This window comes from Melanerpes formicivorus, unplaced genomic scaffold, assembly GCF_026170545.1.
Source record: "Melanerpes formicivorus ecotype bairdi unplaced genomic scaffold, bMelFor1.0.p_v2 SCAF_17, whole genome shotgun sequence".
In the NCBI taxonomy this organism is placed as follows: Eukaryota; Metazoa; Chordata; class Aves; order Piciformes; family Picidae; genus Melanerpes; species Melanerpes formicivorus.
In genome coordinates, this window is record NW_027142369.1 from 11,104,797 (window position 1) to 11,373,991 (window position 269,195).

The 269,195-nt window shown below is 43.1% G+C and overlaps 3 protein-coding genes and 3 long non-coding RNA genes across 13 annotated transcripts; 1 reads left to right on the plus strand and 5 right to left on the minus strand.

The window, feature by feature from the left end:
• Positions 1 to 33,443: 33,443 nt before the first annotated feature.
• LOC137446387 (uncharacterized) lies at positions 33,444 to 48,333 on the minus strand. Its single transcript, XR_010988638.1, has 4 exons — positions 46,396 to 48,333; positions 44,995 to 45,117; positions 39,368 to 39,484; positions 33,444 to 38,890 (listed from the first exon to the last, which is right to left on the minus strand). It is a non-coding gene; the product is annotated as an uncharacterized lncRNA (long non-coding RNA).
• Positions 48,334 to 59,924: 11,591 nt separating this feature from the next.
• SYT16 (synaptotagmin 16) lies at positions 59,925 to 170,820 on the minus strand. 6 transcript variants are annotated; one of them, XM_068148934.1, is made up of 8 exons: positions 125,955 to 126,156; positions 103,052 to 103,094; positions 102,185 to 102,805; positions 80,439 to 80,695; positions 76,259 to 76,472; positions 76,029 to 76,144; positions 74,779 to 74,968; positions 59,925 to 62,517 (listed from the first exon to the last, which is right to left on the minus strand). In XM_068148934.1, exons 3-8 carry the CDS (start codon positions 102,732 to 102,734, stop codon positions 62,204 to 62,206), a joined length of 1,641 nt encoding a protein of 546 aa, XP_068005035.1. In that variant the 5' UTR covers positions 102,735 to 102,805; positions 103,052 to 103,094; positions 125,955 to 126,156; the 3' UTR covers positions 59,925 to 62,203. The 6 variants fall into 6 exon arrangements, with proteins under 6 accessions (XP_068005035.1, XP_068005033.1, XP_068005034.1 ...); XM_068148932.1 differs by lacking the exon at positions 125,955 to 126,156 and adding an exon at positions 161,835 to 161,902 and having other exon boundaries at positions 76,029 to 76,472; XM_068148933.1 differs by having other exon boundaries at positions 76,029 to 76,472; positions 102,275 to 102,805.
• Positions 170,821 to 176,250: 5,430 nt separating this feature from the next.
• On the minus strand, positions 176,251 to 185,923 carry SNAPC1 (small nuclear RNA activating complex polypeptide 1). The gene is made up of 10 exons (XM_068148937.1): positions 185,737 to 185,923; positions 184,935 to 185,094; positions 183,777 to 183,917; positions 183,238 to 183,342; positions 181,829 to 181,987; positions 181,369 to 181,443; positions 180,672 to 180,734; positions 179,588 to 179,726; positions 178,501 to 178,584; positions 176,251 to 176,726 (listed from the first exon to the last, which is right to left on the minus strand). The coding sequence occupies exons 1-10, from the start codon at positions 185,862 to 185,864 to the stop codon at positions 176,692 to 176,694; spliced, it is 1,089 nt and encodes a 362-aa protein (XP_068005038.1). The 5' UTR covers positions 185,865 to 185,923; the 3' UTR covers positions 176,251 to 176,691.
• A 1,922-nt stretch (positions 185,924 to 187,845) lies between these two features.
• Positions 187,846 to 219,243, plus strand: LOC137446391 (uncharacterized). Its single transcript, XR_010988640.1, has 3 exons — positions 187,846 to 189,015; positions 217,279 to 217,393; positions 218,359 to 219,243. It is a non-coding gene; the product is annotated as an uncharacterized lncRNA (long non-coding RNA).
• HIF1A (hypoxia inducible factor 1 subunit alpha) lies at positions 189,542 to 224,528 on the minus strand. 3 transcript variants are annotated; one of them, XM_068148939.1, is made up of 15 exons: positions 224,249 to 224,523; positions 209,128 to 209,318; positions 208,018 to 208,163; positions 207,834 to 207,918; positions 204,971 to 205,083; positions 203,694 to 203,896; positions 202,186 to 202,292; positions 201,863 to 202,010; positions 200,628 to 200,848; positions 200,165 to 200,445; positions 199,549 to 199,671; positions 198,937 to 199,331; positions 198,026 to 198,134; positions 195,240 to 195,366; positions 189,542 to 195,074 (listed from the first exon to the last, which is right to left on the minus strand). In XM_068148939.1, exons 1-15 carry the CDS (start codon positions 224,281 to 224,283, stop codon positions 194,923 to 194,925), a joined length of 2,436 nt encoding a protein of 811 aa, XP_068005040.1. In that variant the 5' UTR covers positions 224,284 to 224,523; the 3' UTR covers positions 189,542 to 194,922. The 3 variants fall into 3 exon arrangements, 2 of the variants coding, with proteins under 2 accessions (XP_068005040.1, XP_068005041.1); XM_068148940.1 differs by lacking the exon at positions 224,249 to 224,523 and adding an exon at positions 209,772 to 210,045 and having other exon boundaries at positions 209,128 to 209,319; XR_010988639.1 differs by lacking the exon at positions 198,026 to 198,134 and having other exon boundaries at positions 194,985 to 195,074; positions 224,249 to 224,528.
• Positions 224,529 to 230,967: 6,439 nt separating this feature from the next.
• LOC137446512 (uncharacterized) lies at positions 230,968 to 235,573 on the minus strand. The gene is made up of 3 exons (XR_010988665.1): positions 235,437 to 235,573; positions 234,707 to 235,092; positions 230,968 to 231,787 (listed from the first exon to the last, which is right to left on the minus strand). It is a non-coding gene; the product is annotated as an uncharacterized lncRNA (long non-coding RNA).
• Positions 235,574 to 269,195: the final 33,622 nt, after the last annotated feature.

The following is a 269,195-nucleotide window of genomic DNA, read 5'->3' on the forward strand; positions in this document are numbered from 1 at the left end:
CACCTAAAAAATGAAGATGCTGAAAATACCTTCAGGGTGCTTTCCAGAAGCTTACACTCTTGCTTTTGGACTGCTATTAATGCAAAATATAGGCTACATATATCATATATCCACAAACCAAAAAGCAAGTCTGCTCTATATACAGTGTGAATGTGCACACTATACAAGGAATTTAGGAAAGAAAACCTACACAAAGAAAAAACAGTAAATGTGCAAAATTATCCCTTGGTTCACTAAAGGTTATCATATAATCGGACACCATACCCTGAAAGACCCAGGTGCTCACAACTGCTAACACAATCTGACCACTGCCGATGGTTTGCATCAAGCAAGAATCCTCACATCAGATTGCAAAGGTCTATACCACCTCGGCAAAGCTATCAGCTGTGTAGAGTTTCTCTTACAAGTCAAGGAACTTGTCTAAGTTGTTTCAATGAATGAATGTGAGGGGGTTAGAGCTGGCCAGCCCAATACATAGAATAAACCAGCAACTGATAAAAGTAAACTAGCAATTGGCAGCTTTGGACTTATTCAATACAGCTAGAGGCCACCTCTGTTATGTGGGAGTTTAACACTGCATTCCTGAGACAGGCTTAGCCAGAACAAATAAAGATTATTTGTCTGCTTTGATGAAACACAAAATCAAAGGGATCCCCAACAATAAAATACCACTTTAAAAGTGCAAAGGAGGATACATATGACCCTTTTTCAGATGGAGCAACTAAACTAAAGGTGCACAGATCATTACCATGATCTGAACTGATGAACTCCAGGTACACCCTAGCAAACCATATTCTTTTGGTATGTTCTTATCAGCCTCACATTAAAGCATGAAAGTTTAAACTCATCATGTTTTGTAATCAAATATTTGTAACCAAATAGCAGTTTTCTATGGCTGAAAAAAAGCTGCTGAGAGGGGATGTATTCCACCAGTAAATATGTTCCCATCTTTTCTTTAAAGGAATTTAACAGCATTCATTAGTCATAGAACAATTCATATTTTAAGACAGGTTAGAGCCATGTAAGAGCCCATTATCTCCTCCAAAAGAGTATTTGCTCACATTTTTGTAACAGACACACTGAAACATTTCAGGCCAGAAAGCCTCAGTGAAGAAACCTAAGAACAAGTGCCACTGAGGCTATGTTACACAAAACTCTGCCAAATGGAAGATGGCCCTCTGTAGAGCCAGGAGCTGGACCTGCAAATGAATCTGCCTCTGCACTCTCATCCTTTAAAAACTTGGACAGTCCCTTCTCAACTATTTCCTACTGGCCTATTCCCAGAGAGAGTACAGCCTGGCAAAGGAAACTCCTTGCTAAACTCATATCTGTCCAAATTTCTGAAGCCTATGCAATACAGGATTATCTTGCAGTTTTAACCTGAGCTAGATACTTTAAAAGCTGTTTAAATTCTGTGCCACACAAACCATTTTAACACATTTGCCACAACATTTCTAGAAACAGAAGGGTGACATTGCAAAATTATTCCCATTTCTTATATTCACAGGTAGCTTTATATTGCAGGTTCCTCTGGCAAAAAACACCAGTAATACATTGGGATAGGTTCTCTACCACCAAATGGAAATAGGATTTCCTTGGTAGTCACCAAAATTCATCCCATCATCCTCCTTTTTGTAAACATGTACCCCTTAGAAATTAGACAATGGAGCTAACTGGACATCCCATGGGCAAACTGCCTTCCTGCAAACTGCCTTACTTCTCTGGATGTCAGCTTGCTATTAAATAGGATGAAGTACTCTTTGGGAGGAGAATGCTGCTGAAGAAAGCTATATAGGAAGCTAGGCAAGTGAGCATTTACCAAGAGTATATGATTATCCTAAGAATCCTCTTGTCCAAGGATCTCCAGCATCATGGAGCAGAGAAATGTTCAAACTTTTCCAATTTCAGAAAACAAGGGGATTCATATCATTTGATGATTTTAAACAAAAGCTTTTGTAAATGGAGAATGTATAGACAAGGCAAATGATGGGAAACACCCTGGAATTTATTTTAGATTTCCTTCTAGTGTTACCAAGGCTACTCTTTTTTCTCATTGTTTCTTACACCTTTTCTTCCCATCTCATGTCCCCCTCCATCATGTGTCTCTTCATAACCCCCATTTCCTGAACCAACCTTGGGCAGCAGGGGAGGTCGTGCTAAGATTGCGGTGTGTTGTGTGTCTATCCAAATATTGCCTTTCCATGGTACTGTTACAGTGGTGTTAAAGAGGGAACTCATGCAGAAATTGTCTCTTTTCATTGTTAAGCCATCTGTTGAGCCATTAAGGCCATCACCCTGTCTATTCAAGTCTAGGTCTGTCACACCTTGTTTGAGAAAATAAGAGTTATTAGGGGCTGACAGCCCTGCCCTGCCACATATGCTGGTTTGAGTCAAAAAAAGAATTGGCCTATCACAATCTCTTTCTCAGAACGCTCTTCAGAGCCATCTTGAAAGCCTTGTATGTCTATACAGCATACGCTATAGTGAGCCCTGTTCTTGATTCACCCATAGATATTAATGGAAAGAAACAAAATATAACATCCTTGCTAGCACATGAGTTATTTCTGGAAGGCTCAATTTTTTTCCCATCAAGACAGGATTGTTTTGATTTAAGAGGCTTCAGAAATGTCCTCCTGACAGCTTTTCCACAGCCCAAGCACAACTTATTAAGTGAGACTACAAATTTATTTAATCACTGTTCTTTCCCCTCATCTTCTCCTCCTTATGGAGTTTCAGAAGAACCATTAAACTGCTTTATTCCTTTCTAAAGGCTTGATGCTGCTCTCTCCTGATATTGGAAATCCAGGTAAACACAGTTAGCATTCTGGAAGATATCTCAGATGGACACAAGTCTCTGCAGAGAACAGTGCAGATACACATCCTGCCCAGGACACAGCCCATAGCCGGGGCTAAACTATAGCAGTTTTCCTGTCGTCTCCCCACAAATAAATATCAGTCCTGCAGAATGGTGTTTGCAGGCCACAGATCTGCAAGGAGTTCCATAGTAGAACTGGGAAAACAATATCTTACAAGATGGAATACTCTATGACTTGCTCTAAGGCTGTCTGACAGTTGCAAATAAGGCAGCAGTTCTGAAAGTCTAGTAAAGCTCCCACTGTTTATCTCAGTGTTCCTAGAGACTTTCTGCAAGAATGCAATCTAGTTGTTGCATTTGATGTGAGTGGACATCTAAGCACACAACTGCTTGTGACTGTCCATAGCATCACATCAGGGATGCATCAGACTCCAAACAAGGTGGATATTTCAAAAGATGGGACTGTTTTGAGACTTGGAATGTGTCTGGACTGTGCTAGAAAACAGCCTTCTCCCTCACTCCTGCATGTGTTGGAGTACTTCCACATGAAGGTCTCATTCCATCTTTGGATTTCCTGTGTTCAGGAAAATTCAGACTTTCTGCAGCTGGAGCTGGGCTGGAGATCAGCTGGCTTCAGCCAAGCCTGGTAGTCAGAAACCACATTAAAAAGAGTTTTGGCCAGCACCACTGTGCTGGAATACATACAAAGAGAGAGAAACTCAAATTCTGGCACTCACACAAGTTAGCAATATAGAAGACTGGCAAATTTGGACTTGAAAACACTCATGGCTAATTAAAATGGAGACATATTCCTGAGCCATACACTGAACAGTAGAGATATTTTTGCTGGGTGTGTTATCCCTTCCTCCACCCAAAATGTTTCCACAATATTGCTTCTAAAAGAAAAAAAAAATCCATTTCTCTCCATTTGTAATTAATTCTTCAATTTGTTTACAAGACAGCAGGAGAGTTACTCTATTAAGAGCTAAAATGCTTGCAGATCACTATGAGTTCAAAGGATGTAGCATGTAAATACATTGGGGAGAGTTACTCTCTCATCAAGAAGATAATAGCAGGCAATCCACCTAAAGGCTAGAACAGAATGTTTGGAAGAAGGTATTGCTTTTACATTTCTTTATAGTTTGACATGAAAGCCCTGAAACTTCTCCTGCATGTGACCCAAATATGAATAAAGCTCATAACAAAACATAACAGGAGAAAATGAAAAATCCCTGGCTGATATAAAGGCACCTAAATGTAGCTAAATTATAATTTGGTTTTCAGCTCATTTGTTCTTTCCTCCAAACAGCTACTGACCACATTCTAGAGCATCACAAATTTGCTGAGGTCCTCTTGACTTTGCTGCCTTCCAGTCAGGGAGACTTTTAAATAAATCAGGCAGTGTCATTGCCTAATAAAGAAAAAACCCAAACAAATGAACAAAACCAAACCCACCAACCCAGAAAATGCAAGCAGCATCTACAAATAGTTGCAGATATACAGAAAGCTGAATTCCCTATCCATGATACAGGTAATTCATCTGCAGAGCTATGGGCTTCAATTGCTTAAACCAAGTTTGCTAGAACTCTGACAGCTTTGTCTGTATGGAATCTCTTGCAGCAATTGAACCAGTAGTAACATGATCAGGCTGCTGCTTTGCCAAACTCATTGTAACAAAGGAATACAAACTGAGTTTACCTGGGAAGAAGAGCAAGGAAGTATTTCCTTCTCATGTCAAGACCTCATGTCTTATATTTCAGGTCTGTAAGTCCCTAATCACAAATGCATTCACTGGACTCCATTACAAACAATTCTGGCACTCATATGAGTTCTGCACGCTTCGCCCTTCAAGCGTGTGTAAGATGTCTCTCCATCTTAAATATCAGAGTGGTCTCTTTGCTCAGACCCAGTTTCCAAGCACAGACCTCCTCTTGGAATTCAAAATTTGACTCCTCTTGGGAGTCAAAATGCCAGGAAACTGAGAAAGGCCCTGTTTCACTGCCTGGTGTCATGCTAAGGCTGGGGTGGCAAAGGCCAGACAATCACCTTAGAGGTGATGCACATCCAACAGAAGTGTACTGTAATACATTTAAGCAATCTGACATCCTCCTAAGCATGTTTTACTCTTCAGCAAGTATTTCTTGTAACCAATGCAGATTTTTCCTGTCAGCAATTTCTCAGCCAAGCAATGCAACTAAAGATACCAACTCCCACCATGTTGTGGGAGCACAGCACAGCCTTGGGCACTAAAAGCTTTCCAAGAACATCCCCTAGGGGATGTTATAATCTTAAAGAACTGGGGCTGGGAAAGGGAATCCCCAAGAGATGCATTGACAACAGATACACTGCTAAGCAAATATTATTTTAATGTTCTCACAATCCATTTCCATACAGTTCTAAACTTTTCTCCCCATAGTATTCAAAGCTTGAGCATCTTTAATGAATCATATTTTTTTGAGACATGGATGAGGAAGGAATAAACATACTTCTTAATCTTTCAGAGCTCACTGAGACACTGAACATGTGGGATGTGAGATAAACAGACCTAGCTCCAGATCAGCACATAGATGAGCCAACACTGTTGTATTAGCAGCAGCAAATTAATACCCACAACAGACTGTTGCTTCCTCCAGGCCTCAGCTGGAGCTATGCAACATAGGTGTGCTGGCTGTCTGAATTCCCCTGGGCTCTGCACACTGTGCTGTCCCAAGGGCTGAGACTCCCCAAGTGATGATCACAAAGTCCATGTCAAGTGTAAGACCATGGAGCAGGATCATAGCTATGGAAGAAAAAAAGTTTTCTAGGCTCAGGAAACAACAGGTGGACTACATCAAACAACCTAGGAACATTAAATAAGTGCTTTATGTTCCTTTTCTCAGAGTCACCAGGGGAGGTTTAGGCTGGATGCCAGGAAGAAGTTCTACACAGAGAGAGTGATTGCCCACTGGAATGGGCCACCTGGGGAGGTGGTGGAGTCACCACCACTGGAGGTGCCCAGGAGGAGACCCGATAGGGTGCTTGGTGCCATGGCCCAGTTGATCAGGTGGGTTGTATTGGTTGATAGGCCGGACGTGACAATCCCAAGGTCTCCTCCAACCTGGCCTACTCCATTCCATTCTATTCTATTCTAATTGTTCTTGGTATCCCTAACTAAAAATTTCTCTAGCCTTCATTTCCCACTTATGCCAATCCCTTTCAAGAATTTTCCATGGGGATTTAAATCCTTTTTCTTTACCACAAAATAAGATCTCTATATTTATCAATCCAAACTGCCTGTTTTCAGGCCTAGCTTTACAGTTACAGCATTCAGGACAAAATACTCCTCGATTATAAGAGATACAAGACCATTTCTTACAACACTTAAAACATTTACAAGTTACCCATCCCCCATGAGTTCTATGGTGCTTTTTACACAGAATGAAATGGGGATATTCCTCAATGTTCTCTTGCAATGCATATTCAATATCACATGCTATTGCACATATTTCAGGAGGTGGGTTTTTCTTGTAAGTTCCAGAGCTTTCAGACTGAGATGTTACAGTATTATATCGAGTACTTACTTGTCAGCACTAACTGCAGTCTCAGAGATGCTTCCAATCATCTGTATAAGTGGCGTGGAATTCATGCTGATGTCAGTTTTGGTTTCTCTGTAGAGTCACTCTAATCTCTCCAGGCTCAGAGCTTACTGTCCTTTTACTCGCAACACATGCATCCACCCTTTTTCTGCAGTCCAGACAGCTGTAGTCTGTTGTTGATAAAACAAAAAAAAGATCTCTCCCAAAAGAGTGTATTCAGTCTCTGAAACAACTAACAAATCATTTAAACAAATCCTTTTTCAGATTCTATTTCTATATTTTCAAGCAGGGGCACCTTAAAAGGTTCCCCTCTAGCTTCAATTACTTTTGCTAGGGTTTTTCCTTCTCAACCCTCTTAGGAGTCTTTTGTATAATCGATTTTTCTGCTCCCATATCTACCAAAAAAAATTACCTCCTCCTTCTGGGGACTCATTTGATATTCTTGTCCCCCAAATATACAGCCCCTGACACCTCTATCCATGATCGATAGTACCCCAAAGGTCCGAGCAGCTGCCTGATTTCTGACTTTCCCTTACAGCAGTTATAAACAGTTTAGCCTCTGCTTTTTGTTTCTCTTCATCCCTCCTTACACATACCTTCTGAGCTTCCCGTAGTAACTCCTCTAATCCCCTGTCTTGCCAATCCTCAATCTTTTCCAGTTTCTTTCTAATATCTCCCCATGATTTTGCCACAAACTGTGTCCTGAGAAGTATCACTCCAACTGCAGAATTGGGGTCTATTCCAGAGTACATCTGCAAGTCTTTCTTTAATCTTCCCATCCACTCTGTGGGAGATTCATCCTTCCTCTGCTGCTCTCTAAAAGCTTTATCAAAATTCTGGCCCCTCGGTACAGCTGCTTTGATTCCTTCTATTATTGTAGTCCTCAGGTCTCCCATATTCTGTCTCCCTTGAAGCTGCCGCTGATCCCACCCAGGATCTTGATTAGGCCACTTCTGATCTCCTGGTGGACCCCCCTGATTCTGCCTCTCCCATATTCTCATACCAGCCTGTCTAATCATGTTTCTTTCCTCTGCAGTGAATAGAATACTCAAAATAGACTGCATCTCTTTCCAAGTATATGTATTGGGACCCAAAAATTGGTCTAGTCTCTCAGCTACACCTAAGGGATCATCCAGCAAGGTATCCATCTCTTTCTTAAAACTGCGGACATCTGATGTACCGAGAGGTACAGTCACAAACCCTATTCCTCCTAGCTGCCCCCCCATAGGCACTTCCCTGAGTGGATGTAATCCTACACTGTCTCCCTCTTGTTCCTTCCTGTCATTCCTCACTCTGCTTCTTGTTTGGGTGGGTGAAGAAGTTGGTTGCAGGGCTATTTGATTTAGGGGACCTTGACCCTTGTTCTGGTGAAAAGGTGGCGGTAGGTTATCCAGGGGTTCCTATTTCTCCTTCTCCTTGTCTTTGTCCTTATCCTCAGTTCTTAATATTGGAACAGGAGAGGGATGTGAGACCCTAATCCAAATAGCAGCATATTCAGCTTCTTCCTTACTAAAACACTTTTTAGAATTCACATAATGGTTCAAAGCCTGGCAAATCCAATCCTCAAAAGATCCAAAACTAGGCCAAAACACATGTGGTCTTAATGGTTCTTTTGGCCATACCTCCATACAGCAGTGAATCATTCTTTCTTTTGATTTCCCTTTTCTCTGTCCATCATCCTCCCAGTATTGAATGAGCAGCCCTAACGGACTCTCTGGAGGAATAGAAGGTAAAGCCTTCTCTCCATCCTGCCTTGATGACTTACTCTTCTTTTGTCCCATTTTCTCCTGACTACCACAAATATTACAAATAATAAACAAATAAAATAAAACTAAAAAAAAAAAAAAAACCTAAAAAAAAACTAAATCCAAAGAATTCCTGCCCAGGAATACCATTCCTGGCCAACACAAATACTCATGTGAGTGGAACAGTCTAAACAATTCCTACTCATGAATACTATTCCTGGCTACCACAAATACTTAGGCAAGTGGAATAAACCACAAATACTCATGCAAGTGGAACAATACCACAAATAATCATGCAAGTGGAATAATCACACACAGGATCACAGTATAACTAAGTAATTCCTACTCGCAAATACCCCTCTTCTTCACCAGCCAGAGCCACCGCGCCAGATCCACCGTACCTCCCCCCTTGCAGAACCTGAAACAGCGGACTCAAAAACTCAGACTAAGGTAGCCGAATACAAATGTAGCCAAATCCTTCCCCCCCCAAGCAGTATTCTCACCACTGTGGTGGTCGTCGCTTGGATCTTGTATATGAAGTTTTACGGGGTCCACGTCCTCCAACTGGGCGTCAAACAACAAAAAAGCACCAAAAAAACCCAAAAACAAAAAAGGAAAAGAAAAGAAAAAAATAAAAATAAAAAAAAAAATCTATGCTTGCCTCTATTGAGTTCTGATCGTGCTGACCTTTCCATCTTTTGACTACAATGAAGCCACAGAAAATGCTGTGGGGCGCCCCTTCATTTGCAGTTCAAAAGATGTGAAGGTTCAGACGATTCCTGGCCAACGCACCATTTGTATTCTCCATGCACAAAGGCACAAAAAGCCCCAGGAGATGAGACATGCAAGTCACCTGCTGAACAGCTGAGTTGGGCAGGTTCCAGTGTCTTCAGATGCTTCACAGCTCTGTCCATTTTGACAATCTGCTCAGCTCAAACACACATCACATTACTATCGCTAACATACCTAGTCAAATGTGGCAAAGCAGGAGGCAAGCTAATACAAAACAATACAGCTCTCAGGATCAAGACGAAGAGATCTGTCTCATGCTAGAATGCTTGTGGTTTGGCTACCAGACCAGCTTAGTGAGACATACCTATAGGAAGGTTTTCACTATAATCAAATGGTCAGGCATCCCACAATATCAAAGACCCCAGGGAGGATGTAGCCAGGTGTGGGTTGGTCTCTTCTCCCAGGCACCCATCACCAGAACAAGAGGACATAGTCTCAAGCTGCACCAGGGGAGGTTTAGGCTGGATGTTAGGAAGAAGTTCTTCACAGAAAGAGTGATTTGCCAATGGAATGGGCTGCCCAGGGAGGTGGTGGAGTCACCATCACTGGAGGTGTTTAGGAAGAAACTGGATGGGGTGCTTGGTGCCGTGGCTTAGCTGATTAGATTGTGTTGGATGATAGGTTGGACTTGATGATCTCAAAGGTCTTTTCCAACCTGGTTAATTTTATTCTATTCTATAAGCAGCACCTGGATGAATGAGCAAAAAAGTGCAGACATTAAAAAATGGTACACTGCAGTGAGCCACTCAATTAGCAACCTTTCTGCAATGTTTAGTAGACAAAGAAGGCCTGTCCTGTCTGGTAAGTGACTCACAACATGACAGAACACAATAGAGTAGTGATCAATCAGCAGCAGCAGTTTTGTACAGAGGCTGAGCTACACCCAATATCATCCATGCTCCTGTCTCTTTCTACTTCATTAAATGAGCCCTACTGACACCTAATCTGGTTATATCGTGTGGTGTCTTATCTAGAGGATGGCAATCAAAAAGCTTCAGAGGGAGAAGTTTTTCAGGCACTGCACACAATCTGACCATTGCCAAATCCCTACTGCAACAGTTACCTGACTCCAGATAACTCTTCAGAACAAGGGAGGAATCATACAAATTCTACCTGAATAGAGACTTGGATCTACTGAAAAACAAACAAACAAACAAACAAACAAACAAACAAAAAAAAAAAACCAAAAAAAAAAACACACAACCCCACACAAAACAAACAAAAAAAGTAATTTTAATCCAAAGTAGCAGTTTCTGTCATTTTTTCCTAGAGATTAATCTTACCCTTTCTCCTACACCTGCATTCTCATTCTCTCAATTTTGTTGAAATGCATTGCACAAAGTCTTTCAGTTCGGGGATCCAGTCAGAGCCCAGCTTCTTTCCACCCCCACCTCAGTTGTTCTAGCAAGGTAAATGTGTGACTGACATCAAGGCCAAGTCAATTTAGTGCATTCTGTTGAGAAAGGACTCTGTTTTACCTGTTTCAAAGTGGATGGGAAAGGTAGTCAAAATTTAAATTACATAAGATAAATCTAGTTACTTTGGCCGTTAGCAAGTTCAGCAGATGAAGCATAATCAAGAAGTTAGCACTGATGGACACCCTGCAAAGGAACCTATTGTTTGGATCCCCACAAGCCACATTCCTAGTAAAGCTGTTTCTAACATGTCATAGACTGATGTAGTACAAGGGGTGAACACATACTCTCCAACTCAGCCTGCCTCTCCTAATACTCGGTCACAGAGTGAGGGTCAAAGGCCTTTCCCTAACTTTCACTGCAAATTGCAAACAGGTTTGCACGTAGGGCAAAGGGGTTGCAATATCTGAGAGGGCAAACATGGGTGAAATAGGGTGGCTACACATCACAGGAAAGATGTCAAAAGGAGATAAGCTTACAAGAGATGCACGGGGAAGCTTGGTGCATCCTCCTCCTATACAACAGTTTTGAGTCCCCCTGTCTTTTCCATCCACAAGCATTAGAAAGTGCTAGAGGGCATCTGAGAAAGTAAATCTCATTTCCTTCTAGCCTTTGTCCACAATGAGTGACAACCCAGCCTTGCTGTCAATTACTGTAACTCAAGAGCTGAGCAGCAACATGAACTTCAAGACAGCAAAATCAGGGTGGAAGATAGTGTTTCTCACTTAAAAAGAGAAAGCTGTCATACACCCTCCCACACTGCAGTTTTCTCAATGGTCCTGAAAGCTGAGGACAGCTGGTGGCTACTTGGAAAAAGCTGTGTTTGCATAGCATCAGACAGGAATTCACCAGGCAAATGGAAAATCTGTGCCATCAAGGCACCCTCCAGTTGTCTAAAGCCATGAAATCATCCTCTTTCTCTGTTTTTGTGAAAGGCAGGAAGACTTTAAGGAATGCAGCATAACTGGAGAGAGGTATCTGCACAGGCGGGCACTTCCTTCAGTAGATACAAGTTCCTTTCATAATGCTCATCTGCTACCAGTGTTCAATGGATCCAAGCAGCATAGGTGGGCTCGTCCACAGAAGATACATGATGTCATTATAAAACTGCTCAGTCTCTTTGCTCTCTTTTTAAAGGCAAGATCATAATTTCTTCATACCACAGGCAGAAAACAGAGCCAAGTTCACCAATACTGAAAGTTTGACTTTACAACCTTAGTATTTTTTTTCTTCTTTTGAAGACATGCAAATACAGATAAAAATACTGTAAAGATGCTTATATAATATTCACAATGCTGTGTCTGGGGTGATCACATTATTCATAGGTTAGCAAGCCTTACATGAATAGTGCAGGTATTCAGTTGATTTCTTATTCAGCCTTCATACAGGAGTACATAATGGCACAGCATGTCACAAACCCTGTAGAAAACTACTTTAATGTCTTCCCCAAATATTTCTAACTTAGCATTACAACAGTTGATTACAACTCCTGTGACAAATTCTTTGGGATGCATGAACACAAATGGGCAGAACTCAGAAACTACCTCCAGATAACCTGAGAACCAAGGAAAAGAAAAGCTTTTTCACACTTAAAGACTGTATTCACTCAGAATTTCCAAGGATAACAATTTTTTCCCCCTTTGACAGAACACAAGGGCCAGAACCATCTGCAAACCAAAACAGCTCATATTGGAGTGGGGTCTTACGGGGGAGACACCTCGAGGTCTCTTTTTCACTCCCCCTTCCCCTTATGTCTTCTGCTGTGAAGACATAAGATAAGGACTCATTAAGCTTTTTTACCAACATTAGAGGCAAGATCAGTCTAAATCCCATCGTTTCATCATTAATGCAGAGGTATTTTTACATACAGCAGTATATTAGCTTGGAGCTTAGCCCAAGCTCTTCCATTCCACATCAGTGCATTCAATCTGTTAATTAGACAAGAAAAAACCTAACTACTCTCCTTTAGCCAGACAAACTCTCACTTTGATAGATGTCTAACTTTAAAGGGTTGCACAAAAGACTGTTCCAAGTGAGGCTTCCTATTTATCTAAGAAGCTGTCCCCAGTATGTGCTCCTGACATCTCAGACAAAGATGTGGGCAAAAGGCCAAATTCTGAAACAGCTGCTGTGACCCAGTTTTAATTTCAGCATTCAAGAGACCACAACCTGTGCATTACTTCTACATTTTTACTTAATTAGGAGAAATCCTTTCCAATCAAAGTTTAGATAGCAGGGCATTTTGGAGTTACAGCCTCACCCTACAGGGCATTACAATACAATTTCTCTATCAGGTAGTGAGCTGAGTTCAAAAGGCACTGGTTTTAGGTCTGTCTTTCTTTTGGCCAAATGCAGAAGGAATTGCATTTGTAATACTGCATACTCTCCTGGGCCTGTTCTGCTCAAACCCAGATTATGTTCAGCTTTGGAAAAATGTCTTCTAACTTTTCTCAAAATAATGGAATCAAGCCCCTGAGATATTCTGCAGACCATGCCTGAAGAACACCTGTGTCAGATTAGGATCTTCAGACTTCAACTATTCTAACCATATTTTGTCAGAAATGCGTCAGCTCTTCTCCATCACAAAACACAAAAGCACCATTCAGTCAATTATTTAAGGAAAATAAAGCAGGTTATCAGAAAGTATATGTAAGCAGATAATTCTTAGATAGGAACAGTTGCACTCTACTGAGATTTTGTTGGCAAAAACCACACTCTGTAGAGTTATGAAGCACCTTCTTCCAATTCTTTCAATTAGAAACAAGGTCATTTGGACGCTGCATTCTACTAGTCTGAGTAGCAATAATCCCCAAAGAAGTATAAAGGAATATAATACTTGTGAAACACAAGTCAGATCCATAATGTATCAACTACTTATTCAGCATGAGACTCAAGTATTTGAGTCTTTAATGCTTTGGTTGTATTAATTCTGCCTTCAGAAGATCATTAAGCTGCAAGGAAGAACACAGGATACCTGGGCATAATGCTGTAGCTTGAATCTTTTCATCTCTTACTTAATACAGACAACATAGTCACCAAAATGCTATGCCACATGGAAAAAAAAAAGAAAAACCAAACATATGGTTTCCAGATTTCAAGAGAAACCTTAGTTAGTTGATTAGTTAGTACATACAATTTTTTGCTTAGCCGGTCCCCAGATATCCCAACTTTACATCAACATCCACTTAAACAACCACTTAAGTCCTTACACCTCAGATCTAACAATAAATATCCATAACTGGTTTTCCTTTTGTAAAGAAATAGTCTGAAAGTGGGTCTAGATATATTTTAGAAATCAAGCACATGTTAAAGGAGGATCAAGTGCAGAGAGGCTCATGAGTATCTCAATAGGAACCTGCCCATTTATAAGCCAACATTACCTTGGCCACAGACTTCAAAGAGACTTCTGAGGCTTTCACCAATTGTTGCTTTTTCCCTGTTCATTAGTTAGAATGAGATCTCCAAGTCAGCTAAGAAAGAAAGAAAATGTGAGTTTCAGCTGTCTGTAAATCTGATTGTTGAACATTTTCAGCTGATTGCATTACCCCCTGGCCTAAGCCGACTAATTGCTTTGACTCAATTGAACAGTAATTGGATTGTTCCCTATAGTTGTGGATCAATGCCACAATACAGTACTATCCACAATACAGTGAAGGCCTACTAAATCCATGGCCTTGTTGTGGAGAACAGTACCTTTAAAATACGTATTTGTTTCTATTGTGAATATTAATTCTATTTTTCTTCTTAAATCATTGTAAGAGCATTACAAATATTTAGCAAGCTGCAGCAAAGCAAAAGAGCAAAAACTGGGCAATGGTTTCCTTCCCAACATCAATTTTAGAAGGCACTTTTGTAAAGTTTATATATTGAAGTGTTTCAAAAGCATATTTTAGCCCCTTTGCCTGAAAAATTGTATTTAAGGAATTGCATTACAAAGATTTTCCAGTTTCTTTAAACAATAGCCAAAATTATGAAAGACAAGTTTCCATAGCTCTAACTCCAGCTGTCTGTAATTTACCAATAAAAGAGGCTTCCCTGAGCACTCTGCAGCATGCAGATGCATCTAGAAGCTTAAATAGATTCAAGATGAAAATTGCTCTTGGACAGCTTTCTACAATGGAGGAGAAACTATATTTCTCAAATGACATTGTTGATCTTGGTCTGTTGACCTTGCAGTGGCAGAGCTCAGTTGTGCTGCTGAGCATTGCCCTCATCAGGGTGTGATGAGTTGGAGGGCTCTCTGCACATGTCAGTAAGGGTGGCACACCCATTGAAAAGCTGAGCTGTGATTGCAACTCCAGGTGACCTTTCACAGCCCACATCCAAAGGAGAAATCACACATGGACTTTCCATCCTTACCCAGAGGGAACTTCTCCTTAGAGAGATGTAGAAATACTCAAATACTGAGCTGAAATACATGTTCACCTCACAGCTAAGGACACATTACTTCTGGCAAGAGTTCTTAAATACAGATAATTTGAATCAGAAAGAGTTATAGATATCTACCTGTAAAACCGCAGGTGGTCTTCTGTAGCTTTTGTCATAAAGTTCTTTGTGAATTAACCTCAAAAAATACTCTAATGTTTTATCATTTTCAGGAACCATCTCAAGGAAAATGGGTTCATTTCATGGTTGAGAACAGTTTGCCTCTCTAATAAATGAGAACTTCAAATTGTCCTGCACCACTTGAGATGAAGACTACCTTCTCTTTGAACTTATCTTGACTTCTGTTAGCTTGCTGGTGTAGTATTGAGCACAAAAGATGGGAAACCAGGATTCACCCCTCCCTTGCGGCATAGGACAGCAACACAAAGCACAGAGTAAAGGCTTTGTTCTCAGGCCACTCATGATGAGCAGCTTTGCATTTCCCACTGTCGGTAAGGCATGGTCTGAGCAGACAACTCTGGAGTTTGCAGTGAACTATACAATGGCATTTTGGCACAGCTTGTTTAAACCATACACCTGTTCCAAGAGCAGGGACTGAAGGTTTCTAAAACTTTTGCCTGAGGTGGTTAATTAGATGATTATTCATACACAGAGCTTAATCCCAAACCCATTGAGACTTGTGGGAGTTTACAGACTAATGATCTGCAAGTTGCTCTCCAGGGACTCCCCAAAGATTAATGATGTGCCAGACCCGCTCAGATTATAGGCCTGATTTACACCACTGTAGCTCTTGCTACTCAGCTTAACATTAAGCGTTTTTGCTGAAGTGTTCATATAGCTGCTTCAGGGAGCATTTTTGGAGAACATTTAAAGCCAAGCAGGTTGGTGGCATCCAAGGGAAAAACAAACAAGCAAAACAAAACAGGAAGATGTTGGCTTGGTCCTTGGTGACAAATCTGGGAGATAGGATAGGATTTTAAAGATTTTATTTGAAAGCCTTTAGCACAACCCCTGCCATAGATTGTCAACAAGTAGGAGGAGATTAACATTCACCAACACCTATCGTTCTGTGATTCTGTAACAGCCTCTTCTTTCCTTCACCACATGAAGATCCACAGTTGTTCTTTTTGGTATTTCAGCTTCTAAAATAGCCAAATACCCTGTTTTCAGCTCCCATGGAACATGAGATTTGCCCTGCTATTTCAACTGGCCATTACTGTGGGCAGGTCTAGGTCTGGATAGGACTGATAGTCTTCTCATCAACTACATGTCCTCCTGGGCCTTGGCATGCTTAAGGAAGAGGAAGCACATCATCTTCTTTCAAATGCAGAATTGGTAAGAAGTGGAAGAGAAAAAAATGAGAGATTAATGTGCAAGGGGCAAGTTACAGACAGGGATATAAACTGGTTAGGAAATAAAGAAGGCTAAACCCAGGAGGCAGAGAAGATGATGAATGAATGAATGAATGAATGAATGAATGAATGAATGAATGAATGAATGAATGGAGAGAAAGGTAGAAGACCAGGTGGGGATATGAGGGAAATTATACTTGACAGCTTTAAAGCAGAAACACAGAAATCTAACTATCTCCCACTATTTTGATATTATATATGAATACACAAAAGAATTAGCTTCAATATTTGCATCGCATTCCACACTTACAATCTCTGTATTCAAAAAAAGTCTTATCTTGTTGGTTGATGTCCTCTTCCACCTGCAGAAGAACAGTCAGAATCTTCAACAGAAGACAGAAAAGCAGGTCATTCATGCTTGGATCCATGAGCCACACCAGTACTATCCTTCTGCCTGCTCATCAAGTCGATGCCACCCAGTGTCACATGGACATGGAAAGAACAAATAGAATAGAACAGAATGTGGGGAGGTGTCCAGGAGCAGTGAGCCTCATCTACACAAATTAGCTTGTAGGTGCAGAAAAGCCTTTGTTAGAGACTTTTGGAGGGAGTTTAACTTCCTGACTAGCCTTAATTGGATCAATACACCAGGAGCAGGATCAAGGCATTTACTAGTTTGTAACAGATATTCGAGTATGTCAGAACAGGGCCATGGCCCAGTGGTTTCTGTTTCAGGCTGTGCTTGGCTTAGATCTGCAAATTTGAACATAAAATACTTTCAGAGGGAGAACAGTCCAAGCTTTTACAGAGATTCATTAAGCTGAACCTTGTAGGCAAGTGGTGCCCTGAGACTATTTGCAAAGGTAAGATAGCATATCTAGAACAGAGCCTGTTTCACCGATAACATGGATTACTGACTGTGTTGAAGCCCTCTATCACTTAGAAGTTATGAGTCTGCTGTAGGGAGCAGTCTGAAAAGCCAGACATATACGTCAGGGATTTCCCTAATAACAGGATTACTCATCAAAACAGCAAAAAGGAGCAGAGCTGATGATCTCCCAAGCAGGGGAAAAAAAAGTAAAAGTGACAAAGAGGAAGTGAGCATGCATAGGTGCAAAACTGTGGCTTCATCAAGGCGGGTCTTTCCAGTTTCTGGGGGGATCTGGATTTCATCAGGCCTCTGCTTGCACTCTTCAACTCCTGGAAGACCTATAGAAGACCATTTAGTCTGTGAACTGGATTCCTTCAGCTGTGTGGGATGGTCATGTCAAGTCTGCATCCTATCACCAGCCCCAGAAAGCACAAGTCAAAGTACTGAAATTAACAAATATGTTAGAATATGTTTGAGCTGTGGTTATTCCTGCACTCCACATCATATTGAGCAGGAAAATACAAGGACCCTAAATTGCTTTGATCTTCAGCCTTAATTGGTCACAAACTTGTTTGGTCAGGAGCAACTGTCTTCCAGAAATATACTTCAGCATCAGTCAAGTATTTTACATTTTCTGACATTGTTTTTTGACCTCTGCCAAGGGCAGCTCACAGGCAGGACCAGCCAGACTGTCCTCATCCAGCAACACAATCCTGAATGGGCATTGAGTCAGCAAATTAGGAACTGGTTTTGGGGAAACCTGGATCTACTGCATTGTCTTTCTGATAATCACTCTGACTTCAAAGCTCAATCTCTATTGTGAGGTGGGGGGTGTTTTCTAACTTTAGTTGACCCAAATTACTTCCAGCTTTCCTGTGCAGCATATAGAAACAATGAATCTTCATGTCATGCCTTTGATCACTGTGTCTCTGCAATAAACTGACCTGCACATCTCTGCAAAGAAATCTTTACAGGCAAAGGAATCTAGATGAAAGCTGTTGGTGGTTCAGCTGTCCTTAACACCATTATTCTCTGATTTGGGCTTCAGGTGTGAGAAGTTTCTCACCTGAAGGGAAGAGTCATGATCTGGTTTTCCATACGGTGGTCCTGTAGGAAAGAGAAACAAGCTTTCACAGAATCACAGAATGTTAAAGGTTTGAAGGGACCTTTGCCAAAAGCAAGATCACCTAGGGCAGGCCACACAGGAACGCATCCAGGCGGGTTTTGGAAGGCACCAGAAAAGGAGACTCCACAATGTCTCCGGGCAGCCTGTTCATGGGCACACTTACTTTAAGGAAGATTCTCTTCATGTTGAAGTGGAACCTCTTGTGTTCTAGTTTATATCTCTTGTTCCTTGTTCTATCACTGAGCACCACTGAAAAGAGACTGTCGTCTTCATCTTGACACCTAGCCCTTAGACATTTATAGATATCAGTAAGATCTCCTCTCAGCTTTGTCTTCCCAGCACTGACCAGCCCCAGTTCTCTCACTCTTTCTTCATAGGAGAGCGGTTCAAGTCCCCAAATCATCCCCTCACCAGGGCAGAGTAGAGGGGGAGGAGAACCTGAAGTCCTAGTTAAGGAGGGGGGGGAATTAAAAAAACAAATGCAAAGACCTATAGCCTGACTCAGCCCCTGACTAACTTTTAACTTCTTCAAGGATGGGAGACTGAGCCATCCTGGCTCATACTTTGCATTCTAAGTCTTTGTCATCCCACCTTTCTTCATCCCCTTAACAAATGTACACACTCTGTAAATGCTAAATTAACATAAAGTTACATAGGAAAAAGATGCTCAGAAATACATAATTAATGTCAGGATTTATCTATCAAATTAATTTCTAGTGTATACTGCAGTTGCATGTCTTTGGGACCAGGTGAATATAGACCTTGTCCTTCAGTACTGGGATGATTTTTGGTCATTGTCTAGACATACAACTCTGATGACATAGCTGCAATGGTAGGAAAGTAACTTTTACAGTTGCTTTTACAGTCTCAGAGAGATTTGAGACTTTCACTTATGTTATTCAAAGAAAAATGAAACTCAAGTGAAAAAATACTGCATCCCAGAAAAGGTTAAGGCCATTTTTAAACACACAAATTAGCTGAATATAACAAAATTCAGGCTTTTACCTATTCAGAGATGTGACCCTTCTAAAAAGCAAGAAAAATGAGGAAAAAAAATTCAGACCTCTTAAACAGCAGGGTACTATGTACCTGCTATTAATCTCCATCTGGCACTGACCTAGCAGGCAAGTAACAAGCCAAGACAACCTTTTTCAGGGGAAAAAAACCCAACACAACCCCCCACCCCCTCCCCCCAAAAAACCCACCCCAAACTCCCAACCCCCCTGATTTTAGCAGAAGCTGTAGAAGCAAAACTTATTTGAACTGTTTCTGCACATCTTTTCATCACACACTCACAACTTTTAAAACTACTTTAAAATAAGGTGGTAAATGTGTTAAATAGGTTGTTCTCTGTGTCCAGCACAGAGATAAGAGGCTGTTTATAACTAGCTGCAGAACTGACATGGCAGGTCCCCAGTGCTTGCCCAGAAGGCAACTGTTACAATCAGAGAAAATACATAAATCTGACTGTTCTCATGTTCATCCTTGCTCCAGCACAGCAATTCTTCTATATATGGCATCCCTGAAGCTCTGGTACGCAGATACCACAGAGAAGTACATGATGAGTTGGAGAAGCAGTCCAGAAAAGTTAAATCCTTAAACGAGGAGGCAAATTGGATGGTTTTGCAAGAGTAAGCTGGAAGTAGGTGACACTTCTGCCAAAGACAGCTTGGGTCCTGCAGATGCTTGCAGAAGTGACACACCATGACATGGCTTGTTTGACTCAAAACCAAAAATATACAGAAAGGGTTTGTAGGAGAAATGCAACCAAGAGACACAGGAAGCAACCTCAGCATTGATCCAGCGCTGCCTAAGCCAGGATAAAACTGAAGATGACTTGTACAATATGTAGCAAGAGTGCATACTGGGATAGGCACAGCCTTGTTATCCGCCAAGGAAAACATTCTGAACTATGCATATGATGGAGGAGCCAACAGAGTGTAAGCAGACACCAGCAAGTCTGCCTCCCCTTTTCTTTGAGCAGAGGAACCTCCGTGGCTAATGTCACAGCCTGGGTTGAAGTATGATAAAGATTTCTGGTGTCTCAAAGTTCCAGGACTCTTTCTTTTTTTTTTTTTGCAGGACAGCTAGAGCGTGGCTCCTCAGGGAACTACAGGAGCTCACAATGGGAGCTGCAGAGAGAAAGCTCCAAGAACTGAGTATCTACCTGTAGACAAGAAGGGACCAATCCACGCCTCAGCCTCTACAGGTGCCAGAGAGCCAGAAGGTAAAACACTGGCCCCTAGACAAGTGGGCAAGGTGCCCAGTCTAATCTGTTCAGGCACAGGTATGCCTCTGCCAGTGTCCCTACAAGTGGCAGTGCTACCAGAGCAGAGATGAGTGGAGCTTTAGCACACTGTGAAGATGCCAAAAAGTAATGCTGGAGCTTCTCCAACGTGACTGGTAATTCAATCCAATTAAAAGGAGGTAACTGCCAGTTAGCTTGCATTTTCCCCAGTGCCAGAGTGCAGTATGAGCCAGAGCAAGCAAAGAATGCCTTTCCAAGAGCCATGGCTAGCCTGCTGAGAAACAGATTTTTACAACTGCAGTTTCTGCAGTCTGAAGAGGATAAGAAGGGATGGGAGTGGAAGAGGCTGCCAACATCTAGAAGATAATATGTAAGTTAAGTTTGTAAAACTCTTCTGCATACTGGGGATGGACCAATGCCCTTAAATTCAGTAAGGTCTAATTCAGCTGTCCCTAAGGGTCAGCTTTCAAATGCTTAGTAGAATGAAACACTGGAATATACCCCCTGGAAAAGGTGGCAGAACCTCCATCTTCTGCAGACCACCATAAGCAAGAAATCATACAGAGTCAAACCCAAGATAAGCAATTAAATTAGATCTGTAGAGGTCCTTACAGCTCGCTCAAGAGCTGTATTTCACAACTGGCTAGAGCCACATGTCAGCAGTGTCTGCTATCCTACATAAGTGCTTCTACATCCCATTGGGAATGCTCATATCTCTAAGTTGTTCTAAAGCCTCATGAAGATTGTGACTGATACCTGTAAAAAGAGGATTAAAAAGCAGTCTCTGCTTTCTCTGCTCCTAGTCCTTATAGTGGCACTATTTAAATCCAGATCCCTAAGAATCCATGACTTCATCATAGTCAGTACCATTTTATAGTAGACCAGTAGTGCATCAACCCATCTGTGGACTCTGCTGCACCTTGTTTGCCATTCAGGAGTGAATTCTTCAGTAGGGTGTATGCAAAAGGGATTTAAACACCTCTCTGATTGCTCGAGAATTAGCTAAACCACTACCTACCTTCTTTACAGGCCAGTTGTGCCCAAAGGAAGGAAGTAGTCTGGGAAGCTGTGTTGTACCAAATACCTGAAAGCAACACAGCACCTGGTCCAAAAATATCTCACTTTATGAGTAAATGCTGTTAGAGATATGGGAGTTATCAAGGGACACTGGCTAAAACATTTCAGATGGAGAAAGTGAAAAGTTCCAGGTGATGGCTGAAATAAGTTTGTGAGAATGTTTTGGAGAAGCAGGAGGCCAAGGGATATGGTGACTAAGTAGGAACAAGGAATCAATGAATCTTCTAAGCCAGCATAAAAATATGACCAAAAATATCCAAAAGTAAGACCTGTAGGTGGTGAATGATGTTTGTGATCTTCACATATCTGTTGTTCCTCTGCCCTTTTGTTCCTGCTTTTGGGCACAGCAAGAGAAGTGTGGAAACAAATCAAGTATCAATCGTACACAGGAGGAACAAAATCTCAGACAGTAGCTAACAGGAAGCAGAACATATGTTTACTGTCATCTTCCTCCCCGCATTTGAAAAGCCACCTGACTTCCAAGGGGGAGAAAAATCCTTTTGCAAGTCTGTTGGAAGGGAGGAGAGCACCTCATCAGCTGGGTGCTGGCTCAGCTCTCAGCAGTGGTTCATTTTCTTTCATCTGTGCCACTCTCCCTAGTGCACTGATGGAGCCTGTGATTAATTCAGCTCTTTACTAGAGTTTAATGCTGTTCCACAGTCATTTTGTGGAAGTAATTTCTCTCTCATGGCAGAAAGCATCACATTTTGTATGTGCATCTGTGGGTTACTGTTTCAGACTGATGGCCTGTACTGCTGTCACTCACAGAAATGCCCTTTCCACTGTCTGCATCTTGTTAACAGCTCCATCCCCATCATACAGAATGGCCAAGAGCTCATCAGAGGGGCAGGACTGACCCAGGCTGATGCAGAGATTTGAGACAGCACAGCACCCTGAACCCACACAAATGAGAGCACAGCTTAAAAACGCAAAGCAACCTGCACATTGCTGCCTGTGGAGAGAGAGGGGAACAAAAGGAGAGTTAAAGAGAAGCAACAAATTTTGCTTCTAACACTTATTTAAGCACAAAGATGGACTTTTATTCCACAACCTTACTGATAGTCTTCAGTTTAGCCCACAGAGGTAACTGTTCTTACCCAAATGCAGTTTGTGCAGCCTGCTTAGTGCTCATTTGCACAACCAGTTTACTGGTGTTGCTCATATCTGAAACTGCACACAACTGGCATTCGGTCTGTAGGACAAGGAGGATTAAAACTGGACTGTACACAAACTATGAGCAAATGACAAAGTGCAGTTCTGGGGCTCCTGTGTATAACACAGCCCTAAACACAAATCCCAAATCCAGAAGCGCTTTAATGTGTTAAATTCCTTCATGAAAAATGTAATAAACAGACCCTATAGGCCTCTACCATCCAATTCTCTGTTTTATTTCATCTTTTCCCCAAAAGTTCACTTGGCTGCACACCAAAGTTATCTGAGGAATTTACTACCACAGAGGTTCCTCAGGTCTGATGGAAGCACTGAGAAACAGAAGCAGAGATCCATAAAGGGCTTCAAAAATAGGCAAATATGAAACCAATTATATATATTTTAAAAAAAATAATCAAACTTGTAATTTTGCACAACAGGATGAGGGTCACCCTACCGTCACACACCAGTCACCTTGGAGAAGAATTTACTGCCATGAACAACCGTGGGCATGTTCTGGACAGAATTAGTGTAACACATGGGATTCCAGGAGAAGCAGATCCAGCAATGGGAATCAGGATAGATTTTTAGTCTCAGTGTGAATAAAATTGTCTCCTCATCAGTCATAGCACTATAAAAACTCATGTTGATTTAACAACCGTTTCTCCTGTTCTTGCTCTACAGCAGCAGCTTCTAGAATTGACAACAGAAGCACTCAGATTTTCTGAAGTTCATGTTGGAGGGACAGAAGATGATTTCCCAGGCTTGGGATTTCTTAATTAACAATGATCCCTACCACTTCTGCTGTCTCACAGAGCCTTTGTGCTGGCTGCAAGTGCCAAGGCATGACCTGCTGAACTCTAGTGCTCTCCCGGCGCAGGAGGGTAAGTTACAGACAACAGCCTGAGCAGCACTCAAAGGGGAAATACAAGCCACTGCTCCGGCCTAGTTTGTTTCTTTCTTTCTTTTTTTTTTTTTTTTAATTGTCCATCTTCTTTTTTATTATTTTTTTTTCATTTAATATGCAGTGGGGGTTTTATGCCCTTGATGTAGCGGTAAAAAATGGATATTTTACCTTCAGAGAATTTCATGTCAGAGTTTGAGATACTATTTCCCCAGCAGAGCTAAGGCAATGAGAAACCATTCTGATCCCAATAGGGAACCAATGCAAGCTTTGTCTGACACCATGTGCCCTACAGCTCTCACACTGGTGCTTGCAGAAGGCAGACTGAGCATTAGGCTCTCTGGAGTTCAAAGTTCCTTTTTCCCCAGCCCCTGCCAGCAGATATGTCTGTCTTCATTTCATTTCTCCAGTGCAATTTGAAATTAATGAGAAGTGTTAATCTGGTCCTGATGAAGGCATTTGCATCCCCAGCCAATGTAGCTTTCTCCTGACATTGTAGAGTGATAGATCCAGAATCAATTTTGCATATCAGTGTCCAAAATACTGAACCAAACATAAAAAGGCAAGAGTCAATAAACTGGATAAAAGAGACTTCACTGTCTTGTCCAAGAAATCCTTAATGCTTCATTCTATGCTTTAGAAAATCACTTTAGCCTAAGACTCACTTAGTGATTACAGTCCCATTTCAGCCCCAGATACCCAAGAAAAGCTCTGATGGAAAGTTTAGAAAAGGCCTTTTAGCCACAGTCAGAAAGATCAATCTGTTCAGTCTCAGAAGGAAGAGAGTGGAAGTCAATTTGATTACACTGTCTTCACATGGAGAAGATAAGGGGCACTTAAAAGGGATTCTTAATCTAGGAGAGAGGCTTAACCAGAGCTTCTAGCTTGTGGCTAGAAGCTGAGTCCAGACCAGTTTGAATTAGAAATGAGACCCTTAAAATAAGGAAAAAAAAAACCCTGAAAGCCACCTGTTTAAGTGGTTGTGACCACTGGTACAGTCAGCTTGGAAAGGAGTGAGTCTCCATGCTAAGACTGGATGCTTTCTTTGAGGAGTCCTGTAGTCACCACTTAAAGAGTCCAAGAGGGATATCTTGCTTGAATTTACCAAAATCTCACCTGCCATCTTCTTCTGAGCTTAGATAAGCCCCTAAAACAGTTCCATAAATAAGCCTAGCAATGACAGTGCAGTGCTATTTTGACCCATATCTACCTGAGCTTGTGCATTCAATCACCCTATCAAAGCTATCCTTGGAATGGGGAGACCACCCAAAACAACCAGTTCAATTTTGTTTCACTGTGTTAATACCTTATCCCAGCTGGGTCTTGTCTGCTATCATCCTTTTACATGCATGTTTGAACTGAAACAGAAGCTACCTTGCATAGAAAAGCAATATATTTACAGCTAACTATAGCACAGCCTTCCATAACACTTCCTGCACCCACCATCCTATAGACAGGAAAAGTGGGTTGACTAGAAGCATGCATAATGCACATTCGTGCTCACTGTGCTAGATAGCAAGCACTGCTGGCCTTCCCCCACAGCAGTGTCCATCATTACTCAGTATACAGGGAGATGCTGCCACCAGCTACACGTCTATAAAAGCTCCAGATGATCCAGAAGGGGTTCAACAGGAATAAACTGAGCTGCATGGCTGCTTCTCCTGGCACATTTCTACCCAGCTTCTGTATACTGAAAAGAAAATAATACCACAAGTTCCTCAGTAAATGAAGTGACTCACTACAAAAAAAAATTACATGCCAGGAAGACACAAGATTTATAATACAACTGCTTCTCTTGTTACTACTGGATCCCTTTCTACAAGAGGTTTTAAGGAAGCTGTTTGCTCACTGACGGGCACTGGATCCCATTAGTGATTCTGAAGCATGATGCTGTTTGATTTCTTTATCAAAGTTGATATTTCTAAAGGAGTGAGTTTAAAGGGAATGTGTCACGTGGGAGGGGAGGGAGAGACACACAGAGAGGTGCAGAATTCCTCTAGAATGTGTTTTCAAACATGTGAAGTTCCATGAAAGATATCTTTAAGAAGTCCTCAAAAGCATTCATTGAAACACTTACCTACCTAACATCTAGCAAGAAGCACCAAACACACAGGTGCAGAGGGGTTTGCAGGCACATTGCAAGCAATGCAGGGAGGACTTTATCCATGAAGCACTAGTCTGTGGTTTTAACCTGGCAGTCCTTCTTTGACTGCTCCTCTGTCTTTTCAGGAGAGGGCACATACACATGTGTGCATGTGTGTGAGGGGTAATACTTTACTCAAATTGTAGCCTGGACAAAACAAAGTACTACATATTTTTGTACATTCTCCTTCTACTCTGGCGAGATCTCATCTGGAGCACTGTGTCCAGCTCTGGAGTCCTTAGCACAGCACAGACACTGACCTGTTGGAGAGGGTCCAAATGAGGGTCACAAAGATGATGAGGAGGCTGGATCACTTCTTGTATGAGATGAGCTGAAAGAGTTGGGATGGTTGAGCCCAGAGAAGGCTCCAGGGAGAGATCTTTTGACTTTTTGTTTTTTCACCAGGGCCTGTCGTGACAGGACAAGGGGAGATGGTTTTAAACTAAAAGAGGGGAGATTTAGACGGGGTGTAACAAAGAAGAGTTTTGTACTAAGGGCGGTGAAACACTGACACAGGTTGCCCAGAGAGGTGGTGAATGCCCATCCCCAGAAACATTGGACAAGGCTCTGAGCAACTTGGTCTAGTTGAAGATGTCCCTGCCCTGCAGTAGGGTTTGGACTAGCTGACTTTTAAAGATCCTTCCCAGCACAAAACATTCTATGAGGTGGCAAACATTTCCACAAGAGCTGTGGAGAAGCGCAATGTACTATACCAGCAGTCAACAGGGAGGACTTGCCTGCTCTACCCATACTGGCTGGTGCTTCATCCTTGTACTAGAGCTCCATTTCTCTCCTCAGGTGCAGCAAACGTCTCCAAAATAGCTGCAGCTGCTAAAATTAGCATGGGAGAAGTCTACTGTATTCTGAACAGTTTGCTGCCCTCTGCAGACCAAGCAGAGCTTTTTATTCAATCCATTTCTGCTTTTAACTGAATCCCTCCGCTGACCCTAAAAAGTGTGGGCCCAAGATGGCATGAGAAAATGGCAGTGATGAAAAGTCCAGCTGGGCAAGCAACAAAGTCACTCTACTAAATGCATGTCATCACTGATGGAATCATCCTGAGGGCTACCCTGCACCATGGAAGCACTTCCCAAGGATAAATCATGAAACTTCACTGGAATCACCTGCATTTAAAAAGGGGACAAACACAGCTTGGGCCAGTACCTGCCTTGTTCCTCACTTTCTAGAAGCTTTGCTCTGTCTAAGCTATAGGAATTGCAAGCCGGAGTAGAAATCTGCAAAGGTCTCTGTGAACCTGAAAAAACACACCACAGCCTGAGCAGAGACCTTCAGAGGCACAACTCTCTAGCATACTGTAATGCATCTGCAGGTAAGATGTTGCCTTGACTAAGCTTAGATGTTCACCTGCCACATTTCTCTCTGGTGAGTTAACCAGAAAAAGGGAGCTCAGCCCTTCAGTTAGGCTCTACAGAAACCTACCCAGCCTACCAGGGCTGAGGTCTGGAGATCAGAGGTACTCAGCCATCAAACCAGAGGGTCCCACCATCCAGCTCAGGCAAGACCTAAATAAATGGCTGTCAGTATGTTCAGGAGATCAGGGATCTCTGTCAGAAGATCATGGCCACAGTACTTAATTTATGAAAGAGGGAACCCAGACTAAAACACACTAAAGTTCCTATTTTCAGTCTCACTCTCTTGAGTCAATTTTTCCCTTTCCCTCACAACCCACTGCCTTTATTAAAACCAACCACAAAGCTTCCCACACAGGGAGAAAAAAAAAAAAAAAAAAACCAAACTAACCAACGTGATGAAGTCTACAAAGAGAATTTTCCCCCAAATAAAACAGTTTCTGCAGTTCAGCCTTCCTCAAACAGGCTGGCCCCACACATTTCTCAAGGCATGTGCTCTGGCTTTAGTGTAATCTAAACAAGGGTACGTGCAGCCCTCTAGTGGTGAACATGAAGACACACAGTTCTGCAGTTTTACTGTGTGCTCGGAGACAAAACCATCATTATTAGATAACGGCTGCTGCTTCTCCTTTCGGTTAATAGCATCGGGGTGGGGGGTACCAGCCCACAGAAGACATTAAATCCAGCGTCATCTACAAGTGGATACACGGGCTCTTTCCCACGAGGCCCATGGCTCGGAGGCTGATAACAGACAGAAGCACAAAGCTGAGTCACCTGAAGCTTCCCGAGGAGCAAGGCTTCTCTGTGCACAGCTTCACTAGACCCAGCACAGTATCCTTCTACCGAGGAGCCCCACAAATCAGATGCAAGGTGTGCCATACCCTGACAATAAAAGCACACTCTCATCTTAATTCAGGCCCAGTCTTACCTGTTCAGTCTCTTGGATACAGGGAATGGCAAAACCACCAAGCTTAGGTTGGACATTGCCTTTGGGCTACTTCATGCTCAAGTTCACTCCCCAGAGGACATCACTGTCCTTTCATCTACCATAACTGCAGTCATACTCCCATCACCTTTGCATTGAAATAGTCAATATTGATGCTCAGATAACAGACCTGGAAGATCTCAGTCAGCCAGGGACATTTCCCACACTGTATGAACTAACTCTCATTTGAACAGTGTAGGAATTATTTACGGCTACTTCTAGAGGTGGGGCAGGAGCAGCAGGGCACAGTGTCCAGGACAGACAACTTCATTCATACCTTGTAGCTCTGGTTACCACTGCTTTAGCTGCTGTTAGCTTGTGAGCAGAGCCTGTGTCATGTTTCTGTCCACACTCTTGACACTAGATTATGAGGGCCTTTCATGAATAAATTGGGGCAGTTCCCTGCATTTTGTTATTCTTGTGTCAGACCTCTGCCATGCTCAGCAACCAGTACCCCTCATACTTCTTAAGAGAGCAGTAGAGAAAGTATTTATACAAAGCCAGCAAGATTTGTGTATGGTCTGGGTCCAGTTGCTAAGAAAAGTCAAAATGATCTGGCAAAACAGGTCTAGAGTGAGTCTTGGCGTGAGGCTGCCTGTCCTTGGGAAATAGGGTACAATCCAGACAGCACCCATCACTGCACCCATAGTTGAGCTCAGGTCTACAGCTCTCCCACTCTAGTTTTACACACAGCTCTAACACAGCAATTTTTCAGCAATCCTTCAATGTATCAGTGCCATCTTCAGGCAGAGACACTGCCCTGCATCCTCTGCTAGTGCAGGTGTGCTGCAGGGCAGACTCCAGCCCTCAATCAGCATTCAACTCACTATTTACCCATGTTAGCTGCTGCTTACTCTCACTTTGCAGCTAGTTCTCAGCCTTCAGAACTGTAATTGCCAGATCCACGAGGGCTTCTTTTTGTGAAGTCTCCCTCCTAATGCTCACAGCAGTTATTCATGTTTTTTATCTGAGGTGGAACCAGGCAAGTCACCATCAAATTAGTCCATCAGCCCTGGTCACTACTTTGCCCAGATTCATGTCCCAAGACATTCCTGCAAGATGACACCTTCCACCTTTTCCAATCCCGATTTTTGCCCTAATTCAGCTACTCCCACAAAAGACTTTCCACACTTCAGCCCACACATCTGACCAACAACCAAAGACAGGCTTTGGTTCTCCTCCAGAGCAGCCATGTTCTCACCTCAGCTATCTTCATACACACTTGTTCCCCCAAAGGGTACCAAGATGCTCATCAGACTTAGACACAACATTTTACAGGAAAAATAACTATAATAGCTACAATAATGCTGTCAGCAAGGGGCCCATCTCATTGGGATCATCAGTAATGGGGCTCCATGATGCAAAGGCTGCACATGTTGGGGGTATCAGCCTCTAGCCCTAGCATACAGGACTTTAATTAATATATGCTCCCAGGATGCAGGACAGTTCTTACAGCACTGTTATGGCAGGCATACTCACAACATCCCACCCAGTGGCTCCATGCACAAACCAAATCCAAGCATTCCCTGTGTGACATCACCTCAAGCTGCAAATTCTGTCTACACCGTAGAGCTTTGGGAGAGGTCCTGTCTGCCTAGAGCAACGTGTAATCAGTCTTTGGGAATGATTCCCGGGTATGGAACTGATGATCCCAGCTGTATATGGGGACATGCTCAAAACTCCCACAGCCCACCCTGGGCTATGGGTTTGCCAGATGCCTAGATCATGCTGCAAGCACTATGCATTCACATTAGAGGTCACCACAGAGGATAGTGTAATGGGATCATCTTGCACAGCTGAAATTTTTACATTGCCATAGAATTATAGAATGTATTGTGTTGGAAGGCACCTTCATAAGGTCATCTAGTCCAAAATCCCAGTGGTGAGCAGCAACATCTTTAGCTAGATTGAGTTGCTCAGAGCCCCATCCGATCTGTCTGAATGTTTCCAGAGGTGGGGCATCTATCACCTCTCTGGGCAATCTGGGCCAGTGTTTCACTACCATCTCATTTCATCCTTTTATCTACTATCAATCTACCACCTTTTAGTTTAAAATCATTACCCCTTGTCCTTTTGCAAGAAGTCTTGCTAAAATACCAATCTTAGTCTCTCTTAAAAGCTTCCTGTAAGTTCTGAAAGGCTTCCATAAGGTCTCCCAGGAGTCTTCTCTTCTCCAGGCTGAACAACTCCAGCTCTCTTAGCCTGCCCTTATAGAAGACCTCTCCTTCCAACTCTGGCTCTCCTCTGGACCCACTCCATCAGGTTCATGCTCTGCTGTGCTAAGGACTCCAGTTGTGAACATAGGACTCCAGATGAAATCTCACCAGAGAAGAGTAGAAAAGCACAATCACCTCTCTTTACCTGTTGACCATATTTCTTTGGAAGCAGCCCAGGATATGGTTGGCTTTCTGGACTGTGAGCATACATTGCCAGCTCACATCCAGATTTTCACACACCAGCACTCTCAAATCCCTCACCGAAGAGCTCTTTTCAATCTCTCCATCCCCCAGCCTGTATTGATACCAGGGATTGCCTTGACACAGGTGTAGGACCTTTCACTTGATCTTGTTAAACCTCATGAGGTTCACCTGAGCCCACTTCTCAGGTTCTGAACTTCAAAGGACAGCTTGGGAGAGCAGTATCATCTCCTCACTATGAACAAGACATTCTGCACCTTACAGGAAGAAAGATATTTACCTTCCCAGCCATCTTTCCTCTTCCCTGACAGCAGGTGTTACACGCAGTGCTTCTTGCTGCAAATTGACAACAATTTCCTCTAAGCAGTTTGTTTCAGCAGAAGCCTTCTTCCACATGTTAGAGCTACAATTTGTCACCATTCAGCCCAGCTGGGGATAATTTACCATCAGTGGCACATCAGCCTGCAGGAAGCAAGGCCATGTGGACTCTCCTGCTGTGCTAGAAAAATAAGGAGGCTGTAATGCTCTGCAGCATGCTTCATCTGAAGGCATCTCCTAGTTTGGTGAACAGCATGGCTTATCTTAGGGCAAGAATTAATTAAGCCCTGAAATGCATGGAGTGTGGGATGTGATGGTGAATTACAGCTTCCAGCTGGATTCCATGGGTCCTGCATCAGCTGCTCCACCAGTCTGATGTGGCAGTGCCAGGGCTGGGCATCCAGGCAGCTGCTTTGGTTCAAACTGTCTGCAAAAGGCCATAAAGAGCAGAAAAGAAAATGCAGCTGAGAGGAAAGGAAGGCCAAGGTGGCCTGGCTATGATGTTTTCACCAACTCCATTAGCAGAAGAGAAACTGGCACAGAGGGCCCCACCTTCAGTCTCCAGCAGAATTTGCTTTGTGGCTTTAAAAATATCTCTGGTGGGAAAGTATTTGCATGGGTTAGACAACATGATGTCGCTGCACCAGGAGGTGGGAAGCTGCTACAACTGCCTTTAATTTCCACACTAAAGCAGCTGTCTCTGCCTCCACAACTGGACCAAGCCCAAGGCTCAGCATTTCCTATCAGTGTGGTGTATCCTCAGAGGTAGCAGTTCCCACCCAAGACCTAGGAGGAATTTTGGCCATTTGAATACATGTCTCTGTGCCGGGGTACATCACCCCAGAGTTCCTTGGCCAATCACATGTAATACAGGGAGCAAACAGGCCAACAATAAAAGCATGCAGCCTACCTCTTTTAAGCAGCCCATTCCTCTAAGTCATGCATGTACCCATGCCAAAGTCTAGGTATTGCATCTTGGTTAACAAGAGGAGTGGCTCAGAGAGAGCTCTTTCAGGTAAAGGGCTATGTTCAGTGAAGAGCATCGCAGGATTTGAATGATGCTGTTTAATTCTGGTAAAATCATATTAAAATGTGGTATGTGGAAGACTCCAGGATTGGTAGGTTCAAAACTGTCCTCAGGTTGACCACATGCAGCTCTTCTCTCCTAATGCAACACCGTTAGAGAAGGTGACTTATTTACTGCTGTGCCTGCAGCAGTTGGTTGCAATGCTAAGTCTTTAAAAAACCTGAGCTCACAGCCCTCAGATAGTACCAGAGCTCTGGTCGGAGGTGTTAAATCTCGTGCCATTTGATTCTGCCCATCTGTCCAGCCTGTCGAGGTCCCTCTGCAGAGCCTCTCTACCCTCCAGCAGATCAACTCTTGCCCCCAGCTTGGTGTCGTCAGCAAATTTACTGATGATGGACTCAATGCCCTCATCTAGATCATCAATAAAGATGTTAAAGAGCACAGGGCTCAGCACTGATCCTTGGGGCACATCACTACTGACTGGCCGCCAGCTGGATGTGACACCATTCACTACCACTCTCTGGGCTCGGCCATCCAGCCAGTTCCTAACCCAGCTCAGAGTGCTGCTGTCCAAGCCATGGGCTGACAACTTGGCCAGGAGTTTGCTATGGGGGACAGTGTCAAAGGCCTTGCTGGGGTCCAGGTAGACTACATCCATAGGCCTCCCCACATCCACCAGGCAGGTCACCTGATCATAGAAGGAGATCAGGTTGGTCAGGCAGGACCTGCCCTTCCTAAATCCATGCTGGCTAGGCCTGATCCCTTGGCTATCCTGTAAGTGCTGTGTGATTGGTCTCAGGATGACCTGTTCCATGATCTTGCCTGGCACTGAGGTCAGGCTGACAGGCCTATAATTCCCTGGCTCATCCAACCGGCCCTTCTTGTGGATGGGCACAATGTTGGCCAGCTTCCAGTCCTCTGGGACCTCGCCAGTGAGCCAGGACTGCTGGAAAATGATGGATAGTGGCTTGGCCAGCTCATCTGCCAGCTCTCTCAGCACGCTAGGATGAATCCCATCTGGTCCTATGGACTTGTGGGGATCCAAGCTGCTGAGGAGAGTTCCAACCACCTCCTCATGGATGGAGGTGGATGAGGAAATACCTGGTCCTGAAAGATGTTTCCCTGTATCTGCTTTGGAAGCTACAAGTGCAGTGAGGAAAGTTCGTCCTTTCATAAATAGTTCTTTTCAATATCCCTAAAATGCCTTCAGGGTTTTCTTTCAGTTTCTTTGGGAAAAAGAATACCAAAGAAAATCCTTAGGGATGAGGGAGCTATCTCCATTTTGACAAGTATTTTTAATAATTTTCAGAAGGTCTTCAGTAAAGACCTATTTTATCTTTCACCTTTCTGCAGCATCTGGAAGGTATCCTGCAGAGTATCATTAGAAAGATGATTCTTTGCAGACTTTTAGGTAAAGTAAATAAAGAGAAGAAGAAAGGGTCTCGCAGCCCACAGGCAACTTGGGATGCAAATGGTGGGATCAGGGCAGGACAAGTGAATGCCAGGATCTGCACAGCAACTGGAAGAGTTACTCCAGCTCCACCGATCAGATATGTCAGGTGGGTCCAGCTTCACCCCCAGGATCCAGATCCCACAAAGAATCTGTGGTTTCTAAATTTTTCGGGGGATTGAGGGTGTGCAAGAGCCATTATTTGATAACATGTTAACTTGCAAACCAAAAAGCGTGTAGTCAATGAGAATCCATCTGGTTCAATAGAAATAGATCTTTATTAATACATGCACATCATATGTATATTTAAAATACATATACATTTTTCTACTATTCACTTTAGAAAACAACTTCATAAAAACCTTTAATCAGGTCCCAAGTAATTTTAAACATTAAAAAGCCATTTATTATTATTATAGAACCAGTAGCTATTATCCCAATTAAGTGGTGTATAATCACCATGTATTTAACATAGTGCAGGCTCATGCATTTCCATGGAAATAGGTGGTCCTTTTTCTGCTTTGTTAGTCACGTCAAATATATGGTGATATACTTGACAACACCTGCCACAGTTGTTATATGCAGTTGTGATTCCCTGCTGAGGGTGTGCTGTACAGATGGCCTTTAAAAGCTGGAGACAACTTTTTTACAACTTTCTGAGTTCTCCTGAGGGGTGCCTAGCATTGTAGGCAACCCAGAACCCAGTGGTGACAGAAACCAGAAAAACCGAGTGGCATGAACAGTGAAGAAAAAAGCAATCTAAAAAAGAAGAAAGAGGGAACTGCCATATCCCCTCCGTGTTCATGGTAAACTGAGGTCAGGGTCTCGTTTCCTAAGGCCCTGCCAAGTGCTGAACCAGGCTTGTATAGAGCACATAGAGTTATCAGCGATAGACAGTTTGCAGATTTACAGAACATATACAAAGGCTCCTATGAGGATGGGACTTTAAGGCACGATAGTCCATATACTCAACACATTCATTGAAAACAGAAGTTCCATTTACAGTGCAATATAAATGTATTCAAGAACTCAAGCGACAGCTGGATAATCACTTTCACTGATAATTAGGCAACTGAGGGGTGCTTCTGCAGTGCGCAGCAGTCCCAGCCCCGCACACACTCACACACATGCTGAGTATCAAGTACACAAGGAGCCTCTCTGGCTTTGGCAGGAGGATCGTTGCACAGACATTTAGATGACAACTGAAGCATTTACAGGATCAGGGCCCTAATATCCTGGGGCATCTGCACTAGGTCGTGAAGATAGAGAAGGTGCCCTGCAGAGCCAAGCTGCCTCTGGCGTGTGCACCGCTCACAGCACCCTTCAGCCCCAGCTCCAGAAGGTGACCCCACACACCTCCCCACCCATGCTGCACCTCCCACAGACCCATCACTGCCCCTTCTGCATCCAAGATCAGGCCCAGCATTTGCAGCCAGTTAGGGAAGAGCAGCACAAAGAAGACTTAACTCATTGAAATGCCAATTACAGTTGAGTGTGCTGCTATTCCCAGACAAAAATTAATTGTCCTAAGCCAGTAATTTAAAAAATTATCAGCTGTCATTAACCGAGTCTGTCCTTGTCACCCAGCTTGTCTATGTTCTCTCCAATGAATATACTCTCTCCAAGGCAACTGAGTCAAAGGGAAGGAAGGACTTTCTTTACATCCAGTGCAAACGTAGCCCATATATGGGAGTTCCTAATGCAGTCATGATAGAGTGTGTGTGTGTGTGTATATATATATATGTATGTGCCACTGAAAGTTGACCACTTGCACATCAGAAGCCAGAAGAGCTGAATTGTAGCTACAAGCCCCAAAAAAAGGAAAAAACACTGTATGTAGCTGTACTAAAATGCTGGTACCCAGTAACTTGGTAACTAAATGTTAAATGTGTCAAATATTTCAGGAGTAACTTGCAGTGTTATTGCACCTTTATACTTCTTTGTCAGCCCATAAACTCTGGTTTTCAAGCACTAAAGGAGAATATTTTAGACTCACTTTTCAACAGCACAAATCACTGTGCAAATCAGAAGGCAGTAAAAACTCGAGCAGATCTAAAACATTTAGAATTGGAGACCTTTGATCCAATTTCATATCAAAAAGTCAACAATAAAAAACCACCCAATCTGTTTTCTCAAAAGAAATAATCCCTTTTAGCAGATCCTGGGAGAAATTTAAAAAAAATAAATAGACAATGGTTTTTGTTCAAGAAAACAACACATAAGAAAAACATGAGTAAAATATTGTCCTCTTTCAGAAGTAGCCCAAGGAGTTTTGTTATCTGACATGGGTTTTTGTCTGTTATATGTGTTCAGTTAGAATAGAATAGAATAGAATAGAATAGAATAGAATAGAATAGAATAGAATAGAATAGAATAGAATAGAATAGAATAGAATAGAATAGAATAGAATAGACAGACCAGACCAGGTTGGAAGAGACCTTCAAGATCATTGCGTCCAACCCATCATCCAACACCACTTAATCAACTAAACCAAGCACCCTATCAAGTCTCCTCCTAAATACCTCTAATGATGGTGACTCCACCATCTCCCCAGGCAGCCCATTCCAATGGCCAATCACTCCCTCTCTGTAGAATTTCTTCCTTATCATAACATCTTATCAGAGAAGCTGATAAAAAGAAGAATATATCTGTCTCTGTCAGCAGGCAAAGAAGTTACTCTTCAAAGGCAAGTCTGACAGGGGCAATATTTTTTTTTAAGGTGAGATTAAAGGCTTTAATCATCCTGAGCTTTCTCATTCCATTGGAACATTATTAATTCTATGTAAAAATGTTCTATTTATTCAGAACCATCCTATGAATATAATAAAGTAGGTCAGTGAGAGAGAAAGAAAAAAGAAAAAGACAAACATTTTGTCATTTCATGGAGCTGCTAGATCATTATGAATTCAGGTGAAAATGGACCCAAGGAAAACAATATGCATAAATCAGATCAATTCAGAGTGGAAAATTACACTGTTTGAAAAATCAAAAAGGCAGAAGCAATTTTCTTTTACCACCTAGCAGTCTTCTGATGCCCCCACCTGAGGCCCTACATCCGCATGAAGCATACGAGTTACCAGCCAAGGCCAAGAGCATTGGAGAGGATGACAGCACCTCTCACAACAGCCATCATATCATAAAGCCTACAGCTCATGCAGCAGATGGCTTTTACTGCCAGCTTTTACTGGTGGCATTAGGGCATTAATACCACACCTGAGATTAGCCTGGCCTTCCTCAGCCAGTGCTTGTCAAGATGGACACGGCCACTTCTAACTTTCCCAAACTACACCAAAAGTCAGCATAATCACTCCCATGATTTGGGGCTGGCAAAAACCCAGGGACTGCAGGGATATAACCACTGAGTCAAGCAGCTCTGACAGATTACACTGACCAAGGGTTTAAAGACAGCCTTTTGTAAGAGACAAGTAAATATGCCTTGTCTCAAAATAAAAACAAAAACCTGAATATTCATCATGACTAACAGCACCTCCCAAACAGCGCTGCCCTGTTTTTCCAGCCTTCCCACAGTATCTGTGCTGTTTATGTTCTCCAGTTTGCAGGTTATCCTCATGTTGAATTAGACTGTAGCCCACTTAGTGGGTTGGTTTTTTTCATTAAAAAAAAATATATGTGAATTTCACTGTTTTCTTCTGTCTCCTAAACCAGTACTGCCTTCTAACTACTGCTATCAGAGTTAACTTTGCTCTTCACAGCTCCTGCCTTTGCTTTTCTGTCTTTTTTCCTGCACTTATGTGTGCCTGAGAGCTGTGATGACAAGTGCAACACATACAACTAGAATGCTCGAAGCAGGGTTACAGGAGGAATCCTACATGGAGCACGTCCCTGGCGAGCAATGGTATTTGTTCATATTTTATAATGCTTCAGAAATAGCATCAGCCACATCTGCATGAGCAAAGCCTTCCAAAATAAGAAATCATGTTCTCAGATACAGATCTGCCTCCAGCTGAGAGTGTGCTATTATTTACTTTGCTTTAAAGCTTTAAAGGGGAGACAGCCAGTGAGGCAGACTGTTTCTTCACTGTAAGCCAACAAACCTCCAGGACTTTGACAGGCTTGGATTATCTCATGTATCCGTTCAGCAATTCTGGGATGAGTCATTCACAGGTGAACTGTGGGTGTACTGATAATGGCCAGTTTTCAGGCTTGTTAATCACATTTCTCCAGGTTATAGTGCAACCTTTGCTTTTGACCCCATTTCTGGAGCATCATCTTTTCCCTTATATTACTCTTTGGTATTTTCATGACATAGTTCTGGCAGCTATAAAACTTTCCACTTATGGTCACCTATTTGCTGAACATCTCTCTTGTCATAGCTCGTGCAATATATATTTACATATTCCATGGTCAATTCTCAGACTGAAAGTAGACATTTCACTTAACCTGAAACACTATTACTAATGCTGAGCAGTTTCATCAGGAGAACCTCTGAGGTTTTACTAGCGTATGCCAGATACATTCATTCATTCTCTATCTATGAGTTACCATTGTTTTCTTGCCTTTCATATTCCGCAGAAAAAAAGAAATTACTGTCTATTCTCAAAGTGAACCTCTGGCCAAAGAGCAAATTAGCATGCAAAGAAGTATCAGAGAGACAGCTAGGGAGAGAATCAAAGGAAACATTGAGGATGGGCTGAAAAAGCAATCTTTCCTGTGAGTCATTCTGGTTTATATTAAAATAGCAAAGTAGGTATCAGCTAAGAGATAATATAAGCAAAAGGTGAATGTAATTATTAAAAAAAAAAAAAAAATTACAAAAATCCAAACAAACTAAACAAAACAAAAAAAACCCCCACCAAACCAAAATCCCTTGCAAATCTCAGTATGGAGTGTCTTGTACGTAGCAAGCAAGTGAATTCTCTGAAAATCCTAGGCAAAAGGTTGTTTCCTTTGGCACTAACTCTTTCATGCTCAAGGCATTTCTCAAAGAAACTTTCTGTCTATAACTTTACAGTAAATAACTTGCATTTCACTCCTCACTGTTAAACAACTCCACAATGTTGGGGTTCCCTGTCCACCGGGGTTGGCATAACTTAACTGCAAAGTGATTTGGAACATCTGTATCTACACACAGATAACTTAAAATATGCTGCACACAGTCTCTGTGGGTAAGGACCTCCATATTGCACCAGCTCTGTGTGTAAGCCAAGGTACTTCATAACCAGGGGGGTAAGAGCAGGGACTGCAGAGCATTATTCAAAGTACCTTCCACTCAGCTCTCAACGCATCCGCCTTTGATCACAAGTATATCTGCAATTAGTGCCCCATCTTAACATCTCAACAAGCAGTTCAAGCATTCAGAAACAAACATCAGTGGGTCTAACAGCTACTTTTAATTCATTTTATAAATAAGCAATTGAGAATTTTGCTCCAAGTGGCTGCTCGTGTAGCCCATTCCGTAAACGGCGTTCTCTGCAGAGTAAGGCACGATGCGATACGAATGCAGCTCTTCATAATAGAGCGACTGGGAACAGCACTCCTGCACCATAAACTTCAGCCGTTTTCGTGCGTCAGAGTAAGCAGTCCTGTAACACGGAGCCTCCTTAAAGTATTCATAGCTCTCCCTCTCTGTCTCTAGGTGAATCTTCCTCAACAGATTGTTAATTAATACAGACCTTCGGAGATAGGCTTCAGGGTCATCCAGGAATCGGAGTTTCTGGAGAGAAAGTTTTAGAATACAGGTCCGGTCCTCAGGCAGTATCAGGTGCTGGGGAGTAAGGAGGAAGCAAATGGGTCTTTAGCATCAAAGAATGAAAGCAGGGGAGGATGTGGTATGGAATGAGAGGGTTTTTCTCTGTTATGGAAACAAACTGGAACACAGGAAATTCCACCTCAACATAAAGAGAAATTTTGTTACTGTGAGGGTGACAGAGCACAGGAACACGCTGCCCAGCGATGTTGTGCGTCGTGGACTGAATGGACGCTGCTGCTGTTATTCATACCGTGCCACAGTCATGACAGTGTCAAAAGTGAAAGTGCTAACTGGAGCAAAGTATTATGGGGCTTGAAGTTCAGACTGTAACATGGGAATTTCCTTCTCTGAAGACTTTCAAGACCTGTCTGGACACATCCCTGTGTGACTGGCCCTAGGTCATCCTGCTTTGGCAGAGCAGTTAGACTCATTGGTCTTCAGAGGTCCCTTCCAACCCCTACCATTCTACAATTCTATGATTCCAATACTCACTTTTGAACAATACTCATGGTAATCTTGATGTAAATGTTCTTCTTCTGCATATTTTCTCTTAAAGTAGGCTACTTTCGACGTCGTTAATGTCTTTGGTAGGCCCCAATCAGATCAGCTCTGCACAAAACAGGAAGGAAAAAGAGGCTCAGCAATGCTCACTGCCACAGTGGCTGTAACATAATGGTCCAAGGTGTGTAGGGGAAGAAGAGGTCCAGAGGTAGAAGGCATTCTGGTCTGCAATCAACCTCAACCTGCAGCTCTTAACCCACTGGGGTGGGGGGGGGGGGGAGGGGAAAGGAAGGAAAAAAGAAAACAAACAAACAAACCAACCAAAAAACAAAAAAAAAAAAAACAAAAAGAGAGAGGTCAGCAAATGTGAAGGCATTTCTGAGCAACCACTTTGAAGCTTGACAGTACAGCAAGCCCTGCACTAGAGTGACAATCACAGCACTGGACATATACTGCCACTGCTAGGCAAGATCTCCAGGTCCTACAAACTCAGTGGGGCACCCCTGGAGAGCCGCAGCATCATGGAACAGGGTGAGAGAGATGACCAAGCCAGGAACATCTCCATGCACTGCAGGAGGGATCAGGATGGGGTTACCTGTCTGCAGAACAGAGGTCCCTGTGCCATGCTGAGGTGTGTGTGGAATGAGGGATGGGGTTTAATTTCCACACACCAGGCACAGAGCTGTGTGGCTTCAATGTAAGACCAATACAGAGCATATTCACTAGATGGTAGTGTCGTCCTAGAGAAGCAGGAGAGCCCTAGTTTGGTGGGAAGATAATGGAGCTGGTTTGGTCTCTGAGTTGCTGCAGTTTTTCAGGGTTTGATAAGGGACTAGTGGGCTTTTGTCCTGTGACAGGAGCTCAGTGGAGGTATGATCCCTTGGAGCAGAATCTTGCAGGGGACGAGGGCTCTCTGCACAGCCACAGCAGGGCCTGGCTGGCTTCTCTGAGCTTACTCTTCTCTATGAAAAGGTGACATGGTGCTAGTGCAGCATCTTAATGAGATCCGTAACTTTGGTGGTATTCAGTCTGGTGAACATCTGGTCCTTGTAAAATCCAGGACTGGCTTTTGCTTTTATATTCATTAATAGACAATACAAAGAGGCATGTGCCTTTGTGAGTGACATCATTGCCTCTTTTGTATGAAATTCCTGTTGTTTGCCTTTAAATCCACTAAAACAAACAAACAAACAAAAAAAATATTATGCTGACATTCAAAGGCAGTCCAGGGAAAGAATATATCTGGAGATGTGGTTTAGAATAAGTCAAAGTCAGGTTCTATGGGACACACCAAAAGGTATTGCACAGTCAAAATATAGATGTCCTGTCACTAGAAGAATCCTGCTGCAGGGCATGAGGGAGCTCCCTGATTCTTAGTTGCAGGTGGGAGTGAAAAGATACCCACACAACTATTTCAGGAACTGATGACATCTCTCTTTCACTGCTATAAAGGAATAATACACTCTCCCTTCCTTCCTCTACATCAAAATCCACAAGAAGAGGCTGAAGGAGAAATCCCCTTATGAGAGACATTTCTTGTGTTTTCTCCCTGAATTTCAAGTCTGTGACAATGAAGGTTTCTCATAAAGGATGTTACAAATCAGGACAGAAAACTCTCAACTGGTGGATTAACACCTCATTTGGAGCCAAGACCCCAGCTCTGCTCCAGGATTCAGCCAAACATGGATTGCACAAAATAGCAACATTTCCCAGGAGAGGGACCATTGCTTTGCAGGGGGACAACATTGCGTTTAGTCAGCCTGGACCACCTCTTGCACCAGAGACACTCCCTGTGCTGACCTCAGCTCTCAAGGGCAAAGGTACAGCTGTGTGCTTCACCATTCTGTTAGCACTGAGTGGCTGGTTTAAATTGATATGCAGCAACCTTCACCGCTTGCAAGTTTTATTCCAGTATCTGAATGGACAGCCTGGACATTAACTACTCTGATATTAGGTTCTACTAGATGAAAAACCCACTGCTGTGTTATTTGAGCACAATCACAAATGCATTTATCCTGTTGGCACCACGGGCTGGGAGAATGTTGCAGTTTTTATCACATTACTTTGAGGAAGACAAAGGTACATTCCTATGGCCACTCAGGCTGTCAGGGCTGGGAAAGGGGCCAAACCCAGCACACAGGTTGATAAGCCAACCATGAGCCCCTTCTTCTCCTTTAAATTAAGCTTCTAAATGCTAGAACTCACTCCCTGGTGGGTTTTGGTGAAAAGGCTGGAAGAACAGACCTAGCAGCACCTGTGTGCAGCACAAGCAGAAAATCAGAAAGATAGACAATAACAGTGTGCAGAGCACCACAGCTCAGTCCTTTGGCTCTGCTGGCTCCATGTAAACCCCTTGTCTGTTGCTCCTGGATGTAGGCATCCCTCTCCCTGTCCCAGGTGAGATGGAGGGTGACATTAAGGCATTTAGCATCCCTTGAGCATGAGTGATCCTGGAGACACCAGCAAACAGCAGAGATCTAGGATAAGACAATAAGCTCTGGAGTGCTGGAGCCCTGACCCTGGAAGGGAGGGAAGCAGGGAGAGAGGGATGCTTTTTGGTACATGCTGAAAGCTGGGACCTGCTGCTGGCTGGGAGAACCAGATGGAAAGAATTGCATTTTGCAGAAGAACACATAAAACCATCCTGTCAGTGGGTTCTTCGAGCATCCAGCTGGCATCTTTTTTCTGAGGTTATGCTCAGCACCAACATGGAAGAAACCCCTTGAGAGCAAAGTAGTTGGCTGTATTTAAATTCCTAAAAACCCTACATCAGACAAAGTGGTACGGTCATAACAACCGTCATAATTTGCTTTGGTAGTGAGGGAAACAGCCAGCAAATGAGCACCAAGGGCATCTCTGGGCTGTATTGTTGGTTTTAAATGCGTTCCTGCTTCTAAGTGGAAGGCTACTCTCAAAGTGCGCAGTAGCCACAAGCAGCTCAACACCACTCCAAATGTGACCAAATTCTAGTAATTCCAAATCTGCAGAACTCAGGGTACCCAATTCCCCAGGCTAGCAGCTCCCACAGCTTGTCACAGGTGGTTCAACTTCTCCTTCCTCTCTCTAGGAAGGAAGGGGTGCTCTTGCACAACTGCAGCAGCAGGACTAGACAGTGACTGAAAGGCAAGCAAGTCCCATTTCAAGGCTGCTCCATCAGAAGCTCGAGTTCTGCACTTGTGAACAGTGTAGCTGCCATTCCACCATCACCCATCCCATCATCATCTTTTGTGGCTGTCCACACATCTCTCTGCAGGTGCAGGGAAATGAGAGCATGATCTGTGCCCTTGCACTGTGCCCTCAACACCAGTGCCAATGCTAAAGCCTACAAGGGCACCTCTCCCTTCAGGACACTTGCAAGGACCAAGCCTTTCTCTAATACTTCATCTGGAAGTCTGAGCAGAGTAGGTGCATGCATGCCCAAGGACTGTTTGGCTGGGGTTACAGGCACACAAGGCTGTAGTAATGCCGCAGTGAATCAGACCTTTAGCGTTTTGTTTAAATATAAACATATTGAATCAGTGCTTTTTGGGTAGAAGGCTATTCCCTGTGAGCCAAGTGTTTTGACAGTTACAGCAAGGTGGTATGAGTCACTGCCTCTGCCTCAGTCAAGCTCGGAGACAGATACATCTTAATCACAATACATTTTTTTCAGTGCAACACCACAAGTCAAGGCACAGGGCCAAATTTCCCCACAGGGGCTAACCAGCATAGCACTGAGTCCTGAGCATGAGGTTTGTCCTTCCAGCCTAGATGAGCCTCAGAAAAGCACATTCAGCATCCTGACAGCATTCAGCTGCAAGCCCTCTACTACCCACCAAGGACTGGGTGAATTTATCATAGTGTGCAGCACTGCCAGGGCTCAGAAGACACAGGGCAAGTGCTGCTGACAAGTGCTGGCCAGTGTTTACATCCCGCCAGTGCCAGTGCCTGCCTCTTCTGAATGCACGGCACATGGGAGCAGAGCAGCTGAAGCTGCCATTAATGCTAATGGAAGTTCGAAACATAAATCCCACATGGGGCAATGAGGGAATAGACGCCTCTTGTCTCAAGTCTGGATCCCTCAGAGGCAGCTTCACTAAGGCTTTAACTGCACTTTCAAAAGAGGAAAATGTGCTTGTTCCTATTTATTTCTCCCAGAATAATTGCAGTGCTTTACAGCGTGGTACTCACAGAGTTATTAGACATGTTTAGACAGAAGGTTATCTTATCTAAATTGGATTTGAAATAGATTTATAACACAGCAACTTTATAGTTGAACTACAAATTGCAAGAATTTATCTTCAGGTGGCCCCTGTGCTTCTGCATCACCCCAGCAACAGGAGCCCCTCTTTGGTATGAATTAGTGCAGGGTGATTTCCACAGGGCTGCAAGCTAGCCCAGACAGGAGGCAATGCAGGGTTAAACAAATGATTGAACAGCCGGGGGGGGGGGGGGGGGGGGGGGGGGGGAAAGGAAAAAAACAACTGACAGCAAAGCTTGTGCTTTTCCACCTCAGGCAGCAGAGAGGAATCTGCAAATCTTATGCTTGTACAGCAGCACTGCCCTAGAGATCATTCATGAGACCTTGGGAGCATTCCCACACCTGCCTGTGCCTCCACCTCTCCTATCTTTCCTCGGGATGAAAATCCATTCCTGCCTGCTCAGTGCTGCAGTGAAAGGGGTTGTACGAGCAGGTGCTATTGGCTTGTTGCTGCAGACGTCTGCAGGAGGTAAGCAAGGAGACTCTGGCCAAGGCGGACCTGCGAGGCTGGGCACGGAAGGGGGTGAGTCAATGAGCTGATGCCCCGCAGGGTTTCCTCGCGTAAGGTGAGGGAGAATAATCAATATGCAAGATAAAGCTGGCTGAGAAGGAGACCAATTCTGAATGTCTCCTGCATGCACAAATAGAAAACCTGAGGCTTCTGAGCACACAGAAATTGGCATTTATTATCAGTAGGAGATGAGACTTTGACATGACAGGAAATATCACCATGTCCTTGCAACTGCTGGCAAACTGCAGTGATAAATTCCCCTGCCTCTAACCTTAGCAGCACTCACAATTAGGGAGTGCTCAGCTGAAACCTTCCTCTGATTTCACATGCTATGCCGCAGCATTGTCCCTCTTCAGGGACAGGAAAAGCAGCTGGTCCCACTGTGGGATTCCCAGTGGGAATGCAAAGCTACCAGACCACAGGCAGATGAACATGTGGATCAAAAACACATGCCAGACCCAGGATTCCACATGGACTGCCAATTGATCACAGTCCTTCCAGAGTATCGAGTCTTATTCCTTTCTGAAGCAGAGACCCACAGACAAGTGGGGACTCCTAGACCTGCTGCAGCACACTGGCTACAGCTCTCTTTTAGCTTGATAATTTCTTAGCATCTCTCCCTAACTGCTGGTTCTCCCTGGGCACACATATGAGGCACAAGCATCTGAACATCTCTCATGAGTGCATAAAGACATAAGACTTAATGACCAAGTGGCTATTCCTGTCTCATGACCCATAGTCCCACTGCTTTCATCAATAGAATAAAATTGTCTTTCCAGCTTCACCCCCTTTCATCACTAATCCATGTAATTTTCCTCACCCCAAAGGCAAGCCCAACAAGATGAAGTCTGCAAACTTGTTACTCACCTGAGGATGCAGAGTCAATCTGCAAAGGGTCTCTCTGGGATGATCTCAGCAGCTCTAGTAAGATTTCCTGCTTGCACGGGCTCAGTGAGCATTTCTGGCAGCACAGCACTGCTGAAGGGTTACCTGTCAGGTGGATCAAGGAGAGACAAGCATGGTTCAGGTGGCAAAGTCCGGACATACACCATAAGCAGCTGGACTGTGAGAGAGGAAAGTGCTATTTCAGCAGCCCCCACAGAGCTTAGTAACAGGAAAAACAGGAGTTCTGATGTCACATCCAATTCTCTAACTTCAACCTTGCTTCCTGGACTCCCTTTCAAACACCAGGAAAGCAACAGAAAACATTAAATGAAATCACTTCAGTCTCTCAGTGGTACAGCTGTAATCCTCTCAGAGCAAATGCTGCAAAAATACCGCTTGCTCCTCTAAACATCCGGAAGTCTCCTGAGCTAGAACATGATTACTGCCCTGAGCACTGCCTCTTAAAATGGCACATTATTGTCTCCATTAAGACTTGTCAGCCTTGGAGGAAAGCTAAAGGGCTACTATTAAAACCACACCATTATTTTGAGTAGTAGCATTAATTTCCTATCATCATACACGCCCACACTGCTGCAGAGTAACACAGGGCTGGGGAATGTCAGATTTCCATTTTTATTTAACAGAATTATTGCACTGTGCATGTTTCAGCCTTTGCCTCACACACAGTACAGTTCCCAGGCTGCAAGTAGATTCAGCAGCACCTGGCTGATGCTTTCTTTCAGTGGGGGGTAGTATCTGGCACACCGTAGTAAGAATATTTCACACCCTGAAGGGAAAACAATTACAGATATAGAGTGTGCATAGCTCAGCTCTGCATTTTCACATGTGTATGCAGAAACACTCACACTTTTTATATCGGTGAATGAAAATAAACAGCTCTAAATCCTGCAAGAGAGACAGCCAAAGAGAGCAAGGATGTGAGCGTATTCATGTCTCGCAGCTCTATGACATCTATATTTAGACAGTTGTCTCATCTCACGGGATGGTACTTTGCTAACAGGCAATGAAAGAGGAGCTGTGGTTACTTTTCAGAGTTCAGCTCTGAGTGTAAAATAATAACTCTAGTTAAAATGATCTTTCAAAGGACAGGACAGAGTCCATCAGAGCAGCAGGAACTTCTGCCTGCAGCCCATAGCACTGCAGGACTGTGCTGAGCCTCCCACTCAGCTCCTTGCCCTCTTCCACCATGCAGCAAACCCAGAGCTCACAAACAAATACAAAACTTATGCCAACAGCAACCAGCTAAAGCTGTTTAGGCAGATCCCACTGGCCAAGCCCCACACCAGCTCACTGCCATGGACAGACTCATGGCTAACCCTAATGGCTCACTGTCCCCTGTCACCACCAGCTCAATGCACTCACCCAGCTAGCCCCGGCTCCAGAAGGAGGGTTGTTCCCGTCCTTCCCTCGATGCTTGCTGCTCCTGGAGGAGGTGGAGGAGGTGGTGGTGGAGGAGGTGGTGGAGGTGGCAGCTCTTGTGGGTCCCTGCAGCCACTGAGGAGTGCATCACCTCCCGGCCGCAGCCCGCGGAGGTGGGTGCCCAGATGTTCCCGGCGCGGATTGGTCCAGCGGGAGTAGATGTTGCCTGGTTGCCAGGAGCGTTGCTAGGCGCGTTGCTAGGAGCCGGTGACGCTCTCTCCATCACTGGCGCGACTCGAGGCCGCCGGGAGGGAAGGAGGGAAGAAGAGAAGGAGGAGGAGGAGATCCCGCCACCGGGATGCTCCTTGGCGGGACGAGACAGGGCAGGCGGGCCACTAGGCTGCCCGAGAAGCAGGAGGATAGAGCAGAGGCCGCGGCTCAGAGCTGGAAAGGCGGTGAGGAGCTGCCTGAGGCATCGCGGCAGGCATGGGGATGCGAAATGCTTGATAGGGAGGTGGGGGAGCGTAAAACCTCCTGTCGGGGCAGACTGGAGGATGCAGGTAGCAGAATAGCTGCCGTAGAAAGCGAGTTGAGAGGTACAAGTGCCTGTTTCAGGGTGAGACTGGGAAATACAACCACTTAACCTGGTGATCAAAAGAACTAGAGGAAGCAGTGAGTCCAGTTTGGAACCAGTGGCAATAATAGCTGAGAGCAGAGCTCTACTGCTCTGAGTCAAGCTCCTCTTCCTTTATGGCTGGTGTGCACCCTCCTTTCCCCATGCCCACCACCACACCTTGGCACACTGATCTTCCCCTTAGATTTTAGGATGCTCCACCAGAGCACCCTAGACCTCACCCTGGCGCCTACACCCACGACCCCAAAGGAGCACTACAGCACTCTGAAATCCCATAGGCAGGAACAGGGATTGCTGCAGGAGCAAAAGTGACACAGTAAAGCAATCCAAACCTCCTGTTCTCCCCAACAAAACAGCAGGTCACTGTGGGGTGGGGCAGTTCCTGCATCTCAGACAGACAGGAGGATTACTACTGAGCAGCCTCCTTATGGCAATAGGTAAGCCATCAGACTCAGCTTACTCCCATAACCAAGGGTCAAGCCAGAAAGGCTCAGAAAAAAAATTGAAAGGAGTAAGTAAACTCTTACTAGTGTAAGGTGGTGAGAACAAAGAGGGGAAATCCCCTCCCCAAAGATGCTAACTCTATAGGTAGATGCTGGTGGATAGGAGGATATTAAAAAAAAATTAAAGAAGATTCAATTTTAAACCCAGTTTCTCCAGCCAGTTATGTGCAAGGGTAGTCCCTGGAAGGGGTCTGCCACTCCCAGACTTGAGAAAAGAGGTTGTTCAAGATGAGACTTTTTGGAAAGGCAGATTGGTGCCAATGGCTGCACTGAAGTTTGCAGCACAGCACTGTCTTATGTTAGCCCCTGCATGGAGCCTGGGCTTTGCTCATCACCTTCCCCCAAGAGAAAACCACCTTAGACGACAAGTTTTCTTCTGTGTCTCCCAGCTGTAACACTGCTGTTCCTGGGAGCCTCATGGTCCTGCCACAGGTAGCCCCATCTGAGCAGTCCTTTCCCCAACCCATGCCCAACTCTACAAATGAAACTGACACAAAGGCTCAGCCAGTGCCAAAACCAAGGCAAGGTGCTATGGAAACATCTGTTTTGGCAGCATCTGAAGCTCCTGGGCATATCATATCTGGGCATGTCACTGCTGGTAGGACAACCAGAGACAACCTCCTTCTGGCTGCTCCAGAGTCTCCATGAAGGTTCTGCGGAGCAGCATGCAGAGGCTCTACTCTTACCCAGCTGGAATAGAGGCATGCTTCATTTGGCATTCATAATCTCATCCAAATTTTAACAAACTAAGTTTTGGCAGGCTCAAGTCCCAGCTAACACATGTCAACAATGCAGCCTCAAACCAGTCAGTCCATGGACTTTGAATCTCTGGTTGGACTTGGTGCTCAATATGTACTGACAAGCACATACACACAGACAGCTCCTCTGGTCTTTGCAGTTTGAGAAAAGATCAATCATGGCAATATACTCACTTCAAATTATCTCTGAAGCTCTACTTCTTTTATTGAGAAGTCAAATGAACTCAAACTAATTTCAGATTTGAATTTTCTAGGACAAAAGGAAGGCACTGGAACTTAATTGATTTTGAACACCTGCCTTATTATTATGCTGCCAGTAGAGATAGTTCAGGTTGGTGTAATTTTAAATTTACTGCAAGATGAATCTGACATTTCTCTGCTGCTGAATAGAGGACTTGAGCAATTCTTCAGTTCTTCACAAAGATGTCATAATTAATTCAGTAATATCACTTCTGTAAGCAGAGATAGAAAAGCAAGACACAGGAGCACCTACTCTACATCTAAGAGATGAATGAATGGCAGGCTTCCCTACTCCACTCTTCCTGAAATTGATTGTATTTTTTTTAAAACATTCAACACAATTTCTGCTGCAAAGACACAGCTTCCCCTCTCCTGTCAGCACTCAAGCAGGACTTCTTAGCTGACAATAATTTACAGCCAAAAGGTCAGCTAATCTTTCCCCATCTGGCTCCAAGAAGCATTTTCATTCCCTGATCAGACCAGAGCAAATTCTGCAGTCAAAGTCTAGCTGTTTTTCTTCATCCCTTTTCTGAGGGGGCAGTGAGTGCAGGGAAACAAATCTCCTGCCAGTATAAACCAGCATTGATCTGCTGCCTGAAAGTGACCTCCATCAAGATGAACAGCAGGTGCTTCAGCCCAGACCATCTCATCCCCTTCCTCTTGCCACGGGAGTACGAAAGATCATCTCCCCCTCTCTTCTGAAGAGGAGCTTTCCCCTTTGCCAGGGATGCCTGGATAGGAATCACTGCCTAGCTGATGTTATAACACAATGGAAATTAAATAGAACTGTAAAATGGGACCACAGTCTCTGTTGATAGTGATATTATTCAAGAAGATAAGACTTTAAATGTGTACTGTACAAGATAAAGCCTGGACAGGCAGACAATGGAAGAGTAGCTTTTTTTCCTCTTTTTGTTTTTCTTCAGTCTTTTGAAAGCAAGATTGCCAAACATAGTCAGTGCTATCACAAATATATGTTTTTAAATGGTTTAGAGCAATTGGGAATAAAAAACCCCAGAACATTAGCATTTACTTTAGTTTAACTGCCTCATAGAATTAGAAAACAAAAAATAATCAGTCCCTTCATTTCAAAGCCGTTAGAGCTCCTCAAGCCAACTGTTAAAGAAAAATGAATTAAATCCATGTGTCCTTTTGAATTTAAGCACCAAACACTTAGAAGATGAGTATCAAAGGACCAGTCCTCCCAGGCAGAATGTACCTGCACATGTGCTGTATTTCTGAACACAGCACATAGAAGGTATTTTCAAAAGATAAAAAGTACCTGCAATGTTTAGCATTCGTACCTGAAACACCGAGCAGCATCAGAGCTATGTCTTGGACCAGTTTTTATCCCTGTCCTGGCTCACGCAGCTGCCTCTGACAGACAAAGACCTTCAAAGGCTTTCCCAGATGTTGGTTTGTCACAGCAAATGGCAATGAGTACCTCAAGCTTCTGAACCCAATTCATGCCTCCCAATAGTTGGCCAGCCTTCAGAGGGACTGGGTAACTTGGGAGGCCAAACCTGCTTGCATCTAAACTGCAACCTTTGCATTTCTTCCTAAAAGACCAGCTCTTTCTGTTTGTCCAATACTAGAGCTCTGTTTTTCTGCTCTATCTGCAAATTCCTTGTACAAGAAAATTTGGGGGTTTGTGGGTGTTGTTTTATTTTGGTTTGGGTGTTTGTTTATTTGGGGTTTTTTTGGGGTTTGTTTTGGGTTTTGTTGTTGGTCAGCTGTTTGTTTTGTGCATTTCAAAACCTTGCAAAAAAATCTGAAACTACTTGAGCAGGATTAACGAAGCCCATTTTCCTACCTATCTGTGATCTTTATCCCCTCTCAAGTAACTAGTGATAGTACATTAAAAAAAAAGTCCTCTAATTGTGCCAGGGGAGGTTTAGGTTGGATATTAAGAAAAAATTCTCTACCAAAAGAGTGCTCAGGCTGCCTAGGGAAGTGGTAGACTCACCATCTTTAGAAGTGTTCAAAAGACATTTAGATATGACACATTGGGAGATGATTTAGTGGGTATGGTGGTGTCAGGTTAATGGTTGGACTTGATGATCTTTGGGATCTTTATGATTCTACCATTTCATCCTCCCAGACACCATCAACCAAGTGCCACAACATCCCTTTGGACATCTCCTGCAGCATAATAAGCACCACATGCTGTTGCCAGTCCGGAGCTGCATGCCATCATGATGGACCAGCTGGCCAGCCCTTGGTCAAATCTACTTCTTTTTGTTTCTCTGTAAATGATCCTCTTCCAGGTGACAAAATTTGGAGAATCATAAATGTCTTTGAGACATTTGATTGAAATTGAAATATGATTGAAATTGGCTAACCTATTCAAAATCATGATGGTGGAAGAGAGACTGGTGAGAAAACAGATGGCAGACAGCTCTGCTTCTTTAGCCTCAGCTGAGCTGCTTGAGAAGTGGGAATGCTTTCACCCTCTCATGAAAAATGATATCACCCTTCTGGTGAAACACAAAACTTCGTTTCCGGACATTAAAAATGTGATTTTTCCAACTGGTCAAAATTAGGATGACATCAGGGACGTCTTGGCAAAACAATACTTGGTGTTTCGCCAAGGAACGAAGCTGCGCTAAGCAGGGAATTAAAATGCAGCTGGAGGCAGAACAGGGTAATCAGAACAATAAAACAAAGCAGAGCCGACAGCCCCCAGGGAGCACGGCAAAGCCCACATGTGCTTGTGCTGAACAGCAGGAGTCACAGCAAGAGCAGCGCAAGTGTATTGCTAAGCCTGCCATCGTAACTGCACAGCAGTGCTCTGCACCGAGTACAGAGAAAGCCCAAGTATTTTACCACTGATTTTATGGGTGACCTCATTCAGGCCAAGATGCTCAAACCCTGGCACCAAGACACATGGCCCATTTCCTGCTCTCCCTGAGTTCAGTGCCAGCAGTTTCACCATCGTGTATGCTGAGCTTGCATGGGGAGACAGGCAAGTCCCACCTGATGGATGATAAAACCCCCATCTTGGTTAGCCCCACACTGGTGATGATTGTGAGCAAACTCACCCACTGTGACAGTTCTGCCAGCTCCTTTGTCACCATACAGTGATATTCCCACAAGGAGGTGGTGAAGCTGTAGACATAGTGAAGCAAGTGCGGTGTACCCAGAAGTGCCCTTAAGAAACTGCTGTTACCCCTTGGTGCTGAGTTTGTATGGCAGAAATAGGGTGGAGTTGGTAGGCCAGCTGATAGGCAGAGTGAATTTTAAGTGGTTTTCAGAAAAATGCATGGGATGAAACAGTATTATGAATAATCAGGAAAGTGCTGCCCTCATTCCAACTCAAGCCCTGCCACTGCCTTGGCGTGAGCACTCACCAAAGCTCCCAAATCCCAGAGCAATTTACAGATGGTGATGCATATCCTACTCTGTGTCCAGAGGAGCTGTGGAGGGACTGACTGCATCCCAGAGAAAAAACCCAGATTCCTTCTGCAACCATCCCTGCTGCCAAGGTCTCCAAAAACGTAAACTTCACTAGTATCTTCCCACCCCCACCTCTCTCAGATGAGTCTGATCATTCCACCAACGTTAGCTTTAGCAAAACACATATTTCATCACCAGTTTACAGCTTTGTTTTTCTCTGAGCCTCCCAGTGTACCCCATATCCCCACTGTCTTTCAGAGCTCTGGGCTGGGTTTTCCATGTACCCAGATGCAGCTCATACCAGCTGCTGTTGCTGAGCCTTCCAGGGACTGAAGCTACCAACTGTTACCAGAATAAGAAACTCTATTTCTGGGTTGGTCCTGAAAAGCCAGTCCTGTGGATGCCAGCAGGGATTCAGTTTCTTCTGTCTTTCTCAAAGACATCGCTGTTATTCTGAGAAGAACAAACTACCCCCAGCTCAAAATCACCGCTTTGGAAATTGTTTTAGCTTCTGTCTATCTTTCTCAGTCTTCATGTAGGCATAGATTACATCAGCAACCTGGCAGAAGTACACCAAACACACAAACACATCATGACCAAAGGTACATGGAAGTATAATGGGATGAGGTTTAACAATGGGATGAGGTTTAACAAGGCAAACAGGGTCCTACACTAACTCCATGCAGGGCTACAGACTGAAGGATGAGTGGCTGGAGAGCAGGCTGGCAGAGTGCTGCTTGACAGCCAGCTGAACATGAGCCAGCAATGTGCCCAGGTTGCATGGAAGGCCACTGGCATCTTGGCTTGTATCAGGAATAATGTGGCCATCAGGACTAGGGATGTAATTCTGCCCCTGTACTCAGCACTGGTGAGGCCTCACCTCAAGTACTCTGTGCAGTTCTGGGCCCCTCACTTCAAGAAAGACATTGAGGTGCTAGAGCAGGTCCAGAGGAGAGAGACAAGACTGGTGAAGGGAGTGGAGGGAAAGTCATATGAGGAGAGGCTGAGGAAGCTGGGGTATTTTAGCCTGGAGAAGAGAAGACTCAGGGGGGACTTTATCATACTCTACAACTACCTAAAGTAAAGTTGTAGTAAGGTCGGGGTTGGGCTGTTCTCCCAGGCAGCTAGTGACAAGATGAGAGATGGCCTGAAGCTGCACCAGGGGAGGTTTAGGTTGGTTAGGAAGTACTTCCTTACAGAAGGTGCAATTAGACACTGGAATGGATACTGTCTCATGACCACTCCAGCTGCTAAGGAGGCATCTGTAGTGTACATAGCATACACATGGCCAGGATGCCAACAAAACTACATACATCTACACACAGAGGCACACTGGTTAGACTGATCTGCACATGCCCTGGTGCAGGTTTTCCACACATCTGAGTGTAGATGAGAAACAATGGATGGGGTACAACCACAGAGGGAATGTGAAGGGCTGCTCCAATTCCAGTCAGGACATAGATGAGAGATGGGAGAACAGCAGACACCAAATGCATAGCCAGTGCTTTTCCTTCCCTATGCAGAACTGAATGAAAGGCAATATCCAGGGGTAGAGAAAGACACAGCAGAGCACAGGAACCTCCTCAATCCCCCAAAGCCCCCCAGCAGCCTCTACCCACTGCTACAGGGCCCTTCTGTCCAAGTGGATGGACAAGAGAAACAGGAGAGAGGTTATTTCCCATTCCTCCTTTATTCATTGTGCACAGGACACCTGCATCTTTGTCCTGAACAAAACACGTCCACCTCTCCTAGATGCATATTCACTTGGTTCTGCCACAGTAGCGCAAAGCGGAAGATAGGCTGGGTTTGCATGTCTACATGAGCCATCTGCTTCTATTTTATTGATAAAAACCTGTAACAGCAGTGTTCACCATAACAAAAATCACTGTTTCTAAGGCATGGATGGTTGTATGTATGTGTGGATAATTTCAGGCCAGAATTCTGCAGAAGCTGGGTTTAATGTTCTTTTTCTTCAGTCAGATATCATCTAGACATTAGTATTCCTAACGCAGCATATAATTAGCAAGAGGCAATATATTGTATGATCATGCACGTTAGCACTTAAGCAGAATAAAAATGTTTCATTGTCAAGTACATGAAAAGCTAAGAATAAACCCATACCGCTCTCTCTGTTGAGCACCCAAACATCTTTTCATCTTTTTTATCACAGTTTTGCACTTCAGATACCTCTTCCACTCAGACGCACAGCAAGTGAAATGATGCTCGTATCATTCTGGTGGCCTCACCAGTCAATATCAGCCGTTTATGAACTGAATTGAAGGTACAATTTTCAGTGCAAATCTTTGAACTTCACAAAACAGAATTGGGGATGTGAATTTGTTTCTTACAACCTCCATGGTGCAAACAAGTCTCCCCTTTACAGAGGCATTTACCATTAAAATATTTCAGCAATAAATCCAAGTTTTAGAAGACTTGCTTCTGCACCAACAGAAGTGAGAGACTTCACATTTCACAGAATCACAAAGGTTGAAAGAGACCTCAAAGATCACCAAGTCCAACCTGTCACCACAGACCTCATGACTTAAACCACAGCACCAAGTGCCACATCCAATCCCTTCTTGGACACCTCCAGGGATGGTGACTCCACCACCTCCCTAGGCAGCCCATTCCAATGATTAATGACTCTCTCAGGGAAGAACTTTCATTTCATACTAATTTGTATTGTTATTTTCTAAAGTGATCCATTGGTGTCAAAATTTTGTGCTTGTACACCTCAGATTGGGAAAGAAGAGCTGAGATCTCTATTACTTTTTGTCAACCTCAGCCACAGGCCTGAATTAATACCAACCGTACCAACCATCTCGCTACCTGCCCATGGTCTGTGCTGAAGATATGACAGCAGTCAAATGACAGCCCTTAAAGGTGGATTACTCTATGGAGAGCCAGGAGAGAGATGCAGTGAATGGGCTCAAAACTCTGTCCTCTACAACAATGCACCTCAGCACCAATGGATGTCCACCTTCACAGATGGTGGAGGGGAAGGACCTACCACATCACAGGGCATCTACGTAGAGGAAGAGGAGGCATATGCACATCCCAGCCACTGCATCACCAGTGTCCACCTGTGAGACAAAACAAGCCTGCACCTGCCAGGAATGGTATATCCTGACAATATAGAAAGAAGCCAATACACACTAAAAATAACTTACTATATACAGTATATTAAAATCAATATCCAAATATACACTGAGATGTGCTTCATGCAAATGCCTAGGGGAACTCTACCACAAAACTATTTTTATATACATACATATAAATGCCACCCAGTATTTAAAGACTAAGTCTACCAAATGATTACTTCATTTACTCTTCTTGACAAACAAAAGCCTCTGCTGGCAAAAAGACAATGAAGTTTCAGCTGAGAACACAGCCTAGCAAGACAAAAACCACAGCAGTGCTAGCAGAGGACTAAGGGAGAGATGTGGCACTGATTTAACCGGAAAACTTGTGCTTGAGATGTCACACACTGGAGGATAGGTTTTCTCCTAAGCACCATGAACATAAAATATTGCCACCAGGCACGGGTAGAATAGACCTCTAGAGATATTAATGAGAGGATGGGAGATGGACACAGCATGAAAAAAAGCACCTGGAAAGTGTTAACAAGACACACCATGGATGAGAGAAACTGGCAAAATTAAATGATTTTGTCTCGTAGCTAATGAAGAGAGAAATTTGCAGCTCTCCTAAGTCTGAGAAATTAAGTGAGAGGGAAGTATTTGGCACAATCAAATGCCTTCCCTGGAGACTGAGGCTAATTAATTGCTGTGGGACTCACAAAAGAATTTGGCTTTTGTCTGAATGCTGAATCCTTCTCATTCTCCATCTATGGCCAAGGTCTGCTTTTTGTCTCTTGTTACTCAATGAGATGAGCCCACGCTGGGTATGACGTTGTAGGCAAGAGACACCTCCAGAGTATTTGATATCTCTTTTGTGGTCAACATTACAGACAGGAGGAAACTCAAAGAGCCAAGAGGTAATGTTCTCACTTCCTCACACCTGCAGTTGCCCAAGGAACTGAGAAATTTGTCAAACTACTTTTGTTAAGTAAACCCCAACAATTCTCTTTCTAGTTTTCTACAGAGATGAGCAAATAACAGCTCTGAATGGAGCTTTACAGCTCCCATCTGGCTTTTTCTTCAATTTTTTCCAGTCTCAGCTGCCTAATACTCGCTGGATGCAACAAAAAGACCATACAGTTTTCTGTTGTGAAAGTTCATGTGGACCACCACAACTTACCTGCATCAAAGCCAAGTGGTAGACTTCCTTCTGCTTCATGATGGCACCTCATAGGATTCAAGTTTTTATGCTCTCCATGATGGGAAATATCCAAATGTCATACAGGTTTCCATGTTATGATCATAAAAAAGTCTCAACATTGGGCTTTTATCTACCTTCTACAAGTCTTGAGGTTTCCCTGCTCTGTTCAAAAAGACCTCTCTAGTAACAGTGCTTTTCTCAGTCTGGCTGGCTTTGCAGCAAGATCTCAAAATTCACTCTACCACAACAAATTCAGGAGCAGAGGTGGAGGAGGAAAATCTCACCTTCAGCCTTCTGTTTTAGGGGAGCAGCACAGGGAAAGCCCAGCCTGCAGCTCTTCTCTTATATTCTCATTTGTACAGATGACTTGTGTGGAGAAGAGAGGGATTGTAATGCTAGAGAGATGAATGCTATCTACCAAGTTCTTTATTCAGCCTACAGTATTGACCTATATCTGCTTCACAAAGGTGAAAAAACATGGATAGCTGTGTGGGTTGAGCAGGAACATCTTCCTGTTGCCAGCTGGCAAACAGCTTGGGGATTACAGCATGAGGATTAATAGCCTTTGTCATTTGTAAGTGCAGATGCTAACCTTACTCACATGACAGGCTGATCTTCTTTGGATTCTGTGCCTGTTTGCTGTTCCAGAAAGATGACCTTGGGCTGCTGTGAGAGACAGAACATTTACACGTTCACTTCTTAAGGCCTACAGCATAGGCTGCAGGAAGACAAGAAGTCACTGTGCACTGAAGAAAAAACAAAACAAAACAAAACTATGCCTTGAGCAGATATGGAGCTCAGGAATCATACAGAGAAACTGGGTTTCAGCTCAGGCTTGATGCCACTACAGCCTGGCTGTATTGCTTTCTGGAGAATGAAGTAAGTAAACTTCCAGCTCTGTAACAGCACAAGCACACTGAGTGCCTGCCCTCCCTATCACCTGCCAGGCCACTACTTAGGGTTTTTAGTTCTTTCATAACAGCTTGTTAAATCTACACCAGATTTAAAAAAAAACCAAACACAACAAACAACCCAAAACCCAATGCTCAAACTAGCTAGGCTGAGTTACCCTGTATGCCTTTCCAAGCTTTAGGATCTGACAGCTTCTGGCTGCTTTAGTCACAGAAGCAGATCATCTGGGAGCCAGCATCACTGCCTGGGGTATGTGAATGTCTTTGCTGGGGTAGCACATGCTGAAGAGAAAACCTTGCCTCATTCAAAGTGTGAGCTCTGCTACAAACCCTGGCTGCTTGCTGCCTTTTTTTTTTTTTTCCCTTCGAACCATAGTTGCAAACATCACACTTTGTACATTTTAAATGGAAAGCTGATGCTCCTGCATACTAATTCCTTCAGGCTCTGTTGTCCTTTTACAGAACATCACACTTAGGAAAAAACAGAAGGAAACAAATACAGAACAGTTTGTTTCCTCTGTCATTACCTTGGTCCACATTGAGGTGAACAAGTGTCACTACTTTGTAATTACTGAAGTATTGCAGCCGAACCATCAAGCTTCAAACTTCACAAGCAGATTAGAGATCAGGGACGCAAGGTCTTGATAATGAGCATCATAACTTTGAGATGACCCCTCCAGGAGTCAGCTTCCCTTGAGCCTGGGGGTAATGCAATAGGGAAGGTTATAGTCTTTGCTCAGCCTTTCTGTCCACCTTTTGTGCTGAAGGGCAGAAGGCAGCTGAGAGGCAGAGAGATGAAATGCAGTGATCATACAGATTAAAGATGATGATAAATATGGGAGTGGAAAGAAAGCTCTGCAGGCACACTAGCTCCAAGGTCATCGCCAGCTTTAACTGAAGGAGAAAATGAACTGCCACCAGAGGAAATGCCTGTTCCTCTGCCGAGCTGCCACCTTTGCCTTTATGCTGGAGAAATGATCAATAGCAGCTGGCACCCTTTGGTTTCATGCATCCAAGAACATCTAAAGACACTCGTGACTGAAGATCAGTTGACTACATAAAACGCTAAATAACTCCTTGGGATCTGCAGCTGCTAAAAATATTTCCAAGTATTGTCCATGTACCCCAGGAGCTGCACAGCCCACATTACCCTGCAAGGGAAACGCAGACAAGCCAGAGCAACAGGAGCAAGTAGGCCACAGTAGGGTCCAGGTAATTAAAGGCACTGGCAAAAAAGAAACCCAAACAAATCAAACCACATAGCAGATGATCCAGATAAAGCCTTTACAAATGTGCACATCAGTAAGCTATATCTCAGTGGGCTAAAAGACGCACTCCTTTCTGTGGGCATCAGTTGACAGTCACCATTATTACAGGAATATAAACATGGTGAGGTCATTCTGTTCTGTTGCTGATACAAATTAAAAACAATAAAATAAGAGCAGAGACTCTAGCAGAACAGGGGTGTGCTGGCTGGAGAGAGCCCAAGGAAGGAACAGACTGCAGCTATTGAACGGCACTCCACGAGATACAGAGATGTATCCAGAGCACTTGCCCACAATATGCTGGGCTTATACCAGTGCAGTGAGTTCCTTCCCACATGGTGCTTTTGGGGCTTTTCAAGCTTCTCCCCCCACACCCTAACAGAAGAAAATTCACATAAGCTATAAAGGGATTCTAGACAGTAGTTTCAAAAGGGAATGCATTATATTAAAAAACATGAGTGCTTTAGGAAACCTCCATAATTTGGATTTGCAAGTGCCCAAGAATTCCCAAATCCAGGTCAGCCATTCATTCCTTTCCTGTTTGCTGAACTTTCTATGGCACTCCCATTGTAATTCCCACAACTTGGAGCCCCAAAGAAGCAAAGATCATGTTTTAGCATCAGCAGCCACATGGATGGAGGCCAATGGAGCACAGGGCACCAAGTTTACTGACCATCACCAACTGCAAGCCAAGTGCAAGTTAAGATTCTCAAGGAATGGAAATCTTTCTGGAAATTTAGCCTTGTCAGGCACTTTCAAAGGAAACAAGGGGTTAAAGCAGTGACTGAAAGGGCAGTGGTATTTACTTAAAGTCCAAGATCACAGGCCCAGCCTGTATCAATATTAGCAGTGACTAAGTCAATCTGTCAATGGGAAGAATTATGGGAGCTTTGGAATATGGGGGAGCTGCTGCAAAACTTCCATTTCATGGACAGTCAATACTAGAAAGAAAAATGAACCACAAAAGCAACAAAAAAACCCCAGAATTCACCTAGCAAGCATGAGCAGTCCCAGCAGTGTGTCCCAAGATTCCTAAATGTCTCCATTGCTTAAGCAGGAATTTCATGAACCCCACAAATGTATTGCTGAAGGCATGGATGTGCCATGAGGTTTAGCAGCATCTTCAAACCCCCAGTCCTCCCCTTGCCTCATACTTTTTCCCTTCCCTCCAAATTTTTCTGGTAAAACAGGAGGCCAAAATGTTATTGCAAGAATGCAGCAACCTGCTTCCACTGGAGAGCAAAGTTTTGACATGTGTTCAGATATTAACTTACTCTAAATAAACTGTTTTCACCTGTTTTCCTCTGAATTCCAAAACATTACGCTAAAATTATATCTTAAAATTCAATTCCCTTAATGCTGTACCTTCAGAAAATATTTTGATATGAAAACAGCCTGGAAGTCCCAAACCAGTTTAGTCATTGCTTTTTCGTTAAAAATCTGGGTTATCTCCTGTTCACTGCTAAAATATATTACCAGCTGATACTTTTCCCTTAGCCAATCAGGAAGCACAAGCAACACTTCACAGGTTCAAGAAGTTATGAAGAGAATTTCAGTGAGTTTATTGTACATACATATCCAGATAAAATTAATTATAAACACTTCTGTATACATTATATGCTGTTCAGGGAAAAAAAAAAAAAAATAAAAAAGTCAAAGGTCACCAAATGCACCTTGTTTCCTCTACTTTTTTTCCCAGAAGAAAATTACATGATAAAAAAACTTCTCTATTCCACTGGTAACCACTCACATGCTCATTTTCTCTCACGGTGCTAATACAGCAGCATTAACAGTGCAGTCAAAAAAGTATTAGTTTGCTGAGGTTTTAGATCCTGCTTTGTGACACAAAGCCCCATTAGTGCAAAGCAGATATTGTGCCAGCTTATCTAGGCAGGGGAGGACAATCCTCCTGCATAGGATACCCACCAGTCTCACTGGAAAAACAATGCTTGGACAGGTAAGTCACAACAATATACAAAGCCATGGCCCATGCATGTCCTTCTACACACAAATTATTCTGTCTGCCTCACAAGCACAGACAAAACCTGTATCTGTGACACCAAATGACAACCTGGTGTGGATTGCACCAGGGTCCAGCTTTGCTTTGGCTGGGATGTAAACCAGCACGCGGTCAAACAGGCAGCGACAAGATGTGCACTGGTTAGATTTGCACAGCACCCTTGAATGAAAGGCAGTAGGAGGCAGAATTTGGTGCCAGGTCTCAGTAAAGACACAAACTATGAAGTGAACCAGCACAGCAAACCTTTTCAGCAAAATGTTTCCTGTGTCCTGCTGCCACCAGCAGGAATGGAGAAATGCCAGCCCTCTCCTAGAGAGCACAGGGAATGGGAGATTGGGCAACTGGTAATGTCTGAGGATCATTGCCTTACTGTCGACACACCACCACTACACTAGAGGACGAATATCCTCTGCTGTGTCACGCAGCACCACAGCAGCTATCAAAAACTAAATATTTAATAGTCATGTAGCAGAATAAGACATGTTCCCCTTATCCATCATCTCCATGACTTCAACTCACAGAAACAGGAAAAAAGATTAACATGGAAGATGACAATATAGTCTAAAGAGTAAATACATTAAAGTGTCATCACCTCATTCAGCAAAGCCTGCTCCTTGCTCGTTTGCAGATAGTGTCAGGAAGTGCAATGCTTTTCTCTGGTGTTAGTTTAGCAGAGCCAGCAACCCTTTGAGGAGGATCTCCTAGATCCTAGTCCTTGCTTACAGGAGAGCTCGCCCTAAGGATGAGGTGACATGGTCTGGCATTATCTACTACTCAGTCTTTCAACACTTGCTCCCTTTCAGATCGCAATAAGATAGCACATTTGAAGAAGAGCCCTCAGCAAACTGAATTGTGCTTAACTGAGTGTCAGAGAAAGCAGGGATCTGAAGCCTTTCTGTGTAATGCTCACAGAAATGCCTTTCTGAATGAACCTTGCTTTTAAAAAGTTACACATGAGCAAAAAAAAAAAAAGATGCAGAAAAAGTGATTCAGGCACAAAGGTGGATGTGCAGCTTGTTCTGGTCTTTTTTGGTATTCATGATGACAGAAGCCATGAACTTCCAGTAAGCATCTAAGCATGCATTGTACACTTGCAATATGAAACGGATGTTCATTATCTCTCGTGCAGGCAATGCAGGCTGCAATGGCAAGGCAGGGTAATAAGTGCAAAGGATGCTTTTAATTAAAAACACCGGTAGTGTTTAGTTCTAATAGCAATTGTTAATACAAGAGAACCATAGTACTGTCTAGGCACTTAAAAGTTGACAGAGAATTCAAGAGTGCTTTCCCATGCTGCCTGGAATCATCCAGTCTACAGTGGTATCAAATGCTTACTTATAGGACTTAGAAACAAGATAAGAAGAGGGTGAGGATGCAATCTGCATGCAGGTTAGCCTCACCATTAGCTCTCTGTGTGACAAGAATATTTGCAAACTTCATTAATATAAATAAGAGGAGGGATGGGAGAGTTTACCCCAGAAAAAAACAGCATTAAAATCAGTCTGTGATGATTAAGCTTATGACAAAAGCAGCAAGGTAATGACCAAGGGAAGGATTTTGTAGATGTTCCCATTGCTTCTCCCTAGGGTTAATTATTTGGATGTAGAAAATGCAGGACAACCTGGAAAAACAAGAACTAAGCATGTTTCCCAGGCCTTGCCACCCTGACACTTGTAAAGTCAGGTTAAAGAGCACATGACCTGTCAGAACATGATGCTTGCCATGGGATAGCTGAATTCTACTGACTGAGAGCAAGGAAAAGCAGCCCATTGTCCCAGAACCCATAGGCTGCCCTGGTAACCTCTAGGACTCCAGGAGTGTGTGCCACCGGCAGACCTGTATTCCTTTTGATTCCTTCATTTCCTGCCAATGACTTTGCTCTTCCTCTCCACTGCTGTTCTGACCCATAGAAATCCAACCAACCATCTCCTTGCGCTTCATGCTGCGTCTGTTGTATATGGAGATCATCAGTGTGACATCAGAGAGCTGGAAAAGAGCAACCTGGAAGATGAAAGTTTCCTTGTAGACAGGGTTGGGCTGTCCTCGACGGATGGAGGTCTTGCAGCGAGATATCTCCTGACCCACAGAGTCAAGCAGGCAGAGCTTTCCATAGGTATCTAGGAGGGGGAAAAAAAAAAAAAAAAAGTTTGGCATAAGTGACAGACTAAATGAAAGCCTCAAACAGTCAAAAAGTGCCCCCAAGAACTCCAAGTACAGATATTGAGTATGCAGAGGACTCTAGATGAGGGCTGCATTGCTCTCCTTAGAAAAATTCACAGGATGAGGAGCACCAGATGAAAACGTCTCTTGGATTTCTTCATCTAGGGAGAAAAAGGAAGGAAACAGATGTGTGTTTCAGCCCCACTCTCTTGGAAAGAGCAAGGAAATCTGCTTCCCAAACCTAGCAAACATGTCTAAGACTAATCAAAACTATGAGCATATCTATGGATGCTCCACATCAAATATGTGTCTCCGCCTTCACTTCTCTCTCACAATCAAGCTTCACTGGGGCTGCCTTACCAGGGCTTCCCTTGTCTGCACTTGCCTCTATACCACTTTTCTTTGGAAGAATGCTTCTATGACCAACTATGTGAGAAAGCAAAGTGAAGGTCCTGAAAGAGAGGGAAAAGAACCTGCAGGCATGGTGAAATGATTTGATCTCACATGATAGTTCTGGAGCCCCTATTACGAGAGGGATATGGACATGCTGGAATGTGTCCAGAGAAGGGCCACAAGGATGGTCAGAGGGCTGGAGCACCTCTCCTATGAGGACAGACTGAAGGAGTTGGGGTTGTTCAGTCTGCAGAAGAGAAGGCTCCGAGGTGACCTAATTGTGGCCTTCCAGTATCTGAAGGGGGCCCACAGGAAGGCTGGGGAAGGACTTCTCAGGATCTCAGGTAGTGATAGGACTAGGGGGAATGGAATGAAGCTAGAGGTGGGGAGATTCAGGCTAGATGTGAGGAGGAGGTTCTTCACCATGAGAGTGGTGAGACCCTGGAATGGGTTGTCCAGGGAGGTGGTCAAGGCCCCGTCCCTGGGGGTGTTTAAGAGCAGGCTGGATGAGGCTCTGTCCAGCCTGATCTAGTGTAGGGTGTCCCTGCCCATGGCAGGGGGGTTGGAACTAGATGATCCGTGTGGTCCCTTCCAACCCTGAATGAAACTATGAAACTATGAAACTATGATAGTTTCAAGGCTGTTTCCAAATTCCCATCTTGCTCTTTGATGGACTCCAGGTCAATTTTATTCACTCTCTATGTCAATACAAGGAGTAAAAATAATCAGCAGACAGAGGGAAGGGATAGTCCAAGTCAGTGTTCCTGTAAATCCACCCTTAAAACTCTTGCTACCTCCTTTGTTAATTGTCTCCCTTCTGGTAGGTGGTTGCTAATACTGTGGTCTCAGGATGGGCCATGTGGTTCCAATGCTCCATAGATCCAGCTCAGAATAAGTTTTTCCCCTCTGCATGTAAGGGTAACAAATCATTTGGCTAGAAAAGTCCCCTGCTAACCCCTTCATAATCTGTGCCTGAGACTCTGCAAGTGAGTATTATTTCAGGGTGTGCTGAAGATAAGAAATAAATAATGAGCCTTCGTCTCTTGTCTGCAGCATGTCTATCCTCTTCTGTTCCCGCTTGATGTGCTATTTTATGCACTTCTCTACTGAGCAACACAAGGTGTGAAATTACACTTCAGGTGTGAAAACACTTGTGCGTCTCCAAGGCAGGGCTTTCTGCTCCTCTCAAACTGTTCCACTAAAAAAGCTGTCAGGAGACTGACAATTGAGGAGCAAATTGTGAGCCTTCACAGCTGTACAGCTATCAAGTTACTGCAGGGAAAGTTCAGTCCCATCATTAGCTGGGGGTGCCAGCTTGGTTCCCAGTGTAACACTGGAGATGGAGTAGATCTTGCCAACACAGACCTACTCATTAGAAAGAAATACAGAGCTTTTTCATGAGAGACTCTCCTGATTGTATCTGAGATAGATCTGCTTTATCAAAAGGTGGACTAATTCCCACACCAATATTTAATGTTGGTGGTGCTGAAGAACTGAAATCTTTAACAGCCTCAGAAGCATTAGAAACACAAAACCCAAGAGTCCTCACTCTCTTTTCTAGCTCAACTCAATGTGAAACCATGCAAGGTAACAATCAGACACAATCTCTTGCAGGAGTTGTAGAGATGTCACTTTGCTTTGCTTTGCCAGATCATAACATGCACTGAAGCATTCCTCACATGGAAGTCCTGACTGCTGGTTTGAGGCTGCAGGTAACTCCCTGAAAATAAAGATAAGTGGGGAGTAGGAGCTTGATGAAATTTTTTTACTGTATTCTCTGTCTCTCTCTTTATTTTTTAAATAGGAGAAAATGGCAAAATAATAAAAACTCTCTGCCAGGCTAATTTTTAAAGATAAATAAGCAGTTAATTAATACAACTCTCTGTTTGGATTTTCAATTTTTCCGTTCTTTCCAATTAAAACCTTATATTTTCTACATAATTTCAGTGCATTTTTCAACTCAATCGTGTTTACAAACAGAAGGCTGAAGTTGTTCATTTCTGCTTAGATACAAGAAAGGTGAATGCTGACACTTCATCATGAAAATGAGACCCTCTCTATTTACTCCTGGCCTAATATCTCCAATTTTCCTCCAGATACGTCCTTCTTGTCACATTGCTTTCCTCATGACCCTCTAAGAACTGCTTTTCTGAGGGTGAGGGCATTTGATTGGGATCACAGTAGGGGCTGGGAATGGTCAGCAAAGGCAGAGCTGGGGCATGGATCAGCAGTGAAAAAATCCTGCCCCTGGATCCCTTGGCACCTTCTGGGAGGATTTCCTCAGGCACTGAGGCAGGTGATGGGCAGAATAAAGAAGCAGTATACAGATAAGCACTGTCTCTGCCATCCTACCTGTGAATGTCAACGTGCAACATAACTAAGAGCAGACAAAGTACTTTTTTTAGATTATTTTCCCATGATACTTGAGACAAAGGTCACCCACACATGACTGTATCTCCTCTTTTGAGAAGACAGGGAGAGGTCTAGATTTTCCTCTCAGTATACACTTCTATCATTCTTCCCTCTGACTAATGCCAGTTTTGGTAGCTCACATGGGATTCATCACACCTAAATGCAGGCAAATTCAAGTGGTCCCCAAAATGGTCAACCAATTTATTATCAATATTGCCAAAGAAGCACACAGCATAATTCAGCAGTGACCTACACCAAAATGAATGCCACAGCTAAAACACCTCCCAGGATGCTGTTTCAGGATGTCCCAGTTAATTTTCCAGGCAATGAATAGATTGGTTTCTTGTAGTCATAAATTCTAGGATGTCACATCCCTGACTGAGGAATGTATTGTATGGATCAAGAAAGAACATGCAGGCTGGAAGGAGACTACACACTCAGAGCAGAGCTAATACCAGGAGCCCTATTCATTCCCATGTAAATGGAGGCACAAAACCAATGCAAGTCCCAACTAAATCACACTGCTAATTCTTCTCAAATTACTTCCACTGGTTGTATTTTACCAGCCAAAAGAATCAAGCTTGCCTGAACAGAAATAAAAGAGTAGGTGTGGAGAATATATTTAGCATCTGAATTTTGCTTTGCAGATCTGATATGCATGAGGCTAGGCTGTTATTTTGCTTCACTAACTACATTTTAAGATTTGCCCTTACTGCATCGTGCTTCTTGCACTTCTTTGTAGGTGTCTCATCAAGAAACATTTCCTAGTTCCCTTTGTGGTCCAGTCTGGTCCTTCAATATGTAAAGCTCCCCCTTCCAGCTGGCTTTGCCAAAGAAAATCCATCCCTGGACAGCCAGTGAAATTAGGAGACTACAGCAAGGATGAACTTGAACATTTACTGAGGAATGTATGTGTGAGAGCATGTATTCATTATGAAGGCAAACATTTTTCATCTAATTACATGCTCAGATTCAGTAATGGCCTCATTACTGTTGGTATCTCAGCACTCTACACCCTCTAGTGTATTTACTTTCATGCCACCTCTGTCAAGCACAAAAGGAGAAGAGAGATTAAGGCTTGAATTCTTTACAATGCCTAAGTGCTCACCTTCCATTGAGGCACCCATTTCATTGACATGAAGAACAAGATTCTTAATATCTGGGAGTGTCTGAGACTGCAGCTTGCAGAGAAGTCTGTGAAAAGGCAAGAACGAAGTCTAATTTTGCCAAAACCAATTTTAGCATTGCATCCACTAGGCTCTCCTTTCCACATATGCTTTGGAACAGAAATTCTTGCTACATATAATTTTTACTCTGAACTCATCTTTCACCTCTGGTGTGAGTGATTTGAACAATGTTCACATACGCATAAAATATCAACACCCCTGCATTTAATACCAAAGCGAAAAGCACTAAATCAAGGAATGCTGCAAGAAGCCAGACACATTTTGGGCTGGAGTTGCATAATCTTACTCCAGAGGTTTGCCCAACCTCTCCTCATGCAGACTTCTCTGTCTCCATCAACACTGCCCCAACCATAAAACACCTCTTGAGAGCTCATCTGCAAAGGCAATCAGTTTATCTGTGATTCTGCTAATGACCCATTTCTGTCATCATCCTTCTAAGGGAACTAACTGATAATGACAACCCAGGGGAATAATCAACTATAATTTATATGTTCCTCTGTTTGGAGCAGGGACCATCATAAGCATTCTGCTTTCATTTCCCCTAAGCTCCAATACTATTAATAAAGCTGACCCGTGAACAAAACACTGCAAATACAAAAGTGTCTAACCCCCTGCTTGAATTTATATTCAGAAAGCAAACAACCAAGCAAAGACTCCTGACCCCTTGGGTCTGCGGACTGCAGGGTACAAGATAGTGCCGTATGGACTTTCCCAATTGCACTCCAGGCAAGCTAGCTGATTTCCAAAAGCAGCATAACCATGTCAGCATGCTGCAATCCAGACTAATAACATCTGCAGTAAAATAAAGCCTTGGGCCTAGAGCTTAATTTCACCCAGCTGGCATGCCCATGCTACTAGCCTATATAATAAATGGCAGCATTTCATGGCAAGGCAGCCCCCAAGCTTGACTCTGTGCAGTGTGGCTCAACGTGAGGTCTGAGTTTGAGACCCAGAAGGATGTTGCTCCATTAGTCATGGCTTTACCTCCCCACTAAACCCAGGAGTGGGGCACAAATACTCTGACCCTGGCCCACTGCAGCTGGATGAGGAAAAGAGCAGAATTAAGCCTGAGTTTTTGTTTCCAACTCCACATTATGAAAGCCTGAATTAGGCCAGAGGGAGCCTGTGGTCTACTCTACATCATACAAGAGCCAAGAGCTCCCTACTTCGTTGCTGAGAAGCCAACATTTCTTCCCCTATTCCACCAAGTCTCTGCTGCTCATTTTCTCTCTCCTATGGCTGGCAGCTCTATAGCAAGGGAGCAGCTGAGATCTGGCAACTTTCATGACATGTGAGTCATCAGAGAAAAGACCAACAGTGCCTTTAATTTAAAATGCAGCAGAAAGGAGTGCACTGCTCCATGATTCGTCCTGAGGGGAAGGATTTTCAGGCATCAGTGACTTGTTTCATGCAAGGAAATGGGCTGCAGAGGGGCAGAAGACAAGAGACCCTTGAAAATAATATCTAGGTCTCTTGGGAAGGCCTCTGACTCTCCTCTGGAGAATCTCTGAGCTCAGCTCTTTGGTGATTGTCCTCTACTGCCACAACACCCCATGCACTCTCCATTTTCAAATAATGGCTCTCATATGGGTTGTGAAGCAAGCTTTCCAACTCCCAACACTCTCCAGCCCCGAGGAGGTACAACTTCTGGCCGGGCTTGCACAGTTAAAGCAGAACACAGACACCTCTCCAGACCCACAAGGTGATTTTCCTCTGCTAAGGGCAATTCAGGACTTCTCATAACATACACTGGGCATTGTATGTTGCTGCTGCCTTAGTAGGAATGCACATATTCTCAACCAGGGTAGCAGTATGATGTCAGGATGCTTAAGGCTGCTTTTCTCACCTCTAGCAGTGGCGCCCACAGGCATAGCTTTATTATACAGCCTGTCATCAGATCTCCTGCAAACACTGCTCTGCAGAGTCACTGTAGATTTTCACTGAACATCCAACTCCAGCTGAAATTGAGCAGAGTTCTGCCCTGGAAGCAATGGCTTCTGCTTGTTTTGGGGAGGGGGGGTTTCTGAGCCTAATCAGAGTTTAATGTTGTTGTAAGAGCTGTACCAAGCCAGTCCAACAGTACCCAATACCATATACATATAAAAACATGGCAAATATACTGTATATGCTGATTCTCTCCCAAATACTTTCCCAGTCTCCAGTGATTTGTGACTCAAGAACTTCCTCAGTCAGAAGCAGCATCTTCAAATTTAATGATCCTCAGTGAATTTTGCTTCATGAACCCGTCCTGTGCTTTGTCAAATTCAAGTACAATTCTAGCATGCATGATGCACTGTAGTGAGGAACTCAACAGTGTAAGTGAAGAGGTACCTCCTCTTCAGGGTTCACAACCTCCTCACTTTGGTTTTGTATCAGGAGAGACAATGAGTAATTGTTGTCAATTCTCTTTCTCAACAAAACCTATGATTTCACAGACCTCAGTGAAACCTTCCTCCATCTCCCTTTGTCATAGCATTGTAGGAGGTACGGTCTATTCAGCTGCAGTTTGTTGGAAGCTGTTCCCACACCCATGACTGACACTCCTCACCACATCTATCCAGTTCAGCCATATTCTATTTGAACAAAGGGAACCAGAACTGTTCACAGTGTTCATTACACTGGTGACTATGTATTTACATCCAAATGTCAGTTCTTTGTTTTGCCCTCTGCATATTTCTAACATTTAATTTGTCACTTTCACTACTTCTGCTTATATCTGAGTGGACATTTTCCTGGAGGCATTTACTACAATCCTAACAATTTACTCCCAAGTGACTTTGAGATGATCTAGATTAAGTCTGAATTCCAATCTCACCCCCATGCAATACCTGACATTAATCTACACTTCACCTTCCGCCTCACTGGCCAGGTGCTTATTATGGAGTTACCCTTCTGAGGCTCCTTGCATCTGGTCTCATCTTTACCACCCTGATCAAAACTTTCGCAGCTGTTTATTCAGGTTGCATTCATGGATAGGCAATGAAAAGATGCAGAAGAGGCAGTCGTGTGCAAGCTTACTGTGACTGACTGACAAGTACTCAGCAGCAGGGATCTGCCCAGCACCTCTACTGTTCTGTTATCCAAGCTCTCTAGAGGATTGAATCTGCTCCAGCTTGCCCTGGTACAGACCCCCCTTCTGTTACTGATGAGATGGAAGCATGGACTACAAAGCTTTAGGAGCTCAAGCAAGTTCCCCATTCAGAGCAAGATACTCAGGTTAAAAGCTAATTCTTTTATTCAGCTTCCTGATCTGATTTGAAGTAATTAAAGAAATTAACCTGAGCCTTAGTTCTTCAAGAATGAAACAGGAATAATAACTTTCCTTCCCTCACAAACCACCTTGTAAAGTAAAATTCACTAATGGCTTTCAAGCACTCTGATACCAGAGCAACAAATACAAACAAGGGATATTAATTTTTCTGTGGGAGCATCTTCTGTACTTTTTGGCACTATCTGTAGCTCAGGTTTTCAGAGAAGTCTTTACTCCAAGAATTTCTCCTGTTCCCAACAGATATCCCGATATCTTGTTCTCTCCCTCCTGTCTCTTTCAGCATTAATGCTATTGTATTTGTTTAATGGGGTTAATATGCTGCTGGTATAATAATGATCATGTATGGATATAATTATTATGTGTGATTAATTCTGCAGCAGCTGAAAAGCCTGGAGGAGTTTTCTTAGGCAAGGGAATCACTTTGCAATAGTCCTTCTCAAATTGCATTACACAATGATGTAAACCCCAAAAGAAAGGCAGAAGTGGAACAAACTAAGGCTGGATTAGAGGAGAGAGAGCTGCACCCAGCAGAGCAGTTGATGAAGGTTAAACATCATGTGGGGAGAGACCAGTTCTCTGTTCTGTTTATACACTGACTAGCAGAAATGATTCCTGGTCCATCTCTACAATCCCAAGGTACTACTACCATGCACACAGCATGTAACTGGTTATAAATTTTTAAAGATGTGTCTGCCAATGGAATAGTCTCCTCTTGTTACTTTTTTATAGTAACCATCCTTTAAATGAACACACTGGGTTTTGTTCTAAGAACATAAAATACCACAGACCAAAACATGAACCTCTAGCACAAGTTAGTAATTTTTACGAGAACCAAAGAGAATGAGGCACACAGTACACAAGCCATTAGCACTAAAATACCTAGGGTGTCCACAGCTAACAAAAATGAAGGTGTTTTTCTGTATGAGGCTTTTTTTGGCACACACTTCTAATTTACAACCTAATGCTGCAGCCATACTCTTGAGTGCTCTTAAGTGCTTTGAGTGATAATGGACATATTTGAGTGATCAGGCCTATAACTCAGCATGTTCCCCTGAACAATACCTAGACACTTATCTTTGATCCCACGTGTGACCTCAAGAGAAGACACTGCCTGCAAAATTTAAGTCTAAGATGTCCAGCTATTTCCTAACCTATTTACTCCCTATGTGATGACCAAAGACTTTGATATTTATCTGACTCTGTTTAACTATCTGCATCCCATTTAAAGGTTTAAGTGAAGGAGAACATGAGCCCAGGAAAAATTGAGATATGCATAATCTACCTTTCCTTCTCTAGAAAACCTAAAATCACCAGTGCCTCAGTCCAGTTCTTTCTTCTGCACACAGTGAAATCTCTGCACAAGGACACCAAAAAGGGAGCATGTATGCTATAGGAGGTGCTTAGCTCACCTCTGCAGGACCCCAGATGGCAGACAAGGTCAAGGTGGGCAAAGAGCACAGCTGGAGAATTTGCTATTCTGCAAGACTTTCTTGCCATCCCCCCTAGCTCCAGCTACCAGCAGCAGCAATATGAAAGCCACATTGACAGGACCACATATGGGTACTGCACAGGCTCTGCTCATGCAGGGCTGGGAATGGAGATAGATTCTCCCCACTGACTTCTCCCAGTTTTACCATAAATGGCTGCTGTCAACAGCAGTTTGGGCTTGGTATGTGAGTGTTCTGAAGCACTAATATATCTGAAATCCCCATGATACTTTGAAGAAATAAATCACTCCCTCTGAGCTTCAAACAACAGAACCACATCTAGGACATATTTGAGAAAACACAAGGGCTATTTGCTCACGCTCCAGAACAGGAGATAACAGTTTGAGTTTTCACCTGGTGAAAGACTTATCGAGCATCTCATTCAGCCACCAGCATGTTTCAGACAGTAACGATTGGACTTCACAGCACTCCTCTGTGCTGCCTGCAAGAGTTATGCTACCCCAACATCTGAGAGAAGCACTGGTTTTCTTCCCTCTTTTTAACTTGTTTTCATTTCTGCTTCACTGGGTTTTCCATTTCTCACCACACTGCTGGGAACTTTATAGGCAAAGAACAATGCAGAATGTACAAGAAACAATGTGACTTGAAACAAATGAAGCAGATTGTGATAGGTTCAAAATTGCCTATAATTATTTATGAATGTCTATGCTTCACCTAATAACTGAGAGATACTGGTCTGACATTGCTAAAGCTAATCTGGATACAGAAACAATGCAAAGAAACAACTCAAGATAGTCTTAACAGCCAAGATGGAAGAACAGCTATGAAACAAATGTCAGGACTATTGTTCAGGTGGCAAAAAACTTTGGCTAGCTGATCAAACTTATTTAACTCATTTTATCAGAAGCTCTACAAACACAGAAATGAAAAATTCAGGCAGAATTTAAAATTAAAACTCTATCAAGGAATGCAATTTCTCCCCTAATATAAAATCCCTCTTCTCATCTCATCAAACACTAAACGCTTCACAGGTTTAAAGACACTGCCAACCACACTACAGCACTCTGGTGCAGTCACCAGCTCAAAAAATGAATGCAACACCTAATCGAAGCAGCTGAACTTTCCCATGCTGAAAGCTAATTGTGCACACATGGCTAATCTGCCAAGCCTTATCCCACCAGAGGCCCAGGACAGAAACTACTCCCCAGCACTCACAATGAGTGTTAGGGTTGCTCAGCTTACTGCAACACATGGAACTATACAAAATGCACCCAGAAAGACATTTGTTAGAAGAGTGACAATAAATGTCAGTAATTTGGTTCCAATGTTGCAGGTATCAAGTTCGAAAGTGATTATTTGATTTCTATGCAATGAGGAAGTTTCATTTATGGGAAAAGGGCGGCCATTACAGATGCCTGACCCAGTCAGACACATGACAACTTGCACAGAGCCTGATTTAAGAACAGAAGTGCTGCATAATCCACATCTTCAAGCAGCTAAAAGGCAAAATTCTAATACTACAAGTAGATACATGGAAACATGCCAGGAAAACAAAAAACAAAACAGCAAAAAAAGTGTATTTGCACTACTTTATTTTAGGATGTATCTAGATATTAGAAAGACTTTTTTTTACAGTAAGTGTGGTAAGACAGGTTGCCCAGGGAGGTCATGGGTGCCACCTCCCTAGAGGCATTCAAGGCCAGGTTGTATGAGACCTTGAGCAACCTGATCTAGCGGAAGGTGTCCCTGACAGTGCCAGGGAGGGCTGGAACTAGATGATCTTTAAGGTCCCTTCAAATCTAAACCATTCTATGAAGCTATACTGCAGTATATATAAACATCAGGGAGCTTGCTTGCATGTGGTAAATTTCTCATCTTAGTCCACCTTTATTTTAAATTACTCAAAAGGTCCCAACTTGAAACCTTTTAATGAAACATGTGCATGCAAACAAGAAAACGTCTTCCTCTAGCTCACATTGGAGGCTTGTGTTGCCACAGCTAATACAAGGCTAGCTAGGGCTACTGAGACTGGGTTCATGTCTTTTAGTGTTGCATAGACTTAATTCTTTGAGGGACTGACTGATGATACAGACTATTTCTGTAATATACTGAAGAACAGTTTAGCAGAAACCTAAGTTTTATAAATACTGAAATTATACTGAAATATTTTGCTAGCTGTGGGCCAAAGACACAGCATCTTGCAAAAGCAATCTTGCAATTTGCAAGCTGGAGACACAATGTTAAATCCAGTCAGTGCAAAGAACTCTTAAAGCTTATTACCTTTGACAACCAGGCAACTAAATCACAAAAATCAAACACAGCAGTGCATTCAACCCTTCAATGAGGCAACATGGCAGCAAAGCAGATAGAATAGAATAGAATAGAATAGAATAGAATAGAATAGAATAGAATAGAATAGAATAGAATAGAATAGAATAGAATAGAATAGAATAGAATAGAATAGAATAAACCAGGTTGGAAGAGACCTTCAAGATCATTGCATCCAACCTATCATTCAACACCACCCAACCAACTAAACCATGCAACCAAGCACCCTGTCAAGTCTCCTCCTGAACACCTCCAGCGGTGGTGACTCCACCATCTCCCCGGGCAGCCCATTCCAATGGGCAATCACTCTCTCTAAAACTTCCTCCTAACCTCCAGCCTAAATCTCCCCTGGTGCAGCCTGAGACTGTGTCCTCTTGTTCTGGTACTGGTTGCCTGAGAGAAGAGACCAACCTCTGTCTGTCTACAACCCCCCTTCAGGTAGTTGTAGACAGCAATAAGGTCACCCCTGAGTCTCCTCCTCTCCAGGTAGTATCATACACTAAGGCTGCATGGCCCCATCTTTAGTGTCGGAATTAGGACCATCCACCCACTATCCATCTCAAGGATTAACCACAGCTCAAGCACTAACTAAACCTGTTGTAAGGCAACTTCCACGGTTTCTTTTAGGTATTGGAAAAAGGGAGCTCATCTTTTGCAAACCAGAAAAATTTTCAAATGTTCTTTCTGTAGAAGATTTCCTTGTGCAGCAGGGAATCCGACAGAGCAGGATCCCCAAAGGGCCTAAAGCACCAGGTCACAGAGTGCTCAGCAGCACAGCAAGGGAACTAACCAAAGTATAGCTCTGGGAAAAACCTAATGGCGCTAGGCAGGGCCTCTGTAGGTCACATGGTAACATAATCACTTGAAATGCTCTTCTTACATTTTACAGATCTGCTGAGAATTACTCTCTGCTCTGGGTATAATAGCACTTTTGCCACAATCAGATGCTGTAGAGATATATGCAATAAAAGAGACATTCAGGTATGACTGCCCCATCAGCTGCTTCCAATTACACTATAAAATTTACCAGCACATGTATTGGAAATAATGCTTTTAATTTTCAGTCAGAAAGTGCAAGGAAACCCAGCTCAGAAATGACATAATTGAATAATTTGAGGAAGAAAATAAGAAGTGAATTTTGACTCAATGGTGTCATTTAATAGCAGTGAAAGTACTTACCAGGCGGCCTATTAATTGCGAGGTTTCGGAAGTGACTGCCTTTGATCATCTCCACTGACAGCCGCCCTGTAGTGGCATTGTACGACAATCCCACGAGCAGCTCTGGCACCCCTCCATGCGACAGGGACTGTGTTGAAGAAGCGCTATCACTGTGAGAGATTGCTGACAGACTAAGCTGAGAGTCTGCACTCTGCAGGGAAAGAGCACTGAAAGTCTCATCAGGATGTTCACCACCACCCTCCCTTAGCTTATACCTTCTAGCCTTGTTTAGCAAGATCTCTCTCAAGAAATGACAATGACTAAGAATGAACTATGATGGGGCACCAGAGGAATCAGAGCATCACTTTTACAAAAACACATCTCTGAACTTTCTCTATAACGATGAGGAACTCTGCATAATGTGTTAGCACCACTGTAAATCAAAGCCTCTGAGATAAGCATACATCCTACTACATCAAATACACAGTAAATCTCCTTGACAATGACTTTTGGATGGAATGCATTTTGCAGTTTGGGGATTTTTTTTTTCCCCACATACTGTGTATTTTCTTACTTTCTTTCCTTGCTACCATGATGCTCTCTCTACCGCCTCTTCAGAAAGAGTATCATGTTTTATTCATTCCATGTGCACAGCCTCTCACTGAGCTTTTTGTAGACAAAGAATCATGACAGAGCTCAACTACACAAACTGATTGGCATAGACAGAGCTGGATACAACTGTGATGTGCATGGAAAACTATGAAGCAGCACAGCCAGCTCCTCCTCACATGACCCACCTCTCCACTTCCATCTGTCATGAAAAGGAGCATTACTAAGCATTCCCAGTAACACAGAAAATGCACAACACAGAGATCCACAAGCTAACAGCTAGTGCCAGATGATGCAGCACTTGCACTGGCAGTAGTACAGGTCCAGAAGAACTACTGTCCTTGTTGAATTTAAGGTGTAATTAGCCTTGGTGGTTCCAGGACCAACATTCTATTTCTGCATGGCATGGCATTCAATGACTTGTGAAGATGTCTACACGATTTTGTGTAAGCTTGCTAGCTGAGCAGCTATTAATTAGGCACAGCTTTGTGTATAGAAAACATGCCCTGTGCTTCCCCTTACTGATAACATTTGAAATGACAGAAGGACAGGTCCACCAGTTGTACCCTAACAGCCCTGAATGAAAGATATCAGGTACAGCTGGTTCCCATTCACCAGACAAACAATTTCTGCGGACTCCATATTTCTTTCATCAAACTTACACTCAAGTTACTCCTTGGCTCCAAGACCATTGTCAACTTCACTTCTCCTTCCTGGCTGATGTTGCTTAGGTAAAATAACTGCTCTCCCATCATCTTCTCTCCAATCATCTTGTGCACTGCATAGAGACGGAAACGAATGGCATGGCTGCTTAACTCCTCTGGCTCCAGCTTACTGAAGGTAATTTTATCCTTGAACATGGGGATGGGTCCTCTCTGAACACTTGTTTTACCCCTCTGTTTCTTGCTAGGCATCAGGACTGTGTGCACTTGCCAGGCGTTCACACCACTGCGGTCTTTGTCTGGGATATCTCTGGCCTCCAAGATAGTAATTACTAGCTTTTGACTTGAGGCTTTATAGTTGAAGATGACATCTAGATCACCACATTTGCAAATGGGTTCATGAGCACTATGATGAGCTGGTATACTGTTCACTTCATTATGTTCCTGCAAAGAAAAAGAAGGAAAAGCTCCACTGGAGTTCAAGTGCCTCTGTGACTCCAAATCTGTTTTAAAAAAATTGTTCTCACTTGTGCTTGCAAGTGTAGGCAGTTGCAAAATAAGGATCCCACTGTTTCTTGAAAGGCCACTAATGGTTAATTGCCCAATTATGGATAATATTCCCAATACAATCTAGTAAGCAAAAGAACTTGTTGCAACATTACCAACAAAGAGTTTCAACACTATTTAAATGATTTGTGGAAGACTGTTAATTTGGCAAAAATTCTACATAGGGAAAAACTAATTAAAAAAAAAAAATAAAGGGGGGTTAAAATTTTGTTGATGTCAGTTTTGATGCATTAATAAATTTTTTTTGGTTTCATCTGTTTTTAAAAAAAATAAAATTAAAAAAAAAAAAAAAGACCAAGCAGCCTGTTACTTTGAATCTTCACAAGCTTTTTTTTTTTTCTCCCCCATAAAGTCTTTTAGTTTTTACATTACCAAAATCAAAATATTCACTCAAACCTGCTACGTTTTTTTGATATTTCATTCCACTGGAAATCAAAAATATTAAGCACTGTGTTCAACTTGATGCAAGAGGAAATCATCATGTCAGAATTTCTTTGTGGAATGTAAATGCCTTTTATAGATGCTACCCTGTAATTCAATAGTTTTTAAACAGATAAAGGAATGAAAATCAAGAAAACCAGTCTGATTAAATACACATTGATCTTTTATTTCCTTTTTATGTATCCCAAGAGACGTGTCTGTTCCTTCTGCTCAGTTTAGTACTAATACATGCAGAATAAAAATTCAGAATAAACAATCAAAACATGTGCAGACCGATTCACACACAATCTTTCACCTACTTCCAAAACAAATATCATCTTGATAAAACAAAGTAAAAAACATGGATGCTCACCTTGCCTTTTGATGAGTGGGCGTGTGCATTTCTGTTCAAAAGTGCTTTTTTATCTTAGAGATAGAATGTGCTCTGTGTGACAAAAGGGTTGCTATAGTGATAAATGATTTGTATTTAAACATGAGTATACACTGTACTAGGGAAAGATTTTCAGTTAATAGCCAGGAGGTGAATTAAGGCTTTTCACTAGTGGTCTGAGTCATCCTCCTCCTCAAACTTTTATCTTCTTTCCCATTTCAAGTAACATTTCTTTTCAACATAAGTATCTTATTGTTTAGAGTACAGATAATGGGCCATAGGACTTCTGATGTAATTCTCTTGAGAAGTGTCCAGGGTGGTATGTGTCTCAAACAAGTGCTTGGACAAACCTCAGCATTTATATCTACTTCCTCTCAATCTACTTTTCAAGTGCTTAGGCTCATCTGCCGTAACAAGTAAAGCTCTGGTTTTTAATATTTTCATAGTTGTTAAACATTTGTGCATGTGAATAGGAAAGCCCACATTTGCACCTTAGTGCTGGAGACTTGCTGTCATACACTTTGCAGAAGCAATGTCAGAGAGAAAGATTAACCCCTGGGCAACACATGAAATGACCTGGTTGCCCAGAAAAAAACACCTTCTGTAAGAACAGCAGGCTGCAAAGACAAAAATGCAAGGCAGGCCAGGTTGCCTGGAGAGAATGTGATGGCATGTAAACGTCAAGTGCCGCTGTGTAGCTGTCAGGTTATTGTGGTCTGGTTGATGAAATAATATTTAAGAAGGAAATGCAATGGGATTGCAATTGATTCATGTTCCACTCCGCATGCTCATCCCACCCCACTTTCATCTGCACATTTGCTTTGAGGAGATGGAATCAAGGCACATTTGAGAATTGCTGCTGAAGCGTGGAGACAACTGTGCTTGAGGCATAGCTTTGCTTTCATCTACGTGCCTGAGACGAAGAATACAAACTCCCATGCATCATCATAAACCCACAGGTACAAAGATCCAAGAGGCATTTTCCTGCCCCAATAGGGCTGAATACCTCATCTTCTGGCAGCTTGTAGGGCAGACTGAAGGTCAGCTATCTGGTTTTTGACAGGACAGCTAGAAGGTATCTGGATTTGAGGAAATCTCTAATTGTGCTGTTATAGCTGCAGCCACATCCACTGCAGAGAAAACTGCATGAACTACAGACAGAGAAGAGAAGAGAAATGCCTAATTGTAGTAATGACCTTTCTGTGGGCAACCAAGTTTTAAACAACTCCTGAGTTGACACTTTCAGAGAGCACGGTGCTACCTAGGACTCATTTCTGTTACAGGTATTCAGACCACAAACCTAACAGATGCAATCACCTTTCTGTGGAAATCATTGACAGAATTCCCCTCAGCTTTCAGAGTTCAGATGGGGCCATAAGTCTTTTGTGAAGGTACTGGTTATACAGACACTTAAAACTGGAATTCAAGGAAAGGTACTTCATCTGAATTTCTTTCTTTCCCACTTCCCAGCACAGTTGCTGGGAGGTCAGGCTGAGTATACTGATTGATACTGTATGTCTAACCTGGTCATTCAGGACAGCCAATATCCACTTCACAAAGTAAAATAAGTCCATTTCTGACAGAGAAACCTGAAAGAGTAGCTAATCGTGGACAAGGCTTAAAATGGTACTTATGGTTCCACTGCAGGGGCATAAAATTATCATTTTTGTCTCTAAAGAAAGGTCCTTTGAGTTAAGAATAATAATGTTTGGACATTTCTGGCATGTCAGAACATTTAGTTCCTGCAATAAAAAGTCTTTCATTAATCCACACAATACCTTTGGATGAGAAGCTGCTTGTAAGCAGATAAGCTGGGATCTGGGCATATCTGCCCCCTGATGCTATAACCCTTCTTTGCATTTTCAAAATGTAGATGCCAGGAGCAAAACGAAAGATGCATTCCAAAGAATACAGGAGGACGGTGGAGACACTGTGGCACATGCAAACCATGGCAAACATACATCAAATATGTAAAAGGAGACATGAGCTTCAGGTGGGCAGGCAAACTGTGTGGTGAGAGGCACACAACAAAGAGAGGCCAGCGCTGCCACCACACTGAGTTCCCACAAGTTACGCAGTATTTTGTGGGGTTGGATTGTGCAGCAAAACAAAATGTTACTCAAAACATCCTTAGGACTGGAGCATGTGCACCAAGGAGCTGCTTTCCATCTCTTTAATTGGCTGCAGACAGCATGCTCTGAGGAAAGGAACCTTTTCCTCAAAGCTTTGTTGCTCGGAGTGTGATGGAGGTATTAATTTCCACAGCTGAAGAGCAGCCTCTTTTAACTCAGACAGAGGATGTGACCTTTTAGCTGATCTTTTAATGTTTGATGCAAGCTGATATTTTTTCAGAAATTTAATTTTGTGGTAAAAGAACAAAGAGTCACACAGAAAGATTATGAGAGAAAAGGGGGATGCTAAATCACCAGGTGTTTACCATGCCTTAAAACCTATAATGTTTTCTTAAGGCTTCAAAATAAAAATACATAAGTAAGGGAAAGCAGAGAAGCTTTCAGGCTATCCTCTTCCCTGGAAGGATGCCTGGTTATCAATTGAGATCAGTGTGATGGTCACTTGGCCAAGTCGTGGGCCACCCCCACTCGTTGCCTCCAGCTTTCCAGATGTTTCCCATTGTCTAAGCCATAGAAACCACCTGGAAAAAGAGGCACAGATCCGACCCAGTGACCACACACCACGTCCCTAGACACACCCCCTGCACCTAGGGCCAGTAACAAAGTGCTGGCAACCGGAGTGCTTTTAGCTAAAAAAAGGCATCTAATGGCTCCAATTTCAATTCAGAGATTGCAGTCAGAAATCAAACAGTAAAACAGCTTCACTGAATGAGTGCTAGTAGCAAGAGGTAAAATACCAGAAAAAAGGGACAAAACGCACAGAGGTGCATGCTCATGCACACAGGAGTACCATTATCTTGTGTTGTGCTGATCCAACTTTCACTTCATTTCTCCTCCTTTTTGGCCCCTGATATCCTTCAAAAGCTTACACTGTATGTAATAAAGGACAATTCACCATACCTCAGGACTCCAGGCCGATGAGCTGTCAGTAGCATCATTTAATTCAAATCCCTGGTTGGTAAATGCTGTCTCCATTTCCAAATGTCCTTCTGTGGCTTGTTGGCTGACACCATCAGCAATGCCAGCCTCCATCCTAGGCCCTTTATGCTGCCCAGCACCCCTACTCTCAGCTGTTGTTCCTGAATCAACAGATCCACGGTCATCTTCACGACAGGATAGGTTGTCTTGGTAACTCAGTTGGCTTAGTCCATCCAGATCTAACAATGTTCAGTAAAAAAATAATAATTTCAGAAGTAATAGAATAAATTCCTCCCCCTCTAACTCCCAAAATGTGCCTCTCTCTCCTTTCTTTTATTCCCCCCCCCCCCCCCCAATTTCCAGTGTATGCAAGAGATAGTTTCTGTTTATGAGTACTGCAGCACTTCAACTTACAAAATAACAAATCCTATATAAATCAGCATCTGATGGAGTGGACACAACTGTTTCTCACCCCATCCTGAACTGAGAAACCAGTTGCCTTTACTTGAAGTTAATCACCAAATCCAGTTATCAGTGGAGTGTTTGGGATATTCAAGTGCCTTGGGGCTTCTCTGCAGCCTCAGAGCAATTGCTTCTATGAAAACACAGCTTGGACAAATTACAGAAAAGCACAGTACAGGCCTGATGAACAGCTACCAGCAATTTCCCTCTGTGCAGGAGGAGAAGAAGGAGGAAAGGACAGAAGTTAGCATTGCCTTTAAGGGAATGATGTTGGTGAGGAAAGGAGTTTCATGGAGACAACATGACCCTGTCACCCATTTCTGTGAGCCTGGGTGTGCATGATCAGGCTCATATGACAGCTAGAAATCTCCAAATCCCATGCTTGGGATAAATTGTCCCAAGGGCAACTGAAGGGAGACGTGTTCTCCAGTTTCCTGTCTGCTTTTACTAGTTTTAATTCATCTAATCCTACACACTCACTTCATGGGATAAAGTAAGGTTCATTAAGGAGAACAAAATAATCTTCTGTGATTCACACCACAGATTCCTTCTCTGCACCACTGAAGTCTGTTTTGAACACAGGGCACTTTCCTCTACTTGAAGGCATCAGTAAGAGCTCTCTGGGTGGAGTGATACAGATAATTATATTTGCAGGGATACAGATAATAACATCATGATTTGGCTTTGAGTGTGTTCTGTAAGCACTTTCAGAGGGAAACAGGGACCTTCCTCCTCCTAATGCATTTGATGCCAGGCCTTGCTTTAGCAACACAAAGAGCTAGATTTAGCCTCCATCTCTTTCAAATAAGTGAGGAGCAGATACAGTGAAAGAAAACAAGTTGTGCTTCCAGACAGCCATCAACAATACTGAAAACAGAACGACTTCCTTTGCAAACACAGCTATTTGGAGTTTAGAGGTTTCAGAGAATGGTTGAGGTTGGAAGAGATCTCTGGAGATCATCTTGTCCACCTCCCCTGACTAAACAAGACCACCTGCTTGTTTGTTCTCAGATCTGCAGATTTTTTTCCTCAAGAAGGCTGTTAATATAGAACAATTATTTTTTTTTTCTTTTTCATTTTTTCCTCAAATTTGGTCTCCAAATTTTTGCTGCATTTAATAGAAAATTATTTCTTTGCTTCAGTTTAGATGAATTGATGTTTTCACTCCCGACCTGATAAATAAGACAAGGAACCTGGTGACAACTGACACAGAGAAGGCTGAGGTAGCCAACAACTTTTTTGCCTTAGTTTTCACTGGCGATTGAGAGTTTCATATCTCTCAAGACCCTGAATGTCAAGGCAGAGAGTGGAGGAATGAAGTCCCAGGTGCTGTAGAAGAATAACAGGTTTGAGACCCTCTGAGGGACCTGAAGATATGTAGGTCCATGAGACCTGATGAGATGTATCCCAGGGTCCTGAGGGAACAGGATGATGGAGTTGCTAAGCTACTTGCCATCATACTTGAAAAGTCATGGCAGTCCAGGTGAAGCTCTCAGTGACTGGAAAAATGGGAACTTCACACCCATTCTTTAAAGGAACTACCCATCAGTCAGCCTCACCTCTGAGCCCAGTAAGATCAGGAAACAGATCTTTCTGGTAGATATGCCAAGGTATATGGATTGCAGGAAGGTGATTAGACACAGTCAATACGTCTTCACAAAGGGCAAACTTTGCCTGACGAATCTAGTTACCACCTACAATGGAGTGACTGCATTGCTAGAAGAAAAATAGATGTCTTCTAACTTGATTTCTCTAAGGCCTATAACATGGCCTCACACAACATCCTTGTCACTAAACTAGAGGAAGATGGATTTGATGGACAGACTGTCTGATTGATAATGAGTTGGCTGCAAGATCTCATGCAAAAAGTTGCAGTTGGTAGCTCAATATCCAAATAGAGATCAGGAACACACCATGGTTTCCCTCATGGGTCCATATCAGGACCTCTTCAATATCTTTATTAAGGACATTGGCTGCAGGATCAATCGCAACCTCAACAAGATGACATCAGGCTGCACGGTGTAGCTGATACAGCTGAAGGAAGGAATGCCACCCAGAGTGACTTAACCCTGAGAAGTGGGCCAATATGGACCTCATGAAGTTCAACAAGGCCAAGAACAAGGTTTGGCACCTGGGTCAGGGCAATCTCCAGTATCAATACAGGCTGGGGGATGAAAGGAGTAGCCCTGATGAGAAAGACTTGGGGGGGTACTGGTGGACAAAAAGTTGGACATGAGCCTTCAATGAGCACTTGCAGCCGAGAAAGCCAGCTGCATCCTGGGTTGCATCCAAAGCAGTGTAGCTAGCAAGTCAAGGGAGGTGATTTTGCTTCTCTACTCTGCTGAGACCCCACATGGAATACTGTGTTCAGTTCTGGAGTCCTCAGCAAAAGAAAGACATGGACCTGTTAGACCAAGTCCAAAGGAGGGTCATGAAAATAGTCAGAGGGCTGGAAGATCTTTTCCATGAAGAAAGGCTGAAATAGTTGGGGTTGTTCATCCTGAAGAAGAGAAGGTGTTGGGAAGCCCTTACTGTCCTTATGGGGACAGACTTTTTAACAGGAAGTGTAGTGACAGAACAAGGGGTAATGGTTTTAAATTAAAACAAGGGAGATTTGGAGCAGATATAAGGAAGAAAATCTTTACTATGAGGTGGTGAGGCACTGGAACAGGTTTCCCATAGAAGTTGGAGGTGCCCCTTCACTGAAAGTCAGGTTGGATGGGGCTTTGAGTAACCTGATGGCAGGAGGAGTTGAACTAGACAATTAAAGATCCCTTCCAGCCCAAGCTATACTATGATTCTCTACATAGCCTTCCATCTGAAACAAAAGACACAAACCTTTCTGAGCAGATGTTTAATGCTTGGCCTTAGCAGCAAACATGCTGTTTCTGATTCATACCTGCTCAATAAAATAAACAAACAAACAAATAAAGGAATCCAACAAGGGGGGTGGGGATTATACTTAGGAAACATTTACTGGGGATGTGTACAAGTCCCTGCCCTTCTCCAGGGGGGCTCTTTCAATCTAACAGTTCAGGGATTAGGAGAATAACTTCTTCCCCTTTCTTCAAGTATGAATAATCTCACACTTTCCCTCCCAGTAAAATAGGCACTTCAACAGAGCAGTTTGAAAGCACCTCACAGCTTTGTAATTATGGTCCTCTTCTGAGATGTGGGAGATGTCTTTCAGTAGAAAAGAGGGATCCAAGTCCAGATCTCTCAAATTCCAAGTGAGTGCTCTTCTCACTCCCTTCTGAAATGGAAAACCTACCTCTTCTCCTCCTCAGCCACCCATCTGGCAGACATAGTCCTGAAACCTCATTGTGTTGCCTCTGTTCTGAGCTGAAACTCTTGAGTGAGGGTAGAAAGTAATTTGATTTTTTGCCATTACTCCCATTCTTCTTTACAAAGTCAGAAAACAGGAAGAAGTGAACATAAGTATGAAATAAAATAACAGAAATCCCACAAATTTACTGAGACTGAGTGGGTACAGGCGCTCCTTAAGGCATTTAATTAGCAAGCCAGTGTCTAATACACATTTTAAACAGTGGGTCATCCATCAAAGCACACAGCAGGCTTTCAGAATAAAATGCTACTGTAGTAAGAAATTATCCTCACACAATTGTCTTGTGGTTTTGACTCCTGCTGGGATAATATCTAGATCAATAATGGAGGAATTTTCAAAATCTACACTAAAGCCATAAAAGGCTATTCATAACAGGAGCACTCCAGAAATATATTAATAGAGCAAGTCATCTTCCTGAGACAAACTGCACAAAATGCAAAGGAAATGTAGTATTCAGAGAAAGGAAGGGAAAAGGTGATTCACCAAAACCATTCAGTGAAACAGTCTGACTTTTTTTCCTTTAAATTTGAAGTAGTTTGGTAAAAGATAATCACTTATAAACACCAGTAGTAGAGGATCATTTCAGGTAATAGCCCAAACTAGAACAGCTACACCTCTCCAATTACATCCATTCTAACATTATGTTCACACACAAAAAAAAAAAAAAATGGTGAAAACAGAAGTTCTTCATGTAAAGGAAAAGGTCAGAGCAGTAAAATGCCTGTAATTTACCTGAGAGATCTTTAAGGAAGAAAATGTCAACTGTCTTATGGATACCTGACATGAATAAGCACGCATTAGGGATATCCATTGAGACAGCATTATCTAACTATCTGAACTTTAATGAGCCAAAAGTCCCTGCAAAACAGTAACAGCCAACTGTAAAATTAAGGGCAGCTAGTTCTGTACACTGAGAGAACAGGATTAATTTTTTCCCAGTCTTTCCCCCCAAACTTTCTCTGTGGTCTCACACATGTTCACAAGCCAAGAAAGAGGCAAGGGGAATACTGGGAAACAGAACTCACCAATACATCAGGGAAATCTGTATTCAAGGCTGGAGAATTGGCTAGGAACAAATCTGTTACTTCTGTTGGATGAAAGGATAAACATCATCTACAAATAGGACTATAACAAGTGCTGGGCTATGGAAGAATCCTTCCAATGGTACAGGGAGAGGCAGCACATCACACAATGAAAATGAGTCTGGAAAATACCATGAAGCACATTGGCAGGTAAATGCCTGGTTAACCTACAATACCTTTCTTCTTTTTCAATGATACACAATCTCTCTCTTCTATAAAGCACTACAATGTAGCAAAGGAATGTCCAGTACAGCCTCATTACTTCCTAAAACACAGCGCCCAAGTTCAAAGATGAAGCCTAGTAGATTATGCAGAATTAACACCACATAGTTCATTGACAAGCAAAGAAACATTGAGATGAGAAGTTTAATGTGTGCCTGTTTCCTGTGCTGGTCAAGGTGATGTTTGCTATACTTTTATAAGAAAAAGTATGGCTTTTTGTTGTGATTTTCCAAAATGAAAGAATTTGATACATTCTTCTAGACATAATCACATGCTGAAAGCTAGGAACCTGTTTAAATATAGTCCAGAAGAAAAAAAGGATTTCATTATGTATCTACGTACTTCAGGACTTGAAAATGTCCTAGCTACTAGCAGTGATTTTCAAACTCCCCTTCCTGAAAGACAGTAACGGCAGCAGAGATACAAGTTAGTGAGACTTCATACATCAGTAATCCTCTTGCCTGGCTCTTGCTACAGCTCAAGTTCCAAATCACTCTGCAGTACCACAGCACCATGTCCTCCCTTGCACTGAACAAACCAGATACAGGGAGATTGAGCACTGTTCCTGCCCTTGGTTATTTTGAGATTAGCCATCAGAAACTGCTGAAAAACTTCCCAGAAGAGCCTCATGGGAACAGAATCATTATCTAATTACAATAAATCTAAACAAAAAAGGCTGGTAAATTTTTAGGGTTAAAGAGAAAAGGGATCTTAAATTTCAAGTGACATTATGCAATCAGGCCAAGATTGTTTAATTTACCACATGCTGGGTAATAGCCTGAGAAGACTCCGTGTTTCCAGAACTAAAATAGGCTCTTTATTAACAGAGTGATTTGTGGAGAGGTTGTGGGCAAAGCTGGCATCCAAGCCATTCAGCTCCCCAGAGCACCCTTCAAACGCTTCTTTCCTGCAGTGTGCACTCCTCTTTCCAATCGCTATTCAGGTTACTATAAATATTTTTAACAGGTGAAAAGTTAAAGCTAAATGAATCCAAAGTGTAGACTGTCACATTTATAAGGGAAACATAGGGTCAAGGAAGAGCTCATGTAAGAACATGACGTGAGAAGACTTTGCCGTATGTCAAGGCTGAGTGGGAGATAAGCTCTTTGGGGCCCTTTGAGATGCTCATCTTCACTGAATGATTACGTTTGTTGCAGATTTCTGTTTCTGTAAGAAAAGAAAACTACCAGCTATGAGTAAAAGTTCTGTTATAAGAGAACATAAGGAGGAGAAAATTCTCAGTATGAGTCTAAAGAAAGTCTGAAAGTGCCATGATTCCACTTTGGACTCAGCACTTTCAAAAGGTCCTTCATCCCTTGCACCCAGAAAGGTTCACAGGATCTGTTCAGCTGAAACAATATTTGATACAGCCTCGTGGCACAGAGATGGCTTTACACCCACAAACCTTTCTGTGTTCTGTGATCACGGCACCAGCTAGGGGCCAGAATGGACACTTACACATGCAGAGTTCTCAGAGCAGCAACTGGGGGTGGGGAGGAGGGTAACAGGGTGTGGGATTATCCAGGATTTACCTCAACCACTCATTTTTTTTTTTTCTCCCATATAAATCTCTCATATTGGTAGCTGTGGGTGTGTGCAGTTGTCACTGTACATCCAATAACAGCCACTCTACATGCCTCAGAACCTTCTCTGGGTTTGAAGGAGATCTGACATACTCAAAGATAGATTCTATTCATTTGTTCCTAACGAAGGGTCTAATCTTGAGTTTTGTGAGGAATGAGGCAAAGAGCCTAATGTCTTAGTGAAAGGAGGCTTCAGCATCTGGTTTCAACTAGTTTCTGAATGGCTTTTGAACAGTACTACCTCTGCACCATGTCATGCCAGGAGAAGAGTTCAGTGGAAATCCATATCTTGACATGATTGCTCCAATGAGAGGATGCACTAAAACCAAGCAATAGTATTTCAAAATTTAAACATTCTACGGAACTAAAAGCAAAGGGCACTTTCACAGCTCTTCCCTCTAATGAACTTCCTCAGGTTTTAGAATACGTTCAGGCCAATCTTCTAAGTAGCTACATTTTAAAATGCATTTCATCTGTTTGTACAAGAGAGTCATTACATTAGTCCATAGAAGATCATAAAAGTCTTCCTTTCTGTGCCATAAATTTTTAGTTTGTGTCATTGGCTGACATTTGGCGTATGCGCTGGCAAACGGCGCAGCATAATTCATTCACTGTTCACCTTGTGTTTGCAAAGCTGTTACAAAAGGAGACATTCAACTTCTGCTAAAAGGCTTGCTAAAGGAATGACTGAAGTGGCACAGATCAAAGACAGAGTGAAGTCCTGCAGGCTTTATTATGGCAAAATTGGCAATAAAATCCCTGTGGATTAGGAACCAAAATTCAAAAGCCATATGCAGTTAATGGAAAGACCTTCATGGATTTCAGCAGGGCTTGGATCCAGACTCTTCCCTCTACATATTTTAGAAATGAGATGCAGTTAACCAAGAAGGAAATTGAGTTTAGTAAGACAGAAAGCAAGATTCAGGGTTTGTCCTCCACAAAAAGAGAACCTCTCCATGTTGAAGCTACAGATCTTAGACTACAACTTCTTTAATCTTATTTCATGCAAACAATATCTTTGCATTTAGATGCTTCTGTACAGTACTCCTCATGGCTGGAGAAAAAAATAGCTGAATTTGGGTCCACACTCCAGACCTGGTGATGTTGCTTTTTCAGATACTTTGTGGACAAAACTTTGTGAACATGACACTGAGATCTCAAACTGCTTAATCCCCTCATGATTGCTGTCTGTTCTTCATCTTTCTTTTAACTGTTTACTGGAGAAAAACACAAATTGGGCTTTAGACAGTCTGCTGCCCTTGGCCAAGAAGCCAGATGACATGGCACACTACTAGCTCTCAGGTGGACCTTCTGGGGACAAAAAAGGAACCCAGGTTTTAGGGAGGACAGGGGAATAAACTTACGAACTGCCTGCTTCTTCAAACCTCTGGAGAGTTGGTATCATATTTTGTATCAGCAACAGTTACATGCTGTTAGACCTTGTCCAACCCTGCATGCTACCCTATTTATTGGGGGAAAAATACAAAAACAGGAAAAAAATGAACAGAATAGAACACAAAAGTCAGACACAAAGGGAACCACTTGTAAAATCATTAGCATGTGCAAAGACAAAGTAAGCAAAAGATGTGCAAACATTTTCACGCTTCCACTCTCTGCAACTCTGTTATGGTGGAGAGGGAACTTCTTTTGTGCAGAAAAAGCATCTCAGATGTAACTTGCTCTGGGTATTTATGTCGTGAAGACATAAATACATCACGTGGCTCACAGGCACTTCTGACTCCATCTGCTAGCAGCAGAGGAACTTGGGAGACCAATGTAAATTGTAACCTTTAAAAGTGAAGATACGCATTTGAGCGCATCCCATCGAGTGCCCTTTCCCTCCTGCTACCCACGTGTGCTTGGACTATGAGATGACTGCACCCTCAATTAGTGCCTGAGTATCTGCCAGATGAGGAAAGGAGGGTTCAATACATATTATATATACTTGGCCTTGCTTTGTCAGGATGAAAATGCAGAGGCATTCTGCTGATCTCTCTGCCGTTGGCATCAAGGAAGCAGAACAGAAGGACATTTAGGCTTAACGTGCACAGGGAAGGGAGTGGTGGGGACAACAGGCAGTCAGTGTGCATGTTTGTGTACACAGGTGCGAACAAGCCAGCTGCCAAGTGTGGTTGGTCCACTGCTTGCTTTGAGCATGGAGTATATGATACAGTTGCCAAGAATCACTTTGATAATCACCATGGCAAACTCAAGCAGCTGAACAAATGAGCACTGCAGACAAATGGGTCAAGAGGAGATTTCTCAGTGACATAGCCTGGTTTGGGAGGGAAAGTAACTTCTTCTAACACAGTGTGTAAAAGCAGGATCCAGGTAGGTCTATTAAAAACGTGCAGTATAAACTTAATGGCAACTACTGTCACTGCTTCATAAATTTATCTGCTGTTGCATGGAAGACAGCACTCAGCTCCTTGAACAGAGAGGATGGAGCAAGGAAGCTGACAGTACTGTAGCAAACTGCTCCCACCAGTAGCCCAGAGGAAGCTGGCTTCTTCCATGCCACCATGCTGGCAGATTTGACCCTTTGCTCTGATTTGCCACAGTTTGACAATAAGCTTGCTGTTCCTTCTAGAAAATTGCTCTCAATTGGAGGAAAAAGCTAAGTGCTCCTATACTGATAAAAAAGAAGAAGTGTTTAGTTTGTAAATGGTCAGCCACCAGCTATCATAAAAATTGATTATTTTTATGTAAGCTGTAAAAAATTAGTTTCTTTGGATTTTTTTAAAATAAAAAATATTTCAAGTTGGAACAACCCTATGGCCTCAACATGTTACGATCTATTCAAATAACTGAAACACATAAACCCAAACATTCCTTTTCAGCCTACTGTACTGTTAATTCACTACTTGCAGCTCATGCAATCTCTACAAAATTAGTTTAAATGCTGCTAAGTTCTATTTATGTGTACACATTTTGGGGCACTCAAGATAAAAATTAAAAGTCCACCTTTCACTCTAACAGCTTGCCAAAAATCCTCAGCCAAATATCATCTCTAGTAATTAAACCATCTCTTTCACTATTTTCTAAAACAGCTGTAACATTGAAATCTTGAGTTCGTGGCCACAGGGCTGCATACTGCAATAAACCTGCATTAACATCACGTGCAATTCTTGTTTTTCAAGAAATTTCACAAAGGCCACGTGAATGCAGCACTCATGGACCTCCCCATTAAAGGCACTCCTGGGGTGACCCGCATGCAGCTCCCTACAAAACAGAGCAGAGCCTTTTCTGTAAGATGGGGGGGGGAAGGGTAAAGGGATGGAGGAAAGGAGTTCAGCCTTCTTTGATGCATTACTGGCCACTTGACTTTCACTTCAACTCTACCAGTCCCTAAAGTGTGACTGCATCACTTCTGATGAGGCTGGATGCTACTCCTTACCAGTATTTGGAAGCATACAGGCTAATTAAATGGTGGCACTGGGGAAGCTGTAGCAAACGCTTTATACGTCTGCTGCTGAATCTCTGCCTAAGCAGCAGACTGCTCCATGTCAGCTTAATATCTCTGTGTTAATAAAACTAACTTTACCCATAGGAGAGGGAAATGTTCACCATTCAAACATACAAGTGTCCTGATTAGGAAAGGACAAGGGGGAACATTTTCTGTATCACCATGGAAACTTAAATAAAGGACCCATAATTACAATCTCAATTCTGGAAGGATAATGAATACATCTTGAAATCCGCAGATGTTGTGTACCCTGTACATATTTCTAGCGGCTTCAACTCAATTACTTCTATACAGCATCTGTTTTACAAATCAACCTCCCACCACTCATAAGGAGGCTTGTGGGAATTTTTTGGGGTTGTTTTGGGGGTTTTTTGGTCCCAAGGAGACAGTGCGAGAGGAAAGAGGGTGACCTCTTTTTCTGACAAGATATTTCAAAGTACCACAATTTATTCAAAAATTTCAAACACCCAATCACTTACAAAGTTAGCTTATGGCCATCCAAATACACTAAGCTAAAATGCACGAAGAAAATAATTGAAGAATTCTCTGTAGTGTTACCAAGTTTAAAGAATAACTTACTTGCTCAAAGCCTACCCAAGAAAAGAAACAAAAAAACCCCAAAACAAAACAAAAAAAAAAAAACAACCAACAGACAAACCCCAACCACAAATAAAATAAGATAGTGTAGGTGTAAAATATATATGTACTGCATGCATCCTGTCTGCCTGCTTGAAAGTAGAAAAACAAGTAACAGTCATTTTGGCTGAACAATGAAGTTTGCAAATGCCAAGTTTCTGCTTTCCTATACATTTAACACTGCCTTTTTGTGTCTACTTTCTTCTTAGATTTTGATTCTGCTTTACAGAAGTCAGCAGTTTCAATGGGAGCATCACCAAGCCCTAAAGGAAGTAGAAATGCCATACAAAAGAAATGTATTTGATCATATAACCAAAGACAAATACCAGTACATCCATGCATAATGCATATACTCAGAGGATCCCAGGGGTGTTCTGTGCTGTGTTCTTTGCTGTTATAGAAGCAGCCACATAGGCCTGGCCTTGAAATTTTCATGATCAGGATGACACAGTGAAGCAGCAATCAGCAACAGCTCCTAACTCAGCAAAACACAGAACTGCACACAAAAAGAAAAGGGCCTTTCTCTCAGAAAAATTGAAAGGTTTGACAGTGTCGAGGGTTGAGGGGAAGGCCCAGCCTTCTCCCCCCCCTATAAAGTGAAGGGAAGAAAATTGAAAGAAAGAAAAAAAAACCACAGCTGGATGAGCAAAAGGAAATGTGCTGTATTTAAAAAACAGTTTAGGAAATGCAGGGGAATATATACACAATTTACAGTATTTACAATATATACACAGGAATATATAACAAAGTAACACAGGAATGAGATTCCCTCCTCTGCTGAGGAGGGTTTCCCCCTCTACCCCCTTCTCTCCCCTTTTTCCCCACAGAGGGTTAGAAAGAGAGAAAAGGAATAATTGTTAATTAAAAGCAGTTATGTGTTAGTAGAGGCCTTATCTGCTCAAGGTCAGTCTGGCTGAAAGCCCAGAGGCCGCAAGCTGTGAAAGGAGAAAGTGCAAGACTGCACTGAGACAAGTCCTTCTGGGAATCAAAACTTAAGGCAGTGCTCTGCCTCTCCACCAATGAAATTAGTTTAGACCTGTCTTTTGTTTATAAAACATTCGGCCATGGTGTCCCTTTGTTAAAGGCACTGCCTCAAACGGTCACAGACAGAAACAAGGGGTTTGTTAAAGTTCCACAGAAGAAAGGAGGAACATTTTGCAAACATACAGCAACACACGTGGAGTTGCTGCTACCAATTCCTGTGTCACTACAGCTCTGATCTGCATGCAGTCTCTTCAGTCAGGAGCCTTCCTCTCACTCCTGCTGTTAACCATTTGAACTGGGAGCTCAAACAGAAGTACAAAATAACACAACTACCTGGTTTATGGGCTTGACTAAGGAAGAGAGCACCCCATAGCTTCATTTGTGCTCAGAGCTATTTGGAGATACAATCTGATCACCAAAAAGCCTTCTTTTTATAAAACAAGCGAAATCTAAGCCATCTCCCTAGACCTCAAATGTGTTTAAAAGTGTTGTCAAACATACTGTGAAACAGTAAACCTGTGCTTCTGCACATGCTATTATGGACTGCACAGTGACCATGCACCATTGACTAACAGCAACTAACTGTTTACTAACTAATAGAAGGCAGCCTTCAGCTGGGCTTTCTCCTTGCACCCAGACATATGTGGTTTAGTCCCTTTCTGGAATTATTTGGTACCCAATGTCAAAGGTAAGTCCCACCACTCTTCTGAGCATCCAGTGACAAGGTCTTACTTATGTAACAGGTCCATCTCTACCTTTCCATCTGTCCTCAGCCCATGATCAAACCAACTGGGAAGTTCTCAGAGGCAGACACATTTGGGTGTCTGCATGCAGTGTAGGTTAGAGAGAATCACAACTTGGCAGCTTTCATACCAGAGGACATTTCTAACAAAACAAAACAAAAAAAGCCAGACAGTAATCAGAAACAAGACATTATTTGGCTCAGACCATCAAGCAGCTCTATAGCCAAGCAATACAGCAGCCAGAGCAATACACTCTAATTTTCCACACTGCTGTGCAAAGAAATAGAGAACTGCCTACAGAAACCAGCATGAAAATCAACTTTTTTCCTACTATTGCTTTTGTCCTACTATCAAATTTGGATTTTAAAAATAGGAACATGGGATGCAGCTTCCAACTAACTCTCATTTTGCTGCCTAAGTTTCTTCCATAGCTAAAGGAAATGGCTGCCAAGAAGCAGAAGCACAATCTTCCCTGATTTCCTCAATCACCTACTTTACATTTTACATGTGGAGTAAACATGAGTCAGGCTTCTTTTGTGCTACTGGGCCTTATTAGCACAGGTCTGGAATCTGTGTAGAAGTGGTAGAGAAAAAGAGATGACACACTGTAGGAGACACTGCTAAGCCCAGAAAACCCCTGGTGGGGATGCAGTTACAGTCATGAGTCAGCTTACCTGCCTTTGCCAGCCCAGGTTAGGTTGCTTGAAGCAAACATGCAGCTGCAGAAGCAAAACACCTCCTGTTTGCAGATGCTGTGTCTACACTGGGGACACTGCATGGCACAGGTGTAGCCATGTGAGATGTGGGACTGTAAATGCTCATGGACTCAGAAACTAAACAAGCTGCAAGATCCCAATGGCCAATGAGTTAGAAAACACTGATCCTTCCTCCCAACAAAACAGCTTTCACTTTATAAGCATTACTTTTATGATGGTTTTCCTAGTAGCTTCCATACCACAATGGGCTGAATTCCTCCAGGTTCCACATCAATCACCCTATCTCCTTCCTTCCTTGGCTCAGACAGACGCCACTTCTAAACACAAGGGAGACACTTTGTAAACTCTCTCCACCACACTGAAGGGAGTTTCTCTGAATTACTACTAGCTTCTTCCAGGAAGTGGGCTAGAACCCAGAAGAAATCAAACTGGCCAAGGAATGCTCACGGAACCTGGGACACTGACTCTTGCTCCTCATTAAAGTGGTTTCACTACATCAGGCTTGCAACCTTTGAGACCCAGCATACGCACACTGATTACACACCATTCATAGCACCCCAGCTGTAAACATTAGCTTCACACCCACAAGTCTTTGTCTGCTGATTAATGGGGTGGAAATCAACTCCCTCACAAAGGTATTTGTTTGGGGTTGCTACCGATAACAACTGCATTGCAACAAGGCAGATATTTATTTTCCCACTGATTTTTCTAATTGAAACTTTCTATTTGCTACCAGAGGGTTGGTTCACCACAGCCCTCCTTAAATGCTGCTGTAACACTACCGTTTCCATGGCACTCCTGGGAAAATCAGACTTCAGCAGCAGCAGTGGGTGAGGATGTGGTGCAACAAGACTCACACACATTCAGGACCAAAGCTGTCAGCCAAAAGCAATCTTCTCCTTCCCTTCCCCTCTTCCACTCATTTCAGCTTTATCAAGCATGTAGCCTACTCACCTGGTTCAAAAGTAATAGGGAAGGGGCTGATGACTCTCAGCTGGAGCAATTATCTGCTTGGATTCACCACACAATAGCATGCTTGTGAAGCCAGATGTGGAAAGTAGCACAACTGTGCGGCTGGGGAAGGACAAAACACCTAAACTACACTTTGACAAAAACTGCAATGTCAAGCCAAAAGGGTTTATAGGTACATTATTTATGGCAATAAGTCTAGCCCTCAAAATTGACCCTGTAACAGAGAGCTTCAGCAAACCTCAGAGCTCTCATTATTTCACAGAAGTATAAAACCATAGAACTGCTGAGGCCAGAAGAGACCTTTGAGGTCATCAAGTGCAACTGCTCACCTAGAGCTTGCAATCCCACTACTACTCCTGAATCCAAATGTAGGACTTTTTCTCCAGCACCACCACCCATATTATTTGCTGGGAAAACCTCCCACACAGATTATACTGTTATGTATCAACTGTATATGCTTGACTCTCTGAGAAATGTCTCCAAGCACCCAGCATGTACAGGCAAGTGGGTACACTCATGCCCAGTACAATGAGTCTTTCCAGGAAAATTTCATCTTGTGTCAATACTGAGCTCTCTAGGGAGGGAAGCACCTATATGAATGTTGGGGAACTTTTAGGTTGGGTGATGAATCCATGAGAACATCAGCTATTGTCATGGTCATTATAAGAGATTTTATACAGATTTTGCTATGGACAGATCTAAGATTCAACCAAAGTCATTCACTTTGGCCTGCAAACAGATACTGATGAAGCCTCCCTAACTCAGTTTGAAGAAACTGCAAGAGAATCACATTAACAGTATCCGCAGAGATAAAGCCCAACCACACTTCCCTTATTACCTGGAAGACCCACACAGCCCAACTATGCCATTCGCTGTCTGTAACACTGCACATTTTTCCCCTCTATGACTGCACTCTCCTCTTTTCTTTCATAGCAGCCTTTCTCTTTGGTTATTAAAACTGTTTCAGGAGTCTATGAGGTTACTCAAAATGATGGCTGTTGCCAATGGGTCATTACAACAGCTAAAAATTATCTCGATGTAATGAAATCATATGCACACCCCTGTCTGGAAAGAGCTGAGAACCAATAGCAGCTCACCTTTTGGCAGTGATCTCATCTCATCTAAGCTTACAATAGTGGCTTTTGGCTGTTAAGCAATGGAAAGAGAAGAGCAGGAATTGGAGATGTTGCCCATGCTTCCAAAAGTCCCAATGGTGTCACCCTCCTGCCTGTCATTGGGGTTTATGTAAGTATCCTTCTACTGGGCTAGCAAGCCAAGCTAGCAATACATGCAACTGAAACCAAACCAAACCCAACCTCCAAACCACAAATCCAACAAACAAACCCCAAACAAACAAAAAACCACCAAAAAAAAAAAGCAAAAACCCCAAAGAACCAAACAATGACAACAAAAAATAATCACAAAACCACAACCAAAGAGCCAGAAGATCAAAAGTACCACTCTTTGTATCAGCACTCAGAAATACTATGTTCCAGCTCTGCACAGAATGCTGCTAGTATGCCTGCACGTAACCTCCACCACAACGCAATGAGATCATTCACACCTGCCTTGCCTGTTGTAGGAGATGGAAGGTGAGGAGGCAGAGTTTCTAGGAGAGAGGCAGCACTTCCCAGATGCTGCCAAGATGCTGTTTATTGGTAAATGAAGCCTCTTGAGTCCTAAACAACCTTCCCAGAGGAAGATAGAGTCACAACTGCCATATGGGGAGTGGGAAGAGGATGCCACTTAGCAAAAGTGGATCAGAAAATACATGCATGCACACGCTCACACACACAATTTGTTCTGTAACTGCGCTGAATGGCAAAATCCTCCTCTCAAATACATTCTTCACACAGCTTATGCAACCTTCTATATGGCAAGAGCACATGACTAGTACTCTTGAACAGAGTATGGTTCCCTGTGCCCCGTAGGGAGCTAGGCACAAGGAAGTTCTTCTCACCAGGCAAGGAACTTGGTGAAAACTCAGACCACTGATCCACACTGGACTTACAAATATACTGTATCTAAAATCACCAAATGATGAAGAACAGCAATGTTGGTCAGACAGAGCACACAGCAGCAGCACCTTTGAAAACTGTGCTTTGAACTACTCTTTGGTGTTATTTACCTGGAGCTGCAAAGCTGACACACCTGCATCCATTCTCCTCTCAGGGCTATTGCATGCTCTCATCACCCCCAACTTCTGGCATCATGGATGAAGACCCCTTATCATTTTGAAGCTTTGAAAAGACTGAACTGCAAAGGAGACCTTTAAGTATAAAAAAGAACATGGTACTACCTTCTCAAGGACAAAAGTCTGTACACAAACACTGAGTGGCTCTGAATTTCCCAAAGAGAACACATTCAATGCAAACTCACATCTGTACTTCATTTCAGAAAGCTGTGGACTTGCACTGTGTTGTTTCAAGACCAGATGCATATCCCTAGTCACATTAGTGCTTTCTCCCACTCAAGTAGCCAGGAGTATTTTCTGTGAAGTGCTTTCATCCACCACTTTTGCCTTTCCTTCACTCAATCCTAGTGTTGCTATTGATCCAGTGTAGCCTCTTTGAATGTCCTGCTTTGAGTACAGGCACTGATTTTTATCGTGATACATTCTGGCTAGAGTATTGGCTGGCTCCCTAGGTGAGAAAATTCATAAACACCCAGGATTCTCACATGGAAACAGGCCATCTATCTATTTTAGTCTCAGGTTCAAGCAGAATTTATTTTTCACACAAGGAGCATCTTTTTGCTATGGGTATATTTTGCTATATGGGTTTATAGGATCTAATGAAAACTCCCTCCTTGACTAGGAATTCCTGGCTGTATGAAGGGTCATTTACTGAGGTCAGGAGTGCTCATATACAGCAGCAAGAATAATTTCCTCTACTACAGCAATTACTGGCAAAAATCAATGACCCCTGCTAAGCTGGAGGCCAAGGAAAGTAAATGCAATAGTTTTTCCTGGTTTTAAAAACTCCCAGAGCCTCAGTTGCATGCCTCCCCTTACACGTGTTGAGGACAACCCTCTAGCCATCTAGGCAAGATTCCTATTAGGATATCAAACTTTCTAGCATTCCAAGGTCAACATTTATATTAGTGCAACAGAAATGCAATCTTCAATTAGCATTGATGGGGGGAAAAAAAAATCTCCAAAGAATTGCAGTTTAAATGTAGCACCCACTGTACAGTATGCTGCTATTAGGAACAGTGTCAGAGAGCTCAGGAGATCTTCCCTCCTGGAACTGGCTGTGCACAACCAGTTCAGCTGTAATTCAAAAGACTCAGCTGTGCTGGCGTGTCTGTCCCCATGCCTTTTCAGAGCAGCATCTGCTGAAACTGCTTAGTAGTTATTTTGACTTTTTGTTTGCAAAGGACATGGGGCCCGAGGAAGAAGCAGGCTAAAGTCTTTGCATTCACAGAACAATTATTGCTATTCTTCACCTGTTTCAATGTTACTTCCCCTCCTCCTCCCCCTCCCCGCACAGTTTCAGACTGGGAAGCTGAGGGACTGGCTAGCTCTACCCCTCTTCTTGCAGTGCACTACTTTTAGTAGTAGCTCATTGCTCCACTGCTTTTTTTTATTCCCAGTTAAGCCAAATGTGCAATGATGCATTTGGCAGCCACATTCTTGCCAGCCACCCCCAGTCAGCTGAGCAGCAGTATCTTAGCTGCAGAGGGGGGGATGTAAACGTTGCTCTCCCCATTCTGTAACGGCAGACAGTTTCCCTGTCAGAAACCCTGAGGTTAAACAACGAAGGAGGGTCTCAAGGAAGCTGCAAAAGAAAGTTCATCCGCATTTTCAAATTTTACACCTACGTGATGTGCAAATGGTGGCAGGGATCTGCATGCATGGGAGGGTCAGTCTTGAATCATTAGCCTCTTAAAGTAATCATCTGGCATTGCAGTAGTTCCTGCTGAACTACCTCCTCATTTTTAATCCATGGACCAAAAGCAGCCAAAGTGAAAAAACTTTCCCCTGCATATGTTTGAAACCCTGGCATGTTAACAGCATCATTCAAGAAAAGACCAGGACTCAGTAGCAGCCAAACCTGCGCCCTGCTGATTAGCATGCCTCACACTATCTAACAGATGTTTGACTTAAGAACCCAAGAATTTCATTGCTCAAACACTTTATTAGATCCCTAAGTCTAAAAATTGTTTTCAGTAATGAGTGTGACGCTTTAGGGCCTCAGAAAAGCTACACTGGGAGGTAGGAAACATTTCCTAGGAGGCAAAAATGTGATCAAAAACATATTTGATAAAAAGAAGAAGGGGTAAAATTGATTTTTAACTGGATTTTATTTTCATTTTTGTTTCATGTCAGAAGCATGCTCTATGTTTAAGAGAGGGTAACAACTATTGGATTTTCTTTTGCATCTTTTTTTTTTTTAACCAAAACTATTCTCATCTATGGTTGGTGGCTTCCCCACCCTCCCCACCCCCCAAACCAACAAACTACAATATTGGAATGACCTTGTAATGGGTTTCTGTGGCTCTTTAATCACCAGTGGCTGCTAAAGGAAGCATATTTATTTTCTCTGTTACATTACTATTGGCAACCAGGTCTTCAGAAAAATGCCCAGAAATATTTCCATGGCAACAAAAAGCATTCAGCATTGCTGCTGTTTTGTGCCAATTTAGCTTTAAAATATTCTATTGTGAAGAGGAATACGGTAGATTAAGTGAAATAAAGTCAAGATGCAATGTTCTTAAAAGAATACAAGGATAAACAGGAAACGTGTATTTTGCAGAACAGGGAAAAAAGCCAAATGGAAGGAAAAATGTCCAAAGCTAATATTGCGCATATGGACTTGCTGACATTCAGTAGCATCACTTACATTGTGACTTAGGGTTAGGTACAAAGCTAACAGAAATAAGGATACCTCAAATATCTTCTCTTGACCATTCTAATCCATGACTGAGATTTTAAGTTGCCAGGTTATTACAAGCTCTCTGCATGTCTAGGTTACCATCAGAAAAGTTCATACTCTTGGTGTTAGAGGATGAATCTAAAGGCAAAAGAGGAAATAAAGAGTTGGAAAATGAAATAGAAAGAGCATGTGTGTTTTACACACACATGTGGAGGGTCACTTAGAACAATGAGAGTTCTTCCACATCAAAAATCTTGGAAGACATTTTCAAATCACTGTTCAGCAATTTCTCTCCTATTGTGCAACTTAGATAGCTCAAGGAGGGCGGGAAGGCATCAGCTCCCAGCCCTCTAATTCCCAAACAGCCAACTTTCATGACTATAAAGCCTTGAAGCCATTGGATGGTCCTGGCCATTTGTACAGTGTGTTGCAGATACAAAAAAATTTAAAAAGACTATTTGAGAGCATTAGGAGTAATGTTCCCTCTGGGTTATAAAGCTATACAATGCCCTCTAAAGTGCTTTGTACAGAAGTAGAGAGCTCTAGGCAGCAGCAATGTAGGTGCTGGGGAGCTCCATGAGGCCAGCCTCTCAGTCCAAAGTAACTCCAACAGCTTATTGAGAAGGAAAGCCAAATAAATACTAAGAGTCCAACAGCAACTTGATCAGTACTTGCTCTCAACTGGGAGAGAAGTTCAGAGTGGCCCTCTCCTTTAGCTGCAGTGATGGGTTTTACTCTGGCATCTGTCACTTCACGTGTCTCTCAGCAGGAAAATTCATCTGGTCCACAACACATCCTAAGGACCCTCTTTCTCGGATGTCCCTGCAGACAAGACTGCAGGTGAGAAACTGCTCTGAGAGGGACAGCAGACCATTCCTGGCCCTAGTTTCCGTCAGAGCTCACAACTTTCTCCCATCCACTGTGAGCAACAGGAGAAAGATCTGGAGGCCACCATTGGAATAATATGTTCAGCACATGGCTGCTCCCCAGCCTGCTCTGAGGAGTTCCAACATTTTCCATTAATCACTGACAGTCCCTCTTGGGGATACAGGCTCTGCAACAGACAAGGCTGTGCCCTGGATAGGGCAGGAGGATCTATGTCCAGGAGGATCTATGGCCCCAGCAAGAGGAAGGACACTATATGCCCTGCTCCATGGCATCCGTGCACACACTGGACACACAGTCTAAGCACACGCAGTAAATCCAGCCCTGCAGCATTGGCATGGTGCCTATGAACAAACCCTCTATGCACAATACCACATAGGCAATATAGAGGGGTACTAGATGGTGGAGGATCTGTACTGGTTAGAAGTTGTGCTCCAAGAGATACAGCTCTGGGGTGCTTAACCTGAGAACTGGCCATTTGGAGAATGAAACAAGCAGTCCTAGTTTGCAAGATGGAATGGCTAGACCAAAAGCTTTTTAATTATTTACTTCCTGGCCATAACAGTGTGAGGAATAGTAATAAAGAAAAGAGCTAATTTTAACATTCATTATAGAGCACCATCAAGGTTTATACCCCCTCAGTCTGATATTTCTATTAAATATGAAAACAAACAGGCTGATCTTCTGCAGTCTGCTCAGAAAAGGCTAAATATGTAAGACTTCCCCAGAAGCCAAGAGTGATGCAAAGCTCTTGGTCATTATAAACCAGTCCTATTCGAGAGTATCTACTGCCTGCTTCAAAAAAAGGTATTTAGAAATTTGAAGACTCTCAATGAGTTTCAAGTTCTTCATCAGTTCCACACTGTAGACCTACTCTCCCCTCACCTATCCGCCCTTCTCCCCCTTCCTAGGATGTTCATAAAGAGCAGCTTTAGAACATCCAAGGACATTGTCAGCAGGGCTGCAGCTTTCCTGCATGTGGTCAGGACATACACCTCCGTGAATGACCTAGGTCGCTTCCAACCACATTCACAGTGAGTACAAGTCACATGGCTGAAATTCAGTCCTGAACACAATCCCCTGAAAAGCTGTTAATGTCACTTAATGATCAGAAGTCATAGTTAGGCCTATTTAAAACTGAAAATATCTCCTTCTCATAATCTCCTGCCTGCTGTCCTCTTCAGTCTTATTTGAAAAGCCTGTGGGGGCGGTGGGAGGAGAGGAAAGCGATTTGGGAGCCTTTCATCCATAAAATCATGAGATATGGCTGGCTTTTTAGTATAGCATTTCACAGCACATGGCACAGTAACATCTTGAGATTCCTGGCACAAAGAAACAAGGTTTGAGATTATATATATCTTTAATAGCAATGACGCAAAGGCAGATGGTTCTTAAAGCAAAGACTTGAGGCTAAACACTCCCTTTGAAGGGTCCTGCTACCAGAAACAAAATGGGGGGCAGCAAAAAACTGCTTGCTACAGCAACAGGGCCCAATTGCCTTCTAACACACAGCATTTCACCCTAGAGATTTTCACTTAGTTCAATGAGATTAGTCTCACAAATGAGAGCAGAATTGGAAACAGAAGAGGAAAGGTTAGACTTTTCTTTGGGATTTGGTGAGTTTCATTTTCACTGTGGGAAACAAAGTCAACACATAACATAACATAATGAGCGGATTAGCTACCAAATCAATATCAGAAAAGAGAGGTCTGCATATACACTATATAGCATCAGGGTGCATGCTATCTGCTTACCTGTAAAACTTGCCTTGCCATTATTACTTTTTAAGGAGCCACACAAGCTGAGGTTGAGCTTGTAACCTCCCATCATCTTAGAGGGCTCACCTTCTTCCTCAGCAATGGGAGGAAGCTGATCAAGTGGCTGGAGATCTTCATTCATCCAGTAGGACCCATCAGCTGTCAAACACCTGGTGCTTTCAACATGTTGGTCTGGTAACCTGTTGGTATTTTTAAGCCTTTTTTGCCTCTGCAGACCTACATCAGAGCCATGAAGGAGGTCTTCTGAAGCAAGATTAGGACCTTCAATGTGACCACTAGGATCTAAATATTCTGCATCCCAGATGTCCAGGTGTTGTTCATCATCTGATTCCACAGAATAATCCTCATAAATTCCTCCATTATTCTCCAAGTCCTGGTTCCTTTCCTCTTCTGACTTACGACCCACTCCACTCAAATTCAGCAGTGAAGCAGATATGGAGTCTCCTGCTTGTTGGATAGCTTCATATATTTGAGACATCCAAGAAGACAGTGGCTGAAGGAAATTCTGAGCAGCCTCAGAAGCCATGTTTAACACTATGCCAGTATCTGGGGATCAGTTGTTCAGCTTTGCCAGCATGTCACTTACAATTCAGGGAGCTACAGAATAAGCACCATAAGAGAGTACTGTAAATTGCTTGTCCATCAACACCTGTCGACACACTATCTACATAAGATGTCTAGAACTGAGAGAAGAAATGGAAAAAGCATTTCCACCCATTGAGATTATCACTAGAAATCCAGAAATGGTGGGCAAATTACACATATTCCTGTGGAGATCTGAAAAGCTTTAATTCATATAACCTCATATAAAAATCAAAGTACAGAACATAGGAACAGAAGTACCTTTCCTGAAGTGCACACATTCTGGTTACCGCTGTCAACAGACCTAGTGGGAAAAAAAAAACAGTACAAAACAACTTAGAATCAGAAATCTCAAATACTCTCCTGGCCTTGACTTCTACCACAGGCTTAGCATTGCCATGTCTGGATGGGACAATTGAAGGATGAAGAATATGGGGGGAATTATATTTTGATTTAAGTGTCAGGCCTCAAGCATGCTGAACCAGCTCATGGCAGACAGCTAACTCAAATGCTTTGCTCCAGAAAGGCTCTGAAGAAGCACTCTGCCCACAGAGTAACAAGAACCTAAAGGTGTACTACCCCTCACAGAAATTGAAAGAAAATAAACCACAGGATGTGGAATATTGTAAGTATGAAGTAGCAGAGGGCACCCAGCCCAAACTACTACAGTGAGAAAAGAAGCAAGTTAACAAAAGGACTGGCGTCATGTTGATATGCTTTCTCAAAACTCATTTAAACACTAATTAAAACAACAACTGGTAGAAAGTTAAGGAACCCTTTTGCCTTATACACATCTTCCCACATCATCACAAGACAGATATACTTTTAGGAACTCTGAAAAAAAAGAAGACAGGATGATGGGTTTAGAAAGAAAAAATTAAGGAGGTGCACATTTTAGGCTGAATAGCAACTAAAAAGAAGCAAAAAAGCTTCAACATTTAATACCAGTTTCTTGCTGAATTTAGAGGTCAAGGAGAAATCAAACTATAAAAGGATAAGCAAGTATAAGCATCAAGAAAATAAGCTCAGAAGCTCTGTGTGTTACCTTGTGAAATGATCTCCAGAGACATGTAGAGGGAATGGCAGTAATCTGGATTTTTAAATGGAGCAGGGGCTAAGGAGATCCCACCTTGCTTGGTGAGCAGCTTTTTTAGATGAGATCAGTGACTTAAGAAGTTTTACCTTTTGAAATAGCTGTCCAGTGATGTCTTATGCTGCAGACACTTCCAACAAGTTTATTATCAGCTTCAGTATGTAATAGGATTACAGTCCTAACAAGGGCAGGGAATGAATGTAGGTTACTGAAACCATTTTAAAAGCTGGTGGCTGTTACAAACTCTCTGGGCTTGGGGCACACACTGTTCCAGTATCTACTTGTCAATTGCTGGCCTCTAGCTCAGCTGCCAAGACCCAGGAAACACTCCTTGCCACACATTAAATATTTGGCAACGAACAGACAGTGTCATGGCAGTAACCTACCAAGTGATCTGTGCCTGTTATTGACTCTCCACTTCCCACCCCTGCTCTTGGTAAAGCCTCCATGCTTCACACAGCATAATTTTACACAGATCTGAAGTGATTACAAACTTCAAGCAACACATTTTCAGCATAGTGCAGATTTACTACTGGTATGTCACAGCACTGATGAAGTCACTGGGAGGAGACGCTAGTTCGGGTGGGCAAGTACTGGATAATGGGTGCATTCTTAACTTGTCAGTTATTTACAGGTGATTTTAACCTGTCATTTACAGGCAACAGCAAATGAATCTCTGATTTGTGATGAAACCAGAACTTCATAATGCTCTGTCTCAGCAGCAAGATACTTGACAGCAGCAGCCCTTGGAGAGATGCAGGCACCCAGGAGTGACAGCTCCTGGATATGCAGATAAAACACATGGGTGCTGAAATTAAGTGCAAATCCATTCTAAAAATCAACAGAACATAGGCTTGTGATATTTACATCAGGAATAATTAGCTCCTCTTGTTATCAGATATTAGCAATAACTTCCAACTGCTCCAACAGGGCCATCCAACTTCTTCCAGAAGCTGTGGCTGACGGCTCCACAGCTCAGGCAAGCACCACAGTCTTGCACAAGAGAATCCAAATTAGGGAGGCTGATATCACACCCACAAAGATGGAGGTTTTCAAGATGAGATTTTACTTCAATCAGAATTAAAGCTCTCATATACCAAGTGGTTGCTTTAATCATGTCACAGTAGACTGGCATCTATAGACATCCACGATTTTACCCTGGAAGTTTGTCTGGATAAAAGCACGAGTACAAATTCACAGATTGCATTGGGTTGGAAGGGACCCTCCAACACCCCCTGCAGTGACTAGTGATACCTCCAACTAGATCACTCTGCCCAGGGCCACATCAAGTCTGATATTTAATATATCCACATCTCTGGGCATCCTGTTCCAGTATTTTACCACTCTAATTGTAAAGAACTTCCTCCTTATGTCCAACCTAAATCTATCCTGCTGCAGTTTAAAATTATTGCCCATTGTCCTATCACTACAAGCCCTTCTAAACAGTGCCCTGCCACAGCCTTTTTGTAGGTCCCCTTCAGATATTGAAACATAGTTACAAGGTCACCCCTGAGCCTTCTCTTCCCCAGGCTGATCAGCCCGCCTTTGCAGGAAAGGTGCTCCAGTCCTCCACAAACCTAACAAATTATTTGATTTCAGTTATAGACAACAGATAGACACTGAAGTATAGTTCACCCACTTTGCTAAAACTCCTACAACACACCAGTAGAACTCACAATCCAGTGCCTGCATAATGCCTGCAGGCAAGAGCAATGCCATTTCCAGGGTGCCTGACTCCACTTAGCCTTTGCTTGGCTTCTCCTCCCATCCTTCCCCTCTTACTCGAAGACTCCACAGTCAGTGATATGCTGAACAACTGGAGCTGAACTGAAATATAAATTGCTTATTTTTGGTCTTGCAGCAGATGGATAAAATGTGTAACAAGCTGCAGACAAGTTTAGGCAGGCAACATTTTTTACAAACTCAACTGAGGACCAAAGGGGGTTGAGCTCTGTTATAAGCTTGCTGTTTCTCAGGAGCTCTCTTCCTTAATTAGTGAGCCCTGCTCTAACGGGCTGTTTATGATGTATCTCACAACACAGCCTTTTCAGCATCACAGATTTTCACTTCCGAATGCTCTAACAATTTTGACTTGCATTAGGGAAAAAAAAATAATAGAAGAACTGAGAAGAGCATTTAAAATGCGGGGGAAAGAAAAATCAATTGCTTTTTAAAAGCATCCATAAGAAAAAAAGGAAAAAGTAAAAAGAGCTTAGCAAATTCACTTTGAGTTCCATCTTCTAAAACTAACCACGAGAATTTTCACACCAAATCACCTACTTAACTTGAAGTTTGTTTGGGTTTTTTTTTTCCCCCTTCCTGGAAAATGAGACAGCTAAAGGCATCAATGTTAAGCCTTTCACAAAAATTATCATAACCTTTACTCCAATCTATATTCCCTTGTCTTGATAGGATCATGTTTCCAGAGTAGCATTCCCATTGAGAGGTGCAGTTACCGGAGGGTTAAAGACAACTATTAGCAGAATTTCAAACACTGCCACAATGCAGGGGTTTGTAATATTAGCAAAGTGTCTTTCAGTCTTCTTGATATGCAGCCTTCTGAAAAATTGCCATCAGATGTGCAATTCCCACAATGATTTCCCTTACTCAAGCTGTTGTAGAGCACAGGCACAAAATTTCCTTTCTTCTGTCATTTCTTGTGCAGCCCTCGCAAAAGTTTTCTAGTGACCTCCTTCCTTGTAGAGCACAAGTTGAAAACAGATGAGAAGACATCTTTGTCCCACCACCGCTTTAGAAAGATGTACTTCTTTTATCAATGCCTGGAAAACTGTACCAAAAACCCTTTCTAACTGTTTGGCCAAGTTGGTGAATCCATCTGTCCACAACTGAAAATGACCACTGTGCTGGGTCAGCAGTTTAGATAGCCACACTACCTGTACCCAAGGGAATGACACCTGCCTTCCTCACATCTCAGAAATTTCAAGTAAGACATTGATAATGATTTACCTTTATTTCCTTACTTCATACAAGGAGCATCAGCCCATCATGCCCACCTGGCATGCACAGACCATATTCCTGGACAGGAGTTTTATTTGTGAGGACACATAAGTGCATTACAGACATGCCATAAAGGCCTGCTCCAAGCATAGGAGGAAAGATCTAAAACAAGGGGTAAAACTAAGCTGATGCCCAGAACATCAAGGGTCTGCACAAAAGGTAAGGCCATTTTGCTGTTCATAAAAGGAAGAATTAGGGAAGGCTTGGAGGGGTAAGATGATTAATAACTCTTTTCAAGCTATAGAAAACTGTAATGAGCCTGATACTCCTTTTGGACTGGAGCCCAATTAGCACACATGTAAAATAGCAGAGTGGAGATTAGAAATGTACTCCACTGAAGGCAGGCAGCAGCAGCACTGGGCCAAGAAATCCTCTACCCTAGTTCTGGGAACAATCTGGACTCTTCACTCCTCCTGTATCTGCCAGAATCATGTTTAGCAAAACCCTTTCAGTCTCACAGTGAAGGATAATCAATCACTGCTATGATGAAACTGTACTTCCAGTTAAAACTGTCACAGTGCCAAAAGCAGCCTGTCCTCCACTTGTTCAGTTGATTGGAGCCTCTTACAGAAGCATTATGAATAAAGTTCACAGATGGTGCCCAAAGCTGACATCGATGGTGAGCATCACTGCTGACCAAATTTCCCTAAAGTAAGACAAAACTGAAATACAGAACATTTTGGTACTTTCTTGGCCTAAAAAGAGAAGATAGAGGCACTTTCCAAGTGATTATGTGCTCTGTAATAATAGTTTTCAGTTGATGATTCAGAAACTCCAGGGCATTCAAGGAAGATCTAATGGCTTATGCCAATAAATTAACACACATCTCATTGGAAACATTGATGGCTGACAGATCAACACAGCAATAAACCCACGGCAGCAACGCACTGGTCCTGCAAGCCTCAAAAGGGCAAAGCAAAAACAAAGATGAGATCAGACAGACAGCAATACACCCTGCTGCACAGGTTTAGCCTACGCAGAGGAAGCCTGCAGAATTATTTGTCACTCCTAAATCAGCTCATGTCTTTGCAAGCAGCTCGTTACTAGTGAAGCTGTGCCAAATTAGTTGTAGGAACTCATACCCAAATGATGGAAGTGGTTTTGATCAGGATATTTAGCCCCATGGTGTCTTCTCTTTTCATCCTATCCCTTTGTTATATATTCTCCTTTTGCCAAAAATAATGGCAACAATAAATTATCCCCATGGTTTCAGTGGGATAGGGAGAAGAGGAAAGGCACAGAAGAAAAAAAAAAAAGAATTATGCAAATGTGACATTAATCATTCAAAACTATGGAGTCTTTTTCAAAAACCCCAGGTCTCTCTATCATATAGAGTACACACTGATGTTCAAGCAAAAAAGAAATGCTCCTGGAAAGAACAGCACCTGAATGTCATGCTCAGAAGCTCCACCAGCAAAGGGGCTGAAGAGCTGATGGTGATTTCCTGTTCTGATCACTTCACCCCATTGTTTTGGCTTAGATTATAAGACACTCTGAACTCAGAACTGTGTTTGTTTCCTGTAAGTCAAGTGCACTCACAAAAAGGGAATCTGTGACTGCACAGATACTATTGTCACCAAAACTGTTAACAGAAAACTTGAGGGACTTTTCAGGAGGGATGAAATGGAAACACCTTCCTTGACAATAAGAGTTGGCCTGGATATGCTGGGGAGAAGGATTATGCCTTGGCATTCATGTTACATCCAGAGTCACTCCACTGAAGCCAGTGAGATCCTCCAAATTAAATTAATGTCCTTTGCATTTAAAGAGCCACTTGTCCCTATAGGCACAAAACACTAACAGTTCTGTGCCAAGTGGTAGTACAAAAAAGCAACAATGAGTAACTTTCTATTTCTCAAACTAAGGGTTACAAAAATGGCACAAAGAAAGTCACAAATCATAGGCATAGTAGAAAAGTGGTGTTAGTAGTGTCAACTGCGCTTTTTCATGGTAAAGGAGTGAGAAACATCTGTAATTACTGGATTAGCAGAATGAAAGAAGAAACCTGCAGTCAGAAATTACAGCACATTCTGTAATTGGGCTGCTGTGTCAGCTTGTATGAAGACAGAGGACCCAAAAGAAAATCACAAGTTCAAAAGGCTAGAGAAACACCAATTTACACCACCACTACTCCAACCCACCCACCTGCACTGTCAAGCTGTTGCACAGAGCAGACCCAATAGACTAAGTCACCACCCTGCCTGCACTCACACTACACAGACTGCAGAACTGAACAAGCCAAGGTCAATCAGAGAAATTGCTTGTATAGAAATTAGCAGTGGGAGAGTACCTCTAGCTGTTTAACACAATGCAGATATTTTAGAAACACTTTGAGGAGTCAACCAATTACTGTTAATCCCTCTTCACCACCACCACCTCCCCCCACCCCCAACCCACCTCTCACTCCATCGCTACAGAGCTCATAGAAAGCATTCTGTGTGAACCACCACTGAGCAGTGCAAACAGTGTTGTTTGGGAGCCACAGCCCTGAGAGGCAAATGCAGTGGATTGTCCTTTCCTGGTTATCCATCTTTGTGTGCACACATGGCTGTGTCCATAGCTTTCATCTCCTTTCACTTTTGCTTAGTTAACCACCAGTCCAGCCAGACATGCTGGGAAAAACAGACCTAGTTCCAAAATGCACTCAGAGCCACAGATCTGAGAAGGCAGCTGCTTCTACCAACTTAGTCACAACTCCCTCAACTATTCTTATGCTTCATTTAATTCAACCTCATTACAAACCAAGCTCTCTAATGTCTAGGACAGGCATCAGTGGCAACAGTCATACTGTTCCACGGTATCACAGTATATTAGAGGTTGAAAGGGACCTCAAGAGATACCCCCACACCCAGCCACATTTCCTGTGAGCCTCTACAGAAGCAACTGAGAAAAAAGCCATTTAGAAGTGTAACTTCATTTGGGTACTGATAAACCTCACTTTCAAGAGCTCCTCTCCCTCCTTCCACTGGCTGGTCAAGGAACCTAACACTGGGGCTCAGCTCCCTACTTCAACATAACCTGAATAACCCTGATCTCATTTTCAATCTGCACCTTGCTGAGGACAACAGAGCTACTGGGTACTCAGCATCAGGGTTACAAAAACCAACTACAACTGCATTTCTTTGGAGAAGAATGTTCCTGGGCTTTCCACAACTTATCATCCTGTAGGAGGAAGCCAGCCTAATGTGCACTCCAGACTGGTATTGTCATGCTCACTCATACTACTTGTTTCTAAACATGAAGCTCAGCCTCTGCTAGCATGTGACAGTCCCACACACTGCACATGATGGGTCCCCAGATGCCAGCTGGGCCCAGAACTGCCCTGACAAAGCAAGGTCAATATCCAAGCAGTACTGCCTACACTCCTGCCTTTGTTGAGTGTTACAGGTGTTGATGCTTCTCTTAATGCCTCAGCTGCAGGAGATGAGTGGTTTATGTAAGAACTGCATCTCCATTTATTTAAGTGTGCTGCTAGCCCTAGAGGCTAAAGTGGTGGCAGGGCAGAACAGCTTGAAAATATGAACTGAAAGGGCTTTTGAGGCTGAGAAGATAGAAGGGAAACTTGGGAAAAAATGTTTCTTCAAACTTCACAATGTTTAACTTGCCTTCACGTATCAGGAATACATCTTTTACATCATAACAAGTGTTCAAAACAAGACACAACTGGAACATTTTTGAAGGAAGCACTGTCAGGAAACTACAGTTTCTTTCTTGGTTTCAGGTTACATCATTATAAAAAGATTACAGTATAGAACAAGAAGGTCCCTTTTCCTTTTTGAGTCCCAGAACTGAAGCACACTGTTAGACACAGCTCTTTACACAAGTGTTTGCCCAGCACTGTCACACATTTCTGTGAAGTACATTTCACCCCTGAGCTTTTGAAGCTCAGGGCTCAGCAGCACCATAAACTCCATACATATGAGCATTATCATCATGCCTTAGTCCTGAAATTCACAAAACAGGAAGGGATACCAAACAATCACAGCATCAAAAGGTCCCACATGACACAGCACTTTCATCTGCCAAGTCCTCCTTCCTTGCACAGGAGATGCTCCAAGGGGAAATTTCACCAACACACACACTCCTCCAACACCTGAAATATCACCAGTGCTGTGAGGAGCCACTCCAGCTGCCTCCATTAAGACCAAAGGAGTGGTGTTTAATTTTTCTGTTGCTGAAGAATTCTGCACACAACTTACATTTCTCTACATTGCTTCACTCAGCTCAGGACTGCTTCATGCCACCTCTGCACATGATTAGCCAAGTAATCTCAATACACATGAAACTAACTGTGCTACCCTCCTATTGGTTACACCTTTACCAGCTTCTCTGCCAACCTTTGCAGACCTGCTCTGAACTCTCCTTTGTAGTGCCAAGTCCATCCTAAACTCAAGCTGGCTGTGTTCAGGTGAGCTCTAGCCTCCACAGTGAATGGACTCCTGCAGCTGAGTGAGAGGAACCAGGGCAGCACATCAAGAGAAGGACTCATGACTAAAGTCATGACAAAAGCCTCTAGTATCAAAAACATTCATTATGTCCCAGTAACTAAGAGCTTTTGTCCTCAAGCCTCCTGGAAAGTTTTCAATTGATTCTTCATTGTCACAAAGATTTCTTATCTGGTTCCTTTCATAAGGACATAAACTGTGCAATTAAAATTAAATTAGGAACAAACCAGCTAGATCCAATCTAGAGCCATGACCATGGAAATGCCTATTTCATTCTGTCAATTGCCTCATCCTGAGGTCAGACTTTACGCAGAAAAGCAAAACAATGACATAGTCTTTGACACTTTATGGTACATTTTCAGAATGCCAGCCTGTGCACTTGCAAAGTAGGAAGATTTACTTATGTTCCTATACCAACTCTCTTTTTTATTGGTAGATAACTCAAAGCTCAACTAGATCCAAGGACAAGAGAAATATCTCATGCACCGAACACAAACACATCCTTGTTTACAGCCTTCATTTACCTATGCTGTTGCAAATTGGTGTGTATCCTATTGCAGATGTTACAGTTATGCCAGAGGGATCAAAATGCCTTCACTCCTATTTAGGCAGCTATAAAGCTGATAGCCTTAACAGACAGGTATGTTCTAACCACTCTAAAGTAAGATGTGGAGAAGCAAAAAGATTTCCCATTTTAAGAGCTTAGAAGTGGAAGAAGAATCATTAGTGGGTTACATGTTAAAGAACAGCAGGGCCTTTAGATTCAGAATGTCCTTGTACAAGACACAGCCCATCACAAGCAGAAAAGATGAAAAGTGAATGCTAACCAAGTTACACATTATAAACACTCCCATCCTGCTCCTTTCTATCCAGCAAAGTCAGGTTCTGAATTTGAAACAAACTTTTGCTCATCAATATTCTTCTTGGGAGCACTTCCTCACCAGGCAACTGCCATGCTAGAGACAGCCTTTCCTGGCTTCCCAGCCCAAGCTCAGACCCCATATGACATGCCACATGACATGCTACGTTAGCCCAGGGTTTAATCTATTCTCTCTTGCTGCTGTCCTTTAAAAGCATTAGCATTTCATACACACATATTCAGTCTGTCCTTGCCTGTTCATTGGTCTGGACTCAACATCAGGGAGTGGGGGACATGACCATATCCCAGTGTGACTGTTCTCTGGTTTTACTGAGGTAACAGGGTTATGCCAGCTCTCCCTGGACTTGTGGAAGAGACCTGATGTAATGTTCTCATATTTATGGTCAAGAAGGGAAATGCTGTTGTGCTGAGTGCAAGCCCATGAATTTCTAAGTTGTTAAAGGTTTCTTTAAAGTAATTCTGACCTAGGGAAGACCTACTACAAGGCAAACATGACCACACCTGGTGAGTTGAAGGTGGAACATGGAAGACACCTTCAGAGTGTCCTTTTTCATCTCTCTTACCATTGGGATAAATGTAGGTTGTGCTCAGCAAGTAGATACTTTGTTAGTTCAGGAAGAGATAATTGTACAAACAAGAATCATGAAGCAGCCACCACATGGTTTAACATGGGGAGCCAGGCTGACATTTTCTGACATGCAGGTGCTTCTGTTCTGTTGTGAGTGTGCACCTCATATGGTGTTATGTAGTGTGGAGAGAAAAGAATGAATTAAAGATTAAATCTAGGCACTGCTTGCTGAGAGAAAATCCTGACTTTCTCTATCATAAGACCAAAGCATGACCTTTGTAGATAGCAATTTGTATGGGAGAAGGGATAAATTAAAAAGGGTGGAGGAACCTTTAAAAGTCTGCATGGGCAGCTTTACTTGTTTAGCCTTTTAGAGAGGATTGCAGTTGATAGATTTGGCACTGTGATGATGCATGGTTATCTTCTTTCCTTGTCTCAAAATACTGCATTAGTGATACCATGGCAACAAAGAAGTTGTCTTGAAGGAAAAAGATTGGGGGGGGGAGGGGGAGAAGGTGTGACTTCAGCATTCAAGAAAGGTGACAGACTGACAGCCCCAGCCTTCTCTATCTACCAGTAAGGCAGTGGTGGTGTCAGCTGTGACAAAACGTATCCGATATGAACTCTGTGTGGTACTATGACTGTAAACAAGCCTGGGACATGATCAATGACAAATCTACTACAGCATGAGCACGCTGAGAATCTTCTGAGAAAATGTGCTCTTGTTGGACAATTAGGTTCTGTTTAAATTATAACCTTTCCTAAGAAATACATGATTGTGAATACGCTTTCCTAGACTCAAGTTGCACCCTTATTCAGGATGGGATTTGCCTCTGAGCAGAGCGGGGATGGTGAGAGAAACCAGCTGTCACTTGCACTGTGGTAGGTTTTCTGAAGGTCAGACAGTTAAAGGTCACATGGAAGGGGCAATCTCAAGTCTCTATAGTGCTTGACATATTTGAATATAGGTCTCATCCCTAACATGAGAGCCCTAAGCAGCAGGAACTTGGCTTTTAAGGCGTAGTTTCTTTCTCTCATTTGATCCAATTCAGATTGTATAGATAGACAGACATCACCACTGCCTTTTTCTTGCTTTTCTGCATCTTAGGTGAAAGCCTTGACCACCAAGTTAGTTCCCTCATTGCTATGTATGATGGCTGCTCTGACAATGGAAAATAGTTCCAGCGTGCAAACCTGAGAAGTGGAGCATTGCTTGGAGATTAGTGTGGATGCTGAGACAGAGAAGAAATTACTCCAGTGCAAGGGTTTCTCTTAGACTATGGACCAGGAAAGTAATTTTCTGCCTGGTTCTGATTTTTCTTCACTGGTCTGGAGGAGGATTGAGACAAACAGCTGTGAAGGGTATTGTTTTCACTTAATTTAAGCTGCTATCCTAAATCTGAGAGCAGTCCTGGCAGGGACCAGCACTGGTACAGGAGGACCAAGGCCTGGATGGGTAACATGATATAAGTTTCTTGTGCTGTCCCTGTTTAACCTCTTCAGCCCTGACATGGGAGAGGACCAGCTTCAGCTTGTGAATGGCAGTTCATGTGCTGTCATGCACAAATTCTCAGTGCCACTGTTAACTTCAGTGAATTTTAAATACCCTAGTGAATTGGAGCCTTTTCTAAGTTTATTACTACAACTGAATCACCCTTTGGAGGTGTTGATGTTACTTGAGCCACCTCTGAGAGTGTAAATGCTTCCATTAGGACACATTTCCCTCATTTCATCCGTATCTGTGGTGTGTATGCTTACAGATGGAGGAACAAGGTGAAAGCCAGGACTCTTCTGGATACAGAACACCAGATATCATTTTTTGCAAACACCATGTACTTCCTGCTGACTTGAACAGTGCTTCACAGGCATTTGAAATGCATCCAGTAAAACTAATACTTCATCTTTTCCAATTGGCAAATTTCAATGAAGGTGAGCAGCTCGAAAAGATCAGATGTACCTGAGGTGGCTCTAGAGCTGGCCCTAAAGCTGGCCCTAAAATGGGCAGCACAGTGAGCCAAGCTCAGCCTTGGAGTGATATGTGAGATATTTCTAGACGCTGAAGTGCTTGTGTAGATGGATGAGACTTTTCTTGATTGTTTTTTGGGGGTCTAACTTCCACAATTATAGGTTCTGTCTGCACCAGGGTTCTCATTCTGCGGAGCCATATAAAGCTGCTGTGGTGATAAACACAAGCACTATGAGGAGAGGCTGAGGGAGCTGGGGTTGCTTAGCCTGGAGAGGAGGAGACTCAGGGGTGACCTTATTGCTCTCTACAACTACCTGAAGGGAGGTTGTAAACAGGTGGAGGTTGGTCTCTTCTCCCAGGCAGCCAGTACCAGAAAAAGAGGACACAGTCTCAGGTTGCACCAGGGGAGGTTTAGGCTGGATATTAGGAAGAAGTTCTATACAGAGAGAGTGATTGCCCATTGGAATGGGCTGCCCGGGGAGGTGGTGGAGTCATCATCATTGGAGGTGTTCAGAAGGAGACTTGATGGGGTGCTTGGTGCCATGGTTTATTTGATTAGGTGGGTTGGATTGGTTGATAGGTTGGACACGATGATCTTGAAGGTCTCTTCCAACCTGGTCTGGTCTGGTTTATTCTATTCTATAAATATAAATTAAAGCCTGCAAGGTGTTTGAGTACTATGGTTAGGTGGATTGTGGAAGAAAGGGGCATGAAGATGCTGTACTGTCTCTGAGACCTTTGAAATTGCATGCCTATGTCACACCATAAGGGCAGCTTAAATCTTCAAAGCTGACCTGCAAATACAGCAGCATTAGCTACCAGTGGACTCATTCTTCCACACTTTGATCAGTCAAATTTTGCAGTCAAAGTTAATGGAAGTATTGTCAGCTCAAAAGTACCTTTCAGTCCTTCATGCTCCTTATATAAAAGGACTGGAGAATTTCCTCGTTTTTGCTGTCTGTTAATCAGCACATAAAAATAAAGTGTGTGAAACTGAGCCTTGATGCAGGGCAAGTCCTCCTGCCTTGGGTGGGAATTTCACCCTTCTGCTTCGGTGCTGAATGTGGTCTCATTTAGTTTCTGATAATGTATTTGTGGATCACCTTGAGGAGAAGAGGAGGAGTTATACAACTGTTCCCTCACAGTGCTGTTAAGAAGGGTCGGGCTTTGTCTCCTCTGAAAGAGATATCAGGAGAGAACTGCAATCCTGTGAAAACACACATTTATTTCTGAAGTGTTTGTGTATTGTGTGTGTGTGGTGCACACGAATAGAATTGCCACCTGTCCGAGGCTGATAACGATGATCTGGGGAGCAGTGGTCGTGTGCTCCTTATTCTAGCAGTTTGCTGCAGGAAAAATCGGTGCTTATGCTTCCCTTGGTCTGAATTTATGAAACATTGCACACAAAGAGTTGCTTTGCCCTTTGTGCCACTTTCTGAGCTTGCATAGATATGGATTCATTAGATGTTTTCCTATAATAGAAGCAGTGTTAGTGGTGGCTCATGAAAACTTTTACATTTTTGTCCAGGTTTTGCTGGGACAAAATCCCAGGCCAGCTATGGGCTGCAGTCCATTATCAGTTCAGAGCCAGCCAAGGCAGCTGACCTGAATTGGCTACAGGTGTACCCCAGACCATAAATGTCACACTCATTTTAAAGGGAGGAGCTTGCTGAAAAGAGGCAACCTTCTTGTTTGAGACTTCCTGTTTGGACACCTGACCCTGCTTTTCTTCTTCCTTCTGCTCCCAAGGACTCCATCTCTATTTATTGTGACTTCTGTACCTTTGCTGGACTGAGTATAACTTTATATTTGCATTGTTATCAGGTTTGTTGCTGCATTAAATATATTTTCTTCTCAATCCATGTGTTTTCTCTCCTTGTCTTGATCCTCCTTCTGTGCTGGGCAGGAGTCATTGGGTAGCAGACCAATGGCTAAAATTTAACCCCAGATAGAGGCCAAACATAGACACTCTTTTCTGTCTTGCTCTCTCAGAAAGGTTCCCTTAGTTATCTTATTCCTTTGCAAATTCACAAATGGCACTATTTTGCTTTATAATCTTGTCCTCATCTTGTCGGTGGAAGAGTGACAGGATTTTGATACCCACTTGCTGTGGGCACTGAGTACTAGAGGAAGTGGCTGAGAAACCTTCTTGCCCTTTCCCTTGCACCCAGCAGGGAACTGTCCTTACAGTAGGGCTGCTGTCATCATTTCACCCCACTTAACTGTCCTTCTGTGGCTGCTGAGCCTTGTTAATCACAAGGTTTGTTACAGAGGGACTCCTGTGCTTTGCTGTGCTGTGACACTGCCTATAGGGATGAGGATATGGAGGTATGCAAGTAGGTGGAAACTTTCTAATACATCATAATAGTAATAATAGTAGTAATAATGTGCACTTCTACTGCCTTGCAGCTTTCGCTAGAACTTCTGCCCACGCATCAGCCTACTTGGTTCACAATGCAGTGTGCATGCTAGACAATTAGTGGTTGATAATGAAAAATGTCATGGGAAGCAGCAGGAAAATCATAGCTTACGCCAGATATATAATGAAATGTAATTAGCACAGACAGTAAAACAGACAATTTATGGGGTTTTTCGTAATTAAAAAGTACCGGTAAACATTCCTTTTGCAGGAAGCTTCGTATCAAATGGAATTAAAGAGCCGTTGTCTGGAATAGGATTTTATGCAAAATTTAACCCTTGCAAAGCTGAATGGATTAAGGTTTTGCTAATAGTGGACTCTGAATCAGTCTATTGTGGCAGTTCGTGCATTCATTCTCCTGGTCCTCCTCTGTCTGGAGGGGCCAAATCTGTGACCAGAATTGCTGTGGAACCTGCTGCAAGCAAAATACCCAGACAGATTTCATACCTGTTAGCATTGTGGCAAATACTCCCCTCCTGCTGTTCCAGACAGACTCTCCTCTGAAGTCATCTTGTAGTATGGAGGTAGCTTTGAAGGACAGGTCAGAGTAGGGACATTGCAATATCTTGTGCTCCCTGAGTCCTCTGTCATATGTCTTATATAGAACTCTCTTCCATCTCTGATTGCCTCTTTCCAAGCTTGGGGCCCTTCACGCTGCGCCTCATTTGTTCTTAAGAAGTGTACACAAAGGAAGGTGTGCAGTTCTGTGTCACTCAACTTGCCAGCAGTGCAAACAGCATTTCTTGGCTTGTTCTCTTACCTAGGGCAACAGAATGTGTGGACTCACTGTGGCATCACACAAATGCATCTGTGGCATTAATTTCTTAGCTTAAAATCAGACATATGAGTGGGAGAGAGTTGTGAATGAATGGACTGTTCGTGTCTCAAAGGTGTAGCAGCCAGCTCCTTTCCTGGACTTGGGCACCCAAGGTTTGAACCACCAGCTGCATGCCTCACTAAGTCTCCTTTTCATGCCCTCAGGTAGTTTGCCATCTACTGCTGTAGGGCTGGACTCCACTTATGTGAGAAACTGACACATTCCAGCAATTATGTAATACAAGTGATGCGCATTTCTCCTTCTCTTTCCCTTCAACACCCTCCCAGGCCCAGACATCTCACTACAAGCCAGAACAGAGCTCCGCTCTAGACCAGTTTTACAATAATTTCTGGGGCATAGTCTTAGCCTGCAGTTTCAAGTTTGCAGAGAAAGCGCTTCAGCTGAAGACTACAAGCTGCACCACGTGGAGAGACAATCACACAGGGCTACAAGCTTCCAGCTGAAGCCAGGTGCACAGACAGAAATATTTGTGCTCTCAAAACCTCTGCCTCTGTGGGAACACAGTTGTTAGAATTAAGCTTTGAAAGCTTCCTCCTAGAAGCTCCTGCTGGACATTTTGTGAACTCTGACAGGAGGTGTCTTTTATGTCTCTTCTTCAAGGAGTAGAAGAAGGCTGAAGGGCTCTCCTGAGTCCTATGCCACTACGATACTATGTTCTTCCTCTGTAGGTGGACTAGGAGACAAGAAGAGGTGCTGTGCCAGTCTGAGATCCCTTCAACCAAGTGGAGAGGCAGCTGGAAATTAGTCTCCAAACATTCTTTCAAAATGCCTTCCCCAGTCAAGATTCTACTTTTTCCTCTGGGATTTTGCAAGTTACCATGCAAGTCTGTTGGAGAAAGGGGCACTTTAAGGATTTCTGCAGCTGAGGTTCATGTAGTGTATCAGAGCACATGGTGGACAATTTGTGTTTAAAAATATTGTTGACTTGCTTGTGCCCTGTCCAAGATGGGGTATCTTGGTATCTCCTTAAATTGAGATTTTTATCAAAGAGCTTAATAAATAGTAACAGCAGCACCCTGCTGCACCTTTGCAACAAAATCACTCACACAGAACCTTCATGACTGTCAGATTGCTACATTCCTGCTTCAACCACAGACATGCATGGGTGAGAGCTTGTGCATACATCGGTCTGCACACATACCCCTATATGCTGAGATGTGATGAACTTGTGTCTTATTATATATCAAGTAGAGCATAATCCTTCTTCCTACTTATGCTAAGCTCAAGAAAAGAAGTGATGAGATCCAGCCAGGCTGTCATATATATTCTGAGGTTATGACTACTTTGATTTATACTTGGCTCCTGCAGCCACTTAATGGTGACTTCAGCAGCTGAAAATAGCCAGAGTAGATGTATCACTTGGCCACCTTCATATCCTTAGCCTGGATCCCTGGTTTGAGCTGTGAAGGGAAGATATGCATGCTATGTGTCTGCCAAATTACCCAGAGAAGCTGTGGCACCAAATTTCAGGGCTGGCAGGGAGACCCACTGTCTTCCTGGACCCTCCTTAGTGCTGGTATGGCACAAGGGAGACACAGATAATAGTTTACAGAGAAGTAAATTGCACCCATGCATAAGAGAGCAGTGAAAGTGTAAACTTATTCTTGTTGCCACTTAAGCTGCTGTAATTCAGTGCATATTTCCCTTTCTTCCTTGGGCTGAAGTGAGGAAGGTCAGAGTCACTTCCAAAGTTTGTGTAACCCATATTCCTCTGGGTTCAGTCTCAAACACTCATCTGTTTTCCATGTGTGCTGCTGCTATGCCTTGGTGATTTTATTTATTTATTTTTTTTCCAACTGAGGTAGGTTGGCTTGTATTCATTTGGTTTTGTTTTGGGGTTTTTTGTTAATTCCCTGGACTCCAGTCCTACTGCACACTATCAAGGCTGTAACTGGAGACAGTGTAGCTCTTCTAGCCGAAGTCTTTCGCTGAGTCAAGTCTTGTAAACTCTCACTGGAATGTTTGACAGGCAGAGCTGGCTCTGTTTACATCCTTTCCTTCTGCTCATCTCATCTGTGAGCCGCAGCTTTGCAACCACAAGCATCCCTGGTGTGCCACTGATGCTGCTGATGTTTCGGTTTTAAGAGGTTTTTGATTTGAACGAATGAACTTCACCCTGTCCTGGTGAAGTAATTACCAGAATAACAAGCCTTTTTTTTTTTTTTTTTTTTTTTTTCACATTTACTTCTTAAATGTTTTTGCAGATGGCATTTAACTGTTTTAACTGTTTTTGACATATGTGCCCTTGCCTTCTACATTGGATGATGTATGCGGTGTTTGTCCCTTGTTTTGGCATTTTGATATGTGTGAGAGAGGTGAAATAGCTTTAAAAGCTTTTTTGCTGGCGCCTGCAGTTTGTTGCAGACCCAATAGACAGGCAGAATGTGATAAATTGAAATAAGACTATTTCTCCACAGCTCAGTGCAATGATTTCAGTGCTGTTTCTTCGGGGGGGGGAGGATGGGGAAGCTGAGCCACAGCTATAGATGTGGTCAAGTAACACCTTTCAATGGGCAGTTTTTCCCACTTGTGCTGATGTTTCCTTTCTGACTTCCTTTTCCTAGTTACTCTTGAGGCCATTGGGTCTTTGTCTCAGTTGGAGTCTTTGTTATCCTCCCTGAAGTCTTCTTCCACTCTGTCGACAAGAAGCTCTGCTTTGAAAAGAAAGTTTGGCTCACATGCTCGAAACAACAAGGGTCAAGAAAATATTACCAAGAAAAGTCCAGAGTTCATGAGGGCCTTGTTAAGTGCCACAGTATCATACTGCCTTTGATGTGCAGAATCTTCTTGAGGCTTTCCGTGATGGGAGGATGGAGATAGACCCATTTGCCAGATCTTGGGTTGTGTGGAAAACAGCAGGGGTTTGGACATGCTACTGTAATCTCCAAAACATGATTTAATGGCTACGTGGTTGCTACCATATTCCTGTTATCTTTTGTTGTCTGAAGTAATCCCTTGAAAAATGGAGAGCAACCCTGGGAAAAAAGCACACTCCTCACTCTGTTGTGGGAGTGTTTTGCTAATCCAGAGAATAGCAAAATATGAGCAATTCTGAGTAGCAATGCTACCTTTCTGCTCATAAAGGATATGCCTGTCCTGGTGTTCTTATAGTGGTTATTACATCCTCTTTCATGTGTCTGTTCTTGACTGGAAATATTATGTCTTGGGTAAACCCTTGAGTGATGGAATCAAAATAAGTGTTTTTACTCTGTTACAAAAATAACATTCTAACATTTCTCAGCCACGAAAAAAATTCCATCCATTCTGGTAATGGTGCTGAGAATTTGGTAATTTCATCACAGAGTTGTTTGTAACTTTGCATGTCATAAGAGTATAACCACTGAAATAATCAGCCAAGAAGAGGCCTCAGAAGCCTCCCAGTTATAAGTTCTGCTTCCCAGTGGTTCAGCCTTAAAACTAATTGTAGAAGGGCACAGTCACAAAGTGCAGAGTCTCTGAGGTTTTCTTTCTTGTACATGTTGCCTCATACACTGAGTGCAGCACAGCTGTTGCAAAAGGCATGATCTAATCATACCTTGAGAGTCCAGGATTGAGGGACAGTCGAAGGCTGGGATGCCATGTGTGATAGGAAGACAATGAGACTGTCTGCTTCTTGCTAAATGCATTTACTGAGCCAGGTACAGGCACCAAAAATTTAAAAGTGGTATTTTAATTGATTCCTACTCATGCCTTTCTCCATTGAAGGTCCTAACTTCAATGTTTCTAAATAAAGAATATATTTTGGGTTGATTTTTTTTTTAAATAAGTTTCTTTCATTGGTATGAAGTCTTTCTTCCCTTCTCTTTGCCTCCCATCAAGTGGTGTAAAGAAGTGGCTTTTATTTTGGTTTTAAGATGACACATCTCCCAGGCGTGTGTGGGTGTTGACATTCTATGGAGCTGTCACAGGCTATCATGTAAACATGCATTTGCAATGCTTTTTAAAATGTGAATTATTAATAAACAGAGTGGCTTACTTTTTTGTATGTGTGTGTTTTGTTCCTTCCAAATTTTGAAGGACCAAAAATTGCTTCCCAACTGACAAACTCAATGGCAATTTTAATTTGAGACTAAACCTTATGTGTCTGAGTAATAAACTTCAAAAACATGGGTTTATAATGGAAACACTAATTCAACTTTAACTACAGCTGTGCCATACAAGCAAAATACCACACACATTAACGAGGTGCTAAATCTGATACGGCAGAGGAATGTGTTGTAATCATTAATTACAATGGAAGCTTGAAGTTGGAGCCTGCTTTTCCTGTTCAAGCAATCAGCTTGGAGAGTTGGAGCTAAGAGCTTATTAAAAATATCTCCTCTATATTTAAACTTCACCAGAACGTCTTGATATTTGTAAGGCCAATACACAGTGGTGACTTAATGAGCTTCCATCTCCCAAGTTGTACAAAAAGAAGGAATAACGTAATGGCATGAGAACTTATATAAGCTGAATTTATCAAGGTTTCTGCAACAGAGGGAATGGAAAGCAACAAGTGAAGCAGTGACAGAAAGTCAAACTGGAAGGGTCGCTGGTATGGGTCAATAATTTAGCTGTGAGCACAAAGCCTTCTAACAAAAAACAAAGTATTTTACATTTGGGAGAGAAAGGAAAAACTAGAAGCGAGAGAAGAAAGGAGGATCTCAGACACTACTTCTCTCTTATTTGGGGGGATAACAAAGAATAAGTTGTCTCCACTCAAAACTGAAGTGCTCTCACCTCTCCAAAAACAAGTCTAACTGGGATCTTTATGCTCTCAAGCACCTATTTTTCTCATCCACAAAACCTTGTTCTTAGTTCCACTGATCTGACCCAAGGCAGAATGACTCACAATACCAAAAGGCTGGACAGCATTTTTTTTTTCTCCAAAGACCTAAATAAACCCTACTCCATCAATTGACCAAGGACGATACTGCAGTAAACCTCTCGCTGAAGGCTGTGCGTTGCCTTGGCAACCTGTCTGATCTCCATTGCTCCAGGGACTGGAGATGTGCTGCCAACAGGAGATTTCAACTAATCAAACCAAATCTCTTAATCCTTAGATGATTTCCCATCTGCAGAGAGCAGGCCATGTGCCCACACAATGCAGGGCACCCTGTGAACACACCCCTGGCTCTTCCTCAACCCATCATTTATTGGCTCCTTGTAGGCCACAGTTATCTCCTGACAGCTACAGAAAGAAGTGAGGGACAGCAGGAGGCCACTATGTGCTTGCTGTCTTCATGGCAGCATCATACTTGCACTCAGCACATGCCTAGCAGGCATGTAGAGAGAGCAGGCAGTGAGGAGGCTGGCTGGCTGGCTGCCGACTGAGGGCTGCCTGCAGGCAGCAGGACCTTCACAGAATTTATGCCTCTACTCCTGACCTTTGGAAAAAAATATATTTCTTTTTTTCTGATATTGGTAGCATACAGTCCCTGCAGGCCTGGTGCTACATGTTTTGAGCCTTCTCAGGCCACACTGTCTCTCTTCCAGGTTCCATTAAACACAAGTAGCAGGAGTGGCCAACTGCTGACCAAAAAGAGAAAGTGGGACAGCTATGTATCTCTTGACCTTCCTAGACTGGGGACTGCTGTCAAACTGCAGCATGTTCTATGCTGCAGGTATGCATGCCTTATTCTAAAACTTGTAATTGCTAAAAAGGCAGCTTTGGTAGCTAAATTTGCCTTGAAAGTACAACCACTATCTGATTTTTTTCATTATTCTTAAAGTAGAGACAAGACCAACCTTTCCACAGCTCCATTAAAGGCTTCTGCCCCCTGCATTTAAGCCCAGCCACAAATACAGATGATGTCTGGCATTTAGCACAACCAAGGGGCCACAAGAAGAGGCACAAACAGCAGATGAATTTTCTGCACTCACATCGCTGCTAAAGCAAGAAATTCTGTTTGGTGGTGATGAGATTCGTGTCCATGAAGTCACCAATTACCATTTAACAACCCTCAGCACTTTATCACCTAAGATCACCTGACTATGACCTTACCAGGCAACTGCCAAAGTGAATCAGAGAATCTGAACAACAGACTCAACCATGGCACTTTGGCACTCCTTGACCTCCTGGGTCATTCTTTATTGCATCTCAGAGGACACTAACCCATCACCCTCTGAATCTAAAAGCCACAGGCCCTACACTGAGTTTCATTCCACACATGTTATTTGCTGCCAGATTAATTCACTGTATTGTCACAATTGGTGCAGGGCAGCCTTATATGTTTTTTATCCTGGTATGAAGGACAACTGCACAGGAGACGCTGTCCCACCATGTGGCTCCCTGGGACCTGGGCTAGCTACCAAACCCAGGCTCCAGCTCTTGAGGAACAAGATGAAGGAACTGTTGGTGTTTAAAAGTGGAAGGCTCATAAAGCAGGGTGTGGTTTCAAAGAGAGTGCATATTGTGGAAGAGTTCTATGCCTCTGATATCGACCAAGTGACCTACACCCTGGGAAAATATGTTCTAACAATAACAGAAGCCATTAAAACAAACGCTTAGGGGAAAAGGTGCCAGGTGTTATTAGAGTCAGATATTTAACAGAGTGGAGAGCTTCGCAAGTACTGCAACCTTCTACCATGTCAACATGAACATATCTCTTTCCACATCAGCATAGCAAACCAGTTAACTGCATGGAGAAGGTCATCACTCAGCTAACCAAAGGCTCTGTGATAAGAGAGAAGCAATGAAATCCCAAAGGCATGAGAAAGAGGGAATCAGAGCTGGTTTCCATGTCCAGGAAAGCAGCTGGCTCCCTACACATGCTTTTCCAACCTTATTCTTTCCTATATAATGCCTTCTTTCTATTCCAGGCACTCCACGGCCTTGCTTAATCTCAGTTCTGCAGACTACATCAAAGATGGACCCTGGGAGTTATGCCCAAAATATCTGTCTCTACAGGGCATGGAAAATCAAACACATGGAAATCAAAAGCAGAGTTTTCACCAAGCTAATGGGGAGCAGGGATGATCTCAGAGAAAATAAATGTTGATGAATCAAGACATCATCCGTAATTCCTTTGAAAAAGCAATGTGCAGGGCAGGATCCTGGCTCTACGGAATCTGTGAGACAGGCCCCCCCCTCTAGATGAAAGCAACCACAATGCTGCCTCATTGGATTCATTTGCATTTACAAGTTTTGAAGCATCTGCCCAGAGTTTCTTCCAAGCAAAAGCTGTGACGTCAGACCACTCTCAGGGATAAACGGAAAGCCATGCCACTTCAGAGTGTGAAGAGTGAGAAGGGGGGACGAAGACAGAGGTGCTTATTTTAGCCTCTCTCCTTTGCATCTGTTTTGGCTAACAAATTCCTCATACATCAAGGGCTTCTGCAGTTCTGATGCTTTGGTCCAGCCCACATGAGCAAACATCAACACATGCGTTTTGCAAAACACTTGACATAGAGGACCACAAGAATAAAGTGCAACATGTTCCCTGGATGTTTTCAGACATAATGATCCAAGCTACAGAGTCTATTTGCTACTTTATTTGGATCCCTTCTGTTATTTTCTCCTGCTGCCATCATGCTACATTCAGGTCCTTTTCTTAACCTACCTCACTCACAAATACCTGCAAGTATCCATGTCTTCCCCTTGCACAATGATCAGGTGTGCTCTCTGCTAAAGTGGAATACAAATACTCTGCACTTGTGTTACTCATTATGGATCTAGATTTATGATCTTACTACTGCTTTAGAGTAAAATCTGAAATGACAGCAGGAAACAGCACAGTGTCAAAACAGAAGAAAAGCCTAGCTGCTATTTCATTACTTGCAATTTCCAAGATCTTTGTATTTCAAGAAAAGGCAAAGAAGGCAGCAAGTCCTAAGAAACAACTGTTTGCAACACTTGGATTTGCATTTCAAACTGTAATTATCACCAAAGTAACAAACTAGGAAAGCCACATTCTTACCAAGAAACAGCCGCAAACTGTTCAAAACGTGAGACTTACCTTAATGGAGCTCACATAAAGCAGTAAGACAAGTCAAACCAGCAAAGGAATTTCACAAGAACACTTTTCTCACAAGCAATACATTTCAAAGCTTTCCTCCTGGGACAGGCCCCTAAATCCTCAGGATCTGCAGCGTTCACACAGCTGGGCTGAGCTGAAGACAAGCATAGTCCTGAGTTTCAAAAGCAGGAGTGGTGCTCGTGCTCTTTCCCCTGCATGTGTGTGTTGATTTAATGGCCCAAGGAAGAAGGAAGGCTGCTGGTTAGTAAACATGTGACAGCCACCAAAAGAATGCTAGCCGGAGAAATAAGAGATAAAGAAGTCGGCACCACTTCTGATGGAGTTTGTTTAAAATACACAGCCTCACCTGTAGCTTTCCTACTCCTCTCACCTTATGAGGGTTAAATCATTCTTTTAACAATTACCTTGCTGACAAATTTGCCTAATAAAAATATGCCATTCATTTATCATGAAACTGTAGGTGATTTTTTTTTCTCTCCTGTAGAGATATAATTTATTAGCTTACATTCACACTCTGGTCATAAATATTTTGGACCTACTTCAGAAATGTACCTTTTCCATCCTGGATTCCCACAGACTTGCAGTGAAAAAGTAAAATAAACTTCACAGCAGTCATTCATCTAAATCAAAGTGTTTCCTCCCCAGGGAGTAGCCTACCCTTTGTGCTGTCAGGTCTCAGCCACTCATTACTTCCCTAAACATCTCTGCCCACCCTCTAGCTGGGCCCTGCTCCAATGCTGTGGGCTCCCAGGCTGGAAGAGCAAAGCTGCACTAGCAGCTCTGTGCTTGCTGCTGGGCTTTGCATAGACCGTGGTAAAAAGTGTTCCTAGAGTAAAATGTGTAACCACAGCACTGATCCCAACATGTACCAGGTCATACACCTACCACACACCCATGAATAATTGGAGATTTCACCTCTGACACAAAGTCATATTTCACTGAGGGGGTGGGGAAGGAGAGGAGGGGGAAAACATGTATAAAATATAGGGGTGGGGGGGAGCAGAGAATGGACTTCAACTCCTGGGTTTTTACTTTTTATTTATTTATATTTAAGGAAGATTCTATGATACTTAATGTGAGCTCATGCTGCTCTGAATGTGAATTTTGGATGTAAATTTGATTCCTAGTAGAAAAAGGATTATTTTTCTCCAGGATTCAGAGAAAACACACCTCTACTGTCTCTGCCTGTAAAAGGTCTCTCTGCAGTGAAACTGGAGCTCATCCCAGCAATTTATTAATGAGTACAAAATTGTGTTTTCAACTTACAGAATATCTGGTGCTCCCCAAAAACAGCACAGAAAGACTGTAAAATAAAATCATACATCTGAACTCATCTACTCACAATGTTCTAAACATGAGAGAGTGAGGTAAAAGTGGACAGAAAATGGGGGGAAGGAGGGTTTGAGTACACTTATCAGGGACTTTCAGACAGGACTGCTCACAACCAAAAAGGCCCTGACAGATCCTTAAAGAGTAGTCCAGACTGGCATCTTCAGAATAAAAGCTACTTAGTACTGAAAAGGGAGGAAAAAGTCCTTACTGAGCAGATATCAATACCCTTGACTTCAGTGAGTCTTGCTGCATCAGACTCCTTATGGATCAGGCAAGTGAAGAGGGTGTCTGGTTCCCTGGGCTGTGAGATGGCTGCAGGCGGAAGGCACAGGATGGGCAGAGCTCTGGTTAAAGGCCACTGCTGGGACACATGCCTTTCAACAGGGTTCTTTCCCAGCTGAGTGTCTCTCCCTGTTCCTGTGATGTTAACACTGGGCATGGCTGAGTAATCACGCTGATAAGCCCTGTGAGGTCCCAGAGCAGAAGGTGATGGCTGTGGCACTGTGCTAAAAATATACAAGGGTGCAGCAGAGCAACAAGGGAAATACAAAGTGTAGTTACATCACACTAGTCACTGAAGCAACTGATTAAGCAAGTTTCATCCATTGCCCAGGAGATTTGCCTCATCTCCTAAGCCAGTGGGAAATTGCCTCCCTCATTCAGAATTGAAAACAAATCCCTTAAAGGTCTGCTGAGATCTGCTATGAGAAAGGATTCTGGGTTGTTCAGCACTATGATTGAAAATAAATGTCCAAGTAAGAGCTTCAAAAGGGAGGTAGCGAAACAAGCTGCTAAAGAGAGGAAGGTCTCAGATTCAACACAGCATACCCAGCACCAAAGAAAACCATCTTCCACCCATGCCACTGCCACAACATTACAACAGAGAAGTCACTTACTCCAAACTTCTTCCCATGGATTATTATATTATTCCCTTACTTTTGAACTCTTCCAATTGTAACTTTCACTGTAGCTCCTAACATCTTTTCTGTGTCAATATGATGTTTATTCACTTTTATTCAGTGTTTTCCAGAATTCATCAGCACTGTCACATTTATGAGAGTAAGAAACTAAAAAGCCATTTACTTCTTCCACTCCTGACTCCCACACACTTTCCCTCCTCTCCCACATTAAGTTCTTACTCTAAAATTTACACTTAAATCCATAATTTATAAAGTTGCAATAGAAAAATTAGTCCAGAAAGAATGCCACACTAATGTTAGAAGAATAAACTCTCCTCCTTGTCAACTCTATTGCCCTTTTTCTGTTGGTTGGTTGGTTGGTTTTTTTTCTTTCCAGAACCACTATGCTAAAAGAGCTACAGCACAATTGATAGACATTCAAAAACATTTTCAGTTTTTATTGTTATTTGTCAACCATCAGCTAAAGCATAGAAATATTCCCTTTGTGTTCCACTAAACGTCAGATCTGGACAATGTGTTTCACATAAACCATTACACCATTATTTTAAAGATCAAGCATCTTTTTACCTGCAAGCCACTGCACGTCTAGTTCCCCCAGCAACGCAATGTCCTTCTCTCTCAGCAGAGATCCCTTTCAGGTGTCCAGCACCAAACTGGTGCTCTGTCAGCCATGCTCTCCTTCAAAGCTCCACTGAAATCCCTTTGCCAAGGCATCTCAAAGAACTCTGCATAAACTGATTACAAATCCTTCTTTTTCAAGGTGCACCAGTGAGAGGGTGTTTTGTCTGAGCTTTTCATCAATGTGAATTTGTCTTTTTAAAGCCATGCAAAGGCCTTGATGCCTTCACACCATCCCTGGAGGTGTTCAAAAAGGGATTGGACATGGCAATAGGATAGGATAGGGATAGAATAGATATTAACCAGGTTAAAAAAGACCTTTGAGATCAAGTCCAACCAATCACCCAACACCATCTAATCAACTAAACCATGGCACCAAGTGCCTCATCCAGTCTCCTTTTAAACACGTCAGTGATGGTGACTCCACCACCTCCCTGGGCAGCCCATTCCAATGGCAAATCATTCTTTCTGTGAAGAACTTCTTCCTAACACCCAGCCTAAACCTCCCATACACAGCTTGAGACTGAAGCCACAGTTCAGTTAGTCATGAGATGTTGGGTGATAGGTTGGACTTGATCTCTGAAGTCTTTTCCATCCTTATTGATTCTAAATAAACCAAATTAAATAGACCAAATGCACAGCTTTGTCTGCCCAGAACCACACTTGAAAATTACATGAAATGAGATCATAAGCCATCACCCACAAGTAACACAGTTCACTTCACCTATCATCCAAAATATCAACAAAATGCACGTGCCCACTAAGCCGTTAGTAGAGAAATATGACCTGGTTTGCCAAAGCAAGCAAAGAGAGAAACTGTCTCTTAGATTGTTATGTCAGCAGTAATTTGATCAGTTTCCCTGTGGCTATTCCAGTATGTGCTGTTTGATGGGCAGGCTTGCCACACACTTCACGGATGGGTTTTTGGATTCAATCCTGACTTCTATCCCAGTCTTGGACTCCAGGGCTCACTTATTCCAGTGAAAAAAATTCCCACTGATTTTAAGCATCTGAAGTGGATCTAAGCAGTCCACTTCACAGAAATTTGCAGAAGTTTCAGGGGAATCCCAGGTTCTCTGGTCTCAGTTGCAACTCACATCCCTTTCACTGTTACAGTGAAGGTGAGAGGAAGGAAAGCGGTGTAACACTCAGACTAGTGGGATGCCCAGCAAACGCAAGCTGGCAAGCACATCAAACTCAGAAACACATCAAGCAGACAGTGCAACTCAAACTCTGTAAGAGATGGATTTCCAAAGTTTATGTACACAGAGCTGGTTCAAGTCCACTTAGAGGCTTGAAAATCAATGGTGAGGATTTTCTTTTTCTAACTAAAGGTAGGCAGGTTTGTTTAAAAAAGTAATATTCCATCACTGGAAAAAAGAGTCTTGCCAGACATAAAACCAAAACTTACAATTGCAGGCAAGAAGAAGGGAAGCTGGAATTACCCATAAAACCCAGAAAGTTCTGATCAGAAATCAAGAAATAGATCAGTGTCCTTCACCTTGTGACTGAGTCCACATGCTACTTCGGAAGCACCAAACTAAATGGAGAGCATGTGGGTTACACAAGACCAGCTTGCAAGCGAGAATATGGAGAAGAGCAGATCTAAATCTCAAAAAAATGCAAGCAGAGAGCTGTAGCAATAGTTTTCTCCAGGGAAGTAACCAAAACAAGAACACAAATACTAAGTCAGAACACAGGCTAAAGCAATGTAGCTGGACAGATGAGACAGACCTGGAATACAGGCAGCAGCAACCACTCTACTATGAAAAGTAGTATAAGAGGCAGAGAGGGAAATATCCACACTAACAGCTAACCTGAGAGAGATAAGGGAAACTGAACAAAGTACCTCAGGAAGAAAACAAAACACCAGCCAAAAGCATCGCATGCACCAATTGAAAACACTGCCAAATAAGAGGAAGATATCTCCAGAGAGACTTTGGATAATTCAAACACTTGCCACATATAAACACAGCAACCTAGTCCCAGTGGCACTGATAAGCAGCAGTATCAGACTGCAGGAAAGAGACCAGGTGCTTGTGATACACAGTAAAACCATTTGGAGATGCATGAGCAAATGCAGGTGGCCAATAAGAAGCCCAAAATACCAGGAATGTTATCAGAAACCTTCACAGTATGTGGCATGAACAAGCACTGTCATCTGTCCATGCTCAGCACACACAAATGACAGCCAGGGATCTGCCTGGAGTACACCACCACAAGCAGCAGAAAGGAGGATGCTAGGGATGTGCTGCCTACCCAGTTCAGCTCCAGACATGCTTTGAAACAATGATTTGTCTACATACAGATAGAAACGGGGAGGGGAATGAATACTTTAACAATGGCTATCAAAACAATGGTCCTCAAAAACTTTCAGTAACTCTGAAGAGAACTCAAATGCCCATGCCCCAGAACATGCAGGGAATCCACATTTTCAACAGATTAACTGTGCTTCCAGTGTCTGTGGAACTCTGCTTGAATGCAACACAGTTATCTGCCAGCAATGAAAAGAAAAAACATAGCTAAAAGATAGCCATGAGACTAACAGTGCAGGCAAAATGTAGAGCGGGGATTCACATGGTTTCAAGATTAGTCCAGCCTGGGATTTGACTGGAGGGCTAAAAAGAATAGAACAGAATAGACCAGACCAGGTTGGAAGAGACCTTCAAGATCATCGCGTCCAACCTATCAACCAATCCAACCCACCTAATCAACTAACCCATGGCACCAAGCACCCCATCAAGTCTCCTTCTGAACACCTCCAATGATGATGACTCCACCACCTCCCCGGGCAGCCCATTCCAATGGGCAATCACTCTCTCTGTACAGAACTTCTTCCTAACATCCAGCCTAAACCTCCCCTGGTGCAACCTGAGACTGTGTCCTCTTGTTCTGGTACTGGCTGCCTGGGAGAAGAGACCAACCTCCACCTGTCTACAACCTCCCTTCAGGTAGTTGCAGAGAGCAATAAGGTCACCCCTGAGTCTCCTCCTCTCCAGGCTAAGTAGCCCCAGCTCCCTCAGCCTCTCCTCATAGGGCTTGTGTTTTTAGTGACAGCAGTATGCTTTAGGTCATGGAAGTGACCAAAAAAAAAAAAAACCACAAACTCAACCAACAAAGTCATTAAGAAAAAGCCAAGCAAAGCAGGCAGCCTCTACAATACACAACATAGCAGGGATGAGCGGATCTGGGCTCCACTTGTCAATCAGTTGTGAAAAGCAATGGAAAAAGTTAGAGGAGGATTTCCAGAGTTTAGGGTGATAGGGAGGTGAACCAGAAGAAAGTTGTTGTACTTTAAGAGACAGTGTCCACAACTGCCTGTGGCAATTTAGTGTAAGTAAGAGTATTATCATTGGTAAATCAGAAATTTGAACATTTGTTACCAGAAAGGGAACAGATGTGATTTCTGGAGCGTCATAGTAAAACTCAGCATCAACAACACAAAGTACAGTCTGCTTACTGTTTTGTTGCAGAAAAAATGAAGTCAGAAGGGGGTTCAGAAAACCATCAGGGAGCTCATACATAGGGCTGGCTGAAATAAAATATAAAAATTAAATAAAAATTAAATCACCTTCATGTCACTCTGGCCAATGATGTCAGCAGGGGCTTGCTCCTTTTGGGACAGTGCCACGGGCTCCAACTGAATCCTTTTGCTACCCTTTGCTTTAGTCCCGGCACAGACCATGCTCTAGCCTGGCTGTGCAGCAACATTGTTTGCACACATTTATTCTGCTTTGTTGAATTTCATCTTATTTCACAGTGCATCACCAATTTAAAACTCCTCCTAGGTGGCAGTTAGCATTGCTGAGCGAATATTAACCACCGCAGCTTGGTAAATGAAAACCTTAGCTCAAAAGTCAAGTTCTAGGTTTCAGCAGTGTCAAGCATTAACTTTGGAAGTTATTTAGATGGAAATTAAGACCTCTGAATAAAGATGCTTTTAAACCCTACAGAAAAGTCTAAATTCCAGACATTTTTTCAAGGTATTTCATTTCAGAGAGATGACAGATTTCAGCTAAGTTTTAAGTGTGGTAAAACTACTCAATGTAATTAGTTAAAGTATCTACAGAACTTAGTTTTTAAATTCCCACTTCAGGTCACTGAGTAAAGTAACTTTTATTATATTTCAGAAATTCTAATAATTGAAGTTCACAGTAAATCCACACAATTCAATCAAATTAACTGACTATAAATCTCAGAGCATAAAACTGGTTTGTGGAGGTAGCCTGTAAGGAATTCCCAGCCTTTCTGCAAGGTGCCAGCCGTTGCTAGGGCTGATTAGTCAGTCTTTGATTAATTGCCTGCTATGTAGAGGACAGGGTCAATCTACTCAATTCAGCAAAGGTCTGGTGGAGATCAGAAATGTAAATCAAAACCTGCAGGAAAATCTTCAGCCCAAGATGAGAATGTACACCAGCAGCCTTTCTCCCCTGTAAGGACACCTTTCCCTCAAGCGGCCTGCTCTCCAACCACAGTTGTAAGAGCTGAAATGGGACACCCAATGTACTTTCTCCTGAGTAGACTTCACATCTTCAAACACATCCATTTCTAAGAACTTCTTAAGCCTGATATAATTTGTTTTCTTCCAGGTACTTCACCAGCATTGCATTGAACCTAGGTAAACTTTTGGCACACCCTTCAGCAGTGATCTCTGCAGATCTACTGTCCACTGCATGAAGCTCTATTTCTCCTGAAGTGGCTCCCTCTGATACCTCTCAGGCCTTGTGAGGCAATGAACAAGAACTCCCTGCCCATCTCTTCTTTAGTACTCACATAAGTCTGTATATCGAGAGTACCCAGCATGTATTCACTAAGGGAAAATCTTGCTTGACTAATCTGATAGAATAGAATAGAATTAACCAGGATGGAAAAAACCTTTAAGATCGAGTTCAACTTATCAGAGTTAATTGATAAGTGAATGCATTGACCAGAGATGCTTTATTGCTTTTTTTCCTCCTTTCCTTCCCTGTTTCTGAAAGGAAGCAGTGAGGGGGAAGAAATCATCTGTAAATGAGGCACAACAGCAGAGATATATTGATGAGAGCAGACTCAAGGGGCCTCCAGGTAAAAACAGTGTGATTAGCATCATATCATCTGACTAAACAGCTCCTGCTCCATCACCACCATTTTTGCAGCCATCCCAGAGCCAGGGGGAAGATCCTCAAGCAGTCAAGATATCACAGAGAGGAGCTCATCCCCAGCCAGCACCCACAGACGATATTGGAGTAGTCATCAATCCTGTCCCTAACAACCGGGGGGCCACCAGGCCCCCCGGCCTTTGTTTTCACCACCACCAGCACCCAGTGTGCACCATGGGCACTCACCAGTGAGGAGAGGAGGATCCTCAGCCCAGATGGGCTCAGCTTAGGGCTTCTGCCTTTCCTGGGGGGATTAAAAAGGAGAGTGGGTGGGGAGGGCCAAGTGGCCACACCTGGGGTGGGAGGAGACTCCAACAGAGCCCAGGTGCTCTGGGATTTGAGGGGAAAAGGGGGGAAAATGGGGCAGGTGAAGGACTTGAGGGTGTCAGGTAATGACAGGACTAGGGGGAATGGAAAAAAAATAGAAATGGGTAGATTCAGATCGGATGGCCATTGGAATGTGCTGCCCAGGGAGGTGGTGGAGTCACTGTCCCTGGAAGTGTTTAAAACAAGACTGGATGAGGCACTTGGTGCCATGGTTTAGTTGATTAGATGGTGTTGGGTGATAGGTTGGACTTGATGATCTCGAAGGTCTTTTCCAACCTGGTTAACTCTGTGATTCTGTGTGATTCTGTGATCATCCAACACTATCTAATCAACTAAACCATGGCACCAAGTGCCTCATCCATAGTCTTCTACAAAAGCACAACCAAATGGATAGATAAAGTGAGAGCAGTGGTATCATCTATCTTGACTAAAGCAGGGGTTTTGATACTGTCTCCCATAACATCCTCATAGGTAAACTCAAGAAAAGTGGGTTAAATGGTTGGACCATGAGGTGGATTGGTACTTGGCTCAACAACAGAGTTCAGAGACTTGTGATCAGCAGTGCAGAGCCCAGTTGGAAGCCTGTGGCCAGGGGTGTTTCCCAGGGATCACTACTGGGTCCAATTTGATTTGATGTCTTCATCAACGACCTGGATGAGGGGACTGAGTGTACGCTTAGCAGGTTTGCTGATGATACGGAACATGTGGGGAGGAGAAGGGGGAGAATGCCAACGTCATTAGGAAGATCATATCCAACAGGTCTAGGGAGATTCTACTCCCTCTCTGCTCTGCCCTGATGAGACCACACCTGGAGCACTGTGCCCAGTTTTGGTCTTCCCAACTCAAGAGAGACAAAGGTCTACTGGAGAGAATCCAGTGGAGAGCTACAAGGATGATTGCTGGACTTGAACATCTCTCCTGTGAGAAAGGATTGAGGGAACTGTGGCTGTTTAGTCTTGAAAGGAGAAGGCTGAGAGGGGATTGTATTAATGTCTATAAATATCTGAGGGGTGGGTGCCATGATGAAGCTGCAGGTCTCTTTTCAGTGGTGCCCAGTGATAGGACAAGGAACAATGGGTACAAACTAAAACACAGGAGGTTCCCCCTTAGCACAAGGAGACACTTCTTCATGGTATGAGAGAACACTGGAACAAACTGCCCAGAGAGGCCATTGAATCTCCTACACACAGCTCTAGAAAAGTCCACACTGATGACCTATATTCTGGGTTTATACCACAGTGTAATGTGTTTCCTACAATAAATGACAGCTTTCTTACAAGATCAGGCCATTCCCCATCTTCAGAGACAAAAGGCTCTGTGCCAAGGAGTGCAGAGACATGGGCTGCATCCAGCACAGTCCCACCTCTCAACGGGCAAGCCCCATGCTGCTGCAGGAAAGGAGGAGCTCACACAAGGGGGGCATAGCAAGATAAGGCTCAAGAAAAGAAAAAGCCCAGTAGGAAGCTGGAACTCTCCAAATACAAAAAGCAGGAGAACACAGCAGCAAGCGAGGCCAGTGGGGAAATGGCATGACATGTTAAAATAGCATGGTCTGCGATTAGTTTAAAACCAGACTGTGACGCTGTCCAGAGGGCTACAGGAGACTGCCGATGTAGACAGAAAACAGGAATGATTTGAGACTACAGTTACCCCACACAGACTGGGAAACTGTCTTGACAGAGTGATGAAAACACTATATTTAGACTTTATAAATAACTAGTTAAAAATCTGTAATAGAAAAGCAGCTAGTCCCTAGTGACACACGAGAACAGCTATTCTTTAACACCCCATAGAAGAAAAAAGCGCCCACAGAAATCTAAGCAAGAAGCTTGGATTTGAAAAAAGGAGAACTAAGTAAAATCAGTAAAAAGAAATAGCTGCATAGGTGGAAATACTTCCAGGAGATCATGTAGAGATACTGTAGGAAAATATCAGGATACTCATAGCAAGTCAAAATACTTCAAAAGGACCCCCCCAAAAAAATCAATTTGTTGTTCAGGTCTGAACTGCAGATTGAGGCAATTACTGGCAGCAGAGACAAAAAGGGGGAAAAGAATATCCTTCAGAATGGGAATATCATGTTCAGAGGAGGAAAAGAAAAAATAATAATTGTGAACTTCTGGCTAGTTAAATGCAAAATCATGGGAGGGCAGACCAAAAAAACAACTGCTGTAAGCAACTTCTTAACAGCAGCATAAAACTTAAATTACAGCTCTTTTTCAAGCGTTGTAGAAATAGGACACCTTCCTGAGAAACAGTGGGGTCAGAGCTGATGAAGGTGTACAAGGAACACTCATGACAACAGGCCTATAGCAGCAAACCCAAATTTTGCACCGGGGTTACTTGCAGTGAGGCTGGAGGACAAAATTCAGCTGTTTTCACTCAGAAAAGGGATCTCAGTGGCTGTCCAAAGAGTTCTTTGAAAATAGGTCAGTGATAAGCAACAAAGTAAATAAATACTTTGAAAACTAGTAAATAAGACCACAAACCTAGTATTGCCACTACAAATCCGTACTGTACTTCCTTTCTTCACTACAGTGCAGATGTCTTGAAAGGTTATAATAGAAGCATACTGAGACAAGCAACTTGGACAATGAGGGGTCTGAGATAGTTTCTACTCAAGGGGAAAATACCTGACTTTTTCAGAGAAAAAGGCAATTATGGGATCAGGGCAGAGATGGAGGGGTAATAAAATGGTAAGTGGTATGGAGGTGGTGAATAAAGAACGAATTATAATTACTCCTTTCTAGAAAATAACTACAGGGCCCACAACAGAGTAGGTATCAGGTACAAAACACAATGCTTCATAATAATAATGTTTAATGCAACACAAGCCTATGAAACTCAGTGCTGCAGAGGCTAGCAGCATAAATGGGTTCAAAAAGCAGACAATTGGGTGGCTATCAAAAGCCACACTGAAATCTATAGGCTAAAAAGCCCCAAACTGCTGACTGACAGAAGCTGGGAACACTTAGACAAAACTCTGTTTTTAAACAATCTCCTCAGGTGCTTACTACCAGCCAGCATCTGGGGTCTTTGCTTTGACACAGCACAACCTTTCCTCTGGCAGCGCACCACAGATTCTGGTGGGGCTTTGTTTGTTTGTTTTGTGGGGTTTTTTTTTAACTTTTAAAATTACTTCTTATATTTAAAAATAATCTGAACCCATAACATTGCAAGCTGTTAACAAAACCCAAAAAATTAACTGCTGTTTGTAGCTTTCACTCAGATGATCAAACACACAATGTGCTCTAGTAACTTTACCTTTCCTACAAACCTTTCTGATCATTTGTTTCAAGCTCAGGGCAAAAGAAATGGTATTTGAAAGCTAGTTCACACTGCTAATCACCTGGCAACTCACAGTGTACCACTCCAGCCCAAGTGACACCAGTCAATACCAGTCACTTGGTCCTGCAACTCAACCACACAAAAGTAACACAGATATTGCATAATCCCAGCTCTGCCCTAAACCCATGTGAGGCATTAATCTACAGCTGTATGTTTAGAAGGCTCATTTTACTAAGGTGCTCTCAATTCATGCCAAACAGCACAGGGAAAGGTCAATGCTGTGGTAATGAATCCTCTACCTGATCATGATCTCCTCCAGCCTGGGGTCTCTTCCATCACAAGGATAAACAAAGCAGTAGTTCTCTTGGCCAGGCAAGGTCATCCCAGCAATAGAAGAGCAGCATCCTTCTTTCAGCCTCAACCATGTGCACATAAACAGTGGGATACCCAAGGGACAGATAGTTTCAAGGATGGGCTTTGCTGCTTGCTGGACAAGTCTAGGAGCCAGTGCACAACGCACCAGCCCAGCTCTGCACAAGTGGCTATTACTTGCCTGATGGGTGAGGAAACCAGAGAAACCTTAGTCCATCTGAGGCAGAAACCAAACCAAGAATAGCCTTTACTTTTGGGGAGAAGGCAGACTGGAAAACATCCAATTATTTTTGGAATGAAAAACACTCAACTTGGAGAGGAAGCCTTCACATCGGTCTAGATTACCATGACCTTTCTGGCAGTTTTCACACAGCCAAGCAGGGGTGGAGAGAAAAGGAAAAAAAAATATGAGGAGGGGGAACAGATATACAGTAGAAAAGGAAAAAGCAATCAGAAATGTTCCCCCCCCACCCCCAACTGGGTGACAACAGTTCAGCTTCTGCCTTTGAATTTCTCCCAGAAAAATGACAGTATCTTTTTATTTATCTTCGTATTTGATACTGCCAAGCTCAGCTGCCAGGAAATAAGTTTTGAATAAAAATGTGTTGACCAGCTTTGCCTGAAACACTCAATTAGCAGTGAAGGACAGAGGAGGAGGAGGGAGGGGGAAAGACAAGAGGCCAGCAGCTGGGCAGCAAAAAAAGCCAGAGAAGCAAGAGAGAAGCTGGCAGCACCCAGGCGACCAAGCACTTGACAAATCTGTGTTCAGGCAAACACATCCAGCCCCTTATCTCAAGCAAGATCCTTTCAAGGATGCCCTGTACCATCTTCTCCAGAGAATCCCATAAGGCTAAGTCACTCAGACACTGGAAACTCCCTGGGAAAGGTCTGCAGGGCCTCTCAGGTGCCTGGATCTAGCAATGGGAATGGCTGGTGCTGAAAACAAATCAGAAGGCTTGTTAGGAACCAGTCACCACAATGACAATCACCAAGCTGCGTTAATATGATTCCAGCTATGCTTCATGCACTGGAATAACTACACAGATATAGCTGGTAGCCCAGGCTTCTTTCAGAGCTCAGATTCATGCTCTTCCCTTCTCTTCCTGTTCTCTGTTGCATGAATACAGCACATCTCTGGCATCTCTAACTTAATGCTCTGTTGGCTGGCTGACAGGTCTCAGAAAAGCATGTCTTTCCACTTTCAGTTCTGTTTAATCTTGTACAGAGAAGGTGTATTGCTTCAGTAACTTTTTCTACCCTTTCTTTTCTGCAGGAAAAAAAGACTAGAAGTTTGAAGAAAGAATGACAGCAATGTTTTAAGCTAAATGGGAGCAATTTTCATGCAAATCAGGTTTTTCAGGTGCCACAGAAGATGTGGGGGCCCTGACAATCTGGAGGGAAGAAATAAAAAGAAGGGTGAATTTGACACAAACACTGTCAAGTGATAAACCTGCAACTTTTAGTTTCTTCCCTAGGGCAAATTGTCCTTGAGAAAGAATCTCTTCTGTACTACCTACATATTTATTTTCATCCTCATTGACACTACCATTGTAACACAAAGAGCCTGCTGCTTCTTTTATTTATACGCCTCCTCAAAGTCCCTTGCATGCAAGTCCTACAAATGTAGTCAATATGCGAGTAGGTGCAGCTGGATGTAAACCCAAGAGGGAAGCAGTTTCCTTACCAAACCCAATGAGAAAATGAGTTATACAATCAATAAAGTAGCACCAGCCTGTAGAGGAAGAGAGAATTATATTATGTACTAAATAGCACCCAGACATTATCACCAATAAATCATGGTGCTACGGGAGTTAGCAGAGACACAACAGGGGTGCTAAAGCTACTGAGAACAGACGAGTCACATGGAAGGCAGCAACCTGCCACCAGCACTTTGGCTCAACCAGTTCCTCTCAACAGTTAGCATGTTGTTATACATGGGGAAAAAAAATTATGCTCCATATTTCCATATTCCTTGTAGAGAGTAAGGTTATTTGCACTTCTCAGAAAAAGACCTGTTAGACAATGATTCCTGTAGACATTTATGTTCTTCTGCCAGCACTGAAGTAGTATTTTTGGAAGCTGAATGCACCAAGCCCTGTGGCAGGGGATGCCACAGCACCCCATGTTTAGGACCACTGCACCACAGCACAAAGCAGCAACACAGCAATTCAAACCAGAGCCATGGTACTGCCATACACAGGCAGAAAACACAAGAGCCTCAACATCAAGTTGACCAGTTATCCCATACGCTTGATTACAGAGAGAGTAACCAGAGCAAAACACTCTGCCTTTGCCTTCCTGGGGGTTCTGCAGAGCAGACTGCCCTAGCAGAAGACAGTCTCCAGCAAGAAGGTTCATAAACAAGTTAGAGCTGCCATTTGCTGACACAAACCTGTACTCTGAGCACAAGTTTCGCAACTATCGGCTTTTCTACCTTCTACTTCGCCATTCCCGGTACGCTAGTATCATTTACCACTACTGTTCTTTAAAAAGTGTAACACCCTTTCTAAAATAGAACAGGGTTGTATGACAGATCTACAACAGTGAAATGCATCAGAGCAATTAGTGGTTCTGCTGCTTTTATGGCTCTGATTGGAATTCTGATCTCAAGCGAAACACCAGCTCTCAGTGACAAAACACAGCAGCTCTGCATACGGGCTCCATCTGCTGGCACATGGCGCTCCCGGCTCTGTCAGCACATAGTAAATTGAAACAAAACCTACACAGCCATCAATTACATTTTTCTTCTTTCAGCCTATGAATTTCAATAAATACACCATCTGTTCATCTTCTGTGTGGGAGTTCAGTCATCTTCTTGGCAGCAATATTATTCTAGAGCAATTACCTGTGTCTTTATCACCTATCATTGTGCTTCATCATCTTTTCATCATGTGTAAAAACCAACCACTTTATTACTACAATTTCTGTAGGCAGCCTGGTCCTGTTAGTTACCATGGAGATGATCTGTCAAAAGAAGTCTACATTTAAAGAAGCAAAAGCTGAGAAAAGGAGGAGGAAAGAAACACAAAGAGCCTGAGATGAACTTGTTTCTCCAAGTCAGAGTTTAAAAACAGAAGGCACATCTCAGGCAGCAACACTGAGATGCCACTAACAGCCTAGTTAGGAATCCATCAAGCTGCCAATACTGAGGATGAGTCAATGACTCACAAGCATTGCAATCCGCTCAGAGGTCAAAGACTCAGCTTTAATCCTTCAGCCGAGCCCCACGACCTGCTCTTACGAAGGGCAATTTCTTATTACTATAAATCAAAAAATAACTTAGGGGGAGGGAGGACAGGCTGTAACCAGGCAGCCACAGCAATTTTCCCTTCCCTGGCAGTCACCAGCGAAACAGTGAATGTTACATCAGCTGCACTGTAGTTTATACTCATTCCTTAAAAACTCCTGAATTAGTCTCTCTCTTCCCCAGCTTCATTCTGTCTGCACTCCACTTTCTCTCATGCCTTCCATGGAGTCTCTGCTCTGTTGCTCCTTCCCTCATAAGCTGCTCTCCTCTTTCCATAAAAGATATACACACTTGTAGCTGTTCTACCTCTCTCTTTCCAAATTCCTATAGATTTCAAAAGCAGCTGTCAGTGCCAGCTATTTACAGATGCCTCACCCACCCACACAACCCCCTGCCTTCACTTCATGAAATCCTGTTTTCCTCTTCAAATTTTTTTCATCTCCATCCAGCCTTCCAGCTCCCATCCTTCCAAGCTGTAATTGCTCTCATGTTACTGCAAGAAAAATATTAGCAGAGTACAAAGGACTTGCTGATGCTCTCTGTTTCTAGGATGCATCATTAGCAGCCTTGAACTGAAACACGCTGGGCTGCAAACTGCTTTGGTTCAATGCATCCCTGTATCTCGGGAAGAAATAAGCAATCTCAGAGCTATCCAACTTGTTTAATATCAAGCACACATGCACCGGGTTTTAATGATCTGGACTGTCTTTCTGAATTACAAGAGTACAAAAAATGGCCACCTGTTCACTATGTTCACAGCCACCTTCCATAGTAGAACTACTCCAATCTTGCAAATCATAAAAAGAGAAGTAGTGAAGAAGAAAACATTTTCTACAAGTTCTCCAGGCTTAAAAGCACTTTAATTTCTGTCTGTCCACCTTGAGACACAACGTACTCAATTTTCATTCAGTGCTAAGTGCCCACACTTCCCATGGGTTTCTGCCCGCAGAAAGCTTTCTACGTTAGGAGGCTGAGTCTAAAGAGCATCAAATTTAGGTACAGCAAATGAGACAGACAGCTAGAAATCTGGGACTATGCAACAATCATGGTATTAAAAAAAGGCAATGTGCAGAAATAGTGCTTGGGTTCAGTAGTGAAGAATTCCAAGGTTTAACTTCTGAAAGGAGAAGGGAATATGAAATCAGAGGCGGGGGTTGCAGTAAAACAATAAGCAGGAAAGAAGAGACAGTGATGGAAACTCAAAAATAAAACCCTTAAGGATATATCAGGAAAGCACAGCCATAAGAGCTCCAAGTAAAAGTCTCACAGAAAAAATACCAAATCTGAAAAGAAAAACCCAAACAAACAAAACTGCAGCATTTGCTGAGAAAATATGAGCTAAACAAGAAAATTCACTTTCTGGTCTACTCTGAAGATTTATTGTGGAGCAAAGGTTCTTCCCGACTGTCCCCCTTAGCAGAAACACTATTGAAAAGAGACTGAAACCACAGATAGATCAGACATTGTGACAGCTTCAGCTGCTGAGGAAATGGCACCCACACAGCCTTCTTTAAAGGTGTGGGCCCTGTGTTTCCTCTCTCTGTAGACACCTTTCACAGTCAGGTTGAGCTATCAGCTCCCATATGGTGCTTTATCTTCTACAAGACAGGCCCAGGAAGAGTCACATCGCTGCTCTTCAGCATGGCTGGTTGCTGCACAGATTGGATGTAGATGGAAAAGTGCCCAGGCCAAAAAGTGCTTTCCAGCATCCTGGGCCAACTTGAGCTGCCACTTGGTAGGCATGATGCAGAAACTTCTGCTTCTGCTAACCTCATTTCCTCCAACCAAGCGTTCCAGACAGGCTTATTGGATGCTGACTCCCTGTGCAGGGTCTCTGTGCCCTTCCAAGGCAGATGCACTCAACCAGCAGCATCTGTGCTGCCTCTGCCCTTGGCAGTGCTGGCAAACAGCAGGGGCAGATGCTGGTTGTGCTGGCCACTGACAGGTCTGAAAGAGAGCTGCCCTGACAGGGAATGTTGCCTGTCCTGCCTGCTGCTACTGGGGTTGCTTGGGCTGCTCTGCCTGGGGCAGCAGGACACCCCAACATATACCAGCACACACAGTCCACCATTAAGATGTGGGCAGCAAGGTCCTTGTCTGTCACTCCCATTCTCCCAAGCCCTCAGTAGCTTTGCAAGAATTACTACTTCTTATTCTGTGGCTTGAACAGATGCTCCCAGCCACTGCTATGCATTTGCACAGCAATCCGCCCTCTTTAGAGCTCTTACAAGGACATGCAGGGGAGGGAGAAGGAAAAGCACTGTGGGTCCTCTGGTTTGTCCCGGTCTGGCTACTCACAGCTTGCAAAAGACAGGAGTGCGCAGCATGTGATGATGGCCAGGCAAAGTAGAGTGCAGGATAAAGGAAGATTTCTATATGCACAAACCAACCCAACGCACAAAATGCAGCACTCCATCAAACAGCCAAAGCATCCATCAGAAATGGGCTTTCCAGTTCCCTTGCAGGACAGAGAAGGGGAAACCAGGGTGTCCCCTTTTGCTCCCTTCTAGAGCATATTTCCCCCACTGGCACCCAGGAGCTGCTGCAGCACAAGGATCAGCAGGCCTGTACCTTCCCAGAGTAGCTCCCACAGCCAGGGACACTGCAGAGCCCACATCACTACTTCTGCTGAGGATCTAAGCCTGGACAGTTGACAGAAGGTATCTGCAGCATCACACACAGCATCCCTAACAGTCAGCATGACCTTCCAGCTGTGTGAACAGCATCACCTTCCCAGGCTTGACCTGGCTTGTCTGATCATTCCTTGGCATGATGATTAACATGTGGACTCAGCACAGACATTCACGAGTTCAGCTGGCATTTGGCAATCCAAGTGTAAAATAAGCAATGGCTAGACAGAGCAGGCTGGGATAACACATGGCATGCCAGATGCTCATCCAGCACAAGGTCACTACTGCTCGATTTCACTTTGCCAGCGGCAATCACAGTCAGACCACCTAAACCGTGCCTTGAACTGTCTTAAATTTATTGCACTCAGTGATCCAGCGTAATTTTTCATCAAACCACAAGGTAGGGAGAGCAATGGGAAAGGTGTAGGAAAAGGAACAGCAATAAAGAGGGAGAAAAATAGATTTATTCACTTAAAAGGCATTGTCAACTCTTTGCTCAGAACTGCTTTTTGTGAAAGAACCAAATAGAAGGCAACTTTGCATCTTCCACGGTTTGGCAGGTATAAACAAGTAAACACAGCTTGTCTGTAGGAGTAATCCAGAAACCAGAGCTCCCATAGCAGTACAGGCAGCCCTCAGTGAGAAACAGGAAGCCAAAAAGCCAGGACCCCTTGCAGGCAAAGGGGAGGCAGCCTGCCTTCTCATGGACAGATTTGCTTCATTTATCTGGAGTTCTGTGACAAATTAACCCAATTTTGGTAAAATAGTAACTTCCGTCACATTAGCACTTTCAAGATGTCAGCTAAGCTGAGATATCACAGTTCAGGGTGCGATATGGAGTGCCCATATAGCATCGTCTGCCTGTGCCCAGAAGAGCTTTCAGAAGAGCTTTCAGTGGGGAAAGGGTAAAACAGCCCACACACCAGCATTGGTGGCAGAGATGGAAAACCAGGACTTAATACCCAAAATGCCAATCTGAAGGATGAGGTTAATGAAGAGGTATCACTAACACCTTTCACTTTTTCCTGTAAGCCCATAATACTTATATAGCCACACAGAAAGCAATCCACATTTCTGGGATCAAAGCAGTGTTAATTATTTCAGCTCACAGCATGTTTCTAGCCTCAGTTCAGCAGTAGCCTCAACTTGTTCCTTACAAACTTCACAATAAATGTATTCCTGGCCTCACCCTAGGGCAGCAGTTTACTGGCAGTACTAGATGAAGTGTACAGTCAGCACCACCCACACCAGTCTGCCTGGCAGAGGAGCTGGGCTGGACTGGATTCAAAGGCAGCTCACGGCTGGGGAGATGAGACACATATCATTAACTCTGACAACAGCTAGGTGGAAAAACAGGAGCTCCCTCAGAGTTTTGGGGGGAAAAAGGTCAGAAGACCTCACATCACATTCCCTGTTATTCTCGTGTCACTTTGGGGATGCACATGCTTTTTCTATATTATAGATTTATGGGTTGTTACACAAGCTTTGTACAGCTCTTTCATTAAAGAGAAATTAAAACAGGCAGCAAAGTCAAACTAAGCCTGTACAGAGGAAGAAAGTCCTGAACAAACAGTTTTTACTGCCTCGTATAAGTTTGAGGAAGACAGAAAGAGACACTAGATCTAGGTGACATTTTACCTTGTGTCTGCAGGTAGCCATATGTGATCACAGTGCACACTCTTGAAAATACACCGACAATTTCCTTCAGATGATTTTCTGCCCTTGTTACTTACAGATATTTCAAGAGTAAACCTTTGTGCTGTCTTCTGCTATGATTGATGCACAATGCCAGCAGTGTACTTCATTGACATCGTGTACCCTTCATGAAAATGCAAGCACACATTTGACTTTCAGCTACACAGACCAGCAATCCCTTTACATACTTCATTACAGAGCTCCTGCAGCAGGCAAATCCAGGATCCTTCATGCCTAAGTTGCCAATTTTTCTTCTATTTTAAAGCTCAAACTCAAGCTCAGATTCTCAGACAATGGGTTGCAAGTCCCGAGGAAGCTCAAAGCATTCATCCTCTCTAGGGAACAGCTCATCACACAAGTGGCTTCCAGCATTGAAAGGCAATTAGGGTTGTCCTTATAAGTATAACAATAGTGTATAAATACTTACAGCAAAAACTACTACAATTGTGTCTCATTCTCTGGCCCCAGAGGAATCAAACTCACTTATATGAAAAGAAGGTAGAACTGAAAGGATCACCAAAACCACCCATATGAGCCCCAAGAAGTGAGATGAGTTGGTCTCTTCTTCCTAGTAAAAAGTGCTAAAACAAGAGTAAATAGCCTCAAGTTGCGCCAGGGGAGGTTTATATTGGATATTAGAAGACAGGTCTTCATCAAAAGGGTTCTCAAACACTGGAATAGTCCCTCCATGTAGGTGGTTGAATCCCCATCTCCTGAGGTGTTTAAAAGATTAATAGATGTGATGCCGAGGGACACAGTTTAGCACCAGACTTGGTAGAGTTAGATAATGGTTGGACTCAATGATCCTAAAGGTCTTTCCCAACTGAAACAATCCTATGACTCTACTAGACTTGCAAAAAAGTGTGGGAAACTCTTGTGTAAAGTGAACACAAGTCTTGGGGCACTACTGAGATTCAAATGCTTTTCTCAGCAAAAGCCTTCAGCTGCAGCAGTGCTCTAGCATGGCACCCCTGACCTGGCATGGAACAACGTCTGCAAGATGCATCAAGGGACTGGCTTGCTCTCTGTCCATTTCATACACAGCATTACCTTAGATGATGCAGCCGAGACTTCAGCTGGCTTCAAGATAGGCTGCAAAAGTAGGGAGACAGTGTAGGCCTGGCACAGCTAATTCGTCTTGTCAAAGATTAGTTTGCAGGACAGACACCAAAAAGCCTGTGAGCTCTGTACCCATTAGATGCAATGCTTAAATTGCAGCAAGAAAACCTGTCAGGATTAAGTTAGGCATGGTTCATCTGGATGTGGGTGAGAAAACAGACTTCTGGTCCTTTCCAACTTTGTTTTTTGTGATCATCTGTGCTCCTCAGCACTCATGGGTCAGACACCCTCATGGTGCTGAGTGTACAAAGACAGGCAAAACAGGATTTGATTCCTAGGGAGGTTGCTCACAAAACGACATCTCTGTTCAGCCTCAGGTCCTAAACACCCAAACAAACAAACAAACAAGACTAAAAAGAGTAAAATATAATCACAATTAAACAAAGGAGAGAGTAATTCTACAACAGAAGAGTCAGTATTAAAATCCATTAGGCAGAGAAACACAGACTTAAATTTACTGCTCGTTTTCAGGACCTGGGAAGAGTCTCTTCATTTCCTGTACCTCGTGAGTATTTACTATGTATCCTATGAGCTAAGTCTTCAGCGTTGTTTTAATGTCATGTTCTAAGCACTTCTGTATTGTAAATCATTGATTTTTATCTCTTTCTTCCAATCAATGCAAGGATATTTATGCTGAACACATAAAAGCACTTGACACTATAGAAAAAACAATTATATCCTGCGAGACATTTTTTGGGTCATTGACATCACAGAATTATCCATTACACTTTGTACATGCCTGCCATTTACAGGAAAGCAGTGTAACCCTGCTGGCCTGAAGTTTGCACCTCTGCAACCTGGTGAAGCAATGTGTCAAGACCCTGCAGCAGAGATAGCCCTGTCTGGCTCAGAGGGTACCTGAACTGCAAATTGTGAAAGATGGGGAAAACCATGAAAGCAGAATCAGCTCTCATATCAGACCCACTCCTATGCTCCTACCAGACTTTATTTGCTGTCAGAAACAAGATGTTACCTAGACAGATCTTTCTTCTAACCACTGTAGTCAAGCTTCTCTCCACAGCCCCAAGGGCAGACTGCAAAATTTCATTATCTCACTGTGTTTGCCAGTGCTCCAAGGATGGGCCTTGCATCCACCACCTGTCAGTGTGCCAGGCTGGTCCTTCTGTCTCTTCCTACTCTGACGGCTAGCAAAGACTATATTTAAACTGCAGGGCTGACACACTGAGGCACCTGCAAACTCCTGTTAAAATAATTCTCTAGAGCACACCATGATCCCTTTGTGCTTGGCCACTCTAATTTCCTTCTCCTGAACTATGCTGGATGCAACTTGAATGCTGGGTGCAAAAATACAGGGCACATTTGGACAGCTCCCTCACTCCATGCAACTGGCAAGACAGGTTCACAGGATGAGCCAGGAACCAGCTCTTTTATCTTGGCAAATTTGCAACAGACCTGTCAAGTCTCTGAGTGGTTTATGTTCCTGACACCCACCAGTTCCGTCTTGCACTTTCTTCTTCTAGCAGCAGCAATTCACACCTTCTTAGCAAAGCACAGATGAATCTGTGCTCCCTGGAAAGAACCCACCATCAAAGGACCTCCTAGGAGATGCAGTCTCTGCAGCATCAGCATCACATTCTCTCTCTCTCCTATATCACCACCTTAGCAGTGAAAAGGAGGTTTCCCACCATGCTATGACTGATATACGGATGTGTCCTGCCATCACACATCTTGATGCTTACCTCATATATTAGAGAGGAGAGTGTTTCACTCAGCACTAAATCAGGTAGCAGTTTTTGAGGAACAAGTATGTTGAACAAAACCACACAGGAGGATGCTGTACTTTCACTAGCACTGCTGTCATAGAATCAACAAGGTTGGAAAACAACTTAGAGATCATCACGTCCAACCTATCACCCAACACCTCATGACTAAGTAAACCATGGCACTAAGTGCTTCATCCAATCCTTTTTTGAACACCTCCAGGGATGGTGACTCTACTACCTCCCTGGGCAGCATATCCCAATGGCAAATAACTCATTCTGTGAAGAACTTTCTCCTCATCTCAAGCCTAAACTGTTTAAGACTGTGTCCTCTTGTTCTGTTGCTGGTTGCCTGAGAGACGGGACCAACCCCCACCTGGATACAACCTCCTTTCAGGTAGTTGTAGATAGCAATTAGATCTCCCCTGAGCCTCTTCTTCTCCAAGCTAAACAATCCCAGCTCCCTCAGCCTCTCCTCATAGGGCTTGTGCTTGAGACCTCCCACCAGCCTCGTAGCCCTTCTCTGGACATGTTCGAGTGTCTCAATATCTTCTTAAACTGAGTGTCCCAGAACTGGACACAGTACTCAAGGTGTGGCCTAACCAGTGTACAGGGGCAGAATGACTTCCCTGCTCCTGCTGGCCACACTATTTCTGATGCAGGCCAGGGTGTCATTGGCCTTCTTGGCCACCTGGGCACACTGCTGGCTCATGTTGAGCTGGCTGTCAACCAGTACTCCCAGGTCCCTTTCTGCCTAACTGCCACTGACTGCAGCGCTGCATGGGGTTGTTGTGACCAAAGTGCAGCACCTGGCACTTAGACTTGTTGAATGTCATCATGTTGGACTCAGCCTATCTGTCCAGCCTGTCAAGGTCCCTCTGGAGAACCCTTCTACACCCTTCTGGCTAGTTTCCAGTCATCTGGAACCTCTCCAGTGAGCCAGGACTGGTGGTAAATGATGGAGAGTGGCTTGGTCAGCTCATCTGCCAGCTCTCTCAGCACCCTAGGATGGATCATATCTGGTCCAATGGACTTGTGAGTATCCAAGTGGTTCAGCAAGTCCCTAACTACTCCCTCATGGATTTCAGGGAATTATACTGCACCCTGACCCCATCTACTAGTTCAGGAGGCCAGTTATCCTGAAGTCCTCCTGCCTTACTGTTGAAAATGGAGGAAAAAAAGGTATTTAGTACTCAGCCTTTTCCTCATCTTTAGTTACAATGTTCCCCTCCAGGTCAAATAAGAAACGGAGGTTCTTCTTGCCCAACTATCTAACTGTCAACTAAGTCTTTCCATTTCCAGTAAAGTCAGGGACCTGTGGTAGTCACATTAGATTCAGCCTGTAAGCCATGAGCACACATTTAATGAAAGTATATAAAGAGAGAATATTAAGCAACCAATGCTCATTGTTCTCTCTGCTGTTTGCAAGAGTGAGAATTACAAAAGCAGTGATACCAGCAGAAGCTTGAGGGCCCAGAGTCATCAGGCTTAATTCTCTAAGATACTGACTGGCCCAGATGAGCAAGGCAGAAGTCTCTCTGATTAGTAGAACAATTAACTTTTTTTTATGTCCAGTAGATATAAGTACCAGGTGCTGCATGGGAAATTTATTCATTCATAGCCAAACTGCTCATCCTGGATCTATTTTAAGACTTTGAACTTTTCCCTAGAGGGAGTCGAAGTTTTTAGCCCTTGTCAAAACAAGCAGCACTCAGCCAGGTTCACTACAGATCTCCTCCATTAACAGGAGACCAAATCATTCTGGGGGAAAAGAACTACAAGAAGCCCCACCATGTTTAAAAACTGACAACAATACTTCAACTCTCAAATCTTAGGAGAAAAAGAGTAGAAGCAGAAATAGAGAAGAGACTCCATACATTGACAGAGTCATGCTGTTCTGGTTTCAGTATGAGAATAATGTGGATAGCACACTGATTGTTTTACTTGTTGTTAAGCAGTGTTTATATTAAGTCAATGATTTTTCAACTTTTTGGCAAGAAGGCTGGAGGGGTACAAGTTGAGAGGGGACACACAGAGGACAGCTGACCCAAGCTGGCCAAAGGAATATTCCATGCCATAGGACTTCATGTCCAGCATATAAACTGTGGGTAGGTGGCTGGGAGCTGCTGCTCAGGAACTGACTGGGTACAGTAAGCAACTGAATCTTGCATCAATTGTTCTGTATATTCTAAATCCTTTATTATTTTGAGCCTCATTATTATAAGTATTATTATTTTCTTCCTCTAGTGTCCTATTAAACTGTCATTATCTCAACCCACAAGTTTTATTTTGTTGGTTTTCTTTCCAATTTTCTCCCTCATCCCTGGAGGAGCTGGAGTGAGCAATCAGCTGTGTGGTGCTTAGTTGCCAGATGGGGTTAAACCATGACAAGTGCCACAAAATAAATGCTAAAGACAAGAACTTGCAGCATATCAGTTCAATGGCACTAAGCCCTTTGGCTATCCCTCTTTTTAAAAAGTCAAAGCAGTCTTAAATAATAACCACGTGAAATTAAGCTGATTTCATACTCTTCAATCTAAATCAAGACAGCACACATGGCTCAGTTTCAAACCACAGAGAAAATAACAACCTTCATTCAGAAGACTCTATAGACAGGCATTTGGCATCACCTTGTTAATCCCTTTTATATTCACACCTTAGTTAATTAAAAACACATAGGGAAATTAATTGTCACAAGTATAAGTTTAGAGTAATCTCTAGGTAATACCTATGCAATATCTATCAGGCAGCAGTCAAGTAGATTCAGTCTCTTCCCAGTAGGTGTACTACTTGACAGTGCTACATTTCGGTGTTTGAAAACAAGGGTGGTCCAACAGGCCACCAGTAAGTAGCTTCCAAAGACTGGATATAGGGTGGATAGGTGTTGTGGTAACAAAGAGAACTAAGACATGGCAGAAGAGTGGCATTTATAGTTCTCATACCTTTTCTTTGAAGGCGGAATTAAAAAAAAAGTAATTATAGCAGATAGAAGAGAGAGAAAAAAACACTAATTTTTCTTTAATTATTGTTCTGGAAGTAGGTATAAGCAATTTTCTTTCACTCACATTAAAACAAGAGCTTGTTGCATCTCACTTTTCAGCACAGCCATGAAAGTCCTGGCTGTTACCCACAGCTCTCCTTTTCTTATCATCATCTCTAATTTGCACAGATGAACAAGGTGCACTCTGCTTAGAAACCAAACAAATATATAATTTAAAAATACCAGATGGGGATGTGTACTACATGATTTCTATAACACATATAAGGTAGTGTCTGTATTTCACATTACATTATTGGAAGAAAGAGTCCCTAAACAGAAACAAAGGAGAGGTAGTTATTTCAATGCTGAGTCCATACACAGATTTTTGCATGCACCTAGAGCAACTATTTGGGATAATCTTCTCTTTCCTGCTGTGAAAAGCACTCAATTTTAATTTGGAAGAAGCATTGCTACTGTGAAAGTTAATAGAAATCTATCACTCACTGACATACAGAGTAATGGTGGTAACACAATCCTTGCTGTTGGATTTCAGCACTGACTCCTCAGTGCCCATCACTGAAAGTACTGCACACAGCCCCAGTAACAGCAGCTGCATGAGCAGCCTGCAGGCACTGCCCATGCCTGCAGTGCAAGGCAGTCTGTGGCACCTCTGGAAAGACAGTAAAGACAAAGCAATCACCCTTGCTGATGGCTATGAAACAGCAAACGCCTGTTCAGAGCTGTCAGGAAAGAGGGTCACATAAGCCAAGCACAGCCTCCAAAGCATCCTTTAAGCTAGGTGTGTGTGCGTGTGCACACACATGCCTGCGTGTGAACTTTTCCAAAAAGAAGTGGAGGCATCTGAGTGTGATTTTCCAATTTAACTCATAGCAAGCAAGTGCTCAGATTTTGACAGGTTCTGCAGGTCTTGTGTACCACAAGATCTGAATTTTTGGTTCATTTTGCAGAGACACAAAGTCACAGGCTGGAGATGAGAACTCTCTCATAAAGCAAAAATCCATGCTAAACACCCATTAGACATAGCAAGCAGCAGACAAACAGTTTATTGAGCAGCAAGGAGCTACCAACTCTTTCTGACAGCATAATAAGCCTCTAGGTTGTGGCTCAAACTCCTTAAGAGCAGCTTGACATATGGAATCAACACCCTGTCAGTTTGAGTGCAGCCTTGTAATACTATCTGCAGACATGTGTGTATGGCACATCCAAGCTCCAACCAAAAATTAATTTGAAACCTTCCAGCACAGGGAAGTTTTGCTTCAAGCTGCGCTCTGCTGACACAATGATTTATTGATTTATCTTGGTACAAGAAAAACAGAGAGCACGCCCAGTCAGAGGATGTGTTACATTATGAAATTGTCCTGGAGGACAACATGAAATCAAATAGCTCTTTGTCGAACTCTGCTAGACGCACAGGAAGGATTAGGTGTTTTGTTTGATTTCTGCTAGACGCACAGGAAGGATTAGTTGTTTTGTTTGTTTCCTTAAATCATACACAAATATCCTATAAGTTTTCAAGGGATTAAAACCTTTTCAACACGAGTACAGCCAGGCTAACGCTCAAAGTTCTTCTGAAAAGAAAATTAAGACTTCTTGATCTAGAAATTTCCATTAATCAAAGCTTTCTGTGAAATAAAAACAACAACAAATTTTACTTAATACTATATTATTTTCAAGTATTTTAAGCAAGCACCCTGCAGAGCAAGACTGCTATGAAAAAGCCTGCAGGTGCCTCTATCACAGGGATGCTGCACTGCCCTCTAGAGTCCCTGTCACTTTTTCATTTCAGCATCTAGACACAGATTCTGATAAAACTAGCTCTACAGACCAGAGAGGGGAGTGCAGTCTACCAGATACAAACCACGAACAATAATTAAGAGGTCAGATCTCAGACTCTACAAGTTGCTCCCAGTGTTATTCTGGACAATATCTCCCCCCTTTCCCTCATATTTATATTTAGAAATTCCTATCTATAAAGTAAGGCTTTGCATTTTTTGAAGGATTTTCAAATCAGTATCTATATCCTACATAAATAAAGATGCTAACAAAGGTAAAAAAAAAAAAAAAGAAAAAATGCAATTCTTTTTCTTACTTGCTCCCTTCCCAAAAGTCATAACTATTCTGGTAACTCAGATCACAGGTCAAAGAATCTACCTAAGACAGAAAATTGCTGCACTCAGACCCAGTGTATTAAACTCTGTGAAGTGCTACAGAAAGATGGATATCACTCCTGTGGGTGCTTTGTTTTGATTCTAGATTAGTTCCCGTTCCTTTCTCTCAAATTTATAATGGAAGGCTCCCCATCACAACTCAGTACTATACATGCACATCTATCTGCATGCTGCTAACCACCATCCAGTTTTCCCATTCATGAGCTGGCAAGGAGAGGACAAAGCACACCTTAACCCCAACATATCTAAACTACACCAAGTACCTTCCACTGATATTGCATTGCCCTTGTAGCAAGAGCTGGTCAAGATACATTTTGTCCTTCTGCACTGGGATTGTTAGAGCCTCTTGCTTTGTCCCTACCAGTTGTGCACCTGAGCAGCCTATAGACTGTCCCAACAGGTAACATCTGCCTCTCTATTTTGAAATACATTCTTCATAGTTTCATAGTTTCATTCAGGGTTGGAAGGGACCACAAGGATCATCTAGTTCCAACCCCCCTGCCATGGGCAGGGACACCCCACACTAGATCAGGCTGGACAGAGCCTCATCCAGCCTGCTCTTAAACACCCCCAGGGACGGGGCCTCGACCACCTCCCTGGACAACCCATTCCAGGGTTTCACCACTCTCATGGTGAAGAACCTCCTCCTCACATCCAGCCTGAATCTCCCCACCTCCAGCTTCATTCCATTCCCCCTAGTCCTATCACTACCTGATATCCTGAGAAGTCCTTCCCCAGCCTTCCTGTAGGCCCCCTTCAGATACTGGAAGGCGACAATTAGGTCTCCTCGGAGCCTTCTCTTCTCCAGACTGAACAGCCCCAACTCCTTCAGTCTGTCCTCATAGGAGAGGTGCTCCAGCGCTCTGATCATCCTCGTGGCCCTTCTCTGGACACGTTCCAGCACCTCCACATCCCTCTTGTAATAGGGGCTCCAGAACTGGACACAGTACTCCAGGTGGGGTCTCACCAGGGCTGAGTAGAGGGGGAGGATCACCTCCCTCGACCTGCTAGCCACACTTCTCCTGATGCAGCCCAGGATCTGATTGGCTTTGCGGGCTGCAAGTGCACACCGAGAGCTCATGTTGAGCTTTATGTCCACCAGCACCCCCAAGTCTCTCTCCTCAGGGCTACCCTCCAGCCAGTCACTGCCCAGCCTGTATTTGTGCCTGGGATTGCCTCGACCCAGATGCAGGACCCTGCACTTGCTCTTATTGAACTTCATGAGGTTGGCCTGTGCCCACCTCTCCAGCCTGTCAAGGTCCCGCTGGATGGCCTCCCTTCCCTCCAGCGTGTCTGCTGCACCACACAGCTTGGTGTCATCAGCAAACTTGCTGAGGGTGCACTCAATGCCACTGTCCATGGCACCCACAAAGATGTTGAATAAGACAGGTCCCAGGACTGATCCCTGAGGGACTCCGCTTGTCACTGGCCTCCACTGGGACATGGAGCCATTGACAGCCACTCTTTGGGTGCGGCCATCAAGCCAGTTCCTTATCCATCTAGTGGTCCACCCATCAAACCCATGTGTCACCAGTTTGGAGACCAGGATGTGGTGTGGGACAGTGTCAAAGGCTTTGCTCAGGTCCAGGTAAACGACATCAGTTGCTCGCCCCTCATCTATTAATTTTGTCACCTGCTCATAGAAGGCCACCAGGTTGGTCAGGCAGGATTTGCCCTTGGCAAAGCCATGCTGACTGTTCCCAATCACCTCTTCACTATTCTTTTGAGCGAGTAGTGACTCCAGGAGGATCTGTTCCATGATCTTTCCAGGCACAGAGGTGAGACTGACTGGCCTGTAGTTCCCTGGTTCCTCCTTCTTGCCCTTTTTGAAGATGGGGGCAATGTTTCCCCTTTTTCAGTCTGTGGGGACTTCACCAGACTGCCAGGACTTTTGAAATATAATAGAGAGGGGTTTAGCAACCTCATCTGCCAGTTCTCTCAGTACCCGTGGGTGTAACCCGTCGGGTCCCATGGACTTGAACACTTTCAGGTTCTTCAGATGATCACGAACCTGATCTGCACTTACAGTGGGCAGTTCTTCCTCCCCGTCCCTGGCTTTGACTTCCATAACATCAGGAGTGTGGCTAGAGGCCCTTGCAGTGAAGACTGAGGTAAAGAAGTTATTAAGTACCTCAGCCTTTTCCTCATCACTTGTGACCATGTCACCATTTTCCTTTCTGAGGGGGCCCACACCTTCCCTTCATACTTGAACAGTGCTCAAAGGCTATAGCTGATTTAAGGATTCCCTGACAAGCTTCTAGTGAGAGATGTCTTACACCCTAAAAATTACTTTGAGACTAAAGGAGGAACAAAAAGAGTATGAAGTCAGGAGAGAATCCATTTTGTTTGATTTGTCACTATCCACATCAAATTGCACAAGCACTGTAGGAGATGATTAATTTTCAATGTGTAATACATATGTGCCTGAGGGCACACACACACCAAGTATCCTTGAAAGAACAGAGGCTGAGCCAGCCTCCTGCTGCCCATTTTCAATTGACCTGCTAACCTTATCAGCGTCACAGCAGTTATAGTGAGTTCAGATCTGGAAAACAAGGTCTCAGCCTCATAAACCAGCTGGTGGAAAAGGAGGAGGAGGAGTACAGAGCTCTGGGGGAATAAAAAAAAATATGAAAAAACAAGCCACACAAAAAATCCCCATATTGCTCAGCTTCTAAAGATGCTGCAAAATGCAAAACTAGGACTGTCAGGATCACTCTCAAAGAGCCTGAAGTTTATATTAAGCCTTATGGAGCCATGGGAAATGAAGCATTGCTACAAGATGGTCCTGAACACTGCCCAGACCAACTGCTGGATGGCAGTGGGAACAACAAGGACAGCATTTGTGCATGCCATTTCTAGGCACAGAGGATAAGGGCACAGAACACAGCTCTTAGAGGTTTATCTGGCCACATGCCAGCATTTGGAAGAGCACTGAGCTCTCCAGGAGATATTAATTTCAGGATATGTTTTATTGACCATGGTGGTGTCAGGCTTGATGAACTTCATGAACTTAGAGGTCTTCTCCAGCCAAAACAATTCTATGATTCTATGATCCCTCAGTCTCCAGCCAGAATCATAAAAGGGTCAAGAGGTTCAAATTTTAAGGTTGTTCCCTGAAATTTGCCAGTTTTCCCAAGCTCGCTCCACATTATTTCTGGTGTACCCTGTCCCATGAGGCTTGAGCTTGCATGGGAATTACAGCACACAAAACCCACTCCATGGCCTAATTAAAGCACCTTGCATGACAACTGGGGCTGCCCAGGGGATCTTCTATTGAAGTCAGAAAAGATGACTCGTCTGCTACAAGACACACTATCCTGGATATCACAGAGACAACCTTAAAGTCTCAGTGAATTCTGCTTCATCCTGTGAGGCTTCCCAAACTTTACAACTTACTGTCCATTTTTCTCTGCTTCAGACTAGGTCCCCATGATTGCCTTCACCTGTCTCTTGGTTTGGGTTTGAACTTGGCTTGTCCTTCTGAGGTTGTCTGAGGTTTGGGTTGTTGTTGTGGGTTTGTTTTTTTTTCCCCTTATAAAAGCATCTATTTCCCCAATTAATTCAGTAGCATCCCCTCAATGTTTTGTTGTTCTTTATGCAAGGTTTTTGAGAACTACTGAGCAAACTATAAACACTGAAATACTGTTATCTCCATCCAAGACAAAGTTGGAAAGATTCTGAGCTGGCCAAATCTATATCACATTGAATCACACTCAATTAACCTAATCAAGCATTTCTCTAATGAAAACATACATTTCTGGGCTGGCAGTTTCTGACTCAACCACAATTCATTCAATGTTAAGGAAAAAGTCATTAGGAAAACCATCTGTTCTCTTTAAATAAGAAGCTAATTTTGCCTCATGATGAGTCCAAGCAATTATAAAACATGTGGAGTGGATTTCTAAAAGAAGAATAAAAAGAGAGGGCAAGACAGCTGCTACCTTCTGGTTATCACAGTACAAAAATGTTGCTAGCCATGTGCAGTTCAGGCCTTATACTCCTCACCTTGCATCATGTAATGTATTGCCATCCCATTAGCTGAGGCTACACAGCACATGCTATAGGGAGGCACGGGGGTTAGAGTACAAAGAGTGAGATGTAGTCAATGAATATTTACATATTAGAGTCAAACACCACCAGAATCCCAAATTTAAAGTTCTCAGAAGAGTTGATTCTCAAAGGAATCAGTGACAGTGTCCCACACAATTGCTATTTTTAGGTACCAAATTTAAAACTGCAGTCCTCAAAATCATTAGTCAGATGACACCTAATCCTGGGGGATCTGACATTTTCTGCATTAAAATTCCCTGGGCACCCACCTGCTCAGAGAAACCATGGCAGCATTAACCAAATCAGCAGAACTCTCTCATACCTAATCCTTCCCATAACACAGAAACTTCTGCCTACGTTTCCTGATGAGCTCATCTGCTACAAAAGACATTAAGCACTGTATAAGATCAAGTGGGCAGCACATTCCCTCCGGCAGCTATGCAGCTATGGCTATAAAACAGGACATCCCTTAGCAGAAGTCTGCATTTGCCTGAAATAATTTGAAGCCCAACATCCACTCTGCCCTAGCCTGCGGAGTCCTGGAGCACACTAACTTCCAGTACACCCTGCTGAAGCCGCTCCATTTGAACACTTAACGGATCAAAAGGAAACACCAAAGAAGTGCTACTCCATTGTGCATTAGTGAGTTACATGGCAGTCCTGACTTCTTGCTTATAGAATAGAATAAATATAATTAACCAGGTTGGAAAAGACCTTTGAGATCATCAAGTCCAACCTATCATCTGACACTATCTAATCAACTAAACCATGGCACCAAGTGCCCCATCCAGTCTCTGCCTAAACACCTCCAGTGATGGTGACTCCACCACCTCCCTGGACAGCCCATTCCAACAGCCAATCACTCTTTCTGTGAAGAACTTCTTCCTAACATCCAGCCTAAACCTCCCCTGGTGCAGCTTGAGACTGTGTCCTCTAAATGCTCCAGTGGCTGCTGATGCTAATCATTGAGATAATGGGCTGTTCAGGCCATTCTCTCATGGTTGAAAATGCCTCTACAGGAGCCTGAAGGCTCCCCTTTCCAGTCTCAGAAAGGGGCACTTCTCTACACTATGCTGCTCCATATTTCACATTGACTGACTTAAAACAATTAACACTCAAGCCACTGGCTGTAGGGTTTTCCACAGAAACACCTGGCTGATCACTGCATCTCTGTGGCTATTCTGTTTATGGTCTGACAAGAGCTCATCATAGATCAAGATGCAGTGTCTAGGAAGGAAACAGTCCTGCAGTATCTCCAACTCATGATGCATTACTCCAGGTGAGGTCTTATCAGAGAGGAGTAGAGGACGAGAATCTGATCGCTGTCATACTTTTGATATAACTCAAGACTGCCCGTGATTCATGTGCTGGTTTCAACAATGGACACTCACAAATGCTGCTCAGAAACTTCTGGCAGATGAGGGCTGCTGAGCAACACCATATGAGCAAGCGTTCTTTCCAAAGGGACAGTTCTGCATGACTCTCCTTCCCATGATCTCCAGACAAAATGAAATACAAACCAAAACAGCAGCAGAAGCTCTGACAGCATTGCTCTGCCAGGCAAGAGACCAGAACTGAATGGGAAAAAGCAAGAAGGCAATGAGAAAACAAATGGGAAAGAAGAATAGCTCTTGTGCTTTTGGCAGGGTAAATAGATGACTACATCTCTTGCAAAGTTCTTGCTGAGAAATCACCAAAACCAAATGAGCTCACAAGAATCACTCCTTCCCCTCCATCCCAAAACTGCCTATTGGGAAACCTTTATCCTATTCCTTTTCCCCTAAAAGTGGGACGTGCAACTCTGTTGCCAGAGCTATCAGATTTAAGTTATTTGGTGTTATTGTTAATTCTGTGACACTTGGAATCAGGTAACCACAAAAGAGATTCATAGAATTATAGGATGATTGGGGTCAGAAGGGACCTCCAAATGTCACCCTAAATCTACTCTTCTCTCATTTAAAACCTTGTCCCATTACTGCAGGCCTTTGTAAAAAGTCCCTCTCCAGTCTTCTTGTAGGTCGTAGGTCCCCTTCAGGTACTGGAGGGCCACTATTAGGTCTCCCTGGAATCTTCTCTTATCCAGGCTGAACAACCCCAGCTCCCTCAGCTTGTCTTCATAAGAGGGATGTTCCAGCCCCTTGATCATTTTTGTGGCCCTCCTCTCACCTGCTCCATCAGCTCCAAGTCCTTCTTTTGTTGAAGGTGCCAGAGCTAGACTCAGTACTCCAGGTCAGGTCTTACCAAAGCAGAATAAAGTGGCAGAATGATAATACAGACACACCTAAACCAATTTTCAGAGTGGCAAGGAACAGTACATTTCCTGCCTCCTCTGCCCCTCCTGACCTTGGAAGCACACAGTATGGCTTGCCCCAGTGATAAAGAAGAAATGCATCAGCAGCACCAAAACCAGACATGCTGAGTTGTGGTGGTAGGACAAGGGGTAATGGCTTCAAGTTAGAGCAGGGTAGATTTAGATTAGACATTAGGAAGAATTTCTTCACCATGAGGGTGGGGAGGCACTGTAACAGGTTGCCTAGAGAAGTTGTGGACACCTCATCCCTGGAAGTGATTAAGACCAGACTGGATGAAGCTTTGAGCAGCTTGGTCTACTGGGAGGTCCCACTCCCCATGGCAGGAGGATTGGAACTATATGATCTTTAAGATCCCTTCCAACTCAAGACATTCTATGATTCTATTAATTGTATTAGCATAGACAGTATAGCCACCAGTTTGAAGACTCTTTCAGAGTAGGACTTTCCATTTGTCTTTACTAAATCACAACTCTGGAAATTTTGGAGCATTTTGTCATTTTGGTCTAATCAGATTATGTGACCAGCCATAAGGTTCCTAGGTAGTTTCATAGTTTCATAGTTTCATTCAGGGTTGGAAGGGACCACAACGATCATCTAGTTCCAACCCCCCTGCCATGGGCAGGGACACCCCACACTAGATCAGGCTGGACAGAGCCTCATCCAGCCTGCTCTTAAACACCCCCAGGGACGGGGCCTCGACCACCTCCCTGGACAACCCATTCCAGGGTTTCACCACTCTCATGGTGAAGAACCTCCTCCTCACATCCAGCCTGAATCTCCCCACCTCCAGCTTCATTCCATTCCCCCTAGTCCTATCACTACCTGATATCCTGAGAAGTCCTTCCCCAGCCTTCCTGTAGGCCCCCTTCAGATACTGGAAGGCGACAATTAGGTCTCCTCGGAGCCTTCTCTTCTCCAGACTGTACAGCCCCAACTCCTTCAGTCTGTCCTCATAGGAGAGGTGCTCCAGCCCTCTGATCATCCTCGTGGCCCTTCTCTGGACACGTTCCAGCACCTCCACATCCCTCCTGTAACAGGGGCTCCAGAACTGGACACAGTAAAAAAATGCAAGGTTGCCAGTATTTAGGCTAAAATAAGAGAATCATCAGATACAGCCAGTCAAGACTCTGAAACCAAGTAGTGGAATCACTACACTTTTCTCACCCATGAAGTGTCCCTTTACTATGTCTCTCTATGACAGGTGCACATCATATGGTTTTCAATGGCATGAAAAAAAAGTAGCATGTGGCTCTTGGAGGCAGGCAGGTTGACCACCCTTGATACACAGCATCATGTAGAGCATAGACAGAAAAACCTGTCAGAACTCTTGTCATGCAGTGTCTTAAAAAACACAGCAGAACTTCCCAAAACAAATTACAGTGGTAGGAATATAACTTAATTTGTTTGCGGGTTGTTTTCTGACTGCAGCATCAGGAAATGAACTCTGCTTCTACTGAAGAGCCTGTGAGACAACATATACAACCATAAAATATCCAAGTTGATGGGGAGAACACTAATTAATTTTCTGCTGAAATGCAGGTTACAAATAAAGTAATTCAACCTGTAGAACAAAAGCCAAAGCACTGCTGCAAAAAGCTGTGAGCATCTCATCTATTACAGCTTCAGGAAAACCTTAACAAAAATTTACTTTGAAATACAGCACCGGAACTGCCTGGACTCATTTCTCAGCAGGGCTCCTAGCACAGCTCTATCACCCACATGAAGATAGATGAATCTAATTGCAGAGCCAAAAGTACAGAACTTCTAAAGTAGTTTCTGCAACTGGAAAACAAAATAACTTGTAACTATACCCACGCTTCATGGAGCATGCACTGTTTTTTAAAGGAGACTTCAAATGCAATTATCAACTTCAGCAACTAAAATCTCAGCTTTCATCAAACAATAATAGGCATTTTACCTAAACGTGCGGATCCTGAAGTAAACGATGAGGTGAGAATCCCAGCTGCTATAGTAAATAACTTTCTATTCCTTGTGACAATGAAAAAAATGCCTTCTTTCCTTTCATCTGCTCCTGTGGAAAGAAACTCAGAGGATTTTGCGTGCTGCAAAATAAGAAAGAAAGAGGACAAAACCCTCCCACACATTAAACATTTTGTGAGTGATTTTTCTGGTGATTGCATTGTTCTTCAGGGTTGACTCAAACTTTTAAAAGCACAAAGCATAACCATAGCACACTATGCAAAACAGCCTTCAAACAGCAAAGCTTCTTAAGTATTTTCATAAGAAGTTAGTGATAGAAAACATTGGTTCCAAAGAGTCACTGGGGAGGGGGGGGGGGGGGGGGGGGAAGAGATAAGAAATACCCATTCTGGAAAGGACAGCATTTCATCCCCCTCTAATAAAAAAGTTTTAAGCTCATTTTTTTCCAGCACAAAAGAGTACCAAAAAAAAAAAAGGCAAAATCAGCCATGTAAGAAAACCACTACATCTTCTTAGAAATTCACTGGAAACTCCCAAGTTCTAGATACCCTAACCCAGAGTTTTGATACATACCAAAACTATTCTGACTAGTGCTTGCCATAGAAAACCAAGTCTTCTTCAGACAGAAATCCTACACTAACATCTGCAAAAATTGGCTTGAGCAGCAGCTTTGCTTCTGTGTGGGTATTTCTGAACTTTCCTGGGATGTTTTGTGTTGTCAGGGAATCCCATTCCACAGTTTTAAGGCTTGCACTGTCTTTGGGGATGGAAAAATCTCATGACTGCAAGTCCTCTGAAATAACTATCAGTAAGTGGGCCAAGGGAATTTTTTCATTCATTCACTGCAACTCAAATATTAAACACCACTAGTTGGCCTGGAGATGCATGTAAATATATACACAGAATCACAAAATGGTAGGGGTTGGAAGGGACCTCTGGAAATCATCTAGTCAAACCCCTCCACCAGAGCACATTCACCTAGAGCAGGTTGCATAGGACAGCATCCAGATGGGCATTGCATGAGTCCAGAAACACAGATTTGCCACCTCTCTGGACAGTCTGTTCCAGTGCTCCTTCACCATCAACATCAAGAAGTTCCTCCTCATGTTTAGGTGGAACTTCCCATGTACAAGTTTGTGCCCATAACCTCTTGTCTTGTCATTGAGTACCACTGAAAAACAGACTGGTCCCTTCCCCTTGACACCTATCCTTTAAGTATTGATAAGCACTGATGAGATCCCCCTTCAGTTTTCTCTTCTCTGCCCCAAGTCCCTCAACCTTTCTTGCTAAAACAGATACTCTAATCTCCTAATCATCTTTGTAGACTTTTGCTGTACCCTCTCAAGCAGTTCCCTTTCATTCTTGAACCAGGGAGCCCAGAACTGGATGCAGTACTCCAGATGAGGCCTCAGCAGAGTAAAGGGGTAGGAGAACCTTCCTCAATCTGCTTGCCACACTTTTCTTGATGCAGGAGACCATTTGCCTTCTTGACCACAAGGGCACAGTGCTGACCACCAGGAATTCCAGGTCTTTTTCCACAGAGCTGCTTTCTAGCAGGTCAGCCTCTAACTTATACTGACACATGGAGTTATTCCTCCCTAGGCGCAGTACCCTACACTTGTGGTAAGGTAATGAAAAAGGCATCTTTCACCAAGAAACATCATACAGTTTGTTCCAAACCAGAAATCAGAGCTATGTTAACAAAAAGAAGCCATCCAGCTCTTCCATGCATGCATGCAATGCAGCTGTGATCCCACAAGCAGAGGAAGGAGTGAGTGTCATTTTGTGTTTGTATATGGTGAATGGGCTCTGTAACACCTGTCCAATACCATTTCTTAGGTTGAGGAGGATATAGACAATGTTGGCCAATCAGTTGCTTCTAATGCAATCACACACTGTGCTCTTGAAATCATATCCTCTCTTGGCTTATGCAACCTTACTTTCACAACTCCAGCTTTTCCTTTGCATGATTTTCCCAGGTCGAGGGTCCTCCCCTCTAGTCTGCCCTGGTGAGACTTCATCTTGAGTACCGCATTCAGTTTTGGGCTCCCCAGATTGAGAGGGACAGGGATCTGCTGGAGAGGGTCCTGCAGCGGGCAGCAAGGATGATTAGGGGACTGGAGCATGTGCCTTATGAGGAGAGGCTGAGGGACCTGGAGCTTTTTAGTGTGGAAAAGAGAAGACTTAGAGGGGATTTAATAAATGTTTATAAATATCTGAGGGCTGTGTCAGGAGGGAGGGGACAAGTTCTTCTCACTTGTTCACTGTGATAGGACAAGGAGCAATGCATGTAAGCTGCAGCACAGGAGGTCCCACCTCAACACAAGGGGGAGCTTCTTTACTCTAAGGGTCACAGAGCACTGGAACAGGCTGCCCACAGAGATTGTGGAGTCTCCTTCTCTGGAGACTTTCAAGACCCATTTGGATGTGTTCCTGTGTGACCTGAGCTAGATTGCATGGTCTGCTCTGGCAGGGGGGTTGGACTTAATGATCTCTTTGGGTCCTTCCAACCCCTGACATCCTGTGATCTTGTGATCCTCCTCTACGGCCTCTCTACCTCCCTGAGCTTCCCCAGACACATCCCAGGACACCTATTATTTTTAATTTTTTCCCCCTCCCTTCCATCTTACTTCCAGTTTCAGCCTCTAAGATTTCTTCATGACCTACAGCTCTGCCTGCACTCCAGGCTCATCTTTCCATCTGCACTAGGTCTTGGCAAGCCTTTTCACTGTTTTTGCTGTACACCTTGTGAATCAGATGAAACTTCAGCACAGCTCCTAATTTTGTTTGGCCTCAAATCAGAACATCTTATCTCAAAACTTGCTCTGGGCTTTCACATGGAGGAAGCACCACAGTTTTTCTACAATGTCTGAAAGCTATGCACCTTGCAACCTACCCATACTCTTTCAACTCTTTTCAAGGCTTCACAAATGGCATCTTGCTTCCCTAATACTACCAAGAAGGCTGCCACGAAGATCAATGATCTTTGCTTTAACCAAGCCCTGCAGCTGGTCATACTGCTGATAGATAACATTGTTCTCAACAATTTTAACTGATTGTTTAGCCGCTCACACAAACCTGGTTTGTCTTGTATATGAAATAGAAGATACACAAGCAGCCCATTCTGGACAGCACAGCTAAGTATCTGTGGCTGATTAAAACTTGTCTAATTAGATTTGTTTACGGGCATTGTAATAGGTTGAGTACATACACATCAGATAAATGTTGATAACTGTATTCTCCCCTGATTGGGAATTCATCTCCCAAAACTACACGGATAACATGTAGTGCAAAGTTTGAGTGCCTAAGTAGCAACTGACCTCACTAGTGTGCGGAGTTAACGTTTTCCCAGCCCCAAGACAGATCAGACTCAAGCCCTTGATGAATAATTGATCAAGCTTCCTCAGCACACAATCAGAGCAATCAGCAATAGATCATGAAAATGGAAATTGAACATAAGGTCTCCTCAATGACTACTTAACCCCATCCACCATGATCTCAACCTAAGGCACATAAGAGGCTGCTTTTCAAAATAAAGCTGCTTGATATTTTTTAGATAGCTTCCCCTGATAATTATGACTACTCCTATTTACATAAGAGTTGTCTCTGCAGCTGAACAGCGCCAGGGAGGGACCTAGCCAGGCCAGATGGTACACACTTGCTTCCCACTGCACAGGAACCAAAACAACGCTTCAAGAAAGCAACACATAATAAACATTACAGACTACTGCAGATGTGTCCCTCAGGAAGTACCGGCATCATTAGCTTGAGCAAAGGCAAGCCACAGTGCTTAATTTTACAAATCCTGACATGCCTCACAGAGCTCTCACTGCCGCAGTGCTTCCAGCACCGGCCCCAGCACATCCACAGACACACCACTATACTCACAAGACATCCTCCTTAATTGGCTGTCTGCACTGCATGAGGCCCATTTCACCATGACCTAAGCATAATAAATCAGTGCTATGGCCATTATCAGCAAGACTCTGCTGACAGGTTTGATTTAAGATATCCTCCATGCTCAAGAAGGTTTGGTTTTGTACCTCACTTGCATCTTCAAATCCCTAACAACATTTTCAGAAAGCCTGGCTCTAGGGTCCACAAGCCCAGAAGCCCTCTAGTTTTTACTTTGTCAAAGAAAAAAGCTGCCAACGCCTCTGCAAAAGCTTCCTAGTCCTTCAGCTGAAGCACTCCCTATCCTCTCATCCCAGGCACACGAAGTTGCTTGTCTCTGCAAAAAAATACTGTCCAAAGCAAACTCTCCTCAGAGGCAGTTATCCCTGGAGAATAACCCCAACTTGATTTAAAGCAGACAGGAAACAGATTTAAAATGTTCTCCAATTTTATTTTGCAAGCTGTTTTGAAGCCCGACTATGTCTTTGAATGTTTTCTCCTGGGGACAGGTGCATAAGCACAAACACAAGCTCTTGACAAAATTAACTGGTTTGCCTCTTTAGAAAAGAGCAGAGAACTGCAACCAGTATTTTCCATAAAGCAGACATTTTTCAAATTTCCTTTCAATACAGCCAGACGCAATGCAGGTCAATTATTAGCAAGAATTTAAACAATGCAATGTGAAAATGAAACAGAAGAGGTAGCAAACAGAGAAGAATAATAATAATGATAATATCTAACAGCTCTGACAATTTTCCAGTAGCAGTTTTTTCATATGCACCAGCAAACCATACTCAAAAAAACCTTCCACACTGCCATGCAATTTTACAGTCAGACATCATGCACACAGGTGCAGGAGGTAGTTAACTGTGGCAACTGGCTCACAAGGGCAGCCAAGTCTTGACCTGAGGTGAAAGATCTCAAGTACCACAGCATATTGCCAAAACAACTCCTCCAGGTTCTTTCCTCCCTGAGCTACTCAAGACCGCATGTTACAGGAGTAAGAGCTCAACTCTGCTATGATGCCCTGAGAAAACACAGTACTGAGAGATCATCCTTGCCACAAAACGGTCTTTTATCTGCATCTGATAGACACTGAGCTGTAATAGCAACACATCTTCCCAGATTGGCACATCAGGCATGCCAGCTCCTAACCCCACCACATCTGCATGCCATACAGGAAGACATGGGAAGCTTTTGAACAACTAGCAAACAAGCTAATTTGTTTCTTTAAAGCAGTGTTTACCAGTTTTGCCTGTGCTATTACCACAGATCTTAGGAGCCCAGAGAACAAGAGTGTCAGCCCCTAGTTCACTATAACAGGCCTGCATCTTCTTTAAGAGGAGTAACTCCCACAGGATTCAGTTACTGCTTCTGGGATCTTATTTCTAAACTACTACAGTCTGGATCAATGGGCCAAGGTCAATTGTATGAGGTTTAACACAGACAGATGCCTGCCCGTAGGTCACTTGGGTCACAAAAACCCCATGCAACACTGCAGGCTTGGGGCAAAGGGAAAACTGACCAGCAGCTGGCAGTGTTGGTTGGTAGCCATCCGAACACAAGCCAGCAGTGTGCCCAGACAGCCTAGAAGGCCACTAGCATCCTAGCCTGGGCAGGAAAAGTGTGGACAGAAGGAGTAGGGAAGTCATTGTGCCCCTGTACTCAGCACTGGGGAGGCTGCATCTCAAATACAGTGCTCAGTTTTGGGCCCCTCAACTACAAGGACATTGAGTTTCTGGAGTATGCCCAAGGGTAACAAAGCTGGTGAAGGGCCTAGAGACCAAGTCTTATTTGAAGTGGCTAGGGAACTAGGATTTTTTAGTCTGGTGAAGAGAAGGCTGAGGGGAGACCTCATTGTTCTCTACAACTACCTGAAAGGGAGTTGTAGTGAGATGGGGTCTCATCTCCCTAGTAGTAGGTGACAGAACAAGGGAAAATGGCCTGAAATTTTGCCAGGGAAGGTTTAGATTGGATATTAGGAAAAAAAATCTGTACTGAAAGAGTGGTCAGGAATTGGAATAGATTACCCAGGGAGGTGGTGGATTCATCATCCCTGGAGGTGTTCAAGAAACATGTAGACATGGCACTTCAGGACATGGTTTAATGACTAGGGTGGTCTTAGGTTGACTCAATGATCTCAGAGGTCTTTTCCAACCAAAACAATTCCATGATTCTATGATCACATTATGTCACATTATGCCACATTACATCACTATGATACCCATGTACATGAAGTAATACAAATACAAAGGTACAGGTTGTTTAATTAAGAATTTGTTCGAATGACCAACAGACCTTTAGCAGAGCAAAGCTGCCTTTGGGTGCAATACAGCCAGCATACTTTATCCACACAATGAACATGGTTGCTGATGTGAAATGTAGGTGAGCCCCGATTCCACATACCTGTGGTAGAGAACTTGGGCACTCCCAGAACACTTCTGGTTTTTCTACACATCCTAAGGAAAAACAAAACCCAGATACAATAACATGAACTTTCTTGTAGTGAGGGGCTCTAAACAGAGAACAATAGCCAAGGTATGACTTCACCAGTGCTGAGTCCAGAAGGACAATTTGCTTCTATACTGCTGCTGGCTATGCTATTGCTGAAACAGGCCAGGATGCTATTGGCTTTCTTGGCCACCTGGGCACACTGCTGGCTCATATTCATAGACTTGTGTGTGTCTTACTGTAGCCTGCCATTAACCATAACCCCTTGGATTATGGAAATTTCATTCTGCTCCCTACCTTTAAGCTCAGGGGGCTGGATATCTGGAGAATAAATGGTCTTGTTACTAACTAAGGCAAAGAAGGAATTAACTACCTCAGCCATTTCCTCATCCTTGGTCACTATGTCTACCCTTACATCCCATAGAAGATGGAGAGTCTCTTAGCCCTCCTTTTGTTAAAAGTATTTACAGAAATATTCCTTCTCATCTTCTCTGGCAGTAGCTAGATTAAGATCTAGTTGGGCTTTGGTCCTAATTTTCTCTGTGCATAAACTCACAACACTCTTGTAGTCCTCCTGAGTTGCCCACCCCTTCTTCCAAAGGTCATAGACTCTTCCAGAGTGCAAGCCAAAGCTCTCTATTCAGCCAGGCTGGTCTTCTTCGTCTCCGTCTCATCTCCAAGCACATGCGGATGGCCTACTCCTGTGCCTTTAATGCACAAAGGTGTATTCAAAGGATCCACAGTTCTTTTCAGCACTTACATGAACTGTGTCCCAGATGTACTAATTTCAAACTGGCTTAAAGCCAAAGTTACTGGAGACCAAAGTTTCCTCACTTTTCATCCTTCATCCAGCAGGAGCAATGAATTATTTATCAATAAAAAATCAGAGCTGACTGCTGTAACACATATCTCTGATCGAGTTGTCACCACCACCACTACCACCACCTCTCCTGGCAGCTCAGAATTACAAAGGAAGAGAGACTCTCTGGCTATTAATCATTTCTCTGAAGACCAGCTCTGATACAAGGACAGAACTTGACACTACCTAAGCTTTCAGAATACCCCTACTCCTCCCAAAACTCCCCAGTTCTTCCAATGGTGCTGCTGCTCTATGCAAGTACAGGTAAGGCTGGCATCTGCTAAGGTGTCTGCTGGATGTAAATATAAACAGAACAATCCAGATTCACACACCTCAACAAAAATCATAGTTTCTATCTGAATGGAATTTAATACAAGTACATCAAGTCCAAGGAATGACAGCTTATTCATGTTAATATTAGGCTTTCCTCTGGTCTTTTTACTTCAACTTATTACTTCTCAATCAGAACGTGTAGTAGTTTTCAAACAGACAAGGAAATTACTGTTAGATGTGCTTATCAAGATTAGATATTGCAAACCACCAAATAATTTAATGAACACAACCACACAGGGGGCCTTGAAAGCAGGACCCCCCAGAGCATGATATCTCAGCTCTACAAGCTAGATAACTAAGGACAACTAAGGCAGAAAAAAGGACAATTGGCAGATCTGGACTAACACACAAAACACCAGACCAGACATGATGCAATGGCACTGAATCAAGTCAGATGAGTTTAGCAGGGTTTGTTAGCTTGACTCTCACTGTGGCAGCAGTGAGAGGTGGTGGCAGCCTCACAAGATAGCAACACGCGTAAGGAAGCACAAGGAACACCAACCAATAAAGCACAAGTATTTCCAACTTTCCAAGGCAAAGTTCAGCTGAAAGGACAAATTGTAAATGATGATCCACACCAAAGCTGCAGCAGCTAAGTATAAGATGATGCTCTGGCATTCTTAGTGCCCAGGTCTGATCTCAGACCTGCAACACACAAAATGAAGTATCACTAAGAGCTCTTCTCACCCCTGCTACAATCCCAGGCTAGGATAGCCTCTCCATACAGCTGATCCAAGCTCCCTGTACACGCAAAACTGACAGAGTTGGGATAGTAGGAGCTCAGCTGTCTCCCACTAGTTGCCCACCAATTACCTCAGCCCATAGCCTGAACCTACTACCGGAAGAAGAGGTACATTAAACAAATGATACCTGTTGTATGTATTTGGAGGAGACAGAGTTTTCCTTGTTTGAGGAACAAAGCAATAACTCTGCTGACTTTTGGGTATGAAGGACATCTAATTGATTAAATATTGTATCCATTTCATATTTATGCAGCAAGAACAGAGATGAGAAGCCAACCCACAATATTTTTGTATTTTATAGCATTTTATAAATTAATAAACTAATGATAACTCAATTATATACTGAGCACAGTCAGTGCCTTGGATCTCTCATTTGAGTATCTAACTGATAAAAGGACAGACTTTGCTAGGTAGAAATGTTTTATTACTCTGAACAAATCAGGACAGTTTGTAGTTGTCCTAAGGCCACTCTGAAGCACTGAATGACACCACATCAGATCAGCCTGGGCATTGCCTTCAATGACCCTTCCTTAGGTACACAACATCAAAAGAAAACAGGAACAGTAAAGACAACTGTAAATCAGCAAACGACAAAAGGAAGAGTGACATTAGAATCCTCATTAAGCCCAGTCTTTTTGAAAAGCCCAATTCCAAGATTTTGTTCCTGAGAACTTACAAACTGGTATGTGCCATCCTGACATCTCTTAAAGGCTCACATGATCACTTTCATCCAAATCTTTTTCTTCTGGCAAAAGACAAAGCAAAGTCAACCTATCAATCTTTAGTAAGTGTTGATGTTTCTGCAGTAAATCAGGAGGAGCCTGTCAGGGCTGTGGCTAAGAGTAGCGACTCAGGTTTTAACTTGTTTATGCTGTGATCCAAAATACTAAGGGAAATACCTGCCCTTCAAAGAGCAGCACCACTACTACGACCAAGAAGTAAGCCAGGGTGGTACACATCATCGGGCAATCAATCAAGTATGAAAGGCAGTCAATCTTAAATCATTTGTGTTAAAGCATGGCCAGAAACCCCAACAACTCTCATTTTCTCAGACATTGCTAAGTCTTCAGCAACTACAAGAACATTTGTGCTTCATTCGTATCGAAAAATAAAAAAAAAAAAACAAAAAAACCCCAGGCTTTCCTATTCCTTGATTCCCCCTAAAATTCAGGTCTGTGTAGACCCACAGACACACAGGTCGGCATGCGTGTGCCTATCTTTTCCCGTGTGGAGGGCAGAAGCAACACACACCGGCGCCACCAGCTGCAGCACCACTCCCTGTGCGACCCCACAGGCAGGAAAAGGGTGCACTGCAGCAAGGCCTCCCTGCAGAGGAAAGACCCCACACACATCTTCGCATCCCACCTAGCAGGGCCCCGCCTGTGCCAGGTGCAGAGCCGCCGGAGTGGGTCTCAGTTCCACCTCCCCGTGCCCGTCCCTCGCAGATCGCGCTCCGCGCCTCATTCCCCGCAAATCCCCTCGCCCTGCCAGCCCACCAGGGAAGGGCGCGGTCGTCGGCAGGTGCCTGAGCCCCCTCCCCAATGAGTCCGCCCCCGCCCCGGGAGCCGCCCGCACTCACCTTCCGTCGCCATGGCCGCGGCAGCGGCCCGGTCTCCCGTGCTCGCTGCCCGATGGCGGCAGCGAAGCCCGCTGCGCGGGTAGGCGAGAAGGCTGCCTGGGCCGCCGCCGCCACCAGCGCGGAGCGGGTGCGGTGACCCCGCACGGTGCCTCCCCGCTGGGAAGCCGGGAGCGGCGGACGTGGGTCCCCCGGGGCTGTGGGAAGCAGCAGTGCTGCCTTCTCCCCGCGGCGGTGCCGCCCCTGAGGCAGCACTAGGAGCAGGGAGCTCTTCTCCGGGCGGGCTGGGCACGGGGACTGAGGCTGTGGGTCGGGAGGAGGAAGGAGTAAGAGACTACAGCTGCATGGCCCCGTGGCCCAGGTGCATCGGCGGGGCTTGTGCACAGCACAGGTGGGACTCAAATCTCATTGAAAAATCCCTCTTAGGAGGGTAAGCAGCTCTACCCCATCCGTCAAAATTTTGTTTCATCTCCTCACGAGTCCTTAGGTCTCCCTTGACTGCTGTTAGCACAGGTATAGTGTAACAGCCAACTCCCCCCCTCGCCCCCCCAGGTAGTCTTTATCAACACACACCCTGTGTAAAAAACTAATGTGGAGATACAAGAAGTTGCACTGTGCCCATCTCTGAGATGTGTTACCATGCTTTTCATTACACGTACAGAACCCCATTCTGACAAAACAAGTTAGTCCTTGTTTCTGATGACAGCTGATGGCTGGTCCCTTATGCCCATCTGTTTTTTCCATATCCAGGTTAACATTTCTGTGACTAAAGAGGAAACAGTTTTGTGTCTGTTACAGAAAGCTCAAGCTGTTGCAACATAATTTTGCTTTGTATGCTTCTACTGTAGCAAAACTATAGAGTGGCATACCAAAGACTGGTCCAAGCCCTGAACTGCTAGGAGCGAGACAAGGTTTTAGCACATTTCTCAACTCCTGGTAGCTCACGAAATTCTTACAGTCCCCCTTTCCAAGTGCTGGGTTGCAGACAGAGAAAGGAAGTGTTCCCTTACCAGGCTTAACTTGATTTGAAGACAAGGATGAAAATGGGGGTAGGGAAAATCAGTGTAGTACCCTTTGTAAAATCTGAATGGGAAACTCAAGGAAAATAAAGCACTCCGAAAAAGAAGGGATAGAGTATGTGTCATTTGAAGAACTTGCTGTGCATGTGTGATGCAAAAACTTGTAACTCTCTGCCTAGGGTCCATATAAATATAGACTAGAATAATCTTCAAGGTTTCCTCTCTCCTACTTCCTGTCTCCTACTGTAAAAGTTATTCTGATGTTTGCTGTAAGGCAAACTTTTAACTGGAAAATCGATGTTGCTGCAAATTGTACAGCACTGCCTCAGCAAACATGGAGAACAATTCATCACCATCTGCACATACATGTATTACAACAAACCCTTCATTTTCCAGAGGAAACTCTCCTGGAGCCTGTTTTCTTTCCCTTTTTAAAAGGATTAATTACTCTAGAAGTGATGTCTTCTTCCTCCACAGACTGTATACAACACAGATCACCACTGTGTTCTACACCATTTGAAACTGTACACATCACCCCCTACTGTTGATCCACCTTTGGGTTGAGGGCTTCAAAAACATCTAGAATGAGAAGAGCTGCTTGCACAAGCATTCCCAAGCTGGTATTCTTAATCTTTCCTTCCAAATACAGCCTTTTGCACCTACTTTTACTTGATTAGACCTTGTTGATTTCTCCCATCCTAAGAATAAAAATAGTATTGGAGAAAGTCTTCCACTTAAACACTTTCTCAATCGATGTCACCTATAAATAAGGTGGAACTTAGGCTAGTAAGTCCTGTCTGCAACTTGCCCAGCCTGCCCACAGCATCACAATGGCCTATTGTCATCAGGAGGGTTGGATTCTATAAGGGCTTTTTATGTATTTGTATACACTTTATTATTTCATTTAAAACTGTTTCATTTTATTTTTCAAACCATTAAGTCGCTCTTCCTTATTTCCTTTCTCTTCCCCTTTGGAAAGGGAGAGGAGTTAATAGGGAGCATCTGTCATTAATTTAGTGGCCAGCCCAGCCCTGACCCTTGCCAACTAGATAACAATGCTCTTGGAAGTCTGGATTTACTGTTGTTGGCAGGGGCAGGAAGGTAGGTTGGTTGGTTTTGGGTTTTTAATGACAGTTGCTTGCTTCAATGGAGTATTTTGGGAAGTCCCTCTCATGTTTTTAAAAGCCTGTAATTGGCTGCAGCAAGGGATTCTTAATTTTCTAAAAACAATTACACTGGCATTCTGAAACTTTGCTTACAGCTGCCTCTAAATTCTCAGGACTACTGTTTTGAAGTAGAACTGATGAGTATATGCAGTGGTAATAAGTCTATCCTTAAGTATAGCTTGCATTTTACATCTACATGGTTTTATAAAAACAACACTTGCTTTCATAATTACAGTATTTAAAATAACTGCCAGTTGAATGCAGCCATCTTCATGTCTAGTGAAGCCTTTCCATGCCTCCAATGGTGGTTGCCAATCCTTTTCAGGAATGTGTGACTCATGTCACCAAGTAGCAACAATTCTGAAGTTTTTCTGCATTCAGCACTTGGGATGGTTCAAAGATACAAGGAAGGCAAACAAGATTATCACATTATGAAAAATTGACACTGCAGGAAACAGTATTAAACATATCCCTTAAATATGTTAAACTCATGCTATACATGTGGAATAATAATTTAGCTGGCAATAGCCTCTGGAGAAAATTAGAAAGAACTTTCTGTAGCTATGTGTTATCTTTAGCTTTCTTGAGAAAGACACCTGCAAGCAGGAGTGAAACAGGAAAAAGGAAATCACTTTCAAGTTCCCCTTCAAGGGAAGAACCAATACTGTGTGGCTGGAAAATCTAGAAAGACCTCAATACCTAGAAACAGCAGACAAGGATTGGTGGTTTAAAGCTCATTGTTAAGCAACTTCTAAGTGAAGAAATCCACAACAAATGATGCAGTTGAAGCTGTAGACCCAGTATCTGCTAGGAAAAAATCTCCCTCTTCACCTCTTTCTTAGGCATCCAGGGATTTCCCAAGAGGCGATTCAAGTACTCCACTGCACCCCATCTCCAAATTGGTGGTCCCCTATTGCACCTTACTGATAACCCTCCCATGCAATGAGATCCCCAAAGTAGTAACTGACATTTTCAAGACTGACAAAGGTGGTATTACCAACAGGATCCTAACTGCATTAAGATGAAAAAAAATATTGGCCAAAGAAGTCCAGTTAAGTTTTCCTTCATGCCTCTTGTATCTGCTCACCAAAAATGAAGACCAGACATTCAGAGAGGCAGAACAAGTGTGTCCTGGCAAGACAAAAGCACCATCACTATTCTCAGAAAACTCAAAACTAAACTGTTGAAATTATACTTCTAAAACCTTTGTTACTACAGATGAGTATTTAAACAAACCACATCTAAGGCATGTTCTACCCACAAACTAAGGCAAACAACTTTAGGATCAGAAACACAGTGGAAGAGTGAAGGAATGCCAGGAAACAGGTATAAAGTAGGAGCATGTATGATAAATTTCACTGTATTATTTCTACTACAGGGATTTATTCCCCCCTGTATAAAAGTACTCCTTTTCTGTAACAATTAGCTATGGACTAGTAAGGACTTTTGTATTAGGCTGTAAAGATATTAATTATTTGACCGAATAGTCAATTGTTCAGTTTATTGCATAGCAAATTTCCTGGCTTCTTTCCCCATTAACAAGGTTGAGCACATCACTGATGTTTGATTATTAGGTTTTCCAGTGTTTAACCCATTTGTCATTTAGGTTCATTCCCTCTTACCAACCACTACATTTAATCCAGATCCTTTCTATAGCCAATTCATTTGTATTGCCACTCAGTATTTTTTTCCTCTAGGAAAAAGCACTTCAAGTCCTTTAGGTTATGAGTCACATACTACCAAACTTCTTAGAAATCTGGTCAGTTTAGGTCTCTCTTACATTCAAAAATCTTTCAAATTTCTATTTTACATTTCTTCTTGAGGACAGCTCAATTCCTTTGGTCTTTATAGTGTGGCTGTGATGAGCTGGAGAAACACCAAGGTGAGTAACTAACTACCCGCACTCTTGAATAGTTGTGGTTAGATGGACTTATTTAAGGCTACAGCCTTTCAGGGCTGAATGACCCAAATTCTAGTGCTTGTTATTGTTTACAGAAATACTCCAGCTTAACGTTCTCAGCCTGTTAGCTTCTGCAGTACTGTTGCCTCACAATCATTTCCCCATCCTGTACCTGTTTCTCAGTACTGAGTTTCATGAGTATTTCTACACCTTCTTCCACTCCTCTCCAATTTATAAAGACCATTTTTGAATTCTTGTCCTGCCCTTGCACAGCTTAGGGTCACCTGCAAAATTAATAAACTTTACATGTCTTTGTTTGAATAAACAGTGATTCTAGATCTTCTGAAAACAGAGTACAGGAAAAGGTTTATCACCAAGTTCATTTCCCATACCTATGAGATGAAACCACGGTAAATATTGCTTAAGTTACACACTATACAATGGAGCAAGTAAACTGTGTAAAATAATTTATTATACTGATATTTAACAGTCAATAACCTTAATTTTATGTTCAGAGATAAAAGATTGCAAACATGTCTCAGACAAGTATTTTGTAGCTGTTCTTTTAACAGTCTCAGTTAAAATCATCATTGCAGACCAACACAAGTTCCAAGTGGTAACTCACACTGTACAAGCAATACAGCAAGGAGCCATCTTCTCTTCCCACCTCAAACAGGGTACAACAACTCGTCTCCCACAAGAAGCATCCACCAGGTGAATACAGGCACCAGGTGCTGCACCGAGACAGCTAAGGTATCACCACCAGTACTCCAGCAGCACCTGTAATTCTGGTCCCAGACACTTCTTGTTGCATACTCAAAGCACTTTGTATTACTTCTGACATTTTTATTTTTTCATTGAAATGAACATTAATGCTTCCCTGACTGGATCCTCTAACATCTTCTTTTCCTCTTGGGGACAGATACTTCTGAAAGGAAATAAAGAGATTTTTCTGACAAGCTTTTCAATATATCTTCCCTCGTGGAAAAGATTAAAATAGAATTAATTCTGCCTAGCAAAGAAGTAAATTAGATGAGCTCTTGAGACCCCCTCCCAAACCCTCTCCCCATGGTTTTAAATATGAAAAAAAGTCTTTCTAGAATTCTAGCACACTATTGGTCAAAACATCAATTAAAATTCCATTGATGGAGAAAATACTGTATTTCAGAACTTTATCTTGAGAGCTTTCTGGTCTTCATGAACTTGTGAATTCCACAAGTCAAATACTCACAAAATCCACATGACAGTTTAGGCTGTGCACAAAGTACCTGAAGAGATTGCTTATGGATAGTTTTAATACTTCAGAATTCACTGGCACATTCTGAGAAATGGAAAACGTTCTTGATTTAAAAATAAACTTTTTCCCCCTAACAACTAGAAGGAAAAGTAAGCTAAGTAAATAAATGCACTATTTGCCTTGAATCTGACCCTTTAAAATTGAATGAATTTACATTCTCTACAACTAAGGTGATCACTGAAGGATGTAGTCTCACTGCAAATAGAAGCATGCTACCTCATTGCAAATGTATTTTAATAGTTATGCTCGCTTGTATGAAATATCCTTCTATTACACACAATTTTGGATAGTAAATTGACTCCAAAAGATATAATCCTCACACTCATATGTCATTAAAGCTTTCCAGAAGTTGTATTTAACCCTTTTCTCCCCCTTAAACAACCTAATTAAATCCTACTCTTTCAAGTTAAGAACCAGTACCTCTAGTCTATCATTTGCCTTACGCTACACAAATAAGACCCAGCAGTCTCAGAAAAGACAGAGAACAGTCAGTAGAAGTCACACCTTTGGCTGGCCAGCTGCTCTCCCAGAAGTACTATCCATGTTTGAGACATGGCCACAAAACAGTACCCTGGGCTCTTTCTGCAGCACAACAGGATAAAGTACCTCAAGATAAAAAGGATGCAATTTTTCTTTGTACAGTGTGTGTTCCATGATGCTCATGCTCTCCTCAAGCAATACTGAGAGCAGACCCTGCAGCTTCTGAGCTGTGGAGCAACTCAAGATCCTCTAACATCTCTATTTGTACTACATACACCTGATGCCTCTGCAGAGCAGCTCCACCACCAGCTTTAAGAAACCTTACAATAGATTCCAAATAAAAATTACATTTCCAGTAATGTAAGTGACAGCAAAGTTGCTCCCTCTGCTGCTGCAGTTCCCAGAATCCTACCCCAACTGGCAGAGAACTTCTAATACAGCAGAGGACACTCTGACTGCACATCTGCACTGGAACTCAATCTCTGAAGCCTGCACAGCTGACACTAAAGCTTGAAGGCACCGAAGGCTATTCTGACCTCAAGTGGTGCAGGTTATGTTAAGGTCCCAGAGCTACTAGAACAGCTATCTTCTCTGCATGGAGAATGACCCCTCAGAAAAAAAAAAAGCAAATCACTTTTCCCTACACTCTAACTCTTCAAGTCAAATTTGTATTATAGAAGTCTCCCTTCAACTGAAGCAATTTTAACTCTGAACACACTATAATGAAATCTGTGTAGAAAAACATGACTCAGGGGATTTTGTAGCAAAATCTCAAATCAAAGCTTCAATTTTCATGCAATAACCTAGCTTTTTCAAGGCAGCAACACAGGGTCCAAAATATCAACTTTAGTTTCAGAAAACTGCAGCACAGCAGAGAGCTATTAAAGAGTAAATCACCAGTTCATTGGAATTTCAGTCACTATACCTTCTTCGTCTGAGTTTTCCTCTGTGATCACAGGCATTCCAATATGATGACTAACAGCTTCCTTAGCCATTTGCATTTCACCTGCTGATAGGTTTTCAGAAAAAAATGACACTTTTTAAAATTATTTTCATTGCTTCTGTATTTCAGGTCCAGCAGTTTAGGTTGTTCACTTGCTGCTTTCTTGACTTTCTAAAGGGTACAGAGAAACACCTACCTTTCACAGTACTTTCATATGGCTCACTTAAACTTTGAATAACACTACAAGTTTAAAGCACATTAAATCACCAACTCAGTCCAGAGATGCTTTTATTCTCTTTTATTCAGAAATGTCCCTATTCCTCTTAAACATTTCATCTGCTGTTTTAAAGTGAAGCAAAGCCAACACTGCCTAATGCTCACCTCTGAAGACAGACGAATTTTCTCAGTAACTTTTTTCTAGCAGAAGCTAAGCAAGTCAGAAAGTAAAGCGTTTAGAACTTCAAAACAAAGCTCATTCAAAATTATTTTGCTGTTCAATCTCCTTTAAACGTTAGTAAATAGTTAATACATGGGGAAAAAAAAAAGTCACAGCAACTATCAATTTAGATACTGAATACCACAAAGATGATTTCCTTGAGAAAATTAATTTTCCATGTTTTCAGAAATAGAAGAAAAAAGAGATCTGAAGAAAGTCTTGGACAATAATGAAAAGATGCATAAGCAGGGATGTGCAAATACCAAGAAAGTAAAAGTGCAGCAATTTGGATTACATAAAAGCTATGGCAGTAAGATAACTAAATAAATCAATGGTCAGTTCAGGTATGCCAAAGATAATCAATACCAGATAGGATCTCTCCAACAGAAACCTGAAACAGTTGATTTCCATGTCCTTCCTCACCTTCTCTTTTCATCTAAAAAGGTAACCTCACACCAGGTCTTATCTCACATTGAAATAAGTCTGTCCTCAAGTTCCAAGGCTTGCTCTTTTTCAGATTATATTAACATGAATATTGACAACATACAAGAAGAATCTGTATAAATGGCTAATCTCTAGAGTTGTTGGTCTCAGCATCATACCCTCAACAGATTTCACAAATAAATGAAATACCTTTGATCTCCAAAGAATCTCTTCTCCTTGCTGGTTGTGGTCTCCTTCTCCTTCTACTTTTGTTTGGAGATTTCCCATAATTCGATCCTGATTCACAGGATTCCAATTTTACTTGACGATGTCTTCTGGATTTAGAAGCCTAGAACCCAAACATATATACAAGTGAGACAAAAAAAGCTAAACTTCTACAGATAAAGATTCATGAATGTCACCCTGTACTTTACAAGTGAGCAAGGACCAAAGCATTAACTTCCATGTCAAGGTGGAAAGAGATGGATGGGGAGGGAGGATTCCCCCTAGTTGCTACTCATCAGTTTTAACTGTACAACATGCCTTTCTGTGATTTAATGGGAATATCAATTAACATTCTGGTAATGAAACACTAATTTATTTCAAAGCCATTCTCTGTATCAACCTACACCACACTGTGCACCACTGTGTGCAAGAGAAAGTAACTCTTCTGTAAACTGCTGCACAGTAAAATCTCCTTACTATCACACTTAAGTGCCTAGAAAACATTATCACTGCATGTTCACAAGTCATGACTGCTGTACACTCCAGAGCTCCATTTAATTTAATAACACATTTTTCAGTAAGAGATTTTAATAAACAATTTGCAATGCTTCTCATAGACGTGCTATAGAAACACTTCCAAATTAGCAGTTTCTGAAGGAATGTTTCCAAGAACTTACAACTGCAATTAAACCCCCAATTTCAATTTTCTCAAGCATCTCCAGAGATTCCAATATCTCAGTTTCAAGGAATTTCAACAATTAATTTCACAAGTATTTTTGTTCCAGCTATTTAAAATTCCACCCACTTAAACAGAGCACAGACATTGAAAGGTATCTTGTAAATTAAGATCCTCCAGGCACAGACCATACCTGCACTGTTTCCATAAATCTAACAAGAATAGTAAGAGCTTTGGGTTTCCCTAATTTGTTAGAAAAACTGAAACATTTAAAGGTTGCATTACAGAGTGCAATTTTAACTCATTCCTTTCTGACCCAGTATTTATATTAAACTGATACTTAAACTGTTCTTTAAAAATAAATACATCTCTATCATCAAATCTGACACCTACCTCAACAACTGCAGAGTATGACTTGTATTTGATTCTAGCCAACGCATTTGCTCTTTCAGACCCCTGCAGAAACAAGAGAGATCAGTCAGAGAAAGCATTTTTAATATTCAATTTCATGCTCTATTATATTTTGGTATTGAAATGAAGCATCTCATCAGACCATCACTTGAACAGTATCTCACTACAACTATAAATCCATAATTAGTTCTTTATAATTAGAATGCTGCTGAACTGTTACTTTCTTTAAAGTTCAAATTTCATTAAAAAGGCAGAGCACCATTTTGGTTGTGTTCACTGTGATAAAGCCCAGAAGAAGATAAATCAAATCCAGAACTTCATATTCTAATCAAAATCAAAGCCGGAATATGCAGGTAAGTACAACATAAGATAATTTTGTAGCTGAAAAAGCCCAGAAGGAACCATAAAGGAGTTTGGCCAAAATACAGCTCCTTTCCCTCCTTAGATGAAAGGGAGCTTTTACTAGAAGCACCTAAATGCTACCACAGCACTGAATGCTCACATCTTAACAGAAAATAATGCAATTTAAAAACAAGACCACAAGAAAAACCATCTAGCCCCACTAGTCTTGAACGAACTTTACTACTATCAAGCCTTGACATATATTTCTTAGCCTGTAATCTGAAGTCAAAAAAATATTTGCCCTGTGAAATGTAGCAAACTACTTCATTTTTCTTACCTCTGATTCTATCAAAGTTTCTTCTTCCTTTTTGTTTGGCGTTTCACCAATTTCTTTAGTATTTAGGAATAATTTCTGGGGGGGAGGAAAAATTGTTTGTCATATACGAGACAGTTAAAAGCCAAAACTGTGAAGAACAAAACAAGTATTTATACACATGCTGATTTTCCTCATCCATCTTACCATACAGCCTTTCCTTGATCCAAGAGTGTTACATCTTCCAGGACTTACTTCTCAGAATTCATTTATGTTATCATAGAGGCTCTACCACATAAAGATCCATGTCCTTCCCCCACACACCACAGCTCTGACAGGGGTTTTACTCATTCAGTGACTTGAGTGTTAGAGTTCCTACTGCTGAACTCTGATATTTACATTCAGAGGTAATTACATTAAGACAGACAATTATTGCATGTTCACACAACCTGTTAAATTGCCCACAGTGGTTGATACTACCTACCATTCTGTTCTGCTGCCATTCCTGATGTTCCAATGTTATGTCTTTAAGATTAACTACAAATTCATCTTTTATCAAGCTAAGTGCCTTGTCTGGCTGGGATTTGTCAGCTGAAATGACACACTTCATTTTCTGATAGTGGTCGTGAATATTCATTAGTTCCTAAAAAGAAAAAAAAGACACCTTTTTCAGAATAAAAAAAATAAAAATCCAGCAGCAAATAAGTCCTAGTCCTCAATGAACAAACTCAGGGTTATACACACCATTCCAAGGAGACCACAGAACTAGCAGGAGTGTTAGAAACAGATTCTGTTTAGATGAACTCGGTGTCAGGGAGTCTAGCAATACTGCTACCTAGTACTGTCCCATCAGTCCCCCACAAAGGCAAAAGAAGTGAATCTTGCATTACTTAAACTAAGAAGGAAGCCTCAAGTGATATGCAGGATCAGCGTTCAGAAGACTCATTCTGATACAGTGGTTTGTTTTCATCTCTTCAGAGAAAGCATTTAACTTCTTGCTTTTGAAGGAAGCAGGTGTTGCCATCATGTCATTCCGGAGATCACCAGATTTTATACTATAGTCAACCTTACTGATACCTGCTAGCACCAACTGGGAAAACCCACAAACAAAGATCTGTTATAGAGTCACAATAAGCAAGAACCTATGAGCACATAGCAATAGGATGAGATACAATGGTTTTAAACTACAGAAGGGTAGATTTAGGTTGGACATTAGGAGGAAGGTCTCTACAGAAAAGGTAGTGAAATACTGGAACAGGTTGCCCAGAGAGGTGGTGTAGGCTCCATCCCTGAAGACATTCAAGGTCAAACTTGATGGGGTCCTCAGCAACCGGAGCTAAAGATGTCCCTGCTCACTGCAGGGGCCTGGACAAGATGACCTTTGAGGGTCTCTTCCAACCTGATGCATTCTATGATTCTATACTCAGCTTGCACAACTCCATTTTTCATTAAAATGTATTATATATTAAACAAAACCAAGTTTTAAAAGGAGAAATAAAAGTCAGAAATAAATAAATTCATATTACCACGAGTATCAAGCCCCCAGCTGCAACCTGCAGACATACCAAAATAAACAAGCTTCCCTTCACCCACTATTTTCTATTTTCATCGTGGCTAAGTGACAATTCTGCTTTTACATCTTATTGAAGGGAAACCACAAAACATTAAGGCATATTTCAGTATTTAAAGAGGCCACAATTCTTTCAAAATAAATGCCATGTTTCCCAGTGTTCAGTGAAATTGGTGGCACAGAGGACTACCTTAGTGCATTCCGTAAGAAGGCTTACCAAGGACGAGACTGCTAAATCAGACAAGTTGCAGCCCTTGGACAACAGAAGAAGAAAAACTAAACAAAACCCCAGTGATTAATCTGTATCTTAAAAATTACTATACCTCCAATACATCATTGGTGATGAGGCTGTTCACTCTGTTACTTGGGTCCTTAAATTCTTCTTTAAATTCCTTTTCCTGAATTTTCTTCTTAGTTCGGTAGTTCAGCTAAAGCAAGAGACAATGCTTTGTAACCTAAAAGCAAACTTAAGATGGCACCTTCCCCTTGAAAATTCTTACTGCATATCCAAACAAGAAGAAATGCTGAAAACTCACGATGATAAACCCATCTCATAAGAAACAGCATACCACTTGACTGTCAAGGGCTCAAAAATGATCCCCTAGTCAAGAATTTATTCACTATCCAGATTCAAGAGTTTGACATTCCTAAAAATTTTAAGACATCTCAAACCTAATAAGAACATTAGATACTGAGAATATTTTCAGATGAGAAGCATGCTACATGCAAACATCCTCCAAGCTATACATTACATATGTAACTACATAAAGCATTTCAACACAGCCTCAAAGCTGAACTCAGTACATGAGCGCTGCTGAACCATCAGTCATAAAAACGACAAGTCAGTAATACAGTAACTCACCAGCTTTGGCATTGCTGTGAAATGGAATGCTCTGGCAAGTCGCAGCCTCCTAAAGATGTACACTGCATCATAATGCTGGGAGTCTATCAGATCTTGTTGAAATCTCTGGATTTCAGGCCAATCCTTGAGTGCAATTCTGATCTGCAACAAACCAGCTGTATATTGTCATATTTGCATATTTCAATACATAAAAATGAATTCAGCTGAATATTGTGATCATGCTATACCACATGCTGTACTTGGATATTGAGGGTGTAACATGCCATGTGATCAGAGAACTACAGAAAGGATCCAACTATAACATTTGTCACTGCTGTCAACATTTTATGCAGATAAGATTATACTGTTGTGTTAAATATTCTCACTGCAGTTGCTTTTTTTGACAGTGACATGGAACGCACGCCTTCTGACTTCTAAAAACTTAACTCTTCACATTATGAGATGCTTGAAACAACACAGACCCAGAAGACTCACTCATTAGGTGAAGAAATAATACTCATACCACAATGTGCTCTCAGTGACATGCTCATAGAAGTATCTCTATCTTCTTGCTCTCCTTTTTCTCCCAAGTCCTCTGCTCACATTTTCTCTCTACCCTTCTCAAAGTCAGGTTGGACAGGACTCAGAACAAGCTCATCTAGTTAAAGATGTTCCTGCTCACTGTATGGGGTTGGACTATATGACCACTAAAGACTCTATATTTAAATTGCCTTATTTGACAATGCCTGAAGTGTCTAACAATTGCTATATAGCAGTGATTTTCAAATTCCCTAAATTAATCTCCATTAAAGATACTGACTTTGAAGTTAAGATATGAGAAAGTTCTTCACTGAGAGAGTCATTTGCCATTGGAATGGGCTGCCCAGGGAGGTGGTGGAGTCACTGTCCCTGGAGGCGTTCAAGAGGGGATTGGACATGGCACTTGGTGCCGTGGTTTAGTCATGAGGTCTGTGGTGACGGTTTGGACTTGATGGTCTTTGAGGCCTCTTCCTACCTTGATGATTCTGTGATTCTGTGTGAGAGGGAACAGCATCATTGTAGAATACTTGAATTTCAGTCTTTTATGTGGAAGAATTTGGACTCAATTGTGCAAAATAGAGTAATACCATGTATCTTACATCTGGTACATCCCGGTAATAAAACCTCAAAAACCATTACCTTTTGCTTGGGCTGGCAGAGCTGTGTATTGTAGAGTCCATACAAAAGGTACAGAGCACCAACTCGTATCTGGAAAGCATATGGGGGCAAGAAGTACTGCTGTGCCAGTTCTAAAGTCTTCTTTGTGAGCTTATTCCTCTCCAGAGCTCTTATTCTACCACTACAGGAAACAGAAATGAAGCATGTTAAAACAAGAAACTACAATAGTGCTGGCTTCAGAAAATCTATAATGCATATAACTGTAAGGCTCAAGTTCTAGGAAGTCTTCAAAGACAGCCAGACATTAAGCTCTCACACAACAGTGCACGTAATTACCTCTACTAAATTAGATGTAAGGGAAACAAATAAATATCCTACAATCATAGTTTTAATCTCATCTCATGAGCATTGCATCAAAGTTGCTGAAGCATCACTGGTCAAATCACATGCTACTATGGCACAAAATACACTGAACTAGTTTTCAGTGTTACACAGGGACCGATGCTTCACTGCCAGCTACCTGCACACCAGCCAGGCAAACCTTTCCCAAAAGCTACGCCTGAAGAGAAAGAGGGCTCACAACACCCCCTTAAAGGTCCTCCGCACTACCAAGGCAGTACCACTAGCAGCGGAGAGCTGTGGGCTTTGGGAGGAGAAAGACGGGGGCTCCCCGAGACGAGGGCACACGCAAAGGGGCGCCAAAGGGCGGCCGGACCCGCTGCCTTTCGAGCTGGTGCCCCTGAGGGCGGCTCGCAGCGAACAGGCCGCTGAGAAGTCGGCCGAGCCCCGGCGGCGGCTGGCCCGGCCGGAGCGCCTGACTCACTAGAAGATGGTGTGGAAGCGGCGCTCCCGCCACAGCTCGGCGAAGCGCTCGAAGCGGACGGTGTCGGCCTCCTGGAAGGCGCCAAGCAGCTCCTCACAATCCTCTTGCAACCCCGGGACCGAACTCATCCTGCTACGACTCCACACTGTCCGCAGACTCTCTCACAAAATCCGCGGACGTCTGCGCACCCTCCCCGCGCATGCGCTGGCCGTTGCCGGGAGGAGCCGCTGGGGCTCCGCCGCGAGAGGGCGGGGCTGCCCTGACCTCGCAGGCAGGGGTAGGGGCTCGTTACTCCTCGTGGTAGGGCGAGGTCCTCTTGGTGACCGAAGATCATTCTGTCGGCACCGGGGGCGGTTGCTCCCCACCTCCTATTCCCCGCGCCGTGCAGGCCGAATCTGATCCCCAGGCACAGAGCCCCATCGGCCAAAACGCCCCTTAGCAAGCCCCGCAGTGGGGCACTCAGAGAGCAGCCCGTTGCAGGGGTAGAGGGATTTGGGGTGGGAAGGAGCGGCCGGGCAGTTCAGCCGGGCAGTTCGGCCGCCGTGCCATAACCCTACGGAGCCTGGAAAAGCCGGTGGAGCTTCGGCGTTCCCTGTTCTTGTCCCTGCAGAAGCACCCAGGAGGCCCGGGAACGGCGGGGTCTCCTGAGGGAAAGGGTGCTCGGGAGCGCCGCGCTGCGCCCGCGCGTCGCGGCCGTGCAGACGTGACGTGCCGCCACGCTCCCGGCCAGACGTGCCCCGCGTAGGGCTTCTGCCGGCGTCGTCGCGCTGGCACCCCGCTGCCGAGGGTTGGCTCGGCAGCTGCCCCTCATCCAGAGCAGGGCCGGATGGAGGGGCTTGGCCGTTGAGGGAAACCCTGTTTCCACCTGAGCGAGCGCGGCGCGCAGGGGATCAGCCGGCTGCCGCCCCCTTTGAGCTCAGGGGCGGCGTGTCGCCCGCTACCCACATGCACTGACACACGTAGGCGGCCCGGGCGAAGCCAGGCGGGCGGGGAGGGGGCCGCGGCTGCCGAGCCGCACGTAGAAGGTGGGTGGGCGCGGCCTCGCCGGCGGCGGGGAACCGGGTGGCGGGCGCTCAACTGCCCCGTGTACGTCGGGGCGAGCAGCTGCCGAGGCGGCGAGGGGAGAGGAGCGCTGACGCCGGACAGCCCCGTGCCCCGAGTGAGTACGGACCTGCGGCACCGGGGGAGGCAGGTGAACAGCAAGCACTGGCTCGGGACTGCAGTAAGGTGGTTTTTTGGGGTAGTCAGGTTTAGCGCTGTCTGTACCGGGAAGCCCTGTAGCCCTCTGGCAGCTCCCTGGGAATGGGGTTCTGATTTCAGGGCTGTTGCCTCAGGAATTGTCTCCGCTGCCAGGGCTTTGCCGGGGCCGGGCTGCGGGCAGCCTGCGGTCTTGTGGGAACGGGGCTCGGCAGCAGCAGCACCTGCGCCGGAGACCGGGACCCAGGCGCCTGAAAGCTTCTGCATCTCTAGGGGAAGAGGAGTTGGGAACTCGGCTTGTGTGAGATCACCCCTGCCCTGAGGAAACCTTAATGGATGGAAAACGGCGCGTAGGAAAATTAGGGAATAAGCATGGGATGGTGCGTTGTGTAGTGCCTTAGGGACATTTAAACCTGCAGGTGTTCCGCACTGTGACCAGGTTGACAGTTCACGTTTCGCATTCTCAGATGGTCAGGCACTGAGAAATTAATTTTTAAATCTGCTGGCTGTGGTACCGTGATGTTCTCCAATTCACCATTAGCATCAATTGATTGATCCAAAGGTCGCTCCTTAAAGCTAAGCGCTTCAAGCTATCAGCGCCTACAATGACAGCAGCTTCCACAGTGCTTCAGGCACAAAAGCATCTTTCCACGTTTCCCCAAATGTGGCTGGAATCTAACCTCTAGCAGCCTTTTTTGATGAGTCGGAAAAGGGTGGCCAACAGCAGCTGTTGCCTTTAAGCACCACTGATTGTCAGCGTCATTTGATTGTGGGAGCAGAAGTATTTACCAGCGCTGTTAGATACGAGCTAGACAAGTATTGGCAGCTGCAGGGGGACAGCTGCACCTGCTGGGGTTTGGATTGGCTTTTTTTTTTTTTTTTTTTTTTTTTTTTTTCCCCCTGAAAGGACATTTGGATTCATGTTTAAAGACATCGGGCAGTGACCCCATTCATACACTATATGACCCTGGCTTCAACAGATTGTACTGATTTTGAAACAGAATGCCAACGCTGTCAGGAAAACAGTCATAGCATATTCCTCCCCACAACAGACTGGAGGATTCAAAGCACAAGAAAGTTAATAACTGGCACATGATGAAGCAAGTTCATCATTACTTACATGTCAAACCCTACTTAGTTACAGAAGTTATCCCTTAGTTTAAAAGGGGAAGAGGATCCTGGCTCTGGAATTATGCCAAATTTGTCAAGCTTGAGTGTTTTGATTTTTGTGGTTTAAAGGTGCAGTGATTTCTGTGATTTCTCAGAGATGGTATTTGAAGAAATGTTAGGTGGAAATACATTTTTATTTTCCCCTAAGGCACACGGGGCTGCACACCACGACACTTTAGTTGTGTTGTTTAGTTGCGTAACATAATGCAAGATGTGAGAATGAGGCTGTTGTGCCCATATGTCAACATGTACTAGTTCTTGCCTTATAACAAGTTTAGGTATAGAGTGAAAATGCAAAGACTTTGAAAAAAAAACCAAACCAAAACAAAAACCCAACCAAAAAAAACCCCACCCAAACATACAGGATCTCTGAGGAATTCCCTTCCGTAATTTTATTTTTTAATAAACTGCCTTTCAAACTAAAAAGTTACAAATGAAAATTAAAAAAAAAATAGATGATGTAAAGAAGAGCATGCTGGTTACTGTATTGTCTTTGTAACTCCGACACAAAAGGGAGTCCTCTTAACCGTTTTAATTCCTAGTTGTAGCTTTAAATGCCATTCAACCTGCATGGATATAAGTAACAGGGTGTTTTCTTCTAGCACATGACACGAGATAACTCTCTTTCTAAAGGCATTTAAAAGCATGCATTTTCAAACTGAACGCATGAAAATCAACCATGTTTTCATGGATTTTCATGAAGATAAATAATGGCTATTTTATTAAGTAGCATACTCAAAGTTCTGTATGTACAAACCTATTGGGAGTACCAAATAACTAGATCATACTCTACTGTGACAGCTCTCACACATGCCTTCCGCTTTCAGACAGTCCAACCATGATAAAACATCACAAAAGATTTTTAATCTGTGCAAGAGGAAGCAGTGTTGATTTAACAGGACAGAAAGAGTTGTGAGTTCCTGTCAAGTTATTTGCATGTAATGAGAGCATCTGCAATCACCTGGAGACCTCACAGGATTGAAATGAGTTTATGTTACTAGGGGTGTTCTTGATGAGATTTAGTGGTTTCATAAACATCCTCTGCTCCTCTGTCTCCCTATCTGTTGCTTGCTTTGTTTAGCTTCCCATGGGAAAACCTGCAGCATCCCTCACCTCCGAGTTGTTAAATGTATGCTTAACCTCTTTCATACATGTGTGTAGTTTACTTGATAGAGGGGGAATAACCATTATGTTTCAGGCCAGCAGGACACAGCTGCTAGGGCAAGACAGTTTATAAAGGTTTTTGCAAAATAGAGCACTTGTGTGTCTAATGTAAAAGTTTGATTGTAGTGGTAGGTAAGTCAGACCTCAAATACAGATGGAGTTTCAGTTACAGTGCACAGTGGTTTAGTTCACCTCAAAGTGGTTTTGCCATCTGCTGTCTCCATATACTAGAACAGAGATAACGGATGAACAGAAAGATCACAAATGTCACAAATTAGAAACAAACCCTCTCTTTTATTGAATTGGTACTGTTACACAATCAAAAAGAAATACAGTCACAAATATGTCAAAACGTTTCAAGAGAAATATCAATTGCAATACATTGTACTTGGTTCCAAAAAAGAATTCCATTAAAATATACCACTTCTTCATGAGAGAATACTGCTATTATTCACAAAATCTACCATACTGTATACAGCCAGTAGCAAACTCTAACTTTTTGGTAACTTGGCAAGCCTTGCTCAAGGTAAACAGGGAAGCAGAAGGAAAATGACAAGTCATTTCTAGCGTTCGGATCAGAAATCACAGCTCTCCAGGATGGAGCTTTCCAGGGAGTCTAGGGCATAATTACTAATAGTATTTTGAAGGGAGGCTAGTTACCCAACTCACAAATTCCTATGAAAGTGGTCTTCTATAAAGTACTTCTGGCCTGTGAAATGTTGATGCTGGACAATTAGAGTTTGAGTAACATGCCTAAGTGCAGTGATACTTGAGTGAGATACGTGTTCTGTTCTGCAGCAGCTAATCAGCAGGGACAGGAACAGATGGTTAACCTCAGGCACATCCAGCCTGGTTGACAGTGGTCAGGGACTCATGTCTCCCAGCTTCCACACAGTTCAAAGGAAATGGTTCATTCAGCAGTCTAACAGGGGAGAAACCTTGCCAACAGATAGTGGTGGGACAGCTCACATTCCTGCCTTTACCTACCATTGTCCAGCTCTTTCATTAAACACGTTTTAAAACAATGAACAATTTACTGTTAAATGTGCAGCTCAATCTGTAATCATCAGGATTTTCTGATCCTAGTTATTTCATGGAAACAGAGTTGATCAATTAATCCAAACCAAGCTTTTTATTCTTCAAATTGTTATGTGTGAAGTTTAAGTTCTTCTCTCTGACCTTACTCTCCCAATTCTTTAATTCAGTAATCACTCGGGGAGGGCTTCATGTGTGTACACAGACACACAGGAAGCGAAACTTAATAGTAAATTGTTTCGGTTTCACCCCAAGGTTTTCAAAGTTCAACACAGTCCAAGCCTATTTCAGTATGTGGGAGCAAGGTATGTTAGAAAGGTGTACTTTGGACTCTGGGCTACCTTAATTTACTCAGTGTATTACATCTGAGATCAAGTTCCTGGACAGCAGACTGAAGTGACTTTCTGGAAGCTACAGCTGTAGTTAGCTATAACTACTTACAGGGACCTGCTGGAGAGAATCCAACAGAGAGGCACACGGACGATTAGGGGACTTCAGCACCTCCCCTGTGAAGAGAGACTCAGAGACCTGGGGCTGTTTAGTCTTGAAAAAACTGAGAGGGGATCTCTTCAATGTGTATAAATATCTGATGGATGGGTGTCAAGTGGAGGGGGCCAATCTCTCTTCAGTAGTACGCAATAGTAAGACAAGAAACAACAGGTTCAAGCTTGAACATAGAAGATTTCACCTCAATATAAGGAGAAACTTCTTTACAGTGAGGGTGATGGAGCACTGGAACAGGCTGACATTCAAAACCCATCTGGATGCATTCCTGTGCAGACTACCCTAAGTGATCCTGGTTTGGCAGGGGGGTTGGACCCAATCATCTCTGGAGGTCCCTTCCAACCTCTAATATACTGAGATACTTTCAGATAAAGGAAAGAATGATGTCATAAATAGTGGTTTAAAGATTCCTTTGCTTTCTAGCAAAACCATCACTGCCATTGTTAAATAACCTATTAGAATCCTTATGTTAAAGTAGCAATTCATGAATTAAATGTAATTTATTATTGTGACCATAGCTATGAAGGCATGGTTTGACTCTTGCTGTGGTCACAATAACCTTCTGTAAGCTAACTTTATTACTCTCCTCAGCTTATCATTTCCATGTCATCAAGCACGTTTTTTATGCATACGGAAACACAGGAGTTTTTTCTTTACTACTGGTGAAGCACAAATGGTCTAATGCAGCACCTTAATGGTTTTAAGCCAACAGGTCAGGTACTTTTTAAAGGAAAAAAGAATATTCTTCAAAATTACTAAGATCTTTAGAAAATAGTGTAGTCTAGACGCTCGTCTGCAAAATAGGTTTAGAATCAGGCTGAGTGTTCTTAGAGGGGAAAAAAAAAAAATAAACAAAAAACCCAGTGCAACACCACAACCAAAACACATGCACAGCCAACCAAAAAGCAGCAGCTGAGTTATATACATCTAGACTTTGCCAGCTCCCACTTGCATTTAGCAGAGCTCTTACATGGCCACACACTCTGTTCCTTTTCCATGCATTCTTCAGCATCCCTAGGAGGTTTGGGGGGTTTGTTGGTGGTTCTGTTTGGTTGTTTTTTTTACCCTAAACAAGCACAGCTACTGCAGTTCCTTCTGTTAACTGCTTAAGTCACTTTTGCCAGGACAGAAAAAATTCTATGCCTTGTTGTAACATAAAAGAGTTGGAAAGATTTAGATGAAATGTCTCACTTAAAAATGACAGCTCCTGTCATTAAGATCAGAGATGACTCCAGCAAGCTCATAACCGTACGTGACCTGCATGACTTATGTCTTCCTCCTCTTTTTACCGTGGTTTTCTCAATGAAAATTTACATCCCTCTTAAAGTACACTGACAAGGACCTGAGAGGTTCAAACTGGTCAGAGTCCTCCTAAATAAGGTCTAGATTATCAGGTATGAAGTTTCTCTTGGGAGATGAAAAAGGATAACCCACCAGGTGAGCTCAGAGCTTGCTGAAGCAGAAAGAAAAAGCAAAACCTACTTGTACCTTTCACAGGGTCAGCAAAGCTCTCCTCACTGTTTCACAGAATCATCATGTCAATCCATTCAGGGCTAAACTTAAGGGATGGCCCCAACAGTCTATGCTTTACTTAAGCTTTTATCAACCTTACTATTAAACCTTCTAACTGCTGACAGAGGTGCCCTGAAAAGAATGCAACCCAAGAGACCTCACACAGGAGGTACGCAGTAGCTCTGCCAGAGAACTTGATTAGCTTTGTACACTTAAAAAAACTACATTGAAATCTTTAATATTTAGTAGTAGGTGTATGTATTAAAAATGAATCTTCGGGTCTAGCACACCTGTCCACTTTCTCCTCTTTGTGCAACATCTACTCAAACTTTTAAGTATGTAACCATCTTCTGCTACCAGTGCCTTTTTCTTTTTAAATCAGTAGCTAGTAGAGTCCATTTCATTTGATACAGTGCTTGTTTCAGTGAATTCAGTAACAGCAATTCTAGAAAACAGGTTAAGACTATATTGATTTCAAAATACCAAAAAGCCCAGTGAAACCAATTCTTGTGGCACTCCATGTTTGATTTCTTATGCTGAATTGTAAGAATGATTTGGGCTGGAAAAGACCTGTAAGACTATCAAGTCCAACCATTGACCTACCACTACCAAGTCTGCTGCTAACCATGCCACTCTGCACCACATCTACACAACTTTTGATACCTCTAGGGATGATTTAACCACCCACCTTGGACAGCCTGTTCCAGTGCCTGACAACCTTTTCAGTGAAGAAATTTTTCCTAATGTCCAAACTGAGATCTTTTTTAAAGTATTTTGAAGAATGTGCAAAACACCTTGGCCATATTTACACATTACAGGGTTCTATCAGTCAGATCATATTTTAGAAGAGCAAAATGAGAAAAGTAAAAGCTACTGGGGTCAACAGCACAAGAACATAGAACCAAGTTTTATCATCAAGTACCAGCTCAATTTTTTAATTCTGCAGTTTTGTGATAAAAATCCATCTTTAACTGATCACTCCTATGAATTTACTTTCTCCTGCTTTCCAGTGTTACCTTGAGAAAGCTTCCGGAGATAAGCCTTTAAGCTGTTCGTAGGAAGAATCCTTCCACTCTGACGTAACATAAACATGCCATCTCCTCACTTGCAAGTTTGCTAACTGGTGTGAGAACAGATTTAACAGTTTAACATCTTTGGCGAGCGGTAGTACAACACTGTTGAGGAGACTTCAGTACTGGATAGGCTCAAATAAGTAATGCAGAGATGTTACAATCAAAGTAAGGAAGCAGTGATGTCCAATCAACTCTACATTAAAAAGGGAACACGGATGAACAATAACCACTAACAAAAATATAAATTATCTCATTTCTCTCAGATAACACACTCCCCAAGGGGGCCTGGTCCACATATAGTTTATTGATGTAAGAAAACAATACAGTTAGTGTTAGATCCAACCACAAAAGAGCAAAAGAATGAGTGGATGAAGGTTTTGTACAGTACATATAGGAAAATAAGATGTTTGTGACAACTATATATTTCTAAATAAAAAGGTTTCTAAATATATTCAAGTTATTGAAATCTACATGAAAACATATGGATGTTAATAGCAACAAGGTGCATAAAACCAAAACATCAAAATATTGAGCAACTCAATGATGTACTAGATAAACTTTGCTAACAATGCAAGATGTTTTACGGTCTGCTTGAAATATCACCTATACCACACAGGGTAAGCTGAACATTTAGATTTAAGTTCATACACAATATTAGCATTAACTTCAACAACTACAGGCAGGGAATTTTCTTTTTAAGCTGGCAAAGTGACTACTTTAAGAACATCAAACTCTCTCTAAATTGAGAACGTATCCAAATAAAATGCTGCTAGCCCTTTCCAGATAAAGTCTTTCCTTTGACTACCCACACGCATTTAAGTCAAAAGCATGAGACAGCATTTAAGAACAATTTATATTACAGTGTGATTAAAATAATGACATAATCCAGGTTTCAACATGATTTCATAGGCAAACAAAAGAAGTTTCTTCTTAAAAACTAGTTTTTATAAATGCAGAATATATTGCATGAGGAACTGCTGGTATTTTTTTTTAAGAAAATATATTGTGCGATTGTGGCTACAATGCACTGCTGCAAAGCATTGTTGTTTCTTATAAAAACTATTGAAATAAAAAACTGACTTGAACATAAAGAGAGCACAAGTCTTCCAACTACCTATGAAAAGCAGGATGGAAGTGTTCCCAGTTTCACCTGTGTTGACATTTTACTAATGACAAGTTTTGGTGACCAACTCCCCAGCCAAAAAATAAATACTCTTTTATTTATTTTTATTTTTATTTTTTTAATCAGGTGCATATTTCAAAGCTGCTATTGCAAGTGTGTTTTAAATGTAATGGACTTAAAAGTGTATGTACCAAAGAATTATAAAAATGCACTACAGTTTGAGTTATTGTTACATAAAGAACATATTAAAAAGACTGTCAAAATAAGTAGAAAGGGGATCAAAACTGAACTAACTGAATTAGTGCAGTACTGTAGCCAGGCTTCTAAAATCAGATATAGAAAATATAAATAGACTGCTTTAGGTGATGATTCACCAGTGTCCAAAAAAGGAACAAGTATTGTGAAAACTCAGTTAACTTGATCCAGAGCTCTGAGCAGTTCTTCACCCTGTAGCAGGTTTCTGTTGCCTTGTATGGGAGCGTTTACTTCGCAATCGTAACTCGTGAGCTGGGGTAGTCCACTTTCATCCATCGACTGCCCTAGAAGTTTACTTGCTATGTCTAAAAGGAGGGAGGGGAAGGAGAAAAAGTGCACTTTATTCACCACAATCAACCTTACCTCCCTTATGAGGTTTTGGAGGAAATTGTCAATGTGTTTTTGTCATTCAGTTCTCTTTCACACAGTCCCTCTCCACCCACCTCTAGCTATTAAAAGAAGCTACTAACCAGTTGATAGTAGAATGATTGTCTTTTGCTCCACTCCACTATGACCATTTGTTTTGCATCCCTTTACACGTTTCCAAGTAAGTGTTGCATTTCCTCCACGATCACCTGTCTGCTGGAATAAAGACCCCTAAGAAAGACATAAAATATACATTATTTAATAAGAAGGTTTCTTTCTGGCTCTCCGTGTCCCTCTTCCAAACTAACAGTTCTTTTCACTAATTACTAGTGTAGGCATCGTTACATTCATAACTTGGGGGCAAACATATTTCCAAGTATACTGGCCTTAAAAATTTTTGAAAAGGAAACCAAAACAGATTTCAAGACCTTACTTCCCTTACAGAAAACAATCACTAAATCCTGATTATCATCAGTTACCATTCTCATGATTAGCATGTACCTGTACACATACACACCCACTTAATTACCACTGCTCTTATGTGAGTAAGCATCAGGTTTCTAATGGTTGTCTGCACTGGATTTAATAGTACAGACAGGAGATTCAGGAATCTTGAAAGGTCGATTCTATCTAAATTCAAGATGTAAATTCTGCTTGCTCTCCAGTTATTGCCACCAAGCTATCTGACTCAAGTCTTGTAGGGAATGTAGTCCTAAACCATTCTCTTGCACATACAGCTCCTTAGCATATCGTTTTGACAGTAGTATAGAAGATACAGAGATTAGAAAGATTTTAAAGGCTCCACTTAATTAGGGTAAGTAGAAAGAAGCTGGCACTGAAACAGATGGTATGGCAGGAAAAACCCCACCATCTTAGTATCAAGGCTGCTGGCAAAAGTAGTTGAACCTGCAAGGTTTTGTCTTGTTAGTAGTACTGAGTGCTGCAGTAAGAGGGAAAGGTATTTCAGAATGCTGTTGTCATCCTGAGCACTTTAAGAACATACATTTTCAGGTTATAAAATACCCATGCAAGTCAAAAGGGTAGTTGTATAATAGGACAACTCAAACTTAGAAGCTGCATTTCATAGGAAGGCCAGTCACCTGCATTGTTGCTGGTTTGTATTTTTCACTGTGAATGCAGTACAGCCCTTTGTATTAAGAAAGATTAACAGCTCCTGTCTTTTTCAGTGTAATGATTTGGATCAATTTCATAATCTTAGTATAACACATGTTGTCTTTCTCCAATTCTTCTGTTTTCTAGAAAATGGAAGTTGTATTTTAGTCTTCACTTATTTCCACTCCTTGCAAAACAAGTCCTGCTTCATACATCTAAGAAGTTGAGGCACATTTTTGCACAGTCCCAGAATACTATATTTTATAAGACCTGGTTTAACATCATTTTTCTTTTGTGCATACTCAGGCCCTATTTCATGCTCTCAGAAATCCACTGTGGAGAAAAGCCAAACAACAAGAGCATTTGCTTGAAATAATGTCAGTAAGACATGGAAAATTCAGCTTCTGACTGTGCAGAAACCATCAGAATGTTTGAAATACTTTTGTCAGGAACAGCAAAAATCAAAAAGGTTTGGCAAAGAATAACATTTGAGCCTATAGGTGTAAAAAAGATACTAGGCACTGAAGCCTAAACACCATTCAGCAATTAATATGGAACTACTTGTGTTCTGTGCATCTAATGACATCCCATGCTATTTAGAATGTTTTATCAGCAGCGTTATCTGACAGCTGCATCACCATCACATGATAAAAAGGCAATGGAAGATAGTAAATTCCTTGCAGAGCTGTGAATTCTTGCAGGGCTACTGGAAGTCACAGAACATCGTGCATGAAAGTGCAAAACATTTAGCAAATTAAAACAATGGCATAAGTATGATTATTTTAAGTGAAGTGTGTTTGCCTTGTAGAAAATTAAAAAAGGACATATAAAACATTTCCAGCTCTTCTAGAAGACAGCAACATTAAACACAGGGATTTGTCTTATGCCCAAAACATAATACTAATACAGGAATAATTCATAGTTCAGAAGGAAAATATGCAAGACATGATGACTACACCTAGGAGACAGACCACTACAGAAACAAAGAGTCTCAAAGACTACATTGCAATAGAGGAGCTAGGAATTAACTGGAAAGAACTTAAGAAAAGAGGAAATTCACAGTGAAGGCAAGAAGAGTAATGGCAAAGCTCAGGATTTTGAAATACTAAGAACTGATAGTAAGAGAAATGTTTGGAGACAAAATACCCTTGCAGAAAGTAACAAGCTGGACAGCCTCAGTTAAATGACTGAACTTTAAAACTTTCTTTTTAATATCTAGGACAGATGTTGATGCACTACTCATGATCACACACACTAATACTAGAGAGTGTGCACAGAATTAAAGTGGTAGGAATATACATTTGCTAGGTTACATGAATTTTATTCCTTTATGGTTCAGATGGTCTTATCTGATCAAATAAAGGAATTTCAGACTTGATGAAGCATAGAAAGAAGCTTAAAACCACTATATCCAGTACTGACAAATATAAAAATTGAGTTTAAATTCAAAAGTAAAATAAAAATGGCAATTACGAATTGTAATGTCTTACGTTTATGTATATTCTACTGAAGAACACGTATGTTCACAAAAGTGTATCTTCTACCTAAATAAGAAGTGTGCTTGGGTATAGAGAGCACTTTTGAAAGAGCTAACAGTGAAGGAGAACTAAAATTGGAGTACCTGCATGTACGTGGGAATTTCATTGTTGAATAATTATCTCTAATCCCAAGCGTCCACTGTATACATACAGCTAAACTCAGGAGTCTGCACTGATGCCTCATTTCAGAAATTGCAAGGTTAAAAGTGAATATTTTAAAACGTTAAAACAAAACTCACAATTCCAACTGCCTGAAAAAGTGAACCATCATGTTCCATTTTTCGTTTTCTCTGAGCATTATGCAAAGCTAGCATCTTTGGATTTAGTTCTTCATCCATTGCAGTAGATCTAAGGAAAATTGATTCAGGCTGTTAAGATGTTTTTACTATGCTCAAGCCACTCTTCTTTTGTGGATACTTATACACAATATCACAGAACTGAAATTATGAGCTATATTACTTTTCTTTCATATTTGATTCATTTCAACAATTGTTGTCTACAACTACAGCACATGTTAGCTTTTAATATCTTGCCGTGAAGCTTAGAATGAGTTACGACAATTTTTAAGGTCTGCAGAAAAAAAAAAAGCCTAACAGTTCAGCAATTCACTTTCAACAGGAAGGAGGAAGCGAAGGGTGAGGAAAATATTCTGAATATTTCTATGTAGAGATGAATCTTTTATGTATCAAAAGGCTGAAGTCTGACTTTGTGGAGCTTTCTGTCGTAAGCATTTACTACATATGCCACAGTCCATCATTACAAGTTAGGGCTCATTTTAAAAGCAACAAACAGAGTCTATAGTTGCCTCTTACCTCATAACTACATAAGCAAGAAAAGCCCCAGAAATACTGTGGAGGTGTAACGACTTGTAAACTGCCTACTGCATTCTTTTAGAAAGGCTTCGTGTTTGCATACAGTAACTGTCTATTACCCAAGATGTTTATGTAACAGCTACTGTGAAATTAACTTTATAGAAGCTTACTATAAAAACAAAACATGAAAAAACACCAATCATATTTGAAATGTCAAAATTTAAATGTAGCCATTTTTAATCTGAAGTAGAACGCTGAAGACAACATGGGCAGTACTTAGGTGTATTATATCTAATTCTTGAACAGATACTAGGGCTTAAGCTACACTTTTGAAATACCTTTTATTCAGAGTGACTGTTAGCAAACTGGGTGCTCCTGGACAAGATTTTTCCGTCTGATCCAATGTTCCTTTTGCTGCTCTGACTGGAGATGCAGTTCGACTCCTGTTCCCACTGTAAGGTGATGCTGGGGCACTACTCGTTTCATTGACTACATGGACAGGAGATGAAGGAACGATTAGCATCTTCACATCCTCCACTTGTTCTGTGGCTGGCTTTATTTCATCAGCAGTACTTGATGGTGTCTGAGTCTGCTGAAATATGGTAATGGTGGTTGCATTCTGGGAGCTGGAAGAACTGCTTTCCAGTGGAGAGAGCTGATCAAAGGATCGCAACTGGAAGTCATCATCCATTGGGATGTAAGGAGCCAACATCTCCAAATCTAAATCAGTTTCCTAGAAAAGAGGTGAAAGTGGTAAATAGGTAAGAACATCTGAGCTACAACATCAGGGTTTCATTGAGGCTCTTCCTTTTATCAATTGCTACAGATTTTTTTTGCCATTTATTTTAATAAAAATAGTACATAGAATAGGAAGGAGCTTGCTGAAGGCATTAAGAGAAACACACTGAGAATAAATAGTAAGATGACAGAATTAATTTAGCACACATTACCTGAGTAGAAAATGGATTTTTTGCTTCTGTATCTATTGCAAATAGTTTTTCCACTAATTCCAGTTTGAATTCATTAGCCATATCATTATCCACATCAAAGCAGTAGTCATTGGGACTACTGGGCTGTGAAAACATCAAATGCATTTTTAAGTTTCTGTCATTACATCATTCTGCATTGTGTGTACAGATTCTCTGAAGTGTCCTACGTAAAAGCTAATTCCAAGCTACAGTTGCACAAAATTGAAATAGGAAAGGAAAATACCTTTGTCAGTACACATTCCTATCTACCCCACTGGGGAAGCACCCAATTAGTTGGACCTTTACTGTGATTTATGTCAACTAATTTGCTGTTTAGAAGTTGTCTCTGAACCATTTTTAATACAAAGACCAATCCCAAGCTCTTCTAATTTCTAGCATACATTTACAAGACTCTGGTGAAAAGATAGTTCTCAATATGAAAATTTATCTTTCTCCTTAGATCATGACCTGAGCTTAAGTCACAACATAGAAAATTTTCATTCCCTGTCTCAGCTGTATCCTTAACCAGATTCGCTCCACAAGCTCCAACAGCAGCACATACATTTTAATGACATCATATCCAAATTACGTAACTAACCTCAGGTGAACTTTGGCTGGTGCTTGCATCAGAAGGGCTGGTTGGTTGCTCTTGCACCTGAGGCATGGTAAAAGAAAGTTCGAGTGGCTCTGTGTTTGGCTCCAGCTTTGATACAACTTCTCTATTGAGTGCAGGATCAGCATTGCTACGAAGTGGCTTTGTAGTTTCAGAGGCAGGTAGTGGGGACATTGCCATATTTATATTCTGCAATTTCTCACTGGATGAGGGGAGCATTACATCGTTATACAAAGGAACTTCATCACATTGTTGTTCATCAGACTCTATAAAAATTAAAAGAAATCATCAACCTAAGTAACAATACTCTGCATGTCTATGGACCTCATTAAATTTAAACAGCACAGTTCACTGTTACAGTGGGCAAGTTACACTGGGAGGTTATTTTTCAAACTGTACTGTAAAATACTAACTACCAATTATCAGGCTAATTCAAATGCTCACCCACCATTACTGCTGAAATCTAGAGAGATAATTGTGTCTCCTGCAGCTGGGGCCAGCACAGTTAAAGCATCTGGTTCCTGTTTAAGTTTTTCAAATAGGTTGTTGGTATCATCCAGGTCATCTTTGCTGAATATTTTGGTCATTTTCATATCAGGAGACTCCACTGGTTTCAGCATACACTCAGTTTGTCCAAGGGAAAAAATTAAGTCCTTCTGAACAATTCCACTGTCAGACAGAGAGGAAGATGACTTAAATACAGCTAGAAGGAGTAAATTCAGGCTTAACAGTTTTCTAAGTTGGAAAATGAAGAAGGAAAAAAACCAAACAACCCAAAAACCAACCAAACAACAGAAACAAATCACCCAGAACTACCACCCCCCACCCCCCCCCAATATTATCAGGATAGGAACTTAATATTTTCCCCCCCTTACTCATTCTTCCTCAAATTTAAGAGGCAATGCACCACCAATTGTGGTGCCATAAAAAAAAAAAAAGAAAAAAAGAAAAACACAAAACCAAAACAAAGCAAAAACCAAAACCACACCAAAAAACCCAAACCAAAACCTCAAACCAACCAAACAAAATACCAACAGCAAAACACCTGAACCCATGCTTTTCTGAAAGTATTGAGAAAGTAATGAAAAAATTAAGTTCAGTTATTTCCTAGAACACTTTTATCTAAATGAATGAGCAATATGTTGGTAGGTAGGTGCTGGTTCATTCACTGGAGTTTTTCAAAATTAACTGAGGGTTATTGTACAACTGCAGCAAAAAACAGCCAACAGTCTGCCTCCAGCTGAAGCTTTCAATTAAAAGAAGGCTTCTAAGGAAGAAAAAAAATAATAAATGGGATTAAGAAAGACACCATTACTGCTGCTCTGGCTCCATGACTAGAGGTTATTAGTGAAATTAACTGCTCCAGATTAGTAAATGCAAAGATTAGTAAGGTGTCTGGAGCACACACACATTCCCAAATGCTTCCATCATGGGAGGTACAGAAGAGGCTGGCCCTGCGCTCATTTGCCTGCAGAGTTCTTCACTAGATCAAAAAAACTTGGTTTTACATACAATTCCTAACACTCATATTATTCTAACCAAAATGTAACGAGTAGTAATATCATCATATAGTCAACAGAGGATCAAGCTCTCAAACTTGAACAAAAGCTGCAATGCCATTAAAAACTGACTTTGTCTTCAATAAAAATGATGTCAAATAACAGCAACACCCACACTACTTACCTCAACACATAGTTTACACATACTATGCACTGTGGCTGAGAATTCTTAGTGTTGTATATAACAGTTGCTTGAGTTTCAACCCAGACATAGCCACCTTGTTTAGCGAGCATTCTGTACTGTCCTGTTGTCACCTGCCCTTTTGTGAACACTAAAAGCAGAAAGGACACCAGTTTTAACTACAGGCAGAAAAAAAATGAAACCATTTCAGACAAGTATTTACTGCAGATTCATATCTGCCACTGAAAATTCTGCTGCTGCTTTCCCACAGTATTCTATCTCCTTTCTTGCAGTTGGAGAGCTTAAAATACATTTTTTCAACTTACTGTCATGGTGTGTTTTGGTCAGATGATCAGAATCCAGTGCATGATAGTACTCATAAATAGAGCGACCCAGGAGCTCCTCTGGCTCATACCCCATCAACTCTGTAATTCTTAAAAACAAGGGGAAAAACTGCTGAGTAAATGCAGACATGGACTAGCACAAATACCAGAGTATTTGGATACTTGCACATCTAGAAAAATCTTGAGTCACTTCCATACACATTTACAGCAATCCTGGTTTACTGGGATTTTTCATTTTGGAAATAAACTGCTATTTTTGCGCTTCTTTAAAAGACGCATTTCAGCAGATATAAATATTCAATGAGAAGTAAAATCTTATAAATCATGGCCTAAGGTAGACCGGATTAAGCAAATTACTGCAACTAAGAGAAATAAGGAATCAGATTTATTCCTCTCACTAAAGCCCTCTCAGCTTTTACAAAAACAGTATTTTCTTCAGCCCTTAGAGGGCAGTGCTAACCCGGGGAACACATTTATTTTGGCCTATTCCACATCCAGAATGTGACCAAATAAGTACTGCTTATGAGACACCAGACTAGAAAGGTAGTTAGTGTAGAGGACAGAAAATAACCTGTACTAACATCAATTTGCACTTAACTGCAGTATCTAATTAGAAGTTTGGTTTTGTTATAAAGAAAAGGAAATAGGTAGCAACAAAGCCAAAAAAACACCCAAACAAAAACACCCAGCAAACAACAACAAAAAAACACCCACTCCAAACAAAACCACAAACACCAAACCCACCACCAAAAAACAAACCACCAACAAAAACACATACACCAAAAAACAAACAACCCAAGCAACAACAAAACCCCAAACAGCTCAAACCAATGATTTCTTTCACTTCTGTTTTTCAACTTTGGAAAGCTGTGTTTCCAGAGGGTGGTAAGAGCTGTGTAACATATGTGAGTACTTCATCAATTTACACCCGAACACAAACTCTGATTATCAATAGCAGATATACTGCATTAAAATTATAGCTGAACTATTTGGTGGCTTTTTTAGGACTGGAGAAAGCAGACACTGAGGAAGGGACAGGGGGAAATGGTTGCAACAAAATAGTTCTGACAAGTATTACACACTTTCTCTACAGTCAGTAGAAGGCACTACCATCTTTGACAAATTTGAACTCCTTCCTGTTTGTTCAGTAACTGGTAGAATCTTCCATTTCAATTTAACTGCTGCCACTAAACTAGAGACCAGTCTGAACAAGCAGTTAACTGCAGGCTAAGGATTTATTCCCAAGTAATAACCTTGCATCCTCCTTAGATTTAAAATTTTGGCTTTGAAATAAGGCATCGTGATCTGTTAGTAAGAGGGAAAGTATCCCACTGATCCATTGTGCAGATGAATCAGGTTAATGAGTTAAGAATACGTAAGTGTTTAAGGTCAACATTAGCCAACATGTTCCAACCCTGCAAATCCTTCACACAAGTTCTTTTTTGAAGTATGAAATATATATTACCTTTACAGTACAAAATATGTATTACCTTTCATCGCAATAGGAAAATTTCATATCAAGACTGTGACGACTGAGGAATGTTTTACTGTCCAAAGGGACCTCGATGTTTGATGGATGAGGAATAGGTTCACAGATCAACACCAGACATGTCATGGGAGGCTTTTTGTAGCCACAGTGAGTTTGATTACCGCATGTGTCATACACACGAATGTGTCCAGTGCAGTGGAGTACCTACCAGAAAGTTGTATTGTAAACAAAGGCTGGGTTCTTGTCTGTCAGACAACACAACAGCATTTTCATTGGCACACCCAGAGCAAAGTTCTCCCCCTCCCCACTCCTTGATGTGATAGTAACAGGAAGGCAGAGCTGCTTTCAGATAGATGGCTAAAGGTGAGCAGCAGTTCTCCTCATGCCACACAGACTGCAATGAGTACAAAGACTGCCAACTCTTTCCTTTTGGGCACTGGCTGAAGCAGCATCAGACATTACTGCGTCTCTGTTAACTTCCTCCAAAGTCACATGAGTGCTGACACTGATAAGCAATTGCCTCAGCAAAAGGTATCTTACTATTTAAATTTGAAAGTTATGGTAATAGTAGCAACCTCCATTTTAGGTATTCTGATCGCTAACATCACTGCTGCAAACATATTCCTCAAGAGACAAGAAGTTTTGCATTTTGTGCTGTTACTTTTGTTTGTTTTAACCATTCTGAAGTAGGAATTGTTCACTGCAGTAAAGATAGATGTTTGATCCAGAATAAGTTATAAAACAGAATTGTGAGCCATAATACTACTCAATATAGCAAAAGGTTACTTTTTGTCCAGAGGAGAAAATGCATTCACTGCAGAAAGTTACCAGGCTGTGCTTTTTGTTCCAACTGTTACAAAAGGGATAGCCAGCTGCATCAGAATGAATGGTATTCAAGTCCTTCAGAGAAACCTCAACTGTCACATTTACAGTGCTAACTCAAAAGAGATCAGGTATCAGCACAAGTAGTGTCAAGAACTTTTTTCCGAGAGGCAGCTTTATGCAAACAGACTTGCTAGAAATTGTAATTACTAAATAACTGACCTCCATCTGAAAATAGTTTCTCAAAACACTTAATGAATTCTCTAATTTTAAAACATTGTTTCAGTAACCTCTGTTATTTACTCAGCATTACAATTCAGCATATTGAAGCATAATCAGTTAAGTACGTAGTGTAACTCAAGCTTGTTACATTAAGTAAAAATGTTGAAATACACTGTTATGACATTTGAATAGGAGGCTGTCAAACTATAGAAAATATCCCTTTGTGTTAATTACCTTCCACGTAGCAGACTTTATATTCACTGTTCTCCCCCTGCTAGTCAGCGTGCACTTCATTCTGAGAAAGAAGCTGCGCTCTGTGTTCTGCTCTTTGCCCTTTTTCACAGGACCTAATAAAGGCAAACAGTAAAGCAATTCTTAAGCTCTCGGATCATTTTCCAAAGGTATAAAAAAAGTTGGAGAACTCCAAGATGAGGGGAAGACCCAAAAATTCTTTAAAGAGAGAAACCTAACAGCACTTTATGATAACCACTTCTCAGAATGAGTTCTACCATGAGGCAGAAACGTGAAGTTTTGACGTTTTAAGATTGGTGTATTTGCAGCCAAATTCACTCTCCTAGATTTCAGGGGAAAAGGAGCAGGGAGAAAGAAAGGCTGATTGACTATTTAATAGATTTTGAAAATTTGAGAGAAGACAAGAAAAGCAAGAGCAGAATAAGAAGCTGTTGAGCTGGTTTCCACTGAAATGCACCAATAACTCACTGGGTAAGAGGCCTACGGCTCTTCAGGACTGCAGTGATTTTTAGATTTTCAATTCAGAATTAACAACTCAGTTGTTAATATTCATCTAAATAGTTCCATAGTGATTTACACTCTTAAACAGGGACTGAGTTTTTAAACACATTATTAGCATTCTTGGGAGGGAGGGGGAAGTAAAGAGATTCTAATATGAATCTTAGGGGCACTGATTTTTTATCTTTACTTGCCAACAGCAAGCTTTAAGTTGAGAGTTTTGCCTTCACAGGGGAGACCTTTTCAGAGTTGATTACTAGCTCAGCTGTTCTGGGCAAAGAAATTGCAAACTGATCCGATCAGGAGAGCTGCAAGCAGCTCACTGTGTGCGGAAGGAGGAAATGAAGCACCTAGGATAAGGAGCAGTGGAAGAACAAGTTTGCCAAAGTGTGCTAAGGAGTGAGGACCAAAAAATGGCAGAGGGTGGAACTCTAGAGCACATGAGCTTACTTCTGATACATGTGTATACAATAATATGCTCTCAGCCTCCACAGACAAGAGTAGCTATGAAATTTTTCGTGGTGGCTCACACTGCAGCTACTAGTTTGACAAAGTTCATTAGAAATACATGAAAGTCCCTGTGCTGTAGTGCCTGCTGCTTCTAGCACAGGAAAAGACTAATGGGGACAAGCCTACTTTATGTCACATCAAAATATCCTTGATAAAGGAAGGGGTGGGGGAGGGGAAGAAAATAAAGCAAAGTTCAGAGAAGCACCCAAAACTTATCTAACTCAGTACATTTTGGAAAGAGTTAAAGCAATCTAGAAATTAGTATTTGAAGAGCACACAATATTAGTGTTACCAAATCCTGATGCTCAAGACTCCGCTTTAAAAAGCAGCTGTAAGAGATGGAGCAACTTTGCCAAGTCTGGTTCAGCACTGGACATTAGTTTTTAATTTTTCAAGGCTGGTGATTGTAAAAGCAACTTCTTAAAATCAGAACGCACTTCAGTTCCTGCCAGTCACAATTATACTCATTTGCACCTGTACGATCCCAAAGGGGAGTATTTAATACTCAATTCAGTAATTCCACTGATGTAAGAGCTGCAGTAGAATATAACCTGGGAATGTTAATAAATATAAAAAAGTACTACTATTACTGTAATTTAGGCACTTGTCTTCCAACTTCAATTGAAAACCAGATTTTGTAATAATGCTTTTCAGACATCTTATTCCAGTCTGGTCAATTTAGACACCCTGGAGCCGGTTTCCATGAAACTCAGTAACACAACATTCTTAAGAATAAGCTTTTGCACAAGACCAGCTTTTTGACGCTGCTGGAGTGAAGCTGTTGCCTCACCCCAGAAGCACTGCTGTATTCCAGAACGGGGTAGGGGAAAGTCTAGCCGAGCCTAGCCTTAGGAACAAACCTCAATACTGACGGCCGACAGCTTTAGAAAATGCTTACAAAATCAAAATTGGGGCACTTAAAGCTGTGGTATCTTATCATATCCCTTCCACTGAATTAAACAGAATGACAACAAAGACGACTTCTGATTTATAATGCTACATGAAAGCAGAGGTCAGGCTTGGTCATTTACCCTTATCTAGATTCAGATATAACTCTTTTTTTATTAAGTAGAAATTAGAGAGGTTGGATTTTAGACTTCTAACAGCTGTGTAAAGCAGATTTGTTTGGAGGCATGCAGGCTGCCAAGTCTTCATAGTCATTACAAATCTTTAGAAGACATACAAGCAGAAGTCCAAAGGCATTTGTTAAATTCAAAAGCATACAGAACATGTGAACACAGTGTTCTGCTCCCTTGGATGGAGAAGAGTTAGAAATCTGTGAAATTATACCAATTTCATGAAGCAATTAAAAAGGTACAGAGGAACATCAATCAATCCCAAAGTCCTTTTAGGGGCTGTCCAAGTATTCCATATAGCATCTTTTTTGTGTCTTAAGTAAATGACAACAGATTTATGGAAGAAAGCATTTGCTTTTAAGTTGCCCTGTAAAGACAAACTCAGACCAAGACAAATGCACCAGTTTGATCTTAAGCAATTGCTATGGAAGCATATGGAATAATTCTTGTTCAAACCTAGCTCTAATTTTATTCTAGTAAGCACACCAATTCTTTCATGCTTCAATAACTCCTTTCTATTAATTGATTTTGTTTTAGGTTAAAGAGTACTAACAAAGTCTTTTCTCTCCTACAGTCACAGTATTGGCAAAACTTGCTCGTTATTTCTGTTGTTAGTATCTCTGAACAAGATGTATTTTGAGATTTAAGCAGCAGAACATAGTAGTTTGCTCTCTCAACACCTTTTTCTGGCAGATATCCAACTGTATTAATGCCAACAAGAACTATCCGTAAGTAAGTTAAACCCATTTTTTTCTTCTCACCATTTCTGTGTGTAAGCATTTCTCTCAGCTCTTCATGGTCACATGGATGAGTGAAATCAAACACACTGTGCCCCGTCAACTCAAACTGTAGGAAATAAGAGGTACAGGGGTGTCTAACTTAGTATTTTAAAAAGTAACAACTTTTACAGATCTGAAAGAGGCTTAGGAAATATCAGTGTTTCACCTGAGTGAGTCCCATACACTTGTTCACGTTTTCAGACATGTAAATCATGTCCCCATCTTCAGACAGAACCATGACAAATCCATCCAGAGCTTTCAAGTAGAAACAGTTCAGTTCCTTCTCCATTTTGGCTTCTGTCTCCAGCTCACCTAAAAGCAGCCACACATTTTCATTTAAGTAAACATCAGCCATTCTTCACTTACCATCAGGAATGGCTTCTGGTACCAATCTGCAAGGAGTTAACCTTGCAGGACTGTTCAAAGCCAGTATAACTCACTTAGGTAAGTGAGCAATTACATTCTTCAAGCTCTTAGAAATGGTATCACAAGTAAAAATTAAAAAATAAATAAATAAATAAAAAATCAGTGAGGTTAACACACTCTGCTTTAATGCACAAACCATCCACCTCCAGGGAAAGTCTACATGGCAAAAATACGACCATTTATCTCAAAAAGGCATTACAAACTTTTCTTAGGGTATTCCTAGGAGTCATTTTGGTACAGCTACCAAAGTTACTCCTCTGTATGGTGTAAGTAAGCATGCATGAGTACAAACCAGTACAGCATCCATGGCATGTGATGCAGATATAGGTTCATAAGCTAACTGAGATACTCCTGTAATTGCATGGGTAGACATGACTGCAGAGTTAACTTGATCTCCAGTGGAGTATAAATGACAAAAAAAAAAAAACCCCAAAACAACAATGCAAAACCCAAACAAAACCACCTCCTTGCAGTTTCCATTAAGTAGAAACACCTACAGTTAGCTAAGTCAGCCCTGCACCTATAGTTTAGTAAAGCACAGTTTTAACAACCAACTCCAAATGAAAGAAATTAACTTTGGGAGAAGGGTCAAATAGCTGAGACTGAAAATAGCACTACAGCTGTGATGGGCCATCTAGGATCACCAGAACAGAAAGGGATAAACAAAGTTCATTGAACAGTGGCCCTATTTTTCCTGTGCCACCACCAATTGCCTATATCTACATCTTCCACCTTGACATAGAAAGGACGCAGCTATTAGTGTATTTAACTGCTGACAGGTTTGAGAAATAGCTTCCTCCTCAACATACCACCAGCCCCTTCTCCAGATTCTGCTCTGTTACTCACTTACCAGCATCCAGCAGCTTTCTCATGCGCAAGTAGCTGATGGTCAGCCTCATAATGGATGCCTTGTCCAGGTGCGCACTGACGGTGTGGGGCAGGGGCAGCTGATGAGCTAGCTCATAGAACACTTCTGATTCCTTGCTCCTTCGGCACCGTGCTGCATCTCTTGACTTCTCTTTTCTGCGCTCTGAGCTAATCCTATATAAACAAAGTTTGGGGTTAATAGAGGAAGCAGAGTTGTCTGTGCAAGTTTATTTTAAAACCAAGCTACCCAGCAGCTAATTAACCAGTTATCAAAGTTGAGTAATTTTAAATCTCAGTTTAAAAGTGTAAATGTCATTCTGTGTACAGAGTTCTGCTGTGGATGGGCTCTGCCAGAACTTAATTCAAACCCATGAGTTTTTCAACAAGATTAGTTCTTCAGAGTATGTAGATACTTGGAACTGTTGCCTTGACTGCTGCCTGTCTAGCCTCCAAATACTGTTTCCTCCCTCTTTCCTAACTCCTTAAATCCAGTCAAAATGCTACAACATAAGTTACTCCCAGCTTGATGCTCCATTTAGTATTATGTACACTCTCCAAGTTCTTCCCTTCTTACCATCCTTACAAAGCTCACCTAATGGGTCAGATAAGCAAGGATATCAATTTAGCATGAGATGTTCTGCTTATCAAGTGATTCAGAAAGCCTCTCTCCTATCTCCCTTTTTCTATTATAGCCCTTTCTATAGTCTCCCCTACCCTGGAAAACTACAGCTGTTAAGTTGCTGTGTTCTCCTTCTACTGCCTCTGATCTACCCATCTTCCTGAGACATATGAAAAAGAGTAGCTCACTAAGAACAAGCACCAAAACAACCAAGACACTTCACTGGCCAGCAACATGTATTCCTTGGACTCCCTTTTCCCAGTACCCAGCCAAATTCATGTTTGTTTCATGATCTGTCATGTAAGGCTTGGACTAAGTATTTTGAGATGGGAGCTCCAAATTTTTCTTACATTTGAACAAAACCTCAATGCTGCTGTGATCCCCAAGGACATTATGCCACTGCAGTTAAATATGCTTTTATTTCTAGATGGACAATACAAAAGGATATGGCATTATTGTCCATTTTCCTTTTTATAAAATTTGTCCTCTGAAGGCACCCTATCTTCATATGGACACCCCCAAGATACAAAACAAAGTTCCACTGATTTGTAGGATCCTCTTTTTGCCATTGACTTCCATGAAAGCTGTAAGATAAGCATATGCCTAGAAACACTGCTTTTATAATTCAAAGCTGCATGCCTTTTGGTGTTATCATAAAGAGAGTAAGTGTCACTAGTTGGAAACACAGAAAATAAGCCACTGCACTATTTACTACCAACAATTTAGGAATTATTTGTTTCAAATTTCACTAGACTTCAAAGTCACATACTACCACTGCCAAATCCACGTTACTAAGTCTGCCCATGTATGCAAAGGCTTTCTTAAATTAGCACACATCTTGTGAGAGGTGCCACAAATGACAGAGGCAAATGATTCGTGAGCTGATACTGCCTAGGAAATAATGAACCAAATTCAATGTAAGCAGTCAGATGCATACCCAAAAGAAACGTTTTCAGTCCTTCCCCTGATGTGCCACCCACAACAATGAAAAACCTGCTTAGTTTGTGCAGAAACACACAAGAGACAATACTACTAACTCTGTCACTGGAAGCATGAATGCCTTGAAACACAAAAGTTTGACAAGCTGGTTTGTAAGCCATCGGAATCTCTTCTAAAGTTACTTTTTTTCCAGCTTCATAAAAGCATATGGCATTCTCAGCCATACTCAACCACATCATCCTCTCTTCCTACTCCCTGCCACTGCCAGGAGAAAGAAGCACTACAAACTTGATTTTCAGAATCATTAAGTTCTCCTTTGATGACAAAATCAGGCTATTAGATCACAAATACTATTCCTATGTAATGAGAAACATTAATAAATCTTTGGAAAACTAACTTATGGTCATGACTCCAGACATACAACAGTTCTATTGGTTTCTGTGAATGTAAGTTCATGTTCCTCAGAACAGTAGCCTAAAATATGTGATACTTCCAATCTTGCAGATTTCTTCACATTCAATTTCCTCAAGACAAGAGATGTTCCTGCTCTAGTATTGGATACCTTGGTCTGAGAAGCTTGAGGGTCCTGACATACAGGTGTATCTGTAAACAGCCATTACAAGAAATCTGACCTTTAACAATACCAACAAAAAATTTTTGCTATATAACATGATTAACTTTTTTTTTTACTGAAGACAGGCCTAAAGTAGCTTTTCTCTTGGTGGAAAACTAAAGGTGGAAGTGAAAAAAGCCACCTGCATTCTCTTTTTCCTCTTTCTTGAACCTCACATTTCACTGACAAAAGGTAACACTAGTAATTATGCTGCCTTAGACTCACCTTTGTAGCTCTGTTTTTTCTTTCTTATCTATTCATTCAAGACCCCTTCAGCTGCAGAAAATTCATCCTACAGAGAAACTCAAGGGACAATTACTGGAAGTAATTGGCTTCCATCTGCCCAGATACCTGCAGTTTTGCCACAGCTTCCTTTTCAACAACAGACACTTTAAAGTTAAACTCCCCATGCTTTGGAAATAATGCTGCGCACTTCAAGCCTACAAGTTTGTCAGGCTTGTATGAATCACAAAGGGCATGTAGAGAAGGACAAAGCAAGAGATGAAAATAGATGCCAACCTCACAAGTTGTCATTTTAGCCCTTTCCCTTCCACTTTCTTTTTGAAAGCATAATGTTCTTGAAAAATATTTCAGCCAGTTTTTAGGTTTTCACTTAGCAGCAAACTTCAATATGAACAGTCAACACTTCTCACAATCATTGAATTACTAATTACCAACTGAAACACTGCTCATACTGACCTCATAGTGCTTCTGTTAAAAATTAATCCCAGAGTATGGGAATCAAGTGCTGCCTGCTGGAGTGGTGCCTGACTGTGATGGGCAAAGCTCAATGGAAAGTGCAATGCTAGTACCAACTGGTGCTGTCCAAGCAGCAGTCTCCTCTCCCTCTTACTAGGTACTTCCTTTCTAGAAAGGCTACTGCTATTGATAGGTATTTAAACTATACAGCACAACCACTTGCTATTTTTAGCTGCTGTTTAAAACTAAGCTGTAACCCATCTGAGTAAAACCCAGCAATTTAAATAGGAAGATTAACTACCAGCTTCAAAGAGCATTTCTTTAATGGATCAAATTAATAGGGAAAAGGTCTTTCACAAATGAGGTTTAATTACCAAGTGAAGTCAGAGTTGCTTCAACATTGGATGCCATCAGATTTAAAAAGGCAAAAAAATCCTTTACTGTTGCAACTACTCTAAGCTTTGTGACTTACAGTTGCATAAAGTAAATGAAAAAACACACAATCAGCATGTGTAGCTGCCCACAAATTTCTTTGTAGTGAATTGAAGGATGTTAAAATTCCGCTAAAGTGAGCTCTCTCAACTAGGGAGGACAAAAGAAACAAAAGGAAACTCAAGGAAGATGACTTTAAACAGCAAGATGTGAACCACCACAACTTCTGCTTAAATAAATTGCGTCATTTAAGAGAGATTTTTCAGAACTGCCCCTGTGCAAAACTGTGGTCTTCACAACAGAAATACCATTCTGTAGGGATACTGGGAACCTGAGCTTCATGGAAAAAAACCAACAAAACCCAAACTTAAGTAAAGCTGTATTGCAATATCCTGCTATCAGTCTTGCACAAAAGCCACCTAAAGCTCAAGAAGAAATTCTCAGCTGAACAGTGGATTATACATGCAATGCAAGTATCAGAAATGCCAATGCGAGACAGGAAATTACATGCATTTTTAGGTATGATGATTCCCTTCAACATTTCAGTGCCAGACATTAATTTCCATTTTGTGTTTCCACCACAGGAATACAGAAGCACAGAGCAATCCAAAGCAGGTTATGCATCACAGCTCACAGAAAGCAATGTTGTGCTGACAGTTTTAAACCCAACACTAGACACTTTTTATATGCAAAAGATGTTTGCAAGCAATAGCTGAATAAATATCTGAGTTCCATAAGACACTCGTGTAGAGACTCCAAACAAAAATGTATTTCACCACGAGTATTCACTGCAGCTGAAATAAGAACTTAGCTGAAGGATACTACCCAGGATCACACTCACTGCTCCAAATCAAAAAGGCTTTAAAATACAGCAAGGCGAATACAAACGAAGTTCTACAGCAAACAATGATTCGTGCAACAGCCTTCAGAACAAAGCACGCCACCAGCAATCCAATCCCATGCACACCAGTTGCAGATGTTAACAGGGCCTCTCGATTGAGGTGCACAACTCCTGTCATTATGGTCAGAGCTTTCTCAAAGCATCTGCTCTTCCCCCTGTCATCCTAAAAGTCCCCTTCACCCACCACTGCATATTCTACAAATGATTCCCTCCCAGTTGTCTAAGTAGAGCCCACAGCTGTCATCTCATTGAGCACAGAACTGATCAACAGCCACATTTAAAGCTGACTTTTTTTCCCCCCCCCAATGGATTAACACCATCAGTAAGTGACTAATTTCAATTAACAATTACTAGATTATAAATGGTCAATGGACGTGCCATGACAACTGTCTACTTCAAGCTTTTTTAATCACCACTCTTAAAATTTCATACTCTGTACCCAATGTTACATTAAATACAGGAAATCAGGGGCTTTCCTGTATACTGTTCAACTGCTGTTACCTATTTTCTAGCATTTCTCCCATTCTAACTTAATGTTTCTTTAATCAGGTAGATTTTGGCCTATAGGCATTTTCAAATCCCACATAAAATAGCTGTTATGCATCTCCTAATGTAGGCTCATCTTTGATCCAGGTTTCGAGAATATTCTAAAAATATTGTGTGCATCTTCTGAGAGCAATTCACTGTTTTCTCCTTAGAATTGTACTCTACAGTCATGTGGGTTTATGTGTGTCATGGTATCTGTTCTTAAACAGTTTCATAGAAGGATACCATGTGGAAACAATATAATCCAAATTAATAATGTGCCTAAAATCTGTTAAAACCTCATTATTTAACTTTAACTAGTTTGCACTTCTGCCATTAATTCCCATCATCTGCCCATACAAGAGTCACACCCAATACTTCAATACTAGATAGAATATCCCCTCAGACTGAGAAATTACTATGGCAAATATCTGGCTTAGAAATGGAGTCACAAAGACACACTTGCTACAACATAGCTTCAATTTTTCCACATTAAGCTAAAAAAAGGATGTAGCTGTTACCATACAGTAATACATCAACAGTATATACCATAATTATGATACTGGAACTTAGCAAACCTGTAAGAGGCCTCATATTTAACTTTTCCAGTTGAACTCATTCCTGTTTGGTACAAAACTTGGTTGTCTTTTCACATCTAGCCTAAACCAGTTATTTCTGCCAGGACAGCTTTATGGGACTGAGGTGTAACTCCCAATTTGCAGCCATACTCCATCTGAACACCCCAGTCTCATTACACCAGTGTAACTTGCTGTGTTCAGTGGGACCATCTAAAGAGCTCAACCCAAAACATGCCCATGCTACCAGCTGCTCTCACCCACAGAACAGCACACCAAGAAAATATCAGCCAGATACAAGCTCACTTAAAAGGCACAGGCTGCGCAAGAGTATGTTACAACAGAGCTTCACGCTTTCAGTGGTGCTGGATACGCAGCCATTAGTTTCTCTTTACTGTTAGATCTGTATTTTCTCCAAGGCTGCTAGCAATGACACTTGGTGATTATTCTTCCACAGAAAGAAGTTGCAGACAAGCCCAGTGCCTAGCATGAAGAAACTAAGACAGTCTAAATCAACTTCCCTAAGGACAACTTTATATGAAAAATGGGCTTAAAATGTTAAGAGAATACTGTTCAAATTGCTATTTAAATATATGGTGAACTAATGATGCAAGCATTCTCAAAAAAAAAAAGCAAAAAACCCAAACCCAAAACACCAACCAACCACACAAAAAACCCCAGCAAACAAAAAACCAAAACCAACACCACAACCCACTCAAAACCCTCTGAAAAACCCCACCCAAAACCCAAAAGTCTCCTCTCATCTTCTCCATAGCATAAATGGAGAACCTGTCAGTTAGCCCCCTTATCCTCTTAAAATACTTATTAATTGATGTTGATCAACTAGCAGCAAGAAAGCTGTAGTGGTAACACCATCACATCCTCAGATGGTCCTGTACAAACACTGCCCAGAGTCGCTGGCTGCCCCAAAAGCCCCATTCCCTCTCACCTCCCAGCCCAGTAGTAACACACTTGTCTGGCCTGACCTGCAGCCTCGAGTGTTCATTGCTTAAGCAGACAAACCACAGAACAGGTTACAAGTAAGGGCAACTGGGTCCACCACAGTCAGTCCTGTGAGAGAACTCCAATCTTTGTACTTTAAAGATGAGAAAACCTGGGCAATGGGGTGGGCTGGAAAGGGGCCAGTGGACCAGCTTCAGCTCGTGTGCAAGTTTGAGGCTACTCATTTTAGGTGCCCAAACACTCCTCCCAGTGGTGGGGAAAAAGACATTTCAAGCCTGCATTCTCAATTATTGCAGAGTCTGAATTTTCAGGTAAATAGGCAGACTTCCCAGGAACTGTAATGTATTTGCAAATTCTCCACAAATTTTACCTTTTCCAAACTGGTCACGAGGGGTGCTTCTTCCTTCTACAGCTGCCTTACAGAATTAGTGCAATCTCTCAGCTACCAGTTCACAATGATATCAGTGTTACAGCTTTGCTTCTTCTTGTTTTCACATGATTTTAAGTATTATTGTGTTTTGTCATTATGGTAAATTCTGTTCACCAATTCTCCATATATTATAGTCTGTGAGGAAAATGCCAACGAAACCAAAAAAAACCTCCCACACAAATCTCATGTGTAAATCACAAGCATGTGATTTTCTAGAAGAAAGTCTTGCTCATTATGAATTAATGAACACCACAGCCCAGTAACTCAACTCAGGAAAAGAAGTCAGAAATTCCTTACAATACAAAAGATTTCAAAGAGATTTAACTACAGAAACAAGCGTAACATCCAAGCAGAGACAACACCTCTCTAAACTATTAAAATTTATTCCTTTGTCCATTGTCTTCTAACACAGCAATTTAAATCATTTTCTTTACATAAGGGTAGTTAATTTGACTACCACCAAAAAAAAAAAAATTACCAAAAACCTAACAAACTGACAGCAAGCAGGCAATTCAGACTGAACTAGCTGCAGCAGCACAAACATTGATGGAACACTGGAACCCACTGCCGTTTGCAAAACTATAGTGGGGAGAGCCAGCAAGAGAGCCCACTGAGCTAAGCATTAACTTACAAAGTAAAATCTTACTATCAAGACCACAAAGTCTATATAAACAGCCATTTTACAGACAGGTAAAGTAAGAGCCATCAGCAAAGCCTGAAACGCCTGAAACCATTACAGGACCACACTACCAGGACTGTCACTTGGATTTAGCCTTGGACTGACCTGAAACCCCAACTACCTCCCCATTTAGAAAGCATGACTAAGAAAGTAAAATCTTCCAAAACTGGTATTTCTAATTCAAAACATGGTGAAGTGTTTCTGCTGCATCTTGTTACACAATGGAACCCACTGATATTTTACCTTTCTATAGTAATTTACTGTTTTAAAATAACCACATGCATACAGTAACTGTTTGTAAGGAAATTCTACCTTCCCACCCCCCAACCATGTCATTTGGCTTTTCCCTAGAATACAGTGGGGGTTTGTTTGTGGTTGGGGTTTTTGTTTGTTTGGTTTGGGGGGTTCTTTTGTCTGTTTGTTTTGTTGTAGTTGTTTTGTTTTATTAACTGTGTTCTGTCCTTGAGGATGAAAGGCACATGGTAGTTAAATTGTGTTTATTATTCAATTGAGAGAGCTTGACATGAGCTTGACAGAACTAGCCACTAAGAGCTCTCTTCTTTTCAGCCCTTCTGCTTTTGCTTCTATCAAACTCAGAAAAAAAGATGCAAAATATACGCCCAAGATAGTTGTCAGTTAACAACATTTTACCTAGGACCTGGTCTATCTTCAAACAAGTGCAGACAGACTCTTGATAAAGTTACTCATTTCAGTCTAAATTGTGGCTTGAAAATATATAATTTATGTCATTGTATTCAGGTTTTCCAGAGTGGAAGCTGGACGTTTTCCCTCACTGCTCCCATCTAAGCCATCCCTTCACTCAACAAGGCCTTGGGCAGCCTGGTCTAGTTGAAGATGTCCCTGCTGACTGTGGGTAGGTTGGACCGGATGACCTTTGGAGGTCCCTTCTGGCCCAGACTATTCTGCGATCCATGTTCCTCAACTGCTTTCAGTTAACATAGTATTTTGTGATCAAAGGTTTTAAGAACTAAAGAAATCTGGAACAGAAGCGAGAGATCAAATTTTATTTTTCCTCATCAATAAAGAACAAACAGATCCATTAAGCAGTCAAAAAAAATTTTAAAAAAATGCTTAGAACAATAGCCAGGACAAAAAGCCTCCAGCAATGCCAGCACAACATTCAGTAGATTAAGGATACGCAAAGAAAAAGTCCTCGATGAAGGACTGAACACCAAATAGTCCCGTCCCTAGCTAAACCATGTAGAGCTTCTCATTTCTTTAGCTTAGTTAGCAGAGGCTGCAGTCTCTATATTCTATCTGGATTACTTAGTTGGAGCATGGTCCCATCTCTTTCAATGGATGTGAACAAGCATAAGGAAGTAAGCCTCCAGTAACACCCTTTCTAGGGTAACAGTCTTTACCATTCTCACTCAGAGCAGCATGAAGTTTAACACAAAAAAAAAAAAAAAACCAGGAACCTTGGCCTTGAATTCTTTTGCTTCTTGAAATGCAAGGATTTTCATAAAGTATCATCAGTCTGGTTTGTGCTTAAGGTTGCCAGTGAAATGACTTATTCTGGTAAGCAACATGGGTCATCTCTTTCTGGTAATACTTCCATGATTACTACAAACTGAATTGAAAAGGTTGAGTAAGTTACTTGGGAAAACCTTCCACTGTTGTAAATATAATACGACAGTTAAGTGCTGATTCATTTTCCTCAATGCTTCACTTGAACTTCAGTGTCCATTTTAATGTAGTGAGTTACAAGGTCTGTTGTAACATTTTTCCTCAAAATGAACAGCACACCAATTAAACAAAAGCTGCACAGTGTCCCTCCTAACAAACACAAACTTTATTATGTATTGGATTATCTTTCAGGAACAACCAATGGGTCATCTTGAGGCACCAGTTCTTCAGGGCCATGAGAGCCATTTCAAATGTCTGGGTACCAAAATATCTCAGCATTTTAAAAGGCTATAGTTGTACAAGGCCCAGTACTATCAGGATTCAATAGAAAGAAATGACAGATTATGTGTATGATGAAGCTCCTCTTTATCAACGCACTTACATCAAGATCTTGGACCAAACCCCCAGGCTGGTATGAACAGGCATAGCTTCAGCTGAGGGTATGGCTCCACATCAAAGAACTCTGCATTGTTTGTCACCTACATAAACTGTGTTTAAAATAATATACATGCAGGCATCTGTTCACTTGATTTCATGTTTCTAGTTATTTCAGAAGCTAATTTTCCTAGAGAGTTTTATTCTAAGCTAAATAAAAGACATCAATAGATGAAAAGCTTCATATCCAATAGTAATTTGGGAACCTGTATCTTTCCTGAATTTTCAATTATTACTTAAAGGTAAAAAGGGCTCACATTCTCTTCTGGGCCATTTTTGTGCGTCCCAATGTCATTCCCACTCGCCCCCAGGTATCTCCTATTTTGGAGCAGTACTCAGTGGAAAACTCATACTGCTACATGTTCTTCTGCCTACTCTAATGCAAAGAAGGTTTCTCAAAGAGGCTCAAAATGCTCAAATTTTCTTGAATTCAAAAGAGAAAGGGCTGTTATAACATGAAAAGATTAAGGTCCAAGTTCTTTTTATGCATTGCCTAGGTGTTTTTTTTGAGGCATGTAAACACCTGCCTATGTAACTGTGTGTGTGAAGATAAAAGCAGCATTTCAGATGATGACTTGTGATCTGGAACATTCCTTCCTTTTGGACATCAGTTTGCAACAAACGGGTTACTGCACCTTCTTGATAATGTTCTTGTAAGCTTTGTTTTTGTTTTGAAGCTGTTAGGTTGTTTTAAAGAATGCATCTTGTAAGAAGATTGGTATTTGCATCTCCTTGAAAGAGCAGTATCGTCAAGAAAATCTAGATGCTCTTGTACACCACCACTGAACCATGCCGTACTTCCCTCCTGGGTTTATTTAACAATGCACACTCTACAATCACAGAAGAATTATTTTGTTGGCAATATCATAGCACTGCGCTCTTCAAGAATAAATTGAGGTAACACTGCCAAATTCCCTCCTGCAGTACAAAAGAAAAAAAATAAAGAAACAAACAACCCCACCCCACCCCCCCCAGCAACTTAAATTAGCAGTTTCTATTATTCAATGCCCCCTTTAACACCAAAAATCTCATGCTAGCCTACTTTAGATCCAGACTTCTAACATAAATTGGTGCTATATTACTACTGAATGACATGAACATTCAAGAATTCAATCCATTGTGCTCCCATGCTCAGCAAGTCTTTAAGGCTTTCAGGTCAGAAGCACACCAAAAAGTCAACACACACAAACTTCAAAAGGGTTTGGGCTTACACTGCAGCACTGCTGATATTAATAATTTCCCCACACACACACTTCACTCATCAGCAATGCCCTGGAAACAGCCTTACAATTCAAGGATAGCAAGGAAGAAAGTCTACGGCTGTTTTCATAAGGTGCAGTGAAGGAAGCAAGCACCCAAAAGTAACTGCATGCTGCCTGAATTCTTACACATAATGCCAGGATAGTCTTCTCTGGCCTCTGTTTCAGAGGCAGTAAAACACAGCAAGCATTTATGTTTGGCAGCTTCTCCAGGCTTACAAAAAAATATACTTTACCATGATCTTCACCTAACCTAAATAAGCTCTTGATGGACATTTCTGAGATGAGAGAAACAAAACAGAAAATGGGAATGTCAATTAAACAAGTAAATAAAATGGATTATCCACTTCACACCTCCACCTTTAAACCAATAGTTTAGTTAATCACCAGACTTAAGTTGCTGCTAACAGTATGCAGATACATTTGTTCCTCACCTCCCCCAAATGGTCCAGAATGCACTTCCTGAGATACCAGAAAGGATGAGCATTTCTACAGAATGCAGAGTTGTTGAAAGTAATTGAAGTGCTTGAAATGAAAGCCTCTTACCATCCCATCACCCTGTTACAGACCACCTGACAACCTGAACCATCTATCATATCTACACTAAACCTCTCTAAGAATAGGCAGTTGCTGATATTTTAGGCATGCCTTCCAAGAGACTCAGACTGGAGACACTGTTTTAAAAGGGCAAAGCAAGCATGACCATAAACAAAACCAGAAATCCCTCCCGCTGCTTCCATCAATATACTGCAAATACTCAGACCATCACAGATTAAAGGAAACGAAATCACCAACAGGGCAAAATTGCAGAGAATAGCTTCAGTAGGCAAATCCTCCACAGCTATTCTGATTTTCAATGTCTTGGTAACAAGGAGGAAGGGCAGTATCACTATGCTCTTGCCTTCATCTTTAGCAAGCACTGGAAAGTAATTTCTGATCACTTCTGCTGAAGGAATTCAAAACTCTTTCATGTTTGGCAAGGAACAGGCAATATAGGGACTACCACAACGTAAGCCCTATGGCAAGGCAAACAATCCAGAAAGATCCAGAAAGCAGAAAACCCACTATTCTGTAAGACAGACACCACTTAGCCCTACCCATACCTGTGGGGAGACTTTACAAGAGATTTACTGAAAGACTTCTCTTCTTACAAAAGGTAGAGCAGTACAGTTAGAGTACATACAAAAGGGTTTTGTATTCACTTTCAGACTCTGGTAATGGTGGCTCAATTCCACCGGTACTGAAAGAAATTTACAAAGGGCAATGGCATGTACAACCCTAAAGACCTCACACAAGATTACAAAAAGACAGCAGTTACCCCTGCCCTTCAGAGCCAGCAGCACAGGACCCAGGCTTCTCATAGATTTTTGAGCTGGACCAGAGTGGCAAAGATCCAGCTGCAAAACACTGGTCTTTCAAATCATCCCCTAAGACACTAGTTTCAACTCCGAGAAACTAAAAAGCCGAAGTTTTTCTGCAAGGCACTTAACCTATCTGTAAGACTAAGATTAAGCATTCAAGAAATCATCTTAAATCCTTGCACTTCTCATTTATCACCCATCCATTAAAATAGGTATTTTACACTACAAGTAATCCAAGATTCTTTTTTTCTAGTGTATCTACCAGCCACTACCAATGTAACTAGCCTAAATGGCTCATTTACTTGAAATAGTGCAAGCATCACAGCACAGACCTGGGGAAAAACTTTTCATGGCATCAACCATCCACACACCAGAGTTTAAAATAAATATTGAGAAAAATCGGCATACTTCTCAACAAAAGCCCTAACTGAATCAAGGCAAACAAAGTTCCCAACAACGAGGTTTTACCCACTCCATGCACCAAGATAAACTCACTCCTTGTAGCAAGGAAAACCCAGGAGCACATGAAAGCGATACAAATACTCAACAATAGCTAAAACCAAGATAACTCAACACCTAATCATGTTGTTGATGCTTGGTTTCACCCCTGTACTTATATGAGAAGCTTGGGACTACATCAAAAATGGATTTAACAAACCAGTAAATGAATCCACACATCCAGTTACTGTTATGACTAGATTTCCCTTACGCAAGACTGGAACACATACATTGTCAAATTCTGTAATTTCTGCATCTCACAGCACGTAATTTAGCAAACACTAAGCTTCATTTTAACAATCAAGAGGCAAATACAAGCACAGGGAGAGTCAAGGAATAAAAAGATCTTAACGTGCCAAACTGAGGTGTACTCTATATATAATCAGCTTCACCATTGAAGAACAGGACTGGAAGGTCTTCTCCCTTAAAGGTATTCAAAACATGGATACTGTCAAACCTAAACCCTTCTAAAATAACCCCTGTTCTTGAGAAATCCTTGAGATTTTCACTAAGTTCTCTGGCTAGTTCACATCCTTCCTTCTTTGCTTAGCCATATTTGCTCAACTGCACATTCATAGCCCCCAGGACGAGTGTACCAGAGACAGTTTTATGGTTTTGATTAAAATCCTACAAGAGAAGTAATCTGAATATTCCTCACTGCTTTATAGGAAACATTCCGAACTTTGAACTCGGTCTACAGGAAACAGAAAACAACGAATTCCCTTTCTTAAGCCCTGCCTTTAGGAAGGAAGGATAAGCTCTGCATACTGATTCTTACATTCTGAAGAAAGCAGATTACATCCAGGATAAGGAAATTGCAAAAAAAGTACCCAAGTGGGTCAGAATGGTAGGTAAAAAAATAACAAGTGTTCAAGGGCAAATAAAAAGATCAAACCAAACCAAAAACAGGGAAGAACTTAAGTCTCAAACCTCCTTTACAGATCTGCCACTAAATTAGGGCACCAAAGCACAGAATATTAATTTCTGTTGCAACACTTTCTCCCAGACTTCTCAATAGCCATTAGGCTTTGAATATAAAACCCCCAAAGGTTACAGACTCAGTGCCACCCCCAGGTGTCCCACTGTAGGGGGTTCATTACACTAAAACCTGCTTCTCCCCGACTTTACATACCCCACACCCCCCCCGCACTGCCGGAACAACTCCAAATTACCACCGAGAAGACACTGTCCTGGAGGTGCAGCACTGCCTGCCCACAAGCCAGCACTCTAGTGCTCCCAGCTCAGCACAATGCTCACCATCCATTTTAAAAGCCAGCCCGCCTCCTTTCCAACACAACTTACACGCTTTCACATTTACTGCTTTTAACCTACCCAGATGACCCCTTGATACAAGAACAGAGAAGACCCAGTGAAGGGGGGAAAAAAAAAAAAAAAAAAAAAAAAAAAAAAAAGAGAAAAAAGGCAGCCAAAACCACTAAAAAAGGTATCGACTATAAACAAACGGCGTCTTCTGCAGATGGCGATCACGAGAATTAATCCGTCCACAAAGCACGCCGGCGAAGCACCAGCGCAAAAATCTGGTCACCCGAATTCTCCAACTCCCTAACTTCACCGTCTAACAAAGGCTTTTAAGGCTTTTATTTCCCCCTCCTAATTTGAGCTAACAATCCTTGGTGAATTATTCATACTCAACTCACATTGTCCTGTCGCCATCCTTCCCTCCGTCCCTCCCCCCGGCTCCGTGGGCTTTAGGTCTTTTATAAGCTTAGTATTTCCCAGTTCCAAAACGGCCCTTTCCTGGGCAAAGCCCGACCACCACAGCTTTGGTGACTGTCAACAATAAAGCATAACCAACTCCTACACGCTCATTTTCAGAAGCAAAGGGAGCCCTCAGGTAGCTCTCCGCACTCCGGCACCCCTGCAGCTCGGCCGAGGCCAGGCGCTTCCCCCATGCCCTCCAATCTCCCCGTCCCCTCACGACTTCCGCGGACACCACTGGACTGGGCCACCAGCCCCTCGCCCGGCCGGGTTGTCTCGCCTCCGGCGCGCAGGCCGCCCGGGCGCCGGCTGAGAAAGCGGGGAGCACAGCGGAGCCCATGCACGCCCCACGGCCGCGTTCTCCCACCCGCGGACCTGAGCTCCACACCAGGCCGGAGCAACAAGACACCTCCCACCACGGGAGAGGTGAAGCACCGCACCACAGGCACCCGTCTGGCGGCCGCGGAGCCCCGGCCCGCTCCCCCAGCCGACAAAATGGCGACGTGGACGGCGGGGAAAGAGAAGGCGGAATGAAAGAGCGAAGCGTTCCGCGGGCTAGGGGAACGAGAGGAGAAAAGAGGGGAGACAGAGAACGGGAAGGGGGCAGCAGTTAACAAAGCGGGGGGCGGCGGGGTGCCCGAGGGACGGCGCCAGCATCACCGGGGCTATGGGGGGGGGGGGGGAGGGAGGGAGGGGGGGGCTTGATAGAAGGGAGACGGCCCCCGGGCCGGGCGGCGAACGGGGGGCGGGCAGCGCACTACCGGCGCGGGCCGAGCACCCAACACCGCGGACGGCGTCGGTTGGCAGTACCTCTTCTTGTCGGTGACGCCGCCGGGGCTCTCCATGGCGGCGGGCTGGCTTCTCCTCTTCCCGCCGGCTCCTTCAATGCGAGACGGGCAGATCCAATGGCCGCCGCGGGGCGCGGGGAGGTGGTGGCGCGGCCGGGAAGGGGCAGGGTCTGGGGCCGCGCGGGCTCACAGCATCGGGGCAAGCTGCGGGGAGGTGCGGGCGACGAAGGGCGCAGCAACGGTGGGCGGCGCGGGGCTGGGCGCGGAGGAGGAGGAGAAGGCGGTGGCAAGGGCGGGTGCGGCCGGCCCGGGCCCTGGGCTGCGCCAGTAAGGAGCGGCGGCGCGGCCCGGCCCCTCGGCCGTCGGGGTCAGCTGAGCGCTCAGCTGGGGGGGAGGCGTCCGGCGCCTCACGTGTGTCGCTGTGTGCGGGGCGGGACCGCCGACGGCACCGGCACCGGGCCTGGGCCAAGCACCCCTAGAGTGCCAGTAAGCGGTCGGCAGCGGTAGATTCTGCTAAGCCAGGGCCTTCTGGCTTCATGGCAAGCACCGCCAGTGCGGGTCGTTAAAGGTTTTGTAGTCCTAAAACCAGAACATTTCCAGTTTGAAGAGTTAAAATTCTCATATTAATTAAAAGGCACAGACGACCGCATCGCCGGGCGGGCCAGAGGGATAATGCTCGGGTAATTAGGCACATCTTCAGCAAGTTCTACAACTTCGAACACCCCAACACCCAAAGACAGAGCCGAGGGGCTGGATGGGGGCTGTACGGGAACATAACACCCCTTGCAGCCTTCCCTGGCAGGCCCGAACCCCGCCGGCTAAGCGCCGGTTCAGGCTCTCTGCCTTCAGCATCGTCGTCTCCGCCGGAACGGGGAGTCTCGGTCCCTTGCCATGACCCAGGGAGAAGCAGGTCCTAGTGGCGCTAGGACCTGCGCGTCTCTGCGGCGGCGTTGCCCCAGGCTGTCCCTGAATCGCCCGCGGCCGCCGGGAGGCGCCAGAGCAGCCGCGCGGCGGGGCCGGTCTCTTCAGGCTGCGACTGCAGACGGTGGGGCCGGGCTAGGGTCTCTGGCACCTTCCGAGAGTCCAGTGCTCACCTGCGGGGGTCCGGGAGACTGGTGGGTGAAAAGCTGGATGTGAGCCAGAGGGCCAGCTGTATCCGAGTCTGCCCCCACAGCTATGTGGCCAGCAAGTCGAGGGAGGGGATTCTGCCCCTTAACTCTGCATTGGTGAGATCCCTACCTGCAGCGCTGGGTCCAGCTCTGGGTGGAATATGGAAGAACTCCACCGAGCGCAGAGGTTCCTTTACACTTGTAAACTTCCTCAGGCAAGGACTTTAAGTGATCATATAAAGCTGAACCGTACAAGACTCTTTTTTCAGTTTGCTGCTCAGAGGTAATGATACTTCTTTCAAAACCAGCTTTGACAGGCATAAGTAACATCCTTGTGCTGCTGTGTGCACATGATGTAAGAAACACCTGCAGGGCAAAGTGATTTTTGCACTGCACCTTGCTAACCCTTCTGTGGTGGGTTCCCAACCTCCGAGTATTGAGCAGCCATTTTTGCATACAACCATGAGTATTTTGTTGTGGGGTGGTTTTTACCTCTTTTGAAGAAAAAGCAGTGACCGTGACATATAACAGAAATCCGAAGGAGTTGTTGCATTAAATTAATTTCTTCTGCCCATAGCAGATATGCAGAACAGGCACAGGTGCTGCATTCTCCTCTTATTCCTTTAAGGTTTCTTATCCAAATACTGACAAAGCTCAGCTTTATTTAGCTTATGAGATGTGACAACATGATAGCCCACAGCAATGTGGCTGTACACTACTGATATTTCTGTTGTTCTGGGCTCACTTGAGCCCCGAGAACATGAATAATCAAAGCAAAACCCAAACTGAGTGTCCTGCGTAAGTACCAAGAAGCCTCACATAAGAGGTCATGGACAACTTTCTCTTTCAAACTAAGGGATGGGCAGTTCAAACACAGGAGGAAATTTACTCATGCACAGCAGCCATACACTCTTGGTATAATCACAGAATCACTGTAACAGCCTCTAAGGAATTTCTGTGGTGAAATGGAGGGACAGATGCTGAAATGACATACCCAGCTCAGTGCCACTTTCAACATCAGAACACCCACCGTCGGGAATGCATCAGAAGAGTCTGAGTAGAGAAGTGGTGCTGCCAATATTGCTTCCTGTGCCTTAGAGGAGGCTAGTACAGCTCAGAGCAGTTTCTCCAGTCTGAGTGCAAGGATGAAGTGGTTCCTGGAGAGCCCTCCACAGTCAGAAGTGAAGCCTCTCTTGCATTTCCAACTGCAATTTCAATGCTCACACTCCCTTCAAAGACAAGTAGCACCCATGCAGTCCAGACTAGGAACTGCCTAGCTGTAATGCTACAGAGCCCAGTTTATCTTACCCAGTAAGCTCTTATTTTCAGACCTACAGCTATTATTCATTTGAATGACAATTCTGGTGCCCATAAGCATGGATGTTTTAGGATTCACTTATGCACCTTCATTGCTGTTATCCAAATTCACATACTGGGCAAAATATTGAGAGGGCTCCTCATTGAGAATTCTTATACCAGATTCTGATAATTTAAAATCATTCAGGCACAAAAGCTTGAGATGCATTACCAATCCCTGAGTAGAAGACACTGCTGAAAAATTCTCAGTCTACAGATTACTGCAGCTGATTGATCAAAATGTCAAGACTTCCCAGCATGAACTGTCTGAGGAGGTGTGAGTAAGTGTTGTGGTCTCCTTACTAGACACATTTCTTTCATGCCAGACATGCTTGCCCCAAGCTCATAATAAAGAATACTGCTTCAAAACCCATCTGTGTTTCAGGAGCATGTTAGTGGAAACTTGTTCTGCAATTAAGCATTTCATACCATAGCAGCTCTAGAGAGATTGTTAAGCAAACACTCTCCCACACACACATCCTCCCCCTTATTAAACTTCTACATCACTCCACTAAAATTCTGCAGATACATTTTCTTTCCTGCTTTTCTGGTGGCTGATAACAGAAACTTACAGTATATAATGCTGTAGTCACTTTTCTTGACCTGTACTAAGTTCATGCTTCAACTTACGAGAACCTCTGAAGAAAATAATGTTTGCGTATGACTAATTAGGGTAAAAGCACAAGCTGATGAGTCAGCAAACAACTTAGTGAGGACAGTGGCGGGGATTCAACAGCAGAACAAATCAACGTGAAGAGGTAAGATATGTGCCTGCCTGTGGTTTCAGATCTGTCTGCTGATGGGTCTGAACTGTGATGGACTCTGTACAACTTAAGACCCAAATGCATCTCCATCATTAACAACTGGTAAAACTTCTGCTGTCTTCAGCAGGAGGAAAATCAGGGGCTTAACTGTCTCAGACATCTCCCTTCAAAGACCACTTGCCATTTCTGAGCATGGATTTACCAGATGAAGAGTGTTAAAGAGAAGTGAGAACTCCTTCCAGTTATCTTGCTTGAGATGGCAGCTCACATCACATGGGATGCCATAGTAACAACCCACCCACAGCACTGGCTTTCCTAGGCTTTTGCTTCATATGCCTCTTACATTTAGGGACTTAATATTCAATGATCCAATAAATAGGCATGGTGCTGTAATGGAGGGTACTTACTAGTCTATCAATATTTTAACACAAAACTTGCCTTACCCACAGCACCCCTGTGGGAGTATTTACTTGAAAGAGACATGCCACAAGGTCACTACTGCTGTGCAGACCTATGGGTCTCCCACACAGGCTGCCAATGATCTAATGCTTGTTACTGCAACTTACTATGCTTAATAATGCAAGAACTTGAGGTGTCTGGTAGTCAACTTGTTTCACAACAGAAAGGCAAAATGACATTTTAATTGAATTGAAACCAAAACATTGATAATGAGTAGCCAGTGCAGCTAGTTCTCAAATATGAAATATTTTCTGAAACAGAGTATCTGATGGGAAACACAATGGCTCTGTGGCAGCTGTTCTTGCCTCTGGTCTTTTCTATCCCTAGCACTTCTCTCTTTCTTGTGCCATGATCTTATTTATTTTTCTTTTTTTTCAGATTTGCACAATCCACATTTCTTTAAGTATGACCATCTCTTAAAGCCTGCTTGACTGAGTGCACATTTAGACATTTGGAAATACTCCCTTGACTGTGATTTCTGCACTGAGTATTAACAAATTCTAGAGTATAATAAATGTGCTCTGTCCTGTTCAGTGCAGTTAGGTTTGGGGAAAAGATTCTCTACCCATGAAAGGAATTTACCAAATGAGAGCATAAGGCAGGCAGGCTATGCCATACAGTTTCACTAGTCAGCTGCATCCTGCCAAACACAGGCCACTCCTGAGCAGATATTCCAAATCCTGTGGTGGTTTTGCTGATGCGGACAAAAAGCAGTATGGAATTTTTAATTTGTCCTTATGGAAGAGATGGGCTTGTGGTTGAAGCCCATGAAGACTCAGAGAGTTGAGGTTTGGTTCCAGACTTCCTGTGGGACATTACAGAGATCCCTTAGGGAAAGGCCTTTGGATTTCAGTCCCACAATCCTATGCTACAATGTCGAGCAGAGTTAACTGTGTTCCAGGCGTGGAGCTCAGCTTCCAGTGCAGTGCTCCAGGGGATCTGGGGAACCTAAGCAGGAGCCTCAGAAACCAGCTGAAGAGGCAGTGACTGAGACAATCACAACTGAAACACTGAATAAAAGGAGTGCTGTTTGGACCTTGCCAGAGCCAGGCAAGATATTTCTCTCTGTTCAGAATGCTCAGCTGGTGACTGCCCTGCAGCTAGGCACAGTGGTAGAACTCAGAAAGAGTAGCCAAAGTCTCTCTTGGAGGTAGAAATGCTTGTTCAATCTCTGACCAGGGTTTGGCACCCACTTTGGCAAAGCTTCATGTCTTCTCTCCTCTAGGAATTGTTTCACTTTAGCCTCTTCACTGCTGTTTACAGAGAGATAGTTTGAGACATGAGGGAGCTAGGTTTAAATCCTCTTTCCAAACAAGGCAAAAGAGAGATCTGGGCACAGATTGCCCTGCTTGGCATTTGGAAGGTGCAGACATGCCTGAACATTGGATTTGGTTCTCCTTGGCTCAGTCCTGAGTACTCCTGAGCATATCAAGTACTGTTTTCATGGCCATCAATCTTGCTGTGTGAGATGGAGACAAATATTTCCTTTTCCTCCCCCTTGGCCCTGCTCACACACTCTAAGCACAACTTTCTCATGAGGCTGTGATGACCAGCACAGCACGGTCTGTCATCACACTGGTGAGCAGGCCAATGGCTGGTTTTGTGTATGACCAACAAAGTCTTTTTAACCTACATCTCTGGAGCCAGAAAGACACTCCCAATATGCCAATCATTTCGTAACACCTCATACCTACCAGGCTAGTTTTACTTTCTTCTTTGCCCAGCTCCCCTTTTGAAGGTACTATAAACACAAGTGAAAGGCTTTGAGGACGTGTAAGGGAAACCAGACGAGCCATCAGCAGATGCGGCAGGAACTGTGCAACAGTCTACTTAAGTTATAACCTACAGCAGGGGGAAAATGCATTTCTCAGAAGGAGAAATGGTTTCAGCTTCAGGCAAATTTCTGACTCCTACAGCTAGTTAGGATCCACAGGAATGTTCTAAACAAGGTTTATTTTTTCTTTCTGATCCTTTTCATCCCTCCTACCAAGTCCTTTGTTACTTTACAGCCTGGACCATCAGTTTCTCACACAGAGCAAGAAGGAGTTCAAAATATATCAAAAGATTAAATTAAATGGGCTTCACTTGTAATTAAAATATAAAGGAGACCAAACTATTTTGCCTGATCCAGAACTGAGAACTGGTTCAAAGTCTGGGCTTTTTTGGTTTGTTTTTTTGTTCCCCCCCATTTCACACTAAAGCACACATTCTTTCCAATGATACAGCTTCTTAAGTGTTTCTACTTAACATTTCCCCAACTTGGATCTAGCTAAAACACAAAGGGATTGAGGTTTTATTTGTTTGTTTGTTTGTTTTCCCACAACACATTAGAGAATGCAGTGCAAGCTTTAATGACTAAGTCTGTTTTAACATGCCTTTTGGAGGACTGTAGGCATTTATGGGGGAAGGAGGTAATTAATATATTAGTTAGGCATGCGAAGACAAGTTGGAAGCAGCTGTCTTTCTTTTCTTGATATGGCAACACAATCATTAAAATAATGGCTTCTTACATCTCTTTTTTTTTTCTTTCTTTTTTTTTCTTTTCTTTTCTTTCTGTGTTCACAGAACACTCAAATTGCTTGTTTAAGTAGAAGCCTTAAGAGCTCACCATATTTTTCAGGACCAGTAATCTCTCTCTCAAACACATTGTTGTTGCCTCCTTACTTGAAGTTACAAAATGAGAATCAATAGCACAATCCCATAAGGAAATATTGGTATCCAAGTAAACTCAAAAGCTCACCTGTTGTTATTTCAGCCTCTAAAAAAAAAATTACTTCTATAGTGGATGTACTTCTCTTCCAGACTCAGTTTTTCCACCTGTTAAGTTAGAACCACAGCCTTTATAGAGGAGATAGAAAGATGTGATTTTTAGCTGATCCAGCCAGCTGTGAGAGGTGTCAGGTACCCCAGGGATTGGGATCTGCAAGCAGATGAAGGAAGGATCGGGTTGTGTTGCTTCCTGCCTTGCAGAAAGCCAGGTGGGTAGGTGAGGGGGGATGCTTAAACCAGTGTTTCTAAATTCCAAGGTCAAGGAACCAATCATTGCTGTAGGCAGAAATAAGTACTTTGCCAGCTTGATAACAACAGAGCTGAGACACAGATTGCAGTTCCTTTAATTTTCTTCCAGTTAATTAAATGATCAATTGCAGTATTGGCTTCCAGCCATAGTAATGCCAGCTGAAGTGAGCTCTCTAGTTTATGAGAGGCTAATCAATAGGCATCATTTGCAGCAGTGACACAGGGTTTAATTTTAAAGCCAAATACCAGAATGCAGAGGCAAAATACTGTTTGGCAATCACAGCAAATTAAATCTCCTACTTCCCCCCCCAATGAAGGGAAGAATAGCACAAGGAGTTACATCTCCAGCTTGGGTTGTGTTTTTGTTTCTCTGTTTATCATAGCTTCCTGAATGACCACAGTGAAAACACTTAGGTCCAGATATACAAAGGCATTCATGCAACTGAGATAAAAATCAGTTGGACTTAAGTACATAAATAGTTTGTGGATCAGGTTCTTTGGAAGGGAGACTGAGTTGTCCACTTATGAATGGGATAATAGGTACTTTCCAGCAGAACTGCAGCAACTCCTGTCACAAAAACAAAGGCCAAGATCTAAGGAAAGCCAGCGACTGAACAGCTCTAGGGTATTTTGTCCACACGGCAGCATCTGAGCACTCTGCCTGGTGTCTTCTTAGTTCTACCCACCTTGGCCAGCATTAATAGAGACCATCATCCCCTTTGGTCTCTTTCTGGATGTTTCTTGGTTCAAACTCTTGAGTTCCAAGGACTGTAACTGGAAACATTGCGGAGCGCAGGATGGATGAAGTGCAGGGCAGTGAAACAAGGACCACCAGTGCTGGGTTGTGAGGGTGCTCTGGCAGGTGAGAAAATAAACAAAAAAGATAAATAGATGAGGTCTAGAATGGGCAAGAGGCATTCCTATATAGTTACTGAAGAATTTGGCAGTCCTGGCCAGAGCATGGCATTTCAGAGACCAGGAAAACCATGGGTTTGTGTATCAAAGATGTCAACACAGGATGGAAGGAGTTTTCCAAGGAACTGAGTAAGCAAAATTCAGAACCATAATGACAAAGTTGGTGCATCAAACCTCTCTTTGCTATCTGAGATCACATGTTAAATAATGAAACTCTTTATCAATAAGAGGCAACTCATGAGCGTGGGAAACAAAGATCTCATAGGAGCTGGATCTAGATAGGAATGACCACAGACCTCACCATTTTCAGAAGCAAATGAATATTTGTTTATGCTGCCAGTCTTTGCTCAGTGCAAATCTTCAGTACATAGAGGTATTGATGCACTCAGCACAGAGAGATACACACAAGCTAATCAAGTTTTTTTATATGGTCTTGGAAAGGAGAACAACATTTAGTTCATGAACATAATTTTCATTTCTAGAGAGCTGAAAAGCCCTCAGTTCATCATCAACAAAATACTTCATAAAAAAAAAAAAAAACAAACAACAAAGCCAAAAAAAACCAAAACAGGCAGCAAGGTCAGAAACCAGTTACATTTAATCACTATTTCATGGCTGCTGCCTTTATTTCAAAAAAGAATAATGCAAGAGAACTACAGCAATAGCATTGCTACTGCTTGGTTGCATTACCAGAACTGTTACGCAAAACTGAGAGAACACAGTGCTGCTCACAGTCTCCCCCAGGTAAAAGCAAGCATAGGCCTGAGTATAGAAGCTTGTGGATTATTGATAGGACTAGCAGCTGAACTCAAAACCATCTTCTCCCAAAGCAGCAGCAAAAGAAATCTAATTAGTGGAGTAGTGCATGGTTTGTGGAAAAGGAAGAATCCATTCTGGTGTAACAGGAATACTTTTGCAGGGGTTTAAATTGATTTAAACTTAGAAAGGAACAAAAGTTAACCCCTTAGGCACCAAGATCCATAGGAAACCTCACTGAGGTGAACTAAGCCAGGCAAAGAGTCTCAGTAGCTGTTAGAGGCGTATGTATCACTGTAACTGATTTATTGGTCAGGAACGCACGCCTGGCTCACCTGGTATTCTCAGTCTGACATATACAGAGCACCACACCCTCACCCAACTGCCAAGCATCCCTAAGGCTCAGGCAGGCAGAAAGAAAGCCCACAACTGGTAGAGTGCAGGGGGAAAGAAGCACCTCAGTGACATCTCAGGCTCCTGTGTTGCCAGCCTTCCTGACCAAGCAAAGCCTCTTAATGTGATCCTCCTTCCCTGCATGTACACATAGAGGGGACAGGGGAGAAGCCATATGAGGGGCATCAGGAAAGGCAGGGACAGGCAGGGTGCTCTGACTGTATGGCTTCTCAGTGGAAAATTGGAAACAAATAAACATAGAACCATAGCCACAGTAATAAAATCCAAGAGAAAACATCCACTCCTCCCTCAAAATGCAGACAGAGGCTTGGCTCAACTCAAAGGTCAGCTCATTACCAGTTCATTGACTTCTTCAAAATCAGCTTCTCAGGGATACATTGCAAGTTTCCAAATTCACAGATCTGTGTGGGAACAAACAATCTTCCTGGCAGGGATTTTTTACAGACAAAAATTTCCTCACATTTTTTTACCCCACCAAGAAAAGACAAGTAGCTTGCATCATGCAACTTTTATTATTTTTCCCTGCAAAGCAAACTTGTCTTTAAAAACTGGGCTGAAAAATTCTTTTAATGAGCTGAAAACTACCTAGGAGCAATGTTTGTTTTGCAAAACATAGGTATCTTGTGTCCAGGAGCCCCCATTAATTTGAAAAGTTTCTGCATAACCTCAGAGTTTCTGCAGCACATGTGAACATCCTGCAGCCTCTGCTACATGTGTTGGTAAAGACATTCCTGCTGCAGCCCTGTGGAAAGAATAATAAAGTTCTATCTATCCTGTCTGAGACAGCACAAACCACTTGATTTTCTCAAATACATTATAAAAATGCACATCTCAGTGTAAGGACTGAATAGGTGCATACGCGTGCTCACTGATGAAGTGCTGCTAAGCAGAGGTAGCTGATAGTGGCCGAGTGCCAGACAGGTATGCTTCGTGTGATTTGATGTGGCCAGCTTTGAAGTGCTGGACGCCAGTGAAATCAGGCCAGCCTCTTGCAGGCATTAAGGTGTATGAGGAAAATATAATTTCCTAGAATTAGCTAAGACATCTGACCAGAGAAAGTTCATCATTGCACTGATTAGTATCTCTTCTTCTGTTGGTCTTCTCTAATCTCTCCTACCTGGGCAGCTCCGCCCAAACACCTCACTGCTAAACAGCAATTAAAGCACAAATACATTAGCAGCTTTGTATCACGAACTCACTCAGTGCTGCCAGACCTGGCTGTGACAGGGGTACTCTGCCTCATCGCTGGCTGCTTTCCCATGCCAGCAATATCGATCAGTCACTGTGAAACCACGTCAGAGTTCAAGTCCCGTTATAACACAGTTTTGACCTTTACAAAGTGACTGCAGCCTCTGCAGGACACATGATGTTAAATGGGGCCGGGTTCAGGTGATCATCTCTGTTCCCTGCTCCCAGCTATCTTCCGGGCCAGCAATCACTTTCTTTTCTGCTGGATCGGGCCAGAAGTTGTAATTTTTCTTTTAGATGTTGGGAAATATTCATAGTCTATCGCACGTGCAATGGAATATTGCGACTCCTGATTAGCCCTCACTGCAGTGCCCACACAGGCAGTCCATATGCTTCCCACAGAGCCTGACAGGACAGGGAAACTCAGGGCTTTCCCCTTCAATATTCAGCTTATCTCCAGGTATATAGGGAGCAGCTGTGGAAACCTGTGTCTCCATTTACCTGGTTGGTGTGCAGCCGTTTGGAGCGAGGATTTTGTGATGTTGAGGCAAGAGGATTTTGATGGGAAACTGTAGTCTCTGGTGCCTGGGGAGGGAGCTAGGTGTGATAATCCCTGCAGAGTGGGGACTTTGTTGCTGGCAAGTAGAGGGGATGGGCAGGGAGAAGGTGCTAACTGTAATCTGTCTTGCACACAAGTAATATCTGCTCTCAAGTCAACTCTGTGACATTTTGCTGTGGCAGGTTGTAAGAAGCAGTTATCCAGGTATGAAGCATGTTGAGTTTGCCCCAGTTCAGCAATGCTGCTGAGTGCACGAGCTTCCAAGCAAGTTGTTCCCCCTCCACTGCTTAATTTCCTCTGCATATCAGCATGGCCAGATTAATTTCCCCTGTGGTGAAACAAGAAGATAAAGAGTTATTTTAAAATCCTGGAAACTTGTGTGAGAGCACAGTGAGGGGTTCCTTGCTTCTTTATGCATTGTTTTGGTGCAAAAGAGGCAAACCTGGGGAGAAGGAATATTTCCCAGGGCATCCTGATGAGCTGTCCTCAGAGATCCCTGAGCCCCTGAACCACACAAGGGACAAGCAAAGGGATGAAGGTGGCCAGAGAGCGCAGGGATGGTAAAGACATGACTCGGGCATGAAGTGGTTTCAGCAGAAAGATGGTAATGCAGAGGCAATAAAATGGTAGCTACTCTCAAAACATTTCCTGTTAACCACATGCCAGACTTACTTAGCTTCCCAAGGAGAAGACATCAAGGAGAGGAAGGAGAGATCTACTGAGGAGCCATGGCTCGGTCTGTGACAAAATGTTACCCTAGACGTAAAAGATGAGAAACTCCCATCACAGCGCAGAAGGGTCTGGGTACACGTAAGAGCTGCAGCAGGCAATCAAAAATAAAACAGGCAGAAATGAGGGCAGTGCTGGAGAGAGCCAGGTGAAAGCCCACAGCCTGGCAGAGGTCTGGGCAACATCAGTCCTGTGCAGAGCTTGAGTATGACCTGGGGCTTTCCCAGGTGGGCTCCACTTGTTTTTCCTCTCTAGAAAGGAGAATTTGTGTGAGGCAGGTATCTGGAGCTGCTTGCTGTGCACTGCTGGTTTTGAAGCAGCACTGCAACTGGGAAAGCTGGCGTTGTCGGTTGCTTTAATAAATGCTTTCTGCAAGCAGACTTTTAATGGGATCTTTTGCCTCTGGAGGATGTGACGTGTGGTAACAGTCTGTCTGCAGAAACACTTGCCCATCTGTCTGCAGAAATAGGCCAAGCAAGGAGTTTTCTCTTCATTCACACTTGGGGAAAAAAAAAAAAAGAAAAAAAAAAAGGTTGATTTTTTTTTTTTAACTGTAAGAACTTACGTGCTTTTGCAGAGCATGGACACAGCCCTGTCAGCTGCCAGGGAAGGGAGAAGTTTTCTCTCCATCACACACAGCAGGACCCACTGCCAGGCTGCTCTCTGCATAGTAGCTGCTCTCAGTGCATCTGTTTATACTTGTGGAATATATTTTGTGCTTCCCAATGGTTGGATTTACTGAAGTCTGGCACTTATGGAAAGCCACTGGATATTAAAGAAAAAAAAAAAAAAGAAAAAAAGGCCCTAGTATTAAAACCATAAACACACACAGAGTATTAATAGCAGCACTGGGTTTTAGAAGAGTTAAACGTACACAGAAAATATGGCAGAAGGCATTTCATATCTGTTTAAAAGATGAATGGTATTTTGTGGCAAAACATGCTCTGTGACAGGTGGGGAGGGAGGATCTGGGGCAGAGGGACTCAATGACATAAATTTGTCTTCCTGTGTATTTTGGAAGATGACTTATTTGTGTTCATTGAAATGACAGCTTTTCTGGTCATTTCTTCCTTTCCCGGCAAAGAAGCCTTAATCTCCTTACTGGAAATTGTACTATTTATGCAGAAAATCCTGCCTCTCTGATTGCTTGAGATCACGAGTTATGTAACCTAAACAGATGGAGCTGGAACTGGTTTTTTTTTTATGTCAATTCATATTATAATCCCAACAGGCTGCAATCATTTATCAGCTCATTTGTAGCATAGAAAAAAAATAGGCTGAGAGTTTTAAAGATGCACTTAATATACATTTACATAGGCACACTTAATGCCAGTAACCAGACTGTCACTAAATACCAATAACAGTAATAACACTTATTATAGACTCTCTTCATTCTTATGAACAGAAGAACTCTGTGTGATACACATAATAATATGTACATGATATTATGACCATCACCTGCAAAGACATGTATATGGTTGTATTTATACTTGGATAGATGTGGTTATGTGCAGCAGTGGTATGAAGTTAAATCTGAGAGGACTTGGGAGATCAAATCGGTGAATAAATGGGAAGGAGGAGCTACACCAGAGCTAGAAAGAAGCAGGCCAGGACAGGAATCAGTGCGAAGAACCTGATTAACACTGCCCTGTTCAACTCTTGAGCAATATGAAGTCTTACAATGCTGAATCATCCATACAGCTCCCAGCCGGTCACATGCACACACTGTAGGAGCCAAAATACAACATACAATAACTACTTTAAAAATTCACATTACTTTAATAGTCCTTCTGCTAACACAATTAGGCAGATAACATCCTAAAAGGCTCAATTACACTTGCAGAGATTTTATCTTCTCTTTGTTATTAATGTGGTTGTTCTTATTTAATATGAGCTTAGGCTGAAGTGAATCAAGATCGTAGAAAAAAGAGGATGAAAAGGGATGGGAGGAAAAGGTAGCAAGCAAAGGTTATTCCAAAATAAAATGCCTATAAATGGAATATCTAGGTGTTCCTAAAACCAAAGAGGGATTGATCAGATTAATTTGGGAAGAAGAAGAAAAATAAAGAAGAATTTGAATCCAAATCTAGTTTTCTATCAAGCTGAAGTTCAACTAGGGCTAAATTAAAAACCCCAACAAACCCAACAAGTTTAAATATAGCCCTAGTCCAACCACAGTACATAGTTTTGTTCCATCCTGTGGGAATTCCCCATGTGACATGCTTGCATATTTGGACCCAAACTGCAATCTAAGGCTCAAACCACTGCAAGGAGCTTTGCTAGAAGAGAGCTCTCAAGAAAACCCCAGGAAGCCAGAGCAGAGTTCCTGGTATGACACAATACTTTCTGCAAAAGCAAAACCAAAACAGAGGCATCATGCAGCTGCCAAGCCCAGGTTCAGGGGTCTGTACACAGAGCGTGACCCCTGTGGACCTGGCTGTGTGTTTTCTTTAGCTGTTACGACACAACCACCCCTTTGTTCCAGCAGGCTGCCTTAATATCCTGGGGTTTACCAGGACAGGGTGTAAGATGGCTGGAATGGGTTCTATATCCAGGGAACATCACAGAGACCCCAAGATCTGGTCTGCCTTCTGCACTCTCGCTACCCTTAGACACATTTATGGTGGCAGATTTTCCCTTGAGGAAGCTGTGGTGCTTATCTGCTGGGTTGTCATTCCCAAGGGCACACCTGAGTGGGATGGTATGAGTGAGACCTCACCTCTGTGCTGCAACTAGGTATAACAGCAACAGTCCAGACCCCTTTGCAAGAGAAAACATTGCATTTTGATCCTATCTTTCATTTTGTTAGGACCTGAACCCCTCTGGTGAATGCTTTCAGGGGACCAACTGAGATGATTGAATCTGAGTGCTGCTCACAGTCAAGTGCTGAACCATCATCTGTTTTCAGGTCTAACCATCACCAACAGATCTTCCATTAAGAATATTTATAAGCAAGGCAATAAAAAACAAGTCAACAGGAGTTAAGTATTTTAATCCAGACATGGTTATGACCTCTAAATTCTCTTGTCCCCTCAAAGTTCATTTTTTTTTCCTCTCATATTTAAGACTGCCAAGGAAACAAGAGATTTTAATGAAGTTGTTACAAAAATGGTCTGACAGTAGAAGCAGTACAACAGCTCAGAGACAGCCCAAATTATAGCTAGGGAGTTGCCATATCTTATACATGATGCTATGCAACACCTTGAGCTCCTTTCTTCTGCACTGGAGGCTTTACCTACTTGGTACTACTAATGTGAGAAAAAAAATATAATGGATTTTTAATTAATTCTCAATCTTGCCCAGTGATTAATTTAGTCAGAAGCTTTTCCATTAGCCAAAACTTCAAAGATCCTTTTATTTCCACTTTTCACGAGATAAAAAATAAGCTTCTGCTCCTGCTTGTAAATATATGTAAATGTTGAACTGAGGAGGATTTTGCTCGGGCTTATGAAGTGTGCTTTCTTTAGAATAGCTTTTCCCTGGATGATGTAATTTACTTGACTGGGTATTTTCTACCCTTGCACAACTGTGTTAGTCAATCTAAGCAGATTAATCTAAGCACCAACCTGGCACTCACTTTGCTAAACAGTTTTTCAGTGCCCTACAGAAAAGGGTTGTTACTTTAGGGAGGCAAAAGGATCACTTCTCTGTGCCCAACATGGCTTTCAGATGGATGTTAGTCTGTTTGTGTGTAAATAGGTCTGAAGACCCAAGGACCGATGGGTTCGATGAGCCAGATACTGCATTAGCAGTTACATAACAGAAGCGGCACTAACAGGAGACAAAAATGCTCGTTTTCCCCCCATTGTTGCAACGACAGTCCAGAGTCAGATGATTTAAAGGGCATAGAGATGATTTTAAAGGGAGCATCCACAGTGCTGGCTACACTTTCTAAATCTTCAGCCTGACAGAGCTCTTGATATGACAGCCTGGGGTTACAGGGGATGGGGGGGCAAATAGGGAGAGGAAAAATCAGGTCTATTTTTAGTAGAAATGGTTCTCAGAGAGGGGAAAGACAATGGACTGATAGCTTTCAGGAAACATTTTGTTTAAACCTAAAGCACAGACTGCAGGAAGCATCTTTGTAACGTGCTCCCAAAATACTTCAACATCACCCGGTCATTCTGCCCTTAAGGGTGAGATAATTACAGCTGTGCTGTCTGAATGGGGGATTTTTCAGTTCACTGGTCAAAAATGTATTTCAAATCAACTTGAAAACGAAAATTGGACTCCTTGTATTGTTAGGGTTTGGGGGAAGTCAGTATTCTCCCCCATTTCACTCAAATTTGTTAATTTAATTCAGCAAATATTCTCGAAAACACATTTTCTCTTTATGACTACAGACATTTAGGGAAAAACACATTATGAATAACTTTACTATTGTAAAAATACTTCCTACATTCAGCTCGGGTATTTGGTTGCCCAACAACTGTGAGCTCCTGTGGTGATACTGCTCCTTGAACCTCTAGGGATCTCTGAATTAATATTCAATTCTTTGATTTTTCTCCCTATTAAAGACATAGATTTGGTACATCCAATCATGTCTCCCTCTTGTGGCTACTTTCCAGGACTAAAGCAACCTGCTGTTTACTCGGCATTATACCGGATTATATAGGTTGCTTCTTTTGCTAGTACTTTGCTGTCTGGCCTGAAGCCTTGCTGATGACAGTATGTGGTTGCTTGAGAGGCTACACCACCATTTTTTGCCTTGCGCATCCCAAGAAGGTGCTGCCAACCATACCTCTGGGCTTGGGAACCCTGAACTGGAGAGCCCTACCAGCTCCACACCAACCAGCTCATCCTTTAGACAAGCCAAAAGAGACATTAGCAAAGAAAATACTTCTGTACCTGCAGGATAGGCAGATGAGCAAACCCAATAATTAGACAGTCCTGATGAAATGTGGTTTTATAAGACATTTTGCCCTCCAGAGCTTTTGCAGAGATTTGCCCCCATATTACAACATTTTGCTGTTCCCCACTTGGATTTTACAAATAGCTGCTTTTATAATTACATTTATCCTCCTGCTAACGGTTTCACAGCAAATGATATTTCATTTTGATGAGAAAGCTTTTGAACAGAAGCCAAATTGCTCCAGGCAAAGCAGATTTTGTTTTCCTACAGTTTAATCAGTAGAAAATTAAGAGGCCAATATTGTGCTGCCACAGACATGGAGCCGAGCAGCTGCCTTTGCTGGAGTGAGTTTTTCCTCTCCCTCGCTCCCTGGGACATAACCATGAGTCGAAAGTCACTATGTCTAGCACAAATCTGATGGTCCCAATCCTCAGGCCATGTAAATCAGCGTCACTCCATCTGAAGCAGACTTACAGCTTTAATCAGTCATCAGGTATCCAGCATCCATCACAGACTAGTTCCTGATCAGCCAATCTCTCTAATTTGTTAAAAAGTCAATTTTACCTTTTGAGAGAAAATTGAGGGCATAATACAAATTCCTGTTTGTGTCCTTGCCTCAAGAGGAAAACAGGTCCTAAGCAACTTTTGGCAGCTGGTCAAACAGTATGAACAGCTACTAAAATTGTATATACTTACATATTTTTTCATGCTGTCTGAAGGGGTCAAGGCTGACTGCTCCGAAGGAAGGTGTTTCTAGGCAAACATTAATGTGACACTCTTTTTGCTCGGGTGACTCAGCCACAGAAATATGTGCCTTTTATCACACATTTCAAACTCTGGAAAAAAAGTATTTAAAAAAAAATAGTAGTTTAGGGCACTTCAGTCTGCTTATTCCACAGTGGAATTCAACTCAAATTCTCCATCCAAAGGATGTTTATCTTACAAGTTTTAGCTAATGTCCAACTGAGTAGACTAATTGCTTTCTGAGGTACATATACTTTATGTAGGAAATAGAATACCGGTGTTGCTTAAAAAAAGGACCCAGCATCATTGTCTAGCTGATGGTTTTCCAGCACATGCCTGAAAGATGATGAGGCACCAGCAAATCCTGCAAAGGTTTGTTCCTATAAAGTCTCACATTACGGTAAATGATTCATTATATATCCAGTGCCCCATCCTTGGGAGTGAAAACTTCTCCCTGGGGACCCCAGACTCTTTCCAGAGGAGTTTTATGTGGTTGATGCACAGGAACACTGCCAGCAATTGCTGGTCTCTGCAGCCACAGGGCTTTAGCACTTGGAATTTTACAGGGGGTCATCTGAGGTTAAGATCAAAAGGGGGCGCATTGGCTCAAGCTCCTCCTGCCCTCTTCTAATCAGGATCAAACTGAAACTCCTTTCAGTACTGGGCCTGGCTTCCCTACTTCAGCCCGAGGTGGGGGCAGCCAGGAGGGAGGAGAGCATACTGGCCAGGTAAAGGTCAGATGCAAATAAACCCTGTTGCTCTACGTGGCTCTAAGTAAATCCAACTGAGCTGCCTCTTACCCCTTCGGGTCAGCTCTGTGGTCCCCCCTGCAATGTCCAGAGCCCATGGCATGGATGATCACTTCAGTAGGCAGGGAAGGAGCATCTCCAAGCACTTCCTTGGCATTAGACAGCTTTGCTGGGAAGGCAGCCACCAGAAGCTGATCATAGAAGAGGAAATGGGAAGGTGGCAGCATGGAAAACCCCATCCCCTTTCTCCAGGTTTCCTTATCTCAAGAGTCAACACTTTATCATATCACTGGCGGAAACTACTTAAAGGCTCTTTAATTAGCCATGGTCTCAGGTGGTTCCTGTGCTGGCTGCTAGATGGGTCTGGGAGATACCACAGGCTTCCTTCAGTGAGATGGAAAAAGTTCTTGTGTAAACCACAGCAAACCCATGTGTCTACCTGATTGCCAGGCAGGCTCAGGGGAGGCAAGTGGAGGTGAGAGGGGGCAGTCATGTCAGGTAGGATTTGCTTGTACCATACCTTGTGACAGGAAGAGACAGGTTCTAGACAAGCTGACTTTCAGCAGGTCTCACCTCTGAAGTGCTCCTCTGCTCCTGACTCCTTGTGCCTTGTGCCATGGCTGGTGGGAGGAGGATGGAAATTTCACCTTGAAGAAAAGTCAGAAATGTATCTGAAGTAACCATTCCATGTTTTGCCCACAACATCCTGCCACACAGCTCACAGCCAGCATAGCTGGGGCTTTCCTCTTTTTTCTCAACCTGAAGTCTCACAAAAGCCTTTTGTTTTGTTTTGGTTTGGTTTTGTTTGTTTGGTTTTTTTTTAGGACCCTCCCTACCATAAGCTGTGCTTTGGGTACCACCACCATGGAAGCTCTACCTCACTCTCCTGCCTGCACTGGGCCTCCCAGTCACAGCTATGGAGGACCAAGGATTGGGAAAGAACCTTTCATCCATTCCCTGCCAATGGTAAAGACTAAGTTAAAGCTTTTAATCACTTGCTAAAATCACTGCTAGATTAGATAGTCAACTCAGCTGAGAAACCTGCTCTTCCGCTGGGGCATGGAACTGCTTGCCCCTATGCTTGGGCCAAACCCCAAGCAAATCCAAGTTACAGTTCCAGACTTAGAAGGGGATCCAAAAACAGAGACTTGAGGACCTTTTTTTTTGCTACTCCCCTCCTCAGGGGTGTGCCCTCCATTCCTTATTCATCTCCCTGATCTGTTGCTCTGTGGGGATAACTCCCAGAGCTGGCTGATCCTGCCTGTAGCAGGGCTTCCACCTTTTCCTTTTAGTCCCCAGCACCTCTCCCTCCCATCCTCCCAGAATTCTTCTGCTGGCATGAAGATCTATCATGCAGCTTAAGGCTTTTCCTTATGCACAATGGTGCCCCTGTATATCCATCTATGTCTGCTGTCATGCACAAAAAAAGCATCTGTATAGAAGTGTGTGCACACTTGTGAGTATGGACATATATTACAGGGAAATGTTTCCCCCACCAGTGTGAGACTGGCTGGTTGCTGACTTTTCTCATCTTTACTCCCATACATGCAGGGGAGGCTTTCACAGGTAGTAACAACTGGAAATAGAGTTCTGAAGAAGTTTAAATGAAGAATATTTTCCTCCTCTTAGGCAGACATTTGATAGTATAATTCTAAAATACACTTTATTGCTATTAAATTTAATACCCGTGAAGGATTACATATCTGCCTCATTGCAAGTCTGGCAGGATTAGGAGAGTAGTGTCTGCTTAGTGCTTTTAAAACATCAAACACTAACAAAGCAGTAAGCAAGAAACCTTTTCTAATGGCTGCAAAATGCCAAGGGTCTGGGGAATTACACCACACCAGGAAACCTGATGGGTTGGCCTTTGAGGAGCTCTGAGTTTCAGCTGTCAAAGCACGTGGTGACAGAGACACAAACACGGCAGAATTCCTCTCTGCTCCCAATTACTCCTAAATGTGCTTCCTGGCAGAATAAAATCCATGGCTTCAACCCAGGTAGCTGGCTCAGGAAGCAGGCGCTCACACCCTTCTCCACAGGGTGAAGAATTCAAGAATTTGAGATTTAAACAGTATTTGCAATATTCACATTGCAAATAATTGTGATGATCTACGTCCCTCTTTGTCAGATACACACATGGAATGAAATCCAGTTCTATAATACAGAAACTACAGATTTGTAGTGCAGATGTTAAATCCTCATTAGAGCATGGGGTGCAGCCTAGGATGGGATGAGCCACGCTGGCTCAGACCCTTCTGTCATGGCAAAGGGATTGGCACAAGATCCCTTTGAGGGATCTGTATCTTTAAAATAATCCCTGGTTTCTTAAAAGAGCCTGTAAGTGAATATTGTTTGCTCTAATTAATGGTCTCTCCAGCTCAGGCACCAGCCTTAGGCAAATCCACCCCAAAAATCCCCTGGAAGAAACACCACCACTTTGATGATAGTATATGAGGTGACTTGCCTTGTGTTACAGTAAATTGGCATGTGGGAAAGCAAACCAGCCTTCATGCTTCCCTGCCCCCTCCAGCAAGCTCCTGGAAATCTCCTGCACAGGCATGGGATCCTCCACCCTCCATACCCTCTGTGCCCCATGAGTCGGAGCCTGTCATTGCCAGGCTCTGAAGTGTCTGTGAGCACCATGCACAGGTATGACGCAGGGGCAGGGAAGTGTATTTTTGATTCAGCTGCTATTAGGGTGACTCTGGCATCTACAAAGATTAATTAGTTCAGGCTGTTTCCGTGCATAAGGGTTTGGTACTGGAATTAAAAAGGGGAAAAAAACCCAAACAAACCCGAACATTTTAGCTACAGGAATGGGTTTTTTTGTAATATGGATATTATCATTGTGTTTTTCTTTTTGCAGCTAATGAGTATTTGCCCCTGGGGAAGGGAGCATGCATGGTGGGGAGGCTGTGGGTGCTAGAGGCACCTTTGCAGGCAGACCTGATCTGCAGAAGGTGAATGACAGTGAAGCAACACCTCCTTATAGGTACCAGATAGGACTCAAAGAAGATTTGCCCATTCCAGCAAGATGTGATGGCCAGGCATCCCCAGGTGTGAAGGGGGAAAAAGAGATTACAAAACAAAAATTACTCCAAGACTTGCATTCAAAATTCCAGCAGCAATCTCCAGTTACTTCTTCAGTGCCACAGCTCAGCTCAAATTCCTCCTAAATGTTTCCTTCACATCAAAGACACAGAAACTTGGAATAAAAATAATAACCAAAGCAGCAAACAAATCATGAAACAAAAACGGCTTCTTAAAGCAGTGAATGAGCCAAGCCTCTCTTCCTTTGCATAGTGAAAGCCCAAAGATGGAGCCTTGCAGTTGCTTACTAAAAGATGGGGTCACACGGGAAGGCTCTTGGCTAAATCCTCCACCCCCAAACCCGCAGCTGGGCTCAGGCAAGCCTAGTTTAAGGTTGTGCTTCCAAACTGAGCTGCTTGTACTGAAAAAGAGCTGGGGGCATGAAAGAAATGCTGACCAGCCCCAGAGGCAGCCGATCAGAGTATATGGCAGGGGCTGGGAAAGGGGTCAGACACCTTGCCAGGGGCTCCCAGGGACTGAACCGCACCCGCAGTTACCCAGCCCTGATGGGAAACACAATTTTTCTTGAACAGAGCCCAGGGAATGGGGCGTGACACCTTATCACTGCTTTAGCAATACCGGTTTGAATCATCAGCATGAAACAGGATAGCAACATCAGCCAAGAGTAAATGCTTCTATCCTCGGCTCAGATTTATTGTGATGATAGGCAGATGGGAGCACAGAAGGACCCTTGGGCACCTGGTATGGACCACAGCAGCTTTTCATAGACAGTCTGGGGAGATGTGGACCTCTGAACTACGCTCAGAATTTGTGGGCAATTCATTATTCAGCCTGCAGTAGTAAATGCTGCACAGTGTATATACACCCAACACAAGACTGATTGCTCTGGCAGCCACCAGTACACTCCTGGGAAGTTTCTTTGCATTAAGTACTTTTGACAGTAATGTTGGTGCCTAGGCAAACACATTAGGATGACTAAAACACTCAGGCTGCTAGGAATGACAGAGCACACATGCTGGAAATGCAGCAGCAGACCCAGAACAAGAGGAAAGCAACATTGCTTTTGCTTTTAAGGCTGGCCCTTGGCCCCTCCTGCCTTTGCAAGGCAGTGAGGTGGGTTTGGTAAGGTGCTTGTGGGTGAGCTGATACTTCCTCACAATACTTCATTATTATTTATGAATTAGACCTAAATATTCTACATTAAAAAGCCATGTGCACAGATTATGCTCGTGTGAAGAGTAATTCAATTTGATTGTGCTCCTTACAGAGATGGGAAGCAAACCCACAGCCTGCTCTTGGTAGAATTACAATTCAGTAAGGCCAGCCGAAATGAGAAGAAACTCAAGTTCATTGCCCACATTACTCTGTGCTGCCACACAGCACTAAAGGTTTTGTTGCACAGATCTTCAGCCCAGATAGTCCCATTTGGAAGAATTTGAGATTCAGGGGATTATAAAGGATGTGTGGGAGTATTAGGCAGTTCTCCATGCTGAAGATGAAAAAGGCTGTCATAGAAATACTTAATGGCCTTTGAAACAAGAATAAAGCATGCAGGATATTTTTAGAAGCCCGTCTGCACTTGCCAACACCTGCATTTGCTGATGGCAGAGGCTCCCAAGTGTTGACACCCAGCACTTCTCATTGCCACACTGCTCTGGAGATTTATATAAGATTATCTTTTGCAGCCAGAAGAAAATGGGGAGTATGAAATGCACATGCTTGGCTTAAGGAGGGAGTGTACCCTGACTAAAGCATCACTGAAAACTCATCTCTGCAATACTTCAAGGACCTTGGTTCCCCTTCTGCAAACAAAAAAATATGTTTATGCTTCGAACATGCTACCCTGGAACATGGGGAGTTGTGTGGTGGGAATATCCCATAGTGCATGAGAAGGACTGAGGTAGGACTTGTCTGGTGAGACTTTGACAGCTCCCCCCTTTCCTCTGTTGGTTAAGGATATGGTATCTCCACCTAGGCTATGCCTTTTGGACTTCTTTCTGGAAAGCCAGTTGATGGCTGTCACCCAAGGATGCCAGCACTAGTCAGTTAAGGAAACGCTGAAGTGATACTGGTTAAAATTTCTTTGGCATTCACACTTCAAAGCAGCACAAAAATATGGAGTGGTTCAGTGTTTTGCATATTTACCAACCACTCCAAAGAGTGGTTAGAAGCAGGTTGATAAGTGGGGGTTTGTAATTATCCTGTGTGTTTTTCCTTTCACTCCATTTGCCACTGGTTTCCTTAAAACCAGACAAACACATACAGGAATGAAGCATTTTCCCATGAAAGACTCCCAATGGCAGATTGTATAAGTCCTTAGGAAATTACTTGTTACTACTTGTTTGGGTTTTTATATTAAAAATGTGTAGTGTCTGAATTTTCCAGCAAGAGAAGCTTAATCTTATTGTATAAGAATTATCCTAGGCCAGTAATAACATTTCTGAAGGAATCAGTCATGGAAACCATGTTTCTTAGAACTATTCTCAGGACGAGAAATTTCTTAGGAAAATTTAAACCTAAAAACAAAATATTGAAAGCAGAGGTTTCAGGGTAGAGCTGGAACTACTGTGCGAGCGTGGTATGCTGGAATTTAATCTACTGCTGCTGCTAATAAGAGAGTTTTCCTCCTTCACTGGAATAAATGTCATGTTTATGATTACAAAGGTCTACCTCACGTGGCACAGCCCCTATAAACTATCAGTTTATATATCAGTACCTTTCCTTAGCAAAACCAAGGCATTAGTAGATGAATATTATTAGGATGAGTAAAAACGGACTATTATGTTATGTTCAATTTTACATTGGGCAGAACCATGAATATTTAGGATATCATCTCTGACCCAGCAAAGGAGCCTTTTCACTCTTGCTGTTTGCCTGCAAGTATTTTATCTATGAAGCTGGAGCCTGGCCAGATCTACCTTTATGAATCAAGGAGAATCTTGCTGACATTAAACAATTCTATGATTCACTATAAACTATCAGTTTACAGGGGCTGTGCCACAGAACTCCACACATCATTATCCATCACCACTTAGGGTAGAAGTCCAGTTTTTCTCTTTGAGTCCTCTTCAGTCCTAAGCACAGCTTTGGGGGAGAAACCACCACCTCATCGCAGTGGCTTCAGCTCCAGCTGGGTGGACAGAGCTGGCCCTATCAGTGGGGTCATGGGCCAGGCTCCTTGCCAGAAAGCTGATGGGGCATGTCACCAACTTAGCCCTTAGGGGTGCTCTGGTTTTAGAATAGAATAGAATTAACCAGGTTGGAAAAGACCTTTGAGATCGAGTCCAACCTATCATCCAACACTATCTAATGAACTAAACCATGGCACCAAGTGCCCCATCAAGTCTCTTCTTAAACAGCTCCAGTGATGGTGATTCCAGCACCTTCCTGGGCAGCCCATTCCAATGGCCAATCACTCTTTCTGTGAAGAACTTCTTCCTAACATCCAGCCTAAACCTCTCCTAGTGCATCTTGAGACTGTGTCCTCTTGTTCTGGTGCTGGCTGCCTGGGAGAAGAGACCAACGCCCACCTGGCTACAACCTTCCTTCAGGTAGTTTGAGACAGCAATAAGGTCTCCTCTGAGCCTCCTCTTCTCCAGGCTAAGCAACCCCAGCTCCGTCAGCCTCTCCTCATAGGGCTTGTGCTCCAAACCCCTCCCCAGCTTTGTTGCCCTTCTCTGGACACATTCCAGCAAGTCAACATCTTTCCTAAACTGAGGGGCCCAGGGGTACAGTCAAGCAACTCCCTCAGCATGCAACCCCTATACAGGCTGGCAGGCTGCTTCCTGCTGCAGGGAGCATGAAGCTAGGCTCATGTCCCCAGGACCTTCCCTTGTTTGCTAAGCAGAGCTGCAGAGATGAGCTCTTTTCCTACCCAAACCATACATGGAAAATGTATTTTGCTGACAGCATCATATCTGTCAATTCTCCTACTGAAACAGGAGACATGAGTTTTGTCTCTGCTAAGGCTTGTATGTGCAGTAAAAGCCCTTATATCAACAGAAGCACCAAGGAAACAAGCTGGATAAAAACCAGCTAAAGTGTACAAGATCCTATCTACCATCTCACAGCGAGTTGTCTTATTGCCTGTTTGCACTGAGGGCATTCAGCTGGAGCAGGGTCTGGAATTGAGGGTCAGGCAAGAAAGAAAACACACTGCCCTCAAGCCCTCTTCTGGGTTCACCTTTGCCATGCTTTGTACTCACTGGTCTCCTTTCCATAGAGGGATGGCATCCTTGCTCTGCACCCTGTAGATCCAGAGAAAGTTTGGAAAAAGGCTAGACAGGTCGGAGAAAAAGAGAGAAAGGGGGAGGGTAAAAAAAAGTATTTCAGCCCTACCAAGGACTGTAAAGAGCAGCATCAACTTGATAAATGACATTCACTAGAAGCAGTAATGATTTGTTTGGGAACTAGATTAATTTGGAGCTGGTCTGACAGATCTTTCTTTTCCCCTGTATTTATTGTTACCATTCAGTCTTTTGCTGTGATCTAAGGGCACATTGCAGAGTGAGCACTGCAATAAACATGGTAGTCTTGGGTTATTCATTTATTGATCCATTGGGGAGGATCTTTATAACAGGAGGCCAAGGGCAATTCCAATCTCCTTCTGAAAAGCTGCATTTCATTCAGGCATCCTTTGAGGATAAGAGTTTCTCCATCATCTGAAGCTATTGCTTTAATCTAAATTGTTAGTTCAATTGCTTTCCATGAATTTAGCCCTTAAAAGGATTAGGGCAAAAAAGCTCTAATTTTCCTTCTGACCTTTAAACAACATCAAATGAAAGTGGAGACAGCAGCAAAGGGATTTTAAGTCAATAATTGTTTTGTAGTCACTGTATGCTTGTGATCCAAGCACTGCCCCTGCCCTCATCCTCCCTCTCTGTATGGAGCAGTGTCTACTGCTGTAGTCTTCTGGGTTTGGCTGTACATTGGCCTCACCAACAGGACAGAACTTGCAAACAGGGGAAGAGAGCAGCAAACTAAAAATCAGAGAGGAGGCTGCTCTGCCTGAGACACAGCAAATTCTCTAAATGGGCCATTACTGAAATCCTGACTTTGTTTGCTCTTGGGCTGCTTGAGCTGCTGCCTACCCTGTAGCCAGGATTAATTAACATTGACATGTCAAGCAACCTCCATGAAATCCTAAAACAAGCAGAACTCTGTTGGCATCCTGAAAACTAGAGGATGAGACAAGAAACCAATGCACAGGGACTTACAATGTGGCATAGCAAGCTAGCACAGCTATCATGTCAGGTTGTGTTGCCTAAAAATAGGCAGATCAGGCACCTCATTCTGCTATATATTACCCTGGGCAGAAGTCAATGGACTTACATGAACATACAGCACATGCAAGTGAAGGAAGAGTAACCAAGGAGGCCAGGTCCTTATTTCTTTGATGTTTCATCCCTTACATCAGGTAAGAAGCTGGACTGTGAAATCTGCCTTTGTTGACAGATTGAGTTACATGTTGCGTTGTAGGTTTGGATTTCCTTTCAGCCCTCAGAACTCATCTTTGTCTCCTTCCTGATCCTGTGTTGGCTCTTCTTAGTGTCACTTTGAACAGCTGTGATGACACTGCTGGAGAAAGAAAACCTATTTCAGAGGCATGGTTGATGCACATGAAGACAAAGGACAAAGCTAAGTGTCTGTGCAAGCCCTTAGTGGTAGCAAGAAACAGCAATGCTAAAGCCATAAGCCATGGCAGGAGCCTTCCACCATCATCCTCATGAAAGAGAAGATCCATGGGTCACTTTAGCAGCACACAGCACTTGTGGGGCACGTGGGGTCAGGGTAAGTGGCTGATACCAAAATCTATGGGAACTTTAGGGCTGGAATAAGGACCTCGGTCCATAGTAGCATCACTTTGCAGTAGTTTGCACGCAAGGCCAGCTCCTTTCTGCTTTTGCAGGTCTTTTATCTTAGACACTGCCTTCTTGGGAGAGAACCATCTCTTGCAACATTTCCTAGCACAGTGAGTCCCTGTCAGGAGCCTTCACTTATCCAGTACCAAAGTACAGGGGAACCACAAACAAGAACTGCAGTGTTGCAACACTATTGTGCTGTCTCAAGCCATCTCAGATAAAAATAAACTGCTGGTATAGACTGGCAGCCTAATCAAGCCTCAGACTTACTTTCAACAAATGCCAAAAGGAAGACACCCAGCAGGAACACTAACTCAGGGCACAAACAGCTCCAAATTCACCTGTTCCTCTGTCCCAGGTAACTACCCTGGAGCCTCAGGGATTTCTCCACGTGCCCTTCAGTTTGAAGAATTTTTACCCTACTCCGATCAGGGTATTCATGTAGCCCCCAGGAGAGTAAATCTTTAAACTGACAGGAGCAACTCTTACCTTTGCTTTAAGTTGAGTTCAAGGGATCTGTGAGCTCTAGCTCTTAGCACACCCTTTCATGTTTCGTGGCAACATGCAAGTTTTGCAGCAGGTTTTGCAGAGCTTTGGAGGGAGCAGGGAAAGAGCCTTGTGGAAAATCGGTGGCGGGCAGACAGAAGGCAGCAACAAAGCCCAGCAAGCTGTTTTGTCTGAGCCAGGACTGCTCTGTCCTCAGCCTTTGCTGGGCCTGGCAGCAGTCAAAAGCCAGGACAGTTTTCTCAGCTGATCTTGCTTTAATCTTACCAGGTTATGTGAAGTTCAGCTTTCCTCCCCTGCCCCTATGTGAGCTGAATAGAGTGAAGTGGTGATATCTGCCCTGAGTCACAGCCATGCCAGGCTGCTAACTGCAAACAGTCCTGTTGTGGCACAAAGCTGTGTCAGGCAGGTTCCTTTCAGTTCCTCACCCTTTAAAATGAGCTGGAGAGAGCAAAGACAACCCATGACACTCCTCAGGAAGCTTTTGCAAAGCTGTCTGGTGTGCATCAAACCTGGCCGTGGTGCAGCAGCAGCTTCCCACAAGACAACAGCTCCCAGATTCTGAAGCTATGTCTTGCGTCTCACTTCATAGGGTTTTCTTCCCCCTGTGCCCCCTTTCATTTTGGTGTTTTCCAGCTCTATGACACAGCTGAAGAGGTTGGAAACAGAAAACTTAATCTTTTTTGACCCCCTCTCCCCTAAATGCAGAGGTGAGGTACAGCCTTGCAAGACCTACCACCTTTTCAACTGAGCTGCCACCAGTCTCAGAGAAAAGCCTACAATCTGCCTTCAGTACCCCTTTGGTCCTATCATCCTAACAGAGTTGCTAAGGCACCAGCATGCAATCTGGAAAAGTTTTGGATTTCACTAAACTAAAACTGGTGAGTGGGATAGCACAACCCCCATGTCAACCCCAGCTCCAGCACATCCTCATGAAACTCATTGATTGTAGCAGAGAGCCAGTGCCCCTTGCTGGGCCCAAGCATACACATCCATGTCACCAAAAGGAGCCATCCCTTTACTTGCTTTATGTCCAAAATACCCAAACTCAGGCACTCAACTATGGCATCACCAAGCCCTGCCCAGGAGGAAATCATCTCCAAATTTTTATCCTCCTGCTTTGCCTTTTGGCCTTTTAAAAAGACTTGGATCAACTAAAGGGACAAAATGCTGACAAGTGGAGGTAAGATCAGGCTGCAGGTGGCAAGAGACAATACCTTTTTCCTCCAGCATCAAGCTGGTGGAGCAGATCAAGCTGCCTTCCTGCACTGCATGGGCACAGGCAGTCCTGCTCCAGGGAAAGGTGACTTCCCGTCCCCAGGTGGACCCTGTTGTGAGTGCTGCAGAGGCCTTGTCTTCAAGGTGAGCTGCAAAATTATGGGCTAGTTTGCACTGATATGGGAAATGGACACCTGGACAAGAAAATGCACATTGGCTTTCCATCTGTCCTTGTGCAGCATATCTCCTGTAGCAGTGCAGAGCAACAGTGGGAGATGCCACAGTGGGAGATGCCCATAGTTCAGCACAGGTGTGCAGCTGTTAGGAAAATTCAAGTTTCCACTAGGACCAAGTTCTGAAAGGGTTTTGATTCAGAGATGCCAAACCACTTCTAAATTATAGCAAATGTATCTTTGATGGTCTCATATCCAGGGGCACATTTTTAGCTTGACTCATGGCATCTTACTTGGATACCAATGACTGAGAGTTCATCAGAGTCCCTCATGGGCCTGCTTGATAGGAGGCAAAGCTGGACTAGGGAGTGTGGGGTGCAGAGGATGAGGCCAGACAAGCTCCAAACACTGCTCCCCCTGAATCACAATTTGAAGTTGGCACAGGCACAAGCTGAGACAATGTTAACCAAATGAAAAAGTTTTGACTGGGGCCTAGCAAACAGCAAGCAAGAGACATTCTTCAGTTTCTTGTAACAAGCCATTTCAGCTTCAGCCCTGGGGAAAGGCTTGCTGTCTTAGAGACTGCTGTGAAAAACGAGGCACAGAAATTCATAGGTAGGTCCATCTGTGACCTGTGTGCTTTGAGTCTCGTTTCTTCAAGACATTAGCAGATATAATGAAACTATTAAAAATACCTCAGTCTGTGGGAGATCTGGGAGCAAAACCATGCCCTAGCTGGATCAGACCTTGAGAAAAGCAGGGATGGTGAGGGTGCAGGAGCAGCCTCCCATCTCCCTGAGCTGCAGCCAGCCAAAAAGGCAGAGCAGAAGACTATAAAGCCACATGAAGCTGATTAAGCCTTTCACTCACTTTCATTCGCTGATGGCAAGGCCGAGAAGGAGAGAGGCAGACAGTGCAATTAGAGCAGCTAAAGGCTGTTCTCAGGGATGCAAAGCAGAAATGCAGTTCCCCAACCTCCCAGCTGGCCTGTTACAGCTGAGACCTCTGGGGACAGACTGAAAACCACCACTTGACAGTGCTGGACAGCCTCAAGTACTTGGTCTCTATAAGATAAGGGAGCCAGGATGTGCCCTTTGCAATGGTCCTGACAGAAAACAAAGCCAGAGCTGGTGCTGGAACTGCAGCCCTGTGCCATGTAACAAGTTCTGCCTTGCTAGAGAGGGGCTGATGCTCACGGGGCATTAATTCACACTAACAGTAATCTGACCCTGTGTATTTGGAGCCTCTCTACCAAACCCTCACCCATTGCAAACACATTGGCACAGAGGGGTGAAGCAGTGTCCTGGCCTGGGGACACTGAGGAAAGCAATTGGCTCAAGTTTGAGCAGAGCTCAGAACCTCCCAGATCACCTACAGAAACAGGGCCATACTGCAGACTTTGCCTGGGGATATGTATTTTTTCAATCAGCAAACAGCCCTGCCTGACTTGTCCTTGTTTCTGCATAAATGCTAAAAGTTCTCCTGAAATGGCCTTTTCACATTTTCTGGTTTAAATACAGTCTGATGGCAAGAGGAGGCAGGGGGAGGAGGAAAGGCTGTGTGTAACTGAGGTGGACAATATTGGCTGGCTGTAAGATTTATGCTGCATCATTGTTACCGTTGGCTCTTTCCGGTGTCAATACTTGCTGCACTTTTAAGGCTGCATTAAAAAGATAAAAAAGGAACCAGACAAGGCCTGTTCAGGCCAAATTTTGGTCTCACTGAATTGGTTGAATATATGAAGCAGCTGCCTTGGAATTCTGAATCAATATTTTCACATCAGAGGCTGCACAAAACACAAATCAGAGAAACCAGGGAGGTTTTAACAGGATTATTTTTTTTCCCCCTGGAAATTCCTAACTGGGCTGATCTAGTGAGGTGTCAAGCCTGTAGGAAGCCTTTGCAGGATCTTTGTGCAGAGAGACATCCAAGCATTTTACAGCTTCACTGTTGTATGGGCCAAAATTATTTTTCATTGGATCTACTGGGACCTGCTACTCACAGAATCATTTAGGTTGGAAGAGACCTTCAGGATCATTGAGTTAAACTATTAACCCTACTCTACTAAGTCCACCACTAAGCCATGTCCCTAAGCACCACATCTATGCAACTTTTAAACACATCCAGGGATGGTGATGGAACCACCTCCCTGGGCAGCCTGTTCCAATGCCTGACAACCTTTTCAGTGAAATTTTTCACCCTGATGTCTAGCCTAAGCCTACCCTGGTGCAGCTTTAGAGTTGTTCTCACCAGTTACTTGGGAGAAGAAACTAACACCCACCTCACAACAACTTTCCATCAGGTAGCTAGAGAGAGTGCCTCCTTGTCTTCAGACTAAACAGCCTCAGTTCCCTCAGCTGCTCCTTGTAAGACTTGTTTTCTAGGCCCTTCACCAGCTTAGCTGCTCTTCTCTAGACCTGCTCTGGCACCTTGATATCATTCTTGTACTGAGATGCCCAGAACTGAACACAATACTCTGTAGGTTAAACTTGGTCCTGTGGTGACTTGAACTTCCTGACATGAAGAAATAAAATTTCACTGCCAGTTAATGAGTGCTAAAATATGTCAGGAAGGGGAAAGCCATGCCAGATGGTGCAGAGCAGATAGTAACTCCATGACTTGCATTCCATGTTATCCTCCAGGCTGTATGCCACTTAATAAATGGTGCTGCAGGGGTGAAAAGCTGCAATGCTGCCACCTGAAGAGTAAATTACAGCTTTCTGAGGGAAAGCAGCAAGGTTAGTTTGCCAGATATAACTTGTTTCTGTTAGGAAGGAAAAGCTCAAGCCAAGAAGCTTCCATCCACAAAAGTAAAATTTGTAAAGTAATTAATGGCAGTTAGTTGTTGCTTTTCTGATCAAAGCATGTTAAAGATCAATGGAAAATCTCCCTGTATACAACATGCATATGCACATGAATAGCATGTCTCAACTGCTCTCTAGCTCCAGGAGATAGGAAGGTGGGGCAGCCATAAGAAAAGCTGGATCTCCCCAGATGGAAGTCAGCATGGCACACAAACAGCAGACTTTGAGGGTGCTGGAACAGGACGCTGAGAGAGGTGGAGTCTCCTTCTCTGGAGACTTTCAAAACCTGCCTGGATGGGTTCCTGAGAAACCTCATCTACAGGGGGTTTGGACAAAGTGATCTTCAGAAGTGCCTTCCAACCACTACCGTTGTGTGATTTTGTGACTTAGAATCATAGAATCACCTGTTTAGAAAAGATTTAAGATCATTTGGTCCAACCATAACCTAACATCTCCCTGTACGCAACATCTCCCTGTACCCAAGCTCCTCATCCAACCATCTTTTAAGCACCTCCAGGAATGGTGACTCCACCACTTCCCTGCACAGCCTGTTGCAGCGCCTGATGACCTTGTCATTCAATAAACATTTCCTAATATTCCACCTAAACCTCCCCTGATGCAACCTGAGGCCATTTCCTCTTGCCCTATCACTTCTTACCTGGGAGGAGCAGCTACCCTCTACCTTGTTACAACCTTTCAGGCAGTTGTAGAGGGTGAGCTTGCTCTTTTCCAGACTGGACAACCCCAGCAAGAAGAAAAGAAAGAAAAATCCAAGTAAAACCAATATCAAGAAGAAAAGGCCCAGAGATGCACGAGAGACACTTAGGGTCCTGATGCCAGGTTGGGTTCACTTTTCCTTCTTTGAGATTATCTTTTGTTAGTTCACTTTTGCAATGTGAGCATTTTCTCCATGAAAATAAAATTGAACTCCTAAACTCTAAAAGCAAAGCCCATTTGCCCATGGTATTCCAGGGTCCACTTTTGCCTGGGTGCCTACACAAGTTGGACCAGGCTCATCAGCAGCTTCAGGCATGCTTGCCAGGGAGGGAAGACATTGCTAAATCAGAGATATAACAAAAATCCAACAAGTCCAGTGCTGACCACTGTGAATTGCTACTGGAAATCACCATCCCATGAAGGTGGCCCAATGAGATGGTGTGAGAAAAGCAGAAGCAAGCCCCAAATATTCTCTGACAAGGTTGAGCAGGTCCACTCCCCAGCCTGTGACACCCTGCACCCACCTGGCTGATAGCTTTGGTTGGCTGCAGTGTAAATTCCCAGAACAGGAAATTGGTGCTAGCAGTGAGGCAGCCTTGGCTTGCTCAGGCTCCCTGATAGCAGCAGGAAGAAAGAGGAGCTGTGCAGGGTAGCCAAAACCATAGTGTGGGGCAGGGGAGGAGGGTTACAACCTTCACCAGACCCAGGCCCTGATGGCAGTTCTTGGATGCTGCAGAGGTGTGACTGCAGCTCTCAAAGGACCTGCTCCATGTGCCAGCCTTGCTGGCATACAGCAATGGCTGTACCCACCTGCCATCCCCAAGAGCAGCTGGAAACTCCCCATGTGGTTTCACCTGGCTTAGGGCCACATCTGAAATTCAGGCACATTCCTGCTTGGGTGGTCTGTGAACCAGTTGAGGATCTCCATCCCGAGTTGGGCAGCGATAAGGTGTGCTCCTGAGGACCCCCAACCCTTTTACCCTGTGGAAGGGGAAAAAAAAGTTATAGACACTGGCATGTCCATATGCATGGTGTTTGGGTCCATTTCAGGGTGGGTTGAAGCTCTGGGATACTCTCACCTCACACTCCAGACTCATTTTGCTAGCAGAGCATGCTGGGGAGTATCCAGGATGTTGTGGAGAGGAGAAATGTCCCAGGAAAGATCTGGAGAAAGCACACATATTCTGCAATCTCCTGTCCACACCCATCCTGGGCTTCTTGTGCAACTCTACCTGCTTGGTTTGCTCTATTCCTGTTCCAAAATGGTGGGGATTGAATTGCCAGTCCAATCTACAGAGGTGTTGAAGAGGCCAGGCTGACTCAGAGGATGCAGAGGGATGTGACTCATGCCAGAAGGTGGATTTCACCTGAGCCCTTGCTGCCTTGCTTCCTGCCCTCCACAGTGCTGAAGTCACTGGCACTGCAGTGGGCCTCTCAACTGCCTGCCCTCTCAACTGTTTAGCTTCCCCATCAGCAAGGTGATGCCATTGGAAGCAGTGGTGTTTTGCACTGGATAATGTTAGCAACCTGGATCTGCAAACCAGGGTTGAGAAGAGCACCACTGGAATGGCAATGACAACATGGAGGGTAGGTAAGCAAAAGCCAGAAAATTTATAGAATTATACAACGGTAGGGGTTGGAAGGGTCTTCTGAAGATCATAGAGTTCAACCCCCCTGCCAAAGCAGCATCACTGAGGGCAGGTCTTGAAAGGCTCCAGAGAAGGAGATTCCACAATCTCTCTGGGCAGCCTGCTCCAGGCTGGGTGCTGCAGCTAAATCCCCCTGGAATGGTGAGGCAGAGCCCTTAGTCAGCGCTGAAGCAGCTTGGGAAGGCAGTGGGATGCAGAGCTTGCCTGGCTTACAGGGCTGGCTGTGGTTTGCAAACAGAGCTCAGAAACACCCAGTGGGTCAGAAGAAGCAGCATGGTGTGCCGGGAAGAAGCAAAGCAGTAAAAAGCTCTGATAAGAACGCCTGGTAATCAGAACAAATATTGGGTGATTCAGTGGCAGCTGATGAAGGAAGAAGTAAGGCATACTTCTTGCCACATTTGACTCACTGGCTGTGATAGTGGAACAGCCTCAGATGAAGTGAAGCGGCAAATACAGCAAACAGGTGGCTCCCCCCATCACCATGGCACAAAACTCTGGCCTCTGGGCTTTCTTCAGCATAAAAGATGCCTCCTCCTGTGGCAAGCACAGGTCTCCATGCAGCAAAGACAGTAGCAGGGTTTGGCACTGGTCACCAAACAGGAGGCCAGGACAAACAGGCAGGTTGTTTGCTGTGTGTCCTGGTAGACAAACAGTACTGGCAATCCACATTACCTCAGTGGGGGATGTTGCAAGAAGTGCAATGCCCTGCTAGCCAAGCCTTGCAACCTTCCCTGGTCTTTAACCCTCATTTTACAGTGTCAGGGTGCAGTACCCACAACACTCACAGCACCTCAACTCTGGAATCAGTGGATGAGTTGGTGCCTGGCATGGCTATTGCCTTTTACTTCCATGCAAATTCCTGCAGCAGGCAGCTAGGGAGAGGGATCACTCTCCTCCCTGAAGAGTCACTGGCAAGTGTCACATAATGCTCCACATAATGGTTTGCTGGGCTCAGGCTTTGAAAAGCCAATTGTGCTTCAGGTCATGGGTGGGCTTTTCATCACCATCATCAGAAATACAGATTTAGAGCCCAGGCTAAGCACCCCCTTTCAGAAGTTCAGATTCAGATCTCTTGAATGACACCTAGAGCTGCAACAGAAGAAAGCAAACAGGAAAAAAAACCAACCTTAGCACCTCCCAAAACCATGACCCAAAGCTTTCTTCTGAAAACCTAGGCTCTCACCCCATAAATGAAACACTAGCGTGCTTCCTGATAGCTCCACCCTCTCACTCACAGCATGGTCATCATTTCCTAACACCCAACAAGCAAAGAAATTTCATCTTTCTTAGCAAAGCTGGGGGTCTCAGATGCAGGACCCCCATGCCTTCAGCCCCTTTGCTCTTGGCTAGCACAGATGGGCTATGGCTTGAAGGAAGACTAGTGGGACACCTCTGGAAAAATCAGCAAAGTTCAGGGGGAAAACCAACCATAACATCAGCAAAAAAACCCAAATTGGTGGTGGATTGTGTAGATCCCCACACTGCAACACAGCAGAGATTCTGGAGGAGATTCTTTGGTTGCACAGGATATTCCATGTTCCCTGTCCCCTTCCCATCCACCATGCCATGACGGGCAGCTGGCAGAGGGCTGCTGCAGCTGCTGCACCCAGGGAAAAGCAGGAATTGCTCCTGTGCTGACAGTGCCTGTCTCCTTTCATGGGAGAAGTTGGGCAGCTCTGGCCCTACCATGGTGCTGAGGGAGGGACAGCACCTGCTCTTCCCAGTAGTGGTGGAAGGAGATCTCAGCCATGCCATCACCAAAGCTAGCATTTCAAAACCATGGTAACACTCTGCTCACACAAAACAGACCCGCAGTAGGCACATCCCTACTCAGACAGGCAGAGCCAAGATGATTTGCTCCAGGTTCAAGTGCTTGACTGGGCGCAGGAGTAGCTTGGCAAGCTGAGTGAATGATTAACAACCAACCTCCCCAAAACAAAACAATACACAGCACAAACGATAAAATCAACTTCTCAGAGATGGCATTTATACTTTCTCCTTGGCACAATGCTGCTCCTCCCCAAACAGGAGCTGAAATGCCACTGAATCATGGATGGGCAAAGAAAACAGAAGAAGGAGACTGAAGAAAATAAATGACACAGTGCAGAGATCATGTAGGTATGAACCAAGGCATGTCCATGGGCATGGCATAATGTGGATTTGCAAAGACCTGTGCAGTGACTGACCAGCCTGTGAGTGCAAGATACAGCTGGATCAGACCTGCTCACCAAATTACTGGGGATGGAAAGTTCCTACACTGGCTAAGTAAGGAAAAAAAAACCAAAACCTAGCAGAGGCTTTAGCCCTTGGAGAGCATAGCTCATGGGATCATGGCCTTGCTGTTACCTGACCACTTAAGCTTCTCCAACAGCATAAGTTAAATACCTTCTGTGTTACGGCAGCCACCACCAACTGCATTTCCTGTGGCTGGCAATGCAGGGTGCTGCTCCATGGCTGGGGTTCATCACTGCTCTGCTCCAGCTCCACACTTCCCACCTAACCATAACTTCCTAGCCACCTCCAGTGGCTTTGCCAGCAGAGAGGGAGAGCAATAGCTGGGACATGGTGAAAGTCTGGGAATGTATTGCCCACACACTGGTCAACATGTGGGGAAAACATGACGTGTGTGCCATGGGCTTCTTGTCATAGATGCTTGCTGCTAAATTTGGTCTGCATCAAGATATTGTGCTCCATCTACAGAGTCCCTTGCCCTTGGCAGGACAGGTAGTGAAAGACGGGACTTGCCAAAAAAGCAAATAGCTCTGGCAGTACCCTTGGAGTCTGGTGAGGAGCTGCTGCCATGCCTCAAACTGCCCTAAGACTGCCCAGCGCTTACGACAGCCACCATGGCAACTTGTCCTGCCTGTGCCCTGGTCCCAGTCTGCTGCCTGGGCTCCTTGACAGTGCAAGAGCCACAGCCCATTGCATCATCCTTGCTCCGCTGCCCTGGGGCATGTCTCTATCAGCCAAACCTGGCGGCATTCAGAGCCTTGTCCAGCCTGTCTTGGATTGTTTTCAATATGGACACCACCTCTCTGGGCAACCTGGGCCAGTGTTTCACCACCTGCATTGTAAAAAAAATTCTTCCTTGTACCTAGTCTGAATCTCTCCTCTTTTAGTTTAAAACCATCATCCCTTGTCCTTTTACAACAGGCCCTGCTAAAACATCTATCCCCATCTTTCTTCATCTTCCCTTTATTATTGAAAGGCCACAGCAGGGTCCTTCCAGAGCCTTCTCCAGGCTGAACAACCCCAACTCTCTGTCTTTCTTCACAGCAGAAGTGTTCCAGCTCTCTGATAATTTTTGTCGTCTCCTGTCCCATAAGCCCATGTTTTCACTGTGCTGTGGACATCAGAGCTAGACCCAGCACTGTGGGTGAGGTCTCACCAGGGCAGAGTTAAGGGGTAGAATCACATCACTCAGCCTGCTGGCTCACAGCTTTTGATGCAGCTCAGAGTCTTTTTGGGCTGTGAGCAAATACTGCTGGCTCATAAACAAAAGCAGAAGTGGAGCAATTAGCTTCTGAGGACAGGATGGAGAGGTGACAGTTGAAGGGCAGGGTGGTGGTTTCTCAGCAAAGCAGGGCCTGGGTGCTGCTGGGAATGCCTTAGTAATACTGCAAGAGAGAAGCTGGTTCAGAAAAAGTATCTCCTCTTGGTCTGGAGTGCACCCAGAGACAATGCACCTCTTTCCCCACAACAACCTGTTGCTTTTCTCCTGGGCTTGAAGGCACTGCAAAGCTTTCGATTCTCCTGGCCACCAGCAGCAGGGTGGCCTGTGGCTCTGGCACCATCTGAGGCAACTGTAAGAAGCAGATGCAAACCCCCTTCATATAAAAATAAAGCCATCAGGAGCTTTTGGCCTGAGGGAGTCCTATGAACTCCTGTGGTGAATGGGCTGGTACCAGAGCCAGCTGAGGACCTTGGTGTTCCCCATTGGACATCACTGTATTGTATCCATCATTTTTCAGGCCTGCCTTTGTGGGTTTTTCTATTTTTGCCCTTCTGCCTAATCACTTAAGCTGCTTTCCAGAGTAACTACAGCATTTGCAGCTTTCATTGACTTCCTCCAAAAATGAGAGCGAGGATTGCCAGGAGTGAGGCGTCAGTGACGCTTGCACATGGTTTTATTCACATGGATTATCCATGGGCTTCAAATTATGCCAGTCAGGCAGTTGAGCAAGTGAAGGGCCAGCAGTGCTCAGATGACATCTGCTAATGTTTATTCTGATAGCAACTAAGAAGCAAAAAGATCTGATAGAGAAGAGAGCTCTTTGTTCACAACTCTCTCCACAGAGGAGAGGCTGAACTAGAAAAGCCAAATCACTCTCCACTCTACAATAAACAGTGGGTGTTGGGTTTTAAAGAGCATCTCCTTGTGACCTCAATGGTCCATTTTATATGTGGTGGCATGGAAAGGAGCCCAAAGGTGAAAAGGCTTAATTAGTAATACTTCAAGCTGATTACTATGGCCCATATATAGGATGACCTGCATCTACTATCACTTAGCATGGTAATGACTAAGTACAGCATGTGGTTTAAATATCTCCCTAATGCTAAAGCTAAATGCATCCATAGCCCTAACCCTCTAATTGACTGATTCTAAATGTGATAGATTAGCTTTCCATCTCATTATATGTATCTAATCACGGGATGAGGGTGTACATACCCTTGGACACATGGTTTTTTATTTCTGCTGCTCTACAACAGCAGTTAAAAGAAAATTACTCGTCTGCTCAGGTTTGTTGCAGGCTTATCTTGTACCCCATCTCAGAAGGCTGTGGGATTCTCCTTATGATAATAAAAATAAACTGCAGAACCTTGCTTCAACATGGACATCAAACATAGGTGTTGTCTGTGTGACCTTTGCCTGATGACCCTAAATTGGTGTGGGGCTCTTGCTGCCTGTGGTCACTGCTTCATAAACAACCAGCTCACAGGCAGCTGTGCCCAGCAGGAGAGGCTGGGAACAAGGAGCAGGGGAAGGTCTTGGTACAAACAGTAGCTTAAGCTTCAATTGCCCATTCTCAACTAGGATGCTCATTTAGACAGTGTCTAGAAGTTTCCAGCAACCAGCTGTACAAGGTGCCTTTTCCTGTGGTCACCAAGCCCAGTTGCAAGGTCTTGCACATCAGGCAGGCTCTGCTCCCCTAGGAGCTGCTACCCACAGCCCCAGCCTGAGAACACGGGTGGGCGGAGGACTAAGGCAAAGTCCCTGAGCGACCTCATGTGCATCATCCAGCCCAGCTGAGCACTAATAAGCTTACAGCATTTAGGCTTTCACTCCAGGTCTGTGTAGCTCTAGGCACCTCCTTGCTTTATCTCTCCCTAGGAACCAGTATCCAAAGCAGGATGCTATGGGCCAGATGCCTGGTGTTGAACACCAGTTGCTCTTAGGGGCTCCTAAGCCATTTGTTAGTGCTCAGAGTTCCTGTGGTACACTTGTGCTCTGCCAAAACTGAGAGGAACCTACATGAGGTCACCCACAAAATTTGGGCACCGCTCACAGGCTTCCTGGAGACCTTCCTCTGACACAGGAGTCAGGTTACTTCCTGCTAGAAGGAGAAAGAATTTGTCCATACCTCCCTGCCCTTCTGCCTGGCCTGGCTAAATGAGAGAAGGGGCCATCATCTTTTTGCCCAAGATGTAACCAAGGATCACCTACGTCTAACAAACCACCATTGTTAGCATGCCCATGAGTGCTCTGCTTCCTCTATTTAACCCCATATAGAGGCTGTGGAGCCAAAATGAAGGCCAAGATGCCTTTTATGGTCATGCTGGCTGATGGTCTATATGTAGCCACAGAGTAAATCAATACAGGCAGATGAGCCATGTTGTCACTTTCCACTCAAGTGGCTCACGCACTGATTGCAATTTGGGGATTTTCCATCTCAAACAAATAACCAAGCTCCACCAGAATGGCCAAGAGACAGTCCCATTTTGGATTACATCATCTTCACCAGACCAGCACCAGCAGGGCTCCAGTCTGTGCGTGTGAGGGAAATGCCTCCTGTGGGCAGGAGACTCAGGGTCATGGTGAATTGTTGCAGTGCAAAGAAAATTAAAGGACCAAAGGACCCAGGGTAACAGATTAGAGAAGGCATCCCAAGCTGGCAGGGAAAATTCTTCCTCATTAGAAGCAAAACCAAAAGACAGCCTTCAACTGCCAGGGAGTATTTAAATGTAGCCTGTACATGGCAACTTTTATGGGTCTGCAGGAGGGCCTGCTGAAACTTGGTGATGAAAGTTCCCACAAATTGAAAGATTTTGTTAAAATCCAGACCTTGCTGAGCAAGTTTTAAAGTCATATTTGTCTTTTTTTCCTCCAGTTAGAACTGAGGTTTAAGCTATTGAGATTTGCATTTGAAAGGAAATGTCATCCTGGCTCACTTGACCACTTTCCTTAGGCAGTTGGAGGAAGGTTTTCTCCAGTGTCCAGGTAAGTGGAAGAAACATTGAGCTGAACAAAGCCACCACCCTGCTGTCTCCTTGGAGAAGGGGTTAGTGATGAGCAATAATAAAGGGCCTGAGAAGCAGCAAAGAGAGTGGTTGCCCCAAGGAGAGCAACATGTTCAGATATGTCTATCAGATTACAATACTTAAGCTCAAGCCCCAGAGCATGTTCACAGAGCTTAAAAATACTGCTGAGTCAGCTCTAGGTGAAATACTTACTCACCTGTAATGCTGTTCTCCTGCCCCAAGTCAGAAGGTTTGGGCTACTGACGGTCTGGCCTTCACTCCAAGTTTGGGAGACACCAACATCTCAGAGGAGACATTGGCCAGAGCCTTGGTGGTGTTTTCAAACCCAGCAATGCAGTTTTTAGGGTGAACATGACATCATGTAACAGTTCAGAGGAAATCTGTGGTTAGCACCAAAGCCTTAAGGTTCTTAACATTTTCTTTCTTCTAGAACCTGCATTTGGGAAAGAATGAAAGACTTGTGCAGAAGGTATCCCTGGGCAGCAGACAAGCCTATAACAACTAGGAGGTCTGAGACTGCTTCCCATCTGAGACTAGAGGCACATCAAATTGCCTCTCACTCCAACTGCAACACAACTTGGCTAGTCTTCAACAACAGCTTTATTGACAAGCCTTGCAATGTTCTATCTTGGCATGTGGTGGCTATGTTGGTGGTGTTGCTGTTGTTGCAGTGGTTTGAAAATCTTGAGTTCTTGTTCCTGGCATCAAGTGAGAAGGTGAAACAGGTTTTGTTTAAGAAAAAATCATTTTAGTTCTTACTAGAGCATCTGAGGCTCTGACCCCTGTCCACATTAAACAAGCCAGGTGATGAATAAACCCCTCATTTGAAGGAGGAAAGGAAGCCTTGAAGGAACTGAGTCACTACTTTTGAGCAATCCTGAACTCTGCTAAAATCTCTCATCCCCACTTTTATAAGACCTGTTGCCAACAAGAGCTGTGGGAGCTCAAAGCTGGAGCAGGAGAGCTGACAGCACAGGCAAGTCAAAACTGTTTCAGGGCTAAACCCCTCATGCTGCCAGCAGTGGAAGCCAATACAGCAAAGTCTGTCTCAAACTCAAACTCATCCTTCTTGGGATGAAAGGGTTTGGGAATGTTCCTTAGCAGTTATGCCTGTCAGCTTTTTGCCACAATGGCTTCTAACTCCTACCATCCTCAAGATTCATAGAATCTAAAGTCCCTGAGTGTCCTTGATGAAACTTCCCTGACCTAAACAAAGTCATCTGCCTTCCCCAGTGTGGATGATGGCAGAGATAGAAGAGTAACTTTCTCACATCTCCACTAGTTGCCTACAAGTGTCCTTAAACACTTCTAAAATATACTCAAATCCACTTGGTCACAGCCCAGAGCTGTATCACCATTTCTTAGAGGACACCCTCCTGTACCTTTTCTTTTCTAGCTTCTAATACAACATGGAAGACAGGACCTTCTCCCTCAACTTCCAGTTGTATACAGACACTACTCTATCAGAGTCCCCACCACCTCATTCAGGACACCCAGGTAGCCAACCACCAACACAACTTGCTTTTTGACTTCCTGGTCTTCCTACAAACTTGTCTCCATCAAAAGAATGCTTCCAGGGGTGATGCAGAGTGCTGTGCCCAGGGGAAAGCAGGATGGGCAGCTGGGTGGGTGGGGAATGGCAGGACAGGCTGCAGAAGGCAAAAGGTGATAGGCTTGTGCAAGGACTGATGCACAAGTTCAGAAATGCTGCTGAGCAAGCCATACACACAGCAACTATACAGCATACAAAGGCCTTCCTCAGCCTTCCTCTCCTCTTTCTTCACTCCTATGCCTCCTGCATACCCTCTTACCTGGGTTTTGAGACAGGGGGGGAAGGGACTGCACCATGGTGGCTGTACATCAAGAATAGGAAGAGGTGGAAAAATACATAAAAGGCACACTCCGCTCTCACAGTTTTATCACCCATCTCTTGGCGCTTGGCCTTTTCCTCCAAGCTCTAATGTCTAGCTTCCCAACAATTCAGGGACTTCACCTTTCATCTAAAAAAAATTATAATTAAACAACATTTCAGCTACTATTTATGTGGGAAAATGCAATTCAGAATCCAAAGTATTCATAATCCAGATGTTAACAAAAAAGGGTACTTTGACCTTTATCATTTTGGAAAGCTCTTGATTTCTGAGCGAGCTGTTTTTTCAGACAACCTGACTCATTATTTCAGAATGCTTTGGTTTGGCAATCCTGTGTATATTTAGTAATACAAACTCTGACTAGCAGCTTCCAATGAAGATCCTAATGACATGATAAGACAGATTTTCATCTCATTCACGTCATTTCCAAGTATCAAGGACTGTTCTTAATAGAAAGAATTGTAGCTGTAAGAGCTAGGAAATTATCTCCCTGGGGAGAAGCAGACACCTCCTGACTACTCACTTGAACAGCTGAGCAAACCAGCAGAGCACAGGCAGCAGAGAACAGCTCTTTACTTTCTGGCCAAGGGATAGAGCAGATGAACTCTGACACGTTTTCCTCTTCATTTTCCCTGGCTCTGGGCACTTCTAATCAAGTCCTCATACCACAGATGCTGGAGCCTCTCTCATATCCAACTGGAGAAACAGCAGCTTCTGCAGGAAGTGCATGCAACTTCAAGGGAAAACACTTCACAAGGCATAAGAGACCTGTGCCAGCCTTTGAGAAAGGATTCAAAGCACCTTCATCCAGCAGCTAGAAGTGTCTTTTTTTTTTCTCTCTTTTTTTTTTTAAAAACATTAAATCCCTCAGGCACTTGGGAGTCTGTCAGATTTTTTTTTTCCCCCATTGCCTATCAAGCAGTGGTATTAAAAATTATGCCTTTGACAGCACAGCCAGGCAGAGTAGAGGGGAGATGATTTTCATCTCTTCATTCTAGACCATCTGCTTCTTCCCCTCAACTTTCAAAGGCCTTGAATGAGATGTAGACCACTGAATTTTACAGCTAAATTTGATGAACCTTTTTGAAAATGAAAGGATTGCACAGAAGACAAATTTAGAGACATCAAAGGCACCTTCCCTTTTCATGCAGGCACTAAAAGCACTGCAAAGGGAACTAATTATAATTTGCTCTTCTGCCAGTTTTCACACTAGAGCAAATACAAAGATTGTAAACCTTATGAACCCATGGCTGCCAGCTTAATGCACTCCTAAAGCCTGGACCAAATTAACAGACTAAAATCCATCTTGCATCCACTCAGGCACACAATGAAGCCAAGAGTGCTGGCAGACTAGCTCACAGAAAAACTTTGTTTTTGAAATAAAGCAGGGATACAAAAAGAATAATCAATATTTCTTTGCATATTCAATGGCAGTGTAAACACTAATTCAGCGTTTTCAAAATCAAAGCTGTTCCATAGATACTTTTTAATGAGTTGATCTTCATCCAAGCTGCCAACAGAGTCTGGAGGGAACATGATTGAAATGCCAGCTCCTCATAAAAAGTATGGGAGAGTTCAGGGATCTTGGCCAGACATGGTCGACTCAAGATCTGCTGACTCGAGTGGCTGAAATCATTACATAGACATGAGAGCTGCAGGCAAGCAATGGAGGGGAAGAGATGTCCTGAATTATGAAGCATGATCCAGATGAATTTATGAAAATCAAGTAATCTGCTACTTTATAGCAGAACATTAGCACATAATCCAAACATGGATCTGCCAGGTGCTTTGCAATGAGGGTGATGGTAGGGTGGAGTGACCCTGGTGCCACCTGAAATCAATGAAAAGTGAAGCTGGGGAAGAATCTCCCTGGACGAAAGCAGGTACTGGCTGGTCAAAACAGGAGGTTTTTCTGCACCCCAGGGTGGCCCTTTCAGAGATCCACAAGCTGATTTACAGTTCACAAAAATCCCCAAAGAATACCTATGGAGCTTTCCTAGTTTCCTAGTTTCCACCAACTTGTACACAGTTTGCTGGATATTGCTACATCAATAAAGGTCTCCAAACATGACTACTGCACATTCTTCATACTGTCAATGATACAAGCAAACCTGCTCAGATCCTGGGGCCATGGAGATGAGAAAACATTTTGATGCTAAAGACAACAGTCTGGCACTAGCTTCTCCAGAAAAAATTATTCTAGGTGTCCAAACCCTGAGGAATAACATAACCAGTTAAACCCCGGGATAGCACCAACATGCTGTAAAACTGGAATCACTTACTGTTCTCCATTGATCTCCAGGGAAGCAGAAGTTGTTCATAATCCATGATAGTGGGAGAGTCAAAAAGCACAAAATTCAGACAGTTTTGGTCCTCTCACTTTTGGGGACCAGCTTAGCTGCACTTACCTCCTGCCAAGTGAGCACTGCTGCAGTCATAATGCTGGGAAACTGGGTGGGAAGCCAAGTGAAAAGTTGCCTATGGACATGTCTGCACTGGACAGCTGAGCACTGCTCTTTATTCACATGTGAATAAGATGCCATAGTAGACCCCTCATGCAACTGCACTCATCCCTGTACCACTTTGTCCTATATGGGAAAGCAATTCAACGTATCCTGCATGACTGGTTCTTGGATCATTTCTCTGAATATTTGCTCTTCCTTCTCCCTCTTATACTACAGTGTCTGCCTTTCTTCCTCTCTTGCCCTGTGTTGAAGCATCTGGCTATCTACAGACTAGCAAAGAGATGTGAGGTTCATTGGCTGCAGTGTGGCCAGTAGATGCCCACAGAAGGCAGGGAAAACCAAAGGATGAAGCTTGAAAGAGTAGATGCAGGAAATAAAGAGGGAGAACTGGTATAAAACACGAGCACAAAATCAAAAAGAAGCCTAGGGTAACCTAACCTAGGTCCTGCTTGTCAAGCAGTTCAGTGAGCTGTCTAGAAGTAGAAGTAAAAGGGTCTTTATTAATAAAGTAGAGAGGGTACGGATGGGAAGGGGTATCACCTGCATGAAAATCTCAGCTTTGAT

Bases quoted from the DNA above. Each gene is read 5' to 3' on its own strand.
- SYT16 (XM_068148932.1), bottom strand. From the start codon at position 102,734: ATGGCTTCTGAGGCTGCTCAGAATTTCCTTCAGCCACTGTCTTCTTGG. The intron at 80,696-102,184 runs GTAAGCAGATAG...GAACATTGTTAG, and splicing joins TGGCAAGGCAAGTTTTACAG to ATCTGGATGGACTAAGCCAA. The intron at 62,518-74,778 runs GTAAGTACTTTC...TCCCCCTCCTAG, and splicing joins CGCAATTAATAGGCCGCCTG to ATACCTATGGAAAGCTCTGC.
- SNAPC1 (XM_068148937.1), bottom strand. From the start codon at position 185,864: ATGAGTTCGGTCCCGGGGTTGCAAGAGGATTGTGAGGAGCTGCTTGGC. The intron at 181,988-183,237 runs GTATAGTAATTT...TTTTCTTTTTAG, and splicing joins TCACCAATGATGTATTGGAG to GAACTAATGAATATTCACGA. The intron at 179,727-180,671 runs GTAGGTGTCAGA...TTTGGGTTCTAG, and splicing joins CATACTCTGCAGTTGTTGAG to GCTTCTAAATCCAGAAGACA.
- HIF1A (XM_068148940.1), bottom strand. From the start codon at position 209,919: ATGGGTAGATCAGAGGCAGTAGAAGGAGAACACAGCAACTTAACAGCT. The intron at 207,919-208,017 runs GTGAAACACTGA...TATTTCCTACAG, and splicing joins AGTGTATGGGACTCACTCAG to TTTGAGTTGACGGGGCACAG. The intron at 195,367-198,025 runs GTGAGTTTTGTT...TGTCTTTCTTAG, and splicing joins TTTTTCAGGCAGTTGGAATT to GGGTCTTTATTCCAGCAGAC.